The sequence below is a fragment of the Aquarana catesbeiana genome, linkage group LG04 (assembly GCF_042186555.1).
Source record: "Aquarana catesbeiana isolate 2022-GZ linkage group LG04, ASM4218655v1, whole genome shotgun sequence".
Taxonomy (NCBI): Eukaryota; Metazoa; Chordata; class Amphibia; order Anura; family Ranidae; genus Aquarana; species Aquarana catesbeiana.
Window position 1 is genome coordinate 259,499,165 of NC_133327.1, and position 288,358 is coordinate 259,787,522.

The window sequence follows — 288,358 nt, forward strand, 5'->3', positions numbered from 1 at the left end:
TATCCTAGAAGAGTGACAGCAGAAAAAGGCCAAGAGATCCATCCAACCTGACCCCTAGTCTCTTTCTTTTTATTTTTTGGCCAAGTATAGATCTATGTTTGTCCCAAGCATGTTCAAATTCACTTACTATTGACTGATACACTACTTCTGCAGGAAGTCCATTGACATATGGAACCTCATACAACAGCTGCTCTTGTGTGTGTGATTCTTCAAATAAAATACATTTTACAATACATTTTTTTAGCTTAGCCCCATGTCAGACAGCTATGAATTATGTGACACAGGGACTTTTTTTTACAGCGTGAATTCACTCAAAGTAGCATTCATTTTATCTGCTGAAGCTAATCAGAAGGACATGAAGGACTGGAAAGTGAAGATGCATCCAAGTGCAAACATTTTTCTGAAACTATACCTGGACAAAATTAATGGTTATCTGCCCTGGGATGCATTTGACCAAAAAAAAAAAAAAAAAAAGAAGCAAAACAAGATGTTCATTCAGAAAGTGAGGTGAACTCTTCTGAAGAGGTGCACAGACAGCAAAACAAATGTCACAGGGGTAATAACCCTTCCCTATGTTTTCCAAAAAGCTTAAAATGGATTTTTTGGCTGGAGCTACACTTTAAAAATGTACCAGTTCAAAATTACAAACAGATTTTACTTAACAACAAACCTACAGTCCCTGTCTTGTTTGCACCGCCTGTATACTGCTGTTCAGAGTATATAGGGCTTGGGGGCCCCACGCCTTTCCTTTTTTAAATTTGGGTGCGGGGTTCCCCTTAATATCCATACAAGACCCAAAGGGCCTGGTAATGGAATGGGGGAGGGGGGTACCCATGCCGTTTGTCTCACTGATTTTCATCCATATTGCCGGGACCCGACATTACATTAAAGCCGCAAGCAGTTTTAAATGACTTTTATTCCTTTAAAAATGTAATTTTGTGCAGGGACTGTTCTAAGCACGGGAAACACGCGCCACTTTACAGGCATACTATAGACACCCCCCAGGTACGATATTTAAAGGAATATTTCACTTTTTTTTTCACTTTAAGCATCATTAAAATCACTGCTCCCGAAAAAAACGACCGTTTTTAAAACTTTTTTTTGCATTGATACATGTCCCCTGGGGCAGGACCCGGGTCCCCAAACCCTTTTTAGGACAATACCATGCAAATTAGCCTTTAAAATTAGCACTTTTTATTTCGAACGTTCGAGCCCCATAGACTTCAATGGGGGTTCTAAAGTTTGGGCGAATTTTCGGTCCGTTCGCAGGTTCTGTTGCGAACCGAACCGGGGGGGGTTGTTCGGCTCATCCCTACTCACCACAAAAGTAAAAGGCCACTTCTTGCTCTTTTCTTTGAGATGTAAATGTATCTAAAGCCAAAGATTGTATATTGCAGATTACCAATCCATAGATGTGGTAGCTACATTTTCCCTTTTTTACAGGATTTTTTTTTTAATAAAAACAATATTCACTCTGGGGGTTGTTTTGTAGTCCATGTAGCTAAACAAACCAGGGCTAATAACACTGCTTGAGATAAGACTGGACACAGGATAGGGATCACTGTGGCTGAATTTTCAAGCTGTAGCCTTGCAGAGCTCTTGCTGTAGACTCACCACTGCAACTTTACTCACTCTTGCTAGAGACTTGCCACACAAATTTGCTACAAATTGGAAAAGTGTCAACTAGAACTTGTGCTTCAAGTGCTCTGCAAGTATATAATTTGCCAGTGAGAATGTTGTGCAACAAGTTAACAGAATTCAGCACTAGAGATGACCCCCTGGTTCGGTTCGTACCAGAACTTGCGAACAGGCAAAACATTTGTACGAACACGTGAACCCTGTTAAAGTTTATGGGACACGAACATGAAAAATCAAAAGTGCTAATTTTAAAGGCTTATATGCAAGTTATAAAAGTGTTTGGGGACCCGGATCCTGCCCCAGGAGACATGTATCAATGCAAAAAGAAACTTTTAAAAACAGACGTTTTTTCGGGAGCAGTGATTTCAATAATGCTTAAAGTGAAACAATAAAAATGAAATATTACTTTAAATATCGTGCCTGGGGGGTCTCCTTAGTATGCCTGTAAAGTAGCGCTTTTTTCCTGTGTTTAGAACAGTACCACAGCAAAATTACATTTCTAAAGGAAAAAATTAAATTTAAAACTACTCGCGGCTGTTATGTACTGTTGGGTCCCAGCTATATAGATAAAAATCGTTGAAAAAACGGCATGGGTTTCCCCCCAGTCCATTACCAGGCCCTTTGGGTCTGGTATGGATATTAAGGGGAACCCGCACCCAAATTGTAAAAAAAAATTGCATGGGGGTCCCCCAAAATCCATACCAGGCCCTTCAGGTACCTGATACCCATTCACATGGGGGGCAGGATATGGGGGTCCCCTTGTTAAAGGGGGATTCCAGATTCCAATAAGCCCCCCGCCCAGAGACCCCCACTACCACCAAGGATTGTGGGGATGAGGCCCTTGTCCCCATCAACATGGGTACAAGGTGTTTTGGGGGGACCCCAAAGCATCCTCCCCATGTTAAGGGCATGTGGCCTGTTATGGTTCAGGAGGGGGGTCTCTTGCCCCCCCCTTTTCCTGCGGCCTGCCAGGTTGCATGCTCGGATAAGGGTCTGGTATGGATTTTGGGGGACCCCCTACACCTTTTTAAAAAAAATTTGGTGCAGGGTTCCTCTTACTATCCATGCCAGACCTGAAGGGCCTGGTATGGATTTTGGGGGGACCCCCATGCAAATTAAAAAAAAAAATTTGGGTGCGGGGTTCCCCTTAATATTCAGACTCAAAGGGCCTGGTAATGGACTGGGGGGTGGTCCCCCATGCCATTTTTTTCAATTATTTTTAACTATATTGCCGGGACCTGACAATATATTACAGCCGCGAGTAGTTTTAAATTACATTTTTTCCTTTAGAAATGTAATTTTGCTGTGGTATTGTTCTAAACACGAGAAATGCGCTACTTTACAGGCATACCAAGGACACCCTCCAGGCACGATATTTAAAGGAATATTTCATTTTTATTGTTTCACTTTAAGCATTATTAAAATCACTGCTCCTGAAAAAACATCCATTTTTAAAACTTTTTTTTGCATTGATACATGTTTCCTGGGGCAGAATCCGGGTCCCCAAACACTTTTTATGGCAATAACTTACATATAACTCTTTAAAATTAGTACTTTTGGATTTCATGTTAGTGTCCCATAGACTTTAACGGCGTTCCGTTCTAATTTGCTTTGAACGCCGCATATTGATCACTGTTTGGCAAACGGGCGAACAAACGATGTTTGGGTCGAACTTACGTTCGACTCAAACATCAGGCTCATCCCTATTCAGCACTGCCACAAATTTGTGGCAAGTTACAGTGGGGACGAAAAGTTTTCAGACCCCCTTACATTTTTCACTCTTTGTTATATTGCAGCCATTTGCTAAAATCATTTAAGTTCATTTTTTTTCCTCATTAATGTACACACAGCACCCCATATTGACAGAAAAACACAGAATTGTTGACATTTTTTCAGATATATTAAAAAAGAAAAACTGAAATATCACATGGTCCTAAGTATTCAGACCCTTTGCTGTGACACTCATATATTTAACTCAGGTGCTGCCCTTTTCTTCTGATCATCCTTGTAATGGTTCTACACCTTCATTTGAGTCCAGCTGTGTTTGATTATACTGATTGGACTTGATTACGAAAGCCACACACCTGTCTATATAAGACCTTACAGCTCACAGTGCATGTCAGAGAAAATGAGAATCATGAGGTCAAAGCAACTGCCTGTAGAGCTCAGAGACAGAATTGTGGCAAGGCACAGATCTGGCCAAGGTTACAAAAACATTTCTGCTGCACTTAAGGTTCCTTAAAACCTAAAATGGCTGTCCACCAACGTTTACCATCCAACCTAACAGAACTGGAGAGGATCTGCAAGGAGGATTGGCAAAGGATCCCCAAATCCAGGTGTGAAAAACTTGTTGCATCTTTCCCAGAAAGACTCATGGCTGTATTAGATCAAAATGGTGCTTCTACTAAATACTGAGCAAAGGGTCTGAATACTTAGGACCATGTGATATTTCAGTTTTTCTTTTTTAATAAATCAGCAAAAATGTCAACAATTCTGTGTTTTTCTGTTAATATGGGGTGCTGTGTGTACATTAATGAGGAAAAAAATGAACTTAAATGATTTTAGCAAATGGCTGCAATATAACAAAGAGTGAAAAATTTAAGGGGGTCTGAATACTTTCTGTCCCCACTGTATCTTTGCTATCTGGGATAGCACTAGATAAGGGCATGATCAACAGGTGTTTTCCCACTTATATAGCAAATATAACAAAACCCTTTTTAGCCCCCGTTCATACCTATGCGAATTAGATGCGGCTTACACCGCATCCAATTCGCAGGGCATTTTAAAATACATTCATTTGAATGTATCTGGTTCACATATGTGCGTTGCATTCGCACTGCGCATTGCACAAAATTCGTGTGCGTTTTTTGGGCATTGCGGTGCGAATTACAAGCCCATTATCACCTATGGGAACGCATCTGATTCGCAGATGCATTGCGTTCTGAACATGGATTTTCTCCTTCTCCTCACTACACCCCCCCCCCCCCGCTCACTGATCCGCAGCTACAACGCAGAGAAACTTTTGAACAACTGATTTTTATCTTCCCAGTGAAACCTGAGCTTCAATTCGCACCGCACATGTGTGAACCCAGGCTATTAGTCCAAAAGGAGCAAATAGGAGAAGTTCATTGTTAGGGTTTATATGTATTTTAAAGATTCATAGAATTAATTTAGGCATCCGTGTTTAAAAAAAAAATAATAAAATTGTTCGTAACTAGCATATTATAAAATGTTCTGTGTTACTGGAGTTAATAAACACATTTCCCTATTTAGACATATCCTAGAAGAGTGACAGCAGAAAAAGGCCAAGAGATCCATCCAACCTGACCCCTAGTCTCTTTCTTTTTATTTTTTGGCCAAGTATAGATCTATGTTTGTCCCAAGCATGTTCAAATTCACTTACTATTGACTGATACACTACTTCTGCAGGAAGTCCATTGACATATGGAACCTCATACAACAGCTGCTCTTGTGTGTGTGATTCTTCAAATAAAATACATTTTACAATACATTTTTTTAGCTTAGCCCCATGTCAGACAGCTATGAATTATGTGACACAGGGACTTTTTTTACAGCGTGAATTCACTCAAAGTAGCATTCATTTTATCTGCTGAAGCTAATCAGAAGGACATGAAGGACTGGAAAGTGAAGATGCATCCAAGTGCAAACATTTTTCTGAAACTATACCTGGACAAAATCAATGGTACTCTGCCCTGGGATGCATTTGACCAACAAAAAAAAAAAAGAAGCAAAACAAGATGTTCATTCTTTCATCAAAGCAATTCAGTCTTTAGTTAAGAGATAAAAGCATAACATTCTGTTCCTGCCTGAAAATGAGACCCTTAGAAAAAGATGAAACTGCAGAGCAATCATAATTACCGGCCTTGTGCTCCTTCTCAATACACTCTCACATTCTTCAAAAAGGAATTTCATTTAGCCTTCCTTGTGCCTTTTAAAGTTGTATGGATTTGTTTTCAGTGATTCTGTTTTCATCTTGGTATAAAAACTAGTGCTTTTAAGACTCTGCCTTGATTCCTCCTCCCCATTTAAAGATTTTTTGTTATCCTCCAAAGTGTTTTAAAGATCATGCATTCAGCTTTCTCGGTGTCTATGATATGAACATGTTGTTTTTCATTGTGAAGAGGGGCCCTATTCATCTCCAAGTACAGACTAGACATATTTAGAAAGATAACTTCTTGTCTTCACTGCCATGTTATTTCTTCACCAGGCAAGGCTCATACTAATGGCAATTAGTAGTCCTAATCAATATTTAATTTTAAAAGGCCAGTTAAAGTAATATTAAACCCTCAGAATAGTATTGCTCTTTATGATATTCACCATGTAACTAGCAGCTACAGTATTTCACAAAAGTGAGTACACTCCTCACATTTTGGTAAATATTTTATTATATATTTTTATGTGACAACACTGAAGAAATGACACTTTGCTACAATGTAAAGTAGTGAGTGTACAGCTTGTATAACAGTGTAAATGTGCTGTCCCCTCAAAATAACTCAACACACAGCCATTAATGTCTAAACCACGGTCAACAAGTGAAGTGAGTACACTTCTAAGTGAAAATGTCCAAATTGGGCCCAATTAGCCATTTTGCCTCCCAGGCGTCATGTGAGTCGTTAGTGTTACAAGGTCTCAGGTGTGACTGTTGTGTTAAATTTGTTGTTACCACTCTCACTCTCTAATAGGACGTACACACGGTCGGACTTTGTTCGGACATTCTCACAACAAAATCCTAGGATTTTTTCAGACGGATGTTGGCTCAAACTTATTTTGTCTACACACGGTCGCACAAAGTTGTCGGAATTTCCGAACGCCAACCACGCGGTCACGTACGACGAGACTAGAAAAGGCCGGTTCAGAACCAAGCGCGGCACCCTTTGGGCTCCTTTTGCTAATCTCGTGTTAGTAAAAGTTTGGTGAGAGACGATTCGCGCTTTTTCAGACTCGTGGCTTTCAGATCGTTTTCTGCCGTTCATTTTGTGCTTGTGGGTTTGTATCTGCTCTTCAGTGCGTGCAAGCAAGTTCCGCGTGACTTTAGGTAGTCATTGTATTCTTGTTCGTTCGTTACTGGTTTTCAGGTCGCTCTTCACAGGCCTTGCTGTTCTTCAGTGCGTTCTGTTACTTCGTTCTGAGCAGCCGACCGTTTTCTAGCCATGTTTCGTATGCGTACTCCTCGTAGAGTTCGTGCTGTGCGGGGGCTTGGTGTTGGGGTCCTGACCTTGACACAAGTCCAGTCCATGAACAGGGTGGGGAGGAGTTCATGGACCAAGAATTGGTTGCTTCAGCGTGACCAGTTCTGTCATATGCCTTTGCTCCGTGAGATCCGTGAGAATAATCCTGATGATTTCAGGAACTTTCTCAGGATGACGGACCCCGTGTTTCACCGTTTGTTGGCTTCGCTGACCCCCTATATCAGCAGGCAGGATACCTGCATGAGGCAAGCCATCACTTCGGAGCAGAGGTTGGTCGCTACCCTGCGGTATTTGGCCACAGGGAGAAGTCTGCAGGACTTGAAGTTCTCGACAGGCATCTCCCCCCAGGCTCTGGGTATCATCATCCCAGAGACCTGTTCTGCCATCATCCAGGTCATGCAGAAGGAGTATATGAAGGTAAGATTTTTATCCTTTAATATCACATTTTATTGTATTGAATGTTTGATAATATATTGTATTTCTTTCCTCATTCCCTAATTACCATGATTGGAATATGCTGTGTATGTCCCCTTTGTTCTCATGCATGCTGGATTTTTATGTAATTATTATTTTATGTCCTTCATACATATTTGCCCTTCACTAACCTCCCCAGCATGGTGTCTCCTGCCCTATATTCACCTCATGTAGTCACTTAACAATGTATTTTATCAGCTCCATAGTAGTGCTTTACCCCAAACACCTCCTAAAATGTTTGGAAATGTTATTTTTGATTTAAATTCAGGCAGAGTGCCATAGGCTTTTTTTTGTGGTGTCCCCAAGTAATTTTTAGTAACCCTCCCTCCCCCCAACTGCTAAGTCAGCTGATTCCAATTCTCTATCCTCAATCATCTATCTGCTGACTTTGCCAAACCCATACACACTATACCCATCTCTTTTGTGGTCAGATTTATGGATGAATTCCCCAAAGCATGTAGTGCAAGGGCCTGCCTGTATACTTTCAAATTGTACTGTTTAAAGTTTTTGTATCCTATTATTATCTTGATAGGTAATAGCAGAATGTCCAAATGTCCTCAAATGTGTACAGTGTGTATTTTTATCTTTGTATTATGACACTTCTTACCTGTCCAGTGGTCTGCCAATAGTGTAACTAAGGAGGGTCTGTTCAAAGTAATACCCATTATTTAGGCATTCATCTCTCAATGAAGTGAAGAGGGTTACCTGTCCAAGATTTACACACACCCCCTATAATGTTAGAAATGGCCCATGAGAGGGGGGGGGGGGAATATGATAGGTGTACCTTATACTTTGGCCTTGTTAAATTCCCCTTACTAAATGCTATTTGGAGGTTGGCCCAGAATGTGTCTAATCAGCTTGCCATGTTTCTGTGAAAAAATAGTAATGTTTATTGTTTCTTCCTCAACAGTTTCCTTCCACGCCACAGGAATGGCAGACTGTGGCCTCCCACTTTGCCCAGTGGTGGGACTTTCCTAACTGCGGAGGGGCAATTGATGGGAAACACGTCCACATCGTCCCACCACCCAACTCGGGGTCGTACTATTATAATTACAAGGGGTTTAATAGTATAGTGATGTTGGCGGTGGTGTCGGCTAATTACGAGTTCCTGTATGTGGACGTGGGGAAGAATGGCCGGATGTCCGATGGTGGAGTCATCGCCCAGACGGAGTTCTACAGGTGTCTCCAGAATGGCAGCTTGGACTTGCCAGCTCCAGAGGACAATGTGGAAGGACTCCCATTCGTGTTCTTTGCTGATGAAGCGTTTGCGCTGGGGGACCAACTGATGCGGCCATTCCCGATGAGGACCCTCACCCCGGAACAGAGGGTTTTTAATTACCGGCTGGCCAGAGCCCGAAGAGTGGTGGAGAACACATTTGGAATCCTGGCCAGCCGGTTCCGACTATTTCTGACACCCATCCATATGGCGGAGTATAAACTGAACCATATTATACTGGCGTGCTGTATTCTCCATAACTTTTTAAGGAAACATTCGGCCAACTATGCTGGCTCAGTTGGGCCTGAGGCCGGAATCCTACATCAAACCACACTGACGGCGCTTGAAAGTGGCCGTCCTGGCTTGCCCTCCCTGAGTGCCCGTGATGTCCGGTTACACTACCTTGAGTTCTTTGCGGGTAGGGGGGCTATCAATATGCCAGACAATATGTGAAGCCTTTTTATAATAAAAAAAATAAATAAATTCTTGGTGGACATTTACTGCTTGTGTTTGTTTTAGCTGACCCTGACAGAAATGTGTTGAGTCCAGAAAATGTCATGATTGTCTAACCTTATACAAAGCACTGTTGGCTGTTATTTCCTAAATGCAAAAACACATTTCACTACAAGTGCACTTGCAACTGCACTGAAACTGCACTTGTAGTGCAAAGAGGATTTGCCCTTAGGAAATAACACCCATTTTTGCAGAAAACAGCAATTACATCACCCCAAAAGTGTTGTATTGTAGTGTTGAGACAATAATCCACACATTCTTGAGTAAGCCACTTTTTATACCTGCACAATCACATGTGCATTTACCAAAGGTTTTTAAAACAAACCAACATGTTTGTTGTATAACAATTTTTGCAGTAGCATTATCAAAAATCGAAATGTCCATTTCAGATAAAACAGGCCTATGTAAAACCAACAAGAAAGGCAAAAAACTTGAACTTCAAAGTTCACATTAGGTAAAACCTGAAGGCTATATTAGACATCAGTATTTAGGAACTGGGTTTGATATAGCGTTCAGATGGGGGGAAATCACCCCTGGAAAAGCCAAATTTGGAAGATGCACACCAATTTACGAATGTCAACATGGGCTATCTGCCATCAGGGGGGATCAAGGGACATGTTTTGGGGGAGCAAGCCCTTCCTCAACACTACTTTATAATTGAGGAAGGGGTTGCACCCCCAAAACGCGTCCATTGATCTCCCGTGATGGCAGATAGCACATGTTGGCACACTGTGTGCATCCTCCAAATTTGGCTTTTCAAAACATTGCAAAAAGATTTTAAAAACTGGACCACAATCCCAAAAATAGATTTTGTGGGGTTTTAAATTCGCCCCAAAACATCAATGATGTTATTATTTTTTTTTAATAACATCATTGATTTTTTGCTGTATGTTGTGCAATTCGAGATTACACCCCATGATCTCCCCGATCAGGATCTGGGCACTTTCTGAAGTAAAGCGTTCTGGATCCACAACCTCACGATCACCTAAAAAGAGAGAAACCAAACAAAAACAGGTATCAAAAATCTGCCACCATCCATCTCTTTTACCTGAGCCTCTGGTCGCAGACACTCACCTGTTGTGGTGCCAATCTCCACCACATCTTCTTCTTCCTCCTGCTCTTCTTCGTTTGGGGGTATTTCACCTTCTTCCATAGGTGGGGGGTCTCTGGTCTCCTCGGATGAGGGGTGTCCTCCGAGTCTTTTCTCCCCTATGTAAAACAAAAATGGTATAATTAGCACACAGATATTTGATGGCAGAACTAGAAATAGGAAACATTGCTTGGAAGTGGGGTACAATTGTCAATTTTAGCCGAGTTCCAAGATGTCTTTTTTTTATTGGCCTTTGTCAAGCTGCAATACTTTACCTGTTTAGTACAAGCTTCACAGATGGAGACCCCCCTATAGTATACACTGGAGCACCTGTGTAGCCCCCCTAATAAAAATGGTGTTCTTGTGTCCCACACTAGTGCTCCAGCGTCCAGATGTGAAAACAGCTGCTCAGTGTCCTCTCCTTACACAGAATCTAGTTTGCATTTCATTCTAGTAACAAACCCATCTACACAAACAAATATTTGGCATCCAAGTAGGCCCAAAAAAAATGTGGGAAAATGCATATGGCCTAAACAATGATGTTTTAGAGGCCGAAAGAAAAATGTATGATACGAACGAATAATGGGCCCATGAACATTAAAGTTGCCCTTTTAAACGTTACAATTAATAAAAGCATATGGAGCAGCACGAACGGAATAAAGACAGAAAGAATAGGAACACAGCACAACTACTTACTTTTTTGCAGCACTCTCCGGATCTTTCGGTACTGCTCTGGCTCTCTCAATTTCAGGTCCGACCACCGCTTCCTGAGCTGATCTTTCGATCTTCGTACCCCGAAATTCTTGTGACGGCTTTTGACCACTTTCGCCATGATCTTTGCCTTTCTGATGTTGGGGTTGGGGTAAGGCCCATACTTTCCGTCATAGTCGGACTTCTTCATGATGTCGACCATCTCCAACATCTCCCCAAAGGACATATTTGTGGCCTTAAAACGTCTCCTTCTGGATCGGGATGTGTCCGGATCCGGACTTTCCTCCTCCTCCTCCTCGTTGCTATAATTAGCACACACCTGCTCTAACTCCGCCATGTGCTCTTCACCCACTGCGCCGAACGAAAAGGGGCGGGGAATAGACTAGAAAGAACGTCAGGGGCGGAGTTACACGCATGCGCAGTGTGTATAAAGCGTAACACGCGTGCGTATTACGTATGATCTGTGAGCAGAGGAAGGAGCATTGGACGCGCCGATCGTAAGAACGAAAGTAAGAGACAAACTTGTGCCTATACTGCTTCTACATTGAAGCCTATATTGTAACAAGATTAGGAGAATTTTGTCTGACATTAGGCTTTGTCTTGTGTTGTGTCTTGCAGTGAACATGGATATCTTACTGAAAGATAATGACTTCATGTCAGTATTCATAGATATCTTAAGGGAGCTGCCCTGTCTGTGGGAGATTAACCACCCCCATTTCAAGAACCAAACAAAGAGGAAGGCAGCACTGGTGCAATTGTGTGAAATTGTGAAGCAGGTGATCCCCACGGCAGACATCACCTATTTAAAGATATTAATTGGTGGCCTGAGGAGCACATATCTAAGGGAGCGCAAGAAAGTCCTGGATTCCCAGAGATCCGGAGCTGCAGATGACATCTATGTCCCCAGGATGTTGTACTACAACAGGCTGCATTTTCTGGCAGGCCAGACTGAACCCAGGCTATCCCTCTCCAGTCTTCCTTCCACGCTTCCTTCCCCCCCCGGCTGAGGCTTCTGACGCCCAACCTGGGCCTTCCAGGCCACATGTGGAGGAGCCCAGATTGAGCCAGGTATAGTATTCCTCTAAATATTTCTGCTTGTCCAATCAATGATGTTAACTAGATGTTAGTTGGGAGTACTAATTTAGGATTATGATTGATGAAGCAAAACATTACAACCATGTCCCTTTTTCATACACAGGGAAGTCTCAGCCAGGAGGTGGCCGGGCCGAGCCGGCTGGCTGATCTGCAGGTCCCTCCACTCCCCCTGGAAAGAGAAAGTGGCAGTAGGAGGAGTGCCCTAGAGGAGGCTACCGGAGGACTCTTTTGGAGGGCTACAGAGGTCCTGGGAGCACGACAGATCGTGGAGGAGGACATTGCTGCCGTCATTGCCTATAAAATGCAGAGGATGGAGGAGGGCCAACAAGTCTTGTGTGAGGCGCTCATATTGAAGGCTCTTAACAAAGGTATGATGGGCCAAATGACAGCTCAGACACACCTTTGCGATGGTCCTCCTCCTGCAGGTCCTCCTCCTCGTCCTCCCTCTCCTCCAGGTCCTCCCAGTCCTCCTCCAGGTCCTACTCTTCCTCCTGCCACATCTCCAACTGCACAGCCACAGCCGGGAATGAAGCGTGAAAGGAAGACCAGAAAGTGAGGACCCTGGATCCAGTCTGGTCGGCCAAAAAATGCAGCCTCTTGTGGTACCACAGCCTGGGGACACACATGTCATCTGCTGCTATCCAGATCTCTGGGACTTCTGGACCAGACTGCCCTCCCTTACATATGGACTCCTCAGGCCACCAATTTTGATGTTCAAGAATTGATGTCTGCCCTGGGGGTCCCAGGCTTCACTAATTTCTCCTGTTGATCCAGTGTTGCCTCCCTCTTTGTTTGGTTCTGATCCCTTAATAAAGGATTTTTGTTTTGAATTATACTCTCCTATGTGTTTTACTTCAAAAAGGACAGTTTGTGAGGATTCAGGTACATTTCAAATATACCATGTGAAATGAACAAGGGACACCAACACCAAACAATATCCTGGAGATTAAATAATAAAAGATATCAATGGTGTTGGGGTAACTTGACACACAAAACACACACAAAAATATTCTGGAGTAAAAATAAAAATAACATTGAACAAAGATCAGCCTTTGAAAAAATACAAACATTAAATCCAAAAAAAAGGCTTAAAAGCCCCCAAAAAATTAAATAAAAAAAACAAAATACTGTCAGATGTGACAACTAATAACAATATATTCAGGGAATCCCAATAAAAAAACAAAAATAAAACTTTGTGAGAAGTGTGTGTGAATATGAGCAGCAAAACGACTTAATTCTTGTCACATTATAAAGAAGAAGAGAGTGCGCTGTATTAAACTATTTTTAACATTGCAGCGTGACGAAAGTGCTGTATCCATTGCGAACGCTAAGTTTACCAGAACAAGCTGTTCCGTCTTGGAATTTCTTCTGAGCATGCGTTGCACTTTGTGCGTCGGAACAGGCCACACACGGTCGGAAATGACGCGATCTGATTTTGTTGTTGGAAAATTTTATCTCCTGCTGTCCAACTTTGTGTGTCGGAAAATCCGATGGAAAATGTCAGATGGAGCCCACACACGGTCGGAATTTCTGACAACACGCTCCGATCGGATATTTTCCATCGGAAAATCCGACCGTGTGTACGGGGCATTATACTGGTCACTGGAGGTTCAACATAGCAAAGAATTATATGAGGATCTGAAAAAAAATGTGTTGCTTTACATAAAGATGGCCTAGGATATAAAAAGATTCCCAAGACCCTGAAACGGAGCAGCAGCATGGTGGCCAAGACCATACAGCGGTTTATCAGGACAAGTTCCACTCAGAACAGGCCTCGCCATGGTCGACCAAAGAAGTTGAGTGCACGTGCTCAGCATCATATCCAGAGGTTGTCTTTGGGAAATAGAAGTATGAGCGCTACCAGCATTGCTGCAGATTTTGAAGGGGTGGGGGGGTCAGCATGTCAGTGCTCAGACCATACGCCGCATACTGCATCAAATTGTTCAGCATGGCTGTCGCCCCAGAAAGAAGCCTCTTCTAAAGATGATCCACAACTGTGATCCCCTCCCTTCAGAGACTGGGCCGCAGGGCAGTATTCCACCATGATAACGACTCCAAACACACCTCTAGACAACCACTGCCTTGCTAAAGAAGCTGAGGGTAAAGGTGATGGACTGGCCAAGCATATCTCCAGACCTAAACCCTATTGAGCATCTGTGGGACATCCTAAAACAGAAGATGGAGGAGCGCAAGGTCTCTAACATCCACCAGCTCTGTGATGTCATCATGGAGGAGTGGAAGAGGACTCCAGTTGAAACCTGTGAAGCTCTGGTGAACTCCATGCCCAAGAGGGTTAAGACAGTGCTGGAAAATAATGGTGGCCACACAAAATATTGACACTTTGGGCCCTATTTGGACATTTTCACTTAGGAGTGTACTCACTTTTGTTGCCAGCGGTTTAGACATTAATGGCTGTGTGTTGAGTTATTTTGAGGGGCCAGCAAATTTGCACTGTTATACAAGCTGTACACTCACTACTTTACATTGTAGCAAAGTGCCATTTCTTCAGTGTTGTCACATGAAAAGATATAATAAAATATTTACAAAAACGTGACGGTGTACTCACTTTTGTGAGATACTGTAATACAAAGCTATTTTCAGTTAGGAACTGCACATTATGCAGGTCAACCAGTACTAATTTGGCCTTGATAATATTAAAATACTATTGAACAGAGGTACTGTCAATCAACATCCCTGCAGGAGGTGCAGGGGAGTGACTTAGTACACGGGTCTTCTGTGCAGCCTGTGAGTGTCAGCAAGCCACCTGGCCCGGAGCACACAAGTCAGGGTGGCTCTAGAGAGACCCTGAAAACCTGTAGAAGTGAAGCATACCAAAGTTTGGATGGCTCATTTTCCCTGAATGACAGGCAGAACAAAAAAGGGAACAGCAAACCAAGAACCTTATGAGGTATGCTGCTGCATGAATTATTTTTCATGAAGGTTTAAAGAGGAAGTAAACCCTGATGGGTTTTACTTCCTTCCTTTGCCCCTGCAAAGTAAAAGCATAATGTTCTATTACCCATAGCATACTAGCAACTTATGTGACACTTACCTGCAAATGAAGCCCGTGCTGTCCCTGCTGGTGGCCGCATCCATGTTCACCCCTCTTCCTTCTGGGGCTGCAGACTCTGGCTCTGACTGGCCGGAGCCGCGTGACGTCACTCCCGCGCATGCACATGGGAGCCGCCACTCACGGCACTCGCTCGTGAAGAAACGGCAGGGGGGTGTTTCTTCACGTCGCATGTGATGATGACATCATCGGTGCAGTATACAGTAAATATCTCCTAAACGGCGCATGTTTAGGAGATATTTACAGTACCTATGGGTAAGCCTTATTCTAGATTTACCTGTAGGTACAACTTCCATTGAGAGGTTTACAACCTCCGTAGTAACACTTTAATGCACTTAAAATGATTGTAAACCTCAGACATGAAATATGAACAAAGCATAGCCCTCTATACTGTGTACGTGTCTCAGTTAAGAGCATTAAAGCCACGTACACATGAGCGGAATGTCCGACAGAAAAAGTCAGATGGAAGCTTTTCATCATCTATTCCAATCTTGTGTGTGCCTCAAAGACTTTTCTTTTCAAAAATTCTGACGGACCTAGAAATAGAACATGTTCTAAATATTTCTAATGTAACCAATTCCTATCGGGAAAACAACTTGTCTGTATGCTGTTCCAACGGACCAAAAACGATGCTTGCTCTGAAGCAAGTACGAGACGGAAGCTATTGGCTACTGGCTATTGAACTTCCTTTCTCTAGTCCTGTCGTACGTGCTGTACGTCACCGCATTCTGGACGGTCGGACTTTGGTCGGACTTTGGTCGGTCTTTGGGTTGACCGTGTATAGGGAAGACAGCTTGAATGGAATTCCGTCGGAATCCCGTCAGAGGAACCTTCGGAGTATACTCCGACGGCAAAACCGGTCGTGTGTACGTGGCATAAGTGTTTCTGTCTGCTGCTTTAATGCAGCTTATACTGGTTTTGTAATTTTATCTTTAATTGGGCTATTTATTTTTATCTTATTTTTGACAAGAGTTCTGCTTCAACAATGTTTTTTGCATATTTTAGAATGGGAAATAATATTGGCTATTTAAGCTATGTGCTTCTACCTTGTTTGCAGTTTAGAATGACTGTACAGCGAAGCTAGATTTTAGGAGAGAGGAGATTGCTAATGAAAAAAGTGAAGAGAAAGCTGGACACAGAAACTAACATTGGACTCGCTGAGTGTCTTGAGGCTTGTTGCTTGACTTTAACTCTGGTACTTTCTTGTAGTTTCTTCTCTTCACTTCATGTAAGACACACAGGAGTTGATTTACTAAGACTGGAGAGTGCAAAATGTGGTGCAGCTGTGCATGGTAGCCAATCGGCTTCCAGTTTTTTTTTTTTTTTTTAGTCAAAGCTTAATTAAGCTTAAAGCTCAATAACAAGCTGAAGTTAGAAGCTGATTGGCTACCATGCACAGCTACATCAGATTTTTCACTCCCCAGTCTTAGAAAATGCGTACATTAAGAGAGAGAAATTAATTATTTAGTGTGTGGTTTAACATCATCATCCCTAAACACTAAAACTTTGATAATTTGAAAAAATATATTTTTTTTTCAAATTATTCTACTAAGCACCATATCATTTCTTCAAAACCATATTTGCAAATTAAGTTAGCAAAAAGATGCTTAACTGCATATCCAGCCAAGTATGAATAATAAGTTTGCAGACTTACTGAGCTCAATTTCATAGGATCAAGAATGACAAGATTAGAGCAGCACAAAACCGACATTCTTCTGAACTAAGCAAAAAGAGAATGTTCTTAGTTGAATTCGGTTTTGATGCCTATATGACACTTGTTTTGCAACAATGTAGAAATAAAGAAAGCATTTAAACAAGCTTGAGGTGTGCATGTTTAGGCTGTTCCCGCAAGTCTTCCATCACACGTGGAAAAACAGATTAACATGACAAATAAATCAGTGTAATCCATTTACATCATGATTGTTTTAAGATAACCAGTATGTTTTTTGTTTTTTTTAACAAAATATAACAGAGGAATTCAATGAAAAATATCTGGTGGTATGGCCCTTTAAAAGGGTTTGGACCCGATTTTAAAATCCCTGCTGCGGAAACCCAATTTCTATTCCGTACGAAAAAGGGATAAGCTTTTTATCTGTCAGACCCTGAAGCCGGGTACAATCTATTCGTTTTTGAACTAATAGTGCGGGTTAAAAGAAAATAAGAACTGGAGAGTAGGGATGAGCCGAACACCCCCCCCAGTTCGGTTCGCACCAGAACCTGCGAACGGACCGAAAATTTGCACGAACGTTAGAACCCCATTGACGTCTATGGGACTCGAACGTTCAAAATCAAAAGTGCTCATTTTAAAGGCTAATTTGCTTGGTATTGTCCTAAAAAGGGTTTGGGGACCCGGGTCCTGTCCCAGGGGACATGTATCAATGCAAAAAAAACTTTTAAAAATGGCCATTTTTTCGGGAGCAGTGATTTTAATGATGCTTAAAGTGAAAAAAAAAAAAGTGAAATATTCCTTTAAATATCGTACCTGGGGGGTGTCTATAGTATGCCTGTAAAGTGGCGCGTGTTTCCCATGCTTAGAACAGTCCCTGCACAAAATGTCATTTTTAAAGGAAAAAAGTCATTTAAAACTGCTTGCGGCTTTAATGTAATGCCGGGTCCTGGCAATATGGATGAAAATCAGTGAGACAAATGGCATGGGCACCCCCCAGTCCATTACCAGGCCCTTTGGGTCTTGTATGGATATTAAGGGGAACCCCGCACCCAAATTAAAAAAGGAAACAGCAGTATACAGTCTCTGTACTCTGAACAGCAGTATACAGGCGGTGCAAACAAGACAGGGACTGTAGGTTTGTTGTTAAGTAGAATCTGTTTGTAATTTTGAACTGGTGCATTTTTAAGGTGTTTAGCTCCAGCCAAAAAATCTAATTTAAGCTTTTTGGAAAACATAGGGAAGGGTTATCACCCCTGCGACATTTGTTTTGCTGTCTGTGCTCCTCTTCAGAAGATTTCACCTCACCTTTTGTCCCAATGACAAATGTTTTTTGAAATTTTGGGGTTTTTAGTGAAACAAGGATTGGTGATAAAGCATCAGTGGAAAGGAGAAATGTTTTTCCCATATTAACTCTTACAGGAGAGAATTTCCCTTCCTAGGGGTAGATTTCATCTCACTTCCTGTTGTCTCCTTCCGTTTGCAAGTAGGAGTCGTTTTTAAGTTGGATGTTTGAAAGTAGGGGCCTGCCCTATATACTCAGCAGAAATTTGGGCCTTAGGTGTTGTTGTGGCCACAACACTGTAAGCCCTCACGGGGCCCTGCTGTGAAATATTAGATCAAGAATTGTAATTACATGCCCCTGTTGAACAGGGGCAGAAAAATTGGGCCTTTGGTGGTGGTGGTGGTGCTGGTGCCACAACACTGTAAGTCCTCACTCGCTCTTGGTGGGCACAGAAACGGACCCTGCTGTGAAATATTAGATCAAGAATTGTAATTACATGCCCCTGTTGAACAGGGGCTGAAAAATTGGGCCTTAGGCATTGGTGCTGGTGCCACAACACTGCAACCCCTCCCAGATACTCTAGTTGGAACGCAGGAACGAGCTCTGCTGCAAAGTATTGCATCAAAAATTGTAATTACACACCCCTGTTAAACAGGGGCTAAAAAATTGGGCCTTAGGCACTGGTGCTGGTGCCACAACACTGCAACCCCTCACAGATACTCTAGTTGGAATGCAGGAACGAGCCCTGCTGCAAAGTATTGCATCAAAAATTGTAATTACACGCCCCTGTTAAACAGGGGCAGAAAAATTGGGCCTTAGGCACTGGTGCTGGTGCCACAACACTGCAACTCCTCACAGATACTCTAGTTGGAACGTAGAAACGAGCCCTGCTGCAAAGTAATGCCTCAAAAATTGTAATTACACGCCCCTGTTAAACAGGGGCTGAAAAATTGGGCCTTAGGCACTGGTCATGGTGCCACAACACTGCAACCCCTCACAGATACTCTAGTTGGAACGCAGGAACGAGCCCTACTGCAAAGTATTGCATCAAAAATTGTAATTACACACTCCTGTTAAACAGGGGCAGAAAAATTGGGCCTTAGGCACTGGTGCTGGTGCCACAACACTGCAACCCCTCACAGATACTCTAGCTGGAACGCAGGAACGAGCCCTGCTGCAAAGTATTGCACCAAAAATTGTAATTACACGCCCCTGTTAAAGAGGGGCTTAAAAATTGGGCCTTAGGCACTGGTGCTGGTGCCACAACACTGAAACCCCTCACAGATACTCTAGTTGGAACGCAGGAACGAGCCCTGCTGCAAAGTATTGCATCAAAAATTGTAATTACATGCCCCTGTTGAACAGGGGCAGAAAAATTGGGCCTTTCATGGTGGTGGTGCTGGTGCCACAACACTGTAAGTCCTCACTCGCTCTTGGTGAGCACAGAAACGGGCCCTGCTGTGAAATATTAGATCAAGAATTGTAATTACATGCCCCTGTTGAACAGGGGCTGAAAAATTGGGCCTTAGGCACTGGTGCTGGTGCCACAACACTGCAACTCCTCACAGATACTCCAGTTGGAACGTAGAAACGAGCCCTGCTGCAAAGTAATGCCTCAAAAATTGTAATTACACGCCCCTGTTAAACAGGGGCTGAAAAATTGGGCCTTAGGCACTGGTGCTGGTGCCACAACACTGCAACCCCTCACAGATACTCTAGTTGGAACGCAGGAACGAGCCCTACTGCAAAGTATTGCATCAAAAATTGTAATTACACACTCCTGTTAAACAGGGGCAGAAAAATTGGGCCTTAGGCACTGGTGCTGGTGCCACAACACTGCAACCCCTCACAGATACTTTAGCTGGAACGCAGGAACGAGCCCTGCTGCAAAGTATTGCATCAAAAATTGTAGTTACACGCCCCTGTTAAAGAGGGGCTGAAAAATTGGGCCTTAGGCACTGGTGCTGGTGCCACAACACTGAAACCCCTCACAGATACTCTAGTTGGAATGCAGGAACGAGCCCTGCTGCAAAGTATTGCATCAAAAATTGTAATTACACGCCCCTGTTAAACAGGGGCTGAAAAATTGGGCCTTAGGCACTGGTGGCGGCTCCCAGAATCAAAAATGTTCTTACAAGCTATCAGCGTGATCAATGAGGAGGAAGAGGATAATTACTCAGGATAATCACTCAGCATCAGCATAGGCAGTCTTTGAAGGGATCTGAGATTTCAAAAAAAATTATTCAGTTACATCAGCATCAGGTGCTTGGTAGCTGGTGGTGATCCAAGACTGATTCATTTTTATGAAGGTCAGTCGATCGACCGAGTCGGTGGACAGACACACTCTGTGATCGGTTACAAAGCCTCCAGCAGCACTGCATGTGCGTTCCGAAAGAACGCTGGATGCAGGACAGTCCAGTAGCTCAATTGCATACTGTGCAAGCTCTGGCCAGTAATCCATCCTCAAGACCCAGTAACCCAGAGGATTTTCGGTGGGAAAGGTGTCCAAGTCAGATCTTGCCCCTATGTATTCATGCACCATGTAAAACAGACGCTGGCGATGGTTGCTGGAACTGATCATACCTTGGGGCTGCGGACTAAAAAATTGTCTGAACGCATCAGTCAGATGGCCACCTTCTCCACTGCTCCTTCTTTGACTGATCGAAGCCTCAGCAACATGTTGTCCAGAAACAGAAGTTTGTAACCTCCCAGTCTCTGGGAACGCATTGCACAGATCTTTCTGTAAGGCCTCCGGAAGATGTTTCATCCTCTGCGATGGCAAGATAAGGTCCGCAACCTTACCCTTGTAATGTGGATCAAGGAGGGTTGCCAGCCAGTATTGGTCCTTCTCCTTGATACCACAAATACGAGGATCCTTACGCAGGCTTTGCAGGATCAGGGAGGCCATGCAGCGTAGGTTTGCTGAGGCATTCGGTCCGGAGTCCTCTGGATCACTAAGGACGACATGGTCCACAGCCACCTCCTCCCAGCCACGTACAAGTCCATGTGTTTCTTGGGACTGATCCCTTAAAGACTGCTGGTGATGCTGAGTGCCAGGCTCCACCTCCATACTGACACAATCCTCCTCCTCCTCCTCCTCGTCCTCTTCCTGTGTGATCAGCAGGCACGCAGGAACACTGTCTGGATAAAGGGGGCCTTGAGAGCTAAGGAAGTCCACCTCTTCCTGCCTCTGTTCTGCCTCAAGTGCCCTGTCTATTATTCCACGCAGCGTGTGCAACAACAGGTGGACAAGGGGGACAGTGTCACTGATGAATGCACTGTCACTGCTCACCATCCTCGTGGCCTCCTCAAATGGTGACAGGACAGTGAATGCATCCCTTATCATGGCCCACTGGCGTGGGGAAAAAAAAACAAGCTACAAGCTCCCCTGACCCTGTCCTGGTGCCATAGTCGCACAGGTACTCATTGATGGCCCTCTGCTGTGTGTGCAGCCGCTGCAGCATGGCCAACGTTGAGTTTCACCTGGTGGGCATGTCACAGATTAGGCGGTTCTTGGGCAGGTTAAACTCCTTTTGGAGGTCTGCCAGCCGAGCACTGGCATTATATGACCGGCGCAAATGTACACAGACTTTCCTGGCCTGCCTCAGGACATCCTGTAAGCCCGGGTACCTGGCCAAGAACCGCTGCACCACCAAGTTAAGGACGTGAGCTAAACAAGGCACATTGGTCATTTGTCCCTGTCGGAGGGCGGAGAGGAGGTTGGTGCCATTGTCGCAAACCACCATTCCTGCCTTAAGTTGACGTGGCGTCAACCACCTCTGAACCTGCCCCTGCAGAGCTGACAGAACCTCTGCCCCAGTGTGGCTCCTGTCCCCCAAGCACACCAGCTCAATGGAATCTTTTGGCCTGCATACTTGCGTAGCCCCTTGAACAGCTACGGAGCACCGCTGGTTCCGAGGACAAAGCACAGGAAGAGCCCATGGAGGAAGAAGAAGAGGAGGGGGTGGAGGAGAGAGGTGTGTCACAATCATTAGTAGCGGCATTTTGGAGGCGTGGTGGCGGAACAACCTCCAACACTACTGCACCTTGTCCTGCATCCTTCCCAGCTGCCAGCAGAGTCACCCAATGCGTGGTGAAACTTAGTTAACGTCCCTGTCCATGCCTGCTGGACCACGAGTCAGCGGTAATATGCACCTTACCGCTGACCGCCCTGTCCAGCGAGGCCGAGACATTGCCTTCCACATGCCGGTAGAGAGCCGGAATCGCCTTCCGTGAGAAAAAGTGGCGTTTGGGTACCTGCCACTGAGGAACCGCACATTCCACAAACTCACGGAAGAGGGAAGAGTCTACCAACTGAAAAGGCAGCAGTTGAAGTGCTAGCAATTTTGCCAAGCTAGCATTCAACCGCTGGGCATGTGGATGGCTGGGAGCGAACTTCTTTTGGCGGTGCAGCAGCTGGGGCAGGGTACAATCTGATGTTGGTGTACCGAAAGCAGATTGCCCACAAGTACTTGGCTGTGACACACCTTCATTCCTCTCAGTGCAGGTCTCAGAGAGGACTGAAGGTATAGTGGGGTTGGAGATCTCAGCTGATGAGGAGCAAGGAGAGGTCCTCTTTGTTCTTTGGTGTGGGTCTTTTAGATACTCTTGCCAACGAACTGCATGGCAGGTCAACATATGTCTGGTCAAGCACGTGGTGCCCAAGCGGGAGATGTTTTGGCCACGGGAGATACGCTTGAGACATATGTTGCAAATAGCAGCGGTGCGATCTGATGCACTCGTCTCAAAAAAGGCCCACATCAAAGAACTTTTGGAATAACGTGCAGAGACAGCAGCGCCCTGCACATGCGGAGCTTTGGGGTGTGATGCAGTCAGTGTGCTGCCCTTAGGCTGGCCCCTGGAGGGCATCCTGCCTCGTTGGTGATGTGCCTTCTCCTCCTCCTCCTCCTCTCTCCTATCAGGCACCCACGTTGAGTCAGTGACCTCATCATCCCCTCCCTCCTCATCACTGGAGCAAACCTGGCAGTAGGGATAAGCTTCGTGTTCGAGTCGAACCCATGTTCGACTCGAACATCGGCTGTTCGATCGTTTACCGAATTGCGAACGTTATGGGCCATTCGCGCCAAATTCGTGTGGCTCGTCACGGCCCATAATTCACTGCGGCATCGCAGTGCATTCCTGGCTGATGATTGGCCAAGCATGCACTATGACCCGCATGCTTGGCCAATCACAGCGCCGTCGGTAGAGAGAGCTGTAATTGGCCAAAGCCAGGGTGACTTTGGCCAATTACGGCTCAGGGGGTTTAGAACACGCCCCACACTATATAAGGCTGCCTGCATGGCGGCCCTGTGTAGCGTGTTCCGGCGTGCTGAGAGATAGAGAGAGAGACAGTGCCATTTCATTTGAGTTAGCTAGATTAGGCAGGACAGTCAGTGAGTTAGCTGCACTTACAGTGTATTGTGTATATATATATATGCATCCCAGGTGTTGTATATATATATATATATATATACACTGTATTCAGTTTAGCTAGATCCGTTCCTGTTATCTTCCTACTGACAGGCAGGCTTGTCTTGTTACAGTATTTACAGCGACCTGAAGAAAATTGCTGGTGTTCTTTTGATCCTATTAGTACCACAGTCAGGCAGCTAGACTATTTACAGTTAGTGTAGTGCGTCCTCCTCACAGTGTTCAGTTAAAGCTACAAGTTAGTTTAGTGTGACCTGCACAGTGTTCAGCTAAAACTACAAGTTAGTGTAGTGCACAGCGTTCAGCTAAAGCTACAAGTTAGTGTAGTGCGTCCTCCTCACAGTGTTCAGCTAAAGCTACAAGTTAGTTTAGTGTGACCTCTGCACAGTGTTCAGCTAAAGCTACAAGTTAGTGTAGTGCGTCCTCCTCACAGTGTTCAGCTAAAGCTACAAGTTAGTTTAGTGTGACCTCTGCACAGTGTTCAGCTAAAGCTACAAGTTAGTGTAGTGCGTCCTCCTCACAGTGTTCAGCTAAAGCTACAAGTTAGGGTAGTGCGTCCTCCTTACAGTGTTCAGCTAAAACTACAAGTTAGTGTAGTGCGACCTCTGCACAGTGTTCAGCTAAAGCTACAAGTTAGTGTAGTGCGTCCTCCTCACACAGTGTTCAGCTAAAACTACAAGTTAGTGTACTGAGACCTCTGCACAGTGTTCAGCTAAAGCTACAAGTTAGTGTAGTGCGCCCTGCTCACAGTGTTCAGCTAAAACTACAAGTTAGTGTAGTGCGACCTCTGCACAGTGTTCAGCTAAAGCTACAAGTTAGTGTAGTGCATCCTCCTCACAGTGTTCAGCTAAAACTACAAGTTAGTGTAGTGAGACCTCTGAACAGTGTTCAGCTAAAGCTACAAGTTAGTGTAGTGCGTCCTGCTCACAGTGTTCAGCTAAAACTACAAGTTAGTGTAGTGCGACCTCTGCACAGTGTTCAGCTAAAGCTACAAGTTAGTGTAGTGAGACCTCTGCACAGTGTTCAGCTAAAGCTACAAGTTAGTGTAGTGCGTCCTGCTCACAGTGTTCAGTTAAAACTACAAGTTAGTGTAGTGCGACCTCTGCACAGTGTTCAGCTAAAGCTACAAATTAGTGTAGTGCATCCTCCTCACAGTGTTCAGCTAAAACTACAAGTTAGTGTTGTGAGACCTCTGCACAGTGTTCAACTAAAGCTACAAGTTAGTGTAGTGTGTCCTCCTCACAGTGTTCAGCTAAAACTACAAGTTAGTGTAGTGCGACCTCTGCACAGTGTTCAGCTAAAGCTACAAGTTAGTGTAGTGAGACCTCTGCACAGTGTTCAGCTAAAGCTACAAGTTAGTGTAGTGCGTCCTGCTCACAGTGTTCAGCTAAAACTACAAGTTAGTGTAGTGCGACCTCTGCACAGTGTTCAGCTAAAGCTACAAGTTAGTGTAGTGCGTCCACCTCACAGTGTTCAGCTAAAACTACAAGTTAGTGTAGTGCGTCCTCCTCACAGTGTTCAGCTAAAGCTACAAGTTAGTTTAGTGTGACCTCTGCACAGTGTTCAGCTAAAGGTACAAGTTAGGGTAGTGCGTCCTCCTCACAGTGCTCAGCTAAAGCTACAAGTTGGTGTAGTGTGTCCTCCTCTAAAGCTACAAGTTAGGGTAGTGCGTCCTCCTCACAGTGTTCAGCTAAAGCTACAAGTTGTTGTAGTGTGTCCTCCTCACAGTGTTCAGCGAAAACTACAAGTTAGTGTAGTGCGACCTCTGCACAGTGTTCAGCTAAAGCTACATTTAGTGTAGTGAGACCTCTGCACAGTGTTCAGCTAAAGCTACAACTTAGTGTAGTGCGTTCTCCTTCCAGTGTTCAGCTAAAGCTACAAGTTAGTTTAGTGTGACCTCTGCACAGTGTTCAGCTAAAGCTACAAGTTAGGGTAGTGCGTCCTCCTCACAGTGTTCAGCTAAAGCTACAAGTTAGTGTAGTGCGTCCTCCTCACAGTGTTCAGCTAAAACTATAAGTTAGTGTAGTGCGACCTCTGCACAGTGTTCAGCTAAAGCTACAAGTTAGTGTAGTGCGTCCTCCTCACAGTGTTCAGCTAAAGCTACAAGTTGGTGTAGTGTGTCCTCCTCACAGTGTTCAGCTAAAACTACATTTAGTGTAGTGAGACCTCTGCACAGTGTTCAGCTAAAGCTACAAGTTATTGTAGTGCGTTCTCCTCCCAGTGTTCAGCTAAAGCTACAAGTTAGTTTAGTGTGACCTCTGCACAGTGTTCAGCTAAAGCTACAAGTTAGTGTAGTGTGTCCTCCTCTCAGTGTTCAGCTAAAACTACATTTAGTGTAGTGAGACCTCTGCACAGTGTTCAGCTAAAGCTACAAGTTAGTGTAGTGCGTTCTCCTCCCAGTGTTCAGCTAAAGCTACAAGTTAGTTTAGTGTGACCTCTGCACAGTGTTCAGCTAAAGCTACAAGTTAGTGTAGTGCGTTCTCCTTCCAGTGTTCAGCTAAAGCTACAAGTTAGTTTAGTGTGACCTCTGCACAGTGTTCAGCTAAAGCTACAAGTTGGTGTAGTGTGTCCTCCTCACAGTGTTCAGCGAAAACTACAAGTTAGTGTAGTGCGACCTCTGCACAGTGTTCAGCTAAATCTACAAGTTAGTGTAGTGCGTCCTCCTCTAAAGCTACAAGTTAGGGTAGTGCGTTCTCCTCACAGTGTTCAGCTAAAGCTACAAGTTGGTGTAGTGTGTCCTCCTCACAGTGTTCAGCGAAAACTACAAGTTAGTGTAGTGCGACCTCTGCACAATGTTCAGCTAAAGCTACAAGTTAGTGTAGTGTGTCCTCCTCACAGTGTTCAGCTAAAACTACATTTAGTGTAGTGAGACCTCTGCACAGTGTTCAGCTAAAGCTACAAGTTAGTGTAGTGCGTTCTCCTTCCAGTGTTCAGCTAAAGCTACAAGTTAGTTTAGTGTGACCTCTGCACAGTGTTCAGCTAAAGCTACAAGTTAGGGTAGTGCGTCCTCCTCACAGTGTTCAGCTAAAGCTACAAGTTAGTGTAGTGCGTCCTCCTCACAGTGTTCAGCTAAAACTATAAGTTAGTGTAGTGCGACCTCTGCACAGTGTTCAGCTAAAGCTACAAGTTAGTGTAGTGCGTCCTCCTCACAGTGTTCATCTAAAGCTACAAGTTGGTGTAGTGTGTCCTCCTCACAGTGTTCAGCTAAAACTACATTTAGTATAGTGAGACCTCTGCACAGTGTTCAGCTAAAGCTACAAGTTATTGTAGTGCGTTCTCCTCCCAGTGTTCAGCTAAAGCTACAAGTTAGTTTAGTGTGACCTCTGCACAGTGTTCAGCTAAAGCTACAAGTTAGTGTAGTGTGTCCTCCTCTCAGTGTTCAGCTAAAACTACATTTAGTGTTGTGAGACCTCTGCACAGTGTTCAGCTAAAGCTACAAGTTAGTGTAGTGCGTTCTCCTCCCAGTGTTCAGCTACAGCTACAAGTTAGTTTAGTGTGACCTCTGCACAGTGTTCAGCTAAAGCTACAAGTTAGTGTAGTGCGTCCTCCTCCCAGTGTTCAGTTAAAGCTACAAGTTAGTTTAGTGTGACCTCTGCACAGTGTTCAGCTAAAGCTACAAGTTAGGGTAGTGCGTCCTCTGCACAGTGTTCAGCTAAAGCTACAAGTTAGTGTAGTGCGTTCTCCTTCCAGTGTTCAGCTAAAGCTACAAGTTAGTTTAGTGTGACCTCTGCACAGTGTTCAGCTAAAGCTACAAGTTGGTGTAGTGTGTCCTCCTCACAGTGTTCAGCGAAAACTACAAGTTAGTGTAGTGCGACCTCTGCACAGTGTTCAGCTAAATCTACAAGTTAGTGTAGTGCGTCCTCCTCTAAAGCTACAAGTTAGGGTAGTGCGTCCTCCTCACAGTGTTCAGCTAAAGCTACAAGTTGGTGTAGTGTGTCCTCCTCACAGTGTTCAGTGAAAACTACAAGTTAGTGTAGTGCGACCTCTGCACAGTGTTCAGCTAAAGCTACAAGTTAGTTTAGTGTGTCCCCCTCACAGTGTTCAGCTAAAACTACATTTAGTGTAGTGAGACCTCTGCACAGTGTTCAGCTAAAGCTACAAGTTAGAGTAGTGCGTCCTCTGCACAGTGTTCAGCTAAAACTACAAGTTAGTGTAGTGCGTTCTCCTCCCAGTGTTCAGCTAAAGCTACAAGTTAGTTTAGTGTGACCTCTGCACAGTGTTCAGCTAAAGGTACAAGTTAGGGTAGTGCGTCCTCCTCACAGTGCTCAGCTAAAGCTACAAGTTGGTGTAGTGTGTCCTCCTCTAAAGCTACAAGTTAGGGTAGTGCGTCCTCCTCACAGTGTTCAGCTAAAGCTACAAGTTGTTGTAGTGTGTCCTCCTCACAGTGTTCAGCGAAAACTACAAGTTAGTGTAGTGCGACCTCTGCACAGTGTTCAGCTAAAGCTACATTTAGTGTAGTGAGACCTCTGCACAGTGTTCAGCTAAAGCTACAACTTAGTGTAGTGCGTTCTCCTTCCAGTGTTCAGCTAAAGCTACAAGTTAGTTTAGTGTGACCTCTGCACAGTGTTCAGCTAAAGCTACAAGTTAGGGTAGTGCGTCCTCCTCACAGTGTTCAGCTAAAGCTACAAGTTAGTGTAGTGCGTCCTCCTCACAGTGTTCAGCTAAAACTATAAGTTAGTGTAGTGCGACCTCTGCACAGTGTTCAGCTAAAGCTACAAGTTAGTGTAGTGCGTCCTCCTCACAGTGTTCAGCTAAAGCTACAAGTTGGTGTAGTGTGTCCTCCTCACAGTGTTCAGCTAAAACTACATTTAGTGTAGTGAGACCTCTGCACAGTGTTCAGCTAAAGCTACAAGTTATTGTAGTGCGTTCTCCTCCCAGTGTTCAGCTAAAGCTACAAGTTAGTTTAGTGTGACCTCTGCACAGTGTTCAGCTAAAGCTACAAGTTAGTGTAGTGTGTCCTCCTCTCAGTGTTCAGCTAAAACTACATTTAGTGTAGTGAGACCTCTGCACAGTGTTCAGCTAAAGCTACAAGTTAGTGTAGTGCGTTCTCCTCCCAGTGTTCAGCTAAAGCTACAAGTTAGTTTAGTGTGACCTCTGCACAGTGTTCAGCTAAAGCTACAAGTTAGTGTAGTGCGTTCTCCTTCCAGTGTTCAGCTAAAGCTACAAGTTAGTTTAGTGTGACCTCTGCACAGTGTTCAGCTAAAGCTACAAGTTGGTGTAGTGTGTCCTCCTCACAGTGTTCAGCGAAAACTACAAGTTAGTGTAGTGCGACCTCTGCACAGTGTTCAGCTAAATCTACAAGTTAGTGTAGTGCGTCCTCCTCTAAAGCTACAAGTTAGGGTAGTGCGTTCTCCTCACAGTGTTCAGCTAAAGCTACAAGTTGGTGTAGTGTGTCCTCCTCACAGTGTTCAGCGAAAACTACAAGTTAGTGTAGTGCGACCTCTGCACAATGTTCAGCTAAAGCTACAAGTTAGTGTAGTGTGTCCTCCTCACAGTGTTCAGCTAAAACTACATTTAGTGTAGTGAGACCTCTGCACAGTGTTCAGCTAAAGCTACAAGTTAGTGTAGTGCGTTCTCCTTCCAGTGTTCAGCTAAAGCTACAAGTTAGTTTAGTGTGACCTCTGCACAGTGTTCAGCTAAAGCTACAAGTTAGGGTAGTGCGTCCTCCTCACAGTGTTCAGCTAAAGCTACAAGTTAGTGTAGTGCGTCCTCCTCACAGTGTTCAGCTAAAACTATAAGTTAGTGTAGTGCGACCTCTGCACAGTGTTCAGCTAAAGCTACAAGTTAGTGTAGTGCGTCCTCCTCACAGAGTTCATCTAAAGCTACAAGTTGGTGTAGTGTGTCCTCCTCACAGTGTTCAGCTAAAACTACATTTAGTATAGTGAGACCTCTGCACAGTGTTCAGCTAAAGCTACAAGTTATTGTAGTGCGTTCTCCTCCCAGTGTTCAGCTAAAGCTACAAGTTAGTTTAGTGTGACCTCTGCACAGTGTTCAGCTAAAGCTACAAGTTAGTGTAGTGTGTCCTCCTCTCAGTGTTCAGCTAAAACTACATTTAGTGTTGTGAGACCTCTGCACAGTGTTCAGCTAAAGCTACAAGTTAGTGTAGTGCGTTCTCCTCCCAGTGTTCAGCTACAGCTACAAGTTAGTTTAGTGTGACCTCTGCACAGTGTTCAGCTAAAGCTACAAGTTAGTGTAGTGCGTCCTCCTCCCAGTGTTCAGTTAAAGCTACAAGTTAGTTTAGTGTGACCTCTGCACAGTGTTCAGCTAAAGCTACAAGTTAGGGTAGTGCGTCCTCTGCACAGTGTTCAGCTAAAGCTACAAGTTAGTGTAGTGCGTTCTCCTTCCAGTGTTCAGCTAAAGCTACAAGTTAGTTTAGTGTGACCTCTGCACAGTGTTCAGCTAAAGCTACAAGTTGGTGTAGTGTGTCCTCCTCACAGTGTTCAGCGAAAACTACAAGTTAGTGTAGTGCGACCTCTGCACAGTGTTCAGCTAAATCTACAAGTTAGTGTAGTGCGTCCTCCTCTAAAGCTACAAGTTAGGGTAGTGCGTCCTCCTCACAGTGTTCAGCTAAAGCTACAAGTTGGTGTAGTGTGTCCTCCTCACAGTGTTCAGTGAAAACTACAAGTTAGTGTAGTGCGACCTCTGCACAGTGTTCAGCTAAAGCTACAAGTTAGTTTAGTGTGTCCCCCTCACAGTGTTCAGCTAAAACTACATTTAGTGTAGTGAGACCTCTGCACAGTGTTCAGCTAAAGCTACAAGTTAGAGTAGTGCGTCCTCTGCACAGTGTTCAGCTAAAACTACAAGTTAGTGTAGTGCGTTCTCCTCCCAGTGTTCAGCTAAAGCTACAAGTTAGTTTAGTGTGACCTCTGCACAGTGTTCAGCTAAAGCTACAAGTTGGTGTAGTGTGTCCTCCTCACAGTGTTCAGCGAAAACTACAAGTTAGTGTAGTGCGACCCCTGCACAGTGTTCAGCTAAAGCTACAAGTTAGTGTAGTGCGTCCTCCTCTAAAGCTACAAGCTAGGGTAGTGCGTCCTCCTCACAGTGTTCAGCTAAAGCTACAAGTTGGTGTAGTGTGTCCTCCTCACAGTGTTCAGCGAAAACTACAAGTTAGTGTAGTGCGACCTCTGCACAATGTTCAGCTAAAGCTACAAGTTAGTGTAGTGTGTCCTCCTCACAGTGTTCAGCTAAAACTACATTTAGTGTAGTGAGACCTCTGCACAGTGTTCAGCTAAAGCTACAAGTGAGTGTAGTGCATTCTCCTTCCAGTGTTCAGCTAAAGCTACAAGTTAGTTTAGTGTGACCTCTGCACAGTGTTCAGCTAAAGCTACAAGTTAGGGTAATGCGTCCTCCTCACAGTGTTCAGCTAAAACTATAAGTTAGTGTAGTGCGACTTCTGCACGGTGTTCAGCTAAAGCTACAAGTTAGTGTAGTGCGTCCTGCTCACAGTGTTCAGCTAAAACTACAAGTTAGTGTAGTGCGACCTCTGCACAGTGTTCAGCTAAAGCTACAAGTTAGTGTAGTGAGACCTCTGCACAGTGTTCAGCTAAAGCTACAAGTTAGTGTAGTGTGTCCTCCTCACAGTGTTCAGCTAAAACTACAAGTTAGTGTAGTGCGTCCTCCTCACAGTGTTCAGCTAAAGCTACAAGTTAGTTTAGTGTGACCTCTGCACAGTGTTCAGCTAAAGCTACAAGTTAGAGTAGTGCGTCCTCCCCACAGTGTTCAGCTAAAGCTACAAGTTGGTGTAGTGTGTCCTCCTCACGGTGTTCAGCGAAAACTACAAGTTAGTATAGTGCGACCTCTGCACAGTGTTCAGCTAAAACTACAAGTTAGTGTAGTGTGTCCTCCTCACAGTGTTCAGCTAAAACTACATTTAGTGTAGTGAGACCTCTGCACAGTGTTCAGCTAAAGCTACAAGTTAGTTTAGTGTGACCTCTGCACATTGTTCAGCTAAAGCTACAAGTTAGGGTAGTGCGTCCTCTGCACAGTGTTCAGCTAAAGCTACAAGTTAGTGTAGTGCGTCCTCCTCACAGTGTTCAGCTAAAGCTACAAGTTAGTTTAGTGCGACCTCTGCACAGTGTTCAGCTAAAGCTACAAGTTAGTGTAGTGCGTCCTCCTCACAGTGTTCAGCTAAACCTACAAGTTATTTTTTTGCGAGCTCTGCACAGTGTTCTGCTAAAGCTACCTGTAGAAGGTTGGTGGTGTTTTCCTGATCCTATCAGTACCGCAGGCAGCTAAATAAGCTACAAGTTATTTTTGGCGAGCTCTGCACAGTGTTCACCTAAAGCTACCTGTAGAAGGTTGTTGGTGTTCTCCTGATCCTATCACTACAGCAGGCAGCTAAATAAGCTACAATTTAGTGTAGTGCGAGGTCTGCACAGTGTTCACCTAAAGCTACCTGCAGAAGGTTGGTGGTGTTTTCCTGATCCTATCACTACCGCAGGCAGCTAAATAAGCTACAAGTTAGTGTAGTGCGAGCTCTGCACAGTGTTCAGCTAAAGCTACCTGTAGAAGGTTGGTGGTGTTTTCCTGATCCTATCACTACCGCAGGCAGCTAAATAAAATACAAGTTATTTTTTGGCAAGCTCTGCACAGTGTTTACCTAAAGCTACCTGTAGAAGGTTGGTGGTGTTTTCCTGATCCTATCACTACCGCAGGCAGTTAAATAAACTACAAGTTAGTTTTTTGCAAGCTCTTCACAGTGTTCAGCTAAAGCTACCTGTAGAAGGTTGGTGGTGTTCTCATACTACAGGCAGGCAGTTGATTTTGTTAGCTGCAGTATCAGTATATGTGTATATATATATATATATATATATATATATATCCCAGCTTAGTGCAGCTACAGGCCATTAGTATGTCTGGAAGGCCAACAAGGAGAGGCAGACAGTCAAAAGCCAATAAAGGAGGGCAAGCAGGCTCTGTGTCTAGAGGCAACAGTGCTGGTCATGGAGACGGTGCATCCTCTTTAGCACGTGGCCGTGGGACACACTTGGCCTTTTTTTCTGGCAGCTGGCCGTGTTGAGCCGCAACATGCGGAAGACTTGGTCAAGTAGATGACCAAGCCAACCTCATCCTCCTCATCCTCTCTCACCCATGCTCAGGGTACTTTGTCTGGCAAAGCAGCGGCCTCTTCCCTCGGCTCAATGTCATCAGTGACTCCTTCCCTAGCCCCACCATGTCCTCCCGAGGAGTCCCTCAAACTGTTTGACCACAGTATTGGGTACATGCTCCAGGAGGATGCCCAGCGTTTGGAAGGCTCTGATGATGATACTGAGCTAGATGAAGGCAGTAACGTGAGCACGGACAGAGGGGGTGCCCAAGAAGGACAGCAATCTGGCAGTCATGCTCCCCCTGCTGCAGCATACTGCCAGGTTTGCTCCAGTGATGAGGATGGAGGGGATGATGAGGTCACTGACTCAACGTGGGTGCCTGATAGGAGAGAGGAGGAGGAGGAGGAGGAGGCGGCACATGACCAATGAGGCAGGATGACCTCCAGGGGCCAGCCTAAGGGCAGCACACTGACTGCATCACACCCCAAAGCTCCGCATGTGCAGGGTGCTGCAGTCTGTGCGCATTATTCAAAAAGTTCTTTGGTGTGGGCCTTTTTTGAGATGAGTGCATCAGATCGCACCTCTGCTATTTGCAACATATGTCTCAAGTGTATCTGGCGTGGCCAAAACATCTCCCGCTTGGGCACCACATGCTTGACCAGACATATGTTGACCTGCCATGCAGTTCGTTGGCAAGCATATCTAAAAGACCCACACCAAAGAACAAAGAGGACCTCTCCTTGCTCCTCATCAGCTGAGATCTCCAACCCCACTATACCTTCAGTCCTCTCTGAGACCTGCACTGAGAGGAATGAAGGTGTAGAATTAGGTGTGTCACAGCCAAGTACTTGTGGGCAATCTGCTTTCGGTACACCGACGTCAGATTGTACCAGGCAAATTTCCTTGCCCCAGCTGCTGCACCGCCGAAAGAAGTTCGCTCCCAGCCATCCACATGCCCAGCGGTTGAATGCTAGCTTGGCAAAATTGCTAGCACTTCAACTGCTGCCTTTTCAGTTGGTAGACTCTTCCCCCTTCCGTGAGTTTGTGGAATGTGCGGTTCCTCAGTGGCAGGTACCCAAATGCCACTTTTTCTCATGGAAGGCGATTCCGGATCTCTACCGGCATGTGGAAGGCAATGTCTTGGCCTCGCTGGACAGGGAGGTCAGCGGTAAGGTGCATATTACCGCTGACTCATGGTCCAGCAGGCATGGACAGGGACGTTACCTAAGTTTCACCGCGCATTGGGTGACTCTGCTGGCAGCTGGGAAGGATGCAGGACAAGGTGCAGTAGTGTTGGAGGTTGTTCCACCACCACGCCTCTAAAATGCCACTACTAATCATTGTGACACACCTCTCTCCTCCACCTCCTCCTCTTCTTCTTCCTCCATGGCCTCTTCCTGTGCTTTGTCCTCGGAACCAGCGGTGCTCCGTAGCCGTTCAAGGGGCTACGCAAGTATGCAGGCCAAAAGATGCCATGCGGTGCTTGAGCTGGTGTGCTTGGGGGACAGGAGCCACACTGGGGCAGAGGTTCTGTCAGCTCTGCAGGGGCAGGTTCAGAGGTGGTTGACGCCAAGCCAACTTAGGGCAGGAATGGTGGTTTGCGACAATGGCACCAACCTCCTCTCTGCCCTCCAACAGGGACAAATGACCCATGTGCCCTGTTTGGCTCACGTCCTTAACTTGGTAGTGCAGCGGTTCTTGGGTAGGTACCCGGGCTTACAGAATGTCCTGAGGCAGGTCAGGAAAGTCTGTGTGCATTTCCGCCGGTCATATAATGCCAGTGCTCGGCTGGCAGACCTCCAAAAGGAGTTTAACCTGCCCAAGAACCGCCTAATCTGTGGCATGCCCACCAGGTGGAACTCAACGTTGGCCATGCTACAGCGGCTGCACACGCATCAGAGAGCCATCAATGAGTACCTTTGCGACTATGGCACCAGGACAGGGTCAGGGGAGCTTGTTTTTTTTCCCCACGCCAGTGGGCCATAATCAGGGATGCATGCACTGTCCTGTCACCATTTGAGGAGGCCACGAGGATGGTGAGCAGTGACAGTGCATGCATCAGTGACACTGTCCCCCTTGTCCACCTGTTGGAGCACACGCTGCATGGAATAATGGACAGGGCACTTGAGGCAGAACAGTAGTGTGTCAGTATGGAGGTTGAGCTTGGCACTCAGCATCAGCAGCAGTCTTTAAGGGATCAGTCCCAAGAAACACATGGACTTGTACGTGGCTGGGAGGAGGTGGCTGCGGACCATGTCGTCCTTAGTGACCCAGAGGACTCTGGACCGAATGCCTCAGCAAACCTACGCTGCATGGCCTCCCTGATCCTGCAAAGCCTGCGTAAGGATCCTCGTATTCGTGGTATCAAGGAGAAGGACCAATACTGGCTGGCAACCCTCCTTGATCCACGTTACAAGGGTAAGGTTGCGGACCTTATCTTGCCGTCGCAGAGGGAGCAGACTTGGATCACCACCAGCTACCAAGCACCTGATGCTGATGTACCCAAATTATTTTTTTTTAAATATCAGATCCCTTCAAAGACTGCCTATGCTGATGCTGAGTGACTATCCTGAGTAATTATCCTCTTCCTCCTCAATGATCACGCTGATAGCTTGTAAGAACATTTTTGGTTCTGGGCGTCGCCACCAGTGCCTAAGGCCCAATTTTTCAGCTCCTGTTTAACAGGGGTGTGTAATTACAAATTTTGATGCAATACTTTGCAGCAGGGCTCGTGACTGCGTTCCAACTAGAGTATCTGTGAGGGGTTGCAGTGTTGTGGCACCAGCACCAGTGCCTAAGGCCCAATTTTTCAGCCCCTGTTCAACAGGGGCATGTAATTACAATTCTTGATCTAATATTTCACAGCAGGGCCCGTTTCTGCGCCCACCAAGCGCGAGTGAAGACTTACAGTGTCGTGGCACTAGCACCACGACCACCAAAGGCCCAATTTTTCTGCCCCTGTTCAACAGGGGCATGTAATTACAATTCTTGATCTAATATTCCACAGCAGGGCCCTGTGAGGGCTTAGAGTGTTGTGGCCACAACAACACCTAAGGCCCAAATTTCTGCTGAGTATATAGGGCAGGCCCCTACTTTCAAACATCCAACTTACAAACGACTCCTACTTGCAAACGGAAGGAGACAACCGGAAGTGAGATGAAATCTACCCCTAGGAAGGGAAATTCTCTCCTGTAAGAGTTAATATGGGAAAAACGTTTCTCCTTTCCACTGATGCTTTATCACCAATCCTTGTTTCACAAAAAAACCCAAATTTTCAAAAAACATTTGTCTTTGGGACAAAAAATGAGGTGAAATCTTCTGAAGAGGAGCACAGACAGCAAAACAAATGTCACAGGGGTGATAACCCTTCCCTATGTTTTCCAAAAAGCTTAAAATAGATTTTTTGGCTGGAGCTAAACACGTTAAAAATGTACCAGTTCAAAATTACAAACAGATTCTACTTAACAACAAACCTACAGTCCCTGAGCAAAAAACGGGTAATAAAAGAACCAAAACACTCTGTAATCAAATATGATTATAACAGACTGAGGGCATAAAATGGCCACGTCTGTGTAAGATTAATGACAGTTGCTAGCACCAATCAATAATGGGTGTGTTCCTCTGAATTCATGCAGCATATAACAGGAAAACAAAAGAAAAAGTGAATTCATAAGTGAGGAACATGCAAGAGTCGAATTAAATAATTAAATGCTGTTTATTGAAAAAGCTCACTATAAACACCAATCCAAAAAATATCCTGAAAACACAGGTACCATCACCATTAAAAAAGACAAGACAGTCATGTGCAGACACAGATGGCCACCTATCACATCCAACCACTTGCATTAAACATGTGAAGTCATTCAAATTATATGAACATGAATGGTTTCAAAGTAGAAGGTACAAAACATTGCTGGAAGTCCTTATGGCATGAAGGAAGGACAGCAAGTGATAAACAGTAAGAACTGATTAGGTGGTGGGTGATTGTGACAACAGATCTGATCAACACTGTATAGGTATCTGGAGGGCAGAAAAAACCAGGGAGGGGGGGAAAAAAGTTGGAGGGCCGTGGTGTAGAGGCCCTAGATGGAGGGATGCATGGATGACTCAGCAGTGGCCTCGGGGCACAAGTGTGTGCAGACTTATGGGATCGTGATCTCTCTAGGCCGGGAATGGCTCACGAGACTGGAGACCGGAAGGTGTGGAAGGAAGATGCAGGCAACTGAAGTTGGAGGAGCCGGGCTAGGCTGTGTAGCTGACTCTGTGGAATGGATACCAGGTAATAAACACTGGGAGTTACTAGAGATAACTGTCCCAAATCAGGGATGCAAAGAGGTAAGATCTCACCCAGTGTTGTCTGCCGTCCACATCAGGGGGAGAAGTTGAAGCTGTCACCGTCTCCTGCTTGTAAAGTGCCTTGTTGCAAATAGTTCGGTCCTGCACGGGATCATCCAAAGTGGGCCTCCATCATTGGTAGCAAGTGGGCAGTGAGAGGGGGTGAGCCCAGATTGTTACTGCGGGTAAAGCCCGATTGGCTGATGCCGCAGTCTTCCCCTCGTGTGGTTTCTGCAGGTAGATTCAAACGGCCGCTATGTTAGCGGGTCTGTGTGATCAGAGCTGGTGGGTGAGTCTGTTGGTCAGCAGGTACGCTACAGACAGCGTGATGGCGTCATGCTGACGCGTTTCATCCGTAGATCGGATTTCATCAGAGCATGCACAGTAGCAAACATCATCAACTTATCGGGACCACGTGGGCTTCCGCGTCTGGTTACCAAGGCTACCATGCCGTTCACTGATAGCCATACACATAGAGGAGACATAGAACATGACTAGCAGGGCGGGTCCATGAGTGCAAACAAAAAGATGGAAAAAGGGGGGGAAACACCATGAATAAAAACCAAGACAGGAAGAGACAGGCGAGAAAAAGAGAAATACAGAGAAAACAGAAAAATTGAATAGGATAAGCCAACATGATGGCAGATTACTAGCGATGATAATGAAGTAAAATGGAAAAAATCAGGGGGTATTTAAAAAAGGTCCAGGACACTGTAATTATCAATGGGGGCTAGAGACAGGAAATTCCGACCATTAGGAGAAGAAGTGGGGTAATGACGTCAGGTGTATTTATGGGGTAAGGAATACACCAAGGTTGCACTCATTATTTAACCCCTGGGGGTGCATACTGTTAGTATTGTATATCCACATCTTCTCCTTCTGGTACAGAATCCTGTCGAAATCACCCCTTCTCTGGGGGAGATTAAGCCTATAGATACCTTTAAAAGTAAGCCCATCGGGGTTACCCCCGTGTGCTTGTATGAAATGTAGTGGAATGGGTCGCTCGTCGTCCTTACCCAGGATGCTCTGAATGTGCTCACCCACTCTGACCCTCAGTTGTCTCTTGGTTTTACCAACATAATGTTTCCCGCAAGGGCAGGTAAGCATGTAGATCACCCTTGTTGTATTGCAGTTTATAAAGTTGTTGATTTTGAAGAGTTTTTTGCCCTCAGAGTCAGTAAATGTATCTGTACGTTCAACATACTTACAAACTGAACAGCAACCACACCTAAACATGCCCTTCATGGGTGGAAGTTGTGTCAGCCAGTTAGGGGTGGGTGATCTTTGGTACTCGGAGTGGATGAGACTGTCTTTTAGATTTTTTGAGCGCCGAGCCGTTAAGAGGGGTCTAGTACCTACAATTTTGCCCAGAATGGGCGACTCAGACAAGATATGCCAGTGTTGATTAAGTATGGTCCTAACTTGGTCCCAGTGGGCACCAAATTTGGTGATAATCCTTGGGGGCCCCTGCGATTCTAAAAGTTTGGGATCTTTTTTCTTCTTTTTAAGGAGTGTTAGCCGGTCTGTCTGAGTAGCCCTCCTTCTGGCCTCCCTGATACAGGAATGAGAATAGCCTCTCTCCCTGAATCTATTGTCGAGATCTTTGGACTCAGCAATGAAGTCATCTTGATTAGAGCAGTTTCTTCGGGCCCTGAGAAATTGGCCTACAGGAATAGCCCTGATCAGAGATTTGGGATGATCACTGGATGCCTGAAGGAGGGTATTTGCTGCTGTGGGCTTTCTGAAAGTCTTGGTCTTAATCAGACCATTATCAATGTATATCGTTAGATCAAGGAATGAAAGGCTATGGGGAGGAAAAGTGTAGGTGAGTCTAATGTTTCTGTCATTAGAATTTAGCTCGTTCATGAACATGTGTAACTCATGTTCAGAGCCTCCCCAGATCATAAGAACATCATCTATGTACCTCAGCCACGTGGCACAGTGGCTGAGGTACAAAGACGAAGAGTACACAAGATCCTCCTCCCACATGCCTAAATGTAGGCATGCGTACGAGGGCGCCCAGTGTGCTCCCATTGAAGTCCCCCTTATTTGCTGGTAAAAGGTTCCCAGAAATTGGAAGCAATTATGTTCGAGTAAAAAGGTGAGAATTTCGCCTATGAATTCATTCTGCTGTCCATGAGATGGGAACCTCCGCTCAAGAAAGAATTGGACTGCACGTAATCCCCAGGAATGTGGTATTGATGTGTACAACGATTCAACATCAATCCCTACTAGTAGGGCCCCAGGTGGCATAGCCAGAGCGTCCAGTCGCCGCAGTACGTCCATAGTGTCTTGCACAAATGAAGGCAAGTCAAGGACAAGGTCCTTAATAAGGGCGTCAATGAATTTACCAACTTTTTCAAGAGGACCATTGATGGCGGACACTATGGGTCTGCCAGGTGGATTCTGCAAGGATTTGTGGAGCTTGGGGATGATATAAAAAGTAGGTGTGTTGAACTGTTGTACCTTCAAGTAATTAAACTCTTTTTTGGTGATCAATTTTTCTTCCAAGCCAAGGCTGAGGAGATAGTTAAGAGCATTGACAATGGCAGTGAAGGGATTGGTATGAAGCCTGCGGTAGGTAGATTCGTCCGCTAGAAGTCTTTTAACTTCATTTTCATATTGGTTTTCGGTTAGGAGGACAACATTAACCCCCTTATCACTGCCCTTGATGACAATGCCGGGGGCATCTTCAAGCTCCCTAAGGGCTTTTCTTTCTTCAAGTGAGATATTATCTAGTCCCCTGTAGTTCCAGTTGACTTTGGAAAGATCCCTTTTAACTTGTGTTAGAAAGAATTCTATGGGTTTATATTTAGAGAGTGGGGGCATTTTAGTGGACCTGATAGGTAGATTGGCAGAGCGAGTCAGTGCATGCTGATAGTCCAAAATCTCTGTATCTGAGTCTAACTCAGAGTTCTCCTGGAGTAGCGAGATTAGGACATCCAGGGCCTTTCCTTCTTCCTCATTTATTGATGTTAGTTGGGACTCATTTTGTTTTGATGAGTGCCAATATTTGAAGATCACCTTTCTTAAATAAAGTGAGATGTCTCTGTAGACCTCAAATTCGTTCATCCCAGAGTAACTTCCTGTTACTCTGTGTTCTATCCTCTTTCTTTCCCTGTTTCTTCCCCCTCTTTTTCTTTTCTTTTTTTCTCCGTGACCACTTCTCTCCTCATATCTTTACTCTCTGGGATATGGCTTACCAACTTGATGACGAAATAGAAAAAGAAATCCAGTCTGCATTTTCCTGTGAACAATCAGTTCCAAGGGACGGTGAAGATTCACTTCAGTCCCTGTTTAGAAACCACAAAAAGTTAACCATTAAGTTTCTTAATAGGAAGTGGGATATTTCTTCCTTAAAATCCCACATTGAGAATGGCATTATACCACGTGGTCTGAGAGAATGTGTCACTCCAGCTGGACACCTCCATACTCCTCGGTTCATTGAGGCATGGAAGGCCAGTTGTGTTAAACGTGGCCTTGAAATAATGCAAATGATTGTTGATGAGGAACAAATTCAACTGAATGAGATTAAGGCAGAGATAGAAGCAAGTGCAGTACTACTTGAACCCTTTAAAACAAACCCCCTATTTGATAAACATAACGAACTCCTTAAAAGAGATGTAGAAAAAACACAAAAAAATCTGAAAAGTAACAAACAAGAAAAGTTCAAACAGAATCTACAAGACTTGGAACGTGGTGACCTTTTTGATCCCACGATCCATATCGGTAGGAGTAGATCCCGTAGGAGCAGGGGAAGGCATAATAGCTCTAAATCAAATCGCATCATCTTCTGACAGTGATAGCGAACATAAAGAACTCTCGGTGACTTTTTTAGACAAAGATCCACCCCCCCCCAAACAATCCCATTATAACCACGGGGAAAGTGAAATCAAATTTAAAGGGACACAAAACCACACACCAATCTCCACCTCATCAAGGAAGGGCCCGAGAAACACGAAAGAGCCAGCGACAACTAAGGAACAGAACACACAGAACATAATGCATTCTATTACCACACATGACTCATCACCCCCCCCAAGTTCCCTAATGGATATGAAGGTTGTCAACCTCACTCAATTCCCTCTCAACGAACATCACCTATCATTATTAAAAAGAGGCCTCTCCTTCTCCCCCAAATCTGGGATGAACGAATTTGAGGTCTACAAAGACATCTCACTTTATTTAAGAAAGGTGATCTTCAAATATTGGCACTCATCAAAACAAAATGAGTCCCAACTAACATCAATAAATGAGGAAGAAGGAAAGGCCCTGGATGTCCTAATCTCGCTACTCCAGGAGAACTCTGAGTTAGACTCAGATACAGAGATTTTGGACTATCAGCATGCACTGACTCGCTCTGCCAATCTACCTATCAGGTCCACTAAAATGCCCCCACTCTCTAAATATAAACCCATAGAATTCTTTCTAACACAAGTTAAAAGGGATCTTTCCAAAGTCAACTGGAACTACAGGGGACTAGATAATATCTCACGTGAAGAAAGAAAAGCCCTTAGGGAACTTGAAGATGCCCCCGGCATTGTCATCAAGGGCAGTGATAAGGGGGTTAATGTTGTCCTCCTAACCGAAAACCAATACGAAAATGAAGTTAAAAGACTTCTAGCGGACGAATCTACCTACCGCAGGCTTCATACCAATCCCTTCACTGCCATTGTCAATGCTCTTAACTATCTCCTCAGCCTTGGCTTGGAAGAAAAATTGATCACCAAAAAAGAGTTTAATTACTTGAAGGTACAACAGTTCAACACACCTACTTTTTATATCATCCCCAAGCTCCACAAATCCTTGCAGAATCCACCTGGCAGACCCATAGTGTCCGCCATCAATGGTCCTCTTGAAAAAGTTGGTAAATTCATTGACGCCCTTATTAAGGACCTTGTCCTTGACTTGCCTTCATTTGTGCAAGACACTATGGACGTACTGCGGCGACTGGACGCTCTGGCTATGCCACCTGGGGCCCTACTAGTAGGGATTGATGTTGAATCGTTGTACACATCAATACCACATTCCTGGGGATTACGTGCAGTCCAATTCTTTCTTGAGCGGAGGTTCCCATCTCATGGACAGCAGAATGAATTCATAGGCGAAATTCTCACCTTTTTACTCGAACATAATTGCTTCCAATTTCTGGGAACCTTTTACCAGCAAATAAGGGGGACTTCAATGGGAGCACCCTGGGCGCCCTCGTACGCATGCCTACATTTAGGCATGTGGGAGGAAGATCTTGTGTACTCTTCGTCTTTGTACCTCAGCCACTGTGCCACGTGGCTGAGGTACATAGATGATGTTCTTATGATCTGGGGAGGCTCTGAACATGAGTTACACATGTTCATGAACGAGCTAAATTCTAATGACAGAAACATTAGACTCACCTACACTTTTAATCCCCATAGCCTTTCATTCCTTGATCTAACGATATACATTGATAATGGTCTGATTAAGACCAAGACTTTCAGAAAGCCCACAGCAGCAAATACCCTCCTTCAGGCATCCAGTGATCAACCTACAGTCCCTGTCTTGTTTGCACCGCCTGTATACTGCTGTTCAGAGTATATAGGGCCTGGTGGCCCCATGCCTTTCCTATTTTTAATTTAGGTGCGGGGTTCCCTTAATATCCATACAAGACCCAATGGGCCTGGTAATGGACTGGGGGGTACCCATGCTGTTTGTCTCACTGGTTTTCATCCATATTGCCAGGACCTGACATTACATTAAAGCCGCAAGCAGTTTTAAATGACTTTTTTTCCTTTAAAAATGACAATTTGTGCAGGGACTGTTCTAAGCACAGAAAACACGTGCCACTTTACAGGCATACTATAGACACCCCCCCAGGTACAATATTTAAAGGAATATTTCACTTTTTTTTTAACTTTAAGCATCATTAAAATCACTGCTCCCGAAAAAAACGGCCGTTTTTAAAAGTTTTTTGCATTGATACATGTCCCCTGGGGCAGGACCCGGGTCCCCAAACCCTTTTTAGGACAATACCATGCAAATTAGTCTTTAAAATGAGCACTTTTGAATTTAAACGTTCGAGTCCCATAGACGTCAATGGGGTTCTAACATTCGTGCGAATTTTCGGTCCGTTCGCAGGTTCTGGTGCAAACCGAACTGGGGGGTGTTCGGCTCATCCCTGCCTGGCAGTTTGCTGCAGCAGGGGGAGCATGACTGCCAGATTGCTGTCCTTCTTGGGCACCCCCTCTGTCCATGCTCACGTTACTGCCTTCATCTAGCTCAGTATTATCATCAGAGCCTTCTAAACGCTGGGCATCCTCCTGGAGCATGTACCCAATACTGTGGTCAAACTGTTTGAGGGACTCCTCAGGAGGACATGGTGGGGCTAGGGAAGGAGTCACTGATGCCATTGAGCCAAGGGAAGAGGCCGTGTTGGCAGCTGCTTTGCCAGACAAAGTACCCTGAGCATGGGTGGGAGAGGATGAGGAGGATGAGGATGGCTTGGTCATCCACTCAACCAAGTCTTCTGCATGTTGCGGCTCAACACAGCCAGCTGCCGAAAAACAGGCCAAGCGTGTCCCACGGCCACGTGCTAAAGAGGATGCACCGTCTCTACGACCAGCACTGTTGCCTCTAGACACAGAGCCTGCTTGCCCTCTTTTATTGGCTTGTGACTGTCTGCCTCTCCTTGTTGGCCATCCATACATACTAATGGCCTGTAGCTGCACTAAGCTGGGATATATATATATATATATATATATATATATATATATATATATATATATACTGATACTGCAGCTAGCAAAATCAACTGCCTGCCTGTAGTATGAGAACACCACCAACCTTCTACAGGTAGCTTTAGCTGAACACTGTGCAGAGCTAGCAAAAAACTAACTTGTAGCTTATTTAGCTGCCTGCGGTAGTGATAGGATCAGGAAAACACCACCAACCTTCTGCAGGTAGCTTTAGCTGAACACTGTGCAGAGCTCGCACTACACTAACTTGTAATTTTAGCTGAACACTGTGCAGAGCTCACAAAAAACTAATTTGTAGCTTATTTAGCTGCCTGCGGTAGTGATAGGATCAGGAAAACACCACCAACCTTCTACAAGTAGCTTTAGCTGAACACTGTGCAGAGCTCGCACTACACTAACTTGTAGCTTTAGCTGAACACTGAGCAGAGCTCACAAAAAACTAACTTGTAGCTTATTTAGCTGCCTGTGGTAGTGATAGGATCAGGAAAACACCACCAACCTTCTACAGGTAGCTTTAGGTGAACACTGTGCAGAGCTTGCAAAAAACTAACTTGTAGCTTATTTAGCTGCCTGTGGTAGTGATAGGATCAGGAAAACACCACCAACCTTCTGCAGGTAGCTTTAGGTGAACACTGTGCAGAGCTCGCAAAAAACTAACTTGTAGCTTATTTAGCTCCCTGCTGTAGTGATAGGATCAGGAAAACACCAACAACCTTCTACAGGTAGCTTTAGGTGAACACTGTGCAGAGCTCGCCAAAAATAACTTGTAGCTTATTTAGCTGCCTGTGGTAGTGATAGGATCAGAATAGGAGGAGGAACCTGCAGTACCCCATGACTCCATGGATTGGGAAAAGATACTAACCTTCACTCATAAGGCCTCCATATTCTTTAGGGCACAGGAACGCAACTATAAGCTTCTCTGACAGCGGTATACTGTAGGTGCTGCACACTGCTGCATGCCATAGATACCTTTATTCCAGACTCTTGCTGGAAGTGTCAATCTGCCTCTGGCACCATGACTCACATTTGAAATACATGTCCTCTGTTTTCCCCCATCTGGGATAAAATCTTGGGGATCTGTTATAAACTGATAGGTGAAAAGAATCTGAATACCCCACAACTCACTATCTTCTCCCTTATGCCTGGGTCTTACAAACAAATTAAGGTACTTTTACGTCACTTCCTTACCTCCACAAACAACATTATTGCTAAGCACTGGCGCAAACCACATAGCCCTCCAAAGGTGGAGTAGGCTTGTGAACATTTTGTGATATGCAGCAAATGATTTCTTGGAAAAGTGGTAAATCAGAGGCCTTAAAAATTACTTGGATGGCATGGTCTCACTTTAGGTATTCATCGGATTGCGCCTTATATTTATAGGCCTCCTGTTGGTAGGTCCTTCTTCAAATCTTAAGATGTGGTTAGAAACACTCTTAATCTCTGCTCTGGTTTTAATTATCTATCTATCTATCTATCTATCTATCTATCTATCTATCTATCTATCTATCTATCTATCTATCTATCTATCTATCTATCTATCTATCTATCTATAGCACTAACTCACGGTGGAGCTGCTGATTTAAAGCGGGCTGTTTCCGTCACCTTGTTACTTGTAATTTCACCAATACCGGGGTAGGGGTCCCCGTTGAGCTTACTATCAGACAATGTAGGCACCAGTCATTTGAGTATTTTTTCCAATGCTTTAATGAGAGATAACTGGAAGAAGTAGCAGGAAAGAGGTAGAAGGAGAGTTGCAGGGAAGTTCTACTACCTAGAATGTACTAGGAATGTATCTTCAGCTTAGGATTAAATCTCTGCCCGCTCGCATAGGTCTCTCTCACTAACCTAGCAGCCGGAACGCAGCACGAACAAAAAAAGTCTCTGCCACAGACTTGAATGAAACAAACTTGTACGATCCTCTGCCACAGGATGTAGTAGTTTTTGATGAACAGCAAACACAGTACCAGAACCTTTAAGCTGACCCGGCAGTACTTGTGCGATAGGGTAGTTTAGGATATGTCCTCCAATCGAGTCACCAGGTCCTTCTTAAGACTTGCATGGTCTCTTCCAAGATGGGTCCTCCCCTGGATCTTCCTGATTGTCCGGCTTCTTCCCGCAGGACAGACAGCACAGGACCATCCCAGCAGCAGCAGGCCCCGGACAGACCTCTGGGTCCACCCTCTTGACTGCCGTAACGCAACCCTCCAGGCCGGAGGGCCGCGAGCTAGAACTCACTAACACATGCCTCTAGGCCAGGAGGGCCACGAGGTAAAGCTTTTTGAAACATGGCGTCTGTCCCATAAATACCCTCTCCCAGAATGCAAATCTCCGGCACAGAAGAGCACTCATACACTTCAGCTTGCTGCTTTCCAACACTGACCTATGATGACAACAACACCCACAGGCACAATGTGGAACTGCACGCAACACAGCCAAGCTGGAACAGAGGCTAATTTAACATTAGATTGAATCTGAACTATGTACAGAACAGATGACCCACTAAATTTACCTATAAGCGGTAGATTGAAAAATCTACCAGCGCTACATATCTATATCTATCTATCTATCTATCTATCTATCTATCTATCTATCTATCTATCTATCTATCTATCTATCTATCTATCTATCTATCTATCTATCTATCTATCTATCTATCTACCATTCTTTCTCTATTCCTCCTTCTTTTTCTCTCCTTTCCCTTGTCCCTCCTTAGTGGTTTACCAATGAAGTACTTGCAGAAGCTCCTCTTTACATCCCCAACTCCATCTTTTGAGGGGGTTCCTTCCCATGAGTTATGCTGCCTCTTATAACTGATATGTTGTATGTCCTTCATTAATGGTGCTTTGTTCCACAAGCATGCTTTGTTTTCTGTTAACATTGTATAGATTTATCAGGATGAGCTACACTTTCTAATGTTGGCTTTTCTTCATGCCAGGTGGGAACTCACTCTCCTCCTATCTGCCTGTATGAAAATATCTCCATGACATTTTTGTAGTGTATAGCACTTGGGATGTCTTTTGTTCCTTGTATTCTTTGAAACACTAATAAAACAAAGAGTAAGCATAAAAATCCTTGCCAGTTTCAGTAGCTTTACCGACACGTGTGGCAGATTCAGGTGGTTATTAATAGCACCACTTTTACAAACTGGCATTATTATTGCACCAAATTAAAAAATGTTTGATGTTTGATATCTCCTCCCCAGCTGTCACTGATTGACCACTTCAATACAGGGCACTTTCACCCTTTCCTGCCCAGACCAATTTTCAACTTATATTGCTCCCACAATTTAAATGACAATTACTCATTCATGCAGCACTTTACCCAAATAAAATTTTTATAATTTTTTTTCACATCTGATAGGCTGCAGATAGGTACTTGGGTACTCTGGGGTGGAGACAGGTACTCAGTTACTCTGATGGGATGGAGGTACTTAGGTACTCTTAGGTACTCTGGGCTGATGAAAGGTACTTGGGTACTCTGGACTGGAGACAGGTACTCAGGTACTCTGATGGGCTGGAGACAGGTACTCGGGTACTCTGATGGGCTGAAAACAGGTACTCGGGTACTCTGATGGGTTGCAGATAGGTACTCGGGTACTCTGATGGGCTGGAGATAGGTACTCGGGTACTCTGGGCTGGAGACAGGTACTCAGGTACTCCGATGGGCTGGAGATAGGTACTAAGTACTATGATGGGCTGCAGATAGGTACTTGGGGATGAAGGTCATAACCAGCAATCTCTAATTTCCTCAGGCTTTGTCCCAGTAAAGATTGGGCTCTACTGTACCAGGACTGCAAGTGCATGATACCAAATCAAATCAGAAAACCCTGCAACTGTTCTCAGAATTCCACTCAGTTGATCTCATCTCAGCTCTCCAATCAGCAAAGCTAATGTCTCCTTCCGACTAGAGAACTCTAGCCCAGACAAAGTATTGGGCATGCCACACCTCTGCCAGTGGTGTATTTAGGTTTTGTGCTGCCCTAGGCCTGACTGAGCTTGCGCACCCCCTAATTTAAATATGCCCCACCCCTTCCTGTAAAGGCCACACCCCTTTCTTTTAAAGATCCGCCCTGTCATCTTCATTGGAGGAGGACAGAGGGACGCCGCGGGAAGAGGACAGAGAGGCATGCGGCATCTTTTCATTTGGGGGGTAAGGGGATATGTGCTAGTTGCTTTGGGAGGGGAGGATCAGACCCCCCTCACTAGCACATATCCTCTCCCCTCCCAAAGCACCCAGCACATATCCCCTTACCCCTCTTCCCCTCATCCATGTGTGCATCTGTTATCTGCCCCCCTTCCCGGTTACTGTGTCCCCCTCCACTGTAAACTATACACAGACCTCAGACCGGCAGCGCGGCTCTTGCACTGAAGTCGTGTCCCTCCTCTATGGCTCCTTCTCCTCCTGGCTGTGTACACTAGAACATTGGAGCCGAGAAGGAGGAGGAGCCGAGGAGTGTGTGTGGCTGACAGTGGGGAGAGAGGTGGCGGCTGCTACGGAAAGCCGATCGCTGCTTGTGGGACCCCAGGTGGCAGATTTCCTGGGTGCCCACGCTAGCGCACTCTGGCTGCCAGTTACCGAAGCTCAGTGCCAGAACTTGTTGTGGGCTCCGGGACAGTGGCGTCACTAGGTTTGGTGTCACCTGGAGCTGTAAAAATTGTGTCCCCCCCTTAATTTTTGGACTGGAGTCCCAGCGTTGGAGCTCATTGTGGCGGTCAACAAGGCCTAGAGGATATCAGGTTAGGCACTTCCTAATGGCTCAGTCCCTGGGAACAGTAATGGATAATGGCCAACAGGCTCTCTTACCAGACCCGGTGAAATCGCAACAGTGATCCCTCCAGCTGGACGTTCGCTCACTCTGGGTTGCCCAGGCGGACTCTGGTCAGTAGTGTAGCATGTCTGTACCCTGGCAGTGGCTTTATCTTTCTCCCCCTCTGGTGGTGCGGGTACAGCGTGGCTCTCTCTTTGGTGGTGCGGGAACAGTGTGGCTCCCTCTCTGGTGGTGTGGGTACAGCCTGGCTCTCTGGTGGTGTGGGTACAGCGTGGCTCTCTGGTGGTGTGGGTACAGCGTGGCTCTCTGGTGGTGTGGGTACAGCGTGGCTCTCTCTGGTGGTGCGGGTACAGCGTGGCTCTCTCTGGTGGTGCGGGTACAGCGTGGCTCTCTCTGGTGGTGCGGGTACAGCGTGGCTCTCTCTGGTGGTGCGGGTACAGCGTGGCTCTCTCTGGTGGTGCGGGTACAGCGTGGCTCTCTCTGGTTGTGCGGGTACAGCGTGGCTCTCTCTGGTGGTGCGGGTACAGCGTGGCTCTCTGGTGGTGTGGGTACCTCGTGGCTCTCTGGTGGCGCGGGTACAGCGTGTCTCTGGTGGTGCGGGTACAGCGTGGCTCTCTGGTGGTGTGGGTACCTCGTGGCTCTCTGGTGGCGCGGGTACAGCGTGGCTCTCTGGTGGTGCGGGTACAGCGTGGCTCTCTGGTGGTGCGGGTACAGCGTGGCTCTCTGGTGGTGCGGGTACAGCGTGGCTCTCTGGTGGTGCGGGTACAGCGTGGCTCTCTGGTGGTGCGGGTACAGCGTGGCCCTCTGGTGGTGCGGGTACAGCGTGTCTCTGGTGGTGCGGGTACAGCGTGTCTCTCTGGTGGTGCCGGTACAGCATGGCTCTCTGGTGGTGCCGGTACAGCGTGGCTCTCTGGTGGTGCCGGTACAGCGTGGCTCTCTGGTGGTGCGGGTACAGCGTGGCTCTGGTGGTGCGGGTACAGCTTGGCTCTCTGGTGGTGCGGGTACAGCGTGTCTCTGGTGGTGCGGGTACAGCGTGTCTCTCTGGTGGTGCCGGTACAGCATGGCTCTCTGGTGGTGCCGGTACAGCGTGGCTCTCTGGTGGTGCTGGTACAGCGTGGCTCTCTGGTGGTGCGGGTACAGCGTGGCTCTGGTGGTGCGGGTACAGCGTGGCTCTCTGGTGGTGCGGGTACAGCGTGGCTCTCTGGTGGTGCGGGTACAGCGTGGCTCTGGTGGTGTGGGTACAGCGTGGCTCTCTGGTGGTGCGGGTACAGCGTGGCTCTCTGGTGGTGCGGGTACAGCGTGGCTCTGATGGTGCGGGTACAGCGTGGCTCTCTGGTGGTGCGGGTACAGCGTGGCTCTCTGGTGGTGTGGGTACAGCGTGGCTCTCTGGTGGTGCGGGTACAGCGTGTCTCTGGTGGTGCGGGTACAGCGTGGCTCTCTGGTGGCGCAGGTACAGCGTGTCTCTGGTGGTGCAGGTACAGCGTGGCTCTCTGGTGGTGCGGGTACAGCGTGGCTCTCTGGTGGTGCGGGTACAGCGTGGCTCTCTGGTGGTGCGGGTACAGCGTGGCTCTCTGGTGGTGCAGGTACAGCGTGGCTCTCTGGTGGTGCAGGTACAGCGTGGCTCCCTCTTTTTCTCCTCTAACACCCCCCCTCAGCAGAGTGCATGCATGCTGGGGGCTGTAGCATGTCTGTTGACACACAGGGCCGCCATTCTTCAGGGACTATTTTCCCATGATGCCCCCCAGAGTCTTCTGATTGGCCCTCTGCTGTGGCCAATCATGGAGAGGAAAACAGCGATCAGGAAGCTGGGCGGCGGCGCAGGGAAACCAATTAGAGCCGCTCTCTCTCTTTTCTCCCTTCAGCTGACAGAAAGGGGAGGGGGCGAGCGGGGGAGATACACAGACAGCCCGCATCTCTCCTCTCCCTGTCACAGCGCTGCTGATCCATTTGCCAGAGAACTCCCCCGCTCGCCCCCCCTCCCCTTTCTGTCAGCCGAAGGGAGAAGAGAGAGAGAGCAGCTCTAATTGGTTTCGCTGTGCCGCCGCCCAGCTTCCTGATCGCTGTTTTCCTCCCCATGATTGGCCACAGCAGAGGGCCAATCAGAGACAGATTTACAGCTTTACGGAGGGGCGGCTTGACAGTTCTTACTTTAACTACTTTCTAGCCCCCTCCGCACCCGCACTGCTAAGCTGTACTCCCCAGATGGTGGCCCTGCTGTGCGGGAAGAGGGCGCCGCTGCCATTTTCGGGGGGGGGGGGCGGCGGCTTTTTGCCGCCCCCCCGCACAGTGCCGCCCTAGGCCTGGGCCTTGTTGGCCTAGGCCAAGACACAGCACTGACCTCTGCAGAGACCCCACTGTTTTCAAATAAAGGTCCTTTTTTTAACATGGGGAACTGTTGATCGGGAGTCACTCAGAGGCAATCATAATAGAAAGAGAGGTGATATCCGGCTGATGAATACAAAGACCCTAGCAGGGGTATATGCCACAAGCAGATACGATCTCCTTAAAAAGAGATCAACAGAGCTGGTAAGCGGCAGTCATTTTCCAGGTGGAGGAATCTTTCTATCCCTAATCACTTCCTCTACAGTGTTTTTTCTGTTTGAAGTCACCAACAACCAGCAAATTGAGGACATTGCACAATTTGTGATTGATAACATTGCTCTCTATGAGGACTTTCTGCTAACCAGAACTGTACTTGGGACACTGCTGAGATATATCGTGTAGCTAATAATATAGCACATATGTTCCAACTACATGATGCATAAGGTTATCATATAGATTTGTGCCAAGCATTTTATTGGGAGTAATCATATCCTCCATTTGATATAGATACATGTGGTTATTCATTTTTCTCTTTTTTTAGTCTCATGTTGCGCAGCTCTTTCTTTTTGTTACTCTGATGGGCTGGAGACAGGTACTCGGGTACTCTGATGGGTTGCAGATACAGTAGGTACTCGGGTACTCTGGGCTGGAGACAGGTACTCAGGTACTCCAATGGGCTGCAGATAGGTACTCGGTACTCTGATGGGCTGTAGATAGGTTTTTGGGTACTCCGATGGGCTGGAGATAGGTACTCGGTACTCTGATGGGCTGCAGATAGGTACTGGGGTACTCTGATGGGCTAGTGACTGACAGGTACTCAGGTACTCTGATGGGCTAGTGACAGGTACTCTGATAGGCTGGTGACAGGTATTTTTTATTACTTTGGCAATTTGTGTGTTTTACTGCGTACTGTAGGCGGTAACTAGCTGTTACAATGATCTCCTCCTGTCAGGCCACCTGAGGCCAGGTGACAGGTGCACATCGCTGGGATCAGGAGTGCACTGCAAGGTAGTGGACCCTACGGCTGACTGCTGTGGATGAGAGTCAGGGTGGTAAAGGAAGGCAGGGCCACTGGAACACCAACACGGATCCCACAGGGGTTTGAGCATAAGATTCCCTAGGGCACAGAGTCTAAGAGTCAGCAGGTGTTCACCAGAGCCTCTAGTGGTGAGGATGGACTGGGCTGCAACTGGATCCAGGTCGCGGCCCCCAGGGTCCTCCAGCTCACGCCCACAGTAGGCAACAGGAGGATAGGGATAGTAAGGGAATAAGCCAAAGTCAGGGCCACTAGCAAAGGACAACAGAGTACACGCCAAAGTTTCAGGGTCACGGGCAAACAGGGATAGTCTGGGACACGCCAAAAGGTCAGGGTCACGAACAGACAGGAATAGTCGAGAACACGCCAAGGTCAATAACAGAGACAAACGTAGAGCACACGGCAAGCAGGAAACAGGAAGCCAAACACACAATGGTTGATCAGCGGGGCTGGCCTGCAGTGCACAGGTTAATATAGAGTTCTCTGATAGGAGCTGGGGTGGAGCCATGCTAGAGGAGAGATTATAAAAGCAGTCAGGTGAGAGCTGGCTGGTCTCTAGAGATGAACACATGGTGATAGGTAAGCTGACAGACAAACTCTATTGCATAACTATGACGCATGATGCATAACTATGACGCTTCCACAGGATCAGTATGTGAGGAGGAGAACCCTATAGCAGCTAGTTATAGCAGTTTGTTGAAATTTGTGACCAGCTGTGATTGGACACAGCCAGTGACGTGGCAAAGAACCAATTTCATTGGCTCTTTACCCTGATCAGGGATGGGCTGTGTTGGAGTGACACGCCTCATCCCTGATTGCCGTGCTGTGCACCCCTGGAGGCGGGCACAAGTGGCGTGCACAAAGACATTGTAATGGAAATTTGTAAGTTCTGTATATAATTGTATTCTATTTTGTATGTATCGCACACTGCCATCACTGTGAACACGGCACTAATAATGTTATCAGTACATGTTTAGAATTAGAATTAGCCTGCCTATGTAACGCCCCTTGTTACCATAAACGTACAAGTGTAATATTAATGTGATACCTACGTAATCATGTGCATAAAAACCTTCAATTGCGTCATAATAAAGCAGAACAGTTATTTGGAAAGATGCTGAGCGTATCTTTTGTGTCTGTTCCCTACTGCAGTAGTTATTATTAATTTGGAACCACTAATCAATATGAGGATAGGAGTTGCCTATCATCAATTTAACCAAGTCAACATTATGGCAACCACTGAGGGACTAGTTTCCCATCAGGTCCAATCTCTCCTTGTGATTGACAGCAGGCAGTAGGTGGATTGACTGCTATTGGCTATGGATTTGCCCACTGCCTGCTGTCAATCAAAAGGGGAGCAGAATAAATCCCCATCCATCCATCCAGTGTCAAAAATCTTTGATCGGTATGTTATCTGTGTGATAGCCACAGTGGTGAACAGAAGCACAGCAGAACTGAGGTTGGAGTATTCATATGGATACTCTATCTTTAGTGCTTCTATCCTCATGTATTGCATGGCTCAAATTCAGGTACCTCTTTACAACAAGTACATGATCCTGTCACCTGCACCAACATTTGTCATAAGAAGGCATATCAGAATTCTAAAAAGTGTCATAGACACTCTTTATGAATTCACCTGAATGTGGTTTAGCCCCCGGTCACACCGGTACAACTTCAGGTACGACATGCGATTTACAAATCGTACCAAAAGTAGCATCTAAACACAGGGCGTGATGCACTGAACGATCCAATCGTGCCAACACCCTGGTCCCTCCCATGGACCGATATGTAGAAACGAAGAGTAGGGATTGCTGCACAAATAATTTATTTCTGTAAAAAGTTACATAGATTTCAAAGACATCAAACAAACACCAGATGCAGCTGGCTGCGACATTTCAGTCTTTGACAGATAATGCCCTTTCTCACAATCGTATGTCTGCAACTGGTTACATACATCACAAAATTTTTTCATAAAAATTAGAACAAAAGGAAAAAATAGAAAAAAAAGAAGAACAAGGAGAAAAAAGAAAAAAAGGAAAAAAAAAAGGTAAAAAAGAAAAAAGGGGAAAAAAAGGGTCAAAGAAGACACCTTTCCTTCCACAAAGACTTTCTTTTTTCAAGGTATCTATAAAACAAAAAAAGGAAAAAGGAAATAAAGAAAAGATCCTCATCCAATAATGTCACACATCACTATAATGAAAATTGTTCACATTAAAAGAAAAGATATCCTGCATTATCTAATGATGTAAATAAATATCTAGAGGAACAGATACAGGTCAAAATCAGTATTTAACCCTTTGGGCTGCAAAGTGTCCAAACTGTTAACCCAATAAACTTCACATCTTTTTAAAGCAAGCTCTCTATTTCCCCCTTGTCTATTCATGGAAACTCCATCAATAACCATATACCTTAATTGAGACACTGTATGTTTTTTCTCTACAAAATATCTGGATAATGGTAATTTATCTAGTTTATCCCGTATCGAATATTTATACCTAGCAATTCTATCTTTTACTTTTTGAGTTGTTTCACAAACATTATCCAAACCACATGGGCATTTGATAATATATATAACATAGGATGATTGACATGTAAAGTGATCTTTAATATTAATATTATAACCTTTATGTGGATGGCAAAAATTCTTTCCTTTTATCATGCTAGTGCATTGAGTACATGAAAGACATGGGAAGGAGCCGTAGTTGGGGGGACCTAAAAAAGTCATACGTCATAAGTTTTGGTTTGATTTAACCCACCTGTCACGTATCATTCTACCCTTACGATATGACGGTAGGGGAGGATGGTAAAATTCAGGAATAGTAGGATAGTTTTTATTCAGTATGGACCAATGTTTTCTAATTATATTATTGATCTTATTTGAGAATGGGTGAAACTGTGAGATGAAAGGCAACCTGTGAGCTACATTTTTCTTTCTATTGTGATGTAAATTGATAAGTTCTTGATGAACTATATCATTTGGATATCCCCGTTGACATAGGCTCTCTTCCATCTCATTCAGTCGCTTCTCCCTCACATCTATTTTATTTACAATTGTAGACACCCGTTTTAGTTGACTCCTGGGTATAGATTTGAATATCCCAGGTGGGTGAAAACTAGAATAATGTAATAACTGGTTCCGATCCGTAGGCTTTCTGTACAAGTCGATTATAATCTGGCCGTCCTGTATACATAGCAGAGTATCTAAAAATGGAATAGCTGTATCAGAAGTGGGCATGTTGAATTTTAGACCAGGAATCAAATTATTCAAATAAAGATCAAAAAGGAATAATGAGTCGCGGTCGCCCACCCATACGCCAATCACATCGTCTATAAATCTAGACCACATTATACAGTTATCCATAAACAATCTACAATGATAGATAAATGCTTCTTCAAGCATCTTCATAAAAGAATTGGCATATGTGAGGGCGACATTCGAGCCCATCGCTGTACCGGTACGCTGTAGATAATATGTATCTTTGAATAGGAAAAAATTATCTTCCAATACTATTGTAAGTAACTCCAAAAGGAACGTCACTTGTCTCTCATCATACCGTTTAGATTCATTTAACAATCGTTTACAAGCTTCTAGTCCTAGGGGATGTGGGATGGCTGTATAGAGATTAGCTACATCCCAAGTTACTAGCATGGATCCTGGTGGAAAAGTTAAATCTTTTACTTTAAACAAAAAATCTTGAGTGTCTCGAATGTAAGATCGAGTATTTTCAATCAAAGGGGTAAGACATTTATCTAAGTACTTAGCTGGCATTGTAACAGAATTAATGCTAGAAACGATAGGACGACCCGGTGGATTGTATGGATCCTTGTGCACCTTAAGTAACACGTAAAAAATTGGTGTAATGGGGTACTCTGGAATCAAAAAAGTTTCTGTGTTAGTATCTATTATTCCTGCCTGCACAGCCCATTTTACAACTCTTTTTATTTTAGTCAAAAACTGTGTAGTAGGATTATTGTCCAATCGTGTGTATACATTATGATCAGCCAACTGTCTGCTTATTTCCCTTTCATATTTAACTGTATCCATGACTATTATGTACCCACCCTTATCTGCTGGTTTTATTGTGATTTCCTTCCTAGCAGACAAGGAAGACAAAGCGATATGTTCCTCCCGACTTAGATTGTTCTGTCTACGGTCTATTCTAGACCGATCTTGTAAGTAGGGATGAGCCGAACACCCCCCGGTTCAGTTCGCACCAGAACCTGCGAACGGACCGAAAGTTCGCACGAACGTTAGAACCCCATTGACGTCTATGGGACTCGAACGTTCGAAATCAAAAGTGCTCATTTTAAAGGCTAATTTGAATGGTATTGTCCTAAAAAGGGTTTGGGGACCCGGGTCCTACCCCAGGGGACATGTATCAATGAAAAAAAAACTTTTAAAACGGCTGTTTTTTCGGGAGCAGTGATTTTAATGATGCTTAAAGTAAAAAAAAAAAAGTGAAATATTCCTTTAAATATCGTACCTGAGGGGTGTCTATAGTATGCCTGTAAAGTGACGCGTGTTTCCTGTGTTTAGAACAGTCCCTGCACCAAATGTCATTTTTAAAGGAAAAAATCTCATTTAAAACTGCTTGCGGGTTTAATGTAATGTCGGGTCCTGGCAATATGGATGAAAATCAGTGAGACAAACGGCATGGGTACCCCCCAGTCCATTACCAGGCCCTTTGGGTCTTGTATGGATATTAAGGGGAACCCCGCACCCAAATTAAAATAAGGAAAGGTGTGGGGCCACCAGGCCCTATATACTCTGAACAGCAGTATACAGGCTGTAGGTTTGTTGTTAAGTAGAATCTCTTTGTAATTTTGAACGGGTACATTTTTAACGTGTTTAGCTCCAGCCAAAAAATCTTTTTTAAGCTTTTTGGAAAACATAGGGAAGGGTTATCACCCCTGTGACATTTGTTTTGCTGTCTTTCCTCCTCTTCAGAAGATTTCACCTCACTTTTTGTCCCAATGGATTGGAAAGCATCAGTGGAAAGGAGAAATGTTTTTCCCATATTAACTCTTACAGGAGAGAATTTCCCTTCCTAGGGGTAGATTTATTCTCACTTCCTGTTGTCTCCTTCCGTTTGCAAGTAGGAGTCGTTTGTAAGTTAGTTGTTTGAAAGTAGGGTCCTGCCCTATATACTCAGCAGAAATTTGGGCCTTAGGTGTTGCTGTGGCCACAACACTGTAAGCCCTCACAGGGCTCTGCTGTGAAATATTAGATCAAGAATTGTAATTACATGCCCCTGTTGAACAGGAGCTGAAAAATTAGGCCTTAGGCACTGGTGCTGGTGCCACAACACTGCAACCCCTCACAGACACTCTAGTTGGAATGCAGGAACGAGCCCTGCTGCAAAGTATTGCATCAAAAATTGTAATTACACGCCCCTGTTAAACAAGGGCTGAAAAATTGGGCCTTAGGCACTGGTGCTGGTGCCACAACACTGCAACCCCTCACAGACACTCTAGTTGGAATGCAGGAACGAGCCCTGCTGCAAAGTATTACATCAAAAATCGTAATTACACGCCCCTGTTAAACAGGGGCTGAAAAATTGTGCCTTAGGCACTGGTGGTGGCACCCAGAACCAAAAATGTTCTTACAAGCTATCAGCGTGATGATTGAGGAGGAAGAGGATAATTACTCAGGGATAGTCACTCAGCATCAGCATAGGCAGTCTTTGAAGGGATCTGAGATTTCAAAAAAAATTATTCGGTTACATCAGCATCAGGTGCTTGGTAGCTGGTGGTGATCCAAGACTCATTCATTTTTATGAAGGTCAGTCGATCGACCGAGTCAGTGGACAGGCACACCCTGTGATCGGTTACCACGCCTCCAGCAGCACTGAATGTGCGTTCCGAAAGAACGCTGGATGCAGGACAGGCCAGTAGCTCAATTGCATACTGTGCAAGCTCTGGCCAGTGATCCATCCTCAAGACCCAGTAACCCAGAGGATTTTCGGTGGGAAAGGTGTCCAAGTCTGATCTTGCCCCTAGGTATTCCTGCACCATGTAAAACAGACGCTGGCGATGGTTGCTGGAACCGATCATACCTTGGGGCTGCGGACCAAAAAATTGTCTGAACGCATCGGTCAGACGGCCACCTTCTCCACCGCTCCTTCTTTGACTGACCGAAGCCTCAGCAACACGTTGTCCAGAAACAGGAGTTTGTAACCTCCCAGTCTCTGGGAACGCGTTGCACAGACCTTTCTGCAAGGCCTCCCGAAGATGTTTCATCCTCTGCTCCCTCTGCGATGGCAAGATAAGGTCCGCAACCTTACCCTTGTAACGTGGATCAAGGAGGGTTGCCAGCCAGTATTGGTCCTTCTCCTTGATACCACGAATACGAGGATCCTTACGCAGGCTTTGCAGGATCAGGGAGGCCATGCAGCGTAGGTTTGCTGAGGCATTCGGTCCGGAGTCCTCTGGGTCAATAAGGACGACATGGTCCGCAGCCACCTCCTCCCAGCCACGTACAAGTCCATGTGTTTCTTGGGACTGATCCCTTAAAGACTGCTGCTGATGCTGAGTGCCAGGCTCCACCTCCATACTGACACAATCTTCCTCCTCCTCCTCCTTCTCTTCCTCCTCGTCCTCTTCCTGTGTGATCGGCGGGCACGCAGGAACACTGTCTGGATAAAGGGGGCCTTGAGAGCTAAGGAAGTCCTCCTCTTCCTGCCTCTGTTCTGCCTCAAGTGCCCTGTCCATTATTCCACGCAGCGTGTGCTCCAACAGGTGGACAAGGGGGACAGTGTCACTGATGCATGCACTGTCACTGCTCACCATCCTCGTGGCCTCCTCAAATGGTGACAGGACAGTGCATGCATCCCTGATCATGGCCCACTGGCGTGGGGAAAAAAAAACCAAGCTCCCCTGACCCTGTCCTGGTGCCATAGTCGCACAGGTACTCATTGATGGCCCTCTGCTGCGTGTGCAGCCGCTGCAGCATGGCCAACGTTGAGTTCCACCTGGTGGGCATGTCACAGATTAGGCGGTTCTTGGGCAGGTTAAACTCCTTTTGGAGGTCCGTCAGCCGAGCACTGGCATTATATGACCGGCGGAAATGCACACAGACTTTCCTGGCCTGCCTCAGGACATCCTGTAAGCCCGGGTACCTGCCCAAGAACCGCTGCACCACCAAGTTAAGGACGTGAGCCAAACAGGGCACATGGGTCATTTGTCCCTGTCGGAGGGCAGAGAGGAGGTTGGTGCCATTGTCGCAAACCACCATTCCTGCCTTAAGTTGGCGTGGTGTCAACCACCTCTGAACCTGCCCCTGCAGAGCTGACAGAACCTCTGCCCCAGTGTGGCTCCTGTCCCCCAAGCACACCAGCTCAAACACCGCATGGCATCTTTTGGCCTGCGTACTTGCGTAGCCCCTTGAATGACTACGGAGCACCGCTGGTTCCGGGGAAGAGGCCATGGAGGAAGAAGAAGAGGAGGGGGTGGAGGAGAGAGGTGTGTCACAATCATTAGCATTTTGGAGGCGTGGTGGCGGAACAACCTCCAACACTACTGCACCTTGTCCTGCATCCTTCCCAGCTGCCAGCAGAGTCACCCAATGCGCCGTGAAACTTAGGTAACGTCCCTGTCCATGCCTGCTGGACCATGAGTCAGCGGTAATATGCACCTTACCGCTGACCGCCCTGTCCAGCGAGGCATGGACATTGCCTTCCACATGCTGGTAGAGAGCCGGAATCGCCTTCCGTGAGAAAAAGTGGCGTTTGGGTACCTGCCACTGAGGAACCGCACATTCCACAAACTCACGGAAGGGGGCAGAGTCTACCAACTGAAAAGGCAGCAGTTGAAGTGCTAGCAATTTTGCCAAGCTAGCATTCAACCGTTGGGCATGTGGATGGCTGGGAGAAAACTTCTTTCAGCGGTGCAGCAGCTGGGGCAGGGAAATTTGCCTGGTACAATCTGACGTCGGTGTACCAAAATCAGATTGCCCACAAGTAAGTGGCTGTGACACACCTAATTCTACACCTTCATTCCTCTCAGTGCAGGTCTCAGAGAGGACTGAAGGTCTAGTGGGGTTGGAAATCTCAGCTGATGAGGAGCAAGCAGAGGTCCTCTTTGTTCTTTGGTGTGGGTCTTTTAGATACGCTTGCCAACGAACTGCATGGCAGGTCAACATATGTCTGGTCAAGCATGTGGTACCCAAGCGGGAGATGTTTTGGCCACGCGAGATACGCTTGAGACATATGTTGCAAATAGCAGCGGTGCGATCTGATGCACTCGTCTCAAAAAAGGCCCACACCAAAGAACTTTTTGAATAACGCGCAGAGACTGCAGCGCCCTGCACATGTGGAGCTTTGGGGTGTGATGCAGTCAATGTGCTGCCCTTAGGCTGGCCCCTGGAGGGCATCCTGCCTCGTTGGTGATGTGCCGCCTCCTCCTCCTCCTCCTCTCTCCTATCAGGCACCCACGTTGAGTCAGAGACCTCATCATCCCCTCCCTCCTCATCACTGGAGCAAACCTGGCAGTATGCTGCAGCAGGGGGAGCATGACTGCCAGATTGCTGTCCTTCTTGGGCACCCCCTCTGTCCGTGCTCGTGTTACTGCCTTCATCGAGCTCAGTATCATCATCAGAGCCTTCCAAACGCTGGGCATCCTCCTGGAGCATGTACCCAACACTGTGGTCAAACAGTTCGAGGGACTCCTCAGGAGGACATGGTGGGGCTAGGGAAGGAGTCACTGATGACATTGAGCCGAGGGAAGAGGCCGCTGCTTTGCCAGACAAAGTACCCTGGGCATGGGTGAGAGAGGATGAGGAGGATGAGGACGGCTTGGTCATCCACTCGACCAAGTCTTCCGCATGTTGCGGCTCAACATGGCCAGCTGCCAAGAAAAGGCCAAGCGTGTCCCATGGCCACATGCTGATGAGGATGCACCGTCTCCACGACCAGCACTAGACACAGAGCCTGCTTGCCCTCTCTTATTGGCTTGTGACTGTCTGCCTCTCCTTCTTGGCCTTCCAGACATACTAATGGCCTGCAGCTGCACTAAGCTGGGATATATATATATATATATATATATATATATATATATATATATATATATGTACTGATACTGCAGCTAGCAAAATCAACTGCCTGCCTGTAGTATGAGAACACCACCAACCTTCTACAGGTAGCTTTAGCTGAACGCTGTGAGGTGGACGCACCCCACTAACTTGTAGGTTTAGCAGAACACTGTGAGCAGGACGCACTGCACTAACTGTAAATAGTCTAGCTGCCTGACTGTGGTACTAATAGGATCAAAAGAACACCAGCAATTTTCTTCAGGTAGCTGTATTTACTGTAACAAGACAAGCCTGCCTGTCAGTAAGAAGATAACAGAAACGGATCTAGCTGAACACTGTGAGCAGGACGCACCCCACTAGCTTGTAGGTTTAGCTGAACATTGTGAGGTGGACGCACCCCACTAACTTGTAGGTTTAGCTGAACACTGTGAGCAGGACGCACCCCACTAACTTGTAGGTTTAGCAGAACACTGTGAGCAGGACGCACTGCACTAACTGTAAATAGTCTAGCTGCCTGACTGTGGTACTAATAGGATCAAAAGAACATCAGTAATTTTCTTTAAAATACTGTAACAAGACAAGCCTGCCTGTCAGTAAGAAGATAACAGGAACGGATCTAGCTGAACACTGTGAGCAGGACGCACCCCACTAGCTTGTAGGTTTAGCTGAACACTGTGAGGTGGACGCACCCCACTAACTTGTAGGTTTAGCTGAACACTGTGAGCAGGACGCACCCCACTAACTTGTAGGTTTAGCAGAACACTGTGAGCAGGACGCACTGCACTAACTGTAAATAGTCTAGCTGCCTGACTGTGGTACTAATAGGATCAAAAGAACACCAGCAATTTTCTTTAAAATACTGTAACAAGACAAGCCTGCCTGTCAGTAAGAAGATAACAGGAACGGATCTAGCTGAACACTGTGAGCAGGACGCACCCCACTAGCTTGTAGGTTTAGCTGAACACTGTGAGGTGGACGCACCCCACTAACTTGTAGGTTTAGCTGAACACTGTGAGCAGGACGCACCCCACTAACTTGTAGGTTTAGCAGAACACTGTGAGCAGGACGCACTGCACTAACTGTAAATAGTCTAGCTGCCTGACTGTGGTACTAATAGGATCAAAAGAACACCAGCAATTTTCTTCAGGTAGCTGTATTTACTGTAACAAGACAAGCCTGCCTGTCAGTAAGAAGATAACAGGAACGGATCTAGCTGAACACTGTGAGCAGGACGCACCCCACTAGCTTGTAGGTTTAGCTGAACACTGTGAGGTGGACACACCCCACTAACTTGTAGGTTTAGCTGAACACTGTGAGCAGGACGCACCCCACTAACTTGTAGGTTTAGCAGAACACTGTGAGCAGGACGCACTGCACTAACTGTAAATAGTCTAGCTGCCTGACTGTGGTACTAATAGGATCAAAAGAACACCAGCAATTTTCTTCAGGTAGCTGTATTTACTGTAACAAGACAAGCCTGCCTGTCAGTAAGAAGATAACAGAAACGGATCTAGCTGAACACTGTGAGCAGGACGCACCCCTCTAGCTTGTAGGTTTAGCTGAACACTGTGAGGTGGACGCACCCCACTAACTTGTAGGTTTAGCTGAACACTGTGAGCAGGACTCACCCCACTTACTTGTAGGTTTAGCAGAACACTGTGGGCAGGATGCACTGCACTAACTGTAAATAGTCTAGCTGCCTGACTGTGGTACTAATAGGATCAAAAGGACGCCAGTAATTTTCTTTAAAATACTGTAACAAGACAAGCCTGCCTGTCAGTAAGAAGATAACAGGAACGGATCTAGCTGAACACTGTGAGCAGGACGCACTGCACTAAATGTAAATAGTCTAGCTGCCTGACTGTGGTACTAATAGGATCAAAAGAACACCAGTAATTTTCTTCAAAATACTGTAACAAGACAAGCCTGCCTGTCAGTAGGAATATAACAGGAACGGATCTAGCTGAACACTGTGAGCAGGACGCACTGCACTAAATGTAAATAGTCTAGAAGATAACAGGAACGGATCTAGCTAAACTGAATACAGTGTATATATATATATATGCAACACCTGGGATGCATATATATACACAATACACTTTAAGTGCAGCTAACTGACTGACTGTCCTGCCTAATCTAGCTAACTCAAATGAAATGACACTGTCTCTCTCTCTCTCTAAGCGCACCGGAACACACTGCACAGGGCCGCCGTGCAGGCGGCCTTATATAGTGTGGGGCGTGTACTAAATCCCCTGAGCCATAATTGGCCAAAGCCTCCTTGGCTTTGGCCAATTATGGCTCTCTGTTAAGGCGGCGCTGTGATTGGCCAAGCATGCGGGTCATAGTGCATGCTTGGCCAATCATCAGCAAGCAATGCACTGCGATGCCGCAGTGAATTATGGGCCGTGACGCGCCACACGAATTTGGCGCGAACGGCCCATATCGTTCGCAATTCGGCGAACGATCGAACAGCCGATGTTCGAGTCGAACATGGGTTCGACTCGAACACGAAGCTCATCCCTACTTGTAAGAAATGCTTTATATCCACCTCAACCTTATTAATGAACAGTTCCACTGCCGGACAACTAGTAGGAGGCACAAAAGTAGTTAAGTAAAGTAGCATCTAATGTATTTCTATGGCAGTGTCTTAATATGTAAGTAGTGCGATTTGGGTAGTTCATGTATTACTCTTTCAGGACTTCAGCACAATTTCACTGCCATAGACTATAATGTAAATTGTACTGCAAATCGTACCTGTGTTTATATCAGCATTACTTGAGCCTGAAAGAAGTTAAATATTAACCCTTTGCTGGTTAAACTTTTGTTCATACCATCACTCTTCATCCCTGCGCTGAAGTAGCACTGAAGTCATAGCAAATCATTACAAATTTCACAGAAGTAGTGCTAAAGTATTATTAAATTGTGGTTGAAGTCGGGCTTTAAATCAGACTACTTTTCTTATTATTATTATTATTATTATACAGGATTTATATAGTGCAGACAGTTTACGCAGCGCTTTACAACATTAGGGCAGACAGTACAATTACAATACAATTCAATACAGGGGGGGAATCAGAGAGCCCTGCTTGTTAGAGCTTACAATATAGGAGGGAGGGTCAAGTTATACAAAGGATAAAAGCTGTGGGGGATGAGCTAATGGAGAAAATAGTGCAGTTGTTAGATGGAGGCAGGATAGGCTTCTCTGAAGAGGAAAGTTTTCAGGGATCGCCTAAAAGTGGATACATTTGGAGACAGTCTGACAGATTTGGGTAGCGAATTCCAGAGGATGGGTGAGGCTCGGGAGAAGTCCTGGAGGTGGATATGGGAGGAGGTGATGAGGGAGCTAGAGAGCAGGAGGTCTAGGGAAAAACGAAGAGGGCAATTAGGTTGGTATTTTGAGACTAGGCTAGTGATGTAGCTGGGGACAGAGTTGTGGATGGCTTTGTAACTTATTGTTAGTATTTTGAATTTAATTTGTTGGGCGAGTGGAAGCCAATGGAGGGATTGGCAGAGAGGGGTAGCAGACACTGAGCGGTTTGTAAGGTGGATGAGTCTGGCAGCAGCATTCATGATGGACTGAAGGGGGGATAGTCTATTTAAAGGTAAGCCAATGAGGAGGGAGTTGCAGTAGTCAAGGCGAGAGATAACCAGGGAGTGAATCAGGATCTTTGTCGTTTCACTGGTTAGAAAGGGACGTAGTTTAGAGATGTTGCAGAGGTTGAGGCGGCAAGCTTTGGAAAGTGGTTGGATGTGGGGCCAAAAGGAGAGTTCAGAGTCCAGGATAACACCTAGCATGCTGACATGTGGGGATGGGTGGATGGTTGTGCCATTGCTCTTGACAGATAAGTCAGGGGAAGAGGCACGGGGGGGAGGAAATATTATAAGCTCGGTTTTGGACAAGTTGAGTTTGAGGAAGTGCTGTGACATCCATACAGATATGTCTGTTAGTAAGTTAGTGATGTGTGAGGAGACTGATGGAGTGAGTTGAGGGGTGAAGATATAGATTTGTGTGTCGTCAGCGTAGAAATGATATTGAAAGCTATAAAAGGCCATCAGCTGACCCAGGGAAGAGGTGTAGATTAAAAATAAAAGAGGTCCAAGACCTGGGTCTGCCAGGTGGATTCTGCAAGGATTTGTGGAGCTTGGGGATGATATAAAAAGTAGGTGTGTTGAACTGTTGTACCTTCAAGTAATTAAACTCTTTTTTGGTGATCAATTTTTCTTCCAAGCCAAGGCTGAGGAGATAGTTAAGAGCATTGACAATGGCAGTGAAGGGATTGGTATGAAGCCTGCGGTAGGTAGATTCGTCCGCTAGAAGTCTTTTAACTTCATTTTCATATTGGTTTTCGGTTAGGAGGACAACATTAACCCCCTTATCACTGCCCTTGATGACAATGCCGGGGGCATCTTCAAGCTCCCTAAGGGCTTTTCTTTCTTCAAGTGAGATATTATCTAGTCCCCTGTAGTTCCAGTTGACTTTGGAAAGATCCCTTTTAACTTGTGTTAGAAAGAATTCTATGGGTTTATATTTAGAGAGTGGGGGCATTTTAGTGGACCTGATAGGTAGATTGGCAGAGCGAGTCAGTGCATGCTGATAGTCCAAAATCTCTGTATCTGAGTCTAACTCAGAGTTCTCCTGGAGTAGCGAGATTAGGACATCCAGGGCCTTTCCTTCTTCCTCATTTATTGATGTTAGTTGGGACTCATTTTGTTTTGATGAGTGCCAATATTTGAAGATCACCTTTCTTAAATAAAGTGAGATGTCTCTGTAGACCTCAAATTCGTTCATCCCAGAGTAACTTCCTGTTACTCTGTGTTCTATCCTCTTTCTTTCCCTGTTTCTTCCCCCTCTTTTTCTTTTCTTTTTTTCTCCGTGACCACTTCTCTCCTCATATCTTTACTCTCTGGGATATGGCTTACCAACTTGATGACGAAATAGAAAAAGAAATCCAGTCTGCATTTTCCTGTGAACAATCAGTTCCAAGGGACGGTGAAGATTCACTTCAGTCCCTGTTTAGAAACCACAAAAAGTTAACCATTAAGTTTCTTAATAGGAAGTGGGATATTTCTTCCTTAAAATCCCACATTGAGAATGGCATTATACCACGTGGTCTGAGAGAATGTGTCACTCCAGCTGGACACCTCCATACTCCTCGGTTCATTGAGGCATGGAAGGCCAGTTGTGTTAAACGTGGCCTTGAAATAATGCAAATGATTGTTGATGAGGAACAAATTCAACTGAATGAGATTAAGGCAGAGATAGAAGCAAGTGCAGTACTACTTGAACCCTTTAAAACAAACCCCCTATTTGATAAACATAACGAACTCCTTAAAAGAGATGTAGAAAAAACACAAAAAAATCTGAAAAGTAACAAACAAGAAAAGTTCAAACAGAATCTACAAGACTTGGAACGTGGTGACCTTTTTGATCCCACGATCCATATCGGTAGGAGTAGATCCCGTAGGAGCAGGGGAAGGCATAATAGCTCTAAATCAAATCGCATCATCTTCTGACAGTGATAGCGAACATAAAGAACTCTCGGTGACTTTTTTAGACAAAGATCCACCCCCCCCCAAACAATCCCATTATAACCACGGGGAAAGTGAAATCAAATTTAAAGGGACACAAAACCACACACCAATCTCCACCTCATCAAGGAAGGGCCCGAGAAACACGAAAGAGCCAGCGACAACTAAGGAACAGAACACACAGAACATAATGCATTCTATTACCACACATGACTCATCACCCCCCCCAAGTTCCCTAATGGATATGAAGGTTGTCAACCTCACTCAATTCCCTCTCAACGAACATCACCTATCATTATTAAAAAGAGGCCTCTCCTTCTCCCCCAAATCTGGGATGAACGAATTTGAGGTCTACAAAGACATCTCACTTTATTTAAGAAAGGTGATCTTCAAATATTGGCACTCATCAAAACAAAATGAGTCCCAACTAACATCAATAAATGAGGAAGAAGGAAAGGCCCTGGATGTCCTAATCTCGCTACTCCAGGAGAACTCTGAGTTAGACTCAGATACAGAGATTTTGGACTATCAGCATGCACTGACTCGCTCTGCCAATCTACCTATCAGGTCCACTAAAATGCCCCCACTCTCTAAATATAAACCCATAGAATTCTTTCTAACACAAGTTAAAAGGGATCTTTCCAAAGTCAACTGGAACTACAGGGGACTAGATAATATCTCACGTGAAGAAAGAAAAGCCCTTAGGGAACTTGAAGATGCCCCCGGCATTGTCATCAAGGGCAGTGATAAGGGGGTTAATGTTGTCCTCCTAACCGAAAACCAATACGAAAATGAAGTTAAAAGACTTCTAGCGGACGAATCTACCTACCGCAGGCTTCATACCAATCCCTTCACTGCCATTGTCAATGCTCTTAACTATCTCCTCAGCCTTGGCTTGGAAGAAAAATTGATCACCAAAAAAGAGTTTAATTACTTGAAGGTACAACAGTTCAACACACCTACTTTTTATATCATCCCCAAGCTCCACAAATCCTTGCAGAATCCACCTGGCAGACCCATAGTGTCCGCCATCAATGGTCCTCTTGAAAAAGTTGGTAAATTCATTGACGCCCTTATTAAGGACCTTGTCCTTGACTTGCCTTCATTTGTGCAAGACACTATGGACGTACTGCGGCGACTGGACGCTCTGGCTATGCCACCTGGGGCCCTACTAGTAGGGATTGATGTTGAATCGTTGTACACATCAATACCACATTCCTGGGGATTACGTGCAGTCCAATTCTTTCTTGAGCGGAGGTTCCCATCTCATGGACAGCAGAATGAATTCATAGGCGAAATTCTCACCTTTTTACTCGAACATAATTGCTTCCAATTTCTGGGAACCTTTTACCAGCAAATAAGGGGGACTTCAATGGGAGCACCCTGGGCGCCCTCGTACGCATGCCTACATTTAGGCATGTGGGAGGAAGATCTTGTGTACTCTTCGTCTTTGTACCTCAGCCACTGTGCCACGTGGCTGAGGTACATAGATGATGTTCTTATGATCTGGGGAGGCTCTGAACATGAGTTACACATGTTCATGAACGAGCTAAATTCTAATGACAGAAACATTAGACTCACCTACACTTTTAATCCCCATAGCCTTTCATTCCTTGATCTAACGATATACATTGATAATGGTCTGATTAAGACCAAGACTTTCAGAAAGCCCACAGCAGCAAATACCCTCCTTCAGGCATCCAGTGATCAACCTACAGTCCCTGTCTTGTTTGCACCGCCTGTATACTGCTGTTCAGAGTATATAGGGCCTGGTGGCCCCATGCCTTTCCTATTTTTAATTTAGGTGCGGGGTTCCCTTAATATCCATACAAGACCCAATGGGCCTGGTAATGGACTGGGGGGTACCCATGCTGTTTGTCTCACTGGTTTTCATCCATATTGCCAGGACCTGACATTACATTAAAGCCGCAAGCAGTTTTAAATGACTTTTTTTCCTTTAAAAATGACAATTTGTGCAGGGACTGTTCTAAGCACAGAAAACACGTGCCACTTTACAGGCATACTATAGACACCCCCCCAGGTACAATATTTAAAGGAATATTTCACTTTTTTTTTAACTTTAAGCATCATTAAAATCACTGCTCCCGAAAAAAACGGCCGTTTTTAAAAGTTTTTTGCATTGATACATGTCCCCTGGGGCAGGACCCGGGTCCCCAAACCCTTTTTAGGACAATACCATGCAAATTAGTCTTTAAAATGAGCACTTTTGAATTTAAACGTTCGAGTCCCATAGACGTCAATGGGGTTCTAACATTCGTGCGAATTTTCGGTCCGTTCGCAGGTTCTGGTGCAAACCGAACTGGGGGGTGTTCGGCTCATCCCTGCCTGGCAGTTTGCTGCAGCAGGGGGAGCATGACTGCCAGATTGCTGTCCTTCTTGGGCACCCCCTCTGTCCATGCTCACGTTACTGCCTTCATCTAGCTCAGTATTATCATCAGAGCCTTCTAAACGCTGGGCATCCTCCTGGAGCATGTACCCAATACTGTGGTCAAACTGTTTGAGGGACTCCTCAGGAGGACATGGTGGGGCTAGGGAAGGAGTCACTGATGCCATTGAGCCAAGGGAAGAGGCCGTGTTGGCAGCTGCTTTGCCAGACAAAGTACCCTGAGCATGGGTGGGAGAGGATGAGGAGGATGAGGATGGCTTGGTCATCCACTCAACCAAGTCTTCTGCATGTTGCGGCTCAACACAGCCAGCTGCCGAAAAACAGGCCAAGCGTGTCCCACGGCCACGTGCTAAAGAGGATGCACCGTCTCTACGACCAGCACTGTTGCCTCTAGACACAGAGCCTGCTTGCCCTCTTTTATTGGCTTGTGACTGTCTGCCTCTCCTTGTTGGCCATCCATACATACTAATGGCCTGTAGCTGCACTAAGCTGGGATATATATATATATATATATATATATATATATATATATATATATATACTGATACTGCAGCTAGCAAAATCAACTGCCTGCCTGTAGTATGAGAACACCACCAACCTTCTACAGGTAGCTTTAGCTGAACACTGTGCAGAGCTAGCAAAAAACTAACTTGTAGCTTATTTAGCTGCCTGCGGTAGTGATAGGATCAGGAAAACACCACCAACCTTCTGCAGGTAGCTTTAGCTGAACACTGTGCAGAGCTCGCACTACACTAACTTGTAATTTTAGCTGAACACTGTGCAGAGCTCACAAAAAACTAATTTGTAGCTTATTTAGCTGCCTGCGGTAGTGATAGGATCAGGAAAACACCACCAACCTTCTACAAGTAGCTTTAGCTGAACACTGTGCAGAGCTCGCACTACACTAACTTGTAGCTTTAGCTGAACACTGAGCAGAGCTCACAAAAAACTAACTTGTAGCTTATTTAGCTGCCTGTGGTAGTGATAGGATCAGGAAAACACCACCAACCTTCTACAGGTAGCTTTAGGTGAACACTGTGCAGAGCTTGCAAAAAACTAACTTGTAGCTTATTTAGCTGCCTGTGGTAGTGATAGGATCAGGAAAACACCACCAACCTTCTGCAGGTAGCTTTAGGTGAACACTGTGCAGAGCTCGCAAAAAACTAACTTGTAGCTTATTTAGCTCCCTGCTGTAGTGATAGGATCAGGAAAACACCAACAACCTTCTACAGGTAGCTTTAGGTGAACACTGTGCAGAGCTCGCCAAAAATAACTTGTAGCTTATTTAGCTGCCTGTGGTAGTGATAGGATCAGAATAGGAGGAGGAACCTGCAGTACCCCATGACTCCATGGATTGGGAAAAGATACTAACCTTCACTCATAAGGCCTCCATATTCTTTAGGGCACAGGAACGCAACTATAAGCTTCTCTGACAGCGGTATACTGTAGGTGCTGCACACTGCTGCATGCCATAGATACCTTTATTCCAGACTCTTGCTGGAAGTGTCAATCTGCCTCTGGCACCATGACTCACATTTGAAATACATGTCCTCTGTTTTCCCCCATCTGGGATAAAATCTTGGGGATCTGTTATAAACTGATAGGTGAAAAGAATCTGAATACCCCACAACTCACTATCTTCTCCCTTATGCCTGGGTCTTACAAACAAATTAAGGTACTTTTACGTCACTTCCTTACCTCCACAAACAACATTATTGCTAAGCACTGGCGCAAACCACATAGCCCTCCAAAGGTGGAGTAGGCTTGTGAACATTTTGTGATATGCAGCAAATGATTTCTTGGAAAAGTGGTAAATCAGAGGCCTTAAAAATTACTTGGATGGCATGGTCTCACTTTAGGTATTCATCGGATTGCGCCTTATATTTATAGGCCTCCTGTTGGTAGGTCCTTCTTCAAATCTTAAGATGTGGTTAGAAACACTCTTAATCTCTGCTCTGGTTTTAATTATCTATCTATCTATCTATCTATCTATCTATCTATCTATCTATCTATCTATCTATCTATCTATCTATCTATCTATCTATCTATCTATCTATAGCACTAACTCACGGTGGAGCTGCTGATTTAAAGCGGGCTGTTTCCGTCACCTTGTTACTTGTAATTTCACCAATACCGGGGTAGGGGTCCCCGTTGAGCTTACTATCAGACAATGTAGGCACCAGTCATTTGAGTATTTTTTCCAATGCTTTAATGAGAGATAACTGGAAGAAGTAGCAGGAAAGAGGTAGAAGGAGAGTTGCAGGGAAGTTCTACTACCTAGAATGTACTAGGAATGTATCTTCAGCTTAGGATTAAATCTCTGCCCGCTCGCATAGGTCTCTCTCACTAACCTAGCAGCCGGAACGCAGCACGAACAAAAAAAGTCTCTGCCACAGACTTGAATGAAACAAACTTGTACGATCCTCTGCCACAGGATGTAGTAGTTTTTGATGAACAGCAAACACAGTACCAGAACCTTTAAGCTGACCCGGCAGTACTTGTGCGATAGGGTAGTTTAGGATATGTCCTCCAATCGAGTCACCAGGTCCTTCTTAAGACTTGCATGGTCTCTTCCAAGATGGGTCCTCCCCTGGATCTTCCTGATTGTCCGGCTTCTTCCCGCAGGACAGACAGCACAGGACCATCCCAGCAGCAGCAGGCCCCGGACAGACCTCTGGGTCCACCCTCTTGACTGCCGTAACGCAACCCTCCAGGCCGGAGGGCCGCGAGCTAGAACTCACTAACACATGCCTCTAGGCCAGGAGGGCCACGAGGTAAAGCTTTTTGAAACATGGCGTCTGTCCCATAAATACCCTCTCCCAGAATGCAAATCTCCGGCACAGAAGAGCACTCATACACTTCAGCTTGCTGCTTTCCAACACTGACCTATGATGACAACAACACCCACAGGCACAATGTGGAACTGCACGCAACACAGCCAAGCTGGAACAGAGGCTAATTTAACATTAGATTGAATCTGAACTATGTACAGAACAGATGACCCACTAAATTTACCTATAAGCGGTAGATTGAAAAATCTACCAGCGCTACATATCTATATCTATCTATCTATCTATCTATCTATCTATCTATCTATCTATCTATCTATCTATCTATCTATCTATCTATCTATCTATCTATCTACCATTCTTTCTCTATTCCTCCTTCTTTTTCTCTCCTTTCCCTTGTCCCTCCTTAGTGGTTTACCAATGAAGTACTTGCAGAAGCTCCTCTTTACATCCCCAACTCCATCTTTTGAGGGGGTTCCTTCCCATGAGTTATGCTGCCTCTTATAACTGATATGTTGTATGTCCTTCATTAATGGTGCTTTGTTCCACAAGCATGCTTTGTTTTCTGTTAACATTGTATAGATTTATCAGGATGAGCTACACTTTCTAATGTTGGCTTTTCTTCATGCCAGGTGGGAACTCACTCTCCTCCTATCTGCCTGTATGAAAATATCTCCATGACATTTTTGTAGTGTATAGCACTTGGGATGTCTTTTGTTCCTTGTATTCTTTGAAACACTAATAAAACAAAGAGTAAGCATAAAAATCCTTGCCAGTTTCAGTAGCTTTACCGACACGTGTGGCAGATTCAGGTGGTTATTAATAGCACCACTTTTACAAACTGGCATTATTATTGCACCAAATTAAAAAATGTTTGATGTTTGATATCTCCTCCCCAGCTGTCACTGATTGACCACTTCAATACAGGGCACTTTCACCCTTTCCTGCCCAGACCAATTTTCAACTTATATTGCTCCCACAATTTAAATGACAATTACTCATTCATGCAGCACTTTACCCAAATAAAATTTTTATAATTTTTTTTCACATCTGATAGGCTGCAGATAGGTACTTGGGTACTCTGGGGTGGAGACAGGTACTCAGTTACTCTGATGGGATGGAGGTACTTAGGTACTCTTAGGTACTCTGGGCTGATGAAAGGTACTTGGGTACTCTGGACTGGAGACAGGTACTCAGGTACTCTGATGGGCTGGAGACAGGTACTCGGGTACTCTGATGGGCTGAAAACAGGTACTCGGGTACTCTGATGGGTTGCAGATAGGTACTCGGGTACTCTGATGGGCTGGAGATAGGTACTCGGGTACTCTGGGCTGGAGACAGGTACTCAGGTACTCCGATGGGCTGGAGATAGGTACTAAGTACTATGATGGGCTGCAGATAGGTACTTGGGGATGAAGGTCATAACCAGCAATCTCTAATTTCCTCAGGCTTTGTCCCAGTAAAGATTGGGCTCTACTGTACCAGGACTGCAAGTGCATGATACCAAATCAAATCAGAAAACCCTGCAACTGTTCTCAGAATTCCACTCAGTTGATCTCATCTCAGCTCTCCAATCAGCAAAGCTAATGTCTCCTTCCGACTAGAGAACTCTAGCCCAGACAAAGTATTGGGCATGCCACACCTCTGCCAGTGGTGTATTTAGGTTTTGTGCTGCCCTAGGCCTGACTGAGCTTGCGCACCCCCTAATTTAAATATGCCCCACCCCTTCCTGTAAAGGCCACACCCCTTTCTTTTAAAGATCCGCCCTGTCATCTTCATTGGAGGAGGACAGAGGGACGCCGCGGGAAGAGGACAGAGAGGCATGCGGCATCTTTTCATTTGGGGGGTAAGGGGATATGTGCTAGTTGCTTTGGGAGGGGAGGATCAGACCCCCCTCACTAGCACATATCCTCTCCCCTCCCAAAGCACCCAGCACATATCCCCTTACCCCTCTTCCCCTCATCCATGTGTGCATCTGTTATCTGCCCCCCTTCCCGGTTACTGTGTCCCCCTCCACTGTAAACTATACACAGACCTCAGACCGGCAGCGCGGCTCTTGCACTGAAGTCGTGTCCCTCCTCTATGGCTCCTTCTCCTCCTGGCTGTGTACACTAGAACATTGGAGCCGAGAAGGAGGAGGAGCCGAGGAGTGTGTGTGGCTGACAGTGGGGAGAGAGGTGGCGGCTGCTACGGAAAGCCGATCGCTGCTTGTGGGACCCCAGGTGGCAGATTTCCTGGGTGCCCACGCTAGCGCACTCTGGCTGCCAGTTACCGAAGCTCAGTGCCAGAACTTGTTGTGGGCTCCGGGACAGTGGCGTCACTAGGTTTGGTGTCACCTGGAGCTGTAAAAATTGTGTCCCCCCCTTAATTTTTGGACTGGAGTCCCAGCGTTGGAGCTCATTGTGGCGGTCAACAAGGCCTAGAGGATATCAGGTTAGGCACTTCCTAATGGCTCAGTCCCTGGGAACAGTAATGGATAATGGCCAACAGGCTCTCTTACCAGACCCGGTGAAATCGCAACAGTGATCCCTCCAGCTGGACGTTCGCTCACTCTGGGTTGCCCAGGCGGACTCTGGTCAGTAGTGTAGCATGTCTGTACCCTGGCAGTGGCTTTATCTTTCTCCCCCTCTGGTGGTGCGGGTACAGCGTGGCTCTCTCTTTGGTGGTGCGGGAACAGTGTGGCTCCCTCTCTGGTGGTGTGGGTACAGCCTGGCTCTCTGGTGGTGTGGGTACAGCGTGGCTCTCTGGTGGTGTGGGTACAGCGTGGCTCTCTGGTGGTGTGGGTACAGCGTGGCTCTCTCTGGTGGTGCGGGTACAGCGTGGCTCTCTCTGGTGGTGCGGGTACAGCGTGGCTCTCTCTGGTGGTGCGGGTACAGCGTGGCTCTCTCTGGTGGTGCGGGTACAGCGTGGCTCTCTCTGGTGGTGCGGGTACAGCGTGGCTCTCTCTGGTTGTGCGGGTACAGCGTGGCTCTCTCTGGTGGTGCGGGTACAGCGTGGCTCTCTGGTGGTGTGGGTACCTCGTGGCTCTCTGGTGGCGCGGGTACAGCGTGTCTCTGGTGGTGCGGGTACAGCGTGGCTCTCTGGTGGTGTGGGTACCTCGTGGCTCTCTGGTGGCGCGGGTACAGCGTGGCTCTCTGGTGGTGCGGGTACAGCGTGGCTCTCTGGTGGTGCGGGTACAGCGTGGCTCTCTGGTGGTGCGGGTACAGCGTGGCTCTCTGGTGGTGCGGGTACAGCGTGGCTCTCTGGTGGTGCGGGTACAGCGTGGCCCTCTGGTGGTGCGGGTACAGCGTGTCTCTGGTGGTGCGGGTACAGCGTGTCTCTCTGGTGGTGCCGGTACAGCATGGCTCTCTGGTGGTGCCGGTACAGCGTGGCTCTCTGGTGGTGCCGGTACAGCGTGGCTCTCTGGTGGTGCGGGTACAGCGTGGCTCTGGTGGTGCGGGTACAGCTTGGCTCTCTGGTGGTGCGGGTACAGCGTGTCTCTGGTGGTGCGGGTACAGCGTGTCTCTCTGGTGGTGCCGGTACAGCATGGCTCTCTGGTGGTGCCGGTACAGCGTGGCTCTCTGGTGGTGCTGGTACAGCGTGGCTCTCTGGTGGTGCGGGTACAGCGTGGCTCTGGTGGTGCGGGTACAGCGTGGCTCTCTGGTGGTGCGGGTACAGCGTGGCTCTCTGGTGGTGCGGGTACAGCGTGGCTCTGGTGGTGTGGGTACAGCGTGGCTCTCTGGTGGTGCGGGTACAGCGTGGCTCTCTGGTGGTGCGGGTACAGCGTGGCTCTGATGGTGCGGGTACAGCGTGGCTCTCTGGTGGTGCGGGTACAGCGTGGCTCTCTGGTGGTGTGGGTACAGCGTGGCTCTCTGGTGGTGCGGGTACAGCGTGTCTCTGGTGGTGCGGGTACAGCGTGGCTCTCTGGTGGCGCAGGTACAGCGTGTCTCTGGTGGTGCGGGTACAGCGTGGCTCTCTGGTGGTGCGGGTACAGCGTGGCTCTCTGGTGGTGCGGGTACAGCGTGGCTCTCTGGTGGTGCGGGTACAGCGTGGCTCTCTGGTGGTGCAGGTACAGCGTGGCTCTCTGGTGGTGCAGGTACAGCGTGGCTCCCTCTTTTTCTCCTCTAACACCCCCCCTCAGCAGAGTGCATGCATGCTGGGGGCTGTAGCATGTCTGTTGACACACAGGGCCGCCATTCTTCAGGGACTATTTTCCCATGATGCCCCCCAGAGTCTTCTGATTGGCCCTCTGCTGTGGCCAATCATGGAGAGGAAAACAGCGATCAGGAAGCTGGGCGGCGGCGCAGGGAAACCAATTAGAGCCGCTCTCTCTCTTTTCTCCCTTCAGCTGACAGAAAGGGGAGGGGGCGAGCGGGGGAGATACACAGACAGCCCGCATCTCTCCTCTCCCTGTCACAGCGCTGCTGATCCATTTGCCAGAGAACTCCCCCGCTCGCCCCCCCTCCCCTTTCTGTCAGCCGAAGGGAGAAGAGAGAGAGAGCAGCTCTAATTGGTTTCGCTGTGCCGCCGCCCAGCTTCCTGATCGCTGTTTTCCTCCCCATGATTGGCCACAGCAGAGGGCCAATCAGAGACAGATTTACAGCTTTACGGAGGGGCGGCTTGACAGTTCTTACTTTAACTACTTTCTAGCCCCCTCCGCACCCGCACTGCTAAGCTGTACTCCCCAGATGGTGGCCCTGCTGTGCGGGAAGAGGGCGCCGCTGCCATTTTCGGGGGGGGGGGCGGCGGCTTTTTGCCGCCCCCCCGCACAGTGCCGCCCTAGGCCTGGGCCTTGTTGGCCTAGGCCAAGACACAGCACTGACCTCTGCAGAGACCCCACTGTTTTCAAATAAAGGTCCTTTTTTTAACATGGGGAACTGTTGATCGGGAGTCACTCAGAGGCAATCATAATAGAAAGAGAGGTGATATCCGGCTGATGAATACAAAGACCCTAGCAGGGGTATATGCCACAAGCAGATACGATCTCCTTAAAAAGAGATCAACAGAGCTGGTAAGCGGCAGTCATTTTCCAGGTGGAGGAATCTTTCTATCCCTAATCACTTCCTCTACAGTGTTTTTTCTGTTTGAAGTCACCAACAACCAGCAAATTGAGGACATTGCACAATTTGTGATTGATAACATTGCTCTCTATGAGGACTTTCTGCTAACCAGAACTGTACTTGGGACACTGCTGAGATATATCGTGTAGCTAATAATATAGCACATATGTTCCAACTACATGATGCATAAGGTTATCATATAGATTTGTGCCAAGCATTTTATTGGGAGTAATCATATCCTCCATTTGATATAGATACATGTGGTTATTCATTTTTCTCTTTTTTTAGTCTCATGTTGCGCAGCTCTTTCTTTTTGTTACTCTGATGGGCTGGAGACAGGTACTCGGGTACTCTGATGGGTTGCAGATACAGTAGGTACTCGGGTACTCTGGGCTGGAGACAGGTACTCAGGTACTCCAATGGGCTGCAGATAGGTACTCGGTACTCTGATGGGCTGTAGATAGGTTTTTGGGTACTCCGATGGGCTGGAGATAGGTACTCGGTACTCTGATGGGCTGCAGATAGGTACTGGGGTACTCTGATGGGCTAGTGACTGACAGGTACTCAGGTACTCTGATGGGCTAGTGACAGGTACTCTGATAGGCTGGTGACAGGTATTTTTTATTACTTTGGCAATTTGTGTGTTTTACTGCGTACTGTAGGCGGTAACTAGCTGTTACAATGATCTCCTCCTGTCAGGCCACCTGAGGCCAGGTGACAGGTGCACATCGCTGGGATCAGGAGTGCACTGCAAGGTAGTGGACCCTACGGCTGACTGCTGTGGATGAGAGTCAGGGTGGTAAAGGAAGGCAGGGCCACTGGAACACCAACACGGATCCCACAGGGGTTTGAGCATAAGATTCCCTAGGGCACAGAGTCTAAGAGTCAGCAGGTGTTCACCAGAGCCTCTAGTGGTGAGGATGGACTGGGCTGCAACTGGATCCAGGTCGCGGCCCCCAGGGTCCTCCAGCTCACGCCCACAGTAGGCAACAGGAGGATAGGGATAGTAAGGGAATAAGCCAAAGTCAGGGCCACTAGCAAAGGACAACAGAGTACACGCCAAAGTTTCAGGGTCACGGGCAAACAGGGATAGTCTGGGACACGCCAAAAGGTCAGGGTCACGAACAGACAGGAATAGTCGAGAACACGCCAAGGTCAATAACAGAGACAAACGTAGAGCACACGGCAAGCAGGAAACAGGAAGCCAAACACACAATGGTTGATCAGCGGGGCTGGCCTGCAGTGCACAGGTTAATATAGAGTTCTCTGATAGGAGCTGGGGTGGAGCCATGCTAGAGGAGAGATTATAAAAGCAGTCAGGTGAGAGCTGGCTGGTCTCTAGAGATGAACACATGGTGATAGGTAAGCTGACAGACAAACTCTATTGCATAACTATGACGCATGATGCATAACTATGACGCTTCCACAGGATCAGTATGTGAGGAGGAGAACCCTATAGCAGCTAGTTATAGCAGTTTGTTGAAATTTGTGACCAGCTGTGATTGGACACAGCCAGTGACGTGGCAAAGAACCAATTTCATTGGCTCTTTACCCTGATCAGGGATGGGCTGTGTTGGAGTGACACGCCTCATCCCTGATTGCCGTGCTGTGCACCCCTGGAGGCGGGCACAAGTGGCGTGCACAAAGACATTGTAATGGAAATTTGTAAGTTCTGTATATAATTGTATTCTATTTTGTATGTATCGCACACTGCCATCACTGTGAACACGGCACTAATAATGTTATCAGTACATGTTTAGAATTAGAATTAGCCTGCCTATGTAACGCCCCTTGTTACCATAAACGTACAAGTGTAATATTAATGTGATACCTACGTAATCATGTGCATAAAAACCTTCAATTGCGTCATAATAAAGCAGAACAGTTATTTGGAAAGATGCTGAGCGTATCTTTTGTGTCTGTTCCCTACTGCAGTAGTTATTATTAATTTGGAACCACTAATCAATATGAGGATAGGAGTTGCCTATCATCAATTTAACCAAGTCAACATTATGGCAACCACTGAGGGACTAGTTTCCCATCAGGTCCAATCTCTCCTTGTGATTGACAGCAGGCAGTAGGTGGATTGACTGCTATTGGCTATGGATTTGCCCACTGCCTGCTGTCAATCAAAAGGGGAGCAGAATAAATCCCCATCCATCCATCCAGTGTCAAAAATCTTTGATCGGTATGTTATCTGTGTGATAGCCACAGTGGTGAACAGAAGCACAGCAGAACTGAGGTTGGAGTATTCATATGGATACTCTATCTTTAGTGCTTCTATCCTCATGTATTGCATGGCTCAAATTCAGGTACCTCTTTACAACAAGTACATGATCCTGTCACCTGCACCAACATTTGTCATAAGAAGGCATATCAGAATTCTAAAAAGTGTCATAGACACTCTTTATGAATTCACCTGAATGTGGTTTAGCCCCCGGTCACACCGGTACAACTTCAGGTACGACATGCGATTTACAAATCGTACCAAAAGTAGCATCTAAACACAGGGCGTGATGCACTGAACGATCCAATCGTGCCAACACCCTGGTCCCTCCCATGGACCGATATGTAGAAACGAAGAGTAGGGATTGCTGCACAAATAATTTATTTCTGTAAAAAGTTACATAGATTTCAAAGACATCAAACAAACACCAGATGCAGCTGGCTGCGACATTTCAGTCTTTGACAGATAATGCCCTTTCTCACAATCGTATGTCTGCAACTGGTTACATACATCACAAAATTTTTTCATAAAAATTAGAACAAAAGGAAAAAATAGAAAAAAAAGAAGAACAAGGAGAAAAAAGAAAAAAAGGAAAAAAAAAAGGTAAAAAAGAAAAAAGGGGAAAAAAAGGGTCAAAGAAGACACCTTTCCTTCCACAAAGACTTTCTTTTTTCAAGGTATCTATAAAACAAAAAAAGGAAAAAGGAAATAAAGAAAAGATCCTCATCCAATAATGTCACACATCACTATAATGAAAATTGTTCACATTAAAAGAAAAGATATCCTGCATTATCTAATGATGTAAATAAATATCTAGAGGAACAGATACAGGTCAAAATCAGTATTTAACCCTTTGGGCTGCAAAGTGTCCAAACTGTTAACCCAATAAACTTCACATCTTTTTAAAGCAAGCTCTCTATTTCCCCCTTGTCTATTCATGGAAACTCCATCAATAACCATATACCTTAATTGAGACACTGTATGTTTTTTCTCTACAAAATATCTGGATAATGGTAATTTATCTAGTTTATCCCGTATCGAATATTTATACCTAGCAATTCTATCTTTTACTTTTTGAGTTGTTTCACAAACATTATCCAAACCACATGGGCATTTGATAATATATATAACATAGGATGATTGACATGTAAAGTGATCTTTAATATTAATATTATAACCTTTATGTGGATGGCAAAAATTCTTTCCTTTTATCATGCTAGTGCATTGAGTACATGAAAGACATGGGAAGGAGCCGTAGTTGGGGGGACCTAAAAAAGTCATACGTCATAAGTTTTGGTTTGATTTAACCCACCTGTCACGTATCATTCTACCCTTACGATATGACGGTAGGGGAGGATGGTAAAATTCAGGAATAGTAGGATAGTTTTTATTCAGTATGGACCAATGTTTTCTAATTATATTATTGATCTTATTTGAGAATGGGTGAAACTGTGAGATGAAAGGCAACCTGTGAGCTACATTTTTCTTTCTATTGTGATGTAAATTGATAAGTTCTTGATGAACTATATCATTTGGATATCCCCGTTGACATAGGCTCTCTTCCATCTCATTCAGTCGCTTCTCCCTCACATCTATTTTATTTACAATTGTAGACACCCGTTTTAGTTGACTCCTGGGTATAGATTTGAATATCCCAGGTGGGTGAAAACTAGAATAATGTAATAACTGGTTCCGATCCGTAGGCTTTCTGTACAAGTCGATTATAATCTGGCCGTCCTGTATACATAGCAGAGTATCTAAAAATGGAATAGCTGTATCAGAAGTGGGCATGTTGAATTTTAGACCAGGAATCAAATTATTCAAATAAAGATCAAAAAGGAATAATGAGTCGCGGTCGCCCACCCATACGCCAATCACATCGTCTATAAATCTAGACCACATTATACAGTTATCCATAAACAATCTACAATGATAGATAAATGCTTCTTCAAGCATCTTCATAAAAGAATTGGCATATGTGAGGGCGACATTCGAGCCCATCGCTGTACCGGTACGCTGTAGATAATATGTATCTTTGAATAGGAAAAAATTATCTTCCAATACTATTGTAAGTAACTCCAAAAGGAACGTCACTTGTCTCTCATCATACCGTTTAGATTCATTTAACAATCGTTTACAAGCTTCTAGTCCTAGGGGATGTGGGATGGCTGTATAGAGATTAGCTACATCCCAAGTTACTAGCATGGATCCTGGTGGAAAAGTTAAATCTTTTACTTTAAACAAAAAATCTTGAGTGTCTCGAATGTAAGATCGAGTATTTTCAATCAAAGGGGTAAGACATTTATCTAAGTACTTAGCTGGCATTGTAACAGAATTAATGCTAGAAACGATAGGACGACCCGGTGGATTGTATGGATCCTTGTGCACCTTAAGTAACACGTAAAAAATTGGTGTAATGGGGTACTCTGGAATCAAAAAAGTTTCTGTGTTAGTATCTATTATTCCTGCCTGCACAGCCCATTTTACAACTCTTTTTATTTTAGTCAAAAACTGTGTAGTAGGATTATTGTCCAATCGTGTGTATACATTATGATCAGCCAACTGTCTGCTTATTTCCCTTTCATATTTAACTGTATCCATGACTATTATGTACCCACCCTTATCTGCTGGTTTTATTGTGATTTCCTTCCTAGCAGACAAGGAAGACAAAGCGATATGTTCCTCCCGACTTAGATTGTTCTGTCTACGGTCTATTCTAGACCGATCTTGTAAGTAGGGATGAGCCGAACACCCCCCGGTTCAGTTCGCACCAGAACCTGCGAACGGACCGAAAGTTCGCACGAACGTTAGAACCCCATTGACGTCTATGGGACTCGAACGTTCGAAATCAAAAGTGCTCATTTTAAAGGCTAATTTGAATGGTATTGTCCTAAAAAGGGTTTGGGGACCCGGGTCCTACCCCAGGGGACATGTATCAATGAAAAAAAAACTTTTAAAACGGCTGTTTTTTCGGGAGCAGTGATTTTAATGATGCTTAAAGTAAAAAAAAAAAAGTGAAATATTCCTTTAAATATCGTACCTGAGGGGTGTCTATAGTATGCCTGTAAAGTGACGCGTGTTTCCTGTGTTTAGAACAGTCCCTGCACCAAATGTCATTTTTAAAGGAAAAAATCTCATTTAAAACTGCTTGCGGGTTTAATGTAATGTCGGGTCCTGGCAATATGGATGAAAATCAGTGAGACAAACGGCATGGGTACCCCCCAGTCCATTACCAGGCCCTTTGGGTCTTGTATGGATATTAAGGGGAACCCCGCACCCAAATTAAAATAAGGAAAGGTGTGGGGCCACCAGGCCCTATATACTCTGAACAGCAGTATACAGGCTGTAGGTTTGTTGTTAAGTAGAATCTCTTTGTAATTTTGAACGGGTACATTTTTAACGTGTTTAGCTCCAGCCAAAAAATCTTTTTTAAGCTTTTTGGAAAACATAGGGAAGGGTTATCACCCCTGTGACATTTGTTTTGCTGTCTTTCCTCCTCTTCAGAAGATTTCACCTCACTTTTTGTCCCAATGGATTGGAAAGCATCAGTGGAAAGGAGAAATGTTTTTCCCATATTAACTCTTACAGGAGAGAATTTCCCTTCCTAGGGGTAGATTTATTCTCACTTCCTGTTGTCTCCTTCCGTTTGCAAGTAGGAGTCGTTTGTAAGTTAGTTGTTTGAAAGTAGGGTCCTGCCCTATATACTCAGCAGAAATTTGGGCCTTAGGTGTTGCTGTGGCCACAACACTGTAAGCCCTCACAGGGCTCTGCTGTGAAATATTAGATCAAGAATTGTAATTACATGCCCCTGTTGAACAGGAGCTGAAAAATTAGGCCTTAGGCACTGGTGCTGGTGCCACAACACTGCAACCCCTCACAGACACTCTAGTTGGAATGCAGGAACGAGCCCTGCTGCAAAGTATTGCATCAAAAATTGTAATTACACGCCCCTGTTAAACAAGGGCTGAAAAATTGGGCCTTAGGCACTGGTGCTGGTGCCACAACACTGCAACCCCTCACAGACACTCTAGTTGGAATGCAGGAACGAGCCCTGCTGCAAAGTATTACATCAAAAATCGTAATTACACGCCCCTGTTAAACAGGGGCTGAAAAATTGTGCCTTAGGCACTGGTGGTGGCACCCAGAACCAAAAATGTTCTTACAAGCTATCAGCGTGATGATTGAGGAGGAAGAGGATAATTACTCAGGGATAGTCACTCAGCATCAGCATAGGCAGTCTTTGAAGGGATCTGAGATTTCAAAAAAAATTATTCGGTTACATCAGCATCAGGTGCTTGGTAGCTGGTGGTGATCCAAGACTCATTCATTTTTATGAAGGTCAGTCGATCGACCGAGTCAGTGGACAGGCACACCCTGTGATCGGTTACCACGCCTCCAGCAGCACTGAATGTGCGTTCCGAAAGAACGCTGGATGCAGGACAGGCCAGTAGCTCAATTGCATACTGTGCAAGCTCTGGCCAGTGATCCATCCTCAAGACCCAGTAACCCAGAGGATTTTCGGTGGGAAAGGTGTCCAAGTCTGATCTTGCCCCTAGGTATTCCTGCACCATGTAAAACAGACGCTGGCGATGGTTGCTGGAACCGATCATACCTTGGGGCTGCGGACCAAAAAATTGTCTGAACGCATCGGTCAGACGGCCACCTTCTCCACCGCTCCTTCTTTGACTGACCGAAGCCTCAGCAACACGTTGTCCAGAAACAGGAGTTTGTAACCTCCCAGTCTCTGGGAACGCGTTGCACAGACCTTTCTGCAAGGCCTCCCGAAGATGTTTCATCCTCTGCTCCCTCTGCGATGGCAAGATAAGGTCCGCAACCTTACCCTTGTAACGTGGATCAAGGAGGGTTGCCAGCCAGTATTGGTCCTTCTCCTTGATACCACGAATACGAGGATCCTTACGCAGGCTTTGCAGGATCAGGGAGGCCATGCAGCGTAGGTTTGCTGAGGCATTCGGTCCGGAGTCCTCTGGGTCAATAAGGACGACATGGTCCGCAGCCACCTCCTCCCAGCCACGTACAAGTCCATGTGTTTCTTGGGACTGATCCCTTAAAGACTGCTGCTGATGCTGAGTGCCAGGCTCCACCTCCATACTGACACAATCTTCCTCCTCCTCCTCCTTCTCTTCCTCCTCGTCCTCTTCCTGTGTGATCGGCGGGCACGCAGGAACACTGTCTGGATAAAGGGGGCCTTGAGAGCTAAGGAAGTCCTCCTCTTCCTGCCTCTGTTCTGCCTCAAGTGCCCTGTCCATTATTCCACGCAGCGTGTGCTCCAACAGGTGGACAAGGGGGACAGTGTCACTGATGCATGCACTGTCACTGCTCACCATCCTCGTGGCCTCCTCAAATGGTGACAGGACAGTGCATGCATCCCTGATCATGGCCCACTGGCGTGGGGAAAAAAAAACCAAGCTCCCCTGACCCTGTCCTGGTGCCATAGTCGCACAGGTACTCATTGATGGCCCTCTGCTGCGTGTGCAGCCGCTGCAGCATGGCCAACGTTGAGTTCCACCTGGTGGGCATGTCACAGATTAGGCGGTTCTTGGGCAGGTTAAACTCCTTTTGGAGGTCCGTCAGCCGAGCACTGGCATTATATGACCGGCGGAAATGCACACAGACTTTCCTGGCCTGCCTCAGGACATCCTGTAAGCCCGGGTACCTGCCCAAGAACCGCTGCACCACCAAGTTAAGGACGTGAGCCAAACAGGGCACATGGGTCATTTGTCCCTGTCGGAGGGCAGAGAGGAGGTTGGTGCCATTGTCGCAAACCACCATTCCTGCCTTAAGTTGGCGTGGTGTCAACCACCTCTGAACCTGCCCCTGCAGAGCTGACAGAACCTCTGCCCCAGTGTGGCTCCTGTCCCCCAAGCACACCAGCTCAAACACCGCATGGCATCTTTTGGCCTGCGTACTTGCGTAGCCCCTTGAATGACTACGGAGCACCGCTGGTTCCGGGGAAGAGGCCATGGAGGAAGAAGAAGAGGAGGGGGTGGAGGAGAGAGGTGTGTCACAATCATTAGCATTTTGGAGGCGTGGTGGCGGAACAACCTCCAACACTACTGCACCTTGTCCTGCATCCTTCCCAGCTGCCAGCAGAGTCACCCAATGCGCCGTGAAACTTAGGTAACGTCCCTGTCCATGCCTGCTGGACCATGAGTCAGCGGTAATATGCACCTTACCGCTGACCGCCCTGTCCAGCGAGGCATGGACATTGCCTTCCACATGCTGGTAGAGAGCCGGAATCGCCTTCCGTGAGAAAAAGTGGCGTTTGGGTACCTGCCACTGAGGAACCGCACATTCCACAAACTCACGGAAGGGGGCAGAGTCTACCAACTGAAAAGGCAGCAGTTGAAGTGCTAGCAATTTTGCCAAGCTAGCATTCAACCGTTGGGCATGTGGATGGCTGGGAGAAAACTTCTTTCAGCGGTGCAGCAGCTGGGGCAGGGAAATTTGCCTGGTACAATCTGACGTCGGTGTACCAAAATCAGATTGCCCACAAGTAAGTGGCTGTGACACACCTAATTCTACACCTTCATTCCTCTCAGTGCAGGTCTCAGAGAGGACTGAAGGTCTAGTGGGGTTGGAAATCTCAGCTGATGAGGAGCAAGCAGAGGTCCTCTTTGTTCTTTGGTGTGGGTCTTTTAGATACGCTTGCCAACGAACTGCATGGCAGGTCAACATATGTCTGGTCAAGCATGTGGTACCCAAGCGGGAGATGTTTTGGCCACGCGAGATACGCTTGAGACATATGTTGCAAATAGCAGCGGTGCGATCTGATGCACTCGTCTCAAAAAAGGCCCACACCAAAGAACTTTTTGAATAACGCGCAGAGACTGCAGCGCCCTGCACATGTGGAGCTTTGGGGTGTGATGCAGTCAATGTGCTGCCCTTAGGCTGGCCCCTGGAGGGCATCCTGCCTCGTTGGTGATGTGCCGCCTCCTCCTCCTCCTCCTCTCTCCTATCAGGCACCCACGTTGAGTCAGAGACCTCATCATCCCCTCCCTCCTCATCACTGGAGCAAACCTGGCAGTATGCTGCAGCAGGGGGAGCATGACTGCCAGATTGCTGTCCTTCTTGGGCACCCCCTCTGTCCGTGCTCGTGTTACTGCCTTCATCGAGCTCAGTATCATCATCAGAGCCTTCCAAACGCTGGGCATCCTCCTGGAGCATGTACCCAACACTGTGGTCAAACAGTTCGAGGGACTCCTCAGGAGGACATGGTGGGGCTAGGGAAGGAGTCACTGATGACATTGAGCCGAGGGAAGAGGCCGCTGCTTTGCCAGACAAAGTACCCTGGGCATGGGTGAGAGAGGATGAGGAGGATGAGGACGGCTTGGTCATCCACTCGACCAAGTCTTCCGCATGTTGCGGCTCAACATGGCCAGCTGCCAAGAAAAGGCCAAGCGTGTCCCATGGCCACATGCTGATGAGGATGCACCGTCTCCACGACCAGCACTAGACACAGAGCCTGCTTGCCCTCTCTTATTGGCTTGTGACTGTCTGCCTCTCCTTCTTGGCCTTCCAGACATACTAATGGCCTGCAGCTGCACTAAGCTGGGATATATATATATATATATATATATATATATATATATATATATATATATATGTACTGATACTGCAGCTAGCAAAATCAACTGCCTGCCTGTAGTATGAGAACACCACCAACCTTCTACAGGTAGCTTTAGCTGAACGCTGTGAGGTGGACGCACCCCACTAACTTGTAGGTTTAGCAGAACACTGTGAGCAGGACGCACTGCACTAACTGTAAATAGTCTAGCTGCCTGACTGTGGTACTAATAGGATCAAAAGAACACCAGCAATTTTCTTCAGGTAGCTGTATTTACTGTAACAAGACAAGCCTGCCTGTCAGTAAGAAGATAACAGAAACGGATCTAGCTGAACACTGTGAGCAGGACGCACCCCACTAGCTTGTAGGTTTAGCTGAACATTGTGAGGTGGACGCACCCCACTAACTTGTAGGTTTAGCTGAACACTGTGAGCAGGACGCACCCCACTAACTTGTAGGTTTAGCAGAACACTGTGAGCAGGACGCACTGCACTAACTGTAAATAGTCTAGCTGCCTGACTGTGGTACTAATAGGATCAAAAGAACATCAGTAATTTTCTTTAAAATACTGTAACAAGACAAGCCTGCCTGTCAGTAAGAAGATAACAGGAACGGATCTAGCTGAACACTGTGAGCAGGACGCACCCCACTAGCTTGTAGGTTTAGCTGAACACTGTGAGGTGGACGCACCCCACTAACTTGTAGGTTTAGCTGAACACTGTGAGCAGGACGCACCCCACTAACTTGTAGGTTTAGCAGAACACTGTGAGCAGGACGCACTGCACTAACTGTAAATAGTCTAGCTGCCTGACTGTGGTACTAATAGGATCAAAAGAACACCAGCAATTTTCTTTAAAATACTGTAACAAGACAAGCCTGCCTGTCAGTAAGAAGATAACAGGAACGGATCTAGCTGAACACTGTGAGCAGGACGCACCCCACTAGCTTGTAGGTTTAGCTGAACACTGTGAGGTGGACGCACCCCACTAACTTGTAGGTTTAGCTGAACACTGTGAGCAGGACGCACCCCACTAACTTGTAGGTTTAGCAGAACACTGTGAGCAGGACGCACTGCACTAACTGTAAATAGTCTAGCTGCCTGACTGTGGTACTAATAGGATCAAAAGAACACCAGCAATTTTCTTCAGGTAGCTGTATTTACTGTAACAAGACAAGCCTGCCTGTCAGTAAGAAGATAACAGGAACGGATCTAGCTGAACACTGTGAGCAGGACGCACCCCACTAGCTTGTAGGTTTAGCTGAACACTGTGAGGTGGACACACCCCACTAACTTGTAGGTTTAGCTGAACACTGTGAGCAGGACGCACCCCACTAACTTGTAGGTTTAGCAGAACACTGTGAGCAGGACGCACTGCACTAACTGTAAATAGTCTAGCTGCCTGACTGTGGTACTAATAGGATCAAAAGAACACCAGCAATTTTCTTCAGGTAGCTGTATTTACTGTAACAAGACAAGCCTGCCTGTCAGTAAGAAGATAACAGAAACGGATCTAGCTGAACACTGTGAGCAGGACGCACCCCTCTAGCTTGTAGGTTTAGCTGAACACTGTGAGGTGGACGCACCCCACTAACTTGTAGGTTTAGCTGAACACTGTGAGCAGGACTCACCCCACTTACTTGTAGGTTTAGCAGAACACTGTGGGCAGGATGCACTGCACTAACTGTAAATAGTCTAGCTGCCTGACTGTGGTACTAATAGGATCAAAAGGACGCCAGTAATTTTCTTTAAAATACTGTAACAAGACAAGCCTGCCTGTCAGTAAGAAGATAACAGGAACGGATCTAGCTGAACACTGTGAGCAGGACGCACTGCACTAAATGTAAATAGTCTAGCTGCCTGACTGTGGTACTAATAGGATCAAAAGAACACCAGTAATTTTCTTCAAAATACTGTAACAAGACAAGCCTGCCTGTCAGTAGGAATATAACAGGAACGGATCTAGCTGAACACTGTGAGCAGGACGCACTGCACTAAATGTAAATAGTCTAGAAGATAACAGGAACGGATCTAGCTAAACTGAATACAGTGTATATATATATATATGCAACACCTGGGATGCATATATATACACAATACACTTTAAGTGCAGCTAACTGACTGACTGTCCTGCCTAATCTAGCTAACTCAAATGAAATGACACTGTCTCTCTCTCTCTCTAAGCGCACCGGAACACACTGCACAGGGCCGCCGTGCAGGCGGCCTTATATAGTGTGGGGCGTGTACTAAATCCCCTGAGCCATAATTGGCCAAAGCCTCCTTGGCTTTGGCCAATTATGGCTCTCTGTTAAGGCGGCGCTGTGATTGGCCAAGCATGCGGGTCATAGTGCATGCTTGGCCAATCATCAGCAAGCAATGCACTGCGATGCCGCAGTGAATTATGGGCCGTGACGCGCCACACGAATTTGGCGCGAACGGCCCATATCGTTCGCAATTCGGCGAACGATCGAACAGCCGATGTTCGAGTCGAACATGGGTTCGACTCGAACACGAAGCTCATCCCTACTTGTAAGAAATGCTTTATATCCACCTCAACCTTATTAATGAACAGTTCCACTGCCGGACAACTAGTAGGAGGCACAAAAGTAGTTAAGTAAAGTAGCATCTAATGTATTTCTATGGCAGTGTCTTAATATGTAAGTAGTGCGATTTGGGTAGTTCATGTATTACTCTTTCAGGACTTCAGCACAATTTCACTGCCATAGACTATAATGTAAATTGTACTGCAAATCGTACCTGTGTTTATATCAGCATTACTTGAGCCTGAAAGAAGTTAAATATTAACCCTTTGCTGGTTAAACTTTTGTTCATACCATCACTCTTCATCCCTGCGCTGAAGTAGCACTGAAGTCATAGCAAATCATTACAAATTTCACAGAAGTAGTGCTAAAGTATTATTAAATTGTGGTTGAAGTCGGGCTTTAAATCAGACTACTTTTCTTATTATTATTATTATTATTATACAGGATTTATATAGTGCAGACAGTTTACGCAGCGCTTTACAACATTAGGGCAGACAGTACAATTACAATACAATTCAATACAGGGGGGGAATCAGAGAGCCCTGCTTGTTAGAGCTTACAATATAGGAGGGAGGGTCAAGTTATACAAAGGATAAAAGCTGTGGGGGATGAGCTAATGGAGAAAATAGTGCAGTTGTTAGATGGAGGCAGGATAGGCTTCTCTGAAGAGGAAAGTTTTCAGGGATCGCCTAAAAGTGGATACATTTGGAGACAGTCTGACAGATTTGGGTAGCGAATTCCAGAGGATGGGTGAGGCTCGGGAGAAGTCCTGGAGGTGGATATGGGAGGAGGTGATGAGGGAGCTAGAGAGCAGGAGGTCTAGGGAAAAACGAAGAGGGCAATTAGGTTGGTATTTTGAGACTAGGCTAGTGATGTAGCTGGGGACAGAGTTGTGGATGGCTTTGTAACTTATTGTTAGTATTTTGAATTTAATTTGTTGGGCGAGTGGAAGCCAATGGAGGGATTGGCAGAGAGGGGTAGCAGACACTGAGCGGTTTGTAAGGTGGATGAGTCTGGCAGCAGCATTCATGATGGACTGAAGGGGGGATAGTCTATTTAAAGGTAAGCCAATGAGGAGGGAGTTGCAGTAGTCAAGGCGAGAGATAACCAGGGAGTGAATCAGGATCTTTGTCGTTTCACTGGTTAGAAAGGGACGTAGTTTAGAGATGTTGCAGAGGTTGAGGCGGCAAGCTTTGGAAAGTGGTTGGATGTGGGGCCAAAAGGAGAGTTCAGAGTCCAGGATAACACCTAGCATGCTGACATGTGGGGATGGGTGGATGGTTGTGCCATTGCTCTTGACAGATAAGTCAGGGGAAGAGGCACGGGGGGAGGAAATATTATAAGCTCGGTTTTGGACAAGTTGAGTTTGAGGAAGTGCTGTGACATCCATACAGATATGTCTGTTAGTAAGTTAGTGATGTGTGAGGAGACTGATGGAGTGAGTTGAGGGGTGAAGATATAGATTTGTGTGTCGTCAGCGTAGAAATGATATTGAAAGCTATAAAAGGCCATCAGCTGACCCAGGGAAGAGGTGTAGATTAAAAATAAAAGAGGTCCAAGAACAGAACCTTGGGGGACCCCGACAGAGAAGGGAAGAGGAGTGGAGGAAGTAGAATTGTAAGTGACACTGAAGGTGCGTTGGGATAGGTAGGATGAGAGCCACTGAAGAGCAGGAGTACAGAATAGTGTCCGTTGGTTTTTGCAGTTAGTAGGTCATTTGTGAGTTTTAAAAGAGCAGTTTCTGTGGAGTGTTGAGGGCGAAATCCAGATTGAAGGGGATCAAGAAGGGTATTCTTAATGAGATGGTCACTCGGTTGTAAACCAGGCGTTCAAGGAGTTTAGAGGAAAAGGGGAGCCAGGAGATAGGGCGTAGGTTGTTAAGATTGGTAGGGTCCAAGGATGGCTTAAGTATGGGGGTGACCAGTGCATGTTTTAGAGCATTGGGGAAAATACAAGAGGTGAGGGAGAGATTGAAGATGTGGGTTTAGAGAGTGTAGGATAGAGTCAGAGGACGACTGTAGTATTTGAGAGGGAACAGGGTCCAGGGGACAAGTGGTTAGGTGGGCGTTAGAAAGGAGTTTAGCAACTTCGTCTGTAGTAGCAGATTTGAATAAGGGGAGTGTCAATTGTACCTGTTGACATGAGGTCTTAAAGCGGTTGTATAGCTATTTTTTAAACTTTTACCTACAGGTAAGCCTATAATAAGGCTTACCTGTAGGTAAAAAAAATCTCTCCTAAACCTGTACGGTTTAGGAGATATTCCCCTCACAATGAGCCGCTGACTGCAGTGGTGCATGCGCACAGGGGATTCTCGGCTGAAAGCCCGGCAGCCACCGGACTTTGCCGGGAAAAAGTCTCCCGCGCTCATGCGCGGGAGTGACGACATCGCGGCTCCGGCCACTCACAGCGCTTCAAGGAAGGCACGCCAAGGGGAAAATGTCAGCTCCCTCGCCATGGACCGGGTGAGATGCCGGCTCCTCATTCTAAGGTAAGTATCTCATAATGAGCTAATATGAGGTGCAAATGGCTCAAACGATCATTTCCTGTAATTGCAAGTACCATTCAAGGGGTTGTAAAGGTAAAAATTTTTTCACCTTAATGCATTCTATGCATTAAGTTGAAAAAACTTTTGACAGTACCGCCGCCCCCAGGCCCCCCGTTTTACTTACCTGACGCCTCGAATCTTCGCTGCTCGTCCTCGTCATCTTCATTGCAGCTCAGCCTGGTCGCTGATTGGCTGCAGTGGATGGATTGAAAGCAGCGCAGCCATTGGCTCGCGCTGCTGTCAATCACATCCGATGACCTGGCGCGCCGGGGGGCGGGGCCGAGTGATACAGCGAGCGGCTATAGCCGCCGGCTGTATCACGGGAGCGCGCCCGCAAGCACTCACCACCGTGCGAGGGAGCTCGCATTAAGGTGGTAAATGCTTGCGGGGAGGAGCTGAAACAGCCGCCGAGGGACCCCAGAAGACCAGGTTCGGGGCCACTCTGTGCAGAACGAGCTGCACAGTGAAGGTAAGTATAACATGTTTGTTATTTAAAAAAAAAAAAAAAAATTAACTTTACAACCCCTTTCAGTCTAGCACAGTTCTGGCAATACAGCTTTCTGGGGTATTCCCCGTTAACAACACTTTGAATAGGTTTGCAAAGTAGCTGTCAGCATAGGGTCCTTGACATCACACAACCCATATTTGTAATCCACAAAGCAATAGTATAACTTCGATGAGACTTCACCAATAATATCTGGGATCTGGCAGTGTTACATCTTCTCCTTTGGCATTTACAGTGACAACATAATATTTGGCATCTTTCTTGTCTGGCCTACGGAGGATTACACTGTCCAGATTAATCTTGTGGCCATAGCCCCAGGTATTTACTACTGAAAGGTATTTCCCTGACATTTTGGGTGATAACTTTAGAAAGTCTATCTTGAGGGGTTATGTACAAAAGAAGAGGAAAGGCGCATGGCCTGATACATGAATCAAGTTCAAAAACTTTATCCTAAACAAATTAGTATATACAAAGAGAAATACTACGTATTCATGATTAGATAAATAACAATGTTCTCATTTGATAAAATAGTAAAAATTGATGCCCATACAAGGAATAAAATGAATAAATGGCTAACACGTTTCAAGGGGTTTCCTCTTCATCAGAGCCTTGAACGGCCAAAACTGGTCTGTATGTTGTGGTAAGTCTATATAGAGGGAGACGACTGGATGATATATCACACGATAGATGGTACATTTTTATTGGCAGATTCTCCTTTACTGTTGTAGTATTTCCTTCCACATTGTAGTGCTCTCAGCACCGTAAGGGAATATATATACACAGATGTTGTCGTCTATTGATAGTTAGTGTTGGTCTTCAAGACCCAATGGCTGGTTTAGATGCTACAGCTTATGGTCCGTGGCTGGATGCTGAGTCGCTATTTGGCTATCCCTGCGGTCCACCTGTTGGGATGCTGTATGGTGCTGTGTTGTGTCCTGTGCTGGATTGCAGCCATCTTGAGGGGTATTTGGAGGAAGTCACGGACGGCCTCATCCACCCATTGCGTTTCCTTCTCCAGAATCTCCTCTTCTAGATGAGGAGGAATGTAGGGGTATAAATACCCGTAACTTTCTGCTACCCTCCTAATTATGCGCTGCATTTTTGACAGACGAGGCAGGGTCTTAGGGTCTCCATATCCAGATAGAACCCGAGTGTCTGGGGCAGCCAGGGTACCCAGAAATCACCTCCAGCTTACGATCCACTTTGGAGCTTAGCATGGACGTGATAGGCTGGGTGTGGGAAACCATTGATTCCCTTGATCCTTTTCAAAGGACCTGGCAATGCTAATCAGCGGCGCTGCACTGGCTGACAGCATAATCTGCACACTTGCAGTAGTAGAAGCAGGTGCTTCGTCTTCATGCACATTGCTGGTTAACTCTTCATCACTTTCTCCCCATTTCCCGGAGTAGGACAAGGTGTCTGAAAAGAGTTCTGAGAGACCATCGGACGGAATGTCCGAATCTGAGATGGTCGAGCACTCCTTGGTTGGGATGTAGTTGCACTTGGCTATCGCCTTGACTGCCAACACCATAACATCCCCTTTCACCGCTACTGGTATCACTTCCCCCACAGGCACACCACTCTCATTTTTTGCTGGCTTACCAGGCCCCGGTATTTTCCTTTGGGTTACTCAGACATCAATGCAAGCAGCCCGCCGGACCTTGGCCCATAGGATCAATCAGTGCGCTGGGTCCTGGGATAGTCGTAGAGGTAGGGTCAGCAGCTTCCGGCACGACTTGGGTGACCACTGACGGGCTTTTGACATCACTCTCCGAAGGGACAGCAACATTCTTGTCCCAATCCACTTATAGGATCCGTGGGGGTAGGGTTGGAGGGACAACCTCGAACAGATGCTCCCCATGGCATCCACGGACGATCCAAGGCCTCAACTGCGTAGTCAGGCCAGAATACTTTCCACAAATCAGTCCTAGAGACTGATAGCCTCCAGCCGTATACAAAGCGAGCTGGCCATTAGGTGTGTACCACAATCCAGTATCAGTCAGGACAGGTTTTCCGCCACTCGGGCCAAAGCAGACGCCCGGTGTGTACTTTCTCCAATCCACCATCTCACTCACGAACTGCACCATCTCCTTCACTAACCCACAATCAGATACACGTGGCAGCACTTCCTTATCCTCCTCTGCAGGAGCTGGAGCTGCTCCCCCTGCCAACCGATTGGTGTAAATGTTTCCTGGGAACAGTGGGGCACCAAAACTGTAATGAAGTTCATTTTGGGGCCTGTATTAACCCTCACTGCGCTGGCGGGAAGTGTCAAAAGACCAGGCTGGTTCTTTCCCATGACCAATGAGACTTACTGGTTCTTCCCCACGTTGATGGTACACACCCTTAAGCAGTTGCAATTTCAATCGGCAGACTCAGAGACTTTAATAGGAGGACAGCCGTACAGGGAAAGGCCCCAGCAAGGCGCCACATCTGCACGTGCAGGATTGCTCTCTCCTATGGCAACAGTCTTTAACAGTTCCTAACACAAATGATAACAGTACTCTCAGCTTCACTACAACTTCTACTCGTAGTTCTTCAGCCCCTTGAGCTACTGGTCTCTCACTGGACCCTCTGATTTACTGACTCTGAATTCCTGGGGCTCCTCAAAGTTTTGCGGTGGTATCTCCCTCAAGCCTCACCCACGCTTCCCTGCTGGGTCTCTAAATTGGCACTCCAGATACTTCTCAAGCTTCATCCCTGCTAACCAGCTCGGTCCCTGACTTGATTCATAAGGCTGTTTTGCAAGCGCCACCTCCACTGGCTGGGTCCCTGACTTGATCACCGCCTGAAGTTTCCCGATTCTCCACCGTGCCCATTCAGTGAGAATGCTGCTCTGGTTACTCACTGTGTTGCATCAGTTACTCACTGTAGTCCCTGGAAAAGGTGGTTGGTCCCTTAGTGGCGACAGCTTCCCTGACAGGTTCTTGGACCGACAGAACCATCACTTCTGGTTGAGCTGCAAGCCGCAATCCCAATCCTGCGCTGCCCTCTTACTTCTAGATGGGCCCTTACACAGCCTGGCAGCCAGATGCCCCCGGGATAGGCCCAATCTCTGGCCTAGCAGCTCAGGGCATACGACACACATTCACCCAGACAGCCGTTCAGGTGGCACAGAACCTAGATCACCTGACTCCACCCGAATATATAGGCTCTCCCAGTAGGCCAAAAAATTCAAGACAGCCCATGTCCATTTATTCAGATACCCCATATACCCATAACCTGACTTTGAGTTATCCTTCCTATATCTAGTACCACCAAGTGCCCGGCCACCTAGTGATAGAAGAGAAAAGTGCAAAAAGGTCAAACTTAGAGAGAAATCAATGGATCGCTAACAATTCACTAAAGTAATGTCAGAAACCATGAATCAGACTGAGACAGAAGTACAGTTAAATCACACTTGTTTAATAATAATAATAAAAAAGGTAAACAGAGTAAACATAGTCAAAACATAGCCAGAGTTCAGGAACCGGAGCGGATAGTCAGACAAGCCAAAACATCAGGGAGCCACAGAAAACAGTGTAGTAGAACAGCAAGCAGGATCTGGAGCCAGAAGGAATGTTAGCCAAGCAAGTCTTTAACAGGAACACAGGAGAGCATCTCTAGAGATGTGACCAAGGCGAAGGCAGAGATCATCTGGACGGGACAGCTTTAGTAAGCAGGACTGACGAGCAGGATATCATCAACAGATGAGTCACTGTGGAGAGATAGGAGCTGGCAATTATCTGACAGCTGAGCGGCCAGCTCAGAGAAGGAAGGGCTGAGCCCAGCTCTGACAAGTAACTACTCCTGGCAAGTAAATCTGTGGGGAGCATCCCTCACTAAACCCCAGGGTGCTATAATATATATGGATTTGGATTTTTGTCTAGCCAGTCCTGAGATTTACACAGTCCTTGCACACAACACAGCCTTGATTGGCAGGGCAGAAAATCAAAATTTTCTCTGCTGCTATTAAGTAACACTTACATATCTTCTCTCTCCCCCTGTCTGGGACTGGAGCTCATCCGTTAGTATTATATAGTCATTTTTTTATATATAAAGATGTTCAGGTTTGCTGTTTTGGGTCGTGGGATATAAAGTGTAGTAGACTGTATGCACCTGTTTATCATGCAAAGAGTGTGTAAGATACACAATGTTCCAGGATCAGCAGTGGAATGTGATCTGCCCCTAGTATGTAAAATTTGTTTGTGTGACTGACTGTTCTGTTTTCTCTACAACTTCTTTATCCTCCACATCACTCCGTGTGATATCAATTTACAAAATCTGGGTTAGCAAATGTATTTTATAGTAGGCTAACGTCAACAGTGCTCTTTTATCTGCAGTTTATACTACAGTTACAGTATTCCTCATTACAGTAAGGGCTTGTTCATACTGATGGATCACTGCAACAAACATCAATGCATGAAACAGTGCAGTTTGAATGACACCCAAATGTACATAGGCAACACACTGTAACAGGTTGTATTGTGGCACAGGTTTGGATATGACCCAACTGTGCATTGTGGTGCGCTGCTTAAATAGTTGTGCACGTTTTATTAGTGATGAGGGGCAGCCCAATAATGATGATTGTGTACCATAATTCACATTAAAGTGGTAGCAAACTGCTGTGTTTAATTTTGCAACCTGCAAGGCAATGAATGGCATATTGTGTTTTATGCATCGCATAGTAGCACATTATGTGAAACTTACCTTAGAACAAAGCCTTCCAGCGGCGCGCTGTCACCACTGAAGGCGCTTACACCTTCACCCTGTCTTCCTTCCAGATTTGCGGACTCCGGTTGTGTGAGTGGCCGGAGCCACGATAATGTCACTCCTGCGTATGTGCTTGGGAGCCACCGTTTATGGCACAGGACCCCAGTGGCTGTTCCTTCAGAGTGCATGCACCGGTGACATCTTCAGCTGTATCTAAAGTATATATGTGACAGACCTAGCTGGGAGAGAGACTTTTGGAGGGGACTGAATGCTAGCCTCTTGCCGATCGATCGCGGGCCCTGGCATTTGGGGGAACGGTGCTCTTTGTGAGCTGTATGCCTGGGGACCTTTGAGATGGTATTACTGTGGATTCGGGTCCTGGTCCCCCAGGACACACAGACTCTGGGGACCCTGGATTTGCCATATTAGGAAGAGTGGCTGATTCATAATGCTGGGACAAATACTCTTAGGAGATGCTGATGTCAATTCCAGCCACCTGTCTGTCTGTTGCCTGCTAGAATGTGTATTGTAAATACGTCTCTAGTATGGGATCTAAGAGTCATTAGATCCCCATTGTTGTTTGTGTTAATTAACTCTGCTATTGTGATAATGTTGATTGGGTTTTCTGAGCTACAAGACGGCCAGTCTGACCTAAAGGTCATGTCTGAGTCATCTAGGCTGTCTAAAGGGATTAGTTAATTAGCCCATGTTAATTAGGTTTCTGGTCACAGGTGTATGTTCAGAGTAATATGAGCCGGAGGTACGCACCTCCTCTTTTATTGTATAAATGAGCCTGTATTTTTCAATAAAAGAGATTCCTGGTTGAACTTACATACAGCCTGCCTGGTGTTTGTTCTGAGCTACACAACTGGATTAGAATGGCATATAGCTGTAGTTCTAATCCCGGAGCATCGGATGACCGAACAATCAAATGTTGCGAACTGCAATCTGATTCTATAGCCGCAGAGGAGTGTCGGGAGAGTGGAACCGAGCCAGCAGGGGCTCGTTACATTGGTGGCAGCAGTGGGATTTGCTCTTCAGTTACTGGGACACTCCAAACCAGCCTGCAGGAGAGCCACGCTGAAAGACTTACTTGAGAGCTGTGGAGGGAATGGCGGGATTGTGCTTCCTTGCCGTGAACACATCCAAACCATCACCTGGATCCAAGGTCCAGATAGCAGGAGAGGAGAGGTACAGATACCAGCCACCATAGAAGAGGAATTCAGAAGGAGGTTGCGAGAGATGCAGATACAGCACAGAGGACCAGTATCAGAGCATGTCCTGCTAGGATGGTTTGATTCTATCCGCTTCGAACTCTGGAAGGAATCGCTAGCCCGTGAGCAGTGAAACTAGGGAAAAGTTCTCCCCTCCATCCATGTAAGGTACTGGTCGCAGTATGAAGTGCGAATGCTGTTATTGGGGGAACAGCTGAACCAGGAGTGGACAGCTGAGTTAAGCAGGCTGATCCGGGCAGAAATGCGGTTGGACGAGAGCTACAGAGCCCTTCAGTGGTATGTAGCCCAAGTGTGCCCGTGGACAGCCGTTGACAGCCCCACGGAAGGCTTTGACTACGATGGCCTGGGATTGTTGTACTGGAGGCTGTCCGAGGACCCTGACTTTGGGAGTGATCGGGAGTGGTGTTTGGAGGAAATAATGGAGCACGGAGAGCGAAGACTGAATGTCTCAGAAGTGCACTGGGCACAGGAAGATTTGGAGTTTCTGGCCCTTCAGGAATGGGAGCTTGAGATGGCCTACAGACAGCTGCTAGACTCTGTACAGCAGCAGGGTGGGGCTCCCTTTGCCTGAGACTATCAGGAAATACCAGTTGACAACTCTGAAATCCTGACTGAAGAGTTGACAATGTGGCAGAGTAACAGTGTGCTTTGCCAACTTGTCCCCACAGCTATGGAGGCGGAGGTCTTATGGCGGATGCAGCAAGTGCTGACTGACCTTGATGAACCTGTTTCTGCATGGGATGATCTTGGATGGAGGAATGTGCCTGTCCAGCAGAATGCCAGAGAATCGGCAGTGGAAAATCTGAAGATTGCCATCCCCAAACCTGAAGTGCTGACAACAGGGCAGAGCTCTGCTAACCTCTGCCCAGCACTGATAGCATCTTCTGGGTTCCACGGAGAGGAGATGGTGAACCTTTATCCCCAGACACCAGTTGCAGAGACAGGGGATTTGATAGACTTTTCTGCTGAGGAAGAACAAATTGGTGAGCCTCCAGCAGAAGAACAGCTGTTATTAGGGCCAAACTTCACTGTGCTCTGCCCAGCACCAACAGAAGTATCTGTGAAGTTACAAGGAACTTCCCCAGCTGAAGAGCTGGCAACCGGACAGAGGGTCCAAGATCTCTGCCCTACACCTGCGGCGGTTCCGGAGGCTCAGGGTGAGAAGGAGGTGGTCACTTCCCAGCAGCAGATAAGGATACAGGGGGAGAAGGGAGAGGAGGTGTTCGTCGTCCCTCCCCAACAGTTGGCCAGGGTGGAGGAAGTGGTCTTTCCTTCCCAGCAAAGATCCGTGCACCTGGGAGACAGTACCACAGACATATCGTCCCAACATCCAGATGAGGGAATGGAAAAGGAAGCAGCTGGCTCACCTCCCCAATGGCAGCTACACAGTTTGGGAGTGGAGGAAGCCAGCCTCCTGCCCCAATGGTTAGCTGGAGCAGAGGATGTGGAGTCCCCAGCAGAAGTGCTGGCAACGGGGCAGAGTGCTACCAACCTCTGCCCAGCACCGGCAACAACTACAGAGTTCCAGGGAGGCGGGGCAGTCGGCCTCCCTCCCCAACAGTTAGCCAGAGCAGATGGTGTAGGGTTTCCAGCAGAAGGGCTGGCAACAGAGCCGAGTACTGCTGGACTCTGCCCTCAACTAACAGATGATGGATTTCCTGTGAAGGTGGATGGGACTTCAGTCTCCACCTATATACCCCAGGGATGCTGGGCAGTCGGCCCAGATCCCCAACAGCATGACGGAGCGAGCTCAGACACCCTGTCTTCTCTCCAGCGGCAGAAAGGACTCCAGGGAGAAGGGCCAGTCCAGGTCTCTCCCCAGCGGCAGATATGTTCTCTGAGAGAGGCAGAGGTTGGCTGGGTGAGTAATGCTTTGTTTGGAACAATTTGATTGGGGTACTGTGTGGGTACAGGCATTAGAGGACTGGAACTACTGACTAACTTTGGAGTCAACCCGTCTGGGGTCTCCTCCTGTGTTAGTCTCCTGCCGAAAGGGGAGAAATGTGACAGACCTAGCTGGGAGAGAGACTTTTGGAGGGGACTGAATGCTAGCCTCTTGCCGATCGATCATGGGCCCTGGCATTTGGGGGAACGGTGCTCTTTGTGAGCTGTATGCCTGGGGACCCTTGAGGTGGTAATCCTGTGGATTCGGGTCCTGGTCCCCCAGGACACACAGACTCTGGGGACCCTGGATTTGCCATATTAGGAAGAGTGGCTGATTCATAATGCTGGGACTAATACTGTTAGGAGATGCTGATGTCAATTCCAGCCACCTGTCTGTCTGTTGCCTGCTAGAATGTGTATTGTAAATAAGTCTCTAGTATGGGATCTAAGAGTCATTAGATCCCCATTGTTGTTTGTATTAATTAACTCTTCTATTGTGATAATGTTGATTGGGTTTTCTGAGCTACAAGATGGCCAGTCTGGCCTAAAGGTAATGTCTGAGTCATCTAGGCTGTCTAAAGGGATTAGTTAATTAGCCCATGTTAATTAGGTTTCTGGTCACAGGTGTATGTTCAGAGTAATATGAGCCGGAGGTACGCACCTCCTCTTTTATTGTATAAAAGAGCCTGTATTTTTCAATAAAAGATATTCCTGGTTGAACTTACATACAGCCTGCCTGGTGTTTGTTCTGAGCTACACAACTGGATTAGAACGACACATAGCTGTAGTTCTAATCCCGGAGCATCGGATGACCGAACAATCAGATGTTGTGATCTGCAATCTGATTCTATAGCCGCAGAGGAGTTTCGGGAGAGTGGAACCGAGCGAGGAGGGGCTCGTTACAACATATTTGCAGTCAGGGCTGCTGGTAGAACGGGGCCCTGTACAGCCTAACTGACAGGGCCCCCCTCCTCAGAAAATATCAAAAGATATCTTTGCTAAAAGGCAATGCCTGTAATGCTATGCCTTGCAGTTATGGCAGAAATGATACCCCCATTGAACAAGACTCATTCAAGTGAATAGCGGCACAAAGGCAATATCTGCACCCCGCAGTGAGCGATCGGTACCATTCACTCACTGTGTTCATTCAGGGTGGGGAGCCCCCCGTTTAGCCCACCGTTTAGCATTCTGAAATAGTTTGCCTGTGTGCCCTTAGCAAATTCCCACCGGAGAGGAGAGGAGAGGAGAGAAAATGGAAGCACTGTGTGTGTGAAAGGTGCACACAGGGGTCCCAGACGGCAGGGGGAAGGGGGCACAGATACTAGAATTGATACCCCTGCAGTGCAGCCAGAGGGAAAAAAAGAAAAGTAGAAGCAGGTTCGAAAGAGTCACAAGTGTCATCAATAAGGCAGTACTACTGGCCGTCCTGCTTGGCAGGTGCCCGGACCCCCCTTTTGATATGATGAGGCATGGGCCCAGTACACAAGTGCTGGCTGTACTGCCTTATCAGTGGCCCTGTTTATAGTATTTTTAGGTAAGCCTTATTATAGGCTTACCTATATGTAAAGATTACGCATGAGAGTTTACTCCCATTTTAACATGCATGCTGTGGCGTATTAGTGTAAACAGGCCCCTAAATAGGTCTGTTTATATATTTTTGGTGCATTGGATCTCTCTGTGTTCTTTTAAATGTTGCATGGTTCAGTTTGAACGCAGCAGCACAAAGAGAATTTGGTATAACCATGGAAAACCAGAAATAAATGTAACTCCAGACAGATACAGTATATAAGACACACATTAATGCAGATCTGTAGTCAATAATAAAGCATTAAATTAAATTACTTTTCACTATTACACATTTTTAGTTACATAGTTACATAGTTACATAGTAGGTGAGGTTGAAAAAAGACACAAGTCCATCAAGTCCAACCTATGTATGTGATTATGTGTCAGTATTTCATTACATATCCCTGTATGTTGCGGTCATTTAGGTGATTATCTAATAGTTTCTTGAAGCTATCAATGCTCCCCGCTGAGACCACCGCCTATGGAAGGGAATTCCACATCCTTGCCGCTCTTACTGTAAAGAACCCTCTACGTAGTTTAAGGTTAAACCTCTTTTCTTCTAATTGTAATGAGTGGCCACGAGTCTTATTAAACTCTCTTCTGCGAAAAAGTTTTATCCCTATTGTGGGGTCACCAGTACAGTATTTGTAAATTGAAATCATATCCCCTCTCAAGCATCTCTTCTCCAGAGAGAATAAGTTCAGAGCTCGCAACCTTTCCTCATAACTAAGATCCTCCAGACCCTTTATTAGCTTTGTTGCCCTTCTTTGTACTCACTCCATTTCCAGTACATCCCTCCTGAGGACTGGTGCCCAGAACTGGACAGCATACTCCAGGTGCGGCCGGACCAGAGTCTTGTAGAGCGGGAGAATTATCGTTTTATCTCTGGAGTTGATCTCCCTTTTAATGCATGCCAATATTCTGTTTGCTTTATTAGCAGCAGCTTGGCATTGCATGCCATTGCTGAGCCTATCATCTACTAGGACCCCCAGGTCCTTTTCCATCCTAGATTCCCCCAAAGGTTCTCCCCCCAGTGTATAGATTGCATTCATATTTTTGCCACCCAAATGCATTATTTTACATTTTTCTACATTGAACCTCATTTGCCGTGTAGTCGCCCACCCCATTAATTTGTTCAGGTCTTTTTGCAAGATTTCCACATCCTGCGGAGAAGTTATTACCCTGCTTAGCTTAGTATCGTCTGCAAATACAGAGATTGAACTGTTTATCCCATCCTCCAGATCGTTTATGAACAAATTAAATAGGACTGGTCCCATCACAGAACCCTGGGGAACCCCACTACCCACCCCTGACCATTCTGAGTACTCCCCATTTATCACCACCCTCTAAACACGCCCTTGTAGCCAGTTTTCAATCCATGTACTCACCCTATGGTCCATGCCAACGCACCTTATTTTGTACAGTAAACGTTTATGGGGAACTGTGTAAAATGCTTTTGCAAAATCCAGATACACCACGTCTACGGGCCTTCCTTTATCTAGATGGCAACTCACCTCCTCATAGAAGGTTAATAGATTGGTTTGGCAAGAACGATTCTTCATGAATCCATGCTGATTACTGCTAATGATATCATTCTTATTACTAAAATCTTGTATATAGTCCCTTATCATCCCCTCCAAGAGTTTACATACTATTGATGTTAGGCTAACTGGTCTGTAATTCCCAGGGATGTTTTTTGGGCCCTTTTTAAATATTGGTGCTACATTGGCTTTTCTCCAATCAGCTGGTACCATTCCAGTCAATAGACTGTCTGTAAAAATTAGGAACAACGGTCTGGCAATCACCTGACTGAGTTCTCTAAGTACCCTCGGATGCAAGCCATCTGGTCCCGGTGATTTATTAATGTTAAGTTTCTCAAGACTAATTTTAATTCCGTCCTCTGTTAACCATGTAGGTGCTTCCTGTGTTGTGTCATGAGGATAAACACTGCAGTTTTGGTTACTGAAGCCCCCCGATTCACTCGTGAATACTGAGGAGAAGAATAAATTCAATACCTTTGCCATCTCCCCATCCTTTGTAACCAGATGTCCTTCCTCATTCTTTATGGGGCCAATATGGTCTGTCCTCCCTTTTTTACTGTTTACATACTTAAAGAATTTCTTGGGATTTTCTTTGCTCTCCTCCGCTATGTGTCTTTCATGTTCTATCTTAGCCGTCCTAATTGCACCCTTACATTTCTTATTGCATTCTTTATAAAGTCTGAATGCTGAGGATGATCCCTCAACCTTGTATTTTTTGAAGGCCTTCTCCTTTGCTTTTATATGCATTTTTACATTGGAGTTAAGCCATCCAGGATTTTTGTTCGCTCTTTTAAATTTATTACCCAATGGGATACATTGGCTAATGCCCTTATTTAATATGCTCTTAAAGCAAACCCATCTCTCCTCCGTATTCTTTGTTCCTAATATTTTATCCCAATTTATGCCTTTTAGCAAGGTTTGTAGTTTAGGGAAGTTGGTTCTTTTGAAATTCAGTGTCTTTGTGTTCCCTTCATGTTTCCTATTTGTGTGATTTATACTGAAACTAATTGACCTGTGATCGCTGTTACCTAAATTGCCCCGTATTTCCACATCTGTGATCAGGTCTGTATTGTTGGTAATCAGTAGATCCAGTAATGTTTTATTTCTAGTTGGTGCGTCTACCATCTGACCCATAAAATTGTCCTGCAAGACATTAAGGAACTGGCGAGCCTTAAATGAATGCGCGGTTCCCTCCGCCCAGTCTATGTCTGGATAATTAAAATCCCCCATTATGTTAACACTTCCCATCCTTGCTGCTAATCCAATTTGTGATAGGAGATCCATCTCCACTTCCTCCCTCAGGTTAGGGGGCCTATAGCATACTCCCAGTATTATTTTCCCCTTAGCTTCATCCCTTTGGAGCTCTACCCATAAAGATTACACCTCCTCCCTAGCTCCCTCAGTGATGTCATCTCTCACATTCACTTGTACATTATTCTTGATATATAGGCATACCCCTCCCCCTTTTTTACCCTCTCTATCCTTGCGGTATAGGGTATACCCTTGAATGTTTGCCAGCCAATCATGAGAGCTGTTGAACCAGGTCTCTGAAATTCCCACAAAATCCAAATCCTCCTTGTACAACAGTATCTCTAGTTCACCCATCTTGTCCACCAGGCTCCTGGCATTGGTGAACATGCCACATAGTTTAGACTGGTCGCATATTGTCCTCGTATTGGGTGTTTCGAGATTGCAACTAGGACTTGCTACTATACTCACCGTGTTTTTGTGCTTTGGTTAACCTACCACTAATGCCCCCAATACTACCCTTTGGAATATCTTCCGCGCTGGCTATCACTGTCTCTGGACCCTCCCCCCCATTGCCTAGTTTAAAAACCCCTCTAACTTTTTGGCCATCTTCATTCCCAGCAGATCTGCACCCTCCTCATTTAGGTGCAGTCCGTCCCTTCTATAGTACCGGTTACCGACTGAGAAGTCGGCCCAGTCCTCCAGGAACCCAAACCCCTCCTTACTACATCAGCTCTTCAGCCACTTGTTTACTTCCCTAATCTCCCTCTGCCTTTCTGGTGTGGCTCGATGTACCGGTAGTATGCCTGAGAACACTACCTTGCAGGTCCTTTTCCTCAATTTAGCACCTAAGTCCCTAAAATCGTTCTTTAGGACACTCCATCTGCCTCTGACTTTGTCATTGGTGCCAACGTGCACCATGACAGCCGGGTCTTCCCCAGCCCCTCCCAGTTATCTGTCCACAAGATCCGTGATGTGCCGAACCCGAGCGCCGGGTAGACAACATACTGTTCGGCGCTTCAGGTCTTGGTTATAGATTGCCCTCTCTGTCCTTCTAAGAATTGAGTCCCCTACCACCAGAATCTGTCTTTCCTTTGCCTTTGCTGCCCCCCCACTCTCACTGGAGGAGTTCTTCCCCTGGCAGCTAGGAGAGTCCCTCATCTCCAGCAGTGCTGGTCCCTGACTGGTTTCACCAATGTCACTCAATGGAGCGTACTTATTGGGATGCTCCAGTCTTCAATCGGCCTCTCTGGCACTTCCCTCTCTACCCCTCCTGACTGTCACCCATCTACTCTTTGCTAGTGCCTGCACCTCTTTGTCTCCACCCGCCTCTGTGCTGGCCCCTGCCGGCACCTGCCGTGTACATTCCTGGCTCACCTTTAGTATGGAGGGACTTCTCAGTGCTGACAGTTGCTTCCCCAGATTCAGAACCTGGGCTTCCAGGGAAACAATGTGCTTACATTTTGCACAGCAGTATTCGCCCTCGATCAGATGATCAAGGAACGCATACATGCGGCAAGATGTACAAAGAGTCGCCTCTCCACACCCGCCGGGCATCGTACCTATTAAATTTAGTGAGGATTTGGGAATTTTACCCTGTCCAAATTACCTAACAGCTAGCTTCCTGGCACTAATACTCAAGACAATACACAGGTACACAACAAGACAATACACAGGTACTCACAGACCTACGTGCACTCGCAATACACAAGTATACAGTACACAATACACAAGTACTAATGATCCACACACACGACTCAGACAACACTCAGATACTCACTACACAGGTACTATGACCCCTGTTATAACCTCCTGTTTTAAACTCTTGTTTTTAACTCCCACTTATACCAGCTCCACTTACACCAAGTTCCACAGCCTCAGACTGAGCATGCTCAGACTGAGTCCTACAACCAGTTAAATAGGCACCTGTGAGCAATTAACCACCCCCCTTAATTGATAGATTGATGGAACCAGAGAAAAAATTAAAAACTAAAAGGAAAAGCCCCAAAAATGCAACCCAGCAAACAAACAGCAAGCAAACAGCAAGCAAACAGCAAACAAACAGCAAGCAAACAGCAAGCAAACAGCAAACAAACAGCAAACAAACAAACAGCAAACAATCAACAAACAAACAGCAAACAAACAGCAAACAAACAGCATACAGCAAACAAACAGCAAACAGCAAGCAAACAGCAAACAAACAAACAGCAAACAAACAAACAGCAAACAGCAAACAAACAGCAAGACTTGTACACTCTAACTCTTGTTTTTAACTCCCACTTATACCAGCTCCACTTACACCAAGTTCCACAGCCTCAAACTTTGTTATAATAAAGTTTATATGGCATATGAATACCATGATTTGGTCCTCCATTCAACTACTTGTCCCTTCCCCGTCTGTTTCCCCATAATTTTTTACCTAATTAGCCAAGTTGTGGAGGCATCCCGTCTTTGATAGACGAATTGGTCTCTTTTTGCTCAAACAATTAACAGTAGTTTGAGATCCATCTTTTATTTGTTGCACCACAGGTGGAAATACTGCAATAGCAGCCCTTATAGCTACTTTGGGGTCTGTACCTAGAGCGCCCCATGGATGAGGATTGGTGAGCTCCTTTGTGGTCGAATCATTCTCTATTTAGATATCCATCAGCGCTGAGCATGGAAGCCTTCTTCTGCCAGCCCTTTGCTTAACTACAGAGGCGCCCACAGTTCCTCTTTCATGGAGCTGTATGCTACTGCATCTCATTCATTTGAAAAGGGTAATTCTCAGTCTAAGACCGGCCATTAACGATTCAAACCTAGGCTGGTTCAGCAGGAACCGGCCGAGATTTGAAACATGTATGGGCAGGCTGAATGTACCAAGTTTATCAATCAATAAACTTGGGTACAACCAGCCTGCTGGATTTTACTTGTGATTATCGCTAGTGGCTGCAATAGTCTTCAATGTCTAGGTAGGAGGGATTCCCCTGTCAGCACTGCCTGTGTTGATGGGGGGAATCATGCAAATTTCTTTTCTGCAACCTACGGTTGCAAGAAAGAAACTTGCACTGTTCATGGCCTGCCTAAGCAGCTACAAGTTATTCCTATTAGGGCCCCTTGCCACTGTTGTGCTGCATTATCACACTTTCATTACTATGCTTTGTGTTAAGGTGGTCCACTCTTTTAAAAAAGAAAATCCTATTCTTTGTCACACAGTTCACTACAATGCACGACACTATGTTATGTAGTGCTACTCCATAGGGGCTGCTGGTAACCGACTCTCCTATTCCTGCACAGCCAGGCAACATGCATTTCTCCACTTGCAGCCAGACACAAGGAGTCAGTCTCATAACTTTTTGTTTTTGTTATTTTTTTAATAGAAAAAGAGGGCGGTCTGGATGCTGCCTCTTAATATAACACAACTCCATCCCTATTAAACATTCAAAACAAGAGAAAATTCGCCCATGGGACTTTAAATGAGTTGGTCATATAGGTCATGATGAGTAGTATAAAGATTTATTGAAGTTCCAAAAACATAATTTATAATGAGCATAAAAACATCATAGGGCATGATTAGACCATTGACATATTGATTACAGTATAAAAATGCATAGTATACATATACAACTTAGTACTCGACGCGTTTCGCGAGCTCTGCTCGCTTCTTCAGGAGTTGGTGTATATGCAGGATATCTACAAAATAATAGGTATCAATAAGATATAACATTCAATAATGATAATGGTCAAAGAAGAAGTACATGGCCTAAAGGAAATACCCCATACTTGCATTATGGTCAATGGGTCCATAGGACTGATCTACAAAGGCAACAGCGGAAGGTACTCCAACCGGGAGCTGAAGGTGCGTAGCCCGCAGTAAGCCGAGCGGGGGTCCAGTAGGAGGCGGACATGGCGAGGAAAATGGAAGAAAAGGAATGTTGTATATCCTAGGATGTCCCAGAGGCCACATATGTCATGACAACTGTAATAAAAATTATATATATGTATGTATCTTCTAGAGTAATATAAGGGTATAAATAGTATGATATCGCTCTCGTAAAGAAATCCATGACATAATAGGTGTGGGTGCAAACAGGAAAGAAAGGAAAATGATAATAAGAGAGTGTAAAGGATGCATGGTGTGAAAGGAAAAGAAAAGAATTGTGTTCCTTGGTGTGTCTCAATAGCCATATATAGTATGTTCACAATGTTGGCAATAAAATGTATGTAGATCTAATGGTAAACACCATAAAGGTGAGATAAATATATAGAGATAAGGTATCTTTGGATGTCCATGTAGTATACTAGAATGAAGAGAGAACACAAACAAGCAAGGGTGGATATGAACACAATACGAGGAGTAAGATGAAGACAAACCAAGATATAGAAAGAAAACTAGAGAGATGTATCTTAGTAATAAGTAATGAGTATAGCATTCCACACATAGTATGTGCAAGTGAGGTTGAGTAAAAATAAAATAACATTTTGCATGATAGTGATGTGCTTACCCATGTGTAGGACCTCTCAGGTACGAGGGAACAAGCCAAGTGAGGAAAGAGAGGAGAGTTCGCCATGTCACAGCCTCTAAACTTAAACCCCCGAGCGGGAGCGTTGGGCTACGCCCCTAACGCCATACGAACGTGGCTGAGGTGGATGCCCACGCTGCGCATGCGCGAGCTCCTCCAGCCAACGTGATGACGCACTGCACGCCAAATCGTGGAGCCGCAAGGATGCGGAAGTCACACGATGGGTGCAGGTGTATGGCGCCGATGTAAAGGTGGCCCCGCCCATACAAATTAGGAGGGGAGGGGACAGCAGGGGAGAGGGTAGCCCCCCATTTATACATCGCAGCTCCCGGAAAAGAGAAACAAAACCGCGGCCACCGATGGATACAGCACATAGGAGACACTACCATAAATCAGCCAGAGTGGCATAAATGAATGATATAGTACTCATATATAATGTATAATGGCAATTGGTAATAGTAAATATGACCACGAGAGCAGCAAACGGACCAAGTGGGCTAGTAGGTGTCTTCCACCTTATTAATTCAATAGAAAAAGAGGGCGGTCTGGATGCTGCCTCTTAATATAACACAACTCCATCCCTATTAAACATTCAAAACAAGAGAAAATTCGCCCATGGGACTTTAAATGAGTTGGTCATATAGGTCATGATGAGTAGTATAAAGATTTATTGAAGTTCCAAAAACATAATTTATAATGAGCATAAAAACATCATAGGGCATGATTAGACCATTGACATATTGATTACAGTATAAAAATGCATAGTATACATATACAACTTAGTACTCGACGCGTTTCGCGAGCTCTGCTCGCTTCTTCAGGAGTTGGTGTATATGCAGGATATCTACAAAATAATAGGTATCAATAAGATATAACATTCAATAATGATAATGGTCAAAGAAGAAGTACATGGCCTAAAGGAAATACCCCATACTTGCATTATGGTCAATGGGTCCATAGGACTGATCTACAAAGGCAACAGCGGAAGGTACTCCAACCGGGAGCTGAAGGTGCGTAGCCCGCAGTAAGCCGAGCGGGGGTCCAGTAGGAGGCGGACATGGCGAGGAAAATGGAAGAAAAGGAATGTTGTATATCCTAGGATGTCCCAGAGGCCACATATGTCATGACAACTGTAATAAAAATTATATATATGTATGTATCTTCTAGAGTAATATAAGGGTATAAATAGTATGATATCGCTCTCGTAAAGAAATCCATGACATAATAGGTGTGGGTGCAAACAGGAAAGAAAGGAAAATGATAATAAGAGAGTGTAAAGGATGCATGGTGTGAAAGGAAAAGAAAAGAATTGTGTTCCTTGGTGTGTCTCAATAGCCATATATAGTATGTTCACAATGTTGGCAATAAAATGTATGTAGATCTAATGGTAAACACCATAAAGGTGAGATAAATATATAGAGATAAGGTATCTTTGGATGTCCATGTAGTATACTAGAATGAAGAGAGAACACAAACAAGCAAGGGTGGATATGAACACAATACGAGGAGTAAGATGAAGACAAACCAAGATATAGAAAGAAAACTAGAGAGATGTATCTTAGTAATAAGTAATGAGTATAGCATTCCACACATAGTATGTGCAAGTGAGGTTGAGTAAAAATAAAATAACATTTTGCATGATAGTGATGTGCTTACCCATGTGTAGGACCTCTCAGGTACGAGGGAACAAGCCAAGTGAGGAAAGAGAGGAGAGTTCGCCATGTCACAGCCTCTAAACTTAAACCCCCGAGCGGGAGCGTTGGGCTACGCCCCTAACGCCATACGAACGTGGCTGAGGTGGATGCCCACGCTGCGCATGCGCGAGCTCCTCCAGCCAACGTGATGACGCACTGCACGCCAAATCGTGGAGCCGCAAGGATGCGGAAGTCACACGATGGGTGCAGGTGTATGGCGCCGATGTAAAGGTGGCCCCGCCCATACAAATTAGGAGGGGAGGGGACAGCAGGGGAGAGGGTAGCCCCCCATTTATACATCGCAGCTCCCGGAAAAGAGAAACAAAACCGCGGCCACCGATGGATACAGCACATAGGAGACACTACCATAAATCAGCCAGAGTGGCATAAATGAATGATATAGTACTCATATATAATGTATAATGGCAATTGGTAATAGTAAATATGACCACGAGAGCAGCAAATGGACCAAGTGGGCTAGTAGGTGTCTTCCACCTTATTAATTCAATAGAAAAAGAGGGCGGTCTGGATGCTGCCTCTTAATATAACACAACTCCATCCCTATTAAACATTCAAAACAAGAGAAAATTCGCCCATGGGACTTTAAATGAGTTGGTCATATAGGTCATGATGAGTAGTATAAAGATTTATTGAAGTTCCAAAAACATAATTTATAATGAGCATAAAAACATCATAGGGCATGATTAGACCATTGACATATTGATTACAGTATAAAAATGCATAGTATACATATACAACTTAGTACTCGACGCGTTTCGCGAGCTCTGCTCGCTTCTTCAGGAGTTGGTGTATATGCAGGATATCTACAAAATAATAGGTATCAATAAGATATAACATTCAATAATGATAATGGTCAAAGAAGAAGTACATGGCCTAAAGGAAATACCCCATACTTGCATTATGGTCAATGGGTCCATAGGACTGATCTACAAAGGCAACAGCGGAAGGTACTCCAACCGGGAGCTGAAGGTGCGTAGCCCGCAGTAAGCCGAGCGGGGGTCCAGTAGGAGGCGGACATGGCGAGGAAAATGGAAGAAAAGGAATGTTGTATATCCTAGGATGTCCCAGAGGCCACATATGTCATGACAACTGTAATAAAAATTATATATATGTATGTATCTTCTAGAGTAATATAAGGGTATAAATAGTATGATATCGCTCTCGTAAAGAAATCCATGACATAATAGGTGTGGGTGCAAACAGGAAAGAAAGGAAAATGATAATAAGAGAGTGTAAAGGATGCATGGTGTGAAAGGAAAAGAAAAGAATTGTGTTCCTTGGTGTGTCTCAATAGCCATATATAGTATGTTCACAATGTTGGCAATAAAATGTATGTAGATCTAATGGTAAACACCATAAAGGTGAGATAAATATATAGAGATAAGGTATCTTTGGATGTCCATGTAGTATACTAGAATGAAGAGAGAACACAAACAAGCAAGGGTGGATATGAACACAATACGAGGAGTAAGATGAAGACAAACCAAGATATAGAAAGAAAACTAGAGAGATGTATCTTAGTAATAAGTAATGAGTATAGCATTCCACACATAGTATGTGCAAGTGAGGTTGAGTAAAAATAAAATAACATTTTGCATGATAGTGATGTGCTTACCCATGTGTAGGACCTCTCAGGTACGAGGGAACAAGCCAAGTGAGGAAAGAGAGGAGAGTTCGCCATGTCACAGCCTCTAAACTTAAACCCCCGAGCGGGAGCGTTGGGCTACGCCCCTAACGCCATACGAACGTGGCTGAGGTGGATGCCCACGCTGCGCATGCGCGAGCTCCTCCAGCCAACGTGATGACGCACTGCACGCCAAATCGTGGAGCCGCAAGGATGCGGAAGTCACACGATGGGTGCAGGTGTATGGCGCCGATGTAAAGGTGGCCCCGCCCATACAAATTAGGAGGGGAGGGGACAGCAGGGGAGAGGGTAGCCCCCCATTTATACATCGCAGCTCCCGGAAAAGAGAAACAAAACCGCGGCCACCGATGGATACAGCACATAGGAGACACTACCATAAATCAGCCAGAGTGGCATAAATGAATGATGTAGTACTCATATATAATGTATAATGGCAATCTAGTTTTCTTTCTATATCTTGGTTTGTCTTCATCTTACTCCTCGTATTGTGTTCATATCCACCCTTGCTTGTTTGTGTTCTCTCTTCATTCTAGTATACTACATGGACATCCAAAGATACCTTATCTCTATATATTTATCTCACCTTTATGGTGTTTACCATTAGATCTACATACATTTTATTGCCAACATTGTGAACATACTATATATGGCTATTGAGACACACCAAGGAACACAATTCTTTTCTTTTCCTTTCACACCATGCATCCTTTACACTCTCTTATTATCATTTTCCTTTCTTTCCTGTTTGCACCCACACCTATTATGTCATGGATTTCTTTACGAGAGCGATATCATACTATTTATACCCTTATATTACTCTAGAAGATACATACATATATATAATTTTTATTACAGTTGTCATGACATATGTGGCCTCTGGGACATCCTAGGATATACAACATTCCTTTTCTTCCATTTTCCTCGCCATGTCCGCCTCCTACTGGACCCCCGCTCGGCTTACTGCGGGCTACGCACCTTCAGCTCCCGGTTGGAGTACCTTCCGCTGTTGCCTTTGTAGATCAGTCCTATGGACCCATTGACCATAATGCAAGTATGGGGTATTTCCTTTAGGCCATGTACTTCTTCTTTGACCATTATCATTATTGAATGTTATATCTTATTGATACCTATTATTTTGTAGATATCCTGCATATACACCAACTCCTGAAGAAGCGAGCAGAGCTCGCGAAACGCGTCGAGTACTAAGTTGTATATGTATACTATGCATTTTTATACTGTAATCAATATGTCAATGGTCTAATCATGCCCTATGATGTTTTTATGCTCATTATAAATTATGTTTTTGGAACTTCAATAAATCTTTATACTACTCATCATGACCTATATGACCAACTCATTTAAAGTCCCATGGGCGAATTTTCTCTTGTTTTGAATGTTTAATAGGGATGGAGTTGTGTTATATTAAGAGGCAGCATCCAGACCGCCCTCTTTTTCTATTGAATTAATAAGGTGGAAGACACCTACTAGCCCACTTGGTCCGTTTGCTGCTCTCGTGGTCATATTTACTATTACCAATTGCCATTATACATTATATATGAGTACTATATCATTCATTTATGCCACTCTGGCTGATTTATGGTAGTGTCTCCTATGTGCTGTATCCATCGGTGGCCGCGGTTTTGTTTCTCTTTTCCGGGAGCTGCGATGTATAAATGGGGGGCTACCCTCTCCCCTGCTGTCCCCTCCCCTCCTAATTTGTATGGGCGGGGCCACCTTTACATCGGCGCCATACACCTGCACCCATCGTGTGACTTCCGCATCCTTGCGGCTCCACGATTTGGCGTGCAGTGCGTCATCACGTTGGCTGGAGGAGCTCGCGCATGCGCAGCGTGGGCATCCACCTCAGCCACGTTCGTATGGCGTTAGGGGCGTAGCCCAACGCTCCCGCTCGGGGGGTTTAAGTTTAGAGGCTGTGACATGGCCGAACTCTCCTCTCTTTCCTCACTTGGCTTGTTCCCTCGTACCTGAGAGGTCCTACACATGGGTAAGCACATCACTATCATGCAAAATGTTATTTTATTTTTACTCAACCTCACTTGCACATACTATGTGTGGAATGCTATACTCATTACTTATTACTAAGATACATCTCTCTAGTTTTCTTTCTATATCTTGGTTTGTCTTCATCTTACTCCTCGTATTGTGTTCATATCCACCCTTGCTTGTTTGTGTTCTCTCTTCATTCTAGTATACTACATGGACATCCAAAGATACCTTATCTCTATATATTTATCTCACCTTTATGGTGTTTACCATTAGATCTACATACATTTTATTGCCAACATTGTGAACATACTATATATGGCTATTGAGACACACCAAGGAACACAATTCTTTTCTTTTCCTTTCACACCATGCATCCTTTACACTCTCTTATTATCATTTTCCTTTCTTTCCTGTTTGCACCCACACCTATTATGTCATGGATTTCTTTACGAGAGCGATATCATACTATTTATACCCTTATATTACTCTAGAAGATACATACATATATATAATTTTTATTACAGTTGTCATGACATATGTGGCCTCTGGGACATCCTAGGATATACAACATTCCTTTTCTTCCATTTTCCTCGCCATGTCCGCCTCCTACTGGACCCCCGCTCGGCTTACTGCGGGCTACGCACCTTCAGCTCCCGGTTGGAGTACCTTCCGCTGTTGCCTTTGTAGATCAGTCCTATGGACCCATTGACCATAATGCAAGTAAGGGGTATTTCCTTTAGGCCATGTACTTCTTCTTTGACCATTATCATTATTGAATGTTATATCTTATTGATACCTATTATTTTGTAGATATCCTGCATATACACCAACTCCTGAAGAAGCGAGCAGAGCTCGCGAAACGCGTCGAGTACTAAGTTGTATATGTATACTATGCATTTTTATACTGTAATCAATATGTCAATGGTCTAATCATGCCCTATGATGTTTTTATGCTCATTATAAATTATGTTTTTGGAACTTCAATAAATCTTTATACTACTCATCATGACCTATATGACCAACTCATTTAAAGTCCCATGGGCGAATTTTCTCTTGTTTTGAATGTTTAATAGGGATGGAGTTGTGTTATATTAAGAGGCAGCATCCAGACCGCCCTCTTTTTCTATTGAATTAATAAGGTGGAAGACACCTACTAGCCCACTTGGTCCGTTTGCTGCTCTCGTGGTCATATTTACTATTACCAATTGCCATTATACATTATATATGAGTACTATATCATTCATTTATGCCACTCTGGCTGATTTATGGTAGTGTCTCCTATGTGCTGTATCCATCGGTGGCCGCGGTTTTGTTTCTCTTTTCCGGGAGCTGCGATGTATAAATGGGGGGCTACCCTCTCCCCTGCTGTCCCCTCCCCTCCTAATTTGTATGGGCGGGGCCACCTTTACATCGGCGCCATACACCTGCACCCATCGTGTGACTTCCGCATCCTTGCGGCTCCACGATTTGGCGTGCAGTGCGTCATCACGTTGGCTGGAGGAGCTCGCGCATGCGCAGCGTGGGCATCCACCTCAGCCACGTTCGTATGGCGTTAGGGGCGTAGCCCAACGCTCCCGCTCGGGGGTTTAAGTTTAGAGGCTGTGACATGGCGAACTCTCCTCTCTTTCCTCACTTGGCTTGTTCCCTCGTACCTGAGAGGTCCTACACATGGGTAAGCACATCACTATCATGCAAAATGTTATTTTATTTTTACTCAACCTCACTTGCACATACTATGTGTGGAATGCTATACTCATTACTTATTACTAAGATACATCTCTCTAGTTTTCTTTCTATATCTTGGTTTGTCTTCATCTTACTCCTCGTATTGTGTTCATATCCACCCTTGCTTGTTTGTGTTCTCTCTTCATTCTAGTATACTACATGGACATCCAAAGATACCTTATCTCTATATATTTATCTCACCTTTATGGTGTTTACCATTAGATCTACATACATTTTATTGCCAACATTGTGAACATACTATATATGGCTATTGAGACACACCAAGGAAAACAATTCTTTTCTTTTCCTTTCACACCATGCATCCTTTACACTCTCTTATTATCATTTTCCTTTCTTTCCTGTTTGCACCCACACCTATTATGTCATGGATTTCTTTACGAGAGCGATATCATACTATTTATACCCTTATATTACTCTAGAAGATACATACATATATATAATTTTTATTACAGTTGTCATGACATATGTGGCCTCTGGGACATCCTAGGATATACAACATTCCTTTTCTTCCATTTTCCTCGCCATGTCCGCCTCCTACTGGACCCCCGCTCGGCATATTGCGGGCTACGCACCTTCAGCTCCCGGTTGGAGTACCTTCCGCTGTTGCCTTTGTAGATCAGTCCTATGGACCCATTGACCATAATGCAAGTATGGGGTATTTCCTTTAGGCCATGTACTTCTTCTTTGACCATTATCATTATTGAATGTTATATCTTATTGATACCTATTATTTTGTAGATATCCTGCATATACACCAACTCCTGAAGAAGCGAGCAGAGCTCGCGAAACGCGTCGAGTACTAAGTTGTATATGTATACTATGCATTTTTATACTGTAATCAATATGTCAATGGTCTAATCATGCCCTATGATGTTTTTATGCTCATTATAAATTATGTTTTTGGAACTTCAATAAATCTTTATACTACTCATCATGACCTATATGACCAACTCATTTAAAGTCCCATGGGCGAATTTTCTCTTGTTTTGAATGTTTAATAGGGATGGAGTTGTGTTATATTAAGAGGCAGCATCCAGACCGCCCTCTTTTTCTATTGAATTAATAAGGTGGAAGACACCTACTAGCCCACTTGGTCCGTTTGCTGCTCTCGTGGTCATATTTACTATTACCAATTGCCATTATACATTATATATGAGTACTATATCATTCATTTATGCCACTCTGGCTGATTTATGGTAGTGTCTCCTATGTGCTGTATCCATCGGTGGCCGCGGTTTTGTTTCTCTTTTCCGGGAGCTGCGATGTATAAATGGGGGGCTACCCTCTCCCCTGCTGTCCCCTCCCCTCTTAATTTGTATGGGCGGGGCCACCTTTACATCGGCGCCATACACCTGCACCCATCGTGTGACTTCCGCATCCTTGCGGCTCCACGATTTGGCGTGCAGTGCGTCATCACGTTGGCTGGAGGAGCTCGCGCATGCGCAGCGTGGGCATCCACCTCAGCCACGTTCGTATGGCGTTAGGGGCGTAGCCCAACGCTCCCGCTCGGGGGTTTAAGTTTAGAGGCTGTGACATGGCGAACTCTCCTCTCTTTCCTCACTTGGCTTGTTCCCTCGTACCTGAGAGGTCCTACACATGGGTAAGCACATCACTATCATGCAAAATGTTATTTTATTTTTACTCAACCTCACTTGCACATACTATGTGTGGAATGCTATACTCATTACTTATTACTAAGATACATCTCTCTAGTTTTCTTTCTATATCTTGGTTTGTCTTCATCTTACTCCTCGTATTGTGTTCATATCCACCCTTGCTTGTTTGTGTTCTCTCTTCATTCTAGTATACTACATGGACATCCAAAGATACCTTATCTCTATATATTTATCTCACCTTTATGGTGTTTACCATTAGATCTACATACATTTTATTGCCAACATTGTGAACATACTATATATGGCTATTGAGACACACCAAGGAACACAATTCTTTTCTTTTCCTTTCACACCATGCATCCTTTACACTCTCTTATTATCATTTTCCTTTCTTTCCTGTTTGCACCCACACCTATTATGTCATGGATTTCTTTACGAGAGCGATATCATACTATTTATACCCTTATATTACTCTAGAAGATACATACATATATATAATTTTTATTACAGTTGTCATGACATATGTGGCCTCTGGGACATCCTAGGATATACAACATTCCTTTTCTTCCATTTTCCTCGCCATGTCCGCCTCCTACTGGACCCCCGCTCGGCTTACTGCGGGCTACGCACCTTCAGCTCCCGGTTGGAGTACCTTCCGCTGTTGCCTTTGTAGATCAGTCCTATGGACCCATTGACCATAATGCAAGTATGGGGTATTTCCTTTAGGCCATGTACTTCTTCTTTGACCATTATCATTATTGAATGTTATATCTTATTGATACCTATTATTTTGTAGATATCCTGCATATACACCAACTCCTGAAGAAGCGAGCAGAGCTCGCGAAACGCGTCGAGTACTAAGTTGTATATGTATACTATGCATTTTTATACTGTAATCAATATGTCAATGGTCTAATCATGCCCTATGATGTTTTTATGCTCATTATAAATTATGTTTTTGGAACTTCAATAAATCTTTATACTACTCATCATGACCTATATGACCAACTCATTTAAAGTCCCATGGGCGAATTTTCTCTTGTTTTGAATGTTTAATAGGGATGGAGTTGTGTTATATTAAGAGGCAGCATCCAGACCGCCCTCTTTTTCTATTGAATTAATAAGGTGGAAGACACCTACTAGCCCACTTGGTCCGTTTGCTGCTCTCGTGGTCATATTTACTATTACCAATTGCCATTATACATTATATATGAGTACTATATCATTCATTTATGCCACTCTGGCTGATTTATGGTAGTGTCTCCTATGTGCTGTATCCATCGGTGGCCGCGGTTTTGTTTCTCTTTTCCGGGAGCTGCGATGTATAAATGGGGGGCTACCCTCTCCCCTGCTGTCCCCTCCCCTCCTAATTTGTATGGGCGGGGCCACCTTTACATCGGCGCCATACACCTGCACCCATCGTGTGACTTCCGCATCCTTGCGGCTCCACGATTTGGCGTGCAGTGCGTCATCACGTTGGCTGGAGGAGCTCGCGCATGCGCAGCGTGGGCATCCACCTCAGCCACGTTCGTATGGCGTTAGGGGCGTAGCCCAACGCTCCCGCTCGGGGGTTTAAGTTTAGAGGCTGTGACATGGCGAACTCTCCTCTCTTTCCTCACTTGGCTTGTTCCCTCGTACCTGAGAGGTCCTACACATGGGTAAGCACATCACTATCATGCAAAATGTTATTTTATTTTTACTCAACCTCACTTGCACATACTATGTGTGGAATGCTATACTCATTACTTATTACTAAGATACATCTCTCTAGTTTTCTTTCTATATCTTGGTTTGTCTTCATCTTACTCCTCGTATTGTGTTCATATCCACCCTTGCTTGTTTGTGTTCTCTCTTCATTCTAGTATACTACATGGACATCCAAAGATACCTTATCTCTATATATTTATCTCACCTTTATGGTGTTTACCATTAGATCTACATACATTTTATTGCCAACATTGTGAACATACTATATATGGCTATTGAGACACACCAAGGAACACAATTCTTTTCTTTTCCTTTCACACCATGCATCCTTTACACTCTCTTATTATCATTTTCCTTTCTTTCCTGTTTGCACCCACACCTATTATGTCATGGATTTCTTTACGAGAGCGATATCATACTATTTATACCCTTATATTACTCTAGAAGATACATACATATATATAATTTTTATTACAGTTGTCATGACATATGTGGCCTCTGGGACATCCTAGGATATACAACATTCCTTTTCTTCCATTTTCCTCGCCATGTCCGCCTCCTACTGGACCCCCGCTCGGCTTACTGCGGGCTACGCACCTTCAGCTCCCGGTTGGAGTACCTTCCGCTGTTGCCTTTGTAGATCAGTCCTATGGACCCATTGACCATAATGCAAGTATGGGGTATTTCCTTTAGGCCATGTACTTCTTCTTTGACCATTATCATTATTGAATGTTATATCTTATTGATACCTATTATTTTGTAGATATCCTGCATATACACCAACTCCTGAAGAAGCGAGCAGAGCTCGCGAAACGCGTCGAGTACTAAGTTGTATATGTATACTATGCATTTTTATACTGTAATCAATATGTCAATGGTCTAATCATGCCCTATGATGTTTTTATGCTCATTATAAATTATGTTTTTGGAACTTCAATAAATCTTTATACTACTCATCATGACCTATATGACCAACTCATTTAAAGTCCCATGGGCGAATTTTCTCTTGTTTTGAATGTTTAATAGGGATGGAGTTGTGTTATATTAAGAGGCAGCATCCAGACCGCCCTCTTTTTCTATTGAATTAATAAGGTGGAAGACACCTACTAGCCCACTTGGTCCGTTTGCTGCTCTCGTGGTCATATTTACTATTACCAATTGCCATTATACATTATATATGAGTACTATATCATTCATTTATGCCACTCTGGCTGATTTATGGTAGTGTCTCCTATGTGCTGTATCCATCGGTGGCCGCAGTTTTGTTTCTCTTTTCCGGGAGCTGCGATGTATAAATGGGGGGCTACCCTCTCCCCTGCTGTCCCCTCCCCTCCTAATTTGTATGGGCGGGGCCACCTTTACATCGGCGCCATACACCTGCACCCATCGTGTGACTTCCGCATCCTTGCGGCTCCACGATTTGGCGTGCAGTGCGTCATCACGTTGGCTGGAGGAGCTCGCGCATGCGCAGCGTGGGCATCCACCTCAGCCACGTTCGTATGGCGTTAGGGGCGTAGCCCAACGCTCCCGCTCGGGGGTTTAAGTTTAGAGGCTGTGACATGGCGAACTCTCCTCTCTTTCCTCACTTGGCTTGTTCCCTCGTACCTGAGAGGTCCTACACATGGGTAAGCACATCACTATCATGCAAAATGTTATTTTATTTTTACTCAACCTCACTTGCACATACTATGTGTGGAATGCTATACTCATTACTTATTACTAAGATACATCTCTCTAGTTTTCTTTCTATATCTTGGTTTGTCTTCATCTTACTCCTCGTATTGTGTTCATATCCACCCTTGCTTGTTTGTGTTCTCTCTTCATTCTAGTATACTACATGGACATCCAAAGATACCTTATCTCTATATATTTATCTCACCTTTATGGTGTTTACCATTAGATCTACATACATTTTATTGCCAACATTGTGAACATACTATATATGGCTATTGAAACACACCAAGGAACACAATTCTTTTCTTTTCCTTTCACACCATGCATCCTTTACACTCTCTTATTATCATTTTCCTTTCTTTCCTGTTTGCACCCACACCTATTATGTCATGGATTTCTTTACGAGAGCGATATCATACTATTTATACCCTTATATTACTCTAGAAGATACATACATATATATAATTTTTATTACAGTTGTCATGACATATGTGGCCTCTGGGACATCCTAGGATATACAACATTCCTTTTCTTCCATTTTCCTCGCCATGTCCGCCTCCTACTGGACCCCCGCTCGGCTTACTGCGGGCTACGCACCTTCAGCTCCCGGTTGGAGTACCTTCCGCTGTTGCCTTTGTAGATCAGTCCTATGGACCCATTGACCATAATGCAAGTATGGGGTATTTCCTTTAGGCCATGTACTTCTTCTTTGACCATTATCATTATTGAATGTTATATCTTATTGATACCTATTATTTTGTAGATATCCTGCATATACACCAACTCCTGAAGAAGCGAGCAGAGCTCGCGAAACGCGTCGAGTACTAAGTTGTATATGTATACTATGCATTTTTATACTGTAATCAATATGTCAATGGTCTAATCATGCCCTATGATGTTTTTATGCTCATTATAAATTATGTTTTTGGAACTTCAATAAATCTTTATACTACTCATCATGACCTATATGACCAACTCATTTAAAGTCCCATGGGCGAATTTTCTCTTGTTTTGAATGTTTAATAGGGATGGAGTTGTGTTATATTAAGAGGCAGCATCCAGACCGCCCTCTTTTTCTATTGAATTAATAAGGTGGAAGACACCTACTAGCCCACTTGGTCCGTTTGCTGCTCTCGTGGTCATATTTACTATTACCAATTGCCATTATACATTATATATGAGTACTATATCATTCATTTATGCCACTCTGGCTGATTTATGGTAGTGTCTCCTATGTGCTGTATCCATCGGTGGCCGCGGTTTTGTTTCTCTTTTCCGGGAGCTGCGATGTATAAATGGGGGGCTACCCTCTCCCCTGCTGTCCCCTCCCCTCCTAATTTGTATGGGCGGGGCCACCTTTACATCGGCGCCATACACCTGCACCCATCGTGTGACTTCCGCATCCTTGCGGCTCCACGATTTGGCGTGCAGTGCGTCATCACGTTGGCTGGAGGAGCTCGCGCATGCGCAGCGTGGGCATCCACCTCAGCCACGTTCGTATGGCGTTAGGGGCGTAGCCCAACGCTCCCGCTCGGGGGTTTAAGTTTAGAGGCTGTGACATGGCGAACTCTCCTCTCTTTCCTCACTTGGCTTGTTCCCTCGTACCTGAGAGGTCCTACACATGGGTAAGCACATCACTATCATGCAAAATGTTATTTTATTTTTACTCAACCTCACTTGCACATACTATGTGTGGAATGCTATACTCATTACTTATTACTAAGATACATCTCTCTAGTTTTCTTTCTATATCTTGGTTTGTCTTCATCTTACTCCTCGTATTGTGTTCATATCCACCCTTGCTTGTTTGTGTTCTCTCTTCATTCTAGTATACTACATGGACATCCAAAGATACCTTATCTCTATATATTTATCTCACCTTTATGGTGTTTACCATTAGATCTACATACATTTTATTGCCAACATTGTGAACATACTATATATGGCTATTGAGACACACCAAGGAACACAATTCTTTTCTTTTCCTTTCACACCATGCATCCTTTACACTCTCTTATTATCATTTTCCTTTCTTTCCTGTTTGCACCCACACCTATTATGTCATGGATTTCTTTACGAGAGCGATATCATACTATTTATACCCTTATATTACTCTAGAAGATACATACATATATATAATTTTTATTACAGTTGTCATGACATATGTGGCCTCTGGGACATCCTAGGATATACAACATTCCTTTTCTTCCATTTTCCTCGCCATGTCCGCCTCCTACTGGACCCCCGCTCGGCTTACTGCGGGCTACGCACCTTCAGCTCCCGGTTGGAGTACCTTCCGCTGTTGCCTTTGTAGATCAGTCCTATGGACCCATTGACCATAATGCAAGTATGGGGTATTTCCTTTAGGCCATGTACTTCTTCTTTGACCATTATCATTATTGAATGTTATATCTTATTGATACCTATTATTTTGTAGATATCCTGCATATACACCAACTCCTGAAGAAGCGAGCAGAGCTCGCGAAACGCGTCGAGTACTAAGTTGTATATGTATACTATGCATTTTTATACTGTAATCAATATGTCAATGGTCTAATCATGCCCTATGATGTTTTTATGCTCATTATAAATTATGTTTTTGGAACTTCAATAAATCTTTATACTACTCATCATGACCTATATGACCAACTCATTTAAAGTCCCATGGGCGAATTTTCTCTTGTTTTGAATGTTTAATAGGGATGGAGTTGTGTTATATTAAGAGGCAGCATCCAGACCGCCCTCTTTTTCTATTGAATTAATAAGGTGGAAGACACCTACTAGCCCACTTGGTCCGTTTGCTGCTCTCGTGGTCATATTTACTATTACCAATTGCCATTATACATTATATATGAGTACTATATCATTCATTTATGCCACTCTGGCTGATTTATGGTAGTGTCTCCTATGTGCTGTATCCATCGGTGGCCGCGGTTTTGTTTCTCTTTTCCGGGAGCTGCGATGTATAAATGGGGGGCTACCCTCTCCCCTGCTGTCCCCTCCCCTCTTAATTTGTATGGGCGGGGCCACCTTTACATCGGCGCCATACACCTGCACCCATCGTGTGACTTCCGCATCCTTGCGGCTCCACGATTTGGCGTGCAGTGCGTCATCACGTTGGCTGGAGGAGCTCGCGCATGCGCAGCGTGGGCATCCACCTCAGCCACGTTCGTATGGCGTTAGGGGCGTAGCCCAACGCTCCCGCTCGGGGGTTTAAGTTTAGAGGCTGTGACATGGCGAACTCTCCTCTCTTTCCTCACTTGGCTTGTTCCCTCGTACCTGAGAGGTCCTACACATGGGTAAGCACATCACTATCATGCAAAATGTTATTTTATTTTTACTCAACCTCACTTGCACATACTATGTGTGGAATGCTATACTCATTACTTATTACTAAGATACATCTCTCTAGTTTTCTTTCTATATCTTGGTTTGTCTTCATCTTACTCCTCGTATTGTGTTCATATCCACCCTTGCTTGTTTGTGTTCTCTCTTCATTCTAGTATACTACATGGACATCCAAAGATACCTTATCTCTATATATTTATCTCACCTTTATGGTGTTTACCATTAGATCTACATACATTTTATTGCCAACATTGTGAACATACTATATATGGCTATTGAGACACACCAAGGAACACAATTCTTTTCTTTTCCTTTCACACCATGCATCCTTTACACTCTCTTATTATCATTTTCCTTTCTTTCCTGTTTGCACCCACACCTATTATGTCATGGATTTCTTTACGAGAGCGATATCATACTATTTATACCCTTATATTACTCTAGAAGATACATACATATATATAATTTTTATTACAGTTGTCATGACATATGTGGCCTCTGGGACATCCTAGGATATACAACATTCCTTTTCTTCCATTTTCCTCGCCATGTCCGCCTCCTACTGGACCCCCGCTCGGCTTACTGCGGGCTACGCACCTTCAGCTCCCGGTTGGAGTACCTTCCGCTGTTGCCTTTGTAGATCAGTCCTATGGACCCATTGACCATAATGCAAGTATGGGGTATTTCCTTTAGGCCATGTACTTCTTCTTTGACCATTATCATTATTGAATGTTATATCTTATTGATACCTATTATTTTGTAGATATCCTGCATATACACCAACTCCTGAAGAAGCGAGCAGAGCTCGCGAAACGCGTCGAGTACTAAGTTGTATATGTATACTATGCATTTTTATACTGTAATCAATATGTCAATGGTCTAATCATGCCCTATGATGTTTTTATGCTCATTATAAATTATGTTTTTGGAACTTCAATAAATCTTTATACTACTCATCATGACCTATATGACCAACTCATTTAAAGTCCCATGGGCGAATTTTCTCTTGTTTTGAATGTTTAATAGGGATGGAGTTGTGTTATATTAAGAGGCAGCATCCAGACCGCCCTCTTTTTCTATTGAATTAATAAGGTGGAAGACACCTACTAGCCCACTTGGTCCGTTTGCTGCTCTCGTGGTCATATTTACTATTACCAATTGCCATTATACATTATATATGAGTACTATATCATTCATTTATGCCACTCTGGCTGATTTATGGTAGTGTCTCCTATGTGCTGTATCCATCGGTGGCCGCGGTTTTGTTTCTCTTTTCCGGGAGCTGCGATGTATAAATGGGGGGCTACCCTCTCCCCTGCTGTCCCCTCCCCTCCTAATTTGTATGGGCGGGGCCACCTTTACATCGGCGCCATACACCTGCACCCATCGTGTGACTTCCGCATCCTTGCGGCTCCACGATTTGGCGTGCAGTGCGTCATCACGTTGGCTGGAGGAGCTCGCGCATGCGCAGCGTGGGCATCCACCTCAGCCACGTTCGTATGGCGTTAGGGGCGTAGCCCAACGCTCCCGCTCGGGGGTTTAAGTTTAGAGGCTGTGACATGGCGAACTCTCCTCTCTTTCCTCACTTGGCTTGTTCCCTCGTACCTGAGAGGTCCTACACATGGGTAAGCACATCACTATCATGCAAAATGTTATTTTATTTTTACTCAACCTCACTTGCACATACTATGTGTGGAATGCTATACTCATTACTTATTACTAAGATACATCTCTCTAGTTTTCTTTCTATATCTTGGTTTGTCTTCATCTTACTCCTCGTATTGTGTTCATATCCACCCTTGCTTGTTTGTGTTCTCTCTTCATTCTAGTATACTACATGGACATCCAAAGATACCTTATCTCTATATATTTATCTCACCTTTATGGTGTTTACCATTAGATCTACATACATTTTATTGCCAACATTGTGAACATACTATATATGGCTATTGAGACACACCAAGGAACACAATTCTTTTCTTTTCCTTTCACACCATGCATCCTTTACACTCTCTTATTATCATTTTCCTTTCTTTCCTGTTTGCACCCACACCTATTATGTCATGGATTTCTTTACGAGAGCGATATCATACTATTTATACCCTTATATTACTCTAGAAGATACATACATATATATAATTTTTATTACAGTTGTCATGACATATGTGGCCTCTGGGACATCCTAGGATATACAACATTCCTTTTCTTCCATTTTCCTCGCCATGTCCGCCTCCTACTGGACCCCCGCTCGGCTTACTGCGGGCTACGCACCTTCAGCTCCCGGTTGGAGTACCTTCCGCTGTTGCCTTTGTAGATCAGTCCTATGGACCCATTGACCATAATGCAAGTATGGGGTATTTCCTTTAGGCCATGTACTTCTTCTTTGACCATTATCATTATTGAATGTTATATCTTATTGATACCTATTATTTTGTAGATATCCTGCATATACACCAACTCCTGAAGAAGCGAGCAGAGCTCGCGAAACGCGTCGAGTACTAAGTTGTATATGTATACTATGCATTTTTATACTGTAATCAATATGTCAATGGTCTAATCATGCCCTATGATGTTTTTATGCTCATTATAAATTATGTTTTTGGAACTTCAATAAATCTTTATACTACTCATCATGACCTATATGACCAACTCATTTAAAGTCCCATGGGCGAATTTTCTCTTGTTTTGAATGTTTAATAGGGATGGAGTTGTGTTATATTAAGAGGCAGCATCCAGACCGCCCTCTTTTTCTATTGAATTAATAAGGTGGAAGACACCTACTAGCCCACTTGGTCCGTTTGCTGCTCTCGTGGTCATATTTACTATTACCAATTGCCATTATACATTATATATGAGTACTATATCATTCATTTATGCCACTCTGGCTGATTTATGGTAGTGTCTCCTATGTGCTGTATCCATCGGTGGCCGCGGTTTTGTTTCTCTTTTCCGGGAGCTGCGATGTATAAATGGGGGGCTACCCTCTCCCCTGCTGTCCCCTCCCCTCCTAATTTGTATGGGCGGGGCCACCTTTACATCGGCGCCATACACCTGCACCCATCGTGTGACTTCCGCATCCTTGCGGCTCCACGATTTGGCGTGCAGTGCGTCATCACGTTGGCTGGAGGAGCTCGCGCATGCGCAGCGTGGGCATCCACCTCAGCCACGTTCGTATGGCGTTAGGGGCGTAGCCCAACGCTCCCGCTCGGGGGTTTAAGTTTAGAGGCTGTGACATGGCGAACTCTCCTCTCTTTCCTCACTTGGCTTGTTCCCTCGTACCTGAGAGGTCCTACACATGGGTAAGCACATCACTATCATGCAAAATGTTATTTTATTTTTACTCAACCTCACTTGCACATACTATGTGTGGAATGCTATACTCATTACTTATTACTAAGATACATCTCTCTAGTTTTCTTTCTATATCTTGGTTTGTCTTCATCTTACTCCTCGTATTGTGTTCATATCCACCCTTGCTTGTTTGTGTTCTCTCTTCATTCTAGTATACTACATGGACATCCAAAGATACCTTATCTCTATATATTTATCTCACCTTTATGGTGTTTACCATTAGATCTACATACATTTTATTGCCAACATTGTGAACATACTATATATGGCTATTGAGACACACCAAGGAACACAATTCTTTTCTTTTCCTTTCACACCATGCATCCTTTACACTCTCTTATTATCATTTTCCTTTCTTTCCTGTTTGCACCCACACCTATTATGTCATGGATTTCTTTACGAGAGCGATATCATACTATTTATACCCTTATATTACTCTAGAAGATACATACATATATATAATTTTTATTACAGTTGTCATGACATATGTGGCCTCTGGGACATCCTAGGATATACAACATTCCTTTTCTTCCATTTTCCTCGCCATGTCCGCCTCCTACTGGACCCCCGCTCGGCTTACTGCGGGCTACGCACCTTCAGCTCCCGGTTGGAGTACCTTCCGCTGTTGCCTTTGTAGATCAGTCCTATGGACCCATTGACCATAATGCAAGTATGGGGTATTTCCTTTAGGCCATGTACTTCTTCTTTGACCATTATCATTATTGAATGTTATATCTTATTGATACCTATTATTTTGTAGATATCCTGCATATACACCAACTCCTGAAGAAGCGAGCAGAGCTCGCGAAACGCGTCGAGTACTAAGTTGTATATGTATACTATGAATTTTTATACTGTAATCAATATGTCAATGGTCTAATCATGCCCTATGATGTTTTTATGCTCATTATAAATTATGTTTTTGGAACTTCAATAAATCTTTATACTACTCATCATGACCTATATGACCAACTCATTTAAAGTCCCATGGGCGAATTTTCTCTTGTTTTGATTGTTATTTTAAGGGGATCTCCCAGGACAAGAATAAAGGGTTAAACACAACCCTGTCCTTTGAAAGCTTGCTAAGAGGGGCAGCCTTTCCCATTGTGAATCCCTGAGTGTGCTGATGTACTCACTGTCCCTTCCTTGCTCCCACTGCTCCCAGGTGGTGATCCCATTCACACTGCACTGTTGAAGGGATCCCTTCTGAGCAAGCCTGAGCCTCCAGCCTGTGGGCCCCCCCCCCCTGACCTAGAGGGCCCATTAAGGCGAAAGACAGACCCCTCAGCACTCCATCTTCATCTTCCACCCGACTCCCCCTGCCAGCCTGACTCAACCATACTTAACCCCCTGCCAGGCCCACTGCCTAGGGATTGGCCAATATCCCCTGAGTATACAGATCATCCCTCCTAGCCTCCACCCTCTAGTTTACAGAACATTCTCTAACTTTTCAGAACCTGGGGATATCAAATCTACTGGCCTCCGCCCTCTAGTTTACAGAACATTCTCTAACTTTTTGGAACCTGGGGGAGGCACCTGAGACCTGCATGCATGAGTCATCCAGCCCTGATCCCAGGTAAACCTTGACCCAGATTTCATGAATCAGACTTAGTCCTGAGCCAAACTATGTTTTACCTACCCTCACACTAGTAGCACACTAGAGGGTGTTACAGTTATTTTATGTATATTTTGTTATGTTGCATTGCAGGTCTGTAAGCAGGTGCTTACAGGTGTTGCTGTGTAAAATAAAGTTTATTTTGTTGCTAAGTGAAATATGTTCTTGGTAAATCTGCTTTTCTTATGTGAATGTCTGCTTTACTGTACTATATATAGTAGTGTGTTAGAGAGTACCAGGCTGCCCAGGTGCTAGCAAGGGGTAAGGTGCAAACTCCCATGTATTTATGGTTCTGCCTCCCTTGGATGGGCTATAAATGCAAGGGGAGATAACCTCTTGTGCTCTCCTTGTATGGGAATATTAGACAAGCAAACTGCTGCATGATGTGATCTCAACTATGGGGTTCTCCCCCTTGAAAGGGTACCCAATTGGGGTGCAGACGAGAATGAAATACTTTGCACTGTATGGACTGTACACCTCTCTAATGTATGAGATGGCAAGCTGGTTAGGAAACAGTCTGAAAAGGAAAGAGGTAGAGATGAGGGAAGAAGTGACTGTTTTTCACCTCCTCAGTAAAAGTTTTCAAGTCATTCCAAAGATGCCTGGTTTGAAGTTTTTACAAAAGGGGATGCATGTAAGGCTGTATCAAAAGGAACAGAGCTGTACAAAGAAAGCAGGATGAAGAGGAGATGAGAGATGGCAACCATGAGGGGTTAATCATGCAGAGGAGTTAGCAGGAGATGCAGTTATATTGCTGTTGGCACGAGCAACCAGTGGAGCGGTGCAGAATGCTATGGCAGCCAGTACAAGATTAGTGTCTTGGCATGGGAGACCTGGTAGTGAGGGGATTGGTGAGCTTGACCCCCTCCCTAGCGATCGGTACCCCATACTCAGGACCGACATTGCAGCACAGGGAACCTATCATCCTAGCCTGGATGTACGGTAGGAGAGAGGAGGGCAGAAGTGGATCCAAACAAATAGTTAAAGCTCGTTATGAACCGAGGTCTGCACTGTGCGAATGGTGGGATTCCCACATTTTAACTGGGAGTGGGATGGCATTTATGGCTGTGCTGGTGGAGCTGGACACGGGCTCTGCAAAGTCAACGTAAAAATGCTGCATTCAAAAGAGGGTAAAGGTGTACGGTTACACAATATGAGCATTAAACAGCAGAGTTCTCAATGTACAAAATGGAGCTGTGCAAAGCAAATGGCTCACTTCTGAGCTCTAAGTTAGGGTGCTGCCTTAATGCTGATTTTTGCTTGACAACGGCCCCTGTAACTGTGTCCCGGGCATTAGTGAGCGCATTTGTGAGGGTCCCCAAAGGGCGCATGAAGCCCCGCTTGCAGGTCTGTTGGCAAGGCACGCTGGGGTGCTATTTGGAATAAATGGCACCAGATCACACCAATGCACATTACTGTAGTGAAGTTGTGTGAACGGACCCTTAAGGTACCAAAAAAAACTCTGCTAGTACATTCCATATGCCATGCTGCATGTTCACTATTCTGCATCGGCTCATTTCATATGCCATGCTGTACAATCACTATTCTACACTGGCTCATCCCACATGCCCTGCTGTATGTTCTTTATTTGGCACTACCTTATTTTTACTGTCACTATGTTAAATTAGTGAAAGGGTCAGTTTAAAGGATTGGTGTACATTTAAACAATGTACACTCATTCTTTTTCTCCAGCTTCCTGGCTGAATAAGACACCCCCCGCCCCCCTGTACTTACCTCAGTATTACCACCACACCCTCTTCGGTCCTTTGTCACCTGTCCTGGTAATAAGGGTGTTGTGCAATGATGTTTTTTTCTGTTGGGATCCTATTAAATTTTATGCTACAGGTTGGATTTCTAGTTATGCCCCTGAGTAGCACTGAGGCTAAGGCAAAGTGGGGTAGGACTGGTAACTAAATGATAACTGTGAATATTTTCCAGCTGTATATTTTTTACCTAAAAGGTTCTTCGAAAATACAGACACACACATATAACTTAAAGAGCAACAGCCTGTGCATGGTGAAAATGCACATGAGCAATATTCCTAAACCATAGGTGTAATTGAGCTCTTATGAGAGTGTATAGTTATTTTATTTAGAAGGTCAAGGGAAGTAAAACCCTCAATACATACAATAATCTAAAATTTTATAAACTTCAATTATTCATTCATGTTTTGTCTGCTCTTAAAAGGTTTCTCAACTTGAGTATTTATGTTGAAGGTCATTTCAGTCTTGGCATGAATAATGTTTGCGATCACCCATATGCTGTGGATTAAGGAAGTTGGCATGAAAAGGAAGAGCAAGAAGGAAGCCAGCAGCATAAAGCAAAGTAGTATGATATGACACTTCGATGTCGAAATGCGATGAGAAAAAAATACCACACAGAGGCTTTTTGTAGATCTTTGATGACTATGAAATATTGTTTACTTGTCATTACAGAATAGAAACAGATATATTTTCAATGACCTGCTACAATCACTTTTAAATAAATAGTATTCAGTTGTTGACTGCTGGCTAGTAAACTGGATGACATTTTCTAAGGTGTCAGAATATGTGACTGTGGCAACTAATTTAGAACTGTAAGCTTGTTTGTATTAGGCTGTTGTTTGAAGGGTTGCAGTAGCAAAAATTCTTAGGCAACAGACTAAGACATTAGTAAAAGGAAAGATCTTAGGAATGATAGAGGTAGGTGATTTCAATTCCCTTGTTTCTGTTTCAAATTTTTTTATTGAAAGTTTTTCCCAAAGAAAACACAAATTGTAGGCAAAGGATGAAATCAAGAATAGGGTCCACAATGCAAGTGGAACATATCAAAACATTAAGAACAGGTATAAAAGGGGAATCAAATATTATACCACCAGTTATTTCTGACACAAAGGGTTGCCATATAAAGTAAAGATTCAACATAAAGAAAAAAGGGTTTTTGTAATGCAAACAGCAATCCCACTCAGAAACCCCCCTATTAGGGGAAATATTAGAACCCAAACGTTGCCACCACCCACCGCCATGCCGGCATGGGCCATGAGTATACATAATGCACTGCAGAAAGTATAAGCAACACAGCTAAATGAAAAAGGAAGTGTGAGTTCAAAAAAGAAAAAGAAGAGGGGGAGAAGGGAGAATGAAAAGGGAAAAAAAGACAAAGAGAAGAAAAGAAACAAAAAAAAGTAGAGGGGAAGGAGAAACAAAACAAAAGGAGAAAGAAGGACTGTCCGAATGCCTGCCTCCACTGCCCACCCTCCACAATCAAAAGAAGAAATGGTCGCACTCTGTACTCGATCAAAATTCTTTTATTCAGAACATCCCAAAGTGTTGACAGAAAGCTGGTAGATGCATTTCACACACTCCAAGTGCGCTTAATCATTACACCAATCACTACACCATCATCATCACACACTCCACAGTCAGCTAGAAGTTGGAGATACTTAATCCAAGGATCCCAAACATGGTCAAACTTAGCAGTCTTATCCTTCAAGATATTGACCACTTTTTTGTTGAGCATGATCCATGTCAGCTTATTTTTCATAATAGCTAGATCTACCACTGGTTTCTTCCAAGCAGTCGCTATAGCAATTTTTGCCACGAGAAACATAAAGTGGATTTAAGTGTGAACATGCTTGGGAGCATCAATGACAGGCTCATTAAGAAGAGCCTCCTTAGGGTTCTGCTACCATGCCAGCATATAAGGCAATTTCGGAGATGGGTAAACAAACAATTTGTACAGCATCGAGATGCCCCCCTCTGGGCCTCCCCACGTAAACATCTGGATTCAAAAGAAGTGCGCGTAGTAATATTAGTAATATTAGCTGTAGATCTCTGCAACGAGTGCAAAAAGTGCAGGATCTGCTGCAAACAGAAATTATCAAATGGAGGCACCTTCAACTGCTGCACAAAGTAGGAGACAGGACAAATCCCTTTATGTTCAAGGAAATTACCTATTTTGTACAGGCCCTTATCAACCCACCACTGAAAATCCTGTTGACATAGACCAGGTGGAAATGCCGGATTGAGGAACAAAGGGGACCGAAGAGGCACAGCCCTACAGGACGAATCACAGACCTGCATAGAATGAGAGAGCAATTCCCTTGTTTGATAAACCTCTATCTAAAACTTTTTTTCAGTTGTACCATAGTTACATAGTTAATCTGGTTGAAAAAAATCCATCCAGTACACCCACAGTTGATCCAGAAGAAGGGAAAAAAAAACACCAAACAAAGTATGATCCAATTTGCTTCAGCGGAGGAAAAAAATTCCTTCCTGATCCTCCAACACGCAATCGGATATTCCCTGTATTAACTTTATCTATAAAATATTAGTATCCAGGTATATTATGTACATTTAGGAAAGAATCCAGGCCTATTTTTTAAAAACACTACTGAGTCAGCCAGAACCCGCTCTTAAGGGAGTCTATCCCAGATTTTCACAGCTCTTACTGTGAAAAAGCCCTTCCATATTTGGAGATTAAATCTATTTTCCTCCAGACGTAAAGAGTGCCCTTTTGTCCTCTGTGATGACCTTAAGGTGAATAATTCTACACTGAATTCAGTATATGGAATACATATGTATTTACAGTATACATGTTGATCATATCTCCCCTTAATCTCCTCTTCTCAAGAAAGAATGCATTCAGTTCAGCTAATCTTTCCTCATAGCGCTGAGCTCCTCCGTGCCTCTTATCAGTTTGGTTGCCCCTCTCTGCACTTTCTCCAGTTCCCCAATGCTCTTATTGTGAACTGGTGCCCAAAACATAACTGCATATTCCAGATGGGGTTTTACTAATAATTTGTACAAGGGCAAAATGATATCTCGCTCTCTAGAGTCCATACCTTTTTCAGTACTAGAAAGAATTTTGCACTCTTTGGAAACCGCTGATTGGCATTGCATGCTATTATTAAGCTTATGATCTACCAGAACACCCAGATCCATTTATTTTTACCAGTTGTACGCCCCCTAGATTGTATGATGCATGCATATTCTTAGCCCCCAAGTGCGTAACTTTACATTTATCAACATTAAACCTCATTTGCCACACAGTTGCCCAATTAAACAGTGCATTGAGGTCGGCTTGTAAGTTGGAGACATCCCGTAAGAATGTTATATGACTGCGGGGGTCTGCGGGCGGGGGGCTTATCGGAATCTGGAAGCCCTCCCATGCGGCCATGGGAGGCTCCCGCTGTTTGACGCTTCTCTTCTTCTGACACTTCTTAAATAACGGAGGGTGGGGCCACCCGGTGACCCCGCCCACCCTCTGATGCACAGGGACTTGACGGGGACTTCCCTATGGCTTTCCCCATGATGTCAGAGGGGGCAGGATCACCCAGTTACGTAACGGGTGATCCCACCCCCCTCTGACATCATGGGAAAGCCATAGGGAAGTCCCTGTCAAGTCCCCATGCGTCAAAGGGGGGCAGGGTCACCGGGTGGCCCCGCCCTCCATTATTTAAGAAGTGTCAGAAGAAGAGAAGCGTCACCCAGCAAGAGCCTCCCATGGATGCTGAGCGGCCCAAGAACGAAGCGGGGAAGAAGAAGCCAGACGAGAACACCGGAGCAAGAAGCAGAGGATCAGAGGAAGAACCAGAGGAAGAAGAAGATGGAGGAAGAAACCGAAGGAAGATAAAAGGAAGAAGGAAGAAGACCCGAAGAAGATGGAAAGAAGAAGACTTTAAATAAAGGAATTGTCAAAAACTGTCTCTTGTCATTTTAAACATTTTTGACACTTTTTTTGTGAAATGGTAGGGGTACTTTTGTACTCCATTACCATTTTACACGGGGGGGCGGGATCTGGGGTCCCCTTGTTAAAGGGGGCTTCCAGATTCCAATAAGCCCCCCGCCCACAAACCCCCACAACCACCGGCCAAGGGTTGTGGGGATGAGGCCCTTGTCCTCATCAACATGGGGACAAGGTGCTTTGGGGGGCCGCTACCCCAAAGCACCCTCCCAATGTTGAGAGCATGTGGCCTGGTACGGTTCAGGAGAGGGGGGCGCCCTCTCGTCCCCCCCTCTTTTCCTGCAGCCTGCAAGGTTGCATGCTCAGATAAGGTTCTTGCATGGATTTTTGGGGGGACCCCACGCCATTTTTTAAAAATTTTGGTGCGGGGTTCCCCTTAAATTCCATACCAGACCTGAAGGGTCTGGTATGGATTTTGGGAGGGACCCCCACACCATTTTTTTTTAAATTTTGGTGTGGAGTTCCCCTTAATATCCATACCAGACCTGAAGGGCCTGGAATGGAATTTAGGGGGACCCCCACGCCATTTTGTTTAAATTTTGGTTCGGGGTTCCCCTGTGGGGAAATTCCATGCTGTTTTTATCAATGAACTTTTATGTGTATTGTCAGACCGACAATTCATTAATAGCCGCAAGTTTTAAATGACTTTTTTTGCTTTGAAATGTCATTTTACTGTCAGACTGTTCTAAACATGGGAAACATGCGCCACTTTACAGGCATACTATAGACACCCCCCAGGTATGAAATTTAAAGGAATGTTACACTTTTATTGTTTCACTTTAAGCAGTATTAAAATCACTGCTCCCGAAAAAACTGCCTTTTTTAAAACTTTTTTTTGCATTGATACATGTCCCCTGGGGCAGGACCCAGGTCCCCAAATGCTTTTTATGACAATAACTTGCATATAAGCCTTTAAAGTTAGCACTTTTGATTATTCATGTTCGAGTCCCATAGACTTTAACGGTGTTCGCGTGTTCGAACAAATTTTTTGTCTGTTCGCATGTTCTGGTGCGAACCGAACAGGGGGGTGTTCGGCTCATCCCTAATCATTAACCACTACTCTTTGGATTGTGATCTTTTAACCACTTTTCTATCCATTTTAAAAACTTACTGGTTTTAGAGTGAAAAATACCAAACTCTAAACTCCAGGTTTCACAAACTTGAAATTTGTTAGATAACATGTAATTTGAGAATTACCCACTAAAAACGACCCCTTTCACCTTTTTTAGGGCTAAAGTGAACCTGTCAAATAAAAATAAAACCCAAACTTAACCACTAGGCACCCATTGCTTACAATGACCTTCTGCCCTTTCAAAAACATAGTATTTCTAGGTATGGGAAAACATGTGTTACTCCCCCTGCCACATAATATTGTACCACTTCGGGCCAGAGTGGCCTTTAGCCACATCTAAGTGCTGTCAAAGAGGGGCCAGGGGTATGCAAACTAGAGAGCCTATGCTGACTGAGCTGTGTCAAAAAGATGCATATACTTTTTTTTTAGCCTGCTCCAGTCCGGTCAAGTGATCCGGCCCCCTGTGTCAGCTAGCGGTGACTACCAGGAAGAGGAGGGAGCGCCGAAAACTAATAGGTCATAGAAGCCTATTGATGATGTCACTGGTCCAGGCTTTACCAGCTGTTGTCGAGAGCTCTCTTCTCTCCCCTTCAGCTGTCACTGGCTGACACAGAGAATCACATGACTGGACTGGAGCAGGCTGAAAATAGGTAAATATATGCATATTTTATTACACGGGTTAGTCAGCATAAGTGCTAGGAGGGGGAGGGGACATTTTTAAGGCTAGTTAGGTTTTTTTACTTACCTTTCTTTTGCTCTCCTGCCACTCTCCTGACATCTGGGTGTAAACAAAAGCTCTTGCAGCTGTGACAGTATTGTGATATATAGAAAAGTGTACTGTTTGTATACTTAGTGAATTTAACTCCTTTAACTTTTAAAAATATTTAATAGGTTTTATAGAAATATTTCATTAACAAAATGCTTATTCTCCCATATACTCATTTTAAGTAAAAGCTAGTTGTCTGGCTATTATTCTTAGCTTCAGACTGCAAATTAAAGAGTCACTTACCCAGAACAAGCATGCACGACAGGAGTTCTTAATGGTTACATCTTCTGGGTCCTAATGCTGAACTGTGGGATAAGCAAATATTGTTTAAATAAAGAAAACATGTCTATTCTTACTCAAATCACTGTGTGCTTTGTGTATTTCTTCCATATTTGTGCAGTAATCCAGCATGAAATGTTGCCACTGTGCAGGGGTAGTAAAGACCATTTGCTGCTGTGCTATCACTTTGTACAGGGTAACTGGTCTTGTATCTGCCCCTCCTGTAGTTTTCTGCAGGCAGCCTGTAGTGAGTGGACCTGCTGGATTCCGCTACTATCTGCACAGGCTTTGTGTAGAACAGTGATGATGTCACTGCTACTTCTACAAGGTAAAATCTAGGTTTACAGGGGCATTTGATGCACATAAAGTGATTTTATTTAATTTATCGCTATGAAGGAATATATTTACGTGGAAGTTTTTGGCCTTGAGTTCAGCTTTCAAGTGAAGCTGGAAGATCAGAATGATGGACAGCCGACTAGCATCTATTAGAGTGGGCTAAGAATGCCAGCACAGTTATTTCTCAAATGACAAGTAATTTTCCATATTTGTAGATGAAACATAGTAAATATTGGTTTACACCCAGGATTACCACAATTACCCGAAGATAATTATGAAATATGCCTTTTGGTGATTCCGATTGCAACACAATGAAAATACCATTATGATATTAAAATCTTACAAATGTATCTAAAGAGGAAATTTGTAAAAAGGATATTCAAATTATTGAGCAATGTTAGCACACATAAAAAAGGAACATGTAAAGTACTTGGTTGTTTCACTGTAAATATTTAGATTATGCGACAGCTTGTTTTTTAAGTGTTTTCAAAATACAGTGTGCTAATGTTCACATTCAGCATACAAAGTTCACTTCATTTTGAATGGGCTTAAATTGCACTTCACTGCACCAAAAGTAGTGCATGACAATGTTCTGGAAGTTACAATTGGACACAGGAAACACACTTTATCCAATACTCAATATCTCCATGCTTGTTCTCCTTCCCGGGGCCCCTCTAAATATCTCTTTCCAGTGACTCCAGGCTGGGTCTCTAGGCACTCTATGCCACAGACCTGGTCCCAGTATGCCTGTGGTTAATTAAGACAATCAATGGGTGGAGCCTGTGATCTTTAGAGCCACTATTTATTTCAAAGTTTTATGTCTGTAATATGGTTATGACTAAGGCCTTATAGGCTGAAACGTGTCAACTGACTTAATCTGGGTTTGTTCACTGTGGCTATTTAATAAAATGAAGACATTTTAAGAGCAACAACCAGAGTGTGGATCATTTTTTCTACATTACCCTACTCAGCCAGCGACTGTGGATCAAGCACCTGGGAGCTCTGTTATCTATGTGGTGTATGGGTAGCAGCACTGACTTTTCTGTTTATACTATATCCATAAAGAGTCCTCCTCAAGGCAAGAGTCCATTTAGGCAGTAACCCACAAGAGATAGTAAGCAATCCCTTAAAGTCCATGATCTGGAAATAATAATCAAAAAGTAATAAGTTTATAGTTGGCAGCTAAAAGTCCATAAAATTTCAAAGGTTCCATTCCTCACAGGGAACACCAACTGGGCTCCAACTCACCCCCCACCTCCCCTCCCAAAGGAATGATTCACAGAGTAGGAGCTACATTTTGGCAGACATTCTCCAACACCTCTCTTAGGGCACCTAGTGAGCCCTATTTATATGGCATAACCTAGAGGGGGCAGTAACCTTCTGAAAAAAAGCTAAAAAACCTGGTAAGCAGCATTAATCCCTGCCTCTCAGTCACCACCTGCTCAACCTGAAGACAACGTGCAACATTAAGACATTGTAACAAATTGCAGATGGTTGACCTTGTTAACTTGAGGGCATTAACACAGTAAGAAAAAATAAATAATCATTCAGAACCCTCTTAGAAGCACCTGCTTGCATACAGCTTCCCTGGAGAACCCAGGTATTGTGGAGAGAACCTACCAATTGCTACCAGAGTACTCCAGTTCCAATGGGGTGGGCCTTTGTCCTTGGCATTGGATCCCTCCAGCTGTTCACCTGTGTTATCAGAGTTACCCTTGACTTCACTGTAAAGGACACCTTCTATGAGGATAATCACAAGTATCTGTTTGTGTTCCGAACTGTGTTTTTTCTGAGGTAGTGATTTTGAGATTGGCCCTCTATTGGTAAAGAGTCTTAAGAGACTTTACTTTGCAACTACATGTTACCCTCATTAGGCCACAGAGACATTTTGTGAAGAGTCCACTTTTGCGCAGCTTTCATAACCTGTTTTGTATTGTTCTGCAATGTGTGCATGCCCATTTTTCATTTTTCTACAGTGTATGTTTTCTCTTTGCCACCCTGAACCTGTTTTACATTATTGCTATCATTGCTTTTAGTAAACTACAAATTACATTACTTCCTGTTTGACAAATTGGCTGACTTATTTTGTTAAAAAAAATGTGTATATACTGTACATTCAGTATAGATGGAAGAGATAGCCAGGCAATAAGCTTTTACAAATAGTCTCAGAGTACAAACTGTATGTTTGTATTTCCTTTGATACAGGCTTCCTTTAACTTACCTAATTTTAATATCGGGTTTGATTATTAATATTACACCCAGCATGCTGATCATTTTCAGGATGTTGTTTCTTGATGGCATACTGTAGTGAAAAACAATTCTACTGTTATCTGATTCTTCTTTATTCACATGTCTTGTAAATAAAAGATTATAATGACAATGATTGTTCGTCTTTTGGCTCTTACTTGTGATGCAGAGAGCAGGTTAATTATTCTTTCTTCCAAACACAAAAGGAAATAAAGATATTTTGGACAAAGGCCAGACTCATTTTGCTTATGAGTGCTCTATTAACAATAGTAGGTCAATTCTATGACTACAGATATAGTTGCACAATGTTCTAGTTCAAACATTTATCACCTGAAAATTTCCTGTTTTGTTAACTCATTGACTGACTTAAAATTCAAAAGAAAGGCCTTTGGTACAGTGGTAGCTTTTATTTTCACTAAAATCACAATGGATTAATGGAGCTAAACTATTGTACAAAAGTTTTAGGCAGGTGTGAAAAAATGCTTTAAATTAAGCGCAGCCGGCTTGTGTTGCAGCCAACTCGATGCAGCTGTGTGCTGTCTGTGCATGCTCTTCATCTGCCACCCACCCGCTGTGTTTGCTACATAGGACCGGTATGTGCAGGCTCTAGCACTGTGTATGTACTTTTTCCCCACTCAACCCACTCCCCCACCCTGCTAGTGCAGTGTATCAGGTGGGACTGTGTTTCGTTGTGTTTCATCTCCTTCTTTGACCCCTCACATCTCTGGAAAACTATGACAAGCTAGAGGAGCGCTAGGCTGCTGTTGAATGAGAGGGAGAGCCAATGGAAACATCAGAAAGGGTTGCATTGCACCATACTTGTGTATGGAGGCTGGCAGGCTAATAAACTTTAATACCCATGAACCTTTGCATCAGGGAGGAGGAGAATTTCAACCTTTTTCCATGCACAAATCTGTGTGGAGTGAGACAGTTCAGAGAGGAGAGTGAAGGGGTGTGGACCTGCTGTCAGGGTTTATGCCTTCCATTTAAGGGACTAGAGCCACTAAATGAGCCACTAGGAGCTAAGAGGACCTTTTGCTGTTCCTGTATGCTTGCACCATAGAGAGATAGTGGACAGACCTGCTCCGGAGTCTACCAGAGCCTCCTGCAGAGACTCGGCTTTAAAGAGGGAAATGCTGCATCTTCAGGATTGGAGCTGAGAGACTGTGGCCTACATGAAAAATCAGGACTCGGCTTCCAGAACCTGCTGATTGCTAAGCCCCTGGGACCAGGTCTGTCACCAGCCGGCGATGAGCTGAACTAATCCCCCTAAACGCCTGCCACATACTGCTAGCCTAATTGGAGACTGCTTCTACTTAGCAGCTTATTCCATATCAATTACCCACATGCAATTAAAGGGACAGTTCACCAACAAAAGAGGGACCCCACCAAAAGCCGGCTAACGCTTGGTACTAGGTACAGGTACTTTCCAACACCTCCAGGGGTACCCCTACACTAGGAACACGTATGCCCACCTGTTACTGGGGTTGAATGCAGTGCAGTGTGTCAGTGGGGACTGAGCAGTTAGAAGAATCGTAACAGAATAGAGAACCCACCATCACCAGCAGCTCCTGCGGGTGTAAGCGCTACATAAGAATGCTTTCAGAAATAGTAGTGTTACTAGTTTATTTTTTTATCAATTAACAAAATGGAAAGTAAATGAGCAAAGGAGAGATCCAAATCAAATCAATATTTGATGTGACCACCCTTTGCCGTCAAAACAGCATCAATTCCTCTAGGTACACTTGCACACAGTTTTTGAAGGAACTCCGCAGGCAGGATGTTCCATATATCTTTGAGAACTAACCACAGATCTTCTATGGATGTAGGCTGCCTCAAATTCTTCTGTCACTTCCAGGACTCCTTGTTCTTCTTAACGCTTCTTACACTTTACACTGAAGAAGTTTTTAATGACATTGGCTGTATGTTTGAGGTTGTTGTCCTGCTGCAGAACCAATTTGGGGCCAATCACATGCCTCCCTGATGGCATGACATGATGGATAAGTATCTGCCTGTATTTCTCAGCATTGAGGACACCATTGATTCAGATCAAATCTCCTAATCCATTTGCAGAAATGCAGGCCCAAACTTGAAAGGGACCTCCATCATGCTTCACTGCTGCCTGCACACATTATTGTACTGCTCTCCAGCCCTTCGGTGAACAAATTGCCTCCTGCTACAGCCAAATATTTACAATTTTGCACCCCAGTTCCTATGTTTTTGTGCATAGTTAAGTCGCTTAGCCTTGTTTCCACATTTTAGCTGCAATTCTTCCATGAAGACCACTTCTGACAGACTTCTCCAGACAGTAGATGGGTGTAACTGGATCTCACTGATTTCCACCAATTCTGTGCTGATGGCACTGCTGGACATCTTCTGATGTCAAAGGGACGTAGGTATGATGTGTCTTTCATCTGCTACATTGTTTCCTTGGCCGCCCACTGCATCTACGGTCCTCAACATTGCCTGTTTCTTTGTGCGTCTTCAAAACAACTTGAACAGCACATCCCAGTCTGCTTTGAAATCTTTGCCTGGGAGAGACGTTGCTGATGTAGTATAACTAATGTGTCTTGTTGCTGTGGTGTATTGTGTATGAACTGTGACATGAAAATGTCCTCCAAAACCTCACCTTAGTAGCAGAGTTTGCCTGTTCCTCACCCAGTTGTAAGCTCCCTACACAGCTGTTTTTGTTTCAGTTAATGACTGTCTTTTGACCTACATATGAAATTGATGATCACTGGTATAATTGGTTAATCATATACCCGAATCTAATCTTACAAAATCCCTGACTTTGTGCAAGTTTACAAAGTGTGCAAGTGTAAGAACTGAAGCTGATTTTAAGCCAAAGGGTGGTCACACGATATATATTGATTTGATTTAGATTTTTCTTCTGTGCACTCACTTTGCATTTTGTAAATTGATAAAAATTAACCAGAAAATATATATTTTTGTAAGCATTCTTTCTTTACAGCATTTCTTCTCTGATGAAGAAGGAATGCCTTTGAAACGCGTCAGCCAGTAGTGGTTCGTATGTATACTCTCCAGGACTCAGAGTCTGCAATCAGTAGACGGACTACCATATGCCAAAGACCTTTTTAAGCATGATTGTCTCCTACCTTTGTGAGTAGTTTTCAATATATTTTCTGAATAAATGTACCAAAGGATAATGCTCTAGGCTGGTGCGCCCTCTCTTCTTTGTGTCTTTGTTTACTACTAGGATATCCCTATCCTGGAGGGCAGCAAGGCTGAAAGCTATTATCCAATTTGATCTTTTTGGACCACCTAGCCAACACACCTGTGCGCAAGAGCATTTGCTTTTTTGTTGTACAGCATTTCTTCACACCTGCCCAAAACTTTTGCACAGTACTGTATTTCTTTAACTTCAAAGAAAATATTTTTTTAATTCAAGTGATTGTTCCTCAATTTATACAGTACATGTAGTATATGCCATGTGTTTACCAAAACATATTCAAGCTATAGTTATATAATGGATATGGGCATACTCTCGGGTTTAATTTGTGGGAATGTACATCAAAATCAGAGGAAGGGCTTAGGAATTACAGCTCTTAAGAATAGCCATCCCCCATTTTTCAAAGGACCAAAAGTAATTGGACAATTGAATCAAAATCTGTTTCATGGTCAGGTGTGGGCTACTCCTTCATTATTTCTTCATCAATTAAGCAGGTAAAAGATTGAGTGGATTCTAAGTGTGGAATTTACATTTGGAATCTATGCTGTGAACCTACATCATGCGTTCAAAGGAGCTGTCCATGCAAGTGAAACAGGCCATTGTAAGGCTTCAAAAACGAAACAAATCCATCAGAGAGATAGCAGCAACATTACAAGTGGCCAAATTAACAGTCTGGTACATTCTGAAAAAAGCAGAACGCACTGATGAGCTCAGCAACATATAAAGGCCTAGACGTCTATGGAAGACAACAGTGGGGGATGATTGCAGGATCCTCTCTATGGTAAAGAAAAACCCATTTACAACATCCAGACAAGTATAGGACACTCTCCAGGAGGTGGGCATATCATTGTCAAAGTCCACAATCAAGAGAAGACTTCACAAGAGCAAATACAGAGGGTTTACCAACAGGTGCAAACCATTCATAAGCCCGAAGAATAGAAAAGCCAGATTAGACTTTGCCAAAAAACATCTAAAAAAGCCAGACCAGTTCTGGAAAAGTATTCTTTGGACAGATGAAACTAATCAGAATGATGGGAAGAAAAAAGTGTGGAGAAGGATTGGAACAGCTCATGATCCAAAGCACACAACGTCATCTGTAAAACATGGTGGAGGCAGTATGATGGCATGGGCATGCATGGCTTCCAGTGGCACTGGGTCATTGGTGATTATTGATGATGTGACAGAAGACAGAAGCAGCCAGATGAATTCTGCAGTGTTTAGAAATATACTCAAAAGAGCAAGAAAACGTTGACCATACTCCCAGGTGCAGAGGATAAAAATGTTGCTTTATTTCACATGTAAACACATCACTGTAACACCGATACAGACAAAGCAGAGATTGACGTGTTTCACAAATTAAGTTCACCTAATCATACCCCCAATATAGATTAGAAATATATGCCAAATGCAGCAAAGTTGATTGGACGGCGCTTCACAGTACAGATGAAAAATGATCCAAAACACACTGCATAAGCAACCCAGGAGCTTTTGAAGGAAAAGAAGTGGAATATTCTGCAATGGCTGAGTCAATCACCTGATCTCAACCCAATTGAGCATGCATTTCACTTACTGAAGGCACAACTAAAGGCAGAAAGACCCATAAACAAAGAACAACTGAAGACAGCTGCAGTTAGAGCCTGGCAAAGCATCAGAAAGGAGGAAACCCAGTTTTGGTAATGTCCATGGGTTCAAGACTTCAGGCAGTCATTTCCAGTAAAGGATTCTCAACAAAATATTAAAAATGCTAATTTTATTTATGATTATATTTATTTGTCCAATTACATTTGAGCCCCTGAAAATGGGGGGACTGTGTACAAAAATGGTTGCAGTTCCTAAAATTTGTACTTGATATTTATGTTCAAACCCTTGAATTAAAGCTGAAAATCTGCACTTCAGATTAATTTGTATTATTTCATTTTAATTTTATCAGCAGCTGTGTACATGAGGCCTATTGCTGGTTCTGATAGAAAGGTGTCAGAACACACAGTGCATCACAGTTTGTTGTGTATGGGGCTGCGTAGCCACAGATCAGTCAGGTTACCCATGCTGACCAATGTCCACAGCCAAAAGTGTCTACAATGGGCGCATGAGCATCAGAACAAATGGAATGTGAATCAATAGAAGAAGAAGGTGGCCTCCAAATTCTCCAGATCTCAATCCAATCGAGCGTTTGAGGGATGTGTTGGAAAAACAAGTCTGATTCATGGAGGCCCCACCTCACAGCGTACGTGACTTAAAGGGTCTGTTACTGATGACTTGGTCCCAGATATCACAGTATACCATTGACCCAGGCCCTTATGCAACCCTACCAGATAGTAGAAGTGGGCTTGTAACTATACTTCTTTACTGCAGTTAAGCTTTACAGCTTGGTTCCCTACCCTCAGTCTGTCGGTTACAGGAGACTGAAACTAACCCAAATTCAGTTGCTTACACTAGCTGTACCTAACAATATGATTTTTAATTGTGTACAAATCTGCGTCAAATTCTATATTTTTTTAATCTGCCCGGAGCTCCACTTAGGGTCCTAAATGTGTTCCCATTACTCACGTTTTGCTGGGTTTTCTAGGGTTGGCCATAAAAGGAAAGATTGTGCCAAAATTCAGCATATCTGTGATGATTGCCATCAATCTCAGAGTGATAACAAGCACTTTCGAGCAATAGATGCACTTATCATTATACAAAGGGAAAGAAGATGGAAATGCTACAATCTGGCACAATGAAACATTTTATTAGGATGAGATAAAAACAATTAAAATGCTCTCACATGTACTTTAGGAAGGGGAATGCTTTGCGCACAGCATAGAAGAAAGAGGGAGACGAACACTGACACTGAGGCTAGTGGTGCAATGTGGATGACAGATCCATCTTCCTCTATACACTCCAAGAGGACAGAACTGTCATCCATACTGCACTGCTGGGCCCTGGTGTCAATGTTCATCTCTCACTGACTTCTGGGCAGTGTGCAAAGCATTCTACTTCCTATGGTACATGTAAATGCATTTTAATTGTTTTTATATCATTTTAATAAAGTGTTTTATTGAGCCAGATCACTGTGCTTCCCTCCTCTTTCCCCTTATGTTTTCCAATTTTTATGCATCGCCTTGTGCATGGTGTTTTTTGGGACAGCTGCTATGAATCTGTGTCTACAAGAGAAGATCTTTTCTTATCTATGGATTGAAGTTTCTTATAACTGGCATGTAGTGGAAGTGATAAGTGTCTTATGATTTGTCATTATATGCAGAGATTAGTGTTGAGTAAATCTGCCTGGGTTAAGTTCTCACAAGTTTCTGAATCTTAATCCAAGTTTGAAGTTCACAAACTTTGCAGTGAACCCTAATGGCGGGCAAGTCCTAATATTTAAATCTGGCCATTTGTGGGTCTAATGCCGCGTACATACGATCAGAATTTTCGTCGGAAATGCCTTGCATGGTTTTTCCGACGAAATTCTGCTCAAGCTTGTCTTGCATACACACGGTCACACCAAATTCCGACTGTCTAGAACGTGGTGACGTACAACACGTACGACAGGACTATAAAACTGAAGTTCAGTACCCAGTGCGCCACCCTTTGGGCTCTTTCTGCTAATCTCGTGTTCATCTCATGTTAGTAGAAGTTTGGTGAGAGACGATTCGCGCTTTTCAGCCTTGCGTTTTTCAGTTTGTTACTGCTCTTCAGTTTGTGTTTGTGGGTTTGTATCTGGTTTTCAGTGCGTGTAGTCAGTTCGTATCTGTTTTTCAGTGTGTTCTTGTCCGCTTGTTTCTGATTTTCAGCTTGCTCTTCTCAGGCCTTGCTGTTTTTCAGAGCATTCTGTTAGTTTGTTCTGACCAGCCGACCGTTTTGAAGCCATGTTGCAGTTACGTACTCGTCGTAGAGTTCGTGCTGTGCAGGGGCTTGGTGTTGGGGTTCTTGCTTTGACCCAAGCCCAGTCCATGAACAGGGTGGGGAGGAGTTCATAGACCAAGAATTGGTTACTCCAGCGTGACCAATTCTCTCATATGCCTTTGCTGTGGGAGATCCAGGAGAATAACCCTGATGATTTCAGGAATTTTCTCCGGATGACGGACCCTGTTTTTCACCGTCTGTTGGCTTTGCTAACCCCTTATATTACAAAGAAGGACACCTACAAGCCATCACTCCCAAGCAGAGGCTAGTCGCCACGTTGTGTTACTTGGCGACAGGGAAAAGTCTACAGGACCTCAAGTTCTCTACATGCATCTCCCCCCAGGCTCTGGGGATCATTATTCCAGAGACCTGTTCTGCCATCACACAGGTCCTGCAGAAGGACTATGGTAGTTAGGGTAAGTTTTCTCCTTTAACATCACATTCTATGTATTTAATGTATGCTAATGTTTTGTATTTTTCTTTCATCATTCCTTAATACCATGATTGTAATATGCTGTGAACGTCCTCTTTATCCTCATGCATGCTTTAAAATTTTAATGCTCCTTTTTTGGCCTACATGTGTATTTGCCTTTACTAACCTCTCCAGCATGCTATCCTGGGCCCATACACACCTAGCCTAGTCACTTAACAATGTATTTTGTCAGCTCCATTGTAGTGCTTTACCCTAAACACCCCCTAAAATGTGTCCAAATGTTATTGTTGTCCTTAAATTCAGGCAGAGTGCCAGAGGCTTTTTTTGGGGTCCCAAACTCATTTATAACCCTCCCCCTCTATTTTTCCAATGGGCCATCAGAGGGGGTGAGGAATCTGATAAGTGAACCTTATATTTTTGTCTTTAAATACTCCTTAAAATAAATGTTATACTGATGTTGGCCAAGAATGTTTGTGTCTAATCTGCTTGCAATGTTATGTGCAAAAGTACTAATTTTGTTTCTTTTTTGACTCCACAGTTTCCTTCAACGCCACAGGAATGGCAGACTGTGGCCTCCCAGTTTGCCAAGCGTTGGGACTTTGCTAACTGTAGAGGGGCAATCGATGGGAAACATGTCCACATTGTCCCACCACCCCACTCGGGGTCATACTATTTTAATTATAAGGGTTTCAATAGTATCGTGTTGATGGTGGTGGTGTCTGCGACATATGAATTTTTATATGTGGACATGGGGAAGAATGGCCGGATGTCGGATGGTGGAGTCTTTGCCCAGACTGAGTTCTACTGATGTCTCCAGAGTAGTGGCTTGGGATTGCCACCTGTGGAAGAGAACGTTGAAAGACTCCCATTTGTTTTTATCCCTGATGAAGCATTTGGTCTGGGTGATCACCTGAAGAGGCCATTCCCCCAGAGGACCCTCACCCTGGAGAAGAAGGTTTTTAATTACCGGCTGGCCAGAGCCAGAAGAGTCATGGAGAATGCCTTTGGGATAATGGCCAGCTGGTTCTGCCTATTTCTTACGGCAATTAATATGGCAGAGTACAAACTGAACCACATAGTTCTAGCATGCTGCATACTTCACAACTTTTTAAAGAAAAATGCTTCTAATTATGTTGCCTCAGTTGGGCCTGAGGCCGGACTTCATGAAATTACACAGATGGCCCTGGAAGCTGGCCGTCCTGGCTTGCCCCCCCAAAGCACCCATGAAGTGTGGCAAAAATATGTGGATTATTTTACGGGTAGGGGGCCATTGCTATGGCAGCAAATTTGTAAATATTTTCTACTTTATCTGATAAAATCTTGATTTTGATTTACTGCTTGTGTTTCTTTTAGCTGTCTCCTAGGTTCTCCTAGTGCACTTGTAGTGCCAAGTGGTTTTTCCATTATTCAATAACACCCATTGTCAATGTAAACACCAACTTAATACAAAAACTGGTATTGAGCATTGAAAGAAGAAGCCACACATTGTTGAGTATAAAACCTTTTATTCCGTGCACATGCACATGTGCGTTATAAAACATTTTGGGTAAAAAAACAACATCTTGGTTTTATAAAGTTTTACCTTGAAATTTTTTTTTGTACATAAACAGGCATGTTTCAAAACATAACATACACAACTCCGGAACTTACAAAGTTCAACACTGAAAAACCAAAGGCAATATCAGACATTATAGTGTCAAAATGTGTTGATCTTGCCTTCATCAGATGGGGTGATGTCACCCCTGTAAAAGCCAAATTTTGAAGATGCACACAAATTGGGAGTCAAACTGGGGATTTCCCTACTGATCCCATGCCTAATGTCAACATATGCTATCTCCCATCATTGGGGATCAATGGACGTGTTTTGGGGGTGCAACCACTTCCTCTCACCTACTTGAGTTGCGAGAAAGGGGTTGGACCCACAAAACGCGTACATTGATATCTCCTGATGGCAGATCGCACATGTTGACACACTGTGTGCATCTTCAAAATTTGGCTTTTAAAATGCATCAAAAATTTATCAAAATTGGTCCAAAAAAATATAAAATGGTGTCATTTTGTTGTTATTTAGTTTCTTCCTAGTACATTAATCATGTTCTTCAGTTTTTGTTCAACCTCATTTTTTTTTTGCTTTATGATGTCTAAATCTCGACTACAAAATATTATGTCCTGGATTAGCATTTGTGCACTGTCACTGGTGAAATGAGGAGATTGTTCTTCCACAACATGCACATCACCTAAAAGAAAAAATACACACCATGTATTATAAATATGCAGGCATACATCTATTACCTGAATCTGTGGTGTCAGACACTGACCTGTTGTGGTGACAATTTCAACCACTTCTTCCACCTCTCCCCCTCCACATCCTGAGGTTGTGGTGTCCTCTCTTCCCCTTCTTCAGGAGGTGGGGGGTTCCTGGTGTCCTCAGACATCCCGAGTCTTTTCTCCCCTATGATAATGAAACAAAAGGTATACTTAGCACACAGATATTTGAGGCCAGAAATAGGAATATGAAACATTGCTTGGAAGTGGGGTACAATTGTCTGTTTTGGCAGAGTTCCAAGCTGAAGACATGAAATCTTCCCTTACCAAAGCTGGAATACTTAACTTTTTTGGACAAGTTTCACACATGGAGACATCCCAAGTATCCACTGGAGTACCTGTGTGGGGCACCCTAAAAGTTTGTTCTGGTGTCCCACATTAGTGCTCCTGAGTCCAGATGTGTAAACAGCTGCTGAGTGTCCTCTTCTTACATTACACTGAATCAAGTTTGCAATTCTTTCTAGTTTCAATCACATTATTAATATTATTATACAGGATTTATATAGCGCCAACAGTTTGCGTAGCCCTTTACAACTTGAGGGTAGACAGTACAAATACAATACACTTTAATACAGTAGGAATCAGAGGGCCCTGCTCCTTAGAGCTTACAGTCTAAGAGGGAAGGTCAAGAGATACAAGAGGTAATAACTGTGGGTGATGTGCTGATTGAGAGGATGAATAAATGAAACAATGTCCTAAATTTCTTTTAATACAAATTAGCATGACCAAATGTAGTTAACCCTGTATCTGCCAAAAACATCGTATTTAGTTGGCAAACGAACAATGTTTACTGCGACCAATTACTGTGCCCACGAACATGAAAGTAGCCATTTAAAACTGTACAACAGTAAAGAAAAGCACAATCAGCAGCATGCAAGTAATAATAATATAAGGAACACATGACAAGTACTTACTTTTTAGAAGCACTTTCTTGATCTTCTGTACTGATTCTGCTCCCTCAATTTCAGGTCTGACCAGCGTTTCCTCAATTGCTCCTTGGATCGTCGTACCCCAAAATTCCTGTGTAGACTCTTCACAACTTTAGACATGATCTTGGCCTTTCTCACATTTGGGTTTTGGTAAGGTCCATACTTCCCATCATAGTCGGCCCTCTTCAAGATGTCCACCATCTCCACCATCTCTACAAAGGCCATATTTGAGGCCTTAAATCTCTTGTGGGATCGGGATGTTTCTGGCTCTGGGCTTTCCTCCTCGTTACTGCTATTACGCACCCGCTGTGTCTCCACCATGTTCCTCTCCCACTGTGACGAAAGAGAAGGGCGGGTAATATTCTAGAAAGAACGTCAGGGGCAGGCGACGCGGGCGGAGTTTCATGCATGCGCAGTGTATATGAAGCTAATACGCGTGTGTCGTATGTACGATCTGTGAGTGGAGGAAGTGCCGATCGTGAGAACGAAGGTAACATTTTAACTTGGGACATCAGTGGCCTATACTGATTCGAGATTGAGGCCAATATTGGGATAAGATTAGGAGAGTTTAGCCTGATATTAGTGTTTTTGTCTTGTGTTTTGTCTTGTAGCAAATATGAAACAATTCAAAGACCCAGAATTCATGGACCAGTTCATAGACAGGGATATGAGAAATTTGTGGGAGGTTAAAAACCCCTTATATCAAAATAAACCAGCTAGGAAGGCATCACTGGAGAAACTGCTGCAATTTGTAAAGACGCAGGTCCGCAACGCAGACATCGAGTTTTTTTGGATAAGAAAATTGGTAGCTTGAGAAGCACATATAGGAAGGACCTTAATAAGGTCCAGGCTTCCGTGAAATCAGGAGCAGCAGCAAAGGATGTGTATGTACCCAGTCTGTGGTACTACAAGAGGATGTGGTTTCTGGAAGACCAGATTGAAGCCAGAGAATCACTTTCTACACTTCCATCCACCCTTCCCTCAACCCCAGCTGAGGCTCCTGAGGACCAACCTGGGCCTCCATCCCGGAAGAAGTTAAGGAGCCCAGCTGAAGCCAGGTATAGTATTTTTTAACATATTATTGTCCGAAAATTATTGTTGTTAACTAGATGTTATTATTGATAACAGATGAATGATTTAACAAAAAGTGTTTTACATAGGGGCCAAAAATGATTGTGACAAGAATGAAAAATGCTGGGGTCAGAATGATAGTCTTTTCTATTTATTAACATTCAATTTGCAACAGTCATGAGCTGAAAATTGTGTGTGATTGATGAACCAAAAACTAAACCTATGTCCCTTTTTCATACACAGGAAGACCTCAGCCAGGGCGAAGCTCTGGAATGTGGCAGCCAGGAGGAGGTGGGGTAAGTGTAAGCCAGGAGGTGGCCAGGCCCAGTAGCCCCACCCAGTCTCAGGTGCCTCCCCTCCGCCTTAAAACAAAAAGGGCCAGGAAGAGGGGTAACATGGAGGAGGCAGCAATGGGCCTCATTAAGGATGCTAATGCGGCCCTGAAAACACCCCCCGACTCTGACGAGGCCTATGGCTGCTATGTAGCTGCAAAATTGCAGCAAATGGAGGAGGGCCAACGCCTCATTTGTGAGAAGATTATTTTTCAGGCCCATCATAAGGGGTTGAGGGGCCAAATGACTGATAACATGCACTTATGTGTGCTCGCCCATCCTCCTCCTCCTCCTGCCACAAGTCCACCTCCAGAGCCACAGCCTCCAAGGAAGGCTGCAGGGAAGTGTGGAGGGAAGGCTGCAGGGAAGACAAGAAAGTGATGGCCTGGGTTCAGTCTGGTCTAACAGAAGATGCAGGCTGTGGTGGTGCCACAGCCTGGGGACATATATGTCATCTGCTGCTGTTCCTGATCTCTGGGAGTCCTGGACCAGATTGTGCTCCCTATTACATGGACTACTCAGGCTACCAATTTTTATTTACAAAGAGTTGATGTGTGCCCTGAGGTACAAAGGCTTTGCAAATGCAAGCAGTTTCTCCAGCGTTGCCTTCCTCTTTATTTTGTTATGAGCCAGAATAAATGGAGATTTTTTTATATGAAAATACTTGCCTGTGTGTTTTTCTTCAAATAGGAAAGTATGTTTGTGAGTAGGCAGGTACATTTCAAAAATACAATGTCTAATTAACAAGGGACAACAACCAACCTCCTTGAGCTTTAAAAATACAAAACAATAATGTTGTGGAAACTTGACACACACAAAAAATAAAAATTATGGAGATCACTAGAAAATAATTTTAAAATAACAAAAAAAACCCTGCTTCTTAATCCGCCTGCATCCCTGTACATAGGCCCTAAACAAACCACCACAATCTGCCAGACTATCTACGACTATTTTGGTGAAAGCCGGTCCGTGAGAGGCAGTGAGGTATAGCCTCCAGACTCCCGCGGCCGCCGCCATCTTGCCGCTCCGAGGCCTACAAGGGGAATCGCCAAACGGACGGATCTTGAGGTAAGGGGACCCCCATCCGCACTCAAAGACTGTCCCCCTGCACTCCTAGCACGGTCCGTAGGCTCCGCCGAGCCCTGGGGACGCCCGTAGAGGCCGTGGTCTGGTCCGGCCTAGTGCGGCCCAGTAAGGCCTGCGGATCCCCGCTCTCTCCTGAAGCCCTATCCCCGCCGAGGGACGCCGTGATCGGTCCGGCCCACATCTGACAGCAGGCCTCCTTCCCTCACCTGTGTCCTCAAACCCCCTGGTCCCTCCCAGGGCGCCCAATCCTCCTGAACCTGATGAGGACACACAGCTCTCTGAACTGGGACAGGAATCTCCTGCCAAAAGTCTCCATCTCTTTCCCACGGACCACGTAAGTCCTCACCCTGCTGACTCTGATGCCATGCTAGCCAAGTTCCGCAGCATTGTCAGAGATGAGATAACGGCGGCCTCCCGAAAGCTTTCCTCAGATCTGGTCCGTGGCCTCAAGGAGATAGGCCACCGCACCAATCAGTTGGAACACTGCATGGATTTGGCCACCACTGTGCTGGAAGGACATGAGGAGGAGGTAGACAGAATGTCCGCAGAAATCAAAGATAAATTAGAGGACGCAGAAAATAGGGCCCACAGGGATAACCTTCGTATCCGCGGCATCCACGAAACGGTCATTGACCTGCAGGGAACAGCCACAGCCTTTTTCCAAGAACTGGCCCCTGAGATTCTGGTAGACAGGCTGGAATTTGACCGCATCCACCGGTCACTGGCCCCTAAACCCCCAGAAGGTCCCCCGAGGGATGTTATCATCAAATTCCACTATTATAGGACCAAGGAGAAGCTTTTACAGTCTGCACGAGAGCAGCGGGACATCTCTTTCCAAGGCAACCCCCTCCAAATATTCGCGGACCTCTCGCCGGTCACCATTGCCAGGCGCCGAGGTCTTAAGCCTTACCTCCAAGTTCTACAATCCCATCAGATCAAGTACAGATGGGGGTTCCCCTTCAAATGTTCTTTCTCCTATCAGGGTCGCCAGTTTCATGCCACCTCTCCATCAGGCCTAAAACAGCATCTCCAGGATCTGCAACTAGACATCCCTCTGTCCCAACCTGACGCTCTGGCTTCAAATTCCCGACCAGGCCCCGCCAGACCTCCTCGTCAATCTTCTCAAGCATCACAAAGATCACAATCTGGATCCCAGGTGCTGCGGGCCTTGCAGGCCCAACGTTTCCAACAAGCCAATAACGGATGAAAGTCCCCATCCTCCCTTGATGTGCATTTCACTTGTTTTTCTTCTTTTTTTTGGTCGCTTACTCGGTGTGTTACTGACTGTTCTTGTTTTAAATTCCAACCTAACTTGAGGAGCCCAGCAGCTTGTCTTGGAGGACGTCCACCTGCCGTACCTTTGCCCTATTGAGTCGACTACTGCTTGGCAGGGGTGGGCGTTGCCCGACTGTTGACTGCCCCGCTTGTGAGATGGCGGTCCCGGGCATGGAACACCCCATATGGGGTCCCCTGTTGGGTCTCCGGCACTGGTCTGCCCCCCAAACCACTTCTACCATGCTGGTGGCTCTCATGGACTGGAGGGTTCATTAGGCGTAAGACATCACTTTTAAGACCTGTGGGGGTGGGGGGAGAAGGGTAAATGGTTTTAGGCTAGGGACACGCCTCCACTGACTGTTATGTAGGTTGGCTATTTTTGATTACACACCGAGGCCCTTCACTCCTGTTCAGTGGAGTGATAGGGCTGGCGCTTTGACTTTGATCGCGCCCTCTGGGGTGGATGGTCTTGTGGCTGTCGCCCCTGGGGGCGGGGGGGTCTCCCGCATCTACACCTTCAAATATTAATAACGCATTGAGGTTCTCATACTGTAATTCATTTTAAGCTACTTATATTGATGCTATTTCTAAGTATTGTTTAAATTCTATGTTCATTTTGTTTAACTTGATTCTATTATCTTCACTATAGGTCGGTGGTTCCGACGGACCACTGCTCCCCTCAAAAGTTGGCACCTGGCTAAGATACATGTCTTGGCTATGGTCCCACCCCATTGTGGGCTCTGTTGCCCACGACGTGATACGTCAATGTACACACTACATACTATTCTCCGAGTTCTTCTCGGTATTCCTATATCTTATGTTCTTTCCTATTTTTACTATTCTTCTCTCTCCCTCCCCCTTTCCCCTTATTCCCCCCTCTGTTTTCGTGGATGCTCACAGGAGGGCACGATGGCGCATATCTGGTGGACCTGCCCCAGGGTTTGCAGATTATGGGTCAGAGTATACGCACTACTACGCAATCTTTTTAATACCACTATAAAGCGGACCCTTTTGAGGCCCTCTTATGGAAACCAATTGCAGAACTTCTTCGTCCTGAACGCCAACTAGCAGCACATATTTTTACCGCAACTAAATTGATCATAGCAAGGGCCTGGAAAACCCCAAACCTCAGTTTTGAGGCAGTTAAAAACTGTGTGAATGATATCATGGTAAACGAGAAACTTACAGCCATATTATTGGACACGCATGATAAATTCCTCAGGATATGGCAAACCTGCGTGACCCATAATCGCCCATCAAGATCTGACCTAATGCTTCTTTCCTTATAATGAGCCTCCGCCCCTCCCCACCCCAGAGTCCTCCCCCTCCCTCTTTTTCCCACCCCCTCTCTCCCACTTTCAATTCCTCTTTCCTTTTTCTTATTCAGGCCCTTGGGCTTAAGTCTTCAGAGAATGGATATTTAAGGTAGCGAAGAAGAGGAAAAAAGGAAAAAAAGAAAAAAAGGACAGAGTTAAAAAAAAATAAAATAAATAAATAAATAAATAATTACTTCATACAGAGCTACGTTAGCTTTTTTTTGAGGTTAACCAATTTAACTTGATTTTGTTTCTGTTTTTTTTTCTTTTCCTTTATTACCTATGCAATGTTACGTATTACAATAACATCTCACTAGACATCCTTTAAATGTTCAAGAGTGTTTGCTAACATAATATTCTGTGTTTGCAGTTTACCACTAGGCTAGTAAGCCGAGATGAAGACTCTTCTTAATATGTCGCCTGGCCTCGGCCTTGAGTGGCCTGAGACCTGGCTTAAATCTTTGAATGTCAGTATTACCTGCCGGATACCGGCAATTTTATACCTGTTAATTCTAGATGTATCCATCACTGTTTTGTACTATTCTGTAAAAGAAATAATAAAGAAATAAGTTTGTCAGAACTTTGTGTGAATATCAGCAGCAAAACAAATTCATTATTCTAGCATTACAAAGAACAAAAGAATGCGCTGCATTAAAAGATCCAAAAATTTACAGCGTGACGAATGTGCTATCTCCGTGCTTCTGTCTCGTACTTGATTCTCAGCATGCGTGGGGTTTTTTTGCGCGTCTGAATTGCATACAGATGAATGCATTTTTGGATAGGAACTTTTTCCAACCGAAAAATAGAGAACCTGCTCTCAATCTTTTGCAGGTGGGAATTCCGCCAGCAAAAGTTCGATGGAGCATACACACGGTCGCAATTTCCAACCAAAAGAGGGCAGCACAGTGGTGCAGTGGATAGCACTTTCGCCTAGCAGTAAGAAGGGTCGCTGGTTCGAATCCCACCCACGACACTACCTGCCTGGAGTTTGCATGTTCTCCCTGTGCCTGCGTGGGTTTCCTCCGGGTACTCCGGTTTCCTCCCACACTCCAAAGACATGCTGGTAGGTTAACTGGATCCTGTCTAAATTGTTCCTAGTATGTATGAATGTGAGTTAGGGACCGTAGATTGTAAGCTCCTTGAGGGTAGGGACTGATGTGAATGTACAATGTATATGTAAAGCGCTGCGTAAATTGACAGCGCTATACAAGTACCTGAAATAAATAATAAATAAAATCTCTCATTGGACTTTTGCTGGCGGAATTTCCGATCGTGTGTACGGGGCATAAACAGCAAGTTATGTCAAATAAAAAACATGGGGCATTGACGTGATGGACATATTCTAATCCCAAAATGAAAAGAAAATATCAAAACAGTATATCTCCTACGCAGAATTTTCAGCTTGTCCTACTGGTCAAACACACGGTAACAATATGGCTTCTATGGGCTCAATTTTTGTTTTAGAAAGGGCTAGATTATGGATTCCTTTACATTATTGCCTCTTGTGACTCAGAACAAAGTTTTCAGCTAAAAGTTCACAATTCAGGAATCCCAGGAATTTGTTTGGAATCCATGATTGCATCAAAGTTGAACCTCATCACTAGCAGAGATTAAAAAATGTGTGAAAATCTTTACATGGCCAATTGCCAACCTTTCACTTTTTTTTTAAGGACAAAGGGGATTAAAATTTAAAGGTGCAGCATCAAATATCATCAACTTGGGGAGAAGGCTTTGGCAGTTCCCAGCAGAATGCAACTTGAGCTTCCAGGAAAAAGATGCTTCTAAGGATCAAAGTGATTTTGGTGAAATTACCAGATTTACCTTTGCTTTTTTTTTTTTTTTTTTGAAGAGACAAAACTAGTCGATTTTTATCATCCTTATCTATCTCCATCCATTTTTTTAGTGAGAGACCTGCCCATCTATGGTAACCCCAACTGTATCTTACAAATTGTACTTTTGAAAGCAATCTGCATTTATTTTTTAAAGAACTTCCACTTTAAGGACTTCTGACCCCTGACATGCCACATTTGGCATGTAATTTTTTTGGGGAGGGAGTGGGTACCTAGTTTTGACTGGTACCCACCTCCCATTTTTGCTCATGGCACCGTGGCGCAGAGTGGAAGTTCTCCTCTTCCCCTCCCTCCCTGCAATCTTCTGGGACACGTCACAGGTCCCAGAATATTGCCTGGCCATTCACAACGCGCAGCGTGACTCGCGCATGAGCAGTGCGCATTTGTCTGTAAAGCCGCAAGCTGTCTTTTAAAAAAAACACAGAAATGGGTGGAACTCCACTTTAAAGTTATCTATTTACCCATTTCTCACCCCCTTTCCTTATAAATGATTAGCTACCTTACAGGGATGTCATTTCTTGCTTTTACTGCACCAGGAAAGAAAAGGATAATGTCATCCTGAGGCATGTGTTGCTATAGCTAAGTGATGAATATGTTTTTTTCTTTAGAGAGTTGATAATTCCCTTTTTTTATCATAGGTAACCCTAACATAAAACAAAAATGAAAACATATAAATATTTTGGATGAAAAAGGAATTGCGTATATTTAGTTAATTACATTTTGACAGCAGAGGAGTGAAATACCAATCCTTGTGGTGGACAGTAGTTGTAGTAAATTGAGCTCAATGTGTATACATACTTAAAAGAGAAGTATGGGATTTTTTTTCCCCCATATTCATACTTACCTAAGTGGATGCATCATCGGTTCGATGCTGCATCTGTCCCCTGCCGCCTCTTCCCTGAGAACCGAGCCACCGAACATCGCCAATGGCTCGGTTTTCTCACCTCCCTGAGCAGAGAGCGGCTCCCTGTCAATCAGCAGCTCTCCTCATTGCTCCTCACTGCTCTGCTCACTGGAGCTGAGCTGTGGAGGGGCGGGGAGCGGCCGTCTCAGCGGCTCGCTGAGAGGCAGAGACGCCTATCAATCCAGGCACCTGGCGGATCCGGACTTCCGAAGTCGGGATAACGCGTTGCCTGGACTGATCTTGGTGACGTCAGCAGATAAAGGGCTTCAGACCACTCTCTGCTAAAAAAAGGGTCACAGGAGTGCAAAACGAATTGCACTCCTGTGACTCATAGGAGAAGCCAAGCCGAATGGGCTCAGGCTGGATTTCTCTTTTAAATGATTCACACATTTTCTATGAAAGTGCTCTCTTATTCGCAAAGTATAAAAATGACTAGTTTCTGCAACAACATAAATGTATGGGAAGAAATTTATGGAAATGGGTCAAACTGATTGCTGCAAGGTAGTGTAAAGTTCATGTGTTAAAGGATAACACAATTTTCTTGAAAATATAGCAAATAAAAAAAATGTAGCATATACAACATACAATTGCTACACAGGTCATATTGTAATTTAATGTTATTAAAAAATACCTTTTCTTTTTAATCTACATCCACTGTACACTGCTGTAAAATTCAATGCAATATGGCCATGCTACACTATATTTTTTATTTTTAAAGTTTGTTATTAGCTACACATTTATGGGCATCAGAAATAGTGGGTAACTGTATAAAAAGCCCTGTACAGGGAATGAGCAGATAATCTACAATAGAAGAAAAAAAAATGTATCGTTCCTATGGAATTATACAAATATAAATTTTCCAGCCAGAATGACTGGTCACAAGTGGCAAAGTGAGCAAGATCATCACTGTACAATTTAAGAATGCAATGTATTTGACCCCAGTTAAATGACTGCAATGAACAGAGTCTGGCCAAGAAAAGTGAATTCATGAATCCATGTCTGATATAAGTTATTATTATTTATTATTATTATTAATTATTAAAAGCAATAACAGAACCGTCAGCGTGTCATATGTTTTTGCTTTTTCTTGGCATGCAATGGGTCTATAAAATTTGGATAACCTGTGAAGCACCTTTCACCTAGTCAAGTGATTAGCTAAGCTGCCAAACTTCAATCTTTTCAGGAGCACACAAGTCTTTGAATATGATCATGGTTTACCATGTGCAATGGCCAGTTGTGATAGGGATCATTATGGTCACTGAATATAAATGTTATTTCTCAGTGACACTTCAATAAATACTGAACTCTGTTAATTCATAATATACAGTGGTACATTCAAAATTATATCTCATTTATCTACTGACATGTCTGAGAATAAATTAACATGCTCTGCATATAGTGTTCTCATGTGACTGTATTGACAGCAGTCATCATGTACAAGGCTTTTTAAGATGCCTTTTGCATAATCCATGTAAACATTTTCATAATTCTAAAAAAAATAACAGAATCTGTATTAATGTACTGTATCATTTCTGCAAAAGCTAAGTTTACTAGTCATAACCATTTTTTTCTAGACAAAATATCATACAAATATTTACTTGGGATCATTCAGAATGATATAATTCACTACTCTATATGTTGCTGCCATGGTACTAATGTTAAAAAGCTGACTTGTCAGGCTTGATCTTTTGCCAAATATCTGGAAAGTATACAACATATGTCCAAACTATCCCTCATTTGCAAGGATTGTTCCTCTTTTGGAACCAAATGCTTCTGTCATTCTTTCCTCCTCAAGTATCCCTCTTTTTGTTCTGAAGTATAGATCTGTATACAACATTTACCATTTAACTACCATAAGTGTTAAAATACATTATGCTTTATTGGGGAATAAGGAAAAGTTAAGTCAATAAAAATCCAATTCTGACAGATCTGGCCGTTCAATATTCAAATCAGATACAGTAGTTTGTTGTATAAACAATTGCCACCCAGTATTTCTAAAATAGTAAAGTTATTAAAGTGTTTGTTACCCCCATACTTCATATTCCTGATATGTAAGTTTGATATTGGAGGAGAGCAGCCTGAGTTCTCAGCATAGCTATAGAGCTGGCCATGCTGTGTTCTCCTGCACACAATAAGTGACATGTAATGCAATGAAATTAATAAATAGTGAACATTCATAAAAGTCCATATGCACAAAATAGGTGAAAAGAAAATTGATTGTGAAAAAGGAAACACAAAATAAAAAATAATAAATAGAATAGATAAAAAATGAGTCTGTTGAGGTAGTAAGTTCCAAATATTGTCCACCTTCACCAAAGGAAGAAGAGGGGAAGAAGGAGAAGGATTCTCAGTCTGAAGAGAAAATCCCACTCTGTGTGTGGGAACCCTTACCCGAACCGGTGGACCCCCTCAAGAGCGAGGTTGTAAGCGCAAGCAGATTATGCCCTCTGCGGGGACTAGTAGATCTCCGGCATCTCCGAAATCCTCCTGTTCTGACCGAGAGCTGCTCAGCGGGACTCAATGGAGCCAAGCACACAAACACTCCAATCTGGGGATATACACTCAGACCCAAAGCCACAAGTGTAAAAAAATAGAAATAAAAAAGGACTCCAATAGTGAAGTAACGTTTTTTGAAACGGAGCCTTTAATGCTTTAAAAAGAAGCAAGCGGTAGAAACCGCAACAATACAAGTAAAAAACAGATAAAATACAGCCGGCAAGCTTAAAAACAAACACCCATGTACCGGGGTCACATGTGGCGTGATGGTGTCAGTGCATAGCACAGGGCGGTGCTATGCACTGACACCATCAAGCCACATGTGACCCCGGTACACGGTGTATCCCCAGATTGGAGTGTTTGTGTGCTCGGCTCCATTGAGTCCTGCTGAGCGGCTCTCAGTCAGAACAGGAGGATTTTGGAGGTGCCAGAGATCTACTAGTCCCTGCAGAGGGCATAATCTGCTTGCGCTTACGACCTCGCTCTTGAGATTGGAGTGTTTGTGTGCTTGGCTCCATTGAGTCCCGCTGAGCAGCTCTCCGTCAGAACAGGAGGATTTCGGAGATGCCGGAGATCTACTAGTCCCTGCAGAGGGCATAATCTGCTTGCGCTTACAACCTCGCTCTTGAGGGGGTCCACCGGTTCGGGTAAGGGTTCCCACACACAGAGTGGGATTTTCTCTTCAGACTGATAATCCTTCTCCTTCTTCCCCTATTCTTCCTTTGGTGAAGGTGGACAATATTTGGAACTTACTACCTCAAAGGACTCATTTTTTATCCATTCTATTTATTATTTTTTATTTTTTGTTTCCTTTTTCACAATCGGATTTCTTTTCACCTATTTTGTGCATATGGACTTTTATGAATGTTCACTATTTATTAATTTCATTGCATTATATGTCACTTATTGTGTGATTTTTCATATTGAGCGCAACTTATGTTTTTATTATTTTATGTGCACAGTAGAGATATTTGATGGTTTTTGTTGCAGTTATTTTCTTATTTGTTTATACTCTAGCGCAGTATTAACTTGTTTTTTCTTTTCCTGATATGTGCCTGCTGTACCATGTACTTGTATGAAAAGGTATCTGTTCTCTTTGTATTGCTTCCTTTATGTGAAATCTCTGGTGTTCCTGCCAGTCCTTCTGCTTTCTATTAAAAACTGATCACACTAAGCAGGAGAACACAGCATGGCCAGCTCTATAGCTATGCTGAGAACTCAGGCTGCTCTCCTCCAATATCAAACTTGTCCTGACATGCCCCCGCTGCACAGCTATTCACTGGGAAGCTCAGTGTGCTGCTGCTTCTCCCCCCCCCCCAGCTCTTATGCAGCTGAGAACAGAGGAATGTGATCACTTATACAAAAGGGAAAAAAATCTGTTTATAATGTCTTATTATATCTATACAAAAATGTTTTGCCTTTCATTTCTATTTTAAATTGAATGGGTTGTTTTACAAAGCGATCGTTTACAATCACTTTAATTACATTGGTATGTGAGATCTATACAAAATCCCTTTCACTACTTTTAAATAGATGTAGCACCCTGATGTTTAGACAGGGTTGCTATTAAATGTATTTGCCAAGTGATAGTTGCATTGGCCAATTGGTAGGAGATCAATTGATTTCACCCTAATTCTGGAATTGCTGCACTTCTCTCTTATGTCGCTAGGTGGCCAGGTATCTGGTGACATTAGATAAGCATTGCAAGGACAGATTAGGAATGAATAGGTAGATATATAATGTGGAGAACAGCGGCGCTCATCTGAGTGCAGTATATTAAAATTATTAATGATGAATTTATTAAGATAAAAAATTAAAATTAGAATTAACTCACAAGGTAAGGGTAAAAATGGCTAGTCACAAGGGGAGGCTCGCTGTGCAGACCTGATCCAGATAGCCGGCGATGTGGGGTGCTGCTGCTGTCTCGCTAGCTGCTGGGGCTTCCAAGGCTCCGAGTCAAGCTGGAAGTTGTTTCCCTGTTGGCTGTGACATCACTGGATATGGGGCACAGGGCCAGCAGGCGTACGTTCGGAGCATGCATGCTCCTTCTTCAGGCTGGCCCTGGCTGGCCCTGTGCCCCACATCCAGTGACGTCTCAGCCGACGGGGAGACGACTGCCAGCTTGACTCGGAGCCTTGGAAACCCCTGCAGCTAAAAAATATGAGGGGGTAGTAATATAATTGAGTATAAGACTTAGATGTATGCCAGTAAATCTGTGTCAGATTGTCACAGTTGAATAGTCTACCTAAAGTGATTGTAAAGGTAATTTTTTTTAAAATAACAAACATATCTATACTTAACGGCTCTGTGCAAAGGAATTGCACAGAGGGGCCCTGAACCTCCTCTTCTCAGGTCTCCTGCCGGCACTCCTGGTTCCTCCTTTCTGTCCAGAGAGAAGACAAGAGAAGACAAGTTTACCAGAAGAAGTGGTAGAAGTAGCTCTGTAATGGCATCATCTGTTGTTTTGAGTTGTATGGGTACATGAAGTCATGTTTGGAGTTATTTAATATGCTGAATCCCTTACAACATCTGAAGAATGTACCTGCTCACACAGGTGTGTTCACTTAAGATTCAAAAGAATTCATAATCAATCATGGCTTATATGAAACCTTACCATTATTTGTATTATCAGGTTTATTAAAGAAAATGTTGCAACATGTTAAAGCCCAACTCCAGCAAATAAAAAAACTGATTTGATGTTATAGAAAATTCCCATCATCAAACAGCACTGAACTCACCGGAGAATGCTGCAGAGAACTTTACCTACCCCCTGGGAAAAACAGAAAATGAATAGGATTTGCTGTGTTTGACCAGACCAAAAACATGTAGAAAACCTATTTATACATTCAAAAAATGGGGTATGTATCTGTAAGGGAAAGAGGGTGTTAAGGCTCGGTTCACACTAGTGCGGGCCGCGCATTCCGGTTGCGGGTGCGGGAATGGCAGGGAAACCGCATGGTCAAAAAGACCATGCGGTTTCCCTGTGGCTGTATTTTAAAAAAAAGTGTATGTACCTTTTTTTGTGTGTTTTATGTGGCACAGCAGCCCTATCAAATGAATGGGCTGCCGTGCCCAAGCAAACATGGGCTGCACTAGTGTGAACCAAGCCTAAAGGACTGGAGGGTCCTAAAGATGGTAGGTGAGGGCAGAGCAGGTTTCCCCCACTATGTATGCCTGCGAAGGCTAGCAAGTCACTAACTTGTGCATCTGGTTATCAACAGATAGACAGTTGTCACATAGTGTTTCGTGAATCCATCTCCTTGAAGGAACGATGTTGACTAACCATTGTCAGTTTTGAGAATGGGCTTTGAATACCAATGATAAAACTATAGTTTATTGAACAGGGTGGTAGAGCAAAATACGATTACTACAGAGTTTATAACACAGTAATCAGTCAGGTTTTAGCTTTCTGTGCTGAATCTCCCCATCAAACAGTTTGTTTTCTGAATAAATCTTTATAATAGGTAGAATTCTTTAATTGGGTGCAATAACTGTTGACACACATTTCTGTAACATGTTGCATTGTTGTGCAGAAGCCAAAATATTTTATTTTGTTTTTTTAACACACAGCTACCTTTCACCTTGCATTAATGCAGCACATTGGTGTGAGCTGGGCCTATTCTAAACAATAGACTTCAACTTGTTATTGTGTTGCACCTGTGTTGAGTAATGAAGCCCAATGTATATGGTACAAATGGGCCCTTACTTGGGAACAAATGGCCATTAATTTTGATACTGTGGTTGTAAACCCTTATATATACCCAGAGAAGTGATTAGCATTAGATGAAACACAGAGATGAAACAAGTTCTCTGCATAAGTTGTTCCTGTTTATCCGATGTCTTCTCTTCTCTGCAGCCATTCAAAGTCCAGAATTTAAGCTTGTCTGAGTGGTAAAAAAAAAGGGTGGAAAGCTGAAGTTACACTCTGCAGAGCTCAGGAAGGAGAGCTTGAAAAACTGATTGGAGGGAGGGGACCCACCTACCTTCACACAGAACACAGAAACAGAGCTGGATCTGTCAATCAGCTGGAGATCAATCCCCTGTCACTTTTTTCTTTTTTGGTGTCAAGAAAACTTGTCAGAAGTGATAAATGCTGATTGCAGAGGAACGAGGCAGCAGACGGAAATGGCACTTATTGCTCTTAATTGAGACAAGTACACACTATGGAGGGTATGATAAGGGACTATATACAAGATTTGATTTGATTCATGAAGAATCATTCTTGCCAAACCAATCTATTAACCTTCTATGAGGAGGTGAGTTACCATCTAGATAAAGGAAGGCCCATAGACATGGTGTATCTGGATTTTGCAAAAGCATGTGACATGGTTCCCCATAAACATTTACAGTACAAAATAAGGTCCGTTGACATGGACCATAGGGTGAGTACATGGATTTAAAACTGGCTACAAGGGCGAGTTCAGAGTGTGGTGATAAATGGGGAGTACTCGGAATGGTCAGGGGTGGGTAGTGGGGTTCCCCAGGGTTCTGTGCTGGGACCAATCCTATTTAATTTGTTCATAAATTACCTTGAAGATGGGGTAAACAGCTCAATCTCTGTATTTGCGGATGCTACTAAGCTAAGCAGGGCAATAACTTCTCCACAGGATGTGGAAACCTTGCAAAAAGATCTGAACAAATTAATGGGGTGGGCAACTATATGGCAAATGAGGTTCAATCTAGAAAAATGTAAAATAATGCATTTGGGTGGCAAAAATATGAATGCAATCTATACACTGGGGGGAGAACCTCTGGGAGAATCAAGGATGGAAAAGGACTTGGGGGTCCTAGTAGATAATAGGCTCAGAAATGGCATATAATGCCAAGCTGCTGCTAACAAAGCAAACAGAATATTGGCATGCAATAAAAAGGGGATTAATTCCAGAGATAAAATGATAATTCTCCTGCTCTACAAGACTCCTAGGTCCGGCCGCATCTAGAGTATGCTTTCCAGTTCTGGGTACCAGTTCTCAGGAAGGATGTACTGGAAATGGAGCGAGTACAAAGAAGGGCAACAAAGCTAATAAAGGGTCTGGAGGACATTAGTTATGAAGAAAGGTTGCGAGCACTGAACTTATTCTCTCTGGAGAAGAGACACTTAAGAGGGGATTTGATTTCAATATACAAATACCATACTGGTGACCCCACAATAGGGATAAAACTTTTTTGCAGAAGGGAGTTTAACAAAACTTGTGGCCACTCATTAAAATTAGAAGAAAAGAGGTTTAACCTTAAACTACGTAGAGGGTCCTTTACTGTAAGAGCGGCAAGGATGTGGAATTCCTTTCCACAGGCGGTGGTCTCAGCGGGGGGCATCAATAGTTTCAAGAAACTATTAGATAAGAACCTGAATGACCGCAACATACAGGGATATACAATGTAATACTGACATATAATCACACACATAGGTTGGACTTGATGGACTTGTGTCTTTTTTTAACCTCACCTACTATGTAACTATGTAACTATGGAGGGATATGCTTTGTTCACATTTCATGTCTGAGGTTTATAAACACTTTAAATTAATAAGTGTAATCCTCAAGTGGACCTGTGCCCATGATTGCCGTGCAATGTACGTGATTTCGACATGGTAGTACGGCAATTAAGTGTTTAAATCAGGTGCAAGGAGGCGACACTGTGCCCGGTGATCTTTGATTTCTCCCATGTTGTTCAAGTAGATCTTCACCTCTTTAAGGTTGCCTACCCCTGCTCTAATACAGTACCTCACATTTTTGTAAATATTTTATTATATCTTTTCATGTGACAACACTAAAGAAATAAGACTTTGCTACAATGTAAAGTAGTGAGTGTACAGCTTGTATAACAGTGTAAATTTGCTGTCCCCTCAAAATAACTCAACACACAGCCATTAATGTCTAAACCGCTGGCAACAAAAGTGAGTACACCCCTAATTGAAAATGTCCAAATTGAGCCCAAAGTGTCAATATTTTGTGTGGCCACCATTATTTTTCAGCACTACCTTAACCCTCTTGGGCATGGAGTTCACCAGAGCTTCACGGGTTGCCACTGGATTTTTCTTCCACTTCTCCATGATGACATCACAGAGTTTGTGGATGTTAGAGACCTTGCGCTCCTCCACCTTCCGTTTGAGGATGCCCCACAGATGCTTTAGGTCTGGAGACACGCTTGGCCAGTTAATCACCTTTACCCTCAGCTTCTTTAGCAAGGCAGTGGTCATCTTGGAGGGGTGTTTGGGGTCGTTATCATGTTGGAATACTGCCCTGCGGCCCAGTCTCTGAAGGGAGGGGATCATGCTCTGCTTCAATATGTCACAGTACATGTTGGCATTTGTGGTTCCCTCAATGAACTGTAGCTCCCCAGTGCCGGAAGCATTCATGCATCCACAGACCATGACACTCCCACCACCATGCTTGACTTTAGGCAAGACACACTTGTCTTTGTATTCCTCACCTGGTTGCCCCCACACACGCTTGACACCATCTGAACCAAATAAGTTTATCTTGGTCTCATCAGACTGCAGGTCATAGTTCCAGTAACCCATATGCTTAGTCTGCTTGTCTTCAGCAAACTGTTTGCGGGCTTTCTTGTGCATCATCTTTAGAAGAGACTTCCTTCTGGGACAACAGCCATACAGACCAATTTGATGCAGTGTGCGGCGTATGGTCTGAACCCTGACAGAGTGACTCTCCACCCTTTCAACCTCTGCAGCAATGCTGGCAGCACTCATACGTCTATTTCCCAAAGACAACCTCTGAATATGACGCTGAGCATGTGAACTCAACTTCTTTGGTCGACCATGGCGAGGCCTGTTCTGAGTGGAACCTATCCTGTTAAACCGCTGGATGGTCTTGGCCACCGTGCTGCAGCTCATTTTCAGAGTCTTGGCAATCTTCTTATAGCCTAGGCCATCTTTATGTAGAGCAACAATTCTTTTTTTTTCAGATCCTCAAAGAATTCTTTGCCATGAGGTGCCATATTGAACTTTCAGTGACCGGTATGAGAGAGTGAGAGCGATAACAACAAATTTAACATACCTGCTCCCCATTTACACCTGAGACCTTGTAACACTAAAGAGTCACATGACATTTTCACCTAGGGGTGTACTCACTTTTGTTGCCAGCGGTTTAGAAATTAATGGCTGTGTGTTGAGTTATTTTGAGGGGACAGCAAATTTACACTGTTATACAAGCTGTATACTCACTACTTTACATTGTAGCAAAGTGTCATTTCTTCAGTGTTGTCACATAAAAAAATATAATAAAATATTTACAAAAAATGTGAAGGGTGTACTCACTTTTGTGAGATACTGTATATAATAAATAGCAAATGTTTCTAAGATGTTGGAAGCTGACTGAAAAATGGCTTTTTTAAACCACTTTACTGCTTATTAAGAATATGTAATAAGTTTAATGTTTATAGTCTGGACACAGGTTAGCACTAGAACCAGACTGTCTGGCATAAATGGAATCTATAAATGTCTTTCAGAAAAAAAAAATCACTTTTTTAGTGATAATTCCAAAACTTGGCAACCTTGTGGTAGTTTCTTTTTTTTTTTTTTTTATATATATATTCATGATATACCTATCATGCCAAAACACACATGTATGCAGCTTGCCATGTTTGTCAGATGCCCTATGTCTGTGGTTACAGTAGCCTTGTTCTCCTCCCTCCATTCATCACCTCCTTCATTTTTATGGTCACTGCTGGCATGTCTGCTAGATGGCCTAATCCCCAATTTACAGCTTGAGTTACATCTGAAGCTCCTCTTTATCCATGAAATAGTGACCCCTCTCCTAGTCCTATGTAGGGATGAGCCGAACACTCCCCGGTTCGGTTTGCAGCAGAACATGCGAACAGGCAAAAAATTTGTTTGAACACGCGAACACCATTAAAGTCTATGGGACACGAACATGAAAAATCAAAAGTGCTCATTTTAAGGGTTAATATGCAAGTTATTTTCATAAAAAGTGTTTGGGGACCTGGGTCCTGCCCCAGGGGACATGTATCAATGCCAAAAAAAGTTTTAAAAACGTCCGTTTTTTCAGGAGCAGTGATTTTAATAATGCTTAAAGTGAAACAATAAAAGTGAAATATTCCTCTAAATTTCATACCTGGGGGGTGTCTATAGTATGCCTGTAAAGTAGTGCATTTTTCCCGTGTTTAGAACAGTCCCTGCACAAAATAACATTTCTAAAGGAAAAAAAGTCATTTAAAAGTAACAGCCGCTATAGTGAATTGTCAGGTCTAGGCAATACAGATAAAAGTCATTGAAAAAAACGGCATGGGATCCCCCAGTCCATTACCGGGCCCTTTGGGTCTGGTATGGATATTAAGGGAAACCCTGAACCAAAATTTAAAAAAAAATTGCGTGGGGGTCCCCCCAAATTCGATACCAGGCCCTTCAGGTCTGGTATGGATATTAAGGGGAACCCTGCACCAATTTTTTTTTTTATATTGCATAGGAGTCCCCCTCAAAATCCATACCAGACCTTTTAGGTCTGGTATGGATTTTAAGGGGAACCCCGTACCAAATTTTTTTTAAAAAAGGCATGGGGGTCCCCCCAAAAATCCATACCAGACCCTTATCGAGCACGCAACCTGGCAGGCCGCAAGAAAAGAGTGGGGGACGAGAGCGCGCCCCCCCTCTTGAACTGTACCAGGCCACATGCCCTCAACATGGGGAGGGTGCTTTGGGGTAGCCCCCCAAAGCACCTTGTCCCCATGTTGATGGGGACAAGGGCCTAAACCCCAGAACCCTTGCCTGGTTACTTAAATGGGTGACCCCGCCCCCTCTGACACCCTGGGAAAGCCACGGGGAAGTCACTGTGCGTCAGAGGGGGGCGGGGTCACCCTGAACATCACCGTGTGGCCCCGCCCTCAGTTATATAAGAACTGTCAAAGTGAAGACACGTCATACGGCGGGTGCCTCCAATGGAGGTGGGTTGGTCGCAGCTTTTTTTTTTCTTTTTCGGTCCGTCGGCGGAGCAAGAGAAGAAGATGAATGGACTTTGTGGGACATTTTTATTTTTATATTTTTTAATAAAGGACTTGTCCCAAGCTGTGTCTTGTCTTTTGTACCATTTTGACACTTTTTTTGTGAAATGGTAGGGGTACATTTGTACCCCGTTACCATTTCACACGGGGGGAGGCTGGGATCTGGGGGTCCCCTTGTTAAGTAAGGGTAAGGGTTGTGGGGATGAGGCCCTTGTCCCGATCACCATGGGGACAAGGTGCTTTGGGGGGCTACCCCAAAGCACCCTCCCCATGTTGAAGGCATGTGGCCTAGTATGGTTCAGGAGGGGGAGCACTCTCTTGTCCCCCCTCTTTTCCTGTGGCCTGCCAGGTTGCGTGCTCGGATAAGGGTCTGGTATGGATTTTTGGGGGGCCCCACGCCATTTTTTTATTTTGGCACGGGGTTCCCCTTAAAATCCATACCAGACCTGAAGGGTCTGGTATGGAATTTGGGGGGACCTCCACGCAATTTTTTTTTTTAATTTTGGTTCAGGGTTCCCCTTAATATTCATAGCAGACCCAAAGGGCCTGGTAATGGACTGGGGGGATCCCATGCCATTTTTTCAATGACTTTTATCTGTATTGCCGAGACCCAACAATTCACTATAGCTGCTATTACATTTAAATGACTTTTTTCCTTTAGAAATGTCATTTTGTGCAGGGACTGTTCTAAACACGGGAAAAATGCGGGCGTTTTTAAAACTTTTTTTAGCATTCATACATGTCCCCTGGGGCAGGACCCGGGTCCCCAAACACTTTTTATGACAATAACTTGCATATTAACCTTTAAAATGAGAACTTTTGATTTCTCCAATAGACTTTTAAAGGTGTTCCGCCGCTTTCAAATTTGCCACGAACACCCCAAATTGTTTGCTATTCAACGAACAGGCGAACACCCAATGTTCGAGGCGAACTTACGTTCAACACGAACATCGGGCTCATCCCTAGTCCTATGCATGCCTCTTATAGCAACATGTCACTTTAGACACTATAGTGAGTCTTTTCTTGCCCTGCTGCACTAATATCAGAGTTCTCTGCAGTAAAAAATTTATATGATTGTTTACCTCTACTTAATGATTAATCTGGTTGGCTCCTCAAAGAACCTCAGAAGTCAATGTACATCCCTAATCAGCATCCAATAATAGGTACATACTCCTTGTTTGTTATTAAGATGCATTCCATACTTACAGACTTGTTGCTTTTCTCATAAAGGTGGGAAGGGTGAAATTTCATCAAGCTAAAATATTGCGGGCTAGCCGGGGAAGGCTGTTCTTGCTTTTTTTTTATGAAGGTGTATTCAGCAGCATAAGATCGGCTGAAAAAGAGATGCACAAAATATATATATAATTAAAGAACAGCTAAATCCAACCATGCAAAAAGCATGTGTTAGTTTCCTAAATATAGTGCATTTGCAATGTAAATTTTGATTTCACAGACCACACTGCCCAGTTGGAGAAGGCATGAGGACATCCAACAGGAAATTGGTGGATGGGTACCAGGATTCCACCCACTGCCTGGCTTTTCTGCTTCTGGCCTAACAGTTAAAATACAGCATGGCTGAGGTTCATCTTACAGAGTTTAGCTTAGGTTCCTTTCAGGGTTGCTTCCATTTTGGAGGGCTTCTGGAGGTCCCTTTATAAGGTTGGGGGGGGGGGTCAGGGGCTCTGGGTCTAGCTGACCATGGAATCTTAAGACAAGAAAAGCTTGCGGGATGTTCTCTTTCCCATTGGGGAAGGTACAGCCTGGTAACCTGCATTTTCTTTGTTGGGGTCTGGCTGCATGTAATGGCCATGTGCGATTGAGTCGCCCTGCCCATATTTTGGTGTAGTCAGCAGGATCAGTTGTTGCAACTTCAAGAGGCAGGCCTAAGACCAGGGAATCACACAGGAGGTGATCCTCCAGCCAATGGGCACCATTGGATTGGCTGCCAGTGGGAGAAGAAGGTGTGTTAAGGTGGGAGCATATGTGTTGATGGGATTTTGTTTCCAGCCTGTGTCAGATATGGACCTGTACCATGGTGTCTGGGAATATTCTCTGCTGCTGTTGTGTTGCCTGTAGCAAGCTGTGTCAGAAGATGTGAAGCTCTGGACTCAATGAAGGTGTGTCAAACCCTGCTTTTTGAGTTTCTGCCTGGTCAAGGAGTACCCACAACATCACTGAAGCCTGGTCCAAGGATAGCCTCGTTCTTTCCTACCAAGTGCTTGAAGCTGCTTGTGTACAATACTGAACTACTCTGTTGGATTCCCACATGACACACATACCCCAATAAATAAGCGCCCTGAGAGTCAAGCAGAGGCAAGAGAGGTCCAAGCTGCTTCTCCCACTGCCACTGGGTTGAGGCTGGCCAGACAGAGTTGGAACTTGAGACAAAATAGTCAAAGGAGGATGCAGTAGAGATGGGACAAGTGTCAGAGATTGACAGTATTGTGGAGCTCTATGATATGCCAATTTAAAAGGTGAGCAGTATGGTAGATACTGCTGTAAGGGGCATGAGTACATCACACAATGTCTGGAAAAGAGAGTGTGTATCTTGCACTGTTAGTCTTGTACAGGAAAGGCTTGTATCCTTTAGTCATATCACAGGGGTGTTTTATATTTAAAGTGGATGAGAAATAGAGGAAAACCTGCTGGAGATTCTCTTGCTCTCCCCCATTGGGGTACAGGGCTGCAGAGGTATCCACCATACTGAACAGCTATTGGGGAGAAGGTGATTCCACTTGGGAATGGGGTATATCTCAACAAGGGACTGTGGGCCAGCTACTGATGTTTCCCTTAGTTCTAACTCTCAAGGAGATGTGGAAAGTGAAGATAATGATCTGGCTATGGAGAATAGGAAAAACCATCTCAGGCTCTTGCCAGTTACAAGCACATATAAGCTGAAGTACTCCTTCAAACACCTCTTCCAGCATGTGGACAGTTGCTACTTTATGCCATTATGTGGATTACACTGTATTAACTACTGATTCAGAACAGTAAAAAGTTTAAGGCAAAATCTGGCCTACATTTGAATATTTATGGGAGAAGTGCCTATTTACAGCCAATACCTGGAAGACGAGGAGCAAGTAGTGTTTAATATTGCAAACCTGGTCATTGAGTCTGGAAGCTGGCACTTGAACTGAGTGTGTAATTACTCCTAGGAGAGAGGGGGTTAACTATACAGGGTCATGAGGATGCTAAGCATAGACTTCTGACCACTATCCGTGTAAAGGATATTGTGGGGTGGGTTGTACAGTCGGTGCAGCCTGGTAACCTGCATTTTTTTGGTCAGGGTCTGGCTGTATGTGATGGCCATGTGCAAGTGAGCCACCCTGCCCATATACATGTATGAGAGGGAGACAAATCAAGTGTTAGCTGTGTTGCTGCTGGGGACAAGGAAAACTCATGTGAGGGGGAACATGGAGGAAAAAAGCAAATACTTGCCCTTAAAGCTTGACTAAGCCATTTTTGGCACATGGCTGTAACTATTGCTTTAGTTGCCAGTTGTTGCTGCACATGGCTACATACCAAAAAGTCCTGGAAATCCACAGCCACGTAAACAAAGTGGCTGGAACAGTTAAATAAATGGTGTGGGGTTCAGGTCTGGTATAAAAAGGGGGACAGCATGCAAAAAAAAAAAAAATTGCCCCCCCCCCCATTTTTTCATTATTCCCTTTGAGGTATGAATTCTGCAGGGAACTCCATGCAAAAAAGCCCTCAAAATGGGGGACCCTCCTTGCAAAACACCTTATCTGCATGTTGGTGAGAACAGGGACCTCTTCCCAACAACCCTACCTGGTGTTTGTAGGGGTCTATGGGTAGGAGACCTTTTGGAATCTGGAAACCCACTTTAACAGTAAAGGGGTACCCCCATGTGAATGAGTATTATAATACTCCTAGTCATGCACAAAAAAGTAAACTAAAAAAGGTAAAAAAAAACACACAGTTTTTGAAAAGTCCTTTAATAGAAAAAGATAGACAATAAAAGTCTTATGATATACATCCCCCATAATTTACGTTGTCCAGCGATGCAGATCCATGTCAACCATGATGAACCACCCCAAAAAAATGACTATTAACACATTCCTCGCCCAACGACTTTACCCGTGAATGACCGCTTCAGTGGTTGAAATCGAAATACAAATAAATGGATGAGGTCCATCGGGGGGACCTCATTGACCAAATATGGACATGGGGATGTTCCCCAGGGCAGAGCCCAGCCCCTGATGCTATTTGACAATCTCTTGACAATCTCCTAAAAAATGGCCTGTACTGATTTTTAACATTCAGCATCTAATGACTTTAGCGGAGTTTGGACTTAGCACCCAAACTTCTGTAATGTTCTCCAAGTTTGCTTAAAACTGAACCTAGGTATGTTCAGCTCATCCCTAGTCCTTACTGTGAGCAGGGACAAACTATGTTCTCCTTCAGGACAGTGTGATGATATTTCATATGCTGTAGGAGACATAAAGTTTCTAAATAAATGATGAAACATTCTAGTCTTAACCTTTGCTGTGCATGATGTGATGGATATGTCATCCTATAATTTGGAGAAAAAATCAAGCCCCAAGATCCCTGTTTACATTGTATGTTACCATTATTTCCCAATCTTCTGTACTGAATGCAAAATCCAATGGCCAAAAGGCTAAAAAGGCAAGGGAAACATCACTAGTGCAAGATACCTTTATTTAAAGCAGGTGTAATGGGCACTGGGGAACTGAGTGAGCAAGAATAAATATATATATTTTTTACCAGAAATTAATTAATCTATGTAAAGAGAATACCAACAGTCATAAGGTTAACATCCTAATAAGTTCTTGGCATTTGAAAGGGGATTTCTGCAATGAACTGCTGTTGATTATCTGCATCTGTATTATTATAAAACAGCGTTTCCTAATATTTTTTTTGGCATGTGGTTTAACCTTAATTGGAGTCATGGGTTTATATATCTAAAAAGAAAATGATGATCTTTGAAAGAATATATAAATATTAAAAAAAAAATGAAAAAAGGAAGCTCTTTAAAAGGAGAAGAATAAAAAAAAAAACGACAACCAAACAAAAGGAAACAAAAAGTATTAGGGGAAAGAACAGACATAAAAGCGTGGAACAACCAACTGCCCACATAGTCTAATGATTTGAGAAATCTTGAGCTTTCAAGTGTACAGTTTCTTCCTATCCATTCAGGACTAACCCTGCTAAGATAGTTGATATATTCCAAAATTACTTTTCATCAATCTACACCAAGTTTTTCTCTTTCTACTCCATGTTTGGTGATAACTTATTCCAAGATCTTCAATTCTCTGAAGTACAGGAGTCTTTTCAGGACAAATAAGATTCAGACATCACTAAAAAAAGAAGTTCTGTTGGCCATTTGGGCCCCTAAATGCAATAAGTCACCACACATTGATAGGTTCGCTAATCTTTATTATAAAAAAACATAAGAAGATTCTGGCACCATTTCTCCTTCGGCTTTTCAATACACTTATATTACAAAATTTATATTCTCACATCCCTCCCTCCTCACCATGAACATTGCTGTGCCCCCAAAACCAGGAAAAGATGATCTGGACACCACTAACTACTGCCCAAACTCCTTATTAACCTCAAATGTTAGCATTCTAGGATTTTGGCTACCAGAACAAATGACTTCCCTTGAATCTTATCTATAGAGACCAAGTAGGATTCATGCCTTTCTAACAAGCAGATGACAGCGTTTGCAAAGTGGTTGACTCAGTCCACCCTATGTGTCAAAAAAAATAATATAGCATATACAATTGTGACATAAGTCATTGTAATTGAATGATATTAAAAATTACCTTTCCTTTTCAATCTGCAGCACTGTCATTTTCTGTAAAGTGCTATGCAATATGGCTACCTGAAGGTGTCCTGTAAACAGAATGTGTACAGAATGCCCCCCAGAAGCATTATTTCTTGCTTGTTTGATTGGCTCACTGATTTTAACAGAAGTCTACACTAAGATACGTCAGATATCAGGCATCACCTGCAAAAAAATGACATTTTTTGTGAGATACTCCCAATAGGAAAGCACGTCTAAACTGATGCAGACCCTGCAATTTTCCTCATTAATGCCCTGTAGATGCATCAGCTGATTGATAATTATGAAACCACTCCCATTAGATTTACTTACCACATGGACTAAGAAAAACATACCGGGATTTCTTCAGAGTAACAAAAGGTAGGAATCTGCAACAAAGTTTGTCAAACTCCTTGTAATGTACATAGATCATGTAGCAGAGAATATTTTTTTCTCAAGAAAAATGGAGTTACTCTTTAAGTGTTAAGAATATTGTTTCCTAGGAGTCCCTCCAGTATATTTTGGACACATTGCAGGCTGGTCACATTTTTTTAGCTTAAATTGCCTCTCTATATAATGGTCCCTCCACCGGGTAACATAAGCAGTATATTCTTCTGTTACATTTGGCATTGAATGTGGGATCGGGCAAGGATGTCCCCAACTCCCCTAATGTTCATATTAGCCATTGAGCTATGCTTATCAGGGCTTACCCCAAAATAGAAGGAGTGGATATGATGGGAATGCCAGGGATGGATTCTGGAGGGTAGGTATATTTTCCTACTTTTTGGGTTGCGGCCCCTTTAAGAGGAACACATTTTTAGTACTCAGGGGTTCTCACCCATTCAGGGTGAGGGGTTCCAGAGTAGTCTGGTTGGAGAGGAAAGGACTGATCTACAGTGCTCTTTGGATTGGTAAGTCCTCATTTGAGACCCAGAATTTGGAGGCTCAGAGAGACTCTGGGTGGGAAAGAGCTTCCAAACATTGATCACAGGGACTTTAGACTCAAAAGGGTTGACACACCTGCAGGGAAAGCCTGAAAAGGAACAGGAAGGCGTTAGCACCTGTCTGTGAGGTAGAGTGGCTCACAACCGTGAGAAAGAGTGGACTGGGATGCTGTTTGCTGAACTTATGTGGCCTTTTGCAGCACCCTTAAGCAGATGGGAACCCTAAACTCTGTTGCGGGATTGGTATACTGGCAGTGAGCCATCAGTGTACCAAAATTATGGGTTGTTTTGCTGATGAAAGCGGTTTTGTTTGCTTGTTTTTGAGTGGATAATAAAGACTGTTTACTTTTAAAAATGGCTGACTGGTGATCTAGGGCTCCTCATTTTACAGTGCTTACAATGGTCAGCTTTTATTTAATCATGTTAACCTTTATCCTAAAAGGAAAAAATTTGTCGAGTAACTGCTTAGACACTTGGAGACCACAATACATCATTATATGTCATCGGTCTAAGTGATTATACCTGGATTGTCTGGCAACTCTCTTTTATGTAAAAGCAATCCTAGTGGCCCCTGGGAGTCTGGGACTGAAGCCGCCAGTTCAGTCGGCTTACCATAGAGGTGTTTGGGGACCGAAATGTCTTGAACCTGCAGGATTCAGCTTGAACCCATGGTAGTGGTGAACCAAATCCTCATCCATAATGTTATCTTTAAAAAGAAAATTTAATAAAATAAATAATAATAATAATTAAAAAAAAAGTTAAAGTGCCCTGTCCCACCGTGCTTGCGCGGAAAGGTGAGCACATGCGTCGGTCCCTCATAAACGCAAGTAAACGTAAAACGTTTACGTAAAACGTAAACGCAGCGTGAGGTATTGCCATAAACATCAGAGTGAGAGCAATAATTCTAGCACTGGACCTCCTGTATAACTCTAAACTGGTAACTTATAAAAAGGCTTTTAAAATGTTGCCTATAGAGATTACGTGTGCAACTTTAAAGCTTGACATGTTAGGTATCCATTTACTCAGCGTAATACCATCTTTTATATTTTACCAAAAAATTGGGTATTATATTGTGTTGGTGTGAATTAAAATTCATTAAAGTATATTTTTCCCCAAAAAATTGAGTTTAAAAAACCGCTGTGCAAATACTTTGTGACAAACAATTGCAAAACCCAATATTTTGTTCTCAAGGGCCTCTGCTTAAAATATATATACAATGTTTAGGGGTTCTAAGTAATTTCTGGCAAAAAATACTGCTTTTTACATGTAAACAAAAAGTGTCAGAAAAGGCCTGGTCTTAAAGTGGAAAGTGTTAGCTGGAGTTTGGCTTCAATTTGTTTAGTGTATCTGAATCTACTAGTACATCTAACACTACTCTACACGCCCCCCAGACTGACAATACTGCTGTCCAGAATATGTCTCTGTTATTCCTTCATCCAGAATGTTGGCACTCTACTATAGAAGGTGTGTTGATGGCCAGATCACCAGGTGAGGAAAGAGGGAAAATAGACTAAAAAATAAAACTAATGCAGCTGCCACATTAAACGACTGGTAAGCTGCAATATGTTACATTTTTACTTTTGGGTTTGATACCTCTTCAAATTAAAGCTGGATAAGGCACACTGCAGTCCCACCTAGGACCATCCCTCTCTGATGTTACTCCAATATGGGTTTAATCACAGAGACCACAGCTCATATTTGGCTGTATAATTGATTTTTTTGGGAAGCTTTAGCAGTGACACACACTTTTTCATAGGTTCACATTGACTGGCAGATAGAAATAAGCCAGTTGTTTTCTGTGACTGTCCTTGTTCTCGCTGATGTAAAACTGCTCTGCCTGTGGCTAATTTCTATCAAGCTCTCATTTAAATTTTGGAGACCTTATATAATAAAGCAATAAAAAAATTAGCCAGCAGCAGAACATTTTTGTTAAGGGCGAATCAGACGAAATTAAAAGAGAACAAGAATACAGCCAACTGTTTAACTAAAAAGCAATTAAGCAACAGCAGATGACGTAGAAGTATAACATTATCCAATGGCAAGAAAGTTTAAAACAGAGATAATAGACCTAGCTGTTGTATGCCTAACTTTTATTTTATCTATGGCAATATGGGAGTGAGGCGTGAGTGATAAAATGTGAGGTGTTGTACGTACACAATGTGGTTTCTCAGCTTTTGACATGCTTTCCGTATAATAGCGTCCATTTTACTGACACTATGGTTGTCCTCTCCTCTTCAAAGCAAGGATCAAGCTTATCAGAAGCTCCCGCGTTGACCTGTTCAAGCCTGCTGGCCATAGTTCTAAGGCCATATAGTGCATTATGGTTTTTAAAAAAAGTCTTCTGAGTGAATCCTTACAAAAATATCCTGGGGCAGTAAATCTTTAACCTGCAGGATTTACCTTGAACCCATGGTATTGGTGAACCGGATCCTCATCCCTAATCTTCTCTTTAAATATAGCAATTACATATCATTTGCTAGATAAGAACATACCCATAGGCATTAGTGTTTCACCCTCCAGTTAAGAAGTTAGAATTACTGACATATTGTAGGACATGATTGAAACCAATAAATACATTAACGGTGTAAATAAGATTCAAGAGGTCAATACTTTCAATATAAAGCTAAGACCAAAAACAGTGGGCATGACCGCAGACTAGCAGGAGGAAAGTGCAAAACTAATTTTACAAAGTATTTTAATGAAAGAGTAGTTTATGTTTGGGCAGACCTCTAGTAGAGGAAGAGAGTCAGTGAAAAGTAAGACCCCTTTCACATTGGGGTGCTTTTCAGGAGTTTTAGCGCTAAAAATAGCGCCTGTAATGCGCCTGAAAAGCGCCTCTTGAGTGCTTTCACACAGGGGCGGTGCACTTGCAGGACAGGAACAAAAGTCCTGCAAGCAGCATCATTGGGGAGGTGCGGGAGCTGTGTATAGACCGCACCTAAACCGCCCCTGCCGTTGAAATCAATGGGCAGCTCTGCTGAAGCGCCTGCAAAGAGATTAAGCAGCAGCGCTTTGCGGGTGCTTTTAACCCTTTCTTTGGCCACTAGCGGGGGTTAAAAGCGAAAAGTGCCGCTATAACAGCTGTAAAGCGCCGCTAGTTTTACCATTAGCGCCCCCTCCCCCCCGCCCAGTGTGAATAGCCTAAGTGAATTTAAACATGCTTAGGACAAACACAGGTCTATATTAAAAAAAAAAGGGAAAGGGCGGACTTGATGAAGCACATGGTCTTTTTTTGCCATGATTCTGCTATGTTTCTTTTATGTTATCAAAACTTGTCTCAAGCAAATTATTTTCATAGTTTAGTTTTGATTCTTTTTATGGGGTTATTTTATATATGTTCACTCAAATATATAAAATGTATCTATAGCAAAAAGCTTATGAAAGGACAGATAGTCCCCATAACAGATGAACATGGGAAGCTGGTCAGCAACGACAGAGAAAAGGTAGATATATTCAAATATTTTTTTTCTCTTCAGTTTTTACAGATGAAAAAGGTTTGATAGTCTTGACAGTAATATTAACCACTTAAGCTCCAGACCATTTGGCTGCCCAAAGACCAGAGCACTTTTTGCGATACGGCACTGCGTCGCTTTAACTAACAATTGCACGGTCATGCGACGTGGCTCCCAAACAAAAGTGATGTCCTTTTTTCCCCACAAATAGAGCTTTCTTTTGGTGGTATTTGATCACCTCTGTGGTTTTTATTCTTTGTGCTATAAACAAAAAATAGGGACAATTTTGAAAAAACGCATTATTTTTTACTTTTTGCTATAATAAATATCCCCAAAAAATATATAAAACATATTTTTTTTCCTCAGTTCAGGCCGATACATATTCTTCTACATATTTTTGGTAAAAAAAAAAAATCGCAATAAGCGTTTATTGATTGGGTTGCGCAAAAGTTATAGCGTCTACAAAATAGGGAATAGTTTTATGGCATTTTTATTAATAATTTTTTTTTTACTAGTAATGGCAGCGATCAGCGATTTTTATCATTACTGCGACATTATGGCGGACACATCGAACACTTTTGGTGGGATTTTGGGACCATTCACATTTATACAGCGATCAGTGCAATTAAAAATGCATTGATTACTGTGTAAATGTGACTGGCAGTGAAGGGGTTAACCACTAGGGGCAGTAAAGGGGTTAAGTGTGTCGTAGGGAGTGATTCTAACTGTGGGGGGGGGGCTATGTGTGACCCGACACTGATCACCGCTACAGGGAGCTGTGATCAGTGTCCTGTCACTAGGCAAGCATTTCCCCGTTCTTCCTCTCTGTGAGACGATCGCGGGTATCCCCGTGGACATCGGGTCCGCAGAACCTGCGATCACGCTCATGGAGGTCGCGGCGCGCCCGCAAACCGCTTCTTACGTGCCCTTCTGCCGATGTATATCGACGTGAGCTGGTTCGCCAAGCGGTTAATGATGTTTTCCTGAAGGTACCTCTGTAGTTGACTGAAATACAGATACATGAGTCTAGAGAAACTTAATGTGAACTAACCATCAGGTCCAGATGGTGTACACCCACAAGTTCTTAGCTCAGTTACTTCAGTAACTGTAATAAACTGTTGACTCTAAAGTCCCTGAAGAGGGCACGCAGACACAATTTGAAGAATTTGAAGTTGAGAAAGAATGTTTAACCATGGATTGTGGAAAGGGTTCCTTAATGTTAGAGCAGTAAGAATGTGGAACTCCCTCCCCCAGGAAGTGGTACTAGCTGAAAGTGTCAACAACTGTAAAAATGTTTAAATGTATATTAAATGTGTTTAGGTCTTCCTCGGGAAGCAGAATATATGGGACTATTGGAATTGTTGGAGAAAAAAAAAATCACACACATACATACTATATGGACTCATTTTTTTTTTCAACCTTATCAACTATGTAACACTACTACGTAATATCAGTCAAATTAAAATTGTGGCTGTTCAATTATAAATAAGGCAAATGTTCAAAAAGCTTGGTTTAATAGAATGGGAAATTGTAGTTTATATTAATATAGATGTCTCATCAAAACAAAAACTTTCATACAAACCTGAGTGAGCCTGAATTATGGCCCAATTAGTTTCTCATAGACTTTGCCTCCCCTTGCTTAACTCACTCATATACTCAATTACAGAACATGACCTTTTACAGATATAATTGTACTCATGACAACCAGAGAGTCTACAGTGGCTGCTTTTATCCTCTAGAGAACTGTAAAAGTTGCACAGACTTGTGCTGGAGACATATTGGCAACATTAACTGTTTTGGAACCTCTGCATTTTGCACTCTACTATGAAGCGTATGTTATTACTGCTTGTTCTTTTATTTCATATATTCTGTCAAATGGGCCTGTATTATTTACCGTAATCATAGCTCATCTCTCCTGTATTGCTTCGTAACACAAAGCAAAGTGCGGGTGTGTCAGAAACAGTTTTTAGCTGCCGTCTGAATACAAGCCCTTGAATGAAAAGCTTCAATCACAGAGACTCTTGCAACACAATTTTCAATGCTCTTAAAGATAAACTATTATATATTTTCAGAGAGTGAGTATGCATTAAGTTATTATTGTAACTTTTACCTGAAAGTAATTTTAATGTGGCTTGCACAGTTTGCCATGCGTGCGGTTCCATATATTGATAAATGTATGTCACTTATTTTTATGCACAGAATGTGATCAGCATCCTTGCTGAAAAGAAATCAGTTACAAGTACGGAAATCCTATTGTTTTAATTAATCTGACTGCACTGAGAGGGACTGTAGGGCTGCCAACAGCTGTCCTATTCACTTGGCCAGACGATTGAGCTTTAAATGGTTACACATTCTTAACAAGCAATAAATAAATAAAATAAAATAAGCCAATGACCTCTGTAGTCATAGCCACGGTGGAGCAACACATCCTCAAAATTCACAATAGAAGCCGTAAAGTTGCTCAAGTTGAGTTTAAGCACCCCCCCCCCCCCTTCTGGGCACCTACTTTTAATCTAGAAATTAGAAGACTGGCAGCACACTGCTGACAGGGGAAAGTTGAGCTACCTAAAAGTGAAAGGTAACTGAGAAGCATCAGCTCCAAACATTGAGGATGAATATTACACAGTGACTGACACTACAGAGGTCATTAATAATTTGTATTAAAGTGTATTTACTGCTTGTGGTAAGAATATGCATTCATTTGACTATCCATTGCTTGGTCACAGTTCTACTTTTTTGGAGATCCTCTCTATAAGCAGGTTGTGATTTTTCATAGAGAAGAGTGAAGGATCAGAAGTATAATATTTACTCTGCTGTCAGACTTGGATTGGGATTGTAACAGATATTATTATTTGTGGGACTCAGGGAGGTCAGATATAATCCATTTGCCTAAGCTAGCCCAAAGGACAATCACTAAGCAGCATTAGAAAGTATACCGCAAAACCTGCACATGTAATACTAAAACTGCTAAAGTATAACAAAATAACTTACCCGAAGTCCCAGATAATCCAAAAATTACTGGGATCTAAATTTAGCCCCGCTGTTTTGTAAACAGAACTGTGCAGAGGTGTGGGGGCAATTTCCCCCCCAAATTCATGTCCACTTTAATAGCAAATGGTCTTCTTACATCACTTTAGCCTAGGCAACAATAGCCTAGAAGATTGAGCTGAAGTAAACTATTGCTAGCTCAGAGAGAGCTTCCCCTGAGTACTGGGTTTGATTAATAGCAGTAGCTACAGTACAACATGTAAGCTAAATATCAAGGTGAGAAGAGGCCACAGTGGAATGGAGAATAGATTATCTCTGCACCAAGGAAAGAACTGTTAATCATTGCAATATGGTCTGTAACCCTCCCCACCCCTACTCTATATAAAAACTACAGTTTTCACTGGAGTTGGACAGTAGGGATGAAAAGGGAAGGCTTAGAACTTGTTTTATTTTCAGTTTTTGTCCCTGTTAAGGTGAATCGCACTCTCCATTTGCCCTAGTGACTATTGTCCCCAGGAGTGAAAGTGTCAAGGTAGTTGTGGACTCTCTATGTTGTCAAATTAATTCAGGACCTAAAGAGGGCCAAGGCACAGAATGGCAATTTTTACCAGCATAACCTGTAAGAAATTATAGACTTTTAAACGTCCCAAGATTATGGCCCTCTTATACACCTGACAGCAACACGACTGTTATGTATTTGTACCTTTTTTGGTGTTATTTATTCCCTCTCCCCTGCTGACTTTTAGTTTTCCATTAGCCAGGTGAAGTTTCTCTTTCAACTACTAGATGTTGTGGAACACTCAAAGGCAATGTTAACTGTGACAGACTCACCCGGGACAGAGGCTTTTGGAGGGGACTTAATGCTAGCCTCTTGCCGACCGATTATGGGTCCTGGCATTTGGAAGAACAGTGCTCTTTGTGAGCTATATGCCTGGGGACCCTTGAGGTGGCGTTACTTTAGATTCAGGTCCATGTCCCCCAAGAGACACAGACTCTGTGGACCCTGTATTTGCCATATTACAAATAGTGACTGATTCATACTGTTGGGACACATACTGTGAGGAGATGCTGATGTCAATTCCAGCTACCTGTCTCTGTCTGTGTCTGCTATAATGTAAATTAGTCTAGTATGACTTGTCACAGCTTCTAAAGAGTCTTTTCATCCAGTGTGCTAATTAACCTTACAATTGTATTGAGATGTATGATAATGTGTATTGTATAGTCGGTCCGCTAGGAGACATGAAGTCATGTCTCTGAGTCACCTAGTCTGGGTAAATGATTAGATAATTAGCTCATGTTAATTAGGTGTCTGCTTACAGGTTGTATTTTCATCCTGCGGTTTATATTTGTGTGAGATCTCAAAATAAAGAGTCATTCCTGTTTGAACCTCAAGACAGAGCCTCGTCTTGTGCTTGGGGGAGAATTATTTGTATGGATTTCTTGTTCAGCTGATCGGAGTGTTCGGTAGCTGCGTTTGCATTTGGAAATGGAATGTCTTAAACGGCTTTAACCCCTTTCAAACTCAGGGTGTCATTACATTAACTTTAACCACTAGTTTGCACCAGAGCCATGATCATTCACAAGGCAATCTATGCAAGAGCCTAGAGCCTGTTTGATGTCCTGTGGGACCAACTACTGCCTTCATACTCCTGGAGTAGACCAGGGGAATAGTGCAACTGGTCAAAAGCTATGCACTGGCGTGCCACTTATAGGCTTTGGTATCTGATGGGACCATTCCAGTACTAACAATGCAAATAGGATGGCTTCTCTGTGCCTATTGTAGTCTTTATCAATGCCAATCAAAAAGAGAAGGGGGCCAAAGCTGCTACCTTGCCTAAGGCTCCATTCTAGTTTAATCTGTTTCTGGTTGGCACACTGTGGAGATCAAAGTCTGTAAGTCCTGAGTGAGGCTGCAGGATTGGGTGAAGGATAACAGGATTTTAGTGGAAGGCAACATGAACCAGGACATAAATATTCCCATGGGACACAGACAGGAAAAAAAAAAAGTTAGGGACAGCTGACATCCTTCTGTGTAGAGTGGATTACGAGGCATTGTGAGTGCAATGTAAGGTTGAGCTGAACACCCCCCGGTTCGGTTTGCAGCAGAACTTGCGAACAGGCAAAAAATTTGTTCAAACAAGCGAACACCATTAAAGTCTATGGGACAAAAATGTGAAAAATCAAAAGTGCTCATTTTAAAGGCTTATATGCAAGTTATTGCCATAAAAAGTGTTTGGGTAAAACGGGTCCTGCCCCAGGGGACATGTATCAATGCAAAAAAAAGTTTTAAAAATATCCGAGAGAAGTAAAAGAAAGGCCGCTCTCAAAGCACAGGTTTCAAATGATACACACCCTTGATAGGCACTCAGGTGCAGGCTCTGCTGGGATCAGAGAACAAACGAATAAGCCTGGACGGCAGCACTCAGATACAACACCTTTATTCAATTAAAATCCAATGTACAGCAGTCAATCCATACGGTACAAAAGAGGGGGATGCAAGCAGGGTCAATTTCCTGGTTTCAAGCACCTTACATCAACATCCACGTGGAGGGGCTGGCTCACCATTAACTACTTGGAGGGTTGGCACCTGCTGGAGACCTATGGATATGCTTTTAAATGTCCATTAAACTGGTTCAACATCTGCCCGGGACAACTACCCCTCACCGGTGATTGAGACCCAGAGGACATCATTCGGCTGGACATCACGGGAGACCATCCACTTATGCCTAATAGACGTACTGCTATATGGCAGGTGCATCCTACGGATCTGGTAAGGGTATCCAACTTTTCCAATTGAAGATCTGTGTGCTTTGGTATCCATGGTCGCCTTTCCATTGGAGTGTCCATTTACTTCCCAGGGTATATGGTACCCCCTCCTTGGAGAAGACTTCCACTCACCTCATCATTTATGGACTTTTGTCCCTTGCTGCCTTTCACTTTAATATAGACATTGTTTTGATCACTTTTAGCAGGCCACTGCTTGTGTATCTTATTTTGTTTGTTATTATATTTCACATTTTCACAGGTGCATATAATTTTCCATTCATGCATTTAGTTTATGTTGGTTTATTTTTAGCGCTGCACTTTATTAATTTTACTTTGTGCTGTACGTTAGATTTTAATCGAATAAAGGTGTTGTATCTGAGTGCTGCCGTCCAGGCTTATTCGTTTAAAAATGTCAGTTTTTTCAGGAGCAGTGATTTTAATAATACTTAAAGTGAAACAATAAAAATGAAATATTCCTTTAAATATCGTGCCTGTGGGGTGTCCTTAGTATGCCTGTAAGGTAGTGCATCTTTCCCATGTTTATAACAGTGCCACAGCAAAATTACATTTCTAAAGGAAAAAATTTAATTAAAAACTGCTCATGGCTGTAATGTATTGTCGGATCCCGGCAATATAGATAAAAATACCAAAAATACAAAAATGGCATGGATGTCCCCCTAAAATCCATACCAGGCCCATCAGGTCTGGTATGGATATCAAGGGGAACCCCGCACCCACATTTTAAAAAATAATGATGTGGGGGTCCCCCAGGCCCCCAGGCACTATATACAGTAAAACCTTGGTTTGAGAATAACTTGGTTTGAGAGCATTTTGCAAGACAAGCAACATTTCTTTACAAACATTGACGTGATATACAAGCGATGTCTTGATATACAAGTAGTGTCATGTCACAACTGAGTATAAAAGAGAAGAGAGGCGCCTCTAAGTGTAGCGATGCGGTTACATTTAATGAAGGTACAACATTTAGCAACTGACATGGTTGATGATTAAAACTGGCACATCAAAGTATGCAGGCATCGAGGGTAAAGCTGTCCACATAGACCGTCCTCCACACTGCCATCGACGTCATCCCTTCCATGCTGCACCCCACGAGTGCTTCAAGCCTCGCTTTCAGATCGCTCTACTGCAGGGTAGTCTTCCCGGTCACAATTGCAGACTAACAGCAATGAGAGCTGGCGGTGTGGAGGACGTTCTATGTGGACAGCTTTAACCCGGATGCCTGCATGCTTAGATGTGTCTGTTTTCATCATCAACCATGTGAGTTGCTAAATGTTGTACCTTCATTAAATGTAACCATATTGCTACACTTAGAGGCACCTGTCTTATATTTTATACTATGTAGCTCCTGCTGGATCTTCCTTCTAATCCTCTTGTGGAGGCTACCATTTGTGGATGGACATTTTATGGTTACACAACCCATCACATTGCTATAATCTTTTTATATGCAACATTGACTGAATGACCTATGAATAAATGGTTGGGGAATGAATCATCTGATTTTCCATTATTTCTTATGGGGTAATTTGCTTTGATATACAAGTGCTTTGGATTACAAGCATGTTTCCGTAAGGAATTAAGGTTTTACTGTACTCTGAACAGCAGTATTTATACTATACGGACTGCCCTATATACTCTGCAGAAAAAATGGGCCTTAGGTGTTGGTGGTACCAGAACACTGTAAGCCCTCACAGTTACGCTTGTTGGGTGCAGGAACGGGCCCTGCTGTGAAATATTATATCAAGAATTGTAATTACATGCCCCTGTTAAACAGGGGCAGAAAAATTTGGTGGTGGTGGTGCCACAACACTAAAACCCCTCTCAGATACTCTTGTTGGGCACAGGAACAGGCCCTGCTGTGAAAAATGACTGCCAGTTTCTTGTCCTTCTGTGGCACCCCCTCTCTCTAGGCTCACATTACTCCCTTCCTTAACCTGGAAACCAACATCGAAGCCTTCAAATCGCTGCGCATCCTCCGGCAGCACATAACCGACACTGTGGTCGAATAATTCTGGGGACTCCTCCGTGCATGATGGTGGGACTATGGAAGGAGTGACTGTGGACAAGAAGCCGGTGGAATAGGATGCTTTGGCAGTTGCCTGGGAGGGCAATCTATTCTGAGCCTGGGTGATTAAGGATGAGGAGGTGGAGGACAGCTTTGTTAACCACTCCACCAACTCTCCTCATATTGTGGCTCAATAACATGGCCAGCAGCAGCAAAAAAGGACAAGCGTGCCCCACAACCACCTGCAGAGGATGCACCATGTCCACGACCACCACTGTTGACTGTAGACACAGAGCCTGCTTGCCCTCTTTTAGTGGCCTTCCAGACATGATGTATTTTTTGTTTTGGAACACCCCACTATACTGTAATAGATACTGTGTACACTGCCTGAATTGTATTAGAAATTGTACAATGGTTGCACCGTATTGTATACTGTGTCCACCACCAGAAGTGTAGTAAAAACTGTACTCACTGTATTAGATACTGTGTACACCTGAAGTACACAGTAAGTGGGCTTAGCACGATATGACCATATAGTGTGACCAAACCCCCGTATTTTTTGAATATGTTCAGGTGTTTTTAACTAGCCTTGCAGGAAATGTCATTCTTGATTGTGTGCGCTGTAAAATATTTTGTACTGTTTGTAGTTCTTATAGCAGCACCATCTTGAGTTTAAACGCATTGTAGGGTGTGCCCCCCAAATATGTTTTTGTATATTGTAATAGACCTTGACCAGGTTTTTTGGGCTGGAGCACCCCTCCCCCTCCTCATTACCTCTTATTTAGTGGCCACCAGTGCATAGGATGTATCCCCTTCAGTTCTCCCACATAGAGGAGTTCAGCTCCCATGGTTGAGACAAAGGATCTTCCATTCTATTACTAGAGTAGGACCCACTAATTACTTTGTCGCAGTAAGTGGGCTTAGCACTAAATGACCATTTAGTGTGACCAAACCCCCGTAATTTTTGAATACGTTCAGGTGTTTTTAACTAGCCTTGCAGGAAATGTCATTCTTGATTGTGTGCGCTGTAAAATATTTTGTACTGTTTGTGGATCTTATAGCAGCACCATCTTGAATTTAAACGCATTGTAGGGTGTGCCCCCAAATATGTTTTTGTATACTGTCACAAGTCTACACTTGACATATTGTAGATATATATATCTACAGTATGTCACAAAAGTGAGTACACCCCTCACATTTTTGTAAATATTTTATTATATCTTTTCATGTGACAACGCTGAAGAAGTTATGCTTTGCTACAATGTAATGTAGTGAGTGTACAGCTTGTATAACCCAATTAGCCATTTTTCCTCCCTGGTGTCATGTGACTCGTTAGTGTTACAAGGACTCAGGTGTTAATGGAGAGCAGGTGTGTTAAATTTGGTGTTATCGCTCTCATACTGATCACTGGAAGTTCATGGCACCTCATGGCAAAGAACTCTCTGAGGATCTGAAAAAAGTTTGTTACTCTACATAAAGATGACCTAGGCTGATTGTCAAGACCCTGAAACTTAGCTGTAGCTCGGTGGCCAAGACCATACAGTGGTTTAACAGGACAGGTTCCACTCAGAACAGGCCTTGCTATGGTCGACGTTGAGTGCACGTGCTCAGCGTCATATTCAGAGGTTGTCTTTGGGAATTAGACATATGAGTGCTGCCAGCATTGCTGTCAAGGTTGAAGGGGTGGGGGCTCAGGCTGTTAGTGCTCAGACCATATGCCTCACACTGCATCAAATTGGTCTGCATGGCTGTGGTCCCAGAAGGAAGTCTCTTCTAAAGATGATGCACAAGAAAAGCCTGCAAACAGTTTGCTGAAGACAAGCAGACTAAGGACTAGGGATGAGCTTCGTGTTCGAGTCATGTGCGACTCGAACATCGTCTGTTCGGTCATTTGCCGAATTGCGAACGACATGGGCCGTTCGCGCCAAATTCGAGTGGCGCGTCACGGCCCATAATTCACTGCAGCATCGCAGTGCATTGCTGGCTGATGATTGGCCAAGCATGCACTATGACCCGCATGCTTGGCCAATCAAAGCGCCGTCTGTACAGAGAGCTGTAATTGACCAAAGCCAGGGTGGCTTTGGCCAATTATGGCTACAGTATTTACAGTTAGTGTAGTTCATCCTCTGCACAGTGTTCAGCTAAAGCTACCTGTAGAAGATTGGTGGTGTTTTTCTGATCCTATCCACTTCCACAGGCAGCTACATTATTTGCAAGTTAGTGTAGTGCGACCTCTGCACAGTGTTCAGCTAAAGCTACAAGTTAGTGTAGTGCGACCTCTGCACAGTGTTCAGCTAAAGCTACAAGTTAGTGTTGTGCGACCTCTGCACAGTGTTCAGCTAAAGCTACCTGTAGAAGATTGGTGGTGTTTTTCTGATCCTATCACTACCGCAGGCAGCTACATTATTTACACGTTAGTGTAGTGCGACCTCTGCACAGTGTTCAGCTAAAGCTACCTGTAGAAGGTTGGTGGTGTTTTCCTGATCCTATCACTACCGTAGGCAGCTACACTATTTAAACGTTAGTGTAGTGCGTCCTCTGCACAGTGTTCAGCTAAAGCTATGAGTTAGTGTAGTGCGACCTCTGCACAGTGTTCAGCTAAAGCTACAAATTAGTGTAGTGCGACCTCTGCACAGTGTTCAGCTAAGCTACAAGTTAGTTTTTTGCGACCTCTGCACAGTGTTCAGCTAAAGCTACCTGTAGAAGATTGGTGGTGTTTTTCTGATCCTATCACTACCGCAGGCAGCTACATTATTTACATGTTAGTGTAGTGCGACCTCTGTACAGTGTTCAGCTAAAGCTACCTGTAGAAGGTTGGTGGTGTTTTCCTGATCCTATCACTACCGCAGGCAGCTACATTATTTACAAGTTAGTGTAGTGCGTCCTCTGCACAGTGTTCAGCTAAAGCTACAAGTTAGTGTAGTGCAACCTCTGCACAGTGTTCAGCTAAAGCTACAAGTTAGTGTAGTGCAACCTCTGCACAGTGTTCAGCTAAAGCTACAAGTTAGTGTAGTGCGACCTCTGCACAGTGTTCAGATAAAGCTACAAGTTAGTGTAGTGCGACCTCTGCACAGTGCTCAGCTAAAGCTACAAGTTAGTGTTATGCGACCTCTGCACAGTGTTCAGCTAAAGCTACCTGTAGAAGATTGGTGGTGTTCTCATACTAATAATACTACAGGCAGGCAGTTGATTTTGCTAGCTGCAGTATCAGTATCTGGATACCCCTTTATCCAGACAGTGTTCCTGCTTGCCCGCCGATCACACAGGAAGAGGAGGAGGAGGAAGAGGAGGATTGTGTCAGCATGGAGGTGGAGCCTGGCACTCAGCATCAGCCTTTAAGGGATCATTTACAGTCCCAAGAAACCCATGGACTTGTACCTGGCTGGGAGGAGGTGGCTGCGGATCATGTCGTCCTTAGTGACCCAGAGGACTCTGGACCGAATGCCTCAGCAAACCTACGCTGCATGGCCTCCCTGATCCTGCAAAGCCTGCGGAAGGATCCTCGTATTCGTGGTATCAAGGAGAGGGATCAATACTGGCTGGCAACCCTCCTTGATCCACGTTACAAGGGTAAGGTTGCGGACCTTATCTTGCTGTTGCAGAGGGAGCAGAGGATGAAACATCTTCGGGAGGCCTTGCAGAAAGGTCTGTGTAACGCGTTCCCAGAGACTGGGAGGTTACAAACTCCTGTTCCTGGACAACGTGTTGCTGAGGCTTCAGTCAGTCAAAGAAGGAGCGGTGGAGAAGGTGGCCGTCTGACCGATGCGTTCAGACAATTTTTTAGTCTGCAGCCCCAAGGTATGATCGGTTCCAGCAACCATCGCCAGCGTCTGTTTTACATGGTGCAGGAATACCTAGGGGCAAGATCTGACTTGGACACCTTCCCCACCGAAAATCCTCTGGGTTACTGGGTCTTGAGGATGGATCACTGGCCAGAGCTTGCACCATTATTTTCCAGCACTGCCTTAACCCTCCTGGGCATGGAGTTCACCAGAGCTTCACAGGTTGCCACTGGAGTCCTCTTCTACTCCTCCATGACGACATCATGGAGTTGGTGGATGTTAGGGACCTTCCGCTCCTCCACCTTCCATTTGAGGATGCCACACAGATGCTCAATAGGTTTGGAGACATGTTTGGCCAGTCCATCACCTTTACCTTCAGCTTCTTTAGCAAGGCAGTGGTCGTCTTGGAGGTGTGTTTGGTGTCTTTATCATGTTGGAATACTGGTTGTGGCCCAGTCTCCAAAGGGAGGAGATCATGCTCGGCATCAGTATGTCACAGTACATGTTGGCATTCATGGTTCCCTCAATGAACTGTAGCTCCCCAGTGCCGGCAGCACTCATGCAGCCCCAGACCATGACACTTCCACCACCATGCTTGACTGTAGGCAAAAGCATTGCCAGGGTGTGGCTATCGAGGCTGGAGCCCCGAATGTGGAGCCCATAGCCCTGAGTCTCAGAGGGTCGCGGCTGCAGCATTGGAGGTGGAGGAGAGATGAGCTGGCGGGTCGTGGCTATGGCGGGCAGCACTGGAGGTGGATGAGAGAAGAGCGGGTGGGTCGGGGCTGCGGCAGGCAGCATTGGAGGTGGAGGAGAGACGAGCAGGTGGATGAGCAGAGATGACATCTTCTCTCTCCGCCTGCCCGTCACCACACTTCCGTCCTCACAGCCGGGCCACTTCAACGTGGGAGCGATGTGCGGCGGGGAGCAGAGAGATGACATCATCTCTCACTGCTCGCCACACATCTCCGCTCTCCTGCCCTCACTAAATGGGCCAGTGCTGCCAGCCTGTCACCAATTCAGCGACAATGCACACTTGGTGGCACTGGCTGGCATGGCAAGTGACATCCTGCTAATGGTGGCAAGTGACAATCTGCTAATGGTGGCAAGTGGTGTGGCAAGTGACGTGGCAAGTGACAATTGGCAAGTGATGTGGCAAGTGACGTGGCAGGTGACAATCTGCAAATGGTGGCAGATGATGTGGCAAGTGACAATCTGCAAATGGTGGCAGGTGATGTGGCAAGTGACAATCTGCAAATGGTGGCAAGTGATGTGGCAAGTGACGTGGCAAGTGACAATCTGCAAATGGTGGCAAGTGATGTGGCAAGTGACAATCTGCAAATGGTGGCAAGTGGCAATCTGCAAATGGTGGCAAGTGACGTGGCAAGTGACAATCTGCAAATGGTGGCAAGTGATGTGGCAAGTGACAATCTGCAAATGGTGGCAAGTGATGTGGCAAATGACAATCTGCAAATGGTGGCAAGTGACAATCTGCAAATGGTGGCAAGTGATGTGGCAAGTGACAATCTGCAAATGGTGGCAAGTCACAATCTGCAAATGGTGGCAGGTGACGTGGCAAGTGACACACCCAGGGCTCCCACTGATTCTGCATTATGGTGAGTTGAACCACTTCATTATATATTACAATGTAACAATAGAAACAATGCGCTTCGATCACCCTGACACCATATCAACCATGGTGCCATGATGATTGAAACGCCACACCAGCCTTCCTTTGCCCATGAGAAATTGCTTACCACTGGCATGCCCCCCCCCCCCAGGTTGGTGACTGCTGCTATGGGCTCTGGCCCCAGATCTTTTGCAGACCTAGCAACGCCCCTGAATGTAGGCAAGACACGCTTGTCTTTGTACTACTTACCTGGTTGCCGCCAGACACGCTTGACACCATCTGAACCAAATAAGTTTATCTTGGTCTCATCAGACCACAGGACATGGTTCCAGTAATCCTTCCCCCTTCAACCTCTGCAGCAATGGGAGGATATGCTGAGACTACTGTCTTCTTTTATACAAGCGCTTGATTTTACTGCTAAACAGTGTATTTCCTTTGCTTTTCATGTATTAAAATTTCCATACGGAGTTACGCTATATGCCTTCCTCTTTCTTTTAATGGTGGGACTGACTGCCTATATCTACTGAGTCTATCCATACCTTACACCTGTTCGGAGGTCCATCTGGAGGTCATATCTGGATAGAGCATCTGATCCCCTTGGTATATTATACCACAAAGCTTGATTGACTCACTAGGTGTACACCTATTTGAGTTCAATCCCTCTGGTAAGCAGCTTCTGGTGTCTTTGGTGGTGGATCTACTATCAACTGTTATTACATCATACATATTTGAAGTTAAAGACTGTCACTATATTATATCCACATGTGGTTGAGGATTATCATCACACATGATTGAAGCTTGTCACTGACTTATTTTTTTTTTTTTTCTTGGACATCACACGTCCAAGTTCCTCTGTTTATAGACATCACATGTCATAGGACTGCTTGGAGTATTTATGAGCACATCATTTATTATTCACATTTTTTGTACTCATATTATTTGTTATGGTTTATCTGATCACATAAGCGCTGCACATTTCACCCAATTTGTCATTTTTGCAACTTTATCCACTGCTGTGCTGGCTGCTTTCGTTCTTTTTTTTTTTTTTATTTCTTTTATAGACGACGCGGTATATATTTTTTATAATCTGCAGCAATGCTGGCAGCTCTCATTTGTCTATTTCCCAAAGACAACCCTTGCACGTGCACTTAGCTTCTTTGGTCGACCATGGTGAGGCCTGTTCTGAGTGGAACCTATCCTGTTAAACTGCTATATGGTCTTGATCACTGTGCTGCAGCTTAGTTTCAGGGTCTTGGCAATCTTCTTATAGCCTAGATCATTTTTATGTAGAGCAACAATTCTTTTTTTCATATCCTCAGAGAGTTCTTTGCCATGAGGTGCCATGTTGAACTTCCAGTGACCAGTATGAGAGTGTGAAAGCGATAACACCAAATTTAACACACCTGAGACCTTGTAACACTAACGAGTCACAGGACACCAGGGAGGGAAAATAGCTAATTGGCCCCAACTCAGGCCGTACTCACTTGTGTTGCCAGCGGTTTAGACATTAATGGCTGTGTGTTGAGTTATTTTGAGGGGACAGCACATTTACACTGTTATCCCTTTCATGCCTAAGCCTATTTCTGACATTTGTTGCTTACAAGTTAAAATCCGTATTTTTTGCTGGAAAATAACTTAGAACCCCCAAACATTGTATATATATTTTTTAGCAGAGACCCTGGAGAATAAAATGGTGATTGTTGCAATATTTTATGTCACACGGTATTTGCGCAGCGGTCTTTCAAACAAACTTTTTTGGGAAAAAAGACACTTTCATGAATTAAAAAACTAAACTAAATACAAGCCCAATTTTTTTGTATAATGTGAAAGATGATGTTACGCCGAGTAAATAGATACCTAACATGTCATGCTTTGAAATTATGCACACTCGTGGAATGGCGACAAACTAACAATCTCCATAGGTGACGCTTTAAAAAAAAATTATGGTTACCAGGTTAGAGTTACAGAGGAGGTTTTTTGCTAGAATTATTGCTCTCACTCTAACAATTGCGCTGATACCTCACATTTGTGATTTGAACACTGTTTACATATGTGGGTGTGACTTACGTATGCGTTTTCTTTGCTGTGCGGGACGGGGGCGATTTCAATTTATTTATTTTTTCTTATATATTTTTTTTTTTTTAAAAGACCCCAAATTCCTTAAAGTATTCAGATCACCAAAAACGGCGATTATAAATACTGTAATTTTTTTTAAATTGGCGCCATTAGCAGCCAAGTAAAGCGTAAGTGACGTTGTGATGTCGCTTCCATGTTTTTACACAGGAGACTGGAACGAAGCCGTTTCCGGCTTTGTTTCAGTCTCATTTTAGCCGGCGGAAGTGCCAGGTCGTGGATCAGGTCTTCCGGTGGGACAGGAGGCCCGGTAAGAGCAGCGGAAGGCGGGAGGGGGGGAACATCCCCTCCTGCTCCTTTAGGATAACATCCAAGTGGCCCGCCCACCCGATCTAAAAAAAAAAAAAACAGTACCGGGGTACTGCAGGCATCACCCTGGTTTAACCCCTTAAAGTTGAGGCCGCATATGTGCGTACAGTCGGCGCTAAGGGGTTATACATGCTGTACACTTACTACTTTACAATGTAGCAAAGTGTCATTTCTTGTAACTGAAAAGATATAATAAAATATTTACAAAAATGTAAGGGGTGTACTCACTTTTGTGAGATACTGTGTGTAATGGTAACACTCCCACTGACCAACATGAATAAAAAGGCAATGGCACACTGAATGTAAATGGGCACATGCTGACTACCAGGGGGGTATTCTGACCACCAATTGAGGCACACTGACCACCAGTAAAAGGGGAAATCTGACCACCAATTGGGGCACACTGACCACCAATGGAGGTACATTAACAACCAGTGGGGGCACACTGACTGAAGATCACAGACCATGTGACCATCACAGGTCACAGACACACTGACCACCAAAAAAATGGATACACTGGCCACCAATGTATGGGGACATATTGATCAATAAATACCAATGTTTAGGGGATGGACACACACCACTAAACACCAACAGTTAAGGAGGCACTGACAGACATAATAGGAAACTCTCTCTTTTTTTTTTTTAGCTGTGTAAATACCACTACACTGTATGTGCTGTGTTGTACATTAGATAGTCTGACTGCTGCATTCTCTAAACTACACAATCCTGATCTTTGTATGCTGTATAGTGCTTTATATAGTCCTGAATACAGCATTTTGTGTATTGCATTGTATGTTACATAATTCTGAACAATAGTTATTTTGACAATTCAATATAAGCTTACTTGAAAAACCTCCTTTAATGTTGTGAGTGCTGCCTGTCTCCTAGCCATTTCTTTTGGTAACTTCCTGGATTCCCTGCATGATGGATTTCAGGGGAAATCCATACTTTTTTGTTCTTGTTTTTCTGCATGGGGTTCCCCCTAAATATATAGCAGACCTTATTATACTTTTTTTATCTTAAAATCAAATTTTAGGGAATATTACATTTAAAATGCAATAGAAAAAAACATTTTACATATCAGCAATGTTACAATATCATTTGTGACTTTCATGCACATGCTGAGATATTCACAAACACATTTTATGTATAGACCCCATGTGTCTTTAATTCTAAAATCCAAAGTCAAAATTATTAGTAAAATTCATAGCAATACTGTTTCAAGACTTGCAGGTGTTAAGTCTTGTATAATAAAAAGGAGAAATACATTTCCTGTCAGAAACACTGGAGTGCTCTTGCATGAATTTAGGATATGCACCCAGAAAAACTGGGAGTCAGTTATACCGAGCCACCTTGTGTGTGTCTGACCTTACTCTGTTTGAGTCATCATGACTGACTCATGAATCATAGAAACATAGAAAAACAAGCTCATAGTAGTTCATGAGAATAGAGCTTTGAGTTGATTTTGTTTCAGACCTGCCCAGCTGTGGCATGCTAAAGAGGTGAAGGGACCACACATTGGTGCTAACATTATTAAATCTATCATTTTGGTATTTTGTTGGTAATATTTAATCTTGTTATCTTCTTTCAACCCCGCAATCTACCACCCATGATCTTAAATGCTCCTAGTTTTAAATGACTCAATCTTCACAAATACCTTTGGACGGGCACTTTATTGTTTTCAAACTGTTTCAACCCAAATTTGGATTGTTCTGTTGGTCAAAACTAAAAGGTAGCAGACTTCAGTCATTAAAGTTGAGAAATTCCAAAACTGCCAACAACATTGCCAAGTGTATGGCTAGTGTAGCGTCTTTTTACATAATGGGTTATGTTTTAAGCCGGCCATACATGGTGCAAATTTCTTTCCTGCAATGGGAAAGCTATCCTTAACAACACAGACAGTGTTGATGCAGGAATCCCTCCTGCCAAGCCATTGTAAGACAGTGATTATTGCTAGCGGCTAGCGATAATTGCAAGTAAAATCTGCCAGGCTGGTTGTACCCAAGTTGATCCATTGATCAACTTGGTACATCCAGCCTGCCCATACATGGTTTGAATTGAACCGTGTATGGCATGCCATATTTGAAATGGTGCTTGTAATGTTATACAGTTTACTCATGTAGAAGAAAATGTTCTGCTTTAATTTACAGCTACACTTATACCAAGAGATGCAGAGCCCTTCCACAGTTATTATATTTTGTATGCTATAGTGGAGGGGGGGGGGGGCTGTGTGCTTTTGTGCCCAAAATTTACATAAAGTGCGTGTAAGGAAAAATGTAATCTGGCAGACAGAATTAAATTTGTTGGCATCATGTACACCCTGTAGTTCTTCAATTGATTTTATTAAGTCTCAAGGCCCTTCTCAAAAATCATTCTCCTTTTTCACAAAAATGTTCATTTCAACAGAAACTTTCACTTGCCAAAGAACTGTTGGACATGCATCAATTCACTAATTACACAAACTAAAATATTTTCAGAAATAATGTTACACGATCAAAATTTCACTCCATAAAATTGCCATGCTGAGCAAAATTTCAGCATTGTCCAATCACAGATGTAATTAATAGGAAACTGTCTAAAACTTGATAGTGAATATATATATATATATATATATATATATATATATATATATATATATATATATATATATATATATATATCTATATATCTATCAAGTAAGGATCAGTGGTAGTCAACCTTATTTAAAAAAATTGCAAACAAAACAAGGCAAAACATCAAATAAATCCTTGTCATCCAAGCACTAACTGAACAGGGCAGATTCCTGTCTGCCAGGCTTCTCCCAGTCACTAACAAAAACAAGAATTTTTCAAACCTTTTCTTTCTCCTACAGAGCGATTTCCACATGTAGCTCTCTCCCAGGCCAGAGCATCCTATTTGCTCCAGCCCTTTTTTTTATCCCATCTGCTGCTGATCACAAATGGAAAGCAAAATCCAGTATCCCGCACTTCCAAGGTGGCCCAGAAAATCTCACCCAGACTCCACCTTAATTTCCCCAATATGAAAGCATGCAAGGTGAAACATACCATTCCCTCAACCACCTCACCTTTCATTTTGTTACTAGGTATATGTTCTGTACACTGTAAATTTACACTCACCGGCCTCTTTATTAGGTACATCTTGCTAGTATTGGGTTGGACCCCCTTTTTCCTTTAAAACTGCCATAATTCTTTGTGGCATAGATTCAAAAATGTGTTGGTAACATTTCTCAGAGATTTTGGTCCATATTGACATGATAACATCACGCAGTTGCTGTAGATTTGTCGGCTGCACATCCATGATGCAAATCTTCCTCCACATCCCAAAGGTGCTCTATTTGGTGACTGTGGAGGCCATTGGAGTATAGTGAACTCATTGTCATGTTCAACCAACCAGTGGTGAGATGATTTGAGCTTTGTGGCAGGGTGCATTATCCTGATGGAAGTAGCCATCAGAAGATGGGTAAAGTGTAGTCATAAAGGAATGGACATGGTCAGCAAAAATACTACTCAGGTAGGCCGTGGCGTTTAAACATTGCTCAATTGGTGCTAAGGGGCCCAAAGTGTGCCAAAAAATTATTTCCCACCCTATTACAACACCACCACCAGTCTGAACCATTGATACAAGGTAGGATGGCTCCATGCTTTCATGTTGTTTACACCAAATTCTGCCTTACCATCTGAATGTCGCAGCTGAAATTGAGACATATCAGACCAGGCAAGGTTTTTCCAATCTACTATTTTCCAGATTTGCCTGTGTGGATTCTAGCCTCAGTTTCCTGTTCTTAGCTGACAGGAGTGGTACCCTGTATGGTCTTCTGTTGGTGTAGCCCATCTTCTTCAAGGTTCGATGTGTTGTGCATTCAGAGATGGTATAACTTGGTTGTAACGAGTGGTTATTGGTTGAATTACTGTTGCCTTTCTATCATCTTGAAGCAGTCTGTCCATTCTCCTCTGACTTCTTACATCAACAAGGCATTTTCATTCACCCAACTGCCGCTCACTGGATATTTTCTCTTTTTCGGACCATTCTCTGTAAACTCTGGAGATGGTTGTGCTCGAAAATCCCAGTAGATTAACAGTTTTTGAAATACTCAGACCAACCCGTCTGGCACCAACAACCATGCCACGTTCTAAGTCACATAAATCTTCCTTCTTCCCTATTCTGATGCTCGGTTTGAACTTCGGCTAATTGTCTTTATCACGTTTAGATGCCTAAATGCATTGAGTTGCTGCCATTTGATTAGCTGATTAGCAATTTGTGTTACCAAGAAATTGAAAAGGTGTACCTAATAAAGTTGGTGGTGAGTGTATATACATTCATTATTTTAGGTGCATGCATTCTAGATAGCATGTCAGCATAACATGTACAGGTAATAATTACTACTCACACAGATCACAATATTTTCTCTTACAATGTACTTCTTTGGAGATGCATCCCATCCACTCCTGCCCTGGATCTTTACACAAATGGCATCATCGGGGATTGGGGCCCTGGAACAAGGAGAATTGCCCAGTGATAGTTTGTATCTCCACTAATATGGCACCTGCCTAAGAGTAGCACAATGCTGCAAATTGTATGGCATAGTGGGCATAGGCAAAAGAGCAGCTACGGAATCTCTACTGCGTTCTATGCCATTCACAACTAACTTGTGAAAACTGAGAAACTGTGAAACTTGAAATATGTAATGTTTCCAAAGTCTAGATTTGCATTTATACTGACTGTAAAGAAAATTCCACATTGTCCCACAGATTTTTTTTAATTAAGGTTTGTGTGAAATACTTTAAAACATAATGCCTTTTTGCCCCCCCTTCCTAACTGTGCTAACTTGGCCCACCCTACCCAGATGAATTCTTACTTTGCAATCATGTCCACTGCATTCACTATTTGCTTAACTACCAACTGACCAACTTTCAGTGCACTGGCCATGGCTGTGCAGCAGATTCCCATAGGGTTCTACAGGGGCAAATCCCTAGGCAGGAGACTCTCAGGACAGGGCCCTTTAGAACTCTATTGGAAGCTGCTGTGCAGGTGTGGCTAGTTAACTGAGGATTGACTGGCTGAAATAAACATTACAACATAGCAAACATGTAAGGCCACAGGTTTGACTGAGAAATAAGTATGCATCTGGGAAGGGTAGATTAGTTTAGCTGGTGGGGAGAGGGCAGGCATATGACACAGGTTATCATAAAACCCTATCAGAAGCTACGGTGAAAGTTTGCCCAGCACAATGGAGATTGGCTGGCTGGGATATCATACCTCCTACTGTCTGTACATCAGAGAATAATTCAGAACAACTATGGGTTACCAGTGCTTTCCCATAGACTTCTATTAGATAGAGTGTTTTTGGTGCATTTTTTTAAAAAGCGCACTAAAGATACATCATGCAGGACTTTTGGTACGCTTTCAGAAAACACACGATCTTATAGAAGTCTATGAGAAAGTGTGGGTAACAGGCATTAAAACCACGTGTACATTACACGCAACCCATGCTACTGGGAAACTGCAGCGGGGCAGTGTGAAAGCGCTCTTAATAAGGGACAGATGGGAGCTATGTGGGATGTAAATAAGCACTGGAGGCCTCTGGCATTATTTGGAAATAAGTGCATCTGGGGAGGGATGTGTGGTCAAGGTTAGCCTAGCTAGGGCTCAGATAGATAAAGCACAGTACCCCAACTGAACCCTATTAGAGGCCATTGCACAGACATGACCTGTGCACTGAAGATTTTCTGACAAGATTGTAAATAAGCACTGGCGTCCACAGACATAATTGTAAGGTAAGTATGTGTCTGTGGAAGGGTGGGTAGGCTAGGTGCGCTCACTTAAGGGGTGGGGAAGATACATGCACGTATTCCTTAAAGTGGTATTAGACCAAAGTCTATAGGAAAGTTTGGGTAACAAACATTACGCGCAACCCACGCTACTGGGAAGCTCCAGCGGGGCAGTGTAAAAGCGCTCTTAATGAGGGACAGATGGGAGCTATGTGGGATATAAATAAGCACTGGAGGCCTCTGGCATTATTTGGAAATAAGTGCATCTGGGGAGGGATGTGTGGTCAAGGTTAGCCTAGCTAGGGCTCAGATAGATAAAGCACAGTACCCCAACTGAACCCTATTAGAGGCCATTGCACAGACATGACCTGTGCACTGAAGATTTTCTGACAAGATTGTAAATAAGCACTGGCGTCCACAGACATAATTGTAAGGTAAGTATGTGTCTGTGGAAGGGTGGGTAGGCTAGGTGCGCTCACTTAAGGTGTGGGGAAGATACATGCACGTATTCCTTAAAGTGGTATTAGACCAAAGTCTATAGGAAAGTTTGGGTAACAAACATTACGCGCAACCCACGCTACTGGGAAGCTCCAGCGGGGCAGTGTAAAAGCGCTCTTAATGAGGGACAGATGGGAGCTATGTGGGATGTAAATAAGCACTGGAGGCCACTGGCATGATTTGGAAATAAGTGCATCTGGGGAGTCCACATAATTGTAAGGTAAGTATGTATTTGGGGAGGAGTGGGTAGGCTAGATGAGTTCAGTTAGGGGTGGGGGTGGGGTAGATACATGCATTTATTCTTTAAAGTGGTATTAAGCCCTTAAAGCGGGGGTTCACCCACACCGCCAAAAAAAAAAAGATATTAAAAGCCAGCAGCTACAAATACTGCAGCTGCTGACTTTTAATACATGGCCACTTACCTGTCCCAGGGTCCAGCGATGTCGGCAGGGGACGCCGAGAACCCGCTCGGTTCTCGGCAGCTGCCACCGCCATCCTAGGTGAGGGAATCAGGAAGTGAAGCGTTGCGTCTTCACTTCCCGGTTTCCTACTGCGCATGCGCGAGTCGCGCTGCTCGTCCCAAGTGGTCCCCGCTCTTTCCTGGGAGCTGTGTATTCCCAGGAGACAGCGCGGTGGGGATGGGAAGAGGCGTAGACTCCCATGGGAGTCTATGCCGGAAGTGGGTGCAAATACCTGTCTTAGACAGGTATCTGCACCCCCTCCCCCCTGAAAGGTGCCAAATGTGACACCGGAGGGGGGGAGGGTTCCGAAAAGCGGAAGTTCCATTTTTGTGTGGAACTCCGCTTTAATCACCAATTATCCATTTGCTATCTTTGTAAATGTCATTCATTCTTATTTATGCCACTTGTAGAGGTTTCTATAAGTTTTTAAAATTATCTCCTGCTCTGTGCACCAGGTGATGTGCTCCCAGCAACTTCTAACCAGGGAGAGTGCCCAAAAACACTCTAGAAAGCGCTGATGACTGGATTACATATTATATGAGTACTTGTGGTCACCTTAAAATGCACATGGTGGTTTTTATTGTCTTCTTTTTTTCGGCCTTTCTTTGCTTGAACATAGAGGCTGGACATAAGGCCCTTAGGCCACATATGTGTGGCTGCAGTTTCGTGCCTATGGTCTGGTGCGTTTTTTGTTCACCGGTTCAGGTGCAATTCAGATATGAATTTTTGCCTGAATTCACACCTGAACCGGACCCAAAAACGCACAGGACCCTTTTGCAATCAGCTCGGCGGCCGCCCCGGATCTGTGTGAACTGGCTAAATTGAGAGCCGGTCACGCTCGCCTGTCATGTGAATTGGATGCGGTGAAAACTGCATCCAATTTGCACATGTAGCACCCTGTAGCTTAGGCAGGGAGCTCCTCACAAATTTACTTGCCAGGAGTAGTTATCCTGGTTGATTGATAGAGATACATTGATTTCTCCCTAAGTTTGGCCTTGTTGCACTTTTCTCTTCTACCACTAGGTGGCCGGGTACTTCGTGGTACTAGATATGAGGACAACCCAAAGTCAGGTTATGGGTATATGGGGAATCCCAGCCAATGGGCAGGGGTTTTCTTGAATCCTTTGGCCTGCTGGGAGCACCTATATATTTGGGTGGAGTCAGGTGATCTATGTTCTGTGTCACCTGGACAGCTGTCTGGGTGGATGTGTGTTGTACGTCCCAGGCTGCTAGGCCAGAGATTGGGCCTATCCTGGGGGCAAGGCTGTGTGAGGGCCTATCCAGAAATAAGAGGGCAGCACAGGGTTGGGACTGCGGCTTGCAGTCCAACCAACAGTGATGGTTCTGTCGGCCGGAGAACCTGTCGTGGTCGGTGGTAGAAGGGGAGCTGTCGCCAATAAGGAACCAACCACCTTTACCAGGGTCCACAGTGAGTAACTGAAGCAAGTACCGGAGCAGTATTCTCACCGAACAGGCACGGTGGAGAATCGGGAAACTTCAGGCGGTGATCAACTCAGGGACCCAACCAGCGGAGGTGATGTTTGCAGAGCAACCTTGTGTGTCAAGCCAGGGACCGAGCCGGTCAGCAGGGGTGAAGCTTGAGAAGTATCTGGAGTGCCAAGCTAGGAACCCAGCAGGGAAGCGTGGGTGACGCTTGAGGGAGGTACCACCGCAAAGATTGGAGGAGCTCAAGGGATTCAGAATCAGTGAATCAGAGGGTCTAGTTAGAGACTGTGAGTTCAATGTTGAAGAACTACAAGGAGCAGTTGTAGTGAAGCAGAAGGAACTGTTACATTTGGGTTAGGAACTGTTAAAAACTGTTGCCATAGGAGACAGCATTCCTGCATGTGCAGATGTGGCGTTTTGCTGGGGCCTTTCTCTGCACGGCTGTCCTCCTATTGAAGTCTCGTAGTCTGCCAATTGAATCTACAACTACTTAAGGGTGTCCTGGCCCTTACTCTCTTTCCCCCAAAAATACAAAAAAGGACCGTTAAAAGAAATAAAACTTCTTTTACATCCAAGAAGTGACTGGCACCCAATGACTTTCACCATCTTTGCACCCACTATGCCTCACAACCCTCTACATATTGAAGGATATCAGCTATCTTTGGCCTTGGAGGTCCTCATTAGACGGTAGAAGATTAAAGACTTTGCTACACACCTATGTGAACCTGGCATTAAGCTAGGGAGTGTGCAATCTGTGATGTGTCCATAGTGGGAGAAACTACCACAGCAAAGGAAGAGTAGAGAAGAAGTATAAAAAAAGCATTCCTGTAGAAGATGGAAGTGACTGAAAACAACATGCATTAGCGAACAGGTTATAATGTAGCATGGCTATGTTATTTAAATTTTATCCAATGGCTTCAATAACACTTTAAGCTGTGTAAATTGTTTTTTCCTTTTAATAAACATAAATAATATAGAAGGATATACTTATAGCATTTCACACTTGTGAGAATATGGCAGACAATGATACGTGAAAGCGCCTGTCATATCCTGAACACAAACACATACAGGACCTGACACCCATATAATAGGAGAGCTTCACCTCAGGTGACCTCATGTGCCTGGTCCTGTGCCAGAGGACTGCAGGCTTATCCCAGGCCCGTTTACATTCATGACATAGAAAGTGCTTCTGTTCCCGTTAGGGTTCAAGAACAGAGAGAACAGCAGGGCTAGGGAGGGGACAAACAAATTGCAAAGACACAATGTACTCAGATGAAAAACGTATTGGAATTGTAAAGAGTTATTAACTGCTTCATTCCACAATGTAAATGTGTTGTCAACTCAACATAATGAGGATGAGCTGCTAATGCACAGGCAGCACTGCATAATAGAAAGCCACAGAACAGGGGGAACACAGTGAAATCTATTTGACCTCCCAGCCCTGTGACAGGCAGGCATTTTTTCAGCTCCTCTTTGAAAACATTAGGATCAGAAAAAAAAAAATCCCTTTAACGTAAACTGTACAGCAGGGCTGTACTGATGATCTGATATCCACAGCTGGCCTCAATTGAACTGTGCAGTTTGCATAGCAGAGCGTGATTAATGCACAGATATAGGTTGAACAATGTTATTTTGTACTCTGGCTCTATCTTGTTTCCTAGGTCAAGCTGCCTGCTTTTCGATATCCTTTAGGGTGCAAAATCATTTGTTTATCTGCAGAAACATGTACAATGCTTTATCATTTTGTTCTTTGAATAAGCAAACAAAAAATATATATTACACCAGCACTTTTAAAAAGAAATAATTATTGCTTGTGCTTCCACCAGATTATACAGGATGATAGACGTTGGTGCCTAGATCAGTATTTCTCAACTCCAGTCCTCAAGGCGCCCCAAAAGGTCATGTTTTCAGGCTCCCCATTATTTCGCACAGGTGATTTGATCAGTTTCACTGCCTTAGTAATTACCACAGCCGTTTCATCTGAGGGAAATCCTGAAAACATGACCTGTTGGGGCGCCTTGAGGACTGAAGTTGAGAAACACTGGTCTAGATCATTAATTGTCCTACAAGTGCTTGGCAGTGTTGAGTAATACAATGGCAGTCTTTCATGTTTTACATTAACCGCTTGCTGACCAGCCTCCGTCATTATACTGCGGCAAGGTGGCACGATCCCGCGAATCGCCGTAGGTGTACGTTGGTGGCAGCACGGGATCTCTCTTTTGAGGGTGCGCATTCCCATTGGCCAGCGGGGGAGTCAGCCAGTGGGTCCGGCGTACTCGATGTCCGCCGGCCACCTGCGATTGTTCTCCGCAGTGACAAAACGGGGATCTGCTTGTGTAAATAAGGCAAATCTCCGTTCTGACAGGGGAGATCACCCGGATCCTGTCTTTCTGCTAAGCAGGAAGATGGATCTGTGTGTTTCCCTAGTTACACAGTTCCCAATACAGTTAGAACATACAGTGAGGGAACACATTTAACCCCTTGATCGCCCCTGATGTTAACCCCTTCCCTGCCTGTGTCTTTAGTACAATGTCAGTGCATATTTTTTAGCACTGATTACTCTAATAATGTCACTGGTTCCAAAAAAATTGTCAAAAATGTCAGTTAGATGTCTGATCTGTCGCAGTCCCACTAAAAATCACTGATCGCCGCCATTACTAGTAAAAAAATGATAATAAAAATGACATAAAATTCCCTATTTTGTAGACGCTATAACTTTTGCACAAACCAATCAATATACGCTTATTGCGATTTTATTTTTATTTTTTTACCAAAAATATGTAGAATTATACATATTGGCCTAAACTGATAAAGAAATTATTTTTTTTACATTTTTTTTGGATATTTATTATAGCATAAAGTAAGAAATATTGTTTGTTTTTTTTCAAAATTGTCGATCTTTTTTTGTTTATAGTGCAAAAATTAAAAACTGCAGAGGTGATCAAATACCACCAAAAGAAAGCTCTTTTTGTGGGAAAAAAAGGACATAAATTTTGTTTGGGTACAACCTTGCACAACAGAGACTTGACTGTGTTCCAGCAGGAACACCAACCATGCAATAGTGCAATAATCCCCTCCTATGAGTTTGTTGTCCCCTAAAAATTGATTTTCAGCAGTCCCAACTTGTAGTAGCTCTTGGTCCCCTTAGCAAGAAATTCCAGCCCATCTGGCTATGGTATCTAATCCCAGGACAAGAAATTGGGTAAGCCCTAAAGACTTGCAAAGAACTTGCATCTAGCAGACTTCTCCCTTATAGGTCCTGGGGGGAAGTCTGCAGCCCCCCCCACGGAGGCGCAGCACGGCACTGACAACATCCAGGGACCCCACTCAGGAGGCCAGGTACATACCAGGCTGTGATGGTGTCTCCTGTGTGCGGAGCTGCAGACAGTCTCCTCCTGTGTGCGAGGCTGCGGGCAGTCTCCTCCGAGTCCTGTGTCTCCTGTGCGGGCAGCAGCGGTGGCGGAGGTGTCGCTCCAGCGTGTCTCTCCAGCGTGTATCTTGTCTTTCTAAGCACCAGGCATCCAATAGGATCACCTGGCGCTTTGTCCAAACGGGAAACAGGCCTCACCAACCTGCTTCCTGATTGGACTAAAGGAACTTTAGTGTGAAAATAGCGAAACTTCATTCGCTATGGTCAGACAATTGGGTGGGATCGGGGTGCACTCTCTATGCCCCGAGCCCATCCTTTTGTGTATCCTATTAGAGCCTCCGTCTCTATTTAGGTGCTTCAAAAGAAACCACCTCCTCCCACCCCCGCCATGGGAATCCATGCACCTGGCGTCCTGAAAGGGGCCGGGCACATGGATAGGGGGTGATGGTAGGGTTGGGGGGGGGGCACCCACAATGCACATGCCACCACTGGTGTAGAGGTACTCACACTGTCCTTGTCCTGCAGCTCCTTGACTGCTTTCAGGCCTTGGGCTGGGCTGGTTCTTATCCTGGCTATGCAGGCTGTCCTGTTCTCGCGTGTATTGCAGGGCAGTGGAACTCCCTCTGTCAGCTTTCCTCCAGCCTCCAGTCTGGGGGCAGAACCCTCCTTCTCCGGGGGCCCCCTCCCAGGCTACACAGCAGCACCTCAGTCATCCATTTTCCACCCGACTCCCCTGCTGGCCAGGCCCCTTAATATTTATAGGCTGGTTGTCACCTTACCAGGGCTCCTGCCTGGGGATTGGCCAGATTTCCATAAATATTCAGATGAGCATCTCCTGGCCTCCGCCCCGCTAGCTTCTAGAAACTTTCCCAAGCTTCTAGAAACAGGGGAGGTACCAGAGGCCTGACCTGATGAGCCTTCCAGCCTGTCCTAAAGTAAATCTCACACCCAGGCTTCTAACAAGCCTCTATCTCCACTACCCAACTATGCACACAAGAGGTCGCTACATAGAGGTTATGAAAGCCCTGCTCAAGTCTGTGTTACTTATAATAAAAGACAACTGAAAAAGTAAAGTGGGAGGCACTGCCCACAGCAATTTTAGATTATCTGGAGGCCAGAGTGTTATGTATGTGGATGTGTGTGAATTTTAAGGAAAAAAACTTAAGGAAAAAAAACTTACATTTAAATGCCCATCAATGCAGCCTTATCAGTGTCCATCTGCAGCCTTGTAGTGTCATTTGCATCCTTGTCCAGTGTCATTTTCAGCCTTGTTGTGTCATTTGCAGCCTTGTGTCATCTGCAGCCTTGTGTCATCTGCAGCCTTATGTCATTTGCAGCCTTGTGTCATTTGCAGGCTTGCCCAGTGACACTGCAGCCTTGTAGTGTCACTGGCGTTTTTAAATATGGTGCCGCCGAGAGACACAGAGCCGGTCCCGTGTCTCTCGGCGGCTCTCGGCTGCTTTTCGGCTTCTCTCGTAGCCCTGCGGGCGGAGCCGAGAGCCGCTGACATTCATACATAGTCGAGTGTACTCGGCTAGGTTAGGCTAGCTCTGCTCAGCTCACAGTCACGCCCAGTCCCTATGTTATGTCCATCATAGAGCGGGACTGGACGTGACTGTGAGCGGAGCTAGCCGAACCTAGCCGAGTACACTCGGCTATGTATGAATGTCGGCGGCGATCGCTCCTCCGCTCACAGTCGGAGGGGGAACGGCGTATAACACACACCTGCGATTTCCCCCTGATTGTAAGGGGAAAAAAGTGCATGTTATACGCCGATAAATACGGTATATATATATATATATATGCAAATTGTCGGTGTTATATAAGTAAATGTAATAAATAGATTTGGTCATAGTAACCGCAGTCACATTTAAAAAAAACAAAAAAGCCACTGAAAGGATGGCCTGGGTAATGTAAACATCACTTAGTTTCTCTCCCCATCTAACAGCACTGATCCCATCACCTTCTGTCTAACAGAAGTATGGATATGTATGGATATATCAATGTCATCCTGAAGGATTAGGGACAGGTTTAGATCAAGGTGACATTTTGCTGTTTTCATTAGTTTCAGACACCAAATGTGACCAGAGCCAAACTAACATACCACAGATTGTATAGAGACATCACTATATTCCTTTTATCCAGTTATAAATTACTCTAGGAATGCTTTCTGTACTTTTTTTGACTGGGCAAGCAACTTCAGGTGGTTCAGTGTTCATCTATGGTGCTTTGTCCAACGTTCACTTGTAAAGACATACAATACCTTTATAATGCTGTTACAAAGAACAAGTTCTAAAAAGTGTCATCTCTAATTGAAAGAACCCTAAAGAAAAGCTTCCTGTTTTACATCTAGTGTTATTCAAATAGGATTCCTTATGGGATAATACTATGTTAAAGCCCAGCTCCAGCCAAAACCTTTTTTTTTTTGTTTTGGAGAGAATAGGTATCAAGTGGGGGTTGGCAAGTCATTAATCGCGATTTGCTGGTCAACTGCCGGGAGCCGACAGGTGGATAATTAACACGGCTCTGCCTCCTTCGCTCTCCTGTTCACCGCAGAGCGGAGAGCGGGTGGGCAGCATGGTGCTGGATGGAGGGTGGGGGCAGGAGCTGCCTCAGTGATTGGTTGCTAGGCGGTCCTAGCAACCAATCACCAGCTTGTTATTATGAAATGTTAACTCTGGCATCTGCCTCCATCCACCCAGCACTATGCTGTCTCCTGATCTCCACTCTGCTGTACACATGCTGGGTAGAAAGTGCTACCTACACAGCATGTGAAGGGGACAGAGAACACTGTTATGGGGGGGGGAGCAGAGGACACTACTGTAGGGGGATGATGTGAAGAGGGGCAGAGGACACTACTGTGAGGGGTGATGTGAAGGGGGGCAGAGGACACTACTGTGGAAGGTTATGTGAAGGGGGGCAGAGGACACTACTGTGAGGGGTGATGTGAAGGGGGGCAGAGGACACTACTGTGGAAGGTTATGTGAAGGGGGGCAGAGGACACTACTGTGAGGGGTGATGTGAAGGGGGCAGAGGACACTACTGTGGAAGGTTATGTGAAGGGGGGGCAGAGGACACTACTGTGAGGGGTGATGTGAATGGGGGCAGAGGACACTACTGTGAGGGGTGATGTGAAGGGGGGCAGAGGACACTACTGTGAGGGGTGATGTGAAGGGGGGCAGTGGACACTACTGTGGAAGGTTATGTGAAGGGGGGCAGAGAACACTACTGTGGAAGGTTATGTGAAGGGGGCAGAGGACACTACTGTGAGGGGTGATGTGAAGGGGGGCAGAGGACACTACTGTGGAAGGTTATGTGAAGGGGGCAGAGAACACTACTGTGGAAGGTTATGTGAAGGGGGCAGAGGACACTACTGTGAGGGGTGATGTGAAGGGGGGCAGAGGACACTACTGTGGAAGGTTATGTGAAGGGGGACAGAGGACACTACTGTGAGGGGTGATGTGAAGGGGGGCAGAGGACACTACTGTGAGGGGTGATGTGAAGGGGGGCCGAGGACACTACTGTGGAAGGTTATGTTAAGGGGGGCAGAGAACACTACTGTGGAAGGTTATGTGAAGGGGGCAGAGGACACTACTGTAGGGGGATGATGTGAAGAGGGGCAGAGGACACTACTGTGAGGGGTGATGTGAAGGGGGGCAGAGGACACTACTGTGGAAGGTTATGTGAAGGGGGGCAGAGGACACTACTGTGAGGGGTGATGTGAAGGGGGGCAGAGGACACTACTGTGGAAGGTTATGTGAAGGGGGGCAGAGGACACTACTGTGAGGGGTGATGTGAAGGGGGCAGAGGACACTACTGTGGAAGGTTATGTGAAGGGGGGGCAGAGGACACTACTGTGAGGGGTGATGTGAATGGGGGCAGAGGACACTACTGTGAGGGGTGATGTGAAGGGGGGCAGAGGACACTACTGTGAGGGGTGATGTGAAGGGGGGCAGTGGACACTACTGTGGAAGGTTATGTGAAGGGGGGCAGAGAACACTACTGTGGAAGGTTATGTGAAGGGGGCAGAGGACACCACTGTGAGGGGTGATGTGAAGGGGGGCAGAGGACACTACTGTGGAAGGTTATGTGAAGGGGGGCAGAGAACACTACTGTGGAAGGTTATGTGAAGGGGGCAGAGGACACTACTGTGAGGGGTGATGTGAAGGGGGGCAGAGGACACTACTGTGGAAGGTTATGTGAAGGGGGACAGAGGACACTACTGTGAGGGGTGATGTGAAGGGGGGCAGAGGACACTACTGTGAGGGGTGATGTGAAGGGGGGCAGAGGACACTACTGTGAGGGGTGATGTGAAGGGGGGCAGAGGACACTACTGTGGAAGGTTATGTTAAGGGGGGCAGAGAACACTACTGTGGAAGGTTATGTGAAGGGGGCAGAGGACACTACTGTGAGGGGTGATGTGAAGGGGGGCAGAGGACACTACTGTGGAAGGTTATGTGAAGGGGGACAGAGGACACTACTGTGAGGGGTGATGTGAAGGGGGGCAGAGGACACTACTGTGGAAGGGTATGTGAAGGGGTGCAAAGGACACTACTGTGGAAGGTTATGTGAAGGGGGCAGAGGACACTACTGTGAGGGGTGATGTGAAGGGGGGCAGAGGACACTACTGTGGAAGGTTATGTGAAGGGGGCAAAGGACACTACTGTGGAAGGTTATGTGAAGGGGGCAGAGGACACTACTGTGAGGGGTGATGTGAAGGGGGGCAGAGGACACTACTGTGAGGGGTGATCTGAAGGGGGGCAGAGGACACTACTGTGAGGGGTGATGTGAAGGGGGACAGAGGACACTACTGTGAGGGGTGATGTGAAGGGTGGCAGAGGACACTACTGTGAGCTGTGATGTGAAGGGGGGCAGAGGTCACTACTGTGGAAGGTTATGTGAAGGGGGGAAGAGGACACTACTGTGGAAGGTTATGTGAAGGGGGGCAGAGGACACTACTGTGAGGGGTGATGCGAAGGGGGGCAGAGGACACTACTGTGGAAGGTTATGTGAAGGGGGCAGAGGACACTACTGTGTAAGGTTATGTGAGGGGGACAAAGGACACTACTGTGGAAGGTTATGTGAAGGGGGCAGAGGACACTACTGTGACACACTATGCGTTCTTCATGTCTTCTTTTTATTGAGAGCTTGATAGGTTTTATTGTATTTTTTTAAAAGGCGCTGCTGAGTAAACCCCTCCCCCCTCCAGGATCTTTGATCCTGACCTCTTGCCTACCCCTGGTATAGAGGGTAAGATTTTTATTGTTGTCTTTGTTATCCCTGGGGAGGTTTCCCCTTACTTCTTGTTCCAGCAATAAAAAACTGACAGATATTCTAATGCTCCCACTCTTTACAAAACTAAAGAACACAGTTATGTTTTTTTTATTGTCATTTTCATTTTCTACACCCAGCATATTTGTGTGGCATTTTGCAGTAGAATGCTACATTCTTCATTTTTGTATTATAGTTTAGGCCTATAATTATGTGCTTATAGTCCCTATTTGGAAGTGCTTGTGACAGGAAAGCAGTTCAGAGAAAAGGACAGAGTGTTGCCACCCTGTGACAGGAATTACCTGCACAAGTGCCCACATGGCAGGATCACCACATTTTATTTATTAAAAACTGCAGAAATAAAAAGAGACTTTTATAATTAAATTAATGTTGCAAATTATCTTCAATTTTAGTGATCTAAGTGTTTTAGTTGCATCAACGTAAAGCCTGTTTAGTCAAAAAATGTTTTGTAAACGATCAGGCACAAGAAACTATAGTACAACGTCTCTGAATAAAGGAAGTGCTCAGAAAGGGCTGGCATCATTGGCACTCTTGATAAGTGTGTTTGAAAGATCCCTTACCACTTTTTAAGTATATTTTACCCTAAATATTTTTTTTTCAATGTGTGTGTTCCCATATGTGTATTTTATAAATCAAAGTCTCTATGATTTTCATGCACTTCTATCTGAAATAGTCATCAGTAAACTGACCACATAAAGTACAGAAGCTGTTCTGTACTTGCATGGTTAGTTTGCATTCTTTGGCTATCCATTCTGAGGTACAGGGCACTGTGCAGACACACAGCATGCCTATATTGGATAATTTGTTTAGCCATCATGCCCCCCAACCAATCACAACTTGTCTCAGGCACACACTCCCTTCAAATCACAGCCTGCCTCTTGAACACGCCCCTTCTCAAGTACAACCCACTTCTTGCCACAGGCTGAACAGACTATGAAATACAGACATGCTGTGCAATGTCTTGTAACCCCACCCCACACTATCAGGAAGAAGAGATGCATTGTCACATTACAGAATTTTTTAACCTTGAAAAAAAAAAGAATAATCATATCTGAAACTGAGCAAAAAACAGTTATGATACCTGCATAGTTATAACTGTATCTATAACAGTATGTTCACAATTATTTTAACTCCCACTTCAAAAGAAAAGAACAGAGGTGGGGGTAGGGAGGACCAGAGGACAGAAGATTCAATTGAAAGCCGGGGCCAGCAGCACAAGGGACACATTGCATTGACTGTAAGTAATGTGCCCTGCACCGATATTTAAAAAAAATGACTTAAATGCAGTATTGTTTAATGGTTTACATGTTATTTTATTTGAACATGTCATGAATATTAGAGTATATGAAAGTATATTTAAAACTGGTAAGCGCCTGGGATTACCACAGATAGCAGCAAATGTTCAGAACAGAGTAACAGCTCACAGTGTTTCAGAACAGTTTAGATGATGCATGGAAAAGACACAACAGTTGACTGAAGAGGAGGTAACATTGAATCTATCCAAAAGAGAAACGCAGTGGATCTTTAAATTAAGCACTATTGGGGGCAGGAGGCGGAGCCTAGCAGAGCAGACATGCATTGTTAGAGCTCCACACCGCTGAGGAGAGAAGAGAAGGACAAAGCGGAGCCTGCAGGCTCAAAAGGTATCCATTTGAACCTTTTTGCCCCAGGGAACAAACTGTGAAAGTTTGGGCAGAAAATATGGTACTGGGAGGAAACCGTGGCAGAAATAAAAATCACCTCACAAAGAGCTCACAGGCACTCACTGCAGCTGAAGCAGCTCCAGTCACCTCACAAGATACAGCATCAGGGCGCTCTCACAGACAGAAAATGTCACAGCAAGACTCTCCATTTGAGTCAGATACAGAACAAATCCTCTCACAAACTTCTCCACAAGCCTCCTCAGTATCCCCAGAAATATTATTACAATTTGAAAAGATGCTTCATAAGGCTTTAAAACAAACCTCAGACCAAATAACAAAAAGCCTAACCAAAGAAATAAGAGAGCTGGGAAACCGCACCGCAGCCTTAGAAATAAAAATGGATGAAATTGAAATTACAACCCAAGAAAATATAACAGAATTGGAACAATTAAAAAAAGAGAATTTAATACTTCAAACTAAGCTCGAAGATTACGAAAATAGAGCCAGACGTTCAAACTTGCGCATAAGGGGAATACCTGAAACTGTGACAGACCTGCAATCTACTATTACTGCTCTATTACAAGAACTAAAGCCAGATATCCCTATTGAACGTTTAGAACTGGACAGAGTACACAGAGCCCTCACAGCCAAAAAGAAAGATGGACCCCCACGTGATATAATCACAAAATTTCATTATTACAGAACGAAAGAACAAATACTAATTGCTGCAAGAGAAAAAAAGGAACTTAATTTTCAAGGACACAATTATCAAATTTTTGCTGACCTATCCCAACTTACTATTACTAAAAGACGATCCATGAAACCCCAACTAATGGAACTGCAACGCCACAACATTATGTATCAATGGGGCTTCCCCTTTTCAGTCAGATTTAACTACCAAGGTACAATTTACAGAAGCAGATCAGCAGATGAACTACAACAAACCCTTTTAAAATTAAATCTGACAGAACCCACAAGCAGCAACTCTCCCACACGCAGAAGAATGGCGTCATCTTCACCTTCAGGCAGCACTCAGAAAATTTCAGAACAAAATGGGAATCATCATTCTCACAAAAGAGGCCGTTATGCCACATCATCCATGGACCAAGAAGATTCAATGGACTGACATCCTAATTCCTCATATCTCTTCATTTATTATACTAAGAGATGGTTCTCTATAAAAAACCTATATTTATAACTGAATGTAACTGCATTCTGATAGTCACACACTGTGTGGGATCATGTTACATTCCAGTTATATTTCTTATTACTTCTGATTCATATAGCCTTAGAATATATAAGTGAAATAAGGAAATTCTTGTTCAGTTATATATTATCAGGTAATAATAGATTTATTACTTTTTAGGACAAATATGTTCAATAATCCAGAAGTAATGGAAGCTTTTTCTTTCTTTTCTTAAAACAAATATATTATTATCTAACTAGTTCCTAGAATTATGTTTTTGTTTATTCTAATCTGAAGCAATACAACCTCAATTTTATGAGTTAACATATCTAAACAGTTACATATGAATAAAATATGTAATTGTTTACTCTAAAATGGTTAAAATCCCAAAATAATTCAAATCTAATCTTCAATCTTCAATCTTCATCAATACCAAAGTTATTAACAGTACCTTTCTAACTGAATTATTTAGCCTAGGGCAAGACTAACCATATACAACCACCCTGGAATAAATAATTTCAACAAAAACTATATTCTGCACTCCAATTAATGAAACATCATTTTGATGTCTTTTGACATAGCACTTCTCTCCTGTAAGCGGAAGATCCGTGTACCCCCATTAGCCCTCCTCATTCTCCCAATCATATTATGTGGGAGTGTGACGAAGGCACTTATTCCCCTGAGAGAGATATTTACACTCTTTCACGGGTAAATTGTGATTACTTGCAAAAAATAATTTATACAATGTATCATTTAATCTCATATGTTTTTTGTTTACTCTTTACTCCAGAATTCACTGGTTTCTTTTCTATCTATTCATCTCTTCAGTCCACACAGGTTGATCTGCGCAGTCAGCTCTGCATAACAAAAAGTAAGTCAAAACTATTTGATCTATTGCCATGGCACCACTGAATATACTTTCCCTGAATGTTCAGGGAATAAATGTCCCTCAAAAAAGGACCAAAGCCTTCCGTACTTTCCATAACAAGAAGGCTCACATAGTATGCCTCCAAGAAACACACTTCACCAAAGATTCTACTCCAAAATATATTTCTCCTTTTTATCAACAAATTTACACGGCTTCTGCCTGTACCAAGCAAAGGGGAACTCTAATTGCATTTCACCGATCCACACCATTCACCTTATCATCAGAAATTAAAGACCCAGAAGGTAGATACCTGATACTCATGGGTTATATAATGGATACAGCAATCACTGTGATTTCCTACTACGCTCCTAACAAACAACCTACACCATTCCTCTCACATATATTACAAGTGATTAATACACACAAAATAGGAACAGTGATAATGTGTGGGGATTCGAACCAGGTCCTCCTCCCATTTCTAGATAAATCACCTTTTACACCATCCAAAATAACCTCTAGATTACCTTTTTCTCAACTTCTTTCCAAATACAATCTGGTAGATTCATGGAGAGAAAGTAACCCAATGAAAAAGAAATTCACTTATTTCTCGCACCCTCATCAAACCTTCACCAGAATAGATCATATTTTTCTAACAATAGGAATGATACCAGAAATTATTGCATCAGATATAATTCCGATTCCGTGGTCTGACCATAATGCAGTATACACTACTATAGCCTCAGCCATACCAAAAGCGCATGACCCAACGTGGTACTTACCGGACATAATGCTCAAACACCCACTACATCAGATGGCCATTGAACAAGCTTTAAAGGAATACATATCAATTAATAATACAACAGACATCTCCCCAATAACACTGTGGGAAGCTCATAAGCCTGTCTTGCGTGGTACAATACAAAGACAAATGGCACTATTTAAAGGGAACGCAAAAATCTAGCAAAAAAACTAGAACTCAATTTTAATGCAGCCTACATATCATTTCAAGATAATCCATCTCAGAGTACAAAATCTCATCTGGAAAAATCTAGATTGGAATATGATCTATTTCTCACTGAGTCAGTTGATAAATCCCTCAAACGCTCCAAACACAATTTCTACATGAATACAAACAAACCTGGTACATATTTGGCTCGGGCATTAAATTCAACTAACAAATCTTTCAAACCAATACGTTTGAAATTATCAAAAAATGTTTACACTTGTAATCCAGTTAAAATAGTCCATAAATTTCACTCACATCTCGCAACTTTATACAAGACAAACAATGAATTTAATCCTACAGAAGCTGAATCCTTCTTCTCAAAAATAAACTTACCTGAGTTATCTCAGAATCAAAAAAGCAGTTTGGATGAACCTATAACTATAGATGAAGTTGCTAACGCCATAAAAGACCTAAAACATAACAAAAGACCAGGCCCAGACGGCTACTCGGCTTTATACTATAAAACATTCTCATAAATACTCTCTCCCATTCTCACTGAAACTTTTAACAAACTTCTAGATGGACATTCTTTTCGGCAAGAAACACTAATGGCAATTGTTTGTATGATCCCAAAACCCCTTTCTGATGATACTTCCTGTGTGAATTATCGGCCTATCTCTCTGTTAAACCTCGATATTAAATTATTAGCAAAAATAATAGCAAAACGCCTCAATAGCATTATAGGAAAATTAATACATAGAGATCAAGTAGGCTTCATGCCAAATAGACAGGCAGGCGATAATATACGCAGGGCAGTGTTATTGGCACATATTGCTAAAAAACGGAAAATCCCTTTATGTTTTCTATCTCTCGATATTAAGAGGGCATTTGACACAGTATCCTGGCAATATATGCAATATTCATTACAAAAATGGGGTTTTGGACCCCACTTTTTAACATGGATCAAAGCATTATATAATAAACCCAAAGCCTATATAAAATATGCTGGATACAAATCTGAAGCCTTTAATATCGAAAGAGGTACCCGACAGGGTTGCCCATTATCTCCCTTATTATTTGCCCTTATACTCGAACCCATGGTCCAATACATCAGAACAAACCAAACTATAACTGGCATTGAAGTAGGAGGTATTACACACAAATTATGTATATTTGCAGACGATATATTACTTTTTCTATCATCACCACAGGTCTCTGGTCCTAACTTAATACCAGCTCTTGATGGATTTGCAGCCCTATCCGGCCTTATGATTAATCCTAAGAAATGCCTAGTGCTTAATATTTCACTCACAAACATGGAATTGATCCCGGCTAAGGCTGCACTCCCATTCACATGGGCAGAAAAATCAATCCCATATCTTGGAATTCATTTAACAGCATCTCATTCTGACTTATTCTCAACCAATTATCCTCCTGTATTAAGACAGATCACAAATCTAATAAAACAATGGTCGCAACTTCCTTTATCCTGGATAGGGAAAATTAATGCAATCAAAATGACTATTCTACCCAAATTGCTTTATCTATTCAGAGTCCTCCCTATTCCAATTCCTTCCTATTTTTTGAGAATAGTACAAAAAAGAGCAACTTCGTTTATATGGGGCTCTTCTAAACCACGTATACCTATACACACACTACATCTTCCCAAAAATAAAGGAGGCCTGGGATACCCTAATTTTACTAACTACTACAGAGCAGCACATTTGGCCAGTCTGTCCAAATACCATGCAAAACAGGAAATCCCATTATGGGTATTTATAGAGGCTTCAGAAAATGACCCTCTATTAATATCAAATTTATTATGGCTTGATCCTAAAGACCGCTTTAAAATTCATAATCCCATAACTAAACACTTCTTATCTCTCTGGGATAAACTAAAAACCAAATATCAGTTACAATCTCCACACAATCCTCTCCTTTCTTTTATCAGAAATCCGGCCTTTTATCCGGCATGGATCTACCCAAATTCTTTTAAAGCTTGGACAACATCAGGCATTCAGACACTAAATGACTTCATAGCATCTAAATCATTCCTTTCATTCCCATCGCTTAGAGAAAAATATGATCTACCAAACTCTGAGATATTTAGATATCTCCAAATCAAAAATTTCTATACACCATTCCTAAAGGGGGATACACCATTATCCCAATTATCCATTTTTGAATCAATCTGTACAAAAGATCCACTTGCTAAAGGTACAATTTCATCACTTTATAATCAATTATATGGAGTAGCAAATCTTAATAGACCCTCTTACGTTCAGAGGTGGGAGGAGGACCTGGGACGAACTTTAGAAGACACGGACTGGTCTAACATATGGCTCACATCTAAGTCATCTTCACCCAACATCTTAGCACTGGAGACAAATTATAAAGTCCTAACTCGCTGGTACCTTGTACCCGCTAGAGTGGCAAAATATTCACCTAATACCTCAGCTCTTTGTTTTCGAGGATGCCCAGAAATAGGCACATATTTACACATATGGTGGACGTGCCCAGTAATCCAAACCTTCTGGAAGGAAGTTTTCGTGATTGCATCTAAAATATTTAAAAAGATAATACAACCAGATCCATATTTAACTTTACTTAATCTAAAACCGGAATGGTTAACACTCTCTCAATTCAAACTTATGATCCAACTAATAACGGCTGCAAAACAAACAGTGGCCAAGGCATGTAAATCTCCTACATTGGTACTAGCAGAAACAATTCACAGAATGAATAATACAATGTCCCATGCTAAGATGGTAGCCATCGATCAAAATCAAATTCCAAAATTTGAAAAACTTTGGCACCCTTGGATAAAACAACAGTTCCTGTCAAATTTCAATGACTCTGTCCTGTTGCCATGGTAACAGATTAATTGACTTACAGAGACACCCATTCTAAGGCTTCAAAGAGAATTAAAAAGAATAATAAACTGACGAGCGGGACAACCTTGTGGACCATACCTCTACCTTTCAACCCTTTTTCTTCTTTCTCTTTCCTTTTCTCCACCTTACGATTAAAGCTCATTATCAGAATTTATTTGACCTATATACACTCTACTTGTAAACAATATGTATAGTAGGTATAAATCATTTAAATACCTACAAAAGTAACTAAGGAAATTATATATATCTTTAATTTAGGTTTACGTGAACCCAATGTTTAATATTTGAAATTTCATGATATTTACCTATATAAACCCTACTGTAAAACAATGAGCTTACTTTATAGATCCTTGTAAACTTACTTTATGTATCTTTATAACATTGTATACTCAATAAACTTCTTTTGACAAGGAAAATTAAGCACTATTTGCCCCGTAGTTTTTATCATTGGTTCAGATTTAAATTGTTATATTAGAGATGAATAAGTATATTTGTATCCTGTAAAGTCATAACAGAACATACAATTTTTCAGTGGTGCCAACATTATCCTGCATGCATATGCAATAGTGATTGATTAGGGAAAAGTGATATAGTGCACAGTGGGAAACTAATTTCATATGGTATTGCATTTTATTTGTCCTTTGGTTTTGATCTTCAGAGGATCTTGGGGCCTTGAGGAAACCTTAGTGGGGGTTGTTATATGTTACATTTTGGTACCTTGGTACTCTCTGATTAGACCTATCCGCTTTGAAATTCCACAGAGGAGGGAGTCTGGTTGTGAATGACAGTTGAAAAAAGTGTAGAGTGGCTGTGAGAGTGACACATGCCAGTCAGCAAGTTTCGGAGCTTAACCACCTGGTAACATTTGCTGCATAAACTCCTTAAACAACTTTGGAAGAGTTGATTGTTGAGAGATTATCCACATAGTGAAACAACAAACTAGATTTCTACCTGGTATGCTGTATGTATCCAGCTACCACAACGCTGAAACTAGTTAACTACTGTATGTGTTTATGCACATAGAGAGTCAACTGGATTGGCACAGAAGTTATTACCAGCAACAGTGGTCTTATTTAAGTGGGATTGTGTTGTATGAATTACTTGCTGTTTTTTTGTATAAGTCCATAAATGGCTTATACAGTCAGGTCCATAAATATTGGGACATCAACACAATTCTAATCTTTTTGGCTCTATACACCACCACAATGGATTTGAAATGAAACGAACAAGATGTGCTTTAACTGCAGACTTTCAGCTTTAATTTGAGGGTATTTACATCCAAATCAGGTGAACGGTGTAGGAATTACAACAGTTTGTATATGTGCCTCCCACTTTTTAAGGGACCAAAAGTAATGGGACAGATTAACAATCATCCATCAAACTTTCACTTTTTAATACTTGGTTGCAAATCCTTTGCAGTCAATTGCAGCCTGAAGTCTGGAACGCATTGACATCACCAGACGCTGGGTTTCATCCCTGGTGATGCTCCGCCAGGCCTCTACTGCAACTGTCTTCAGTTCCTGCTTGTTCTTGGGGCATTTTCCCTTCAGTTTTGTCTTCAGCAAGTGAAATGCATGCTCGATCGAATTCAGGTCAGGTGATTGACTTGGCCATTACATAACATTCCACTTCTTTCCCTTAAAAAACTCTTTGGTTGCTTTCGCAGTATGCTTCGGGTCATTGTCCATCTGCACTGTGAAGCGCCGTCCAATGAGTTCTGATGCATTTTGCTGAATGTAAGCAGATAATATTGCCCAAAACACTTCAGAATTCATCCTGCTGCTTTTGTCAGCAGTCACATCATCAACTAAATACAAGAAAACCAATTCCATTGGCAGCCATACATGCCTACGCCATGACACTACCACCACCATGCTTCACTGATGAGGTGGTATGCTTTGGATCATGAGCAGTTCCTTTCCTTCTCCATACTCTTCTCTTCCCATCACTCTGGTACAGGTTGATCTTATTCTCATCTGTCCATAGGATGTTGTTCCAGAACTGTGAAGGCTTTTTCAGATGTTGTTTGGCAAACTCTAATCTGGCCTTCCTGTTTTTGAGGCTCACCAATGGTTTACATCTTGTGGTGAACCCTCTGTATTCACTCTGGTGAAGTCTTCTCTTGATTGTTGACTTTGACACACATACACCTACCTCCTGGAGAGTGTTCTTGATCTGGCCAACTGTTGTGAAGGGTGTTTTCTTCACCAGGGAAAGAATTCTTCGGTCTTCCATCACAGTTGTTTTCCGTGGTCTTCCGGGTCTTTTGGTGTTGCTGAGCTCACCGGTGCATTCTTTCTTTTTAAGGATGTTCCAAACAGTTGATTTGGCCACAACTAATGTTTTTGCTATCTCTCTGATGGGTTTGTTTTGTTTTTTCAGCCTAATGATGGCTTGCTTCACTGATAGTGACAGCTCTTTATAAACTAGTGGCAAGGCCTTACCATTGACATACCATTGCATTTCAAAAGAAAAATCTTTATAAAGCACAGTGGTGTCTTCTGTTTCACATGCTTCAGAGAATAAATGAAAATGTGTGGGGAAAAGGAGAGCCCAGTTACATGAACTGTCATGTGACTGAGCTCTTCTCCTATTTCTGAGTGTGCCCTGCCATGTTATGCAGAAAACCCTTTACATTTTATAAGTGGAGCATAAAACACAGAAGCACTGGGTGAATGATGTGGTGTCCTGTGGATAGTGATATCTGATCTTTGTTTTGAAAAGGGCCCTAGGCCAAGATACAGAGTTGCTTATGTGTGAGTACTTCCAACAGAACAACATGCGCATGTGTGGGGAACCTCAGGCAAAATCAATGGGCAACTTAGTTTTACCAGATAAGTGCACCACTGATATAAGGAAATGGTACCAGTAAAATTCAAGTGTATATACTGTAAATGTTACTAACATTGTTTAGAGACAAATCAATCAGCCAGAAAGCTGACAGTAGAAACAGGTTTTGGCCACCTAGACAGTCTACCAAACCACTGGTGTTAGCCATGCACATGACCGTTTCCTGCCAATTTGGTGTATTTTTCTCAGCTTTTTATTTCAACTGTTTCCTAGTTTCCAGTAACCAAATTATTGAAAACCAACTGAGCAGACATTTTCTAATGATTTTCACCTATTCTTTTATTGTTTGGTTCCTTATTGTGGTTAAAATCTGTAATAAAGCAACTCAATTTTCAGGTTTATGACCAGCACCGGAGTCACTTTGTGACTTAGAATATCTTTTCACCAGAATAGAATCAAAATAAGAGGCATATCAGTTATTCCCACAGCTCCCAAAATATTGATCCTAAAGTGATATTAAAGTCTCAAATTTTAAAATGAAAATAATAGACATGTTATAATTACCAGGTTTGTGCAATAGTATTGCACAAAGTTGCCCCCTGAACCTCTTCTTCTGGGGCCCCCTTCCGGCGCTGTCTGTTCCTTCTCTTCTGTGTGTGTCCCCAAAGCAAAAGACTCGCTATGGGGACAGATCTGCTGGCTCGAGCCGGGCTGAGTGCTAATGGCTCCTGCTGCTGCCTGTGTGAGAGAGGAAGAGAAGACAAGCGCTGCTGCAGACAGGCACAGAGATGGATCGATACAAATACTTTTATCTGAGCCAGTGCTGTGCATGAGAGCTCTCTCCTCATTGGACAGAGAGGCAGGGGACCCCGGAAGAGGAGGACCAGGGCTGCTCTGTGCAAAACAATTGCACAGAACAGGCAAACTTATAACATGTTTGTTACTTTTGAAAAATAAAAATATTTCCTTTAGTATCACTTTAATGCAGGTGATGCATTAGGGTTAATAACCTTTTGTCTTTAAAATCACTTTAAGTAAAAACAAACCATGTTCCTTGTTCAAAATTATTTGTGTACAGTATTTTGCTGATGTCTAATGCCCTGTACACTGATCCCTGTACACTGATCAATGATCGGACATTGATCGGACATTCTGACAACAAAATCCATGGATTTTTTCCGACAGATGTTGGCTCAAATTTGTCTTGCCTACACACGGTCGCACAAAGTTGTCGGAAAATCCGATCGTTCTGAACACGGTGATGTAAAACACGTACGTCAGGACTATAAATGGGGCAGTAGCCAATAGCTTTCGTCTTTTAATTTATTCTGAGCATGCGTGGCACCGGATTTGTGTACACACGGTCAGAATTTAACCGATCGGATTTTGTTGTCGGAAGATTTTATAGCCTGCTCTCAAACTTTGTGTGTTGGAAATTCCAACGGATATAGTCTGATGGAGCCCACACCCGATCGGAATTTCTGACAACACAATCTGATCGCACTTTTTCCGTCGGAAAATCCGACCGTGTGTACAGGGCATAACAGGGGGAACAATACATCAGTGTGAAGTAAAGGATCTGTAATTTATGTATATCCATGAAATGTTGTTTTCATATCGCATCTGTTAGAGTGTTATACGTTTAACATTAACTATAAATTAGTGTCTGTTTCTCTGAAGGCTGTACAGTATTTATACATTTTTAATTTCAAGTGTTATGCCCTGTACACACGGTCGGACATTGATTGGACATTCCGACAACAAAATCCATGGATTTTTTCCGACGGATGTTGGCTCAAACTTGTCTTGCATACACACGGTCACACAAAGTTGTTGGAAAATCCGATCGTTCTGAACGTGGTGACGTAAAACACGTACGTCGGGACTATAAACGGGGCAGTAGCCAATAGCTTTTGCCTCTTAAGTTATTCTGAGCATGCGTGGCACTTTGTGTGTCGGATTTGTGTACACACGATCGGAATTTCCGACAACGGATTTTGTTGTCGGAAAACTTTATAGCAAGCTCTCAAACTTTGTGTGTCGGAAATTCCTATGGAAAATGTGTGATGGAGCCTACACACGGTCGGAATTTCCAACAACAAGGTCCTATCACACATTTTCTATCGGAAAATCCTATCGAGTGTACAGGGCATTAATACAATCCTCTGTAAATACATTGAAATATGCTATTCCACTAGATGTGCCTTGTGTATGAATCTTTCTGCAGCATTATGGTGGCTATACACACTTTGATCTTATTATCCTCCTATTCCACCCTATCAATGTGTGATTTAACCAAAACAATCAAATCCACAATCTAATAACTACAACTTCCATTCTGATTGATTTAGACTCGATTTAAAGCAGAATCCATCAAACTGAGTCAATCAGCTAGGACTCAAATGTATCAATCGTTCTGAATCAATTGGCAGCACTGAGATACTTTGTTCATGAATACAGTCCTATTTTGATTGATCAGATTATGGGAATACATAATGGAAACACAGAAACGATCAATAATTTACCATGGTAAGTTACAATCCTATCTTAACTATCAATCGAAATCCACGTACCTGTGTATGGCATATTGATTAAATGGATTGCTAACTATAGATCGATTATTCCTATTGGAAGAGAAATCGACCATTTATTGAAGTGCATGTGAACACCATTAAATGCTAACCTAAAGTAAAACTAAATGATATCCTTGTTCTCCAACAATAATCCATACACATCCGCTACCGAATGGTCCTGTAATCTCTTTCATAAATAGTTTCTCAATGTGTTTCTGTCTCCTTTAACATCATCTGTGAGCTTCTGAACCTTTCATTTTTTTTCCCTTCACTTTCACTTGTTTATGAAAAGTGCATTTTAGTTGCAGTCATGTGCATTGCAAATTCCATAGTCCCTAGTGCATCCTGCGGGCAAACAAGAGAGAGTGTTTCTACATACAGTGGGACCATGGAGAACACGTCCACTGCAAATGCCATAGTCCCTAGAACATGCTGGGGGCAGGCAAGTGAGGGTGTTTTTACTACATACAGTGGGACCATGAAGAGCATGTCCGCTGCAAATCCCTAGTCCCTAGTACATGCTGGGAAAAAAAGCAGAGACGTGTGCCCCAGGGATTTTATGGGCAAGGGATATTTTCAGATACAGGAGTATGAGACATATATAAAAAAGTACAAAAATTATTAGTAGGCACAATTGATAAATTTTACATACAACAATGTTTAACCACTTCCAGACCACCGCACACCGATATACGTCCTAATTTTAAAGAGGAATATCGTTGTTATGGCAGCAGCTAGCTGCCATAACCCCGGTATCCTCTTTTTCGGCTGGCGGTACGGTTTCCGATAATAGTGGTCTCTGTGGCGGATGTCGCCGCAAGATCACTTTTATCGGCGGCAGGAGAGGGGTGCCCTCCGCCCGAGCAGCGGCTATCGGATGTTCATCCATGCTGGGTATGGAGACGAGTGAGGGGAAGATCCATACCATTGCTGGGCAGAAGCGACGTCAAAACATCACTTCCGCCCATAGCTCTTAAAGGGCCATTTAAAAAAAAAAAAAATTTAAATGACAACATATTTTTGTTTTTGTTTTTATTGCATTTTAGTGTAAATATAAGATCTGAGGTCTTTTTGACCCCAGATCTCATATTTAAGAGGTCTTGTCGTGCTTTTTTTCTATTACAAGGGATATTTACATTCTTTGTAATAGGAATAAAAGTGACTTTTTTTTTAAAAGAACGGTGTAAAAATAAAAAATAAAAGGTAAAATAATTAAGAAAAAAAATTTTTTAAAACGCGCCCCATCCCGCCAAGCTCGCGTGCAGAAGCAAGTAGCGCCCACATATAAACAACGTTCAAACCACACATGTGAGGTATTGCCGCGATTGGTAGAGCGAGAGCAATAATTCTAGCCCTAGACCTCCTCTGTAACTCAAAACACTCAACCTGTAAAATTTTTTAAACGTCGCCTATCGAGATTTTTAAGGGTAAAAGTTTGTCACCATTCCACGAGTGGGCGCAATTTTGAAGCATGACATGTTGGGTATCAATTTACTCGGCATAACATTATATTTTACAATATAAAAAAAATTGGGCTAACTTTACTGTTGTCTTATTTTTTAATTCAAAAACGTATATTTTTTCCAAAAGAAGTGTGCTTGTAAGACCACTGCGCAAATACGGTGTGACAGAACGTATTGCAAAGACTGACATTTTATTCTCTAGCGTGTTAGAAAATAAATGTATAATGTTTGTGGGTTCTAAGTAATTTTCTAGCAAAAAAAAACAAACATTTTTTAACTTGTAAACAACAAATCTCAAAAAGAGGCTCGGTCCTTACGTGGTTAAAACCAAAGATGGTCATATTACAACAATATACAGCTGAATTCTGAATCATGAAGCTGGTCTCATGGTAGGAGGTCGATCAATTATGTATGGATTCAGAAATCCCAACATGTTTCTGAAATAGTTAAATTCCTTCTTCAGGGGATGATTTAATGCAAGCTTTATTGTCTAATAATACAACAGCAAAAGTAATTGCACATATTGTATTATTAGCAGAAAAGTATTACAAGCAACAATCTGGGAAACAGCATGGGGGCAGAAGGGACGGGCAATTATGAATCTAGAGATACTTACAGAATGATCATCATTAGTACAATATGGTACACATCAGAATCCGTTTGGGTCAGAGTCTGTAAGTAAGGCCAAGCCAGAGTTCAGTAATCAGATCGGGTAATTAGCCAGGCCAGAAGTCAGGGATCCAAATAAAGGAACAGCAAGCAGGATAAGGAGCCAGAAGGGATGTTTTTAAACAGGAACGCAGGAGATGGTTTCTTGTGATGTGACCAAGGCGAAGGCAAAGATCAAGTGAGCTGGACGGCTTTAAGTAGGTAGGACTGACGAGCAGAATCAACAGCTGGGTAACTGTGGAGAGAGATGGGAGCTGGCAATTAGCCGACAGCTCAGAGAAGGAAGGGCTGAGCCCAGCCCTGACAGTACCCCCTCCTCAACGACCCCTCCCCCTCGGAGGACCACTGGGCTTGAGGGGAAAACGTCTATGGAAATCACGGAGGAGGACAGGGGCATGTACGTCCAAGGATGAGACCCAAGAGTGTTCCTCCGGACCGTACCCCTTCCAATATACCAGGTACTGTATGCGCCCATGGAACCTACTCGAGTCAACAATGGATTGTATTTCATACTCCTCATGGTTCTCAACCTGTATAGGGTGAGGATGTGGCACCGAGGTGGTAAAGCGGTTGCAGACCAAAGGTTTCAATAAGGAGACATGAAACACATTTGAGATGCTCATATTAGGAGGAAGGTCCAACGCGTAAGCCACTGGGTTAATCCTGCGAAGGATACGGAAAGGCCCAATAAACCGAGGTGCGAACTTCAGGGAGGGAACACAAAGTCGGAGGTTGAGAGATGACACCCAGACCATGTCCCCAACCTGGTAGGAAGGCGCAGACAGGCGTCTGCGGTCAGCATGGAGTTTGTACCTATCATTAGCATGACGCAAAGCCTCCTGGACTTGTGCCCAAGTGGAGATGCTCCTCTAGCGCAGGAATACTCTGCAGAACAAATGAGTCAGGCAACATGGAAGGTTGGAAACCATAATTCACCATAAACAGAGACAATCAGGAAGCAGAATTCAAGGCACTGTTGTGAGCAAACTCTGCCCATGGAAATAGGTCTGACCAGTTGTTGTGATGGTCAGAAATTTAGCAACATAGGCATTGCTCATTCTGCGGCCCCATTAGACTGCGGGTGATACGCAGAGGAGAAAGCAAGCTGAATTCCCAGCTGTGCACAAAAGGCTCGCCAGAACTGGGACACAAACTGACTACCCCTGTCTGAGACAATCACCTTGGGTAGCCCATGTAAGCGAAAGATCTCCCAAGCAAAAATGGAAGCCAGTTCCTTAGAAGTGGGCAACTTCTTAAGTGGAATACAATGACACATCTTTGAGAACCGGTCAACCACCATAAGGATAACTGTGTTGCCTTGGGAGTTGGGCAACTCCACAATGAAATCCATAGACAGGTGGGTCCAGGGCCTCTCTCCCTTGGGTATGGGTTGTAGGAGGCCCACTGGAAGGTGTAGTGGAGTCTTACTCTGAACACACACGGAACAGGCAGCTACGAAGGCAGTTACATCAACACGTAGACTAGGCCAGCAGAATTGTTGGGAAATGGCCCAAACAAGTTTATTCTTACCAGGGTGGCCAGCTGCCTTGGGAGAATGGTAAGTCTGGACCACAGCAGTACGGAGACACTCTGGGACAAAGCAGCGGTCACAAGGTTTCTCAGGAGGAGCATTGACCTGAGCAGCAAGAATTTTGTCACCCAAAGGAGAAGTATGACTGGTGCGAACCATAGCCAGAATATGATCAGGAGGAATCATAGGAACCGGAACCGACTCCAAATTGGAAGTGGAGGAAAATTGTCGTGACAAGGCGTCAGTCCTTACATTCTTAGTACCGGGTAAGAATGAGGCAATGTAATTGAAACTTGACAAGAAAAGAGCCCATCGTGCCCTTCTGGGAGCCTCAGACAAGAATGTGAGATTCTTATGGTCAGTAGGAATGTAGAGATGTCTCCATTCTTTCAGGGCTAAAATGATTGCCAACAGCTCTCTGTCACCAATCTCGTAATTGCACTCGGCAGGTGACAATTTCTTGGAAAAGTAGCCACAAGGATGCATAGCACTCTCAGAGGTAGGACGTTGAGACAGAAGGGCGCTAACATCAGTCTCAGAAGCATCAACCTCAAGCATAAAAGGTAACGGTAGGATCAGGATGTGCCAACACAGGAGCAGAAACAAAGGCAGCCTTGAGACTTTCAAAGGCCTTAATGGACTCCGGAGACCAACTCTGTGGGTTACCGTTCTTTCTGGTCATATCGGTCAGGGGCTTGACCAGAGATGAGAAGTTACGAATAAACTTCCGATAATAATTGACAAAACCCAGGAAACCCCACTGGTCGAGGCCACTGTAGGACTGCCGAAAGTTTCACTGGGTCCATCGAAAAACCAGCAGTGGAAATGACATAGCCCAGGAATTTAACCTGTTCCCGATGGAACTAAAACTTCTCCAGTTTACAATAGAGATTGTTCTCTCTTAATTTCTGAAGCACATGACAGACATCTGTGTGGTGGCTCTCCAGGGACTTGTAAAATCTGAGGATATCATCGAGATAAACCACCACACATAACTGCAACAAATCTCGGAGGGCTTTGTTAATAAATTCCTGGAAAACTGCCGGGGCGTTACAAAGGCCAAAAGGCATTACGAGATACTCATAATGGCCTATTCTGGTATTAAACGCAGTTTTCCACTCGTCGCCGTCCTTAATCCTCACGAGATTGGTAAGCCCCTCTCAGATCAAGCTTAGTGAAAACCGTTGCTCCCTCGAGGCAGTCAAATAACTCTGTAATCAACGGGATCGGGTAGGCATTCTTAATCGTGAAACGATTGAGACCCCTATAATCACTACAAGGTCTTAGTTCACCGCTCTTCTTCTTCACAAAGAAGAAACCAGCACCAGCAGGAGATGAGGATTTGTGGATGAAACCCCGAGAAAGTGTGTCTGCAACATACTCCTCCATGGCTTTATCCTCCAAGACCGACAAAGGGTAAACCCGGCCATGAGGGGGAGTGGCACCAGGTTGAAGGTCAATTGCGCAATCATACGGCTGGTGTGGAGGCAAACTACCGGCTTGACCTTTGTCAAAGACATCGCTAAAATCACGGTACTTCTTTGGCAGGGAGGAGAGTGAAGAGGTACACAGGACCTTGGCTACCTTCCGGAAGCATGATTCGCTGCGTTGTGGTGACCAGGAGAGAACCTCAGCACGGAGCCAATTAAAAGAGGGGTTGTGCCTCTGTAACCAAGGATAACCAATAACCAGCGGAAACTTAGGAGAGGAAATCACTTGGAATTGGATTATCTCATGGTGAAGAGCCCCTACGGTCATGGACAATGGGACCGTCTCATGAGTCACATGGGCAGGCTGTAGAGTTCTCCTGTCAAGAACCTCAATGGCAAGTTGAGTTTCACGCAGCTGCAGTGGAATCGAGTACTTTAATACAAAGGCAGCATCAATGAACAGGCCTGCAGCCCCAGAGTCGATTAGAGCCTGTATCTCGATAGACGACTTAGCCCAAGAAAAGGTGACCAAAACCAGGGGCTTATCCTTCTGGATAACTGGGGACGACACAACGCCACCTAAGGTCTGTCCATGACAGGACCTCAAGGTTCGGGTGTTCCCAAGACTGGTAGGAAAAAACTTCAAAAAGTGACCTGCCTGGCCACAATAAAGGCACAATCTCTCCCTCCTCCTAAAGGCTCTCTCATCTTCAGAGAGATGCATGAAGCCCAAGTACATGGGTTCATCTTCACTGACCGACTCAGTACCAGGAGGCATGGGAGGTGAGGGAGGCACGGGTGGGACTGCAAAGCTTGGAGGCAAACGTACAGGAGGCTTCTGCAAGGGTTCCTTAAAAGAAAGTCTTTCTCTGAGTCTGGAGTCAATGAGGATGGCAAACGAGATCAAGTTCTCCAGCTCAGTGGGTATATATCTCAGGCTGCTATCTCATCCATGATGGAATCCGAGAGACCATGAGAAAAAGCAGCTACGAGGGCCTCATTGATCCAAGCAACCTCTGCTGCCAGAGTACGGAACTCAATGGCGTAGTCGGCAAAAGTTCTCGTACTCTGTTTGATGGACATGAGGCACTTGGCAGCAGAAGCGGAATGTAAAAATACCCTTTTAAAGGAGGCCACAATCTCAGGGTAACTCAAGACAACAGGTTTTTGCATCTCCCATAGAGGGTAAGCCCAGGCCAAGCCTCTCTCAGAAAGCAAAGATATCACAAACCCTACTTTGCTTCTGTCTGTGGGAAACGCCTGGGGCAGCATCTCAAAGTATATGTCAACTTGGTTGAGAAACCCTCTGTATTGAACTGGATTGCCCCCAAATCGCTGGGGAAGCGGGGCGGAACCAGACATACCTCTTATAGAGGTAATACTCAAGGCGGTTCCTGCACAGAGACTGGCGCAGGAGCAGGGATGGCCTGCAACTCAGGTTGTACTGCAGCAGCCACAGTGGGAGATTCCAGGTGAGCCGTGCGACTCAGGAGCATTTGTAATGCCATGGCAAACTGATCCATGCGGTGATCTTGCTCATCCAATCTGGAAAAAATATTACCAACAAGTGGATTGGCTGTATCTTCTGAATTCATGGCCTTCGCCTACTGTCAGAAACCATGAACCAGACCGAGACAGAAGTACAGTAAAATCACACTTGTTTATTAATAAAAATAAAAAGGTAAATAGAATAAGCATAGTCAAAGCATAGCCAGAGTCCAGTAACCGGATCGGGTAGTCAGCCAAGCCAGAGTTCAGTAACCAGATCAGGTAATCAGCCAAGCCAGAGTTCAGTAACCAGATCGGGTAATCAGCCAGGCCAGAAATCAGGGATCCAAGTAGAGGAACAGCAAGCAGGATAAGGAGCCAGAAGGGATGTCAGCAAAGCCAGTCTTTAAACAGGAATGCAGGAGATGGTTTCTTGTGATGTGACCAAGGCGAAGGCAGAGATCAAGTGAGCTAGACGGCTTTAAGTAGGCAGGACTGACGAGCAGAATCAACGACAGCTGGGTAACTGTGGAGAGAGATGGGACCTGGCAATTAGCCGACATCTGAGCGGCCAGCTCAGAGAAGTAAGGGCTGAGCCGAGCCCCGATAGTGTGCTCATAAGCACAGTAATAATGTCTAGTCAGAGACAAAATATAAGAGAGTAAATAAAAAAACAACTTACTTCCAGAGAGCTGTGAGGACCGTCTCCCCCTAAAAAATAAGGAAATCCTGGCTGTGTAGCAGCTGCTAATGATACTAACTGGATATATACCCTGTTTCCCCGAAAATAAGACCTAGCATGATTGTCAGTGATGGCTGCAATATAAGCCCTACCCCCAGATAAGCTCTACCCTGTTTCCCCAAAAATAAGCCCTACCCTGAAAATAAGACCTACAAGGACTTTAACTAGGGCTTATTTGGGGGGTAGCGCTTATATTGCAGCCATCACCGACAATCACGCTAGGTCTTATTTTGGGGGAAACAGGGTAAGTGTTAGTGAGTTAGGAGGTGCACGCCTCCTGGGGGGGAAGTGGCCCAATCATGGAGATGAGAGGCATCAGCTGACCAAGAGGCTCATCTCAGTATCAGACAAGATACCCCAGATCAGCTGTGATGCCTAACCAGCTGGGGATCCGTCAGCTAGACAATCCCCCGGCTCCGGCGGCGTCCAGCGTTACAACGTCATCCGGCACGGTGACGTCAGAGGGCCGCCGACAAGGGAAATGGCTGGAAGTTCCCCAGGCGAGATGAAGACAGTAGTTTGCGCATGCGCGGACTCACATGGATGCAGGTCCGAGATGCAGAAATGGGGACAAAGGCCCAGGAAGTAGACCCCAAGGCATAACAACGCCGCGGGGCCTCTCCGTGCTGGGGGACCCAGCTATCAAGCACATCAACGTGAGAATTAAAGGCAGAGAGGGTACTTACCCTGTCTCGGTGGGGTAGCAGGTGACGGCGGTGAGCAGTGTCCTCCATGTGTCTCTTCCTGTTCTCTCCTCCCGATAGGTGTCCAATCACAGCGCCTGTCATTTCAGTCAATCAGGTGATGGGTAACAGACCTGAGAACCTGATTGGTGTAGAGGCAGTTCAGTGTTAGGAAAGTGAATATTCATTTGCTGTTCTAACACACCTGGGTGAACTGCGAGAGCCAAGCATGGCGCTCGCCAGTCACCTTTTTTGATGCTTATTAGAGCCTATGGCTCTAATCAGGTGCTTCAAAAACACCCCCGCCGCTGTATTTCAGGCGCCTGAAAAGGGACCGGGCGGCTGAATAGGGGGCGGCAGCAACGGCCATGGATAGATTCATGCTATGCATGAATCTGCGCTGATCTCACCAATATCAAATATATCTTATCACAAAACACACGATCAAATGTTATATGTGATACATCAAAAATTATTAAATAATCAGTACATGTAAACTAATTTTCCTTAGTCCACCATAGTGATAACTAAAAAATAATCGTGTATTCAATGAATAAACAGTCCCATTGATCCTCTGTATAAATTGATCATCTGAATCCCATGTGCATAAATTCACATCCGTGACTGGAAAAAACTTTTCACCAATTCGTGCGATATTACCACCTTCTAGAATGGACACTCACCAGAAACAAGTAAAAAAAGTGCCTTTGGTTTATGCTGGGTTAACCACTCCACTCTATGTTTGAAGATTCCCAAATTGTTTGGCAACGATTATTCCTTATACAGTGGGGACGGAAAGTATTCAGACCCCCTTAAATTTTCACTCTTTGTTATATTGCAGCCATTTGCTAAAATCATTTAAGTTGACATTTTTGCAGATTTATTAAAAAAGAAAAACTGAAATATCACATGGTCCTAAGTATTCAGACACTTTGCTCCGTATTTAGTAGAAGCACCCTTTTGATCTAATACAGCCATAAGTCTTTTTGGGAAAGATGCAACAAGTTTTTCACACCTGGATTTGGGGATCCTCTGCCATTCCTCCTTGCAGATCCTCTCCAGTTCTGTCAGGTTGGATGGTAAACGTTGGTGGACAGCCATTTTTAGGTCTCTCCAGAGATGCTCAATTCGGTTTAAGTCAGGGCTCTGCTGGGCCATTCAAGAACAGTCACGGAGTTGTTGTGAAGCCACTCCTTCGTTATTTTAGCCGTGTGCTTAGGGTCATTGTCTTGTTGGAAGGTAAACCTTCAGCTCAGTCTGAGGTCCTGAGCACTCTGGAGAAGGTTTTCATCCAGGATATCCCTGTACTTGGCCGCATTCATCTTTCCCTCGATTGCAACCAGTCGTCCTGTCCCTGCAGCTGAAAAACACCCCCACAGCATGATGCTGCCACCACCATGCTTCACTGTTGGGACTGTATTGGACAGGTGATGAGCAGTGCCTGGTTTTCTCCACACACACCGCTTAGAATTAAGGCCAAAAAGTTCTATCTTGGTCTCATCAGACCAAAGAATCTTATTTCTCACCATCTTGGAGTCCTTCAGGTGTTTTTTTAGCAAACTCCATGCGGGCTTTCATGTGCCTTGCACTGAGGAGAGGCTTCCGTCGGGCCACTCTGCCATAAAGCCCCGACTGGTGGAGGGCTGCAGTGATGGTTGACTTTCTACAACTTTCTCCCATCTCCTGACTGCATCTCTGGAGCTCAGCCACAGTGATCTTTGGGTTCTTCTTTACCTCTCTCACCAAGGCTCTTCTCCCCCGATAGCTCAGTTTGGCCAGACGGCCAGCTCTAGGAAGGGTTCTGGTCATCCCAAACATCTTCCATTTAAGGATTATGGAGGCCACTGTGCTCTTAGGAACTTTAAGTGCAGCAGAAATTTTTTTGTAACCTTGGCCAGAACTGTGCCTTGCCACAATTCTGTCTCTGAGCTCTTCAGGCAGTTCCTTTGACCTCATGATTCTCATTTGCTCTGACATGCACTGTGAGCTGTAAGGTCTTATATAGACAGGTGTGTGGCTTTCCTAATCAAGTCCAATCAGTATAATCAAACACAGCTGGACTCAAATGAAGGTGTAGAACCATCTTAAGGATGATCAGAAGAAATGGACAGCACCTGAGTTAAATATATGAGTGTCACAGCAAAGGGTCTGAATACTTAGGACCGTGTGATATTTCAGTTTTTCTTTTTTAATAAATCTGCAAAAATATCAACAATTCTGTGTTTTTCTGTCAATATGGGGTGCTGTGTGTACAAAAAAATGAACTTAAATGATTTTAGCAAATGGCTGCAATATAACAAAGGGTGAAAAATTTAATGGAGTCTGAATACTTTCCATCCCCACTGCACCTCCACACTATTCTTGATATCTCATGGAAAGCAGACAATGCTTTCCATGAGATATCAAGAATAGTGTGAAGGTATAACGAATAATAGTTGGAATGGTTAACCCAGCATAAACCACTATTTATCACTGATGTGAATTTGTGCACGTGGGATTCAGATGATCAATTCATACAGAGGATCAATGGAACTGCTTATTCATTGAATACACGATTATTATTATTTTTTAGTTATCACTTTGGTGAAATTTAAATTAGTTTATTAGTTGTAAATATTAGTTTACATGTATTGATTATTTAATAATTTTTGATGTATCACATATAACATTTGTTCACATGTTTTGTGGTAAGATATATTTAATATTGGTGAGATCAGTGCAGTTACGCTTTTTATTATAACATTTTTTACACATCGGCAAGTATTTTCATATAAAAAAATCTCCATTTATTCTGGCTCATAATAACAAAATGAAGAGGGAAGGCAACGCTGGAGAAACAGCTGCTATTTGCGAAGCCTTTGGCCCCCAGGGCAGACATCAACTCTGTGGATGAAAAAATTGGCAGCTTGAGAAGTCCATATATAAGGTTAGCTTAATCTGGTCCAGGACTCCCAGAGATCTCGAACAGCAGCAGATGACATATATGTCCCCAGGCTGTGGTACTACAACAGCCTGAGTCTTCTGTCAGACCAGACTGAAGCCAGGCAATCACTTTCTTGTCTTCCGTGCAACCTTCCCTGCAGCCTTTCCTGCAGGCTGTGGCCCTGGAGATGGACTTGTGGCAGGAGGAGGAGGAGGATGGGCGAGCGTACATAAGTGGACGTCATCCGTCATTTGGCCACTCAACCCCTTTTGGATGGCCTCAAAATTATTTTCTCGCATTTGTGGAATGGGCCCTCCTCCATTTGCTGCAAATTTGAGGCTATATAGATGCCATAGGCCTCTACAGCATCAAGGGGGGCTTTCAGGGCATTATTAGCATCCTTATTGAGGACAAGTACTACCTCCTCCACGTTCCTTCCCTTCCTGGGCCTTTTGGGTGGAAGGCGGAGGGGAGGGACCTAGGACTGGGTGAGACTGGGCCCCTCCACCTCATGGCTGACACTAACCTCCACCTCCTGGCTGACACTTCCCCCCGCTTCCTCCTGTGTGCCAGATTCCAGAGCCTCATCCTGGCTGAGGTCTTCTTGTGTATGAAAAAGGGACAGTTTTAGTTTTTGGTTCATCAATCACACACAATTTTCAGCTCATGACTGTTGCAAATGAAATGTTAATAAATAGAAAAGACTATCATTCTGAGCCCAGCATTTTTCATTCTTGTCCCAATCATTTTTGGCCCCTACTGTCTATTGATATGTAAAACACTTTTTGGTAAATCATTCATTTGTTTGCAATAATAACATCTAGTTAACAACAATTATTTTCCCACAAATAAAAGTTTAAAAAACTATACCGGGCTCCATCTGGGCTCCTCAATTTCTTCCAGGATGGAAGGCCCAGATTGGTCCTCGGAAGCCTCAGCTGGGGTTGAGGGAAGGGTGGATGGAAGGGGGGCCGGCTTCAATCTGGTCTTCTAGAAACCGCATCTTGTTGAAGTACCACAGACTGGGTACATACACATCTTCTGCTGCTGCTCCTGACCTAATGGACTTATGGACCTTCTGAAGCTCCTTCCTATGCGTGCTTCTCAAACTACCAATTTTCTTATCCACAAGCTCGATGTCTGCGTCGGGGAACCAAGTCTTCACAAATTCCAGCAGCTTCTCCGTCGATGCCTTCCTTGCTGGTTTGTTGCAATGTAAGGGGTTTTTCACCTCCCACAAATTGCGCATATCCCTGTACCTGTCTATGAATTCGCTGAGAAAGTCTGGGTCTTTAAATTGTTTCATTTTTGCTGCAAGACGAAACAAAAGACAAAAACACTAATATCAGGCTAAACTCTCCTAATCTAATCCCAATATAGGCCTCAACCTAGAATCAGTATAGGCCACTCATGTTCCAAGTTAAAATGTTATCTTCATTATTACGTTCGTCGCTTCCGTTCCTCCTTCCTCCGCTCACAGATCGTACATACGAGGCACGCATGTTACGCTTTATTTACACTGCGCATGCGTGAAACTACGCCTGCGTCGCCCACTCCTGACGTTCTTTCTAGAATATTCCCTGCCCCGTGTCTTTCGGCGCAATGGGAGAGGAACATGGCGGAGACACAGCAGGTGCTTAATAGCAGTAACGAGGAGGAAAGTCCGGAGTAAGAAACATCTCGATCCAGGATATTTAAGGCCGCAAATATGTCCTTTGAAGAGATGGTGGAGATGGTCAACATATTGAAGAGGGCCGACTATGATGGGAAGTATGGTCTGTACCTAAACCCAAATGTGAGAAAGGCCGAGATCATGACTAAAGTTGTGAAGAGTCTGCGCCGGAATTTTGGGGTAGGACGATCCAAGGAACAACTGAGGAAACACTGGTCGGACCTCAAATTAAGGGAGCAGGATCAGTATAGAAGGATCAAGAAAGTGCTTTTAAAAAGTAAGTACTTGTCGTGTGTTCCTATTCTTATTATTACTTGCGTGCTGCTCCATGTGCTTTTCTTTACTGTTGTACAGTTTAAAATGGCTACTTTCATGTTCGTGGGCACAGTAATCGGTCATAGGAAACATCGTTCGTTTGCCAACTAAATATAATGTTTTTTCCAGATGCAGGGTTAACTACATTTGGTCATGATAATTTGTATAAAAAGAAATTTAAGACATTGTTGTCAGGATGTCTTTGAAACTAGAATGAATTGCAAACTTGATTCAGTGGAATGTAAGGAGCGGTTTACACATCTGGACTCTGGATTACTAGTGTGGGACACCAGAGCACTTTTTTAGGGTGACCCACACAGGTGCTCCAGTGGATACTTGGAGTGTCTCCATGTATGAAACTTGTCCAAAAAAGGTAAGTATTCCTACTTGGTTAAGGGCATTAATCATGTCTTCAACTTGGAACTCTGCCCAAACAGACAAGTGTACACCACTTCCAAGCAATGTTTCACATTCATATTTCTGTCCACAAATATCTGTGTGCTAAGTATACCTTTTGTTTCATTCTCATAGGGGAGAAAAGACTCGCTCTGTCGGAGGAAACCAGGAACCCACCACTCCTGAAGAAGGGGAGCAGAGTATTGTGGTACCTCAGGATGTGGAGGAAGGAGAGGTGAAAGAAGTGCTCAAATCTGGCATCACAACAGGTCAGTGTCGGACACCACAGATTCAGGTAATAGATTTATGCCTGCATATTTTTAATACATGGTGTGTATTTTTATTTTAGATGATGTTCAGGTTGTGGTACCAAAATCCAGTCATTTCACCAGTGACAGTGCACAACGGATTATCCATGAAATCATGTTTTGTAGTCGTGACTTGCACATTTTCAAAGAAAAAAACAAGGAGATTGAACAAAGACTGAAGAACATGATTGATGTGCTAGGGAGAATTTAAATCCTAAAAAGATTCCTGGAATTTTTTAATTTTTAAAAAATGTTTTTTTATCTAAAGTTTTAACACAGTTTAAAAGCAAAATTTGGAAGATGCACACAGTGTGTCAACATGTGCTATCTGCCATCAGGGGATTTCAGTGTACGCGTTTTGTGGGTGCAACCCCTTCCTCCCAACTCTAGTAGGTGAGAGGATGTGGTTGCACCCCCAAAACATGTCCATTGATCCCCCATGATGGGAGATAGCACATGTTGACATTAGGTATGGTATCAGAAAGGAAATCCCCATTTTGACTCACAATTTGTGTGCATCTTCTAAATTTGGCTTTTACAGGGGTGACTTCACCCCATCTGATGAAGGCAATATCAAGACCTTTTTCACACTATAAAATGTCTGATACTGCCTTCTTTTTTGCAATGTTGAACTTTGTAAGTTCCAGAGTTGTGTATGTTATGTTTGTAAACATGCCTGTTTCTGTATTTTTTCATAAATTTCACGGTAAAACTGAGAAAAAAAAATGTGTTTTTTTTACCGCCAAATGTTTTATAAAACGCACATGTGAATGTGCACGGAGTAAATGGTTTTATACTCAACAATGTGTGGCTTCTTCTTTCAATGATCAATACCATTTTTTGTGTTAAGTTGGTGTTTACAGTGACAATGGGTGTTATTTAATAATGGAAAAACCACTTGGCACTAGGGATGAGCTTCGAGTTCGAGTCAAACTGGCTGTTCGCCAGTTCGCCGAACAGCGAACAATTTGGGGTGTTCGCCGCAAATTCGAATGCCACGGAACACCCTTTAAAAGTCTATGGGAGAAATCAAAAGTGCTAATTTTAAAGGCCTATATTCATGGTATTGTCATAAAAAGTGTTTGGGGACCCGGGTCCTGCCCCAGGGGACATGGATCAATGCAAAAAAAAGTTTTAAAAATGGCCGTTTTTTCAGGAGCAGTGATTTTAATAATGCTTAAAGTGAAACAATAAAAGTGTAATATTCCTTTAAATTTCGTACCTGGGGGGTGTCCATAGTATGCCTGTAAAGGGGCGCATGTTTCCTGTGTTTAGAACAGTCTGACAGCAAAATTTCAAAGGAAAAAAAGTCATTTAAAACTACTCGCGGCTATTAATGAATTGCCGGTCTGACAATACACATAAAAGTTCATTGATAAAAACGGCATGGGAATTCCCCACAGGGGAACCCCGAACCAAAATTTAAAAAAAAAATGACGTGGGGGTCCCCCTAAATTCCATACCAGGCCCTTCAGGTTTGGTATGGATATTAAGGGGAACCCCGGCCAAAATTTTTTTAAAAAATGGTGTGGGGTCCCCCTCAAAATCTATACCAGGATTTTAAGGGGAACCCTGCGCCAAATAAAAAAAAAAAACGGCGTGGGGTCCCCCCGAAAATCCATACCAGACCCTTATCTGAGCACGCAACCTGGCAGGCCGCAGGAAAAGAGGGGGGATGAGAGAGCACCCCCCCTCCTGAAGCGTACCAGGCCACATGCCCTCAACATTGGGAGGGTGCTTTGGGGTAGCCCCCCAAAACACCTTGTCCCCATGTTGATGAGGACAAGGGCCTCATCCCCACAACCCTGGCCGGTGGTTGTGGGGTTCTGTGGGCGGGGGGCTTATCGGAATCTGGAAGCCCCCTTTAACAAGGGGACCCCAGATCCCGGCCCTCCCCCCTGTGTGAAATTGTAAGGGGGTACAAAAGTACCCCTACCATTTCACAAAAAAGTGTAAAAAATGTTAAAAATTACAAGAGACAGTTTTTGACAATTCCTTTATTTAAATGCTTCTTCTTTCTTCCTTCGGTTTCTTCCTCCATCTTCTTCTTCTGGTTCTTCCTCCGGTGTTCTCGTCCGGCATCTTCCTCCGCGGCATCGGTGTCTTCTTCCCTTCTTCTCCTCGGGCCGCTCCGCATCCATGATGGCATGGAGGGAGGCTCCCACTGTGTGACGCTTCTCTCTTCATCTTCTTCTCTTCATCTTCTTGTTTTCATCTTCTTTTTGGGCCGCTCCGCATCCATGATGGCACGGAGGGAGGCTCCTGCTGTGTGACGCTTCTCCTCTTCTGACGGTTTTTAAGTAACGGGGGGGGCCACACGGTGACCCCGCCCCCCTCTGACGCACGGGGACTTGACGGGACTTCCCTGTGGCATTCCCCGTGATGTCAGAGGGGGGCGGGGAATGCCACAGGGAAGTCCCCGTCAAGTCCCTGTGCGTCAGAGGGGGGTGGGGTCACTGGGTGGCTCCGCCCCCGTTATTTAAGAACCATCAGAAGAGGAGAAGCGTCACACAGTGGGAGCCTCCCTCCATGCCATCATGGATGCGGAGTGGCCCGAAAAGAAGTTGAAGACAAGAAGATGAAGAGAAGAAGATGAAGAGAGAAGCGTCACACAGCAGGAGCCTCCCTCCATGCCATCATGGATGCGGAGCGGCCCGAGGAGAAGAAGGGAAGAAGACGCCGACACTGCGGAGGAAGACGCCAGACAAGAACACCGGAGGAAGGACCAGAAGAACCAGAAGAAGAAGAAGATGGAGGAAGAAACCAAAGGAAGATAGAAGAAAGAAAAAGCATTTAAATAAAGGAATTGTCAAAAACTGTCTCTTGTCATTTTTAACATTTTTGACACTTTTTTTAGTGAAATGGTAGGGGTACTTTTGTACCCCCTTACCATTTCACACAGGGCCGGGGTATCATTTAAATTTTGGCCGGGGTTCCCCTTAATATCCATACCAGACCTGAAGGGCCTGGTATGGAATTTAGGATGACCCCCCATGTCATTTTTTTTTTCTAATTTTGGTTCGGGGTTCCCCTGTGGGGAATTCCCATGCCGTTTTTATCAATTAACTTTTATGTGTATTGTTGGACCGGCAATTCATTAATAGCCGCGAGTAGTTTTAAATGACTTTTTTTCCTTTGAAATGTCATTTTGCTGTCAGACTGTTCTAAAAATGGGAAACATGCGCCCCTTTACAGGCATACTATAGAAACCCCCCAGGTATGAAATTTAAAGGGATATTACACTTTTATTGTTTCACTTTAAGCATTATTAAAATCACTGCTCCCAAAAAAACGCAGTTTTTAAAACTTTTTTTTACATTGATCCATGTCCCCTGGGGCAGGACCCGGGTCCCCAAACACTTTTTATGACAATAACGTGCATATAAGCCTTTAAAATTAGCACTTTTGATTATTCATGTTCGTGTCCCATAGACTTTAACGGTGTTCGCGTGTTCGAACAAATTTTTTGCCTGTTCGCAAGTTCTGGTGCGAACCTAACAGGGGGGTGTTCGGCTCATCCCTACTTCGCACTACAAGTGCACTAGGAGAACCTAGGAGACAGCAAAAAGAAACCCAAGCAGTAAATGAAAATCAAGATTTGATCTGATAAAATAGAAAACTTATTCAAAATGTGCTGGCATAGCAATGGCCCCCCTACCCGTAAAATATTCTACATATTTTTCTCTCACTTCACGGGCACTTTGGGGGGGCAAACCAGGATGGCCAGCTTCCAGGGCCGTCATTGGAGTTTCTAAAAGTCCAGCCTCAGGCCCAACGGAGGAAACATAACTTGCATTATGTCTTTTTAAAGAAATTGTGCAGAATGCAGCAACATAAAATTATATGGTTTAGTTTGTATTCTGCCATATTTATGGCTGTTTGAAATAGGCGGAACCTGCTGGCCAGGATCCCAAACGCATTCTTCACGACCCTTCTGGCTCTGGCCAGCCGGTAATTAAAAACCCTCTTCTCCGAGGTGAGTGAGGGTCCTCTGGGGGAATAGCCTCATCACGTGGTCACCCAGACTGAATGCCTCATCTGCGACCAAGACAAATGCAGTCCTTCTATGTTCTCCTCCGGAGGTGGCAATCCCAAGCCACCACTCTCGAGACGTCAGTGGAACTCGGTCCGGGCAAATACTCCACCATTCGCCATCCGGCCATTCCTCCCCACGTCCACATATAAAAACTCATATGTCACCGACACCACAATACTATTAAACCCCTTGTAATTATAATAGTATGACCAAGAATGTGGTGGTGGGACAATGTGGACGTGCTACCCATCAATTGCCCCTCCGCAGTTAGGAAAATCCCACCGCTGGGCAAAGTGGGATGCCACAGTCTGCCATTCCCATGGCGTTAAAGGAAACTGTGGAGTCAAACAAGAAAAAAAAATTTGACATTTTGCACATAAACATTGCAAGCAGATTAGACACAAATATTCTTGCCCAACATCAGTATAACATTTATTTTAAGAAGTATTTAAAGGCAAAAATCTAAGGTCCACTTATCAGATTCCTCACTCCCTCTGATGGCCCATTGTAAAAATTTTAGGGGGGGGGGTGTTTTGGACAGGTAACCCTCTCAACTTCATTGAGAGCTGAATGCATAAATAATGTGCTTTACTTTGGCCAGCCCCTCCTTACTTACACTATTGGCAGCCCACTGGACAGATAAGAAGTGTCATAATACAAAAGTAAAAATACACACTGTATAAATTGAAGCACAGTTTTACATTCTGCAATTACCTGTCAAGATAATAATAGAACAAAACTTTAAACAGTACCATTTGAAAGTATTCTGGCAGGCCCTTTCACTGCATGGTTTGGGGAATTCATCCATAAATATGAACACAAAAGAGGTAGGTATAGTGTGTATGGGTTTCACAAAGTCAGCAAATAGAGGATTGGTATTGGTTGATTTAGCAGTTGGGGGGAGGGAGGGTTCCAAATGATTTTGGGCCCCAAATAAAAAAGCCTCTGGCACTCTGTCTGAATTTAAGAACACAAATAACATTTGAACACATTTTAGGGGGTGTTTAGGTTAAAGCACTACTATGGAGCTGACAAAATACATTGTTAATTGACTAGGCTAGGTGGATATGGGCCCAGGATAGCATGCTGGGGAGGTTAGTGAAGGCAAATATGCATGTAGGTAAAAAAAAAAGGGGGACATTCACAGCATATTGCAATCATGGTAATTAGGGAATGATGAAAGAAATACAATACATTAGCATACATTAAATACATAGAATGTGATGTTAAAGGAGAAATCTTACCTTAATATAGTCCTTCTGCAGGACCTGAATAATAGCAGAACAGGTCTCTGGAATAATGACCCCAGAGCCTGGGGGGAGATGCCTGTCGAGAACTTGAGGTCCTGTAGACTTCTCCCAGTCGCCAAGTACTGCAATGTGGTGACTAGCCTCTGCTCTAGAGTGATGGCTTGGTGTCCTGCCTGCTGATATAAGGGGACAGCAAAGCTAACAAACGGTGAAAAATGGGGTCCATCATCTTCCGGAGATAATTCCTGAAATCATCAGGGTTATTCTCCTGGATCTCCCGCAACAAAGGCATATGAGAGAATTGGTCACACTGGAGCAACCAATTCTTGGTCCATGAACTCCTCCTCGCCCTATTCATGGACTGGGCTTGGGTCAAAGCTAGAAGCCCAACACCAAGCCCCCCGCACAGCACAAATTCTACGACGAGCACGTACCTGCAACATGGCTTTAAAATGGTCGGCTGGTCAGAACGAACTAAACAGAACGCACTGAAAAACAGCAAAGCCTGTGAAAAGCAAGCTGAAAATCAATAACGAGCGGACAAGAACGCACAGAAAAACAGATACGAACTTACTTCACGCACTGAAAACCAGATACAAACCCACAAGCACAAACTGAACAGCAGTAAAACGATCTGAAAAAGCAGAAGTCTGAAAAGCGTGAATCGTCTCTCACCAAACTTTTACTAACACAAGATAAACACGAGATTAGCAGAAGGAGCCCAAAGGGTGGCGCATTGGCTATTGAACTTCCCTTTTATAGTCCCGTCGTACGTGTTGTATGTCACCGTGTTCTGGATGGTTGGACTTTGATGTGACCATGTGTATGCAAGACAAGCTTGAGCAGAATTCTGTCGGAAAAACCATCATAGCTTTTTCCGACGAGAATTCCGATCGTGTATACACGGCATACGAGGACTCCAGTGGCAACCTGTGAAGCTCTGCTGTACGTCATGCCCAAGAGGGTTAAGGCAGTGCTGGAAAAAAATGGTGGCCACACAAAATATTGACACTTTGGGCCCAATTTGGACATTTTCACTTAGGGGTGTACTCACTTTTGTTGCCAGCGGTTTAGACATTATTGGTTGTGTGTTGAGTTATTTTTAAGGGACATCAAATTTACACTGTTATACAAGCTATTCACTCACTACATTGTAGCAAAGTGCAATTTCTTCAGTGTTGTCACATGACAAGATATAATAAAATATATGCAAAAATGGGAGGGGTGTACTAACTTTTGTGAGATACTGTACATATATATATATATATATATATATGTTGGTGCTGGTTATGTGGGTAACTATGCTGTGAACAAGGCTCTTCGCAGAAACATGTTAGCAGTCACTCTGTACTTGGTGATTATCGAATACAGAATTTGGACAGATTCCAGTGTGGGTTGTTTCCATATATCCACAATTTGTAAGTGATATTTGTTTTAACAAGTGTTTTACTTTAAACTAATACTGAAATTTTTTTTTTTTATATATATCTCCATTATGAGCCAGCTTTGTATTCCATCTAAGATTGTATCATTCTGAGCTAAAATGGAAATATGGTCAGGTAGAAATGCATCCAGGGCCAAACCATCACCATATAACATGTTTTAAAGTCTGTAGGATTGATTCAGTAAAGGAGTAAAGGCTGTTTACCTAGGAATGTTTACTTTGAAAAGTGTGTATCTTCACCTTGCAAAGCAGTGTTCACTTTGTGTTTGTGTTGAAAAACCCAATCATATTCGTTCATGGATCCTGCTTTTACCATAGTTACCATACTTTACCATATTCACCAACATTCATTTAGCATAGTGAACATACACTTTCCAAAGTGAACAATCACAATGCGCAGCCACTATTCCTTTTGTGAGGATAAATCTGCTACAATATTTAGCTTCTTCGTCAATGTAACAGGGTAACTTTAAGGTTATAGTTTAAAAACTGCTTGAGTAGTGTTTTTTTTTCTTGCAAATTCCATGCTGATTTTTTAAAATTTTGTTAAATATGATATAGAATTACTATGTAAATTATTTTGTGCTTGATATGGAACTTGATGTGGGTTTTAGCCATTTGCCAGAGGACTGTAAATGTACACTGGGTTTAGAGGTTGAAGCAATTATTTGACTAGGGTAGCTCAGGAGGTACCAATGCTACTGGTACTTAGCCCCCTAACCCCAACCCCCCCAGTCCCAGTAAACACATGACACTGGTTGGAGTTAAATGGCCGTCCGGCCTTTTATTAAGCAACAAAATTACTGATTAACACTTTTAACAGTAACCTAATCCAAAGCTAGATATCCCCAGCCACAAGAACACCGACTCGGGGACATAAACACTTGCCCCACAGACCTTACAGGTCTGCCAATACCTGGTCCCTCTTAGAGGACTACACCGAACCAGAGGACACCATACCAATGATGTTTCCCCACTTGTATCCCACCGACAGATTTTTTAACCCCATCCAAGGGGTCCCAACAGCCATCTCCAGGCCTACACCCAAAAATCAACTTACCCTATTCCAGGGAGGGAGGGCGGGACGTTCGACTGCTGTTTTTCCAACGTCGACTGCTATGGTACCACCCCTTTCTACAGTCTTTTCTCCTACTCTCCTCCCTGTCACCCCATCTGCTCACCAATCACGTAAGTAAGAAACTCCCACTTATCTCTAAGGCACATTAACTCTCCACTGTCTGGTTCCCCTTCCACCCTGTCATGCCAGCTTTATTCGTTCCTCCTATCTCTGGGCCTTAACAGTAACCTAAACCAAAGCTAGATGTCCCCAGCCGCGAGAACACCGACTCAGGGACATTAACACTTGCCCCACAGAACTTACAAGTCTACCAATACTCAGTCCCTCTTAGAGGATCACACCCAACCAGAGGACACCATACCAACGATGGTTCCCCACTTGTATCCCACAGATTTTTTAACCCCATCCAAGGGGTCCCAACAGCCACTGCACCACAAGTGTAAAGCCTTACACTTGTGCGCACCTCCTAGCCCTAATGGCATGCTGCACACCATCTTCCAGGCCCAAAGCCCAGAGATTGGTCCCAACTGCGTTCAGATGCATGTCACCACCCCCCCGCAGGTAGCTCCAAGTCTCCCGCTCCAGCAGAATGGGGACCACTAGGCCTCCATTCTGACCACTAGGCCCCCATTCCTGAAAAGAAATGCCCTAATGCTTTGTTGACCTTGATGCGGACCCTGTTTATACCAAGATGTGCAAGCGACGATGGTCTGACCACCAGTAACATGGAGGGAAAATTCAAACGGAGCCTCAAAAAGTCATATTTGATGTCCCAAATAAGTTCCCTCGTGTTACAGCGTCCAAAATCATTGCCCCCCACGCGCAGAACCAGCACATCTGGGGGCAGTCTAATATGGCAAAACAGTGGACCTCGGGTAATACCTGGCTCCAGAGCATGCCCAGCAGGCCTATCCACCTGACAGTGGATAGTCCCAACTGCCTGCTGTTTGGATGCACGTCAGCCCTCCTGGCCCCCCAGAATACGTACAAATGCTCCACAATCCAGACGAGGCATGCTGGAAGACCTGGAATGAAAACAAGGAATAGTGCAACAGACTCACACAGACTACACACAAACAACACTAATAAAAGAGAAAAAGAGACAGACCAACAAACAGAGTTCAGATAAGCATAGGACGGACGTATAACTTGTACCTATCTGACTCCCACCTACCGATGCATTTAATCACACCTGCATCCAACCCCCAACTTGATGCCTTGGTAGCTGCACCACTGCAAAAAGAATGGGAAGAATACTCCTTCGGATTCAAACCAGATGCCAAGAGGCATTTTCGAAAGACCGCCACAAATTGGAATTTGGACAGCAAGGCGCCGTCCCTGTGCAGCAGCAAAGGACCCTCCACCTGCAGCCGAACGTTTATGAATTCCTCCACCGCCAAGACCGGGCATATACCAGGGCAATTTCCACAAAATAATGTGACCCTCATACCCCTACCTCTTTGGTCCGTCTTGGACCATTGGATCACAAGCTGAACTGAATCAGCCCCGCAAGCTGTGTCTTCTGCCAGCAAGCCCCTGGGCAACAACTTTGACTCACCAATTGACTGATTCGCAATGCCCCAAAACAAGGCAACCAAAAAGGCTGCCCGGAACAAAAGAACACAGACGAGGCAGCTGCCCCAGAACCGAGCGTAACACAGAAAAAGAGACTGGCCTGTGCGTGTCGCTAGCACGGCAGCCATTACGGTAACCCTTAAGCGCTTGATGTACTGCAAAAGACTTTGTAAAATCAACTACTCCGCCCAAGTTAAACAAAAATGTGAGACCCGCTAACTTGCGCCCAACCGACAATGCTGAAATAACCTCTACAAAGTTGCAACAGAGGAAGTTTAAGACCACGGAACCCAGATCCAAGTCACCGCTCCCCACACTTACCTCCTCCAGCAGGGCAAACCATTCCTTCTATACCTTTGAATACACTGCCCATGTTGTAGCAGCCAACGAATTGTGAATTAGACTCCCGGGGATTCCAGTGCAATCCCCCACATTCGCCGAGAACAAGGAACCCCATGTTGCTCCGCTCCCGGTGCCATCTCGCAAAACTCGTCCCACTGAAAGCGAGATAAAGAATCTGCTAGTTTGTTGGATGTACCTGGGATATGGTCAGTGTTACGGAACATCCCACACTCCGCTTGAGCGCTTCCGTCAGTATACCACTTCCTCCCAGTCTGGACTCAGATATCAGATATTCCAACCTCTCATAAGCACAAAACATGGCGAGACTTGCTTCACTGCTAACATGGACTATTTTATTATCACACATGGACACAACAGATAAAATAACGCAGACTCTTCCCCCCCCACCCTTGGAAAAGAGGGCGGGTTAAACTGTCCAAAGACAATGGACACACAGGTCAGGTGCGTTCAAACTTCTCCTCAGTAAACAGTCTTATCAGCAGGGGGGCTGCTGGAGGAATCCCCCCTCCCTCTACAGGGACACACATCCCAAATGATCACAGCAAAGAGTCCACAACAGAATGAGACAATATACAATATATACATATATACACAACTGAGACCGACTAGTACAGTTCAGACTGGATTTCTAATTCACCTCACGAAGAGTATTGTTTCCTTGAAAATCCAGGGCCTATAATCAAAAGGCAAGAGCCTTGCATTCAGTCCTCTCCAACAGCCTCTGTCCCGGCTAGGTCTGCCACAGACAGCATAAATAAAGGCATTCAAACATAAGCAAAGCAGAACCAGGTAACAGACTGATAATTGGGGGCGAAGCTGCAGACACACTGCTGATCGCCATGACCACCCCCATGTTATCACAGTAAAACCTGACCTTCTTGTTCACAAAAGAAGAACCCCAAATCTTGACCGCCAGAACAATAGGAAATAGTTCCAACAGAACTAAGTTTCTCAGCAAGTCGGCCAATCGCCATTTCTCAAGCCATGGCTCGGCGCTCCATTGCCCCTGGAAGTAGGCTCTGTAACCGTCCGAACCTGCTGCATCCGTGAAAAGGTCCATATCTGCGTTGCTAATGGGCCCCTCTATCCACAATGACCGCTCATTGTAATGTTTCAAGAAACGCTCCCAAACCAACAGATCAGACCTATGCTCCCCCCGTCAAACGGACATAGTGCCTTGGAAATAAACCCCTGCTGTTGCCGCTGCTAAGCGGCAACAAAAAATCCCGCATATCGGGATGATCCTACAGGCAAAATTCAACTTACCCAAAAGTGATTGTAAGTCCCGAAGCTGAATTTCCCTCTATTGCCGAGCATTAACCACCTCCAACTTCAATACTGTCAATTTTTCCAGGAGCAAACGACACTCCATGGCTACGGAGTCAATGCCCCCCCCCCCCGAAAAAACTGCATTCTTGCCCTCACCGAAGTCATCAACCGCATCCAGAAGCTAATGTCCTTATGGTCCCACCAGATGGATGGCCGTATTGCTTTACGCTGACGAAATTGTTCGTCATAATGTAACCAGGCCACGGCACCATAAACCCTATGTGCTTCTCCAATAGCATCTAAATAACAAAAAAGTGCCGAACAATTGTCCAGCGCCTTTTCACCAATAACGTTTGCTAAAAGGGCAAACCCCTGTAACCAATTGGAGAAAGTACGCGCTAGCAGCGTTTTTCTTCATCCTCCTTCTTACTGTCGTCGGCCTTGACCCGATCCAAATTAAACTTCTCTAACAGGAGTAAGGAAAAGATTTCCACGTACTCCCCTTTCCAAATTTGCGCACCTCCGACTTAAGATGAGTGCCCAGAGGTCCACCTGTTGTTCTCGCTCCTCCACACCAGATGACAGGCTGCCAGCCGCACCTGGGGACAGGCCGGTGCCCGTAGCTGCTCTCCTCCATGCCGAGCCGGCACCACTGCAGCGACCTTGCCATGTGTGCCAGCTGACCGTTCTCATGTCCTGCTGATGCTGCAAGAGAAATGAGTGGATGGCTGGGGAGTGTCTCTCCCCCGTGGGCCCTGTTGATGATGGGGATTCCTCCCAGGATCACCCCTCCCAGCAGGCGTCCGCTTGGAAGGGGGTACTGAAGGGTCCAAACTTGGGCTCCATGGGTGGTGCTGGGCCCAAGTGGTAGTCTCTGGGCTGAGGCGCACCGGAGGCCTAGACCTCCGAGCACGTGCCCTGGGAGCAGGCAATAGATCCTTGCCATGCACTGCAGCTGCAGTCCTCAGCTGAGCCAAAAGCTGCTTCAAATCTCCCATTTTTAATTTTTTTTTTCTTACAGGCCCTAAAAACCAGGAGATGTGCAGACGGACCTTCCACTGCTGTCTTCACAACGTCGACTGCTATGGTACCACCCCTTCCTACAGTCTTTTCTCCTACACTCCTCCCTGTCACCCTGTCTGCTCACCAATCACGTTGGTAAGAAACTCCCACCTATCTCTAAGGCACATTAACCCTCCACTGTCTGGTTGCCCTTCCACCCTGTCATGACAGCCCTGCGCTTTATTTATTCCTCCTATATCTGTGACTTCCTATCTGTGAATGAATAAATACCTGCAATTTTTCCATTCCTTTAGCAAAGCCTTGTAATCCTGTACATGTAGACAGTGTTTCACAACCTAAGTTCCTTAGAACACTCCATCCTGGAGGGAACGTTCTCAGGATGCTTGTATTATATGAGACATTAGAGAACAGAATGAAAACACATATCATAGTATCATATACTATTACATGAACATTTTAATTTGTACACTTGTGTTTGTCACCAAGGTAGTTTATTAGTAAGCTGAAAAAAAGTAAAAGAAAAAAAAATGGCCTGAAGGGGGCTATTGCACATATAGGGATTTGCCATTACTCCATTCTTTTATTCCCCAATATATTGCTTGCGTCTATCTAGCAAGGTTACTTTGTGGTATAAGCAAGGAAGCTGAGACTTCTGTAGTGTGTAAATGTGCTTTTACTATACAAGGATGCTGTACATACAAAACTATTACAATCTTAGGACTACAATACAAGACTGATAGATATCTATAACAAGCAAAATGCCTAGCAAATGAACAGCCTATGGTCTATAACAGTACAAATACACTTAAAAGTTACTTAACGTCTGTTACTGTATGTTTGTGATCTCTATTGGCAACGATTTTCCTTGAGACCAGGCACATTTTTTTGTATCATGAGTGGCTTCTGATCTTAAAGCATGATGATGTGTGTTCCTAGCTTATGCCTGAATCACCCTTTTTATATGGCAGGCTGTTTACCATAGTTACCAAACAACAGAAAACATACCTGTTTACTGTAGCTGTGTAAACACTGGACTGTTGAAACTGTCAATTGAATACAACAATGGTATCTACGTACCCATTGTATGCAGCAGCATTTGTTTGAGAAATCTACTCAAAACCTGAAAAAAAATCTATGAGCAACCACTATTGTCCCATGTAATGTTATGTCTGATTAAGTTAAAAAAAATCATATTTTTACAAACGCAACACATTCCGTCCCTAGATTTTTTTTCTTTCAGACTTCATACAGAAAATCACTTCATTACTAAGAAAACTCATTCTAAACATTCATTTTCCTTGAATGCAACACCTCCCATATTTCTGTCATTGAGAAGGTGTTTCAGTCTTTAACTAAAAAGTTCATTAGAAAGTCCACTCTAAAGTTCTTTAGAAACAAGTCCAGGCTTGTAATACATCAAAGGCCTTGCTCTCCACAGCTCTTTCGAACTTCCATCATTCTTTCCATCATGTAACCACTTTTCTCTGGTCTTCCTATGGATCAAATCGGAGACAGCCTGTGGAGTGGAAAACAAAGAGGATTATCTGTTCCTTCTAATAATACATAAACAGTAGATCCAAGCCCTTCTGCTACAATCTCTCCTCTAAATGGCTTCTTGCCTGGATATCTAACTAACACTTTGCCCCCTGCCTGTACCCACTTCTGACCCTCCCAAAGAACATCAATAGGAAGGAGAGGAAATATACTGATATTTCCCAGAAGATCACTGCTGTTTATTTTGGAAGGTTTGATATTATGTAGCCTCACTTTCCACTCTTGCTGAGAAGTGTCCACTAACCAGTCAGAGTCCCAGCCACTGTCTTGAAGCTCATCTGCCAATGCAAATGTAACTTCAAACCATCCTGCCAGATTCCCTTTCATTCCTAGATAGGCTTCAGCTTCAGATACGTCACTCTTGGTTTCTATGTCATGGGAAGCAGTAACATGGTATCTGTTAATCCCTGTTCTTTTAGAAACCTTACATAAATACTGAACTCTGCACTCCAGCTGTGGAATCTGTGCCCCAGCCCCTACCATCCTCTCATATGGTATGCTTTTGGCTATTGGCCTAGAATTTAACAACATGACTGCCTGTGTGAGGACCCGATCCCACCCCCTTAGTGTATGTGTGGGTGTAAGTTTGCGTATCTGGTCCTTCAATAGCCCATTGTATCTTTCAATCAAACCAGCTGCCTGTGGATGGTATGGGATGTGGCACAACCAGTACACTCCAGAATCTTTGGCCCACTGCTGTACTGTTGATCCGGTGAAGTGTGAGCCGTTATCACTTTGGACTTGTTTGGGACAACCATAAGCAACGACAAGTTTCTGGAGCAGTTGAAGCGTTTCGGCTTGATCTGCACGTTTGCAAGGATGAACAAGCATAAGTCCTGAATAGGTGTCCACTGCAGTGCAACAATTTCTCAGTCCATTGTTTCCCCGGGGCAGGGGATCGATGAAGTCAATCTGCCAGATCTCTGCAGGCCTCTCACCCCTCTTAATCGACCCGGTGGAGTACTTTTGCAATGGCCATTGTCGCACTTCTCCACACACTGTACAGTTCCCTATTACAGTCTTTATCATGTCCATGGATATAGGCAATCCTCTCTGCTATGCCCATTCATATGTTGCTTTCTGCCCCAAATGTCCAGATTGCTTGTGGGCCCAGTTGGCCAAGTTCATCAAGACAGGATCAATTGGCACAACTGCCTTCATTTTGGTAATTTCATGTACAACTCTGTTATAGTTCTCAAAGTCTGGGATTAGGGGCACATGTGCATCAACATGCCCCACTTTTATGCTGCGGGAGTGAGCTTCCTTAGTCTCAGACTTCCTTGCCTCCCCACACCACCTTTCCATGAATCATCCATTCTTTGGACTTCCACATGGGCATCTAAGTTGTCAGTCCTTTAAAAACTGCCCAGATGTCAGTGTACATAGTGACATGAGAAGAAGGATCCTCCTGAAGAGTCATCACTACAGCTTTCAACTCTGCATACTGACTGGACCCTCCAATTCTGGTCTCCTGCAGGACTGTGTCTGTACTTGGGTTGTAGGCTGCTGCTGTCCATTTACGCCCAGACAAGGTGACTATGGCTGAACCATCAGTGAACCATGTTCACTGCTTCATGTCTTCTGACAGAGACTCAAAGGGTGAAGCCTCTTAAATGGGGGATGACTGCAGCACAGGATTTTCTTCTTCTGGCCGGGTGCTGGTAAAAGAAACAAGCCCTGCTAACTGTTTTAAAATGCCTTTAACATCCCCAGCCGCAATACCCCCTCTTTCTTGAAGATACCAATTCCATTTCATCAGTGTCTGGTTCTGGGCTACATTTGCCCTAGTGATCAGTCCATTATCTCTCACCCATCCTGCTATTGGCAGTGCAGTATGAATGGTGACTGTGTCCTTTCCTGTAATGGTCTCTACATGTTGAAGTGCTGTGTAGGCCCCAAACAGGTACTTCTCTAGGGGCGTGTATCTCTTCTGTGCCCTTGTCAGTTGTTTGGACCAAAATCCAATGGGTATTGCTCTCAGTCCTTTCTTTTCATTTGGCTGCCACAGACTCCAAGATATGGTACAATTCTGCTCCACTACATCCAGCTGAAATGGTACTCCTTGTCTCATGGGTCCTAATCCCTGATGCTGCAAAATAGCTTCTTTAGCAGCCAGGAATGTAGTCCGCTGCTCTGAACCCCATGAGAACTCAGTCTTTTTTCTGATGACATTATATATAGGCCTCAGAATCAGTCCAAGATGTGGGATAAACGATCTCCAGAACCCCACTACTCCAATGAACTTAAGTGCCTCCTCTTTGGTAGTAGGGGGCGACAGAGTCTGGATAGTTTGCACAAATGTCGCTGGAATTTTCCTTTGCGGCCCAGTCCACATCATTCCCAGGAATTTTACTTCTGTGGCAGGTCCTTGGACTTTGTCTTTGTCGATAGCCAACCCTCTGTTCTCCATGTGATGTATCAGCAGGTGCAGTGCTTCAGTTAAATCTTCTTTTGTTCCAGAGATCATGATGTCATCAATGTAGTGAAACACAGTGACTTTCAAACTCAGGGTACTTAAATCTCAGGCAATCAGTCAATGACAAATCGTTGGAGAATGAACATAGTCTTCAGGAAACACGGTGAAAGTGTACTGGCGGCCTTCCCACACCATAGCAAACTGGTCTTGACACTCTGGGTCTATCAAAATCGAAAAGAAAGCATTAGCCAGATCTATCACAGCATGATATTCTCCTGCATCTTTAGCAATTTTCTCAACAATTGAGATCATATCTGGTACAGCTGACTTCAATGGAGGTGCCACTTTGTTTAGACCTCTGTAATCCACAGTCATTCTATATGTCCCATCGGGTTTTTTTACTGGGAACACCAGAGATGAGAAAGGACTTACAGCAGGTCTAAGGATCCGTACTCTCAATTGTTCTTGAATGGTCTCCCCAATTTCTTTGTGGCCTCCAGGAAGTCTGTACTGCTTAAGACAGACTGGCTTCTCTGGTGGAGGAATGTAGACAGGGGTCCATTTCGCATGACCTCTGACCACAGCCTTCACCCCCTACCAGATATGCTTCATCAGGATACCCGAATGTGAATGTACCTCTTTCAGTCTGAATTGACTGACCTTGAAGTACATCCATCCCAAGAATATTTTCGGGTAACTCTGATACCAAAACATTTGTCATAAATCCTGATCCATTGCCAATAGCCAATTTCACCCATATCCTAACTGCTGGTGTAGTTTGCCCTCCTAAACCTTCTACATAAATCAATTCTCCTTTGTGATGGGAAGGATTTTGTTGCAAAAGTGTAACTTCAGCTACACTATCAACTAAAGCCATTACATGTGTAGGAGGAGAGGACTTCCCCCACCATACAGTGACAGGTGCATATGGGCATCGGTCTCCTGCTGTCAATGCCCTTGCTGCTATTACAGGAGAGACACCTTCCCTTCATAAAGGATAGGGAACCTCCCAATCCCCTTTTCTGATTCTAGCTCCTCCCCAGGATAAAGGGATTTGGGTTTGGGTTCATGTTCAGTTTTGGGAATTGGTTTGGGGCTAACAAGAGGGGTCTGTTCTGTTTTCTCTAAGTCTAGGCTGATGTTATCTTCACTAGGAGTAGAGTTTCTAACCCTGACAGTTTTCCCTACTAAATGTTTCCACCTCTTCAGCATTTCTGCAGTAGAAATGCCATCCATCTCATCTTTAGGTACTCCTGCCTTTAATAGGTCCACCCACATTTCTTTCCTAGAAATAACTAGCCTGGTTTTCTCTTCACGTCTTGTCTTCTCTACCCCATTCCCTTTCTTCTCTGTTCTTTTCTGCTTGTATTCTTCCTGTCTGGCCTTGACCTTATCTACTGCCCCGACAGGTTTTGTTTTAGTCTCCTCTAGCACCCCCAACTGGCTTAAAAGGGTTGTGGCTTCATGAATCTTGCTGTTTAATCCCAGGCCTCCCAACAAGGACAATAATGGAGCCCTGGGATTAAATGGCGCAGACTTCAACAGCTTAGAGAGCAGAGCAGACGTAAAGGGTTCCATATCTGGACCCATCCATTCTGGAAATGTACTTAATCCGGTTATACAACCCATCTCACGTAACCTGGAAATACCCTCTCCTACTGATCTCCAGGAGTAGGTATTTTCCAGGTCAGTAGGACTAGCGTATACTCGGACTATTCCATCTCTCACAAGGTCTAACAGTGAAAAATTCACGCTAAACTCTCGGGTTTTTTGCCTTGCCTGATGCAATTGTGGATCATGGGTTAACACTCCCATAGCCACTGCTTTCTTACCTGACATAATAACACTGTCCGCACCTTCATCCCATAAGCATAGGAGCCAACTCAATAGGGGTTCCCCAGACCTTTGTTTGTATTGTTTTGCCAGCTCATGGAGTTCAGTTTGTGTAAACTCCCATACTTCTTCAAATTCAACATCTCTGGGGTTGCGATAATGCACTCCCCCATCTGCAATATCCTCTCTATCATGTTGCCGTTTCCTATGCTTAGTAATGAGAGGTCTGGCATACTTTTTCTTTCACACTAGCAGATCATCATGCGAAATATAAAACTCTATCTCCTCATCCTCAGTATCATTTGAGGAGAGCACATCATCACAATCCCAATTTTGGAAAGTGACAATGGCACGTACCCTGGCTTTACTAACAGGTTTATGGCCCTTCCTTTTCCTTAAGGCATTAAATGATTTGGTCATAAGGGTTGCACACCGCTCTTACAAATTATCAGCCCGACTGACAGATATCTGTAACAAGCAAAATGCCTAGCAAATGAACAGTCTATGGTCTATAACAGTACAAATACTTTTAAAAGTTTCTTAACCTCTGTTACTGTATGTTCATGATCTCCATTGGCAACGAATCTCCTTGAGACCAGGCACTTTTTCTTGTATCGTGAGTGGCTTCTGATCTTAAAGCATGATGATGTGTGTTCCTAGCTTATGCTTGAATCCCCTTTTTTATGTGGCAGGCTGTTTACCATAGTTACCAAACAACAGAAAACATACCTGTTTACTGTTGTTGTGTAAACACTGGACTGTTGAAACTGTCAATTAAATACAACAATGGTATCTACGTACCCACTGTATGCAGCAGCATTTGTTTGAGAAATCTACTCAAGCCAAAACCTGACAAAAAATCTATGAGCAACCACTATTGTCCCATGTAATGTTATGTCTGATTAAGTTAAAAAAAACATATTTTAACAAACGCAACACACCCAATAAAGAGATTTGTATATCTAAATCATGCTAAGAAACCATTGCAATATTTTTAAGTAGGCTTTAAGCAGAACTAAACCCACTGATTTGAATGTTTTCTAAAACAGGTAAATCCAAGGCATGCTGTGAATAATAACTGTTTTTGTTGCTTGTACTCTCAACCCAACTGCCAAACCATCAAATGACTGGTATCATAGCTGACCGCAAGTGCAGTACTCTGGCAGCTGCAGATCAAACAGAAGCTAAGATGGTAACTTTATGGCTGTAAGACCTGGTTTACATTGGTGCGATTTGACATGCAATTTGACATGTCAAATCGCATGTCAAATCGACTGCAATTGCTGGCAATGGCACCATCCATGCGATGCTGCATTCACGGCACCACACCGGTTTCAAAAAGTTGTTTCTGTACTACTTTTTGCAATTTTTGGATGCGATTTCCATTGACATCTGTGCAGAAACCCACACAGATGTCTGTGAAATCGCCACCAAAATCAGGACTGACATGCGGGAGTGAAATCGAGCGAGTTCAGCTGAACTCACACGGCTTCATTTCCACAGATCAGGGTGAACCTTGGCTAAAGAATAGGAGGGTTTAGTTCTGCTTTAAGGGCCAAGATAGCAGGCCTACCAGGGATGGTACCTAGCTACATGATTGTTTCCCAAAAAATTACACTTTTAGACAGTGAATAAGCAGGCATTAGCAATTGTAAAGTGTGAACACTGCCCCCATACTATTTGCCACTTATGTAACATCTAAATATGACACTGTGATAGACTAAGACCTAGTGCTGTGTAGTCTGTTCTACTTCACCACTGTAAAACAGTGTAGGAGCAGGGTTATCAAAAGTTTTTACAGTTTTGCATAAAAGTTATCTCTCCTCCACAAAATAAGGTTCATCCTGTTAAGTTTAGGGGTACGTCCTAAAGCTAGAGAGAACTAGGTTGGGACTTCACCACAGCTTGCTTGATTTGCAGCTCTCTTTGATCATATTACTGAGATATCCACTAAGCAATATGCTACGGTTGTGATGAGCCATAAAAATTCTGTCAAGTGGGAGTTTGGTGGGTGCACAAATAAGTTATTTGCTGTGCTTTATATGGACTTGGCACTTTATAAGAATTGGCACTAATACATTTTACACTAATGTTTTTTTATAGCATTGAAAGCTAGTGACTAGAAGATTCATAGCACCTCATTTATCATTTGTTTATGAATAAATTAGATTCATTGGAGGTATAAATTAAAGGTACACAAGCATTTTTTTATAGATGCACTTTTATGACTTTGAAATTTAGAATGGTTATGTTTTATGATTTGCTGTATAATATGGTATGGGTCAAGGGATTGAGCAAAGTATTTGTTACCCCAACATTTTATATTCCTGATATGTGCTGTTGTACCATGTACTTGTGTTAAAAAATATCCTGTTCTCTTTGTATTTCTACCTTTGTGTGATATACATGAGGATCCTGCCAGCTCCCCTGCTTTCTTATTTCAAACTGACCAAGCTAGACATAGAAGAACATCCTTCTGAGCGTGGTCAGTTTTGTAGATGTGCTGGGAGAACAGCCTGCCCCCCCCCAGCACAGCTCTTCACTGGGAATATCAACGTATTGCTATACACATCATAAATCACGTATAAAAAAGGATATAAAGGTTACACATATATATATATATATATATATATATATATATATATATATATATATATATATATATATATATGTATATACTTGCATTTCTATTTTAAAGTGAATGGGTTGCTTTACAAGGTGAGGATTTACAAATACTTCATCAAATTGAACAAACAGACTTTTCCCAGCACGACCTAAAGTTACAGATAGCTAAATATGTGAAAAGGAGACTAAACAGCAGTTTCTGGATAGGTATAAGACCCCATAATATTTGTATGCAATGTTCTCAAAGTTGTTCAAAAAATTTACCATATTAAGTGCATTTGACCTAATATGGCATGACATTCCATCTCTGGTAAGTGGATAGCTGTACTTTGGTCCCTTATTTCTAAGCTTTACTCTCCATTTTTTGCTCTACAAAGGAAAAAAAAAGAACTGGCGTTATTTTTAACTGTGTTATAAAGTAATTTTTGTTGTGTTAGTTTAGTAGTATATTAGACAAATGTTACTAAAAGTAAACACCCAGAAAGGCCGTTGATAGCATCAGAAACTATGAAGCACTTCTCACCTAGTAAATCCTAATAATCTGATTACACGGGAGCATACAGAACTAGGTTTCTTCAACCTTTTTTCTTCAGGGATGTGATTTCTGCCCTTTTTTGAAATCTGTTTAGGCCCAGTTTAGTAAAATACATGCTTTTATTTGAAATCATGTATTTATATAAACTTTCCAACACTGTCAGCAACATGTACAAAAACTTGAAAATGTGTTCCTGTGTGTGTTTTATAGCTTAGCTGAGAAAAAAACTCAGTTCCAATGAAATAATAGGAGCTTTCCCTTCTCTGTATCTACATGATTTGGTCTATTAGCAAGGTAAAGTAAAACCATTGGGTAAATATGTAAAGCGTTGGACACAAAATATTGAAATCCTGCCAATTTGTCTATTTATTAAACAGAAGTAGGTTTGAGTCAGTAGTACTAGGAATCTTAACACCACTTCATTTAAAATATTATACTTATTTTATATTTACTGCTTCTTTTTAATGACAAATTAATAGTTAGAAGCCAATAACTATCCTGCAATCTATTTTTTTTATTTAATTAATTTTTTAGACAATTAGAAGTATGTGACCATTATTCACAACACTGTAGCATCAGCTCTTAGCAGAAAGATGCACTTGCATTTTTAGAATTAGTTAAAAGAACTTTAAATCCTAAGATAGAAATATTAAAAGCTATATTTTTGAACAGTCTTTGTTCTTTTGCTATGCAAAAGAGCGTTTCTTATTAATAATTTATGAAAAAAGCACTATAATTAAAGTACCAATGAAGGATAATGTTACTCATATAGGTGGTATGGTAGGTTTTTATTTTTTGTCAATAACTGCAAATGGTGTGATACATATGTATAAAAAAAAAAAGATAAAGGAAAATGTCCGTAAATTAAATACTTAAAAAATCCCTAGCAGAAAAACAATATGACTTTCTTTGTAATCTGTCAGAAGAGAAGTTAAGCTCATTAACTTAGGTACAGCAGACAACAGTATAGTCATGTACAGTAAATAGTAATTTCTCCTCCTTAAAGTGACATTCTCAAGTCTTTAAAAATTCCTAAAACCAGTTTCCTGTAACATAAGTAGGATTATATTCCTCTTAATGGCTCTCCATGTCTTCTAACTTCTTTACATTCAAGCACTACAGTCTCCTTAAGACTCTTTAGTAGTCTACTACTTGGAATATTGGATGCCCATGTCCCTTGCCACATGCTGTGGCTCCATTTTCTGACCACTTCATCACTGCTGTGTTTTTTAGTGACAAATAGAGGGAGAAATCAAAGTGCGTATCAGGGAACACCGGGCATGCAACAAACCTGAAAATGCTGAAGAATCTTACAGGGGATACAGCACTGGAACATTGGGAAGGCAGAAGACACAAGATATTGGAGAGTAGGGATGAGCCGAACACCCCCCGGTACGGTTTGTGGCAGAACATGCGAACAGGCAAAACATTTTTGCGAGCACTGTTAAAGTCTATGGGACTCGAACGTGAAAAATCAAAAGTGCTAATTTTAAAGGCTAATATGTAAGATATTGTCATAAAAAGTGTTTGGGGACCCGGGTCCTGCCCCAGGGGACATGTATCAATGCAAAAAAAAGATTTTTCGGGAGCAGTGATTTTAATAATGCTTAAAGTGAAACAATAAAAGTGAAATATTCCTTTAACCACTTCAATACCGGGCACTTAGACACCTTCCCGCCCAGGCCAATTTTCAGCTTTCAGCGCTGTCGCAATTTGAATGACAATTGCGCGGTCATGCTACACTGTACCCAAACATATTTTTTATCATTTTGTTCCCACAAATAGAGCTTTCTTTTGGTGGTATTTGATCACCTCTGCGTTTTTAATTTTTTGCGCAATAAATAAAAAAAGACCGAAAATAAAAAAAAAAAAACAAGTTTTTCTTTGTTTCTGTTAAAATTTTTTGTAAATAAGTACATTTTCTCCTTCAATGACGGGCACTGATATGGCTGCACTGACGGGCACTGATACGGCAGCACTGATGGGCACCAATGAGGTGGCACTGATGGCCACTGATGATGGGCACTGATAGGTGACACTGATGGGCACTGATGGGCACTCATAGGTGGCACTGATGGGCACTCATAGGCGGCACTGATGGGCACTCATAGGCAGCACTGATGGGCACTCGTAGGTGGCATTGATTGGTACATATGGGTGGCACTGATGGGTACTTATGGGTGGCACTGATGTGTGGCACTGATGGGCACTGATAGGTGGGCACTGATGGGCACAGATGGGCACTGACAGGTGGCACCGATGGGCAATGACAGGTGGCACCGATGGGCAATGACAGGTGGCACTCATAAAACATATTGGGGGCATTGCTGGAACATAATGGTGCCAATCAGTGCCCATTTGTGGGCACTGATTGGCACAGATTGGGCACATGTGGATGGCCATGAGGTACATACCTGGCCATCCACATGTTACCCCTTGCCTGGTGGTCCTAGTGGCGATCCCTGGTGGTCCAGTGTGGTGATCTGAGGGGGGGCTGCGCTGATAAACAATCAGCGCAGACCCCCCCTGTCAGGAGAACCGCCGATAGGCTCTCCTCTACTCGCGTCTGTCAGACGCGAGTGAGGAAAAGCCGATCAACGGCTCTTCCCATTGACAGCGTGATCAGCCGTGATTGGACACGGCTGATCACGTGGTAAAGAACCTCCGCCAGGCTGACACACCGCTCCACCGATCGCCGCGATGCGCGCCCCCGGGGGCGCGCAGCGGCATGTTATCCCGCTGGACGTCATATGACGCCCAGTCAGGATAACGGAACCACTTCCCGGACGTCAATCCGCTATAGGGCGGGTGGGAAGTGGTTAAATATCGTGCCTGGGGGGTGACTATAGTATGGATGTAAAGTGTCACATTTTTCCCGTGTTTAGAACAGTCCCTGCACAAAATGACATTTCTAAAGGAATAAAAGTAATTTAAAATTGCTTGCGGCTGTAATGTAATGCCGGATCCCAGCAATATAGATGAAAATCATTGAGAAAAATGGCATGGGTACCCCCCCACCCCCTAGCCCATTACCAGGCCCTTTGGGTCTGGTATGGATATTAAGGGGAACCCCAAACCCAAATTTAAAAAAAAAGGTGCGGGGCCCCCAGGCCCTATATACTCTGAACAGCAGTATACAGGCGGTCCCCGGGTTACAAACAATATAGGGACTGTAGGTTTCTTCATAAGTTGAATCTGTTTGTAATTTGGAACAGGTACATTTTGTAAGTGTAGCTCCAGCCAAAAAAATCTATTTTTAAGCTTTTTGGATAACATAGGGAAGGGTTATCACCCCTGTAACATTTGTTTTGCTGTCTGTGCCCCTGTACAGAAGATTTCACTTCACTTTCTGTCCCAATGACAATTGGATTTTGAACATTTTGGGTTATTAGGGAAACAAGGATTGGTGATAAACCATCAGTGGAGACACCTTTTTCCCATATTAACTCTAACAGGAGAGAATTTCCCTTCCTAGGAGTAGATTTCCTCTCACTACCTGTTGTCTCCCTCCGTTTGTAAGTAGGAGTTGTTTGTAAGTCAGATGTTTGAAAATAGGAGACCGCCTGTATATACTATACGGCATGCCCTATACACTCTGCGGAAAATTGGGCCTTAGGTGTTGGTGGTACCAGAACATTGTAAGCCCTCAAGTTACTCTTGGTGGGCACTGGAAGGGGCCCTGCTGTGAAATATTATATCAAGAATTGTAATTACATGCCTCTGTTAAACAGGGGCAGAAAAATTAGGCCTTAGGCGGTGGTGGTGGTGGCACAACACTGTGAAGCCTCACAGATAGTCTTGTTGAGCGCAGGAACGGGCCTTGCTGTAAAATATTAGAGCTAAAATTGTAATTACATGCCCCTGTTAAACAGGGGCAGAAAAATTGGGCCTTTGGTGGTGGTGGTGCCACAACAATGTAGGCCCTCACAGTTACTCTTGGTGGACATAGGAACAGGCCCTGCTGTGAAATATTAGATCAAAAATTGTAATTACATGCCCTTGCTAAACAGGGGCAGAAAAATTGGGCCTTAGGCAGTGGTGGTGGTGGTGCCACAACACTGTAACCCCTCACAGATACTCTTGTTGGGCGCAGGAATGGGCCCTCTTGTGAAATATTAGAATAAAAATTGTAATTACAATACAGTGCAGCCATAGTGCAGTTGCTACTACTTTTCTGGTGGTGTACACAGTACACAATACAGTGCAGCCGTAGTGCAGTTGCTACTACTTTTCTGGTGGTATACACAGTACACAATACAGTGTAGTGTGGTGTTGCAAAACAAAATATACATCATGTCCAGAAGGCCACCAGGAGAGGCAGACACTCACAGGCCACTAAAAGAGGGCAAGCAGTTTCTGCGTCTACAGTTAACAGTGCTGGTCGTGGACATGGTGCATCCTCTGCAGGTGGCCGTGGGGCACACTTGTCCTTTTTTTCTGCTGCTAGCCGTGTTATTGAGCCAGAACACGCAGAAGAGTTGGTGGAGCGGATAACAAAGCCGTCCTCATCCTCTGTCACCCAGGCTCAGAGTAGTTTTCCTTCCTATGCAGCTGCCAAAGCGGCCTATTCCACCGGCTCCTTGTCCACGGTCACTCCTTCCGTAGCCCCACCATCATGCACGGAGGAGTCCCCTGAACTATTCGACCCCAGTGTTGGGTACATGCTGCTGGAGGATGTGCAACGACTTGAAGGCTCTGATGTTGGTTCTCAGGTTGAGGAAGGGAGTAACGTGAGCCTAGAGAGAGGGGGTGCCCAAGAAAGACAAGAAACTGGCTGTCATGTTCCCCCAGCTGCAGCATAGTGCCAAGTTTGCTCCAGTGACAAGGAGGGAGGGGATGATGTGGTTACTGACTCTACTTGGGTGCCTGATAGAATAGAGGAGGAGGCACAACTCCAATGAGGCAAGATGTCCTCTAGGGGACAACTTAAGAGCAGCCACCCTACTGCATCACTCGCAGAGCTCCACAGGTGCAGGGCGCTGCTGACTTCCCGCTGATTTTGAAAAGTTCCTTGGTGCGGATCATTTTAGACACATGTGCAGAAAATCACACTATTGCTGTTTGCAACCTATGTCTGAAGCGGATCAAGCGTGGCCAGAACAGCAGCCGCTTTGGCACCACATGCTTGACCAGACATATGACGACCTCCCATGCAGTCTGTTTCCCGTATACTATATTTGAGATTTAATATCTCTTAGATATGATTTGGGTTAAATGAGAGTTTTTTGACCATGAGTGAAAGCTTTAACTCAATAACAACATTTATTGGCGAGTAGTCTAATACACAACCATCTATCTATAGTCTACACCAAGGAAGAAAATATTAGGTTAAAATAAGAGAATTACATGAAGGAATACAGAGTATATTCCTTATAACATTAATCTACAAACCTTTTTTAGTTACAAGTAAAATGCAGACCTTTCCCATAAATACCCTTTGCACCAAGGTCCCATTCTGATGGTTGCTCCCATCAAAGTGTGTGTTTCCCTCCCATCTAGTCAGTGTATATCATTACATGCTGATGCCTCATTGGTTGGCATAGCATGGCTCTGATTGGTGAGCTTCCCTATTCCTGGTTAAGGACTGGCTACATCTCCAATCCCTATACTTTGCATAAGTATAAGTCAGCCCCCTTTAATGCAAATCCTTGTGACTATTCTGAGCAGGAGATAAACTTGAATTTTCCCGGGAAGTTAAGTATTGATTACAGGTTGGCCTCCCTTCATTGGATATCACATCATCCTTTGAAATGAGTAGACATGTGCACACTGAAATATTTCGTTGCGGAATTCCGTTTTCGTCCGAAAAAGAAATTTATTTAATTACTCCTGAAATTCGTTTTTATTTATTTTGTTTCGTTAAAAAATACATTCGTCTGGGAGGACAGGAGGCGGAGCCTAGCGGAGCAGACATGCATTGTTAGAGCTCCGCACCGCTGAGGAGAGAAGAGAAGGACAAAGCAGAGCCTGCAGGCTCAAAAGGTATCCATTTAAACCTTTTTGCCCCAGGGAACAAACTGTGAAAGTTTGGGCAGGAAATATGGTACTGGGAGGAAGCCGTGGCAGAAATAAAAATCACCTCACAAAGAGCTCACAGGCACTCACTGCAACTAAAGCAGCTCCAGTCACCTCACAAGATACAGCATCAGGGCGCTCTCACAGACAGAAAATGTCACAGCAAGACTCTCCATTTGAGTCAGATACAGAACAAATCCTCTCACAAACTTCTCCACAAGCCTCCTCAGCATCCCCAATAATATTATTACAATTTGAAAAGATGCTTCATAAGGCTTTAAAACAAACCTCAGACCAAATAACAAACAGCCTAACCAAAGAAATAAGAGAGCTGGGAAACCGCACCGCAGCCTTAGAAATAAAAATTGATGAAATTGAAATTACAACCCAAGAAAATATAACAGAATTGGAACAATTAAAAGAAGAGAATTTAATACTTCAAACTAAGCTCGAAGATTACGAAAATAGAGCCAGACGTTCAAACTTGCGCATAAGGGGAATACTTGAAACTGTGACAGACCTGCAATCTACTATTACTGCTCTATTACAAGAACTAAAGCCAGATATCCCTATTGAACGTTTAGAACTGGACAGAGTACACAGAGCCCTCACAGCCAAAAAGAAAGATGGACCCTCACGTGATATAATCACAAAATTTCATTATTACAGAAGGAAAGAACAAATACTAATTGCTGCAAGAGAAAAAAAGGAACTTAATTTTCAAGGACACAATTATCAAATTTTTGCTGACCTATCCCAACTTACTATTACTAAAAGACGATCCATGAAACCCCAACTAATGGAACTGCAACGCCACAACATTATGTATCAATGGGGCTTCCCCTTTTCAGTCAGATTTAACTACCAAGGTACAATTTACAGAAGCAGATCAGCAGATGAACTACAACAAACCCTTTTAAAATTAAATCTGACAGAACCCACAAGCAGCAACACTCCCACACGCAGAAGAATGGCATCATCTTCACCTTCAGGCAGCACCCAGAAAATTTCAGAACAAAATGGGAATCATCATTCTCACAAAAGAGGCCGTTATGCCACATCATCCATGGACCAAGAAGATTCAATGGACTGACATCCTAATTCCTGATATCTCTTCATTTATTATACTAAGAGATGGTTCTCTATAAAAAACCTATATTTATAACTGAATGTAACTGCATTCTGATAGTCACACACTGTGTGGGATCATGTTACATTCCAGTTATATTTCTTATTACTTCTGATTCATATAGCCTTAGAATATATAGGTGAAACAAGGAAATTCTTGTTCAGTTATATATTTTCAGGTAATAACAATAGATTTATTACTTTTTAGGACAAATATGTTCAATAATCCAGAAGTAATAGAAGCTTTTTCTTTCTTTTTTTAAAACAAGTATATTATTACCTAACTAGTTCCTAGAACTATGTTTTTGTTTATTCTAATCTGAAGCAATACAACCTCAATTTTATGAGTTAACATATCTAAACAGTTACATATGAATAAAATATGTAATTGTTTACTCTAAAAGGGTTAAAATCCCAAAATAATTCAAACCATCTTCATCAATACCAAAGTTATTAACAGTACCTTTCTAACTGAATTATTTAGCCTAGGGCAAAACTAACCATATACAACCACCCTGGAATAAATAATTTCAACAAAAACTATATTCTGCACTCCAATTAATGAATCATCATTTTGATGTCTTTTGACATAGCACTTCTCTCCTGTAAGCGGAAGATCCGTGTACCCCCATTAGCCCTCCTCATTCTCCCAACCATATTATGTGGGAGTGTGACGAAGGCACTTATTCCCCTGAGAGAGATATTTATTCTCTTTCACGGGTAAATTGTGATTACTTGCAAAAAATAATTTATACAATGTATCATCTAATCTCATATGTTTTTTGTTTACTCTTTACTCCAGAATTCACTGGTTTCTTTCCTATCTTTTCATCTCTTCAGTCCACACAGGTTGATCTGCGCAGTCAGCTCTGCATAACAAAAAGTAAGTCAAAACTATTTGATCTGTTACCATGGCACCACTGAATATACTTTCCCTGAATGTTCAGGGAATAAATGTCCCTCAAAAAAGGACCAAAGCCTTCCGTACTTTCCATAACAAGAAGGCTCACATAGTATGCCTCCAAGAAACACACTTTACCAAAGATTCTACTCCAAAATATATTTCTCCTTTTTATCAACAAATTTACACGGCTTCTGCCTGTACCAAACAAAGGGGTACTCTAATTGCATTTCACCGATCCACACCATTCACCTTATCATCAGAAATTAAAGACCCAGAAGGTAGATACCTGATACTCATGGGTTATATAATGGATACAGCAATCACGGTGATTTCCTACTACGCTCCTAACAAACAACCTACACCATTCCTCTCACATATATTACAAGTGATTAATACACACAAAATAGGAACAGTGATAATGTGCGGGGATTCGAACCAGGTCCTCCTCCCATTTCTAGATAAATCACCTTTTACACCATCTAAAATAACCTCTAGATTACCTTTTTCTCAACTTCTTTCCAAATACAATCTGGTAGATTCGTGGAGAGAAAGTAACCCAATGAAAAAGAAATTCACTTATTTCTCGCACCCTCATCAAACCTTCACCAGAATAGATCATATTTTTCTAACAATAGGAATGATACCAGAAATTATTGCATCAGATATAATTCCGATTCCGTGGTCTGACCATAATGCAGTATACACTACTATAGCCTCAGCCATACCAAAAGCGCATGACCCAACGTGGTACTTACCGGACATAATGCTCAAACACCCACTACATCAGATGGCCATTGAACAAGCTTTAAAGGAATACATAACAATTAATAATACAACAGACATTTCCCCAATAACACTGTGGGAAGCTCATAAGCCTGTCTTGCGTGGTACAATACAAAGACAAATGGCACTATTTAAACGGGAACACAAAAATCTAGCAAAAAAACTAGAACTCAATTTTAATGCAGCCTACATATCATTCCAAGATAATCCATCTCAGAGTACAAAATCTCATCTGGAAAAATCTAGATTGGAATACGATCTATTTCTCACTGAGTCAGTTGATAAATCCCTCAAACGCTCCAAACACAATTTCTACATGAATACAAACAAACCAGGTACATATTTGGCACGGGCATTAAATTCAACTAACAAATCTTTCAAACCAATACGTTTGAAATTATCAAAAAATGTTTATACTTGTATTCCAGTTAAAATAGTCCATAAATTTCACTCACACCTCGCAACTTTATACAAGACAAACAATGAATTTAATCCTACAGAGGCTGAATCGTTCTTCTCAAAAATAACCTTACCTGAGTTGTCTCAGAATCAGAAAATCAGTTTGGATGAGCCTATAACTATAGATGAAGTTGCTAACGCCATAAAAGACCTAAAACTTAACAAAAGACCAGGCCCAGACGGCTACTCGGCTTTATACTATAAAACATTCTCAGAAATACTCTCTCCCATTCTCACTGAAACTTTTAACAAACTTCTAGAAGGACATTCTTTTCGTCAAGAAACATTAATGGCAATTGTTTGTATGATCCCAAAACCCCTTTCTGATGATACTTCCTGTGTGAATTATCGGCCTATCTCTCTGTTAAACCTTGATATTAAATTATTAGCAAAAATAATAGCAAAACGCCTCAATAGCATTATAGGAAAATTAATACATAGAGATCAAGTAGGCTTCATGCCAAATAGACAGGCAGGCGATAATATACGCAGGGCAGAGTTATTGGCACATATTGCTAAAAAACGGAAAATCCCTTTATGTTTTCTATCTCTCGATATTAAGGGGGCATTTGATACAGTATCCTGGCAATATATGCAATATTCATTACAAAAATGGGGTTTTGGACCCCACTTTTTAACATGGATCAAAGCATTATATAATAAACCCAAAGCCTATATAAAATATGCTGGATACAAATCTGATGCCTTTAATATCGAAAGAGGTACCCGACAGGGTTGCCCATTATCTCCCTTATTATTTGCCCTTATACTCAAACCCATGGCCCAATACATCAGAACAAACCAAACTATAACTGGCATTGAAGTAGGAGGTATTACACACAAATTATGTATATTTGCAGACGATATATTACTTTTTCTATCATCACCACAGGTCTCTGGTCCTAACTTAATACCAGCTCTTGATGGATTTGCAGCCCTATCCGGCCTTATGATTAATCCTAAGAAATGCCTAGTGCTTAATATTTCGCTCACAAACATGGAATTGATCCCGGCTAGGGCTGCACTCCCATTCACATGGGCAGAAAAATCAATCCCATATCTTGGAATTCATTTAACAGCATCTCATTCTGACTTATTCTCAACCAATTATCCTCCTGTATTAAGACAGATCACAAATCTAATAAAACAATGGTCGCAACTTCCTTTATCCTGGATAGGGAAGATTAATGCAATCAAAATGACTATTCTACCCAAATTGCTTTATCTATTCAGAGTCCTCCCTATTCCAATTCCTTCCTATTTTTTGAGAATAGTACAAAAAAGAGCAACTTCGTTTATATGGGGCTCTTCTAAACCACGTATACCTATACACACACTACATCTTCCCAAAAATAAAGGAGGCCTGGGATACCCTAATTTTACTAACTACTACAGAGCAGCACATTTGGCCAGTCTGTCCAAATACCATGCAAAACAGGAAATCCCATTATGGGTATTTATAGAGGCTTCAGAAAATGACCCTCTATTAATATCAAACTTGTTATGGCTTGATCCTAAAGACCGCTTTAAAATTCATAATCCCATAACTAAACACTTCTTATCTCTCTGGGATAAACTAAAAACCAAATATCAGTTACAATCTCCACACAATCCTCTCCTTTCTTTTATCAGAAATCCGGCCTTTTATCCGGCATGGATCTACCCAAATTCTTTTAAAGCTTGGACAACATCAGGCATTCAGACACTAAATGACTTCATAGCATCTAAATCATTCCTTTCATTCCCATCGCTTAGAGAAAAATATGGTCTACCAAACTCTGAGATATTTAGATATCTCCAAATTAAAAATTTCTATACACCATTCCTAAAGGAGGATACACCATTATCCCAATTATCCATTTTTGAATCAATCTGTACAAAAGATCCATTTGCTAAAGGTACAATTTCATCACTTTATAATCAATTTTATGGAGTAGTAAATCTTAATAGACCCTCTTACGTTCAGAGGTGGGAGGAGGACCTGGGACGAACTTTAGAAGACACGGACTGGTCTAACATATGGTTCACATCTAAGTCATCTTCACCCAACATCTTAGCACTGGAGACAAACTATAAAGTCCTAACTCGCTGGTACCTTGTACCCGCTAGAGTGGCAAAATACTCACCTAATACCTCAGCTCTTTGTTTTCGAGGATGCCCAGAAATAGGCACACATTTACACATATGGTGGACGTGCCCAGTAATCCAAACCTTCTGGAAGGAAGTCTTCGTGATTGCATCTAAAATATTTAAAAAAATAATACAACCAGATCCATATATAACTTTACTTAATCTAAAACCGGAATGGTTAACACTCTCTCAATTCAAACTTATGATCCAACTAATAACGGCTGCAAAACAAACAGTGGCCAAGGCATGGAAATCTCCTACATTGGTACTAGCAGAAACAATTCACAGAATGAATAATACAATGTCCCATGCTAAGATGGTAGCCATCGATCAAAATCAAATTCCAAAATTTGAAAAACTTTGGCATCCTTGGATAAAACAACAGTTCCTGTCAAATTTCAATGACTCTGTCCTGTTGCCATGGTAACAGATTAAATGACTTACAGAGATACCCATTCTAAGGCTTCAAAGAGAACTAAAAAGAATAATAAACTGACGAGCGGGACAACCTTGTGGACCATACCTCTGCCTTTCTACCCTTTTTCTTCTTTCTCTTTCCTTTTCTCCACCTTACGATTAAAGCTCATTATCAGAATTTATTTGACCTATATACACTCTACCTGTAAACAATATGTATTGTAGGTAAAAATCATTTAAATACCTACAAAAGTAACTAAGGAAATTATATATATCTTTAATTTAGGTTTACGTGAATCCAATGTTTAATATTTGAAATTTCATGATATTTACCTATATAAACCCTACTGTAAAACAATGGGCTTACTTTATAGATCCTTGTAAACTTACTTTATGTATCTTTATAATATTGTATACTCAATAAACTTCTTTTGACAAGGAAAAAATACATTCGTCTGAAAATCCAAAATAATTAAGGTTGAATCTCTCATTGAAGGCTTATGGTGTCTGTCGAATGTTCTAAGAAGATTCGACGGAGCAGCTAAACTGTATTACGCCGCAATTGTACATTTCCGGTCGAATGTTCTGCCTACAAGCTATAGTAGAATTCTAATGTTGTATGACACTAGTAATAATTATATTTATTAATTATTGTTACTAGTCAACCAACATTAGAATTCTTCTATAGCCTATGGGCGGAGCATTTGACCATAAATGTCCGCTCACGGTGACTGCTTTGTTGAATCTTTTCTCTCTATGTCAAATAATCTTGGACTAATAGAGTTAGGTTAGGCACATTCAACCTTTTTTGCTATTGTCTCTATAATGTCGAATCTTTTCTCTCTATGTCGAATCTTTTCTCTCTATGTCGAATCTTTTCTCTCTATGTAGAATAATCTTGGACTAATAGAGCTAAGGTTAAGAACATTCGACCACAGGTTCGATGGACACAGATCACTATTGTCAGCGTCATGTCGAATCTTCTATCCATATGGAACTGTTGTCGCAACGAAAACGAAAATAAAGCATCTGTTTAAGTCGGATCTTTCGGTTTTCGGCTTCTGCACATTCGTTATCGTTTGTTAAAACGATAAAGAAAATACCCGAAATTCGGACGAAAATGCATTCGGACGAAAACGAATGCACATGTCTAGAAGTGAGTATGTGTAAAACAATGAGGTTTGGATCTCATTGTTTGTATACACAAGCCTAGGCACCGACTTGTCTGATCTACCAGAGATTTCTCTGAAGATAATATGTTCCGCCCTATTTAGATATCTAAATTGAATATATTCATAATTACAATATTTTACAGCTATTAATGGAGATTTCACATAAACTCATAAGGAAACAAGTCTGTTGGCAACATCACTTGAAAGACCCACATCAAAGAAAAAGGCGGACTTCTCCTTGCTCCTCATCTGTGATCTCCAACCCTACTATACCTCCAGTTCTCTCGAAAACCTGCACTGAAAGGAATGAAGGTAAAGCAATAGGTGTCCCAAGTACTTGCAGCCAATCTGCTAGCAGTGCACCACCATCTGATTTTAGCAGGCAAATTTCCCAACCCCAGTTGCTAAACCATAAAAAGAAATTCGGTCCCAGCCATCCACATGCTCAGCATCTGAATGGTAGCTTGGACAAATTGCTAGCACTGCAACTACTGCCTTTTCAGCTGGTAGACTCTGCCCCCTTTCGTGAATTTGTGGAATGTGCAGGTTCCAAAACACCAGTTCTTTTCACGGAAGGCCATTCCAGCTCTCTACCCGCATTTGTGGAAGGCAATGTTTTTGTCTTGTTGGACAGGGAAGTCAGCAGTAAGGTGTCTATTACTGCTGACTCATGGTCTAGCAGGCATGGGCAGGGATGTTACCTTTCCTTCATGGCACACTGGGTAACTCTGCTGGCAGCTGGGAAGGATGCAGGACAGGGTTCAGTATTGTTGGAGCTTGTTCCACCACTACGCCTCCAAAATGCTAGCGGTGATTCTGCCACAGCTCTCTCCTCCACCCCCTCCTCTTCTTCTTCCTCTATGGCCTCTTCTGCAGATTTGTTCTCTGAACCAGCGTTGCTCCATAAGCATTCAAGGGGCTACGCAAGCACTCAGGCAAAAAGATGCCATGCAGTGCATGAGTTGGTCTGCTTAGGGGACAGGAGCCACACTGGGGCAGAGATTCTGTCAGCTCTGCAGGGGCATGCTCAGAGGTGGTTGACGCCACACCAGCTTCAGCCAGGAATGGTTGTATGCAACAATGGCACCAACCTTCTCTCCGCCATCCGACAGGGACACTTGACCCTGTTCCATGTTTGGCACACATCCTGAATTTGGTGGTGCAGCGGTTCTTGAGCAGGTACCCAGGCTTACAAGATCTCCTGAAGCAGGCCAGAAAAGTCTGTGGTCCTTTCCACCGGTCATAGAATGCCAGTGCTTGGCTGGCTGACATTCAAAGAGAATGCAACCTGCCCACCAACCGCCTCATTTGTGTCCACCAGGTGGAACTCAACATTGGTAATGCTGCAGTGGCTGCACATGCAGAAGAGGGCCATCAATGAGTACCTGTGTGAGTATAGCACCAGGACAGAGTCAGGGGAGCTTGGCTTCTTTTTGCCACGCCAGTGGCTACTGATCCAGGATGCATGCACTGTCCTGTCACGATCTGAGGAGGCCACGAGGATGGTGAGCAGCGACAATGTATGCATCAGTGATACTGTCCCTCTTGTCTTCCTGTTGGAGCACACGCTTCATGGAATAATGGACAGGGCACTTGAGGCAGAACAGCGGGAGGAAGAGGAGGACTTCCTTACCTCTCAAGGCCCTCTTTATCCAGATATTATTCCTGCAGGCCTGCCAAACACACAGGAAGAAGAGGAGGAGGAGGATTGTGTCAGCATGGACATGGAGGATAACACTCAGCAGCAGTCTTCCAGGGATGGTTTTCAGTCCCCAGAAACCCAAGGAGTTGTACGTGGCTAGGAGGAGGTTGTTACAGATCATGTGATTCTTAGTGACCCAGAGGACTCAGAATCAAATGCCTCTGCAAAGTTTCGCAGGCTTTGCAGAATCAGGGAGGCCTAAGGATTTGTGTCAGCGTAAGGACCCTAGGATTTGTGGTATCAAAGAGAGGGATCATTACTGGCTGGCAACCCTTCTTGATCCACGTTACAAGGGTAAGGTGGCAGAACTCATCCTGCATTCGCAGAGGGAGCAGAGGATGAAACATCTTCAGGAGGCCTTGAAGAAAGGTTTGTGCAATGCATTTCCAGACCCTGTGAGGTTACAATTTCCTGGTGCTGGAAAACGTGTTGTTGAGGATTCGTTCAGTCAGAGGAAGAGCAGTGGAGAAAGTGGCCGGCTGACCGATGCCTTCAGACAATTTTTCAGTCCTCAGCGCCAAGGTCTGATCGGTTCAAGCAACCATCGCCAGCATCTGCATTACATGGTACAGGAATATCTAGGGGCAAGAAAAGACTTGGAGACCTTTCCAACAGGGCATCCACTGGGTTACCGGGTCTTGAGGATGGACCACTGGACAGAACTAGCTCAATATGCAATTGAGCTACTGGCCTGTCCTGCATCCAGTGTTCTTTTTGAACGAACATTCAGTGCTGCTGGAGGGTTTGTAATGGATCATAGAGTGTGCCTGTCCACAGACTTCGTTGATAGGCTTACATTCATAAAAATGAATCAGTCTTGGATCAGCAGTAGCTATCAAGCACCTGATGCTGATTAAACTGATTGATATTTATATGGATGTGGGATCCCTTGAAGACTTCCTATGCTGAGTGACTATCCTATTCCTCCTCAATCTTGATGATGCTAGCTTCCAACAATATTTTTGGTTTAGGGCACCACCACCACTACCTAAGGCCCAATTTTCTGTCCCTGTTTAACAGGGGCATGTAATTACAATTTTTGATCTAATATTTCAAAAACAGGGCCCATTCCTGTGCCCAACAAGAGTATCTGTGAGGGGCTACAGTGTTGTGGCACCACCACCACCAAAGGCCCAATTTTTTTGCCCCTGTCCCAGCAGCAGAAAAAAAGGACAAGCGTGCCCCACAGCCACCTATAGAAGATGCACCATGTCCATGACCAGCACTGTTGACTGTAGACACAGAGCCTGCTTGCCCTCTTTTAGTTGCCTGTGAGCGTCTGCCTCTCCTTGGTTGCCTTCCGGACATGATGGGGATTTTGCAACACCACACCACACTGTATTGTGTACTGTGAACACCACCAGAAAAGTAGTAGCAACTGCACTAGGGGTGAACAGTATTGTGTACACCACCAGAAGTCTAATAGCAACTATGGGTGCACTGTATGTATTGTGTACTGTGTACACCACCAGAAGAGTAGTAGAAACTGCACTATGGGTGCACAGTACTGTGTACACCAACAGAAGTGTAATAAAAACTATGGGTGCACTGTATGTATTGTGTACACCACCAGAAAAGTAGTAGCAACTGCACTAGGGGTGAACAGTACTGTGTACACCAACATAAGTGTAAAAACAACTATGGGTGCACTGTATGTTTTGTGTACTGTGTACACCACCAGAAAAGTAGTAGCAACTGCACTAGGGGTGCACGGTACTGTGTACACCAACAGGAGTGTAATAACAGCTATGGGTGCACTGTATGTATTGTGTACACCACTAGAAAAGTAGTAGCAACTGCACTAGGTGTGAACGGTATTGTGTATACTACCAGAAGTCTAATGGAAACTATGGGTGCACTGTATGTATTGTGTACACCACCAGAAAAGTAGTAGCAACTGCACTATGAGTGCACGGTACTGTGTACACCAACAGCAGTGTAATAACAACTATGGGTGTACTGTATTGTGTACACCACCAGAAAAGTAGTAGCAACTGCACTAGGGGTGAATGGTATTGTGTACACCACCAGAAGTCTAATAGCAACTATGGGTGCACTGTATGTATTGTGTACTGTGTACACCGCCAGAAAAGTAGTAGCAACTGCACTATGGGTGCACAGTACTGTGTACACCAACAGAAGTGTAATAACAACTATGGGTGTACTGTATTGTGTACACCACCAGAAAAGTAGTAGCAACTGCACTATGGGTGCACTGTACTGTGTACACCGCCTGAAGTATTTTAGAAAAGTGCACCAGGAATGGCCTGCAGTCAGATATAGCTTTCACTTTATTGACTGGCTCACCATCTTTGCTAGATGGTAAAACTAAACTTTCCTTCTGCTAGTTTAAGGCCATGCCACTATGTTCTCGATCTTAGCTTCATATTAAAAATACTGACCTCTGGTCGGCTTTCTTTTGTTTCCTCAAGAATAGTGATGAGCTAAGGTGTCAGGAAAGACGTCTGCAGAGTACAGCTGCCATTTCCAGGCGCATACCTGTGCGCAGGCACCAACCAAGAATGTCCAGAACAGTCACAGGAGCTTCTGCAAACGCGCATGTGCATGCACGAACTGGCGCTAGTCGGCTTATTTAAACGGAGCTTCAATGCTGACTGGTTGCTGCTTGGTCTACAGCATTTACCTGAATTCTGATTCCTGTGTGATGACTTCCCGACTACCTCTGTCTTCCTCCTGTCCTGACCTCTGGCTTCCTACGGACTGATCTCTGCCTCCAGTTCCTGTTACCTAGCACCTGTTGCCAAAACCTGCCTGTGACCCAACTACGCTTCTGGCTGCTGGCTTTGCCTGATCTGCCTGTCTATTGTCAACCGGGCTCGTCTGACCCTGCTTCCAGCCATCCAGCCTGCTACAGCTCCTGCTTCCTGTGGTGCACCTCTGCTTGTCGCCTGCCAAGTCTGCCAGCCTATCTGCCATCTGGCTTGCTTGCTACCTGCTGAGTCCGGCTTCCTGTTTGTGAGTTCCTGGCTCCTACTTACACAGACTTCTAGACTGATCATAGGCACTCTTACCCCGTTATGCTCCTGAGCTTGCTGTCCCATTATCAGTGGCTCACGAGCTGGAGCTGTACGAGAGGCCTTCCTCTACACGTCAGGCTCACCTACCAAGTACGTGACATAAGGTTTGGATCACAGTAGCACTGAGGTAAATGGCACAGTATATGGGGGTTGTTCTCATGCTTTTTTTCTTCCACTCTGACTGTTTACTACAGTTCTGAGGGACTGTAGATGGAACAGCTCAAAGGCCGCAGGTATGAGGCCTTTGTTTCCGTGTTTAATTGTTGTGATTTATCACAGAAATCACATTGTACATGGCCAATGAGGGACAAAGCAATCGCAGTGTACACTGCTGCATGTTCTAGCACATGAACACATGATGCAGGAGGATGTACAGTTCCATCCACACGCATAGACACATGTCCTGTCTGGCTGTCTATGTACATGGGCCAGACTGGGAGTGGTTAATAAACCTTATCATATGATATTTAAAAAAGCAGTTTTTTGCACTGGTAATTTGGTTGTGATTTTTTTTTGGATGACGTTGCTTTGTAAATAATTTATCCAAAATCTATAAAAGATAAAACTATGTTGCTATTTGTTTTGCTAAATAAGGAGATACTACTATATATGTATTATATCACATGAATCATGGTAAAATACAATGTTTATCACTATTCTAAGATGCATATGCATGCAGTTTCCTTGTTTGAATAAGCGTTCCTTCACATATTTTTGAATTGCCTTAAACTAGGAGTGCTTCTTCAATTCTCTTATATGGCAAGTACCCCCAACAGGCCATGTTTGAAGGCTTTCTTTATCTTTCACAGGTGCTTTAAGTCAGAGTCAATTGCTTGGTATTTTGGACAGCTATTTTATCTAAGAGAAATTCCCAAAACATGGCCTGTTGGGGGGTAATTGAGGACAGGGTTGAGAACCACTGTATTAAATGACTTAATTTCTTTAATGTCTAGAAACATAGACTATTCCTACTTCTTTGCTAAACAGGTATGTGCTCTTTTAGCTTTCCTCAACAACACTGATAAATCAGTCTTTACTTTATCTGTTAACCTAATTTTACCAAACAGAATAATGGACAGAGCTACATTTCTGTTTAAAATAAAATTAAAATAACATGACCTAACCATCAACCATGCTCATTTACTGGCACTAAACCCTGGCACATAGCCGGCATCTAGCAAGACCTGCTATGCCAGTTTATTTAAGTCTGGGCGGCAACCATAACCACAATAGAGTCATAAAAGGATGTATCACAGCTGGGATGAAATCAATGGTCATGATAAGTAGTATTTATGATGTGGCATTTGCCAACATTACCATATTTTCATGGTACAATGTAATTATTTTCCTAAAAATAATCTACACTAGTCACCATTGCCGCTGAATCGGTAATCTATAGTCATAGCCCTGTTTGAGTCACACTGCTTAGGTGCCTTATATAGGAACTTATATAATAACATATCAAATTTTATTTACATCACAAATTTACCATAGAAAATAATATTATAAATATTAATTATGTCTAAATGAGTGTTTTATTCAAAATTAAATGTGACCCTACCAGAATCCCATTTAAATAACTGTTGTGAAAAGCTGTACAAGAAACTAATACTGACTTTTGAGACTTTTGAGTGTTCAAAGCATCTATTGCATGTATCTTAGTGGTGTGATTCCAGTGTTAGCTTTCTGCCTAAAAGCTGTGCTTTGTGCAAAACAGAAAGTTGATATCTTGTTGAATCTGGTGTGCGCCAGGAAGAACTGTGTTACTTACTGTAAGTAGAGACTTTCAGTAGGGGTCCAGGTTTAATTTACACTTTTCCTCCAGCAGGGGTCCAATATTAGTTTGGACCAGACACATCAAACTGTTGTTTTTGGGTTATATGCAACCCACCTACTCCTTACTAGTCATTTAAATGTTTTTACATGAATGAGGTCTCATTTTTTTCTATAACTAATTTATGGTGATTCTACATTACTTACTATATTTACAATTTTCTGACTTAAAATTGTACAAGGTATTAACATCCAATAGACAACATCAAACTAGAAAAAATGTCAACTATTTTTAAGCAAGACTTCTTCAATTATCTTGTTCAATTTTTGTATTCAGTTTCATATGAGTTTGACATGCCTGATATAGAATATAAAACCTGTTAAAAATGGCCAGCCAAAAGTCATATGTTGAGTCATAGAAAGTCATTAATTGTTTTTTTTTATTTGTTCAGTACTCTAATCTAACTCTAAGGTCGCCCTACTGGCATTCCAATCACTGCACCTGCTGCATTCTTGAAATTATATTATATTGAAAATTAAAGGGAGCATACAGAGAATTGACAGACTCACCCAGGACAGAGGCTTTTGGAGGGGACTGAATGCTAGCCTCTTGCCTACCGACTATGGGCCCTGGTATTTGAGGGAGCTACAAGCATTTAGGAAGATATTCTGTTATGTATTGCAAAAGGATATTATTAAGTAGGCCTTGATGGTCTCTGCATGCTTGGGACTCATACAGCAGATGTATGTGAAAGGAATGCTGACTAATGAGATCTGGAAAGCCCTTGGTCTCCTGTTGCCTACTAGTGTGGCTTCTAAGGGTATTTCAGCCATTGTTGTTTGTGCTAATTAACCTTGCTATTGTATGAAGGAGTCCGGTGCTGATATTTATGATAATGTGTATTGTGTAGCCGGTGAGCTAGGACACGTGAAGTCTACCCTAAAAGGTCATACCTCTGAGTCACCTAGTCTGGGTAAATGATTTAGTAAACTAGCTCATGTTAATTAGGTTTCTGGTTACAGTTGTATTGTTAGAGTCATATGAGCAGGAGTTAGGAACCTCCTCTTTAACTGTATATAAGACTTGTATTTTGGTTTTAATAAACAGTCCATGTTCAGCAACTAAACAAGTATCGTCTTGTTTTGTGCTTGTGAGCGGTTGGAATATCTGATTTCCATATTCAGACTGGGAGGAAGTGGTATATGATGAAAGCACTCAAGCGGAGTGTGGGACGTTTTGTTACAGAGACTATACAGGAGATGGTCAGATCTGGAAACAATAGTGTAAAAGGCTTGGTACCTGCCTTCTCGAGAGGATATATAGCTGCTAAGTGATCGAACCTGTTGTCATTTACTCAGCACTAAAAAAATCCATTTTGAGTGACCTTATCTTTAACTAAAACTGAAAGTGTCTCGCTACTAATATTTTGTAACATGCATATGTAATAGAGAGCCACAAACATGTATACACATACAAGACTCCCAGTAAGGGACATGCAAGATTTTCTCACCTTCTTCTTGAAATACTGACTGCTATTAATGCATGGCCTTGGTGACATTCTAACAGTCTGACACCAGTTGGACAAAAACTTGTGGGAACACTGAACACCACAGAGTAATTCATAAATGTATGCCTGATGTGTGACTTTGAGACCTGAGTTCCCACATCTCTTTAATACAGCAGCTAAAAGCTTTCCCATATCAGCATGTGTGAAATTACATTTTACTATTTCATAGCGTAGAGTGAAAATCAAAGTTCTTGCAAAAGGCTATTTCATGTTTTCTCTTTAGTGATGTCACTAAGAAAAGATGAAAGAACACAACTTAACTACAACTCTTAGAGAGAGACTAATGTCTTCATAAAGCAAATATTAAAGTAGAAATGGGCTTAAAGACAAAGAGACCTGTGTTGTTAACGCTGAAGTAGGACTACCTTCTAAAAATGAACTTAAATTTCAGTATAGCTTAGACAAATTCTGTACCCATGACATTATTTTGCCCCTGCTCCAAAGGGCATTATAGTTTAACTTTTCTGCAGCATTGACAAGATTGCACTATAGAAGGAAAAACAAACACAGGAGAATGTGCAGATTCAATAGAAAAAGTGTACTTAATAGCAATAGCATTCAAGGCCAACTATGCTGCTTATGGCCACCAGATATTCCTCTTGTCCTGCTACCGACTAAGGATACTCCCAGACTGTCTAGCGATGTGGCAGGCTGATTTATTTTGTCAATTAGTAAACTGTTACAGTATAACTAGCTAACAACTCTAGTGGATATTGGTTTTAAAAGTAAAAACTGTCATTTTGAATTTCAGAAGTGTGAGTTATCACTTTCTAAAATATACCAACATGTTGACCCTTTTCTCTATATTGGAACAATGTTTTACAATGTGTATGTACTGGAGCTCAAAATTTAATAATACATTCCAGTGGGCAGAATAATTTAATATCCTTGCCAATAGAATGCACTAATGATCAAATGCTAGCCGTGCCTAAACGTGCACAAACGCATGTACAATATGTGGCTCTAACCACATTTTTTTTTAAGCAGAATTTTTCCTTCCAGATGTTCTGGGGTTGAGAGAGGCTAAACAGACATCCTATGTGCATGAGGCCTAAAACTCCACACAGCACAATACTAATGTAGCGCTGGTAGATTTTTAATCTACCGCTGATAGGTAAATCTTGTGGGTTACTTGTTAGGTGAAGTTAGATTTGCCTCTGTTCCAGCTTGGCTGAGTTGCATGTAGTTCCACACTGCGCCGGTGGGTGTCGTTGTCACCATTGGCTGGTGTTGTAAAGGCAACGTGTTGAAGCGTATGAGTGCTCCTCTGTCCCGGAGACAACTCGGTGGAGGTGGTCCTCCGAGTTGCATTCAGGGAGAGGGTATTTATGGGACAGACGCCATGTTTAGGGGTTCGTTTTCAGCCACCTGCTGGCCCTCCTGGCCGACAGGTATGTGTTAAGAGTACCACCTCGTGGTCCTCCGTTCCAGAGGCCCACGTCGCTGCAGCATGTGGGTGGGCCCAGGAGCCTGTCTGTGGCCTACCACAGCAGCAGAGGAATGGTCCTGAGCTGTCTATCCTGAGTGAAGAAGCTGGACAGCCGAGGAGATCCCAGGGGAGGACCTGTCATGGAAGGATCATGCATAGTGCTGGTGTGGAGAGGGGCCTGGTGACTCGGTTGGAGGACGTATCCTGAAGTAATCTTACTGCATAGTACTGCCGGGTTGGCTTAAAGGTTCAAGTACTGTGTCTGACATTCATCACAAACCAATACATCCTGTGGCAGAGGATCGTACGGGTTTTATTCCAAACAAGTCTGTGGCAGAGACTTTTGTTTGTGCTACGTACTGGCTGCTAGGCAAGTGAGAGAGGCCTATCCATTGAATCTCACAAGGGGAGTGCATTCAACTACAAGTGTTCAATTCCAAAGAATGTTCTAAAGAATACTAAGGAAAGGTATTTAAGCTTCCTTGCAACTGATTCTGCCTCTTTCCTGCTACTTCCTTTATTACTGGTTCATTAAAGCATTGGAAAATATACTCAAGTGTTTGGTGCTTATATCGTCCATAGGTAAACTCAACGGGACCCTAGACCCGGTGGCGGTGAAACAGAGGTATCGAGAGTGAAAGTAAGAGCCCGCTTTAAACCAGCAGCTCCACCGAGAGTTAGTGCTACACTAACAAAGTACAATACATCATTAAGGGATTAACTGCATTATTTTTTTTCTAATTTGTGAAAGATTAAATTATCTGCTTTTTCAGTCTTAGCATTGCAAATGTGAGCTCTTTAACTGATCCAGTTGTGGCGAGAAAGCTAAAACGTACAATCTTAACAGCGTTGGCAAATGACATCCTAAAAATTGTAGAAAGCTTTTATTAAAAACTTGTGCAGATCTTCACAGATGGACATCAGATAGGTCAACACATCAAAGTATGTCTAACTCCAGCAATTTCATGTGCTCAGAACAGAAACTAACCACTTTAGCCCCGGACCATTATGCTGCCTAAGGACCAGAGGTCTTTTTCCAATTTGCAACTGCGTAGCTTTAACTGCTAATTGTGCGGTTATGCTATGTTGTACCCAAACAAAATTTGCGTCCTTTTCTTCCCACAAATAGAGCTTTCTTTTGATGGTATTTGATCACCTCTGCGGTTTTTATTTTTTGCGCTATAAACGGAAAAAGACCGAAAATTTTGAAAAAAAATGATATTTTCTACTTTTTGTTATAAAAAAAATCCAATAAGCTTAATTTTAGTCATACATTTATTTCAAAATGTATTCGGCCACATGTCTTTGGTAAAAAAAATGTCAATAAGCGTATATTTATTGGTTTGCGCAAAAGTTATAGCGTCTACAAACTAGGGTACATTTTCTGGAATTTACACAGCTTTTAGTTTATGACTGCCTATGTCATTTCTTGAGGTGCTAAAATGGCAGGGCAGTACAAAACCCCCCCAAATGACCCCATTTTGGAAAGTAGACACCCCAAGGAAATTTCTGAGAGGCATGTTGAAGCCATTGAATATTTATTTTTTTTGTCCCAAGTGATTGAATAATGACAAAAAAAAAAAAAATTTACAAAAAGTTGTCACTAAATGATATATTGCTCACACAGGCCATGGGCCTATGTGGAATTGCACCCCAAAATACATTCAGCTGCTTCTCCTGAGTATGGGGATACCACATGTGTGGGACTTTTTGGGAGCCTAGCCATGTACGGGGCCCCGAAATCCAATCACCGCCTTCAGGATTTCTAAGGGTGTAAATTTTTGATTTGGGAAGTAGACACCCCAAGCTATTTGCTGAGAGGCATGGTGAGTATTTTGCAGCTCTCATTTGTTTTTGAAAATGAAGAAAGACAAGAAAAAACATTTTTTTTTTCTTTTTTCAATTTTCAAAACTTTGTGACAAAAAGTGAGGTCTGCAAAATACTCGCTATACCTCTCAGCAAATAGCTTGGGGTGTCTACTTTCCAAAATGGGGTCATTTGGGTTTTGTGCCACCTGAGCCTCCGAAACTGTGATAGGCAGTGAAGAGTGAAATCAAAAATTCACGCCCTTAGAAAGCCTGAAGGCTGTGCTTGGTTTTCGGGGTCCCGTACGCGGCTAGGCTCCCAAAAAGTCCCACACATGTGGTATCCCCATACTCAGGAGAAGCAGCTGAATGTATTTTGGGGTGTAATTTCACATATTCTCATGTAATGTTTGAGCAATATATCATTTAGTGACAACTTTGTGCAAAAAAAAAATTTGTCTCTTTCCCGCAACTTGTTTCACAATATAAAATATTCCATGGACTCGACATGACTCTCAGCAAATAGCTTGGGGTGTCTACTTTCCAAAATAGGGTCATTTGGGGGGGGTTTGAACTGTCCTGGCATTTTATGCACAACATTTAGAAGCTTATGTCACACATCACCCACTCTTCTAACCACTTGAAGACAAAGCCCTTTCTGACACTTTTTGTTTACATGAAAAAGTTATTTTTTTTGCAAGAAAATTACTTTGAACCCCCAAACATTATATATTTTTTTAAAGCAAATGCCCTACAGATTAAAATGGTGGGTGTTTCATTTTTTTTTCACACAGTATTTGCGCAGCGATTTTTCAAACGCATCTTTTGGGGAAAAAACAGACTTTTTAAAATTTTAATGCACTAAAACAAACTATATTGCCCAAATGTTTGATGAAATAAAAAAGATGATCTTAGGCCGAGTACATGGATACCAAACATGACATGCTTTACAATTGCGCACAAACGTCCAGTGGAAACAAAATAAATACATTTTTAAAAGCCTTTAAAAGCCTTTACAGGTTACCACTTTAGATTTACAGAGGAGGTCTACTGCAAAAATTACTGTCCTCGATCTGACCTTCGCGGTGATACCTCACATGCATGGTGCAATTGCTGTTTACGTTTGACAACAGACCGCCGCTTGCGATCGCCTTAGCGCGAGAGCAGGGGGCGACAGGGGTGCTTTTTTTTTTTTCTTTATTATTTTTTTTTTTTTATCTTATTTTTAAACTGTTCCTTTCATTTTTTTTTTTAAATCATTTTTATTGTTATCTCAGGGAATGTAAATATCCCCTATGATAGCAATAGGTAGTGACAGGTACTCTTTTTTGAAAAAATTGGGGTCTATTAGACCCTAGATCCCTCCTCTGCCCTCAAAGCATCTGACCACACCGAGATCAGTGTGATAAAATGCTTTCCCAATTTCCCAATGGCGCTGTTTACATCCGGCGAAATCTAAGTCATGAAATGCTCATAGCTTCCGGTTTCTTAGGCCATAGAGATGTTTGGAGCCACTCTGGTCTCTGATCAGCTCTATGGTCAGCTGGCTGAATCACCGTCTGCATTCTCAGGTTCCCTGTTGAGACAGGAGAGCCAGAGAAAAACACGGAAGACGGTGGGGGGGGCATTCCCTCCCACGGCTTGTAAAAGCAGTCTAGAGGCTAATTAGCTGCTAGGATTGCTTTTACATGAAAGCCGACCGCTGGCTGAAAAGAATGATACCAAGATGATACCTAAACCTGCAGGCATCATTCTGGTATAACCACTCAAAGTCGTGAATGGCGTACCTGAAGACAAAAAAATGGTTAACAATAAAACACAGTAAACAGTAAAGTATAAAAAATTGCATACCTGAAAAACAAACATGATAAAACATAATAACAATAAAACATTGCAGAATAGAATACAGTAAAAAAGAGCAGAACAATAGAGAGAGAATAGAGAGAGAACAATAAAACGACAACTATTTTTTTTTATTTTATATATTTTTTATTTTATTTTTTTACACTTTTTTTGTAACTAACTTTTATAACTGTAACCGGTTCCAGGTTAGGGTCTCTCAAAATGCGATGGCATCTTGGGAGACCCTGTGAAAGTGTGCCTAGTCTGTGCAATGCTGTACCCTACGCTAATACTCAACTAGTGAATGGCAGCGTTCAAAACATTCACCAATGCAAAGACCAGGATTGTCAGGACAGGAGGGAAAATAATAGCGGGTGTCACGCCTATATCCGCGCTTGCTGCAGACACAACATCTTTTTTGGGGGGGGTCGTTGGGTAGGGGTACTCGGGAGGACATAAAGAAAATGCCTCTCATGCAGCTGACTGCATTTGGTTGGGGATGTGAATGGGGGAAGTACGGGTGCTGCAGAAGTGGTGGGTTCCCAATTAGGATTGGCGAATGCAGCAGGAAGGGCATTATGGGCACGACGGGCCTGTGTTTGTCTTCTTGGTGGCAGCGGGACACTACTTGTGCTTGCCACCTCACCAGCTTGAACTGCACTTATGGGACTCGCCATGTCACCAAGTGTTACTGCAGTGCTGGTTTGACTACGACCGGGGTGTACTAGGCCACTGGTGCTTGCCAGTTCACCAAAACGCTACCAAAAAACTGTTAGCGATCGCAGGGATCAGGCCTGACTCTGCGAACGCTGCAGTTATGTGTTTAGTGTTTTGTAAGTGACAGTGATCGATTGATACTGCACTTGGGTGGGCTGGGCTGGGCCGGGCGGAGCGGCAAAACGCAGGTGCTAGCAGGTATCTGGGCTGATCCCACTAACACTGCGTTTTTGGGAACCCTAAACTGCTGGGGATGCTAGTATAGATCTGATCGGATCAGATATTGATCCGATCAGATACTATACCACTAAGAGAGTTGTGTACGGTGCGTGCGTGGGTGTTAACGGTACTGGCGCTAACCTGACGCTGCTTGGGGCTAGTGCTTGCCAGTTCACCAAAATGCTACCAAAAAAACTGTTAGCGATCGCAGGGATCAGGCCTGACTCTGCGAACGCTGCAGTTATGCGTTTAGTGATTTGTAAGTGGCAGTGATCGAGCGATACTGCACTTGGGTGGGCTGGGCTGGGCCGGGTGGAGGGGCAAAACGCAGGTGCTAGCAGGTATCTGGGCTGATTCCACTAACACTGCGTTTTTGGGAACCCTAAACTGCTGGGGACGCTAGTATAGATCTGATCGGATCAGATATTGATGCGTTCAGATACTATACCACTAAGGGAGGTGTATGGTGCGTGCGTGGGTGTTTGCGGTACTGGCGCTAACCTGACGCTGCCTGGGGCGACGCATATCACCGCCGGGCGATCAGGGGGCTAAACCTTTATTCGGTAATAAACGGCGGGTGCCCTGACACTATAAAAAATAAACGAACTAACCAGCTTCACCCGTAACAGTTATACGGTGATCAGTGGTGAAAGGGTTAACTAGGGGGCAATCAAGGGGTTAAAATATTTATTAGGTAGTATATGGGGGTCCCTGTCGCTATAAAAACGCAGAAAAATGATCGCTTAGCGACACTGGTGACGGGGGGTGATCAAGGGGTTAAAACTTTATTAGGGGGGGTTAGGGGGGTACCCTAGACCTAAAGGGGGCTAACCCTAACTGTCCTAACACAGTAACTGTCACAAACTGACACCATGCAGTAATCAGAAAAAAAAAAAAAAAACTGCTTGGTGTCAGTTTGTGACGGGGGGTGCGGTGGGTGATTGGGGGGTGATCGGGCGGGCGATCGGGGGGGGATCGGGGGTGTTTTGTGTGCCTGGCATGTTCTACTGTGTGTGTAGTGTGTTTTCACTCACAGTGCAGTCTTCTCTCCTCGGCGCCGGAACGGAAAATACCGAGCCAAGGAGAGATGACATCATTTCCTTTGCTGCTGTTTAGCATACAGCAGCAAAGGAATGTTCTCATTGGCCAGCGGCGATCGCGAGGGGAGGGCCACGAACGGATGGCCTCCCCCTCACCTCCGATCGCCGGGGGACAAAAGAGGACTGCCTCGGGCACCGGGGGGGTCCGATCGGACCCCCCACCCGCGGGAAGCAGATCATGTAGATGTACATGATTTTGCCTGCCCGTGCCGCCTTGCCGACGTACATCGGCGTGAGGCGGTCCTCAAGTGGCTAAAGAAATACTGAAAAGAGGGTGAGGAATAGCTATACAGAGCGTCTCCGTGCTAAAGAGTGAGGAAGGGACAAAATTATTTTAAGGTAAACAGTAGATCCCTCACAGTAACAATTGACCCCCCAAGCAACATAAGACCCACCCCAAGCAACAATAGATCCCCTACCAGCAACAATAAACCTCCCTGTAAAAATAGATCGCCTCCAGTAACAATTGATCCCCCCGCAGCCAGAATCAATAGACCTTCCAGCACACCCCAGCACCCCTTGCCATTACATACAGTGCTGGAGGTGCCAGA